At 31.5% G+C, this 262,891-nt stretch overlaps 22 protein-coding genes, 1 long non-coding RNA gene and 1 other non-coding gene across 32 annotated transcripts in view; 10 read left to right on the top strand and 14 right to left on the bottom strand.

The window, feature by feature from the left end:
- LOC125858630 (bidirectional sugar transporter N3-like) overlaps window positions 1–357 on the top strand; it is a 12,642-nt gene extending 12,285 nt beyond the window's left edge. For both annotated transcript variants that reach the window (XM_049538464.1, XM_049538463.1), the window contains exon 6: window positions 1–357. This exon is cut by the window's left edge and continues 90 nt beyond it. In XM_049538464.1, coding sequence (XP_049394421.1) covers window positions 1–249 — 249 coding nt within the window. In that variant the 3' untranslated portion in view covers window positions 250–357.
- Window positions 358–6,409: 6,052 nt separating this feature from the next.
- Window positions 6,410–8,404, top strand: LOC125858633 (bidirectional sugar transporter N3-like). Its single transcript, XM_049538466.1, has 6 exons — window positions 6,410–6,644; window positions 6,864–6,900; window positions 7,007–7,217; window positions 7,300–7,461; window positions 7,558–7,677; window positions 7,912–8,404. Exons 1-6 carry the CDS (start codon window positions 6,599–6,601, stop codon window positions 8,227–8,229), a joined length of 894 nt encoding a protein of 297 aa, XP_049394423.1. The 5' UTR covers window positions 6,410–6,598; the 3' UTR covers window positions 8,230–8,404.
- A 10,767-nt stretch (window positions 8,405–19,171) lies between these two features.
- LOC125858635 (bidirectional sugar transporter SWEET14-like) lies at window positions 19,172–21,181 on the top strand. Its single transcript, XM_049538468.1, has 6 exons — window positions 19,172–19,290; window positions 19,756–19,792; window positions 19,907–20,117; window positions 20,206–20,367; window positions 20,472–20,591; window positions 20,670–21,181. Exons 1-6 carry the CDS (start codon window positions 19,254–19,256, stop codon window positions 20,994–20,996), a joined length of 894 nt encoding a protein of 297 aa, XP_049394425.1. The 5' UTR covers window positions 19,172–19,253; the 3' UTR covers window positions 20,997–21,181.
- Window positions 21,182–31,687: 10,506 nt separating this feature from the next.
- Window positions 31,688–40,031, bottom strand: LOC125859262 (RNA pseudouridine synthase 7). The gene is made up of 12 exons (XM_049538959.1): window positions 39,886–40,031; window positions 39,755–39,798; window positions 39,574–39,651; window positions 39,181–39,281; window positions 38,884–38,971; window positions 37,483–37,561; window positions 37,272–37,354; window positions 35,727–35,792; window positions 35,523–35,579; window positions 34,057–34,188; window positions 33,369–33,598; window positions 31,688–32,257 (listed from the first exon to the last, which is right to left on the bottom strand). The coding sequence occupies exons 1-12, from the start codon at window positions 39,980–39,982 to the stop codon at window positions 32,155–32,157; spliced, it is 1,158 nt and encodes a 385-aa protein (XP_049394916.1). The 5' UTR covers window positions 39,983–40,031; the 3' UTR covers window positions 31,688–32,154.
- Window positions 40,032–51,974: 11,943 nt separating this feature from the next.
- Window positions 51,975–54,866, top strand: LOC125858473 (protein TAPETUM DETERMINANT 1-like). Of its 2 annotated transcripts, XM_049538263.1 has the most exons (4): window positions 51,975–52,219; window positions 52,680–53,007; window positions 53,343–53,435; window positions 54,525–54,866. In XM_049538263.1, the coding sequence occupies exons 2-4, from the start codon at window positions 52,908–52,910 to the stop codon at window positions 54,860–54,862; spliced, it is 531 nt and encodes a 176-aa protein (XP_049394220.1). In that variant the 5' UTR covers window positions 51,975–52,219; window positions 52,680–52,907; the 3' UTR covers window positions 54,863–54,866. The 2 variants fall into 2 exon arrangements, with proteins under 2 accessions (XP_049394220.1, XP_049394219.1); XM_049538262.1 differs by lacking the exon at window positions 51,975–52,219 and having other exon boundaries at window positions 52,613–53,007.
- Window positions 54,867–57,396: 2,530 nt separating this feature from the next.
- On the bottom strand, window positions 57,397–70,825 carry LOC125858461 (protein MICRORCHIDIA 7-like). Of its 2 annotated transcripts, XM_049538247.1 has the most exons (21): window positions 70,323–70,825; window positions 69,558–69,632; window positions 69,414–69,448; window positions 69,258–69,336; window positions 68,593–68,685; window positions 68,386–68,470; window positions 64,883–64,958; window positions 64,139–64,264; window positions 63,411–63,509; window positions 63,195–63,296; window positions 60,931–61,092; window positions 60,748–60,843; window positions 60,180–60,231; window positions 59,987–60,098; window positions 59,849–59,910; window positions 59,347–59,562; window positions 59,162–59,301; window positions 58,649–58,740; window positions 58,470–58,557; window positions 58,074–58,196; window positions 57,397–57,995 (listed from the first exon to the last, which is right to left on the bottom strand). In XM_049538247.1, the coding sequence occupies exons 1-21, from the start codon at window positions 70,735–70,737 to the stop codon at window positions 57,918–57,920; spliced, it is 2,406 nt and encodes an 801-aa protein (XP_049394204.1). In that variant the 5' UTR covers window positions 70,738–70,825; the 3' UTR covers window positions 57,397–57,917. The 2 variants fall into 2 exon arrangements, with proteins under 2 accessions (XP_049394204.1, XP_049394203.1); XM_049538246.1 differs by having other exon boundaries at window positions 59,162–59,562.
- A 6,481-nt stretch (window positions 70,826–77,306) lies between these two features.
- LOC125858480 (uncharacterized) lies at window positions 77,307–82,951 on the bottom strand. Of its 3 annotated transcripts, XR_007445748.1 has the most exons (8): window positions 81,161–81,253; window positions 80,885–80,985; window positions 80,752–80,799; window positions 80,084–80,218; window positions 79,825–79,965; window positions 78,688–78,805; window positions 78,158–78,452; window positions 77,309–78,068 (listed from the first exon to the last, which is right to left on the bottom strand). It is a non-coding gene; the product is annotated as an uncharacterized LOC125858480 (long non-coding RNA). The 3 variants fall into 3 exon arrangements; XR_007445750.1 differs by having other exon boundaries at window positions 77,307–78,068; window positions 78,158–78,525; window positions 78,636–78,805; window positions 80,885–82,951; XR_007445749.1 differs by having other exon boundaries at window positions 77,308–78,068; window positions 78,158–78,525; window positions 80,885–82,948.
- Window positions 82,952–97,786: 14,835 nt separating this feature from the next.
- On the top strand, window positions 97,787–98,922 carry LOC125858475 (auxin-responsive protein SAUR50-like). The gene has a single exon (XM_049538265.1). The coding sequence runs from the start codon at window positions 98,124–98,126 to the stop codon at window positions 98,598–98,600; it is 477 nt and encodes a 158-aa protein (XP_049394222.1). The 5' UTR covers window positions 97,787–98,123; the 3' UTR covers window positions 98,601–98,922.
- Window positions 98,923–103,185: 4,263 nt separating this feature from the next.
- LOC125858465 (omega-hydroxypalmitate O-feruloyl transferase-like) lies at window positions 103,186–105,226 on the bottom strand. Its single transcript, XM_049538254.1, has 3 exons — window positions 105,156–105,226; window positions 104,608–105,068; window positions 103,186–104,193 (listed from the first exon to the last, which is right to left on the bottom strand). Exons 2-3 carry the CDS (start codon window positions 105,049–105,051, stop codon window positions 103,336–103,338), a joined length of 1,302 nt encoding a protein of 433 aa, XP_049394211.1. The 5' UTR covers window positions 105,052–105,068; window positions 105,156–105,226; the 3' UTR covers window positions 103,186–103,335.
- Window positions 105,227–109,258: 4,032 nt separating this feature from the next.
- On the bottom strand, window positions 109,259–114,992 carry LOC125858464 (DEK domain-containing chromatin-associated protein 1-like). Its single transcript, XM_049538253.1, is given in 12 exon segments — window positions 109,259–109,867; window positions 109,962–109,992; window positions 110,131–110,144; window positions 110,147–110,227; window positions 110,614–111,133; window positions 112,892–112,960; window positions 113,097–113,177; window positions 113,283–113,393; window positions 113,549–113,608; window positions 113,793–113,872; window positions 114,289–114,322; window positions 114,473–114,992. Coding segments are annotated over 12 exon segments (1,635 nt in total). The 5' UTR covers window positions 114,818–114,992; the 3' UTR covers window positions 109,259–109,658.
- A 1,155-nt stretch (window positions 114,993–116,147) lies between these two features.
- Window positions 116,148–116,568, top strand: LOC125858722 (uncharacterized). The gene is made up of 2 exons (XM_049538537.1): window positions 116,148–116,285; window positions 116,371–116,568. Exons 1-2 carry the CDS (start codon window positions 116,148–116,150, stop codon window positions 116,566–116,568), a joined length of 336 nt encoding a protein of 111 aa, XP_049394494.1.
- A 10,702-nt stretch (window positions 116,569–127,270) lies between these two features.
- LOC125858466 (3-oxoacyl-[acyl-carrier-protein] synthase 3 A, chloroplastic-like) lies at window positions 127,271–144,001 on the top strand. The gene is made up of 9 exons (XM_049538255.1): window positions 127,271–127,711; window positions 128,180–128,344; window positions 128,891–129,039; window positions 130,156–130,292; window positions 131,444–131,549; window positions 135,344–135,462; window positions 141,916–141,980; window positions 142,059–142,281; window positions 143,492–144,001. Exons 1-9 carry the CDS (start codon window positions 127,602–127,604, stop codon window positions 143,711–143,713), a joined length of 1,296 nt encoding a protein of 431 aa, XP_049394212.1. The 5' UTR covers window positions 127,271–127,601; the 3' UTR covers window positions 143,714–144,001.
- A 5,506-nt stretch (window positions 144,002–149,507) lies between these two features.
- Window positions 149,508–160,758, top strand: LOC125858462 (uncharacterized). 2 transcript variants are annotated; one of them, XM_049538249.1, is made up of 12 exons: window positions 149,508–149,638; window positions 152,466–152,538; window positions 152,630–153,010; window positions 153,097–153,311; window positions 153,999–154,316; window positions 154,544–154,754; window positions 157,720–157,812; window positions 157,962–158,053; window positions 158,241–158,358; window positions 158,462–158,547; window positions 160,103–160,154; window positions 160,233–160,758. In XM_049538249.1, the coding sequence occupies exons 2-12, from the start codon at window positions 152,530–152,532 to the stop codon at window positions 160,746–160,748; spliced, it is 2,091 nt and encodes a 696-aa protein (XP_049394206.1). In that variant the 5' UTR covers window positions 149,508–149,638; window positions 152,466–152,529; the 3' UTR covers window positions 160,749–160,758. The 2 variants fall into 2 exon arrangements, with proteins under 2 accessions (XP_049394206.1, XP_049394207.1); XM_049538250.1 differs by lacking the exon at window positions 149,508–149,638 and adding an exon at window positions 151,647–151,954.
- A 4,119-nt stretch (window positions 160,759–164,877) lies between these two features.
- Window positions 164,878–178,708, top strand: LOC125858463 (SWI/SNF complex subunit SWI3A). Of its 2 annotated transcripts, none has more exons than XM_049538252.1 (7): window positions 164,878–165,036; window positions 165,125–165,720; window positions 167,648–168,127; window positions 168,354–168,511; window positions 168,983–169,032; window positions 177,920–178,077; window positions 178,369–178,708. In XM_049538252.1, exons 1-7 carry the CDS (start codon window positions 164,964–164,966, stop codon window positions 178,567–178,569), a joined length of 1,716 nt encoding a protein of 571 aa, XP_049394209.1. In that variant the 5' UTR covers window positions 164,878–164,963; the 3' UTR covers window positions 178,570–178,708. The 2 variants fall into 2 exon arrangements, with proteins under 2 accessions (XP_049394209.1, XP_049394208.1); XM_049538251.1 differs by having other exon boundaries at window positions 164,879–165,036; window positions 177,914–178,077.
- A 4,653-nt stretch (window positions 178,709–183,361) lies between these two features.
- On the bottom strand, window positions 183,362–183,465 carry LOC125861099 (U6 spliceosomal RNA). Its single transcript, XR_007445960.1, has one exon. It is a non-coding gene; the product is annotated as a U6 spliceosomal RNA (small nuclear RNA).
- Window positions 183,466–190,466: 7,001 nt separating this feature from the next.
- Window positions 190,467–193,153, bottom strand: LOC125858723 (11-beta-hydroxysteroid dehydrogenase A-like). Its single transcript, XM_049538538.1, has 7 exons — window positions 192,962–193,153; window positions 192,542–192,734; window positions 192,348–192,433; window positions 192,054–192,185; window positions 191,785–191,949; window positions 191,624–191,701; window positions 190,467–190,586 (listed from the first exon to the last, which is right to left on the bottom strand). The coding sequence occupies exons 1-7, from the start codon at window positions 193,151–193,153 to the stop codon at window positions 190,467–190,469; spliced, it is 966 nt and encodes a 321-aa protein (XP_049394495.1).
- Window positions 193,154–193,572: 419 nt separating this feature from the next.
- LOC125858469 (11-beta-hydroxysteroid dehydrogenase A-like) lies at window positions 193,573–196,876 on the bottom strand. Its single transcript, XM_049538257.1, has 6 exons — window positions 196,651–196,876; window positions 195,651–195,843; window positions 195,459–195,544; window positions 194,788–194,919; window positions 194,529–194,693; window positions 193,573–194,140 (listed from the first exon to the last, which is right to left on the bottom strand). Exons 1-6 carry the CDS (start codon window positions 196,840–196,842, stop codon window positions 193,850–193,852), a joined length of 1,059 nt encoding a protein of 352 aa, XP_049394214.1. The 5' UTR covers window positions 196,843–196,876; the 3' UTR covers window positions 193,573–193,849.
- Window positions 196,877–198,974: 2,098 nt separating this feature from the next.
- On the bottom strand, window positions 198,975–199,846 carry LOC125858472 (uncharacterized). The gene is made up of 2 exons (XM_049538261.1): window positions 199,665–199,846; window positions 198,975–199,589 (listed from the first exon to the last, which is right to left on the bottom strand). Exons 1-2 carry the CDS (start codon window positions 199,790–199,792, stop codon window positions 199,112–199,114), a joined length of 606 nt encoding a protein of 201 aa, XP_049394218.1. The 5' UTR covers window positions 199,793–199,846; the 3' UTR covers window positions 198,975–199,111.
- Window positions 199,847–206,409: 6,563 nt separating this feature from the next.
- LOC125858477 (HVA22-like protein e) lies at window positions 206,410–221,369 on the bottom strand. 2 transcript variants are annotated; one of them, XM_049538267.1, is made up of 6 exons: window positions 221,181–221,369; window positions 216,502–216,563; window positions 216,388–216,414; window positions 216,189–216,311; window positions 215,767–215,908; window positions 206,410–206,542 (listed from the first exon to the last, which is right to left on the bottom strand). In XM_049538267.1, the coding sequence occupies exons 2-6, from the start codon at window positions 216,546–216,548 to the stop codon at window positions 206,531–206,533; spliced, it is 351 nt and encodes a 116-aa protein (XP_049394224.1). In that variant the 5' UTR covers window positions 216,549–216,563; window positions 221,181–221,369; the 3' UTR covers window positions 206,410–206,530. The 2 variants fall into 2 exon arrangements, with proteins under 2 accessions (XP_049394224.1, XP_049394225.1); XM_049538268.1 differs by lacking the exon at window positions 206,410–206,542 and adding an exon at window positions 215,291–215,541.
- On the bottom strand, window positions 206,411–207,745 carry LOC125858476 (HVA22-like protein e). The gene is made up of 5 exons (XM_049538266.1): window positions 207,665–207,745; window positions 207,530–207,556; window positions 207,320–207,442; window positions 206,770–206,971; window positions 206,411–206,542 (listed from the first exon to the last, which is right to left on the bottom strand). The coding sequence occupies exons 1-5, from the start codon at window positions 207,709–207,711 to the stop codon at window positions 206,531–206,533; spliced, it is 411 nt and encodes a 136-aa protein (XP_049394223.1). The 5' UTR covers window positions 207,712–207,745; the 3' UTR covers window positions 206,411–206,530.
- A 6,739-nt stretch (window positions 221,370–228,108) lies between the features above and the next one.
- Window positions 228,109–229,340, bottom strand: LOC125858470 (inositol-tetrakisphosphate 1-kinase 1-like). Its single transcript, XM_049538258.1, has one exon. It carries the CDS (start codon window positions 229,216–229,218, stop codon window positions 228,190–228,192), a length of 1,029 nt encoding a protein of 342 aa, XP_049394215.1. The 5' UTR covers window positions 229,219–229,340; the 3' UTR covers window positions 228,109–228,189.
- Window positions 229,341–237,914: 8,574 nt separating this feature from the next.
- Window positions 237,915–238,591, bottom strand: LOC125858479 (mitotic-spindle organizing protein 1A-like). Its single transcript, XM_049538269.1, has 2 exons — window positions 238,563–238,591; window positions 237,915–238,443 (listed from the first exon to the last, which is right to left on the bottom strand). Exon 2 carries the CDS (start codon window positions 238,433–238,435, stop codon window positions 238,205–238,207), a length of 231 nt encoding a protein of 76 aa, XP_049394226.1. The 5' UTR covers window positions 238,436–238,443; window positions 238,563–238,591; the 3' UTR covers window positions 237,915–238,204.
- Window positions 238,592–240,847: 2,256 nt separating this feature from the next.
- LOC125858467 (palmitoyl-acyl carrier protein thioesterase, chloroplastic-like) lies at window positions 240,848–243,367 on the top strand. Its single transcript, XM_049538256.1, has 6 exons — window positions 240,848–241,514; window positions 241,913–242,046; window positions 242,129–242,242; window positions 242,339–242,516; window positions 242,624–242,692; window positions 242,945–243,367. The coding sequence occupies exons 1-6, from the start codon at window positions 241,113–241,115 to the stop codon at window positions 243,170–243,172; spliced, it is 1,125 nt and encodes a 374-aa protein (XP_049394213.1). The 5' UTR covers window positions 240,848–241,112; the 3' UTR covers window positions 243,173–243,367.
- A 7,907-nt stretch (window positions 243,368–251,274) lies between these two features.
- On the bottom strand, window positions 251,275–253,169 carry LOC125858471 (heavy metal-associated isoprenylated plant protein 7-like). Its single transcript, XM_049538259.1, has 5 exons — window positions 252,970–253,169; window positions 252,677–252,881; window positions 252,390–252,595; window positions 252,112–252,202; window positions 251,275–251,873 (listed from the first exon to the last, which is right to left on the bottom strand). Exons 1-5 carry the CDS (start codon window positions 252,976–252,978, stop codon window positions 251,401–251,403), a joined length of 984 nt encoding a protein of 327 aa, XP_049394216.1. The 5' UTR covers window positions 252,979–253,169; the 3' UTR covers window positions 251,275–251,400.
- Window positions 253,170–262,891: the final 9,722 nt, after the last annotated feature.

Below are 262,891 nucleotides of genomic sequence, written 5' to 3' on the forward strand. Positions count from 1 at the left end.
CAGAAACTTCCAGAAATACAAAAGCCAGCGGTAATTGTGTCGGATGACAACACAAATGTTGCTAATAAGAAGCTTCCAGAACTTACACAAGAACAAATTATTGACATAGTGAGGCTTGCAGGTTTACTAGCTAATACAGATAAAGTACAAGTTGCCACGTGTCCACATGATCATGCTAATTGTGGAGTTAAGGCAACTCCTAATATTGTAGAAAACATGCCCAAGCTGCAAACTGTGGAAGCCAGCTAATTAATTAAGGAGTAGTTAATTAGTAGAATTTCATTTGTGTATTTGGCATTAATTCCTTTGTTTTGGCTTTTCATAATAGTACTCATCCGTTAGTATTTGTATGTAAACAAGTTATTTCTATTTTGTGTAAGTTTTTCTTGGCATATTTTCCTATAGTACTATTCATGAAGGAATAAAATGGTTACCATTAAATTAAAGTACTACTATGTTTGAGGTATATTGGTTTATAACTTATATGCACGTCGGCTATTTTTAAACGAAACATATTTATTCATTACACATTTATTCAAGCGTTCGATTATTTTGAGTTTCTTTTTAAACATAGAGAGCATCTAGTTATTATTCAACAACAAACTACGATATTTAAATCTGTGTAACGAAATTTTCTTTCTTTAAATTTGGGATCAAAACTGTAGCCATCTTATATTAAGGGGTATCAAATGACATTTTCATTAAAAAATTACATTGTTTAGCTACATCTATGAAAACAAATTAACCGTTCTGACAAGTAATTACTTGTCTTTATAAATGTTTTTTGGCACCATTAATTAATGCATTAAAAAGTTATAAATCTGATTTAACACTTTCGCCAACTATTTAATCAACCAAAAGAAATAAAAAAGAAGAAAGACAAATTGGGATAGACTATTGATTTATTTTTATTTTTTTTTAAAAATGTACTATAAGTCATCAATATTCAAGATTAATGAATTTAACTAGGGAAGGTGGTTTAATTTTCTTTTTCCATATAAAAAGAAAAGGAAACTTTGCGAAAATATAAGTCTAAATTGAGGTTATTTTGGTCAAAGTATGCTAGATAAGTATTACGATCAACTTTTGCATTAAAAAGGAAAAAAGTATGATATAAACATGTCAAGGAAAATATATGAGACATAATTAAGTAAAATGAGACGTATTAAGACATAACTTATAAGTAAATAATATTTTTTTCTCTAAAATTGAGTTTTTAGTCTCACATTTAATTATTAGTAATATATGTTGTCATTAATTCCATAATTTTTCTGTAGTATGTATTTTGAATTCTCTCCCTCTTTTAGGTTAATATGAAACATTTTGTTAAAAAAAAATGAAAAATTTTGTTCAGTATTATTTCTAGAGAAAAAAAACATACATGAAAAGTTCTTAGGTAGTACTTTCTCTGTCCCATATTAGTTGATCATTATATTAAAAATACAGTAATTGTCTCATAGTATTAGTTGATCACCTTACAAAATAAAGAAAATATTAATTGATTTTTCCCATATGCAATTAATTCTTTTTGAAAGTATTCACACTTGTTTGTAAAGTTTCAAAAAAGTTTTAAGGGTGAATTGGTAAAACTATCCATTTATTTATGATTTCTTAATATGCGTGTAAAAAAAGAAAATGATCAACTATGAAAAATAAGGTAAGTGTTAAATGACCAGAAAATTTGGCCAGAAAATTAAAAAAATTCTAATATTTTTTTATTTTAAAATAAACCGATGCTTTTTCCATTTTTTAGTTAATAGGTATTAAAGTTAAAAGGGTAAAAATGTTTTAAAAGGTAAAATAACATAGATAAAATATCATTCTGGCCAACAAGATTTTTCCGAAAAATAAATAAAAACAAAAAACTAAAGGAGTTGTTTATTTTAATTATGACTTTTTAATTATAAGTAATCTTTAACCGATATGAATAATTGTGAAATGGTTGGAATTCCTCCCATGATTAGACATCTCAAGTTTAAGCTAAAATCTTGTTGGAAGCGTAATTCAGACTTCATACAGGTATTGGATACGGTATGAAATGCCAACAATATACTTCTTTTGTCCTTAATTACTTGTCCACTTTTGAATTGACACATCTATTAAGAAAACAATAATTGACATAGTGACTTTACCATTTTACCCCTATTAATTATGAAGTGGGTGAGTCAAAAATTTAAGCTTTTCAAAAAGTTTTACATTTTTCAAAGTAATTAATTGAGGGTATAATAAGTAAAATAAATTGTCATTTCTTAATTTATCAAAATGGACAAATAATTAAAGACATTTAAAAAAAGGAAAAATGAATAAGTAATTAAGGACAGGGAGTATAAATAAAAGTGGATCCCTATAAAAGTAGTCAAAATTAAAATATAGATTTACAGACCACACAATTTATTGAGTATTTAGCAGTCAAAGATTCAGCCTTTTCCAAAATAAAACTGAGCCCTAGTTAAGTTATCTTTTCAAATCATAAAGGGAGCCATCAATTTTTTTAATTAGTTACGTACCATTTTTCCCATTTAGTTGATTAATTAATCTCAATATGTGGGGATGATAATTACTTAACATATGAATTATTTTTTCTAAAAGCTACTACTATGTAAATTTTTTGGCCCTTTTCCGACATCGGTGGAACCGATGATTAATTGTGTAATAATGAGGTCCTTTCTTTGAGACTTTTAGAAAAAAAATATCTTTAATTGTAGTCCTCTCTTTATTAATCTAATACTTATAATTAAAGAAGCATATTCTTTAGTCTTTACAAGCAAATACTAAACGTTGAAGAAAAATTAAATATTATTTCCAGATCTTCAAATTCCTTTTCAAACTTATATGTTGACTCATTTGTGGCTTTGTGTCGTTTTACATAAAGGCGTACTTGAGGAGTCAAGTTATGAGGAAAGTTATAATTGACTATATGTTAACAAATACTATATGTTATTTTATCAATTTCAATTTATATGATGCATTTTGAGCATATTCAGCTCAAACTTAAGGCAATGGACAGACTAACATTATACTCACTTTGGATGCATATATCCTTATCACCTTTACAACGTACTGCAGTCTGCATAATCAAATTAAGTTTATTTTATTTAGGAAAAAAATTTTAACTTGTCCTTTAACTTTGCAAAATTATTCATCCAATATGAAGTTTATTTAAAAGTCTCGTTGTTAATGTTCAAACGTACGTAGTACTACGTGCCATGTGTTGAATTTGTGTCCTAAATTTATAACATTTGGTCATGTTACGATAATTAAATTTCTAACAAATTTTTTATAAAGAATTAAATCGTTAGTTGTGGCTCACGATTAAACTATAAGGTGCTAAATAATATATTTACCCAACTTTCTTCATCTTGTTTAATTCTTGATGCATACCTTATTTTCATCACGTTGGCTACAGTATAATTAGGGGTGTTTAAAGGATAAGTTGTAGTATTAGTTTTAGGTTAATAAATGGGTGAACTAATGTTACTTGAGTTGAAATAGGGTATGTCAAAATGGGCCAAATAATGAATTATAGTCAACCGCTCAAGTTTACTTTTACTTGTTTATTACTTGAAACATAAATTTTTATTTTTATTTATCACTTTTACCATATCAAGAAAAGACAATTATTTTTTTCCTATTTTACCCTCATTGCTAATTACTTATTCCTCCAATGAATAAAGAAAAGTGAACAGGGAGAGGGAGAGGAGAGTATAACTTATCAAGCAAGTAATAAGTAAAACTATGCATACAACTATAACCAAGTCAATACTTTCATGGGGCCTGTAATAGGCTGGGGTGTAGATACACTCATGTCATAGTGTCCAATTGTACACCCTTCGTTGGAAAATTATATCATATATATAAGTAAAATGATAAATAAATTAAAGTGGTTAAATAACATATCTGGACACCCTTGACACAACAATATGATATAACCCAGTGGTTTCAAGCGCCTTTAAAGATCAAAGACACATAAACTTTAAGTGTCCGTGTGTTTGAATCTCACAATAGTAACAACTCTTTCTTTTCACTTTTAAAGAAGAACAATTCCACTTTAGCACATGAACACTCTTCATAAAATTTCTGGCTCTGTCACTAAACTAATAATAGGTAGAACTATATATAAATTAGTAGATATAATTATTCATCATAACTCATAAGAAGAACGAGAAATCACACGGTGTTTATCAGTAAATTACTTAGGTCTGTTAAGCATATAATTTTTAACCATATTTGACTCATGCACTTTTAATTTGAATTACCCGACATACATCCAATCAGAGAGCTAGAAATTGGTCACGATTTTAAAATGACAAATAACTCCCCGTTAAAAGTTAAATAAGCTTTAAGCACTAGAAAATGGGTATATATTTTGAAAGATTATAAAACTTTTTAGTTTTTGTTTTCCCATGTACCATAGAAAAAAGTTGTGTTAGGAATCAGAAATGTGTTGAGAATATAAGTAAATAATATAAGTGTGCTCTATGAAAAAAAATCAGGTACGCACGTGAGGGGCGTGTTGAGAATATCATTAACTAATAAAAAGTGTGCTTTCTCTAACTGCTTAAGCTTTCAGATGAGATGATAACACACTTCAACATGGTATCAGAACAGACAGAGGTCATGCGATTGAATCTCACTGCCACCCAAACTAAAAAGAATTTCCACATTCTTGGCCCTCGCACATGAAGGAGCGTGTTGAGAACATCATTAACTAAAAAAAGTGTGTTCTCTTTTCGGCGAAAAATTATACTATTTAGCTTGTTGCATTAACTTATTCATATTTTGAATTGTGAAAATTCTGACTCCGCCACTGAAAGGGCCAATTTTAACACGAGTAGAGAAATCAAAGACGACTTCCACTCAACAAGAAGAAATGAAATGCACCATTGGTTCTCCATCTTTCAATTGTTTAATCACTATAATATCTTTTTCATTGTATTATTATACGACAAAGAGTAAAGCAAGAACGTTCAAAGTGGTACCAAATGCCCTTTATGGTTCATCCAAGGAAAAGGAAGTTATAAAGTAAGAGAAGAAGTTTATACGAAACATCTGGGGTTCAATCATTGGAAACCGATTTAAAATCACGAGCATATTTTTAAAAATACGTGTGGTTGTTGAATTTGGGAGAACAGTAAAGAAATTAAAAATATGTTAGTATTTTAATAACTTTTGTATAACAGATTTAAAGTACCTACCAACAAAAGTTATCAAGCATAACAATTTTTCTTTTTCATCCGATGTCCGGAATTCACATTGGAGCCCTGACTAAATTCGGATGACACATTGCAGGGTCGATTAGGGGTGGCGCTCCCAATAGGATTTTCTCCATACTAAGGACTCAAACCTGATACTTCTAGTTAAGAATGAAGTAATTTCATCACTGCACCACAATCCATGTCGTTGGTCAAGCATAACAAAATTAATAAATTCTAATTTTGAACTTCTGTCGATTCGAATCTTTTTTTTTTTGGTGGGGTGGGGTAGTTCAACGCAATATGAACCATTCCATGCATAGGAAAACATATTATACATGTAAGGTGTCAAATATATATAGCTTAAAAAGTATAATTAACCCGCATTAGTGTTCATTTATTTTATGATATTCATTGACAGATGTTTTGAGCAGAGTGTAATTAAGCTCATCTAAAGTTTGGGCCAATAAAGTTGTGTTGCTTGCATGTATATAGTTCAATTTGACTGATAAAAAATCTTATCAAAACATTATAAATTAACTTTTTTTGAGTTTGATTTACTTGAAATAATTATGATAAATAAAGAAAATGTTATTATTCTACCATTAGTTTGGTTTCATTCCTAAGCAAAATTTGTAGAAAAAAGAAACCCAATAATGAAAAGAACTTTTTGGACAGCTTGAGTTATGATCTATATTGTATAATTCAATTGATCCAAACCAATACTGGGCAGGATATAACCTAATTAATTTATCGACTCAACTAAATATAATCGTAACTCGTTGATTTGGCATCTGATGTATATGAAAAACAAGTCCTCAACATTTCCGAATAATAAGAAACTAAGTAATTGAATGCATTTATTTTATTTTACACTCCATATAGATCGATATCGATAAATAAAATTATAACCCACTAATAAAGCAAAGTATATCCTGATTTCCTCAACGGACTATTATTGATAGCACAAACTCTATTATTGATGCCAAATGGCTGACAATAATTGGCCCCCCCATCATTTCTTAATTTTTTTAGCTGATTATTAGGAGTTTAATTTTATATAAAAATACATTAAAATAAAATAATTAAAGCATGATCACTTGTAAGCCTTAGGGACATTGAAGATTGGGCAATGACATAATAAAAGAGCATATATCCTGGGACCTTTGGATTTGTTTAGATATTTGGCATTGCACTTCTCATTCAAAGTGCTCTTTTGCATTTATAATATTATAAAATATTTGTCCAAATAAAATATACTATACTATCACTACAACTTTGCCTATATAAATATGTCAAAGTAGCTCTCTTTTATTTCATTGTCAAGTAGAATTTGCAACTCTTAGCTCTTCTTTGTGGGTGAGCTAAAGATTTGGAATTTCTTACTATAGAAACATAAAATAGAAATGTCTGGCATTTCTGGTCATTGGGCTTTTGCTTTTGGTGTCCTTGGTAAATACATTTTTCCTCCTTCCAATATAAAAAAAATACTCTTTCTATATTTTACGTGTAACATTGTGATTGTAATATATAGTCATTACATCATACTAGCTAGTGTATCCTTAATAATTTACCTAACATATATTTGTTTAACTATTCCACGATAGAAAATCTATTTGAAGTTCTGAAGTTTAAACTCCTGATATTATTTTTCTTATTGGCGATTTGCAGGTAACATAGTCTCGTTCATTGTATTTCTTTCTCCACTGTAAGTCTCCATTTTCTTATATATAATTTTGAAAAATATAAGGAATAAAACCTTCTTTTTTTCCTGCATATTATATATCTAACACACTCTATTTTCACATTTTCAGACCTACATTTTATAAAATTTACAAGAAGAAATCAACAGATGGGTACCAATCAATTCCATATGTGGTTGCTCTTTTTAGTTCCATGCTTTGGATATACTATGCATTTTTGAAGACGAACACAACACTTCTTATCACTATTAACTCATTTGGTGTCTTCATTGAAACTATCTACGTTGGTTTCTACCTTTTCTACGCACCAAAAAAATCCAGGGTAATTAAGTTTTTACATCAAATTAATACAAAAGACGAGTTTTTGTTATGTTTAATATTTATAATTAATTTAATGCATGCAGGTTCAAACTATAAAGATGCTCCTATTATTTGTTGTCTGTGGATTTGGTGCAATAATCGTTGCTACTGAATTTCTATTCAAAGGAGCCGTTCGTGGGCAAGTTGTTGGATGGATTTGCCTTATTTTCTCCTTATGTGTATTTGTTGCTCCCTTAGGCATTGTGGTAATTAAACTTTTATATATGTGCAATTTATTCATTAACTTCCCCTGTTTTTTCATCCATTATAAAATACTAATATATAGTTCTCATTTTATGCAGAGACAAGTTATTAAAACAAAGAGCGTCGAATATATGCCATTACTTCTATCGATTTTTCTCACATTAAGTGCTGTTGTGTGGTTCTTCTATGGTCTTCTACTAAAAGACATTAACATTGCCGTAAGTTCTATTTTCAAGCATACTTGTATTAAATTGATTTCTCAGATGACCACTCAATTAATAGTATCTCAGAATTAACGTCAATATATATATATATATATGTGTTGACCACTCAGAAAAAAAGTGTCTTTATGAGATAATAACTATTAGTTGGGTGAGTGATTATCTGAGAAATCAATGACATAAAATATGTTGAATCTTATAGACTCATCCACCTTAAATTTGTCATTGTAGATTCCAAATGTATTGGGATTCATCCTAGGAATACTTCAAATGGTGCTCTATGTTATATACAACAAAAAAGAGAAGGCTATCCTAAAGGAGCAAAAACTTCCAGAAAAGCTACAAAACCACATGATAATTTCCATTGATGAGAAAAATAAGAATTTTCCAGAACTCACAGAGGAACAAATTATTGACATAGTGAAGCTTGGTTCTCTAATTTCCTCTGGAAAAATTCACATTGCGTCGTGCCTGCACGACGCAGCGTGTGCATCAGCTAAAATAGAGAATACGCCCAATGATCTGCAAACTGTGGAAGCCAAAAATTAATTCCTTTTGATTTTCTTTGTTAACTCCTAATTAATAGTAGCTAATTATGTATGTGTTTGTACACAAGTTTATTCTTAGCTCATAGTTTCGTGTTATGTAGAAGTAATGACTTAGCTTTCTTGGTCATGTACTCAAAAAGGAAAAATTGTTGTCTTCATGCATAAAACGGCTTTTCCGTAATTGATTTCTTGTGGTGGCAATAAAATAATTTCTTATTTCACTCTGTTAACACAAATATTTAACGAACTTAAAAATCAGAACCGCAATCACACAAAGACAACAACAATTTTTAAGAGCTAATAGAAGTGTTTCTCAATATAAGTACAATAATTTTCTTCTATTCTACAAATGAGAGAGAAATGACTTTTCATTTTCGTTTCATTTAGTCTTATATTTTTCTCAAGTCACATTACACACACAAAGCCCAATTCACACCTTACACAAAGCCCAATAAATACTTATGCAAAAATTAATATACTACTTCCCCTAGATTATATTATTGATGATGTTGCCTTTGATACACCAAAAGAAAAGAAAAAACTCAATCGGAACTAAATTGATCAAGAAATCGAGTTCTCACAGTTGCACAAATCAAAATTTAAAAGTAAAAATTTCAAATACTATGAATTGAAGTGAGTAAAATAGTCAATTGGAAAGAACTTATCACAAAATTATTACTTCGAATGTAAGTAATATGTTACACATCCTTCACAACAAATTTGGATAGGATCGGCGATTCAATCAAGTATATATTTTCGAATTTGTTTTTATTAAATAAAAAATAAAAAATATTTAAAAAGTCTTACCACAGTCCACGGATTTTAGATTTTTCGGCAATAATGATTTTTTGTGTTAGTCTGTAAAAGTTTTATAATTTTTCGATTACAAAACAAAACTATGTCATATTGGTGGAAAAGAGTCATAGTTATATGACTGAAATTTATCTTTTGTTTATGCAAAATCACCTATCAATATTAAAAACTTGTCAATTTACAAAATCAAGATAAAATTAATTAGTTTTTTTTGTTTTACTCTTAAAGAACCTTTTTTTTATATATAGACATTGTATAGTTTTAATAAAAAATATTTCATTGTTAATCTTAGCATTGACAAATAAGATACATAAAAAAAGGTATATTTAAAAAGATAAATTAATGAAAATATTTTTTTGTATTTGTATTTATTAAAAATAAGTAAAAACAAAAGTAGACAAATATGATAGGAAGGAGTAACATATGATTTCATCACGTTCTACACGAGGGATAATGTTGCTTCATCAAATTAGAGCACGTGGCCATGCAATTGCGCTTTGTCACAATAGTTCATGTTGCATCAATTATTTTTATTCGTTTTAATTTATATGATATATTATTTAATTTTTTAAATAAAATTTTTGTAAAATTAAAAATTACTTGATTAATAATTTTTCTTTATTCTTAATAAAATAATTTATAATCGGATCAAAATGTGTTTTAAATCACAATATTTTTTAATACCAAATCAGACCATGTCACCTTAATTTATACGGAAAGGGTACAATTTATTACTGAGCTAGCTAAATAGGTGATTGCGTGCGTCTACCAAAATATCCTTAATTCACACGTTTAGTAAATACCCCTTCAGTCCCTTTTTTTAAAAAATTTCTTCCGTTTTGTATTATTCGTTTGTGTCATTAAAAAAAATCTAGATTACTTGTTAACTTTTCAAATTAAAATAAAAAATATTTCTTATTATGCTTTTAAAATCAATTTTTTTAGTATAAAAGTTGTAAAGGTTCAACTTCCAAAGGATTAAAGAAAAAGGATTGGGGTAAGTTTTTCGAAAATAAAATAAAATAAAAGGATTAAAGAAAAATCACTAAAAATATTTTCTTTATTCATTTTTTTAAAGAAAAGTGTAAAAAAAGATATCTGGATAAGTAATACAAGTGGGTGAGAGAAATGTAAAGGTAAGTTTTTCGAAAATAAAATAAAATAACATAGGTTTTCCTAAGGCCTAATTCATCGGTGCCCCTTAAAGTTGACACGAAATTTTATTTAGACACCTTAATCGGATGATATTCATTTTAGACACCTTATGTTAACTTTTATTGTGTCATTTTGACATTTTTTGCTTACATGACTTAGTAAATGTAATACATTCATTGACCGCGCGTGAAAGCCCTATTTAGTCAAGTTTTTAATTTTTTTTTCTCTTCTTTCCTTTTTATTTTTGGCCACCATTTTTGCAAATTTAAACATCCAACTATGGTTAATAAATATAGTTACAATAAGATGATGAAAAATATTTTTAAAATTTAAGAATAGACCCATTTCGAAATTTAAGTATTAAATTATTCATGGACCGTGTGTAAGTGGGTGTGTGCCCAGATGTTAAAGGGATTTGGACCAAATAAAACAGGGGAGGAACGGGGGCGTCTGCAAGTGGATAGGTGTTTGGAGAAGGCAGTGTGGGGTGGGCGCGGGGCGAGGGGCCACGGGGTATATTTTTCTGCAAAGGGTAGCGGGGATGAGCGCCAGGGGGGGCGGGATTTTATTTTATTTAAGAATTGCGTTTGACACAAATGACAAGTATCATTATTTAATTTGTCACTTTACACGTCATTCGCGAGTGTAACACACACCTCATATAATTTTGTTGACTGAAAAAAAAAGTATCAAAATGACACAACAGAACTCTACATGAGATGTCTAGAATGAACATCTCCAGTTGGGGTGTTTAAGTGAAATTTCGTACCAACTTTAAAGGGCTATCGATGAGTTAGGCCTTTTTCTAATGAGTAATTTTTTTTATAGGAATCTCCTCATTATTGTTCATTTATTAGTGGGAAAAGGGTCTGATATACCCCTCAATTTTGTCATTTAGAGCTGATATACCCTTCGTTATGAAAGTGGCTCATATATATCCCTATTTATATACAAATGGCTCACATTTACCCTTTTCCTCTATGAAAAAAATTAATTTCAGGTTAATTTTTTATTATTTTAAAAATATATATATAATCCCATATGAGTATATTTAATCCTCCTCAAACATATATATATTTTTTTAACTTTTTTTTTTGTTTCAATGATTAATTTAGATTTATTATTTTGATGGTCAAATTTATTTATGTTTCACTAATATTCTTGTAAAACTTATTATAGATGACCAAATTTTTTTTTCAAATACAAAAATTAAATTACAATATAGACAAAAAAAATGTAATTTTAAATTATAATATAGCCACAAAAAAATAGTTTTAAATTTTTTTCTTTACACTAAGGAATGAATGAAAAAAATAAAATAAGAAAAAGAAACTCAAATAATTATAATAAAAGAAGTCAAAAAATAATTTATGTATAAAAAAAATTAAAATATACCTTGAACTTTGCTAGAAGAATCATATATACCCCTAAATAACTTTTAAGAAAATTAAAAGTCAAAAATATAAATTTAAAACTAAAATTTTCACTTCCGTTAAATGAAGGGTATATGTGAGCTCATTTTGTAACGATAGGGTATATGTAAGTCGTTTGTATAACGATAAGGGTATATATGAGCCACTTTCATAGTGAGGGGCATATCAGTTCCAAATGGCAAAGTTGAGGATATATCAGGCCCTTTTCCCTTTATTTTAATATAAATAATTTATATTCATGTCGCCTCAGCTTTCTGTTGGTGTTAAATCGTGCAAAATAGAAAGTAGGATTAAAAGACATCTAAAATGAATAATAAAATCAAATTTCATATGAGCAACAATAATGTATTTAAAAGTCATGCAAAAAGAGTGTCTTGGACCTAAATGGCTGTCCCATACATATGCTTTTCTTTCCATGCTCCACACCGACCATTAAAGCACTAATAATTTTAAAAAATTATTATCTTGATACCTGGATCAGTTTTTGTGAATCTTGACTAATTAGTGTTTGGATTAATTTTCATGAGTCTTGACTAATTTCACGAAATGCATGTCACTTCCTACCAACAATAGGTTTCAGGTAATTCTGTCCACCAAGGTTAGGACATATGAAAAGAATCACCTAATATTTTTTGTATCTGTTGAATTTTGAATTGAGACCTCAAGATTTTTAACTATTTCATTGACTATTAGATCACATTTCCTGGATGCAAAAGCACCAATACCCCTATTTTGGGAAAATTACATAAATGTGACGTAAAATTCAATGTAATTACAAGTTCATACCCAAATCAAAAGTAATTCCTGAAATACTCATTCTCTCATAAATAATTATAGTCCATACCCCACATTCATTAAGGGTGATAGTTTTTGCTTAACTGATGCTAAATCAGTATCATATATTGTATTAGTATCATTAAGGTTGATAATTTCGCTTAACTGATACTAAATCAGTATATATATACTATACGAGTATATATGTATGTTGTTGTGGTATCAGTAAGTTTTCTTATTCAGAAATTACTTGTTAGTCAAAGATACTATAAGAGTATATATGTATATTATTGTGGTATCATTAAGGTTTCTTATTTAGAAATTACTCTTTAGTCAATGATACTATAAGAGTGTGTATATATATATATATATATATTAAGGTTTCTTGTTAAGAAATTACTCATTAGTTAATGATATACTACAAGAGTGTATATATACTCTTATAGTATCATTGACTAATGAGTAATTTCTTAACAAGAAACCTTAATGATATCAATGCAGTATATATATATATTGATTTAGTATCAATTTAGCGAAATTATCAACCTTAATGATACCAATATAGTATATATGATACTGATTTAGTATATGTTAATCGAAATTAATAGAGAGATATATAATATAATTATTTAGTGGGGTATAAATTAAAGGGGTATATGTTTGTAATTATTTTACTTTTATGGCGTATTTGCTTATTCCCCTAATATTATGTAGCCAATGACTCTTTTTCTCTTTCTTTTTTGGTTAAGCCCACGACTCACGAGCCATAATCTCATAAAAAAGGAAAATAGTTCCCACGTTATCAGTAGATATTATTACGAGTAATATCTGCTAAAATCTCCTCTCTTTTTTAAAATGTATCATAAGTAAGGGTGTTCACGAAAACCGTAATCAAATCAAAGGAATAAAAATTAATATTATTTAGTTTGATTTAATTTGATTTTGGCTACTTGCCAAATTTTAGATGAGTTATTAAAATCTTCTAGGTATCATTTGGTTTAAAATTTTAAAAATCGCCATAATTTGATCTAATTTAGTTTGATTTTGATTAAAAATTGAACCAAACCCACTATATTAATACATATTTAAAAAATATAATTACAAAACATACATATATCTATATATATGCATATTAATCTAATTTTACACTTTTGGTTCGTAATTTAGGTATTTCCCTTTATAATAATCCAATTCTTTACCTTCACTTTTTAGTCTGATTTGTAATTTTTAATTTGATAATGTCAAGAATTTATTTCATGATGTTCAAAATAACTTAATTATAAGTCCTTTAATTAATGATCATGGTATATCACAACTATATCTTAAATATTTTGCACAAAAATAATTTAAATTATGAAATTTTATTCTATTTCTTAGAAAAAACTAAATTCTTGAAACACATAATTTTCTTGTAAGAATCTCCATATGTTACTTGATTATACACACGAAACACACACACACATCTATATGCATATATGTATGTATGTGTATATATATTCTCAATAATTAATTTGATATTGTTATGTTGGAAAATAATCAATCTAATATGTGTTTGGAGGTATATTGTTATATATTATAGGCTTAAGTCATCGGCGGCTCCTTAAAGTTGTTCGTATAATTCACTTAGACACCTTAACTAGGACTTGTACCTATTGAATACCTAAATTGTTCAAAATATGTGTCTATTAAACACAAAACGATGATATGACAAAATAAGTGTATATCACTGCTTCTAAACGTGTGAATAGAGTCTAATTTTATTTTTTATTTATTTTTTGATAAGTTGGTACCTATTTTTTAACAGTTGACATGCACTAACTAAATAATTAAAAAAATGATATTAATTCCATATTAATCTCTTGTAAAATAAAAACAACCCCCCACCCCACCCCACCCCCACACCCATACGGCCATACCCATGCACTAGTGGTCATCTTCTTCAACCCACCATTCTACAAAATTTAAATTCCTAGCCTTTTATTTCGTTCTTTGTTTTTCTTCATGTTTTATAAAAAAAATTTGAATCTGCTAATTTAATATGCGAGAAGAATTTTTTTTGAACATTGGAGTTAAAAATTGATCAATATTCGTCCGTCTTTATTTTCCATCACTCCGATTGATCAAACATCACCACTCATTAAACTTATTAAAGATGATATTAAAAAATTCAACATACTTTTGATTTTTCTTCGTTGCGGATTTCAAAAAAAATTATTGACGTCCATTTATTTTCACAAAAATCTCAAAATGAATAGAGAATAACGGATAATATGAGAATGAATTTGAGTCGGAAATTTTTATTTTTGTTATGTTCGTTATAGAAATTGATGGCGTTTGGCAGGGTTCACGGGTAAAGGAAGAAGAAAGGTCAAAGGGTTAGGTGGGGGTGTGGGCTGGGGGGAGATTTTATTTTTTAATCTTTTTGTGATTATTAAATAAAGTCTGGAAAGTTTTTTTCATTTTTTAAAATTGAAAAAATTATATTTTATTGCTAGACTGGGTCCATGTGCCATGTGTCGTAATTTTATTTGTACTTGCTTTAAGACAATGCGTGTGAATTACACGCAGAACATTTTTTTTAAAAGTTTTCATTTCATGTTCAATAGATACATATTCCTTAATATTAGAGTTTATAATAGGTAATAGTCCTAGTTAAGATGTTTAAGTGAATTATGCTGACAACTTTAAGGGAACGCTGATGACTTAAGCCTATAGGATATCTAAAAAAAAACGATGAAAAAAGGAATAAACCCAAAAAAATCAATAAAATTGACAAAGACCGAAGCAATAAAAAATCAATTTAATTTAATTTCAATATTTCAAAAAATAACTTAATTAATTTAACTTCTTTTTAGTGAAAAATCATCCAACCAAACCACAAAAACCTCTTATCATGAGATTATACTCAAGTTCTTAGAAAAGGCAAGGAGTTTGTTAAAAACCATACAATTAAATTTTTATTATGAAAAAGTACAAGTATGAAAGTTCAAACTTCAACTGTTTAACATTACCTTATTAATCCTAACGGTAATTGAATTATCCTAATAAAGTATTGGAGAGAGATAGACATATAGTATAATTATAAATAGAGGAATAAAGAGAGAATCTTTAGTGACATTTATACCAGACAAATGGTGCAGAATGAAATTGCTAGTGCTAAGTTCTGTTTTAAGGTTGGCAATAATCAACATGAAATATGATATAATATATTATTTTATAACCTGAAATGAAAGCTACCCAAGTGTCATTTATAGATTATTTAACCAAACTTTTAAAATTAATTTATTTTTTAATACTTTTTGAAAAGTATATGTTGTGAGAAGTTATTTGTGTTTGGCCAATATATTTAACAAAATATTTTTAATCAAAAATTAGTATTTAATCAAGCTTTATAAAAGTGTTTCAAGTGTATCCTTTGGTGAAAAATTATTTTTTTAAATCTGTTTAAAATAAATACTTTTTAACCTCATAAAAATTTAGTCAAACAGACTATTAATAAAGAGAAACAATTTATTGGAACGTAATCACTTAATAAACTCTGGATGTTGTTTAATTAAATTTATCAAATTTCACGTCCACGTGAGAGGGATTGTTGAGAATACAATTAACTAATAAAAGTGTGATGTTTTTATCAATAATAATTTTTAAATAAGATAGTCACACAATTCAACTGACCGATTAAAGATGAGAAGAATACTAGTGGCTAACTAGCTGGCTATAAGCTAAACCTTTTCAGTGAAGAATCAATTGACAGAATTTGCAAACGAACATTTGGTGACCAATAATTCTTTGAAATAACTAAAAACTTGTGATTGTCAACACTCAATACTGAATAGTAGTCAAATATGGAATATCCCCGTAATAAAGGATCGAATAAACATTGGCACACTAATATACACTTTTTCGAGGTCTAATGGACGAAGAAAAACTTTATTTTATAGTATGCCACTACTTAAGTTAAACTCAATTTGACAGGTCGGAGATTCAGCCTTTTTCCAAATACTCCTTCCGGTTTAAATTTGGCATGGAGTTTAAGAAAAAAATTTTTTGTATATTTTGTGGTTTTGAATTAAAGTTACGTAAAATGTACCAAAATGTTCTTTAATTTTGTGATATGGAAAGATAAGACTAAAGAATTGTCCTAAAAGGAAAAGAGACATTCTTATTTATATGGACTAAAAAAATTATGACAAACGAATAAAAAAATGGTGGAAATACTAGTATTACAACTGAGTCCTAGCTTATCTTTTCCAAACATTCAGGGAGCCACACATTTTTTTTTAATTCTCAATGTCTCTTTTGAATTGATTAATCTCAAAAGGTTGAATTAATTAATTATACAAATTCTTTTGTATCAGAATATACTCCACCGTTCAATTTCATATTAGTTGATCACCTTATTAAATCAAGAACACATAAATTATTTTTTTCCTATATTACCCTTGCAATTAATTCTTTTGGAAAGTGTTCACATTTGTTTGTAAAATTCTCAACAAGTTTTTTTAAGAGGCGAATTAGTAAAATCATCTTCTTATTTATGATTTCTTAAGCAACGTGCAAAATGAAAAAGTGATCAACTAATATAGGTTGGAGGAAATATTAATCATTATGCATAAACAATACTCCCTCCGTCCCTTTTTAGTTGTCCACTTTAGAAATGGCACACAGATTAAGGCAACAATGATTAGCACAGTGAAGTTATAATTTTACCCTTATGACAACTTTTCACTTCAAAATTACAATCACTTCTTTGAATTCAAGTGAAATAAATTGGAGGGAAACAACATACACTTTTACAATTTTCAAGAAGTGTAAATAAGGGTATAAATTATAATAGGAAAAAATTTGTTGTCCTTTCTTGATTTGTCAAAATGGACAACTAAATAGGGACAACTAAAAAAGGAAATATGGACAACTAAATAGGGACGGAGGGAGTAATTCTTTCAATTTTAGGGAATATAATGATTGGTCCGACAAAATGTGTGAATTTTGGTGTTTGTAACTTTCATATTCATTGTTAAGACACTATATTTTTATCTCTCCCACAAAATTAACCGAGGAAAAAATCTACTCCGTATAATATATGCTGGACTTTGAACTTTCACAAGTGAAATGATCTAATATATTGCTCTACTCCAGATTAAACTTTTAAAATCAATATGGATCTGACAGTAATTGAAAATTCAAATTTGAAAAGGTCTATATAACCAAATTAATAACTCTTNTCATTGTTAAGACACTATGTTTTAATCTCTCCCACAAAATTAACCGAGGAAAAAATCTACTCCATATAATATATGCTGGACTTTGAACTTTCACAAGTGAAATGATCTAATATATTGCTCTACTCCAGATTAAACTTTTAAAATCAATATGGATCTGACAGTAATTGAAAATTCAAATTTGAAAAGGTCTATATAACCAAATTAATAACTCTTAAAAGCAGAGTAATTAAAGTTGCTATGAATTCATTCTAACTTAATAGTTTAACTTAGATTATGTATATGTATTAAAAAATCATTAATAATAATAATAATAATAATATATTTAAGTACAGTAAATCAAATGAATTGTTGTAGAATTTCAAATTTGAATTCACATAATTCAGACTCATATAAATATCTATACGGACCTTTAATTTTCCACTCTAACGCAGAATTAATTAAATGGAGTTTTTATTTACATTGTATTGAAATTGTGACAACATGATTAATTAAGAGAATCAGAAACAAAATGCAAATAATGAAATCTTATATTATATTTAACGTGATGCTACTAAAATTTATACTGATTTGGATTTGATAAGTCAAGGTATAAAAAGCTAGGATTTTAATTGAGCTTTCTTTGTCGTTATTTTACTTGATAAATTAGCGACGAATAAAATTTCGCGCAGCTGAATAATAAAAGTTTTATGTCAATCTAATTTAGTTATGGATTATAAGAAAATTCAATTAGTTATGAGCATTTTTACAACGAATTACCTAGGAATTTCATAGTCAATTCCATATTTTCTTGTAGTTGGCAAATGGCAACTAGGTGAACTGAACAAACTTATGTGGGCAAATTATTAGCTCTTGTTATTTTCATAAAGTATTAGTGGGTTGGGCTGCTCACAACTTTGACAATTTGAATATCTCTCAATAGGAAAAAGCAGGCTGATCCATAGCAACATTTAAATGTAACCCAACAAGGAAATTAAAGAAAATACATAGAACATTATAATAAGTTTAATAAAATAATACTAATAATAATATAGTGGATCCACTTGATGAATGACTCCTCCTCCACATATATTCTTGATGCTGACATGGCAACACACTATTGGTCCTCACCTCAACTTTTAATTTACTGAATAAGGTCATTGCTATGCTTTTAACTTATAGGTATCAAACCCTACTAAAACTGTTATAGTCTGAGTTGTAAACCTTAAGGCCAATTGGATTGGTGGTTGACACATCATAAAGGAAAATGTGGGGTCCAATTTGGCTTTGAATATTTTTCCATTATATGAGCTGGTAAGGGGCTCTGTCCAAGGTAGAAAATAACTAAATATGGTTAAATGGAGCATTAGCCTTAGGAAAGCAATTTGGATTTCTCATAAATAAATAATACACTGCTTTTTAACAACTGTAAAGGTTAATAATAGAGTAATAAAATTAAAAAGTGAAAAGGATTGTTGTGTTACATTAGACTTTAGGTCTTTGAATCTAGTCTCTTTTTTTAAATCATGATCCACTATATAAATGGCTCATTCTTGCATTGTTCAAAATGTGCTTGTAAGCTACATACAAAGAATTATTTTTTACTAACTAACAAGAGTTAGAGAATTTGTTCTGTTTAGAAGAGAAATATGATGACTCACTTGGCTTTTGTATTTGGCCTCCTAGGTAAAAGAAAATACAAATATATTTATTTATTTATCATGAACACTTTCACTCTATCCCGTCAAAAATATTTCAAAATAGACGTACCAAACCTAGCCTCGAATTCCCTATTTCTTTTCATAAAAGAAATGATAGAGAAATTAAGGGGTTCATTTACCATTTGGAAGACTTTCACTGATATTACTAAACTATAAGATTTAGTTGTTCTACATACAAAGACATTGTGTCTATGTTATTTTATTTTCTCTTTTAGTGCTAGTGCACCAATTTTAATGGTTTCTTGCATGGAAATCACCTCGTTTCATTATCTTTTCCACTGAGAAACATTTGTATTCAAATACATTTCATATATATATATATATAAACATTGTCTAGAAATCCATTCTTGGATTTGATTTAATTTCATATTATCTTCATTCTAAATAATGTCACTAAATTGGAATTTTATTTTATTTTTGATATATTTAGGCAACATTGTCTCCTTCATGGTCTACCTTGCTCCAGTGTAAGTATTTCAGCCATGCAACGTCAATATGCTTCTTAATTTCTTCTTCTTCTTTTTTCGAAAATAAAAACAACGTAACGTTATGAGTTTAATTAATTTTTTTGTTAATTGCAGGCCAACGTTTTATAAGATTTACAAGAAGAAATCAACAGAAGGGTTCCAATCAGTTCCTTACGTCGTTGGATTATTCAGTGCCATGCTTTGGATTTACTATGCATTTCTTAAACCTGATACAACTCTTCTCATTACCATTAACTCTGTTGGCTGTTTTATTCAAACTTTCTACATCTGCTTCTTCCTCTTTTATGCCACCAAAAATGCCAAGGTACATACTATAACATGTATAAAAAATAAAAACTCGATATTGTACGTTAAAATATTATTTAACTAACCATTGAACATTTTTCTTCTAGATGGACACGATGAAGCTGCTTCTTTCAATGAACGTCGTTGGTCTGGGTTTAATCATTTTGCTAACTCAATTTTTCGCAAAAGGCTCTAACCGTGCTCAAATTGTCGGATGGATTTGCCTTATTTTTTCATTTTGCGTCTTTGTTGCACCTTTGGGTGTTCTCGTAAGTATCTGAGTCAACTTGCACACATCTTAATTATTAGAGTATTATAAATATTTTTCGTTAAATTCACATTTATTTGAATATTTTTTTTGTTTTGAATGCAGCGACAAGTTATAAGGACCAAAAGTGTGGAGTATATGCCATTTCAACTATCATTTTTCCTGACTTTAAGTGCCGTTATGTGGTTCTTCTATGGTCTACTACGCAAAGATTACAATATTGCTGTAAGTTAAAAATATGAAACTTTAAACTTATTATTTATTTAAATGTTCTAATGATTTCTATTTTTATTTTTGAAATAGATACCAAACGTGTTGGGATTTAGCCTTGGAGTGATGCAAATGACTCTTTATTTGATTTACAAAAACGCGAAAAAGGTGACGAAAGAAGTGAAATTAGAAATAACAGAAATTGTTGGTGATGAAGAGCTTAAGCTTTCTGAAGAAATACTGAAAGAGCAAATAATTGATGTTGTGAAGTTGAGTGCAATGGTGTGTTCAGAAATAATTCCAATGGTTACTGCTCATGAGCTGAAGAATGAAATTAACCTGCCTCAACTTAATGTGATTATTAATGAAGACATGATAATTAAGCCAAAGGCAATCATAGAGGTCCCCCAATTATCATGAAGTCTAGAAGCTTGGTTAATTAATTGAGTGATAATTATCTAATTAATGTTATTATGTACTTGAAAATTATTAGTCATAGGTCTGATTGTGTGTGCCTAATTAAGTTTGATTATGTCTTTATCCGTTTGATTTTATTCTAATTGTATCTAAATTCTAACGTATTAATGAATGAATCTTTCTATTCCAATATATAGTATCTTTTTTTGTTTAATTCCCATATTCCTTTTTTCTTTTCCTTTTAAACTTAAAATTACTGAATAAGGACGATTAAATGAAAAATTTAAAACTATCTTATAACGTGCAAGTAATTAATAGTATTATACAGGTTTAATTTTTTTTACTATAAACAGAGCGGCATAAATCCGTTTCTACTTTAACTTTGTCTCTATATAGCGCTGAAGTATATGGAATGACAACTATATAGTATTATTATTTTACGTGTTTGGTCATGCAAAAATGCCTCTATCTCTCAAGATATTTAACTACATTAAATTAAATTAAATTAAAGGGTATTTGAGGGGAAAAGAAAAACAAAATATGACTCCAAAAAGATGGGAAAGTCCACTTTTGCAATTTTTCTAGTTTAACCTATATATAATATTTTAATGGGCTAATGGCGTTTAGTAGCTAGGTTACTTCAAATTGTCTTTTTTGGTCCTTCAATTAGTCCTATTATGTTTATTGACGACAATTATTAATATCAGTTAGTTTATAGTCCTTCAAGCATGTTGTTTTCTATTATTTTAATGATATGTACCAAAAACAGTAATTAGGAGCACGCTATAGTGATTGTCAGTTACAATTTTGTTCGGACGGTTATTATATATTGTTTCATAATTGTATTGTATTGTATCATACTGTATAGTTTCAATGAATATAATTTTTGGATAGATTTCATTGTTCTTTGTCGTTACATAATGTCACATATTCATAATTTGAGTGATAAATCTATAAGAATTTATAGGATACGAGATAGAGCTACTATGAAAAGGTAGGGTAAATGAATAAAATAGATTAATTAAATAATAAATAAAGACAAAATGATAAGAAATATTAAGATAACAACGTAATCATACCAAATCGATCGTTACACAAAATGAGTCTTTTCGCCATTACCATAACGATGAATTTAAATAATAGAATAAAATTTAAGTAACAATCAAGCAAACATTGTATTTATATTAACTCCATTGCTATAATAAAAAAATAAAAAAATTAAACAAAGGTACATAATAATGCTTTTTTTACTCGTGCACTATAAATTGATTTGTGTCCTCTTCAATTTAAAATTCCTAGCAAATTCTTGATTCTTCAAATATAATAGAATTGAGAAAATAAAAAATTTAAGGTGGCGAGGTAGTGGGTTTTTTCATTCATTTCTTATTGTTGTGTTTTTACTTTGTGAAAAATTATGACAATATCAATTTGCATTTTGCATTGAGACGACAACTGGTTTTTTTTTTTAGTTTGTGGTCTAGTTTTTAAAGATAATATATAAAATAACCTATTTTGAGTTTAAAATTGCATAATCGAAATTTAAAAAAATCAATCGAAGAATTGAATTGAAGTTAAAAGTAATGACGGACCTAGAATTTTACACAAAAATTGACAATATAAAAATATTACCAACTATTGAAATTCTTCCAACGCTACTTTTTATTTGAGTGGCAAGGAGAGGGGGAGAGATTGAGTTCGGCATTCCTTTTACCTTTAAAATCGGTTAATAAAGATCTATTTTTTTAGTAATTTATTTAATTTAACAACATTATTTCAATAACTTTTACAATTTGTTAACTTCAACCATAAATTTCTTAAACTTCAAAAAAAAATTGACAATTTAAAATCTTCTTCTTATTGATAAAGGATGATAGCATTTACATTTAATACTCTAAAATTTCACTTAGTGGAACAAAATTTAACCTCTATGAAATATTAAAGTTTTCTAGATAATTGATTCATATCCCTTATCAGCTCCATGAGTTCATATGCCTTGGCAGCGGTGTGGGTCTGCCCGATCGAAAGAATCAAAGGTCCACCTTATATATTAGACAACACAAACATCTTTGTTTACTTTAAGATTTTTAATGCAAGCTAAAAATAATATGATAATATTTCATTTATAAAAATTTACTCACACTTTTAAAAATATTTCAATAAAATTAGTGATCTAAAGTCATATCTTAATAATATACTTTTAAATATATGTATACATATACATAGTAACAACAATAATTTAAAGTTTTTTTTTTGTTTTTATCTCTGCTACTTGTATTTAGTGTAGTATTTTTTTAAAAGAAAATATATAATCTTTAACTTCACGTAATAATATTGTTATTTATGAAACTATGGACTAGTTCTAGTTAATAAAATGTTAGCCATTTAGTTGCATTATACATCCTTGAATATTTTTGTAAAACCTTTATTAAGTAATATGATGATTTGAGTCATTTAATTTAAAGTCCTAAGATATTTTTGATAAAGAGTAGATGAGTGTATATATATATATATATATATATATATTAAAGTGAACAATTAAAAAATTATTTTTTATATGGCGAAAATATAATAAAATAGAAGAGTTGGGTCTAATAGTAATTGCTAGCAATTATTAAATCAGGGTGTTTTTTTATTGGGAAAATCATATGAAATAGCAAATTACTAATTCAAATTAAATGTTATAGCTATAGTTTATTTTATTTGTAATTTGCAGCAGACATCCCATTTTTTTGCCATCTAGTTCGATATACAAATAGTCATTTTCGGTATACAATTACCCATTCGGTATACAAATGTATAAAATGTGTTTGTATTTGTATAAAGCGAGAGAAAAGTGTATATACAAATACAAACACGTATATTTTCATCTTATACACTTATAAGTATACAAATACAGATATTCCCCTGCCCAATTCTCTTTTGTCTTTCTCTCTTGCTCGCTTTATATAAACACAGATTATACAAATTATAATGTATAATTTGTGTTGTATAAAGCGAGAGAGAGAGATTTGCATATAGATTTCACATATACACTTATACAAAGAACACGTACATATACAAATTATCCAATTGTATAAATGAATTTATACAAAATTGAACAATTTGTATATAAATTGGATGTATCTAGCGAAATATACAAATCAAAAGCTCCATAGCAAATATAAAATTTGCTATGAAGCGCAATTATGCAAACTATAGCTATAACATATAAATATAATTTTTATGTTTGCTATATGTGAAAGTTACTCTTTTTTATTTGATGTTTAATATTTACATTAAAACTCAATTTTTTTTTAATTAAATATAAAAAATCTCAATTATTCACCACAATTCATGTTCCCAACTCAGAATACTCGTGCTCAAGAATGTTGACTTTACAAAAGTGATATTTTTTCCTTTTTTTGCATATGTATTCAACTTTCAGGTCAATTTGAAACCCCACTGATCTTTTTAATTACAATGGCCTAATAGCCAATAAGAACCTTAGTGACAAATTACCACAAGCTTACAAATATTATCCTAAAAATTGAACTTTACACTTGTTCTGTTGATCTCATAAATTGGCAATTAAATTGACCCTTAATGATTTTTTTCTCTTTTTTTTTACTCGTTATGTTTATTTATGGGTTTATATTCATAATATCCTATTTATGTAATACACCATCATGCGTGTTTGAATAATGACAAATATCTTGCGCGACAAATCCAGCATAACAGCACAAAAGATGACAGTGACTGCACCAAAATAGTTTGATTTTAGCTAACAATTTTTAATAAAAATTATCATTAAACAATTGTTAAATATGATTAGCACTAAATTTTGTTATTTAGCTATCGAAGTTATATGTCTTCAATTCTTTTTTTTTTTAGTGCATTAGTTAATTGGCGTGAAAGACATATTATTGAATATTCCTAAACTAAAAAGGAAATTTTAATGTTATACCATTCATGTAGAATCCTAAAGTAGAATAAAAGTAATTTTTTTGACAAATTATTATAAAATATATCTAATAATGTTGTAACAATTGTGTCACGAATAAATTAATGTGACAAGATCAAGATGACCAAATGCAATTTTTCTTAATAGGAGTAGTTACAGCAGTACATATTATAACTATCATCATAACAATAATAATGCATCAATCTGAATAAATTAGTATCGATTACATGAGTTTTCACCGATCATGTCTATCTCTAGCCAAAAAAATCAATTAGCATTTTTGGCAGGCAAAGGAGACATAGATATAGGGTAATGTCTTTTTTCTTTCAATGAAGTCTAAATCCACTTGTTCAAGCCCTTTCACATTTGTGAATAATTTTTTTTTTTCAAAAGTACTTAATGGTTTTCATATATTTCTCCCTCCAAGTGACAGCTCTTTAGTAGATGCCAAAGCCAAAAATGGAAAAATCCTTGGAGATTGAGATTCTATGTATAGTGTTCAATGACTAGAAAGCAAAAGATAATTTCAACTTGAATACAAGGCCCACTATATCATATCAATATCTCGTGCTTATATGGTGACAAAGTTTAGGAATATAATGGATATATATTCTTCAAGTACAATAATGAATATGCATAGCCAATCATGTTGGTCAAATTTTATGTTAGATTTTTGCTTTAACGAAGCATGGAGCTAGTGACTAGTGTTACTATTCACAAAGAACTGATGGTTTTCAGACTTGTGTTTTGGTGAGGTCATGATTAATTTGTTAGAACAAATTGTCTATGCTTTTATGGTCATCTCATCTCATCTAGGATTTTAAATTGTTAATAGAAATGGCAACGAATGAAATAAATTAGATACAGACGGATCAAAATGGGTTCAAGAAAATGAATAAAATATTTGACTCGTTCATATTTGAAATGATACTTAACCGATGGATAGTATGGATACAAATTAAAAGCCAAAATAAGCTTAGAACACAGTGAAAGAATTCATGAAAAATAACAAGCACACAAATGAGTATTGGTAATAACTAATATGAATATCCGTATTATCATTTGAATATCCATTTATTTAATGCAAAATAATATAGATAATATTCATAGTTATTCTCTCTTTTTTTTTTTAAAGTTGGTATATCTATTAGATTGAATTGAATGGTTGCTTGATTGTTATTATTCTTTTAAAACTATTTTACATGTTCTAGCTGGTAGAGAAACACATTTTATGACTTAAATATGATAATAAGTTCGATGTAATATATGCATTAGTTTTTGAATCTAATAAGTTTGATGTAATATATATAAAATTTCATAAACTTCAAATCATGAATATATCTCATCTCATATATATTAGTTTTCGTTTTTATACGGAGGTTAACTTAACTGAAATCTTTTCTTCTTGTTAGTCTTCTAATTTTTTTTCTTGATTTATCGGTCTTCAAATGCCTGTATTCATATTTGTAATGGATAAATATCATAAAACACTATTTTATTTTTCAGTTCCTCATAATGCATGCATTATATTGTGGTTAAGAGTCAAAAAAACTAGAACAGATTATCTTCATCAATTAGTGCTAGATGCGTACGTAATGATACATTAATTAAGAAATAACCGGGATGTATTAACGCCTAATCTTTACCAAAATGTTGTGGAAACGTATAGCATTATGATCAGAGTAGTCATAAAGGGGGGCGGCTAGCAGAGGAAACTTTCTCTTATGTCCACATACAAATTGTATAGTAGAAAATGATTCTTGTAAAAATGACATAAAACTAAAAGAAAATTTATAAATTAAAGAGATACAAAATCAAATCTCTTGAATGGTGCATAGACAGGTATACTATGTCAAGAATTATTTTGTAGATATATTTTGCATATACATATTAAATCTTGAACTACTCTGATGAAATTTCTAGTTTCGCCACGATACCTTTAGTGTATACCATCCACTATGAAGATCAAGAATATTCCAACTAAATTAAATGGGATCACAGCAAGATTTCAGTTGCACTCTCTCTCACCTTTTTGACTTTGAAACATTTCCTTCTTCCACGATTGTTATATTTCTCCTAATTATAGGAATACATCTCTGTATGCTTTAGTTTTTATCTTTTCCACTTTGATATACTTTAATCATGAGATCTTCGATTTTGAAGTAGCAGTATCATATTTATTTCTCAGAATTGAGACAAAACAAGGACGGAAAAAGAATAATACTCAAGCGAAATGTGTACGTTACTCTTTCTCATCTGATTTAAAAATATTAAATTTTGTATAATGTATAGTAATTTTTATGTCATTTGATTAATTAAGTTGATTCGTGACATATAACTCTTTGTAACAAGTCTAATGTAGTATATACCATAAAGGAGTTTAAAGTTATAAACATTGAGGATCGATCTAATCTCAGAAGATAAATTTTCTTTTCAATATTATTGTTATATATATATATCATGATACAGACTATCTCCCGGGTGTACGTACTATACAAGGTTTTTCTTCGCACATAATTTAGCCCTACCTTTAAGAGTTGAGTTAAAAACTTAATGAAGAATGACACTGAAGAAATATCATTTATTAAATGCTCCATAATTTACATTTTGATGGTATACTTTGTAGTTGATTAGAGCTCAAAAAAATAATTAGCTAGGCATTTGATCATGGCTAAATACAATAGTATGATTGTATATTTTGTAGTTGATTTATTAAATGCTCCATAATTTACATTCTAAAGGAGTAGTCCCCTCTACAAGTTACATGTACAACTGTTCTATTCCCACTAGTAGTGGTGCTGCAAAGGCAGAAATTTTATTAAGAATATCTAAGATTTAATATATTTATATATATGAAAAAAAATTGATCTATATACTTTTGTATAATTTTCTATATATATATATATTACTTCCTCTGTCCTATTTTATGTGGCACTTTTTAAATTTTGAGATTCAAACAAGTTTATTTGTAAGTTTTTTATAGATCTTTTCAACATTTTGAATTATCAATTATTATGACTTATTGTACTTTTACGTAGTTTACAAATATATGAATTTTATTTCAAAAAACAAAAAATACCACATAAATTAAGATAGAGAAAGTATAAATTTTTGACGAAGAATGTCTAAATGACCACCACTACTAACAAATATCTACTTCCTTCTTTTGTAAAATTGGATTTTTTTGGAGTAATGCACAGGTCAGGGTGACGCCTTAACCCCTCCATCATTACAATAGCCCCCCCCCCCTCCCCACTCCCCCCAAATTTTAAAAATATATATATAATAGTGCCAAAGAATTCTTACCCAATCAAATCATTTTTACATCATTTTTATCATACTTTAAATTAAAGATTATAAAACTCATATTTTAAATATTCTTCCAATGATATGATAATATAAAAAGATTAAAAAGAATTTATATAGCGGTGATGTATCATGTATATACTTGAATTTAACCTAAAAACTAGATTGATAACATGCTATAACTAATTAAGTTGCACAATAGTGTAATTTCAAGTACTTTCAGAATTAATTCGAACCATCGCCATACCATATTACATACATGGAGACCCCAATTATTTACAATTGATCGGATATGTGTTTCAAATATACTCGACTAATGTTATGTTGTTCAATTGAATATTTATCCAATGGGGTTCTAGCACTAACGAGTCGTTAGAAAAAATAATATATGTATTAATTTTGATATTATTTAATCATCCCTTGTGTTAGTAGTTTCAATTTATTCAAGTATTATTCTTATATAGAGTATAAGAATAACAATGTGGGATACCATTCTTTATTTTTACAATACACTATATATTCAATACTATTTATGTTATAATACACCCTATTCATTTAAGAGCAACTTTCACATATAGCAAACACAAAATTCATATTTGTATGCTATAGCAAAGTTTGTATAATTGCGCTCCATAGCAAACATAAATATGTATATTTCGCTATACATATACAAAAGAAAGCAGTTGTATAATCTGTTTTGGTATACATATACAAAAAGATCAATTGTATAAAGTGAAAGAGGTGAGTGAGCGAGCGAGATCTGGGAGAGGGGAGAGAGGGGAACGAAAATATATGTATATATACAATTTTCACGCATTTTATACATTTGCGCTTTTGTATAAAGGGAGAGAGGCGAGTGAGAGAGTGAGATCTGGGATAGTGGCGAGCGAGATCTGGGAGAGGGGAGAGAGGGGAACGAAAATATATGTATATATACAATTTTCACGCATTTTATACATTTGCGTTTTTGTATAAAGTGAGAGAGGCGAGTGAGAGAGTGAGATCTGGGAGAGGGGAGAGAGGGGAACTAAAATATATGTATATATACAATTTCTCTCGCTTTATACAAACACAAACACATTTTATACAATTTACATTTTTTGTATAAAGTGAGAGAGGTGAGTGAGAGAGAGAGATCTGGGAGAGTGGCGAGCAAGATCTGGGAGAGGGAACAAAAATATATGTATATATACAATTTTCTCTCGCTTTATACAAACACAAACGCACTTTATACACTTGCGTTTGTATAAAAAATGAGAGAGGCGAGGGAGAGAACGAGAGTGGCGAGCGAGATTCACCAGGAGAGAGGTGAAATATCAACAGTTTGCTATGAGGTACAATTAAATCAAACTATATTTATCGCATTTAATTTGAATTAATAGTTTGCTATTATATACAATTTTCCCTTCATTTAATATAGCAAATCAAACAATCAAATAAAAATAAAACTCAACATTACTAATATACATCATGATTCAGTACTTTATACACCTTATTAAACGATTCCTAAGTTCTCTAATTTTAGTAGTTCATCAAAATTATTGTCCTACCAGTAAACACAAGGGGGTCCTCCTATGATTTACTTGATACATTGAATCTAATTATGTCACTAGCATTAGGCTATACTTGATTAATTAATTAATTAATGAATTATCAATAGGGTTCTTTTTCCTTTAATTAGGCTGCTAGAGACTTGTTCTGATTTATTTGATCGAATTGTTCGAACATACTTCATTAATATTTATCATTAGGTTGCATAATTGAAACTTTTTTTACTATTAGCATCTAATTTCATGCTGCCATCCCTATAGGTATAGGCAAGTTCTGGAGCAGCTTTAAAAACCAACAGTTTTGGTTTCGTTTGAACTAGAAAAAAATTGGGAAATTGTCAAATATCAAAGTGGGGAATATACAAGGTACCCTCAACGTTTAGATTAGGGAAAATGTACCCTCTGGCCCTCCATCATACATTTCTAGTATATTTAAAATTATTTCGGAAGATAGAATAAAGAGTTAATAGTAAAAAAATACATCTAAATTAAGCTCATTAAAAAAGTGCTAATTTAGGGTATGAAACTCGTGACAAATTTAAAATCTTGACCTACCTCGTAAAAACTCCTTCATTTACTAGGTTTTCTCAATCACTGTGGTTTGTGCTCAATCCTTTATGAAACATTCTCAAACATGTTAAAAGAGGTCTTTCGATTGAATAAATTGCATAAATCCTAAGTTTATGGGAGATGAAGTCTTGAAGATTCCGTGGCATATTCCAAAATTAGTTGTAAAAAGGTGAAAATAACCAAAAATTTATCGGAGAAGGGTCTAAAATACCTTTAAAGTATTGAAATTGGTACAAAAATATCCCTCGTTTACTTCACTTGTTCAAGTGATTGAGAGCGTAAGTGGGAACTATTATCCTTCTCGAATAGGGAGGAAGAAAAAAGCGAAAATAAATATCTAAGGCAAAAAAAAAGGATCTTAGGTGATCTAGTACATGCATTAGTGCTTAACTTGCTCTAGTTAATGCTTTGGTCTGGTAAAGGACAGACATTTAGGGGAAATTCCATAATCTTTAGTACTAATTTCATTATTTTTTGGCTAAAAAATTTACAGTAATTGGAAAAGTCATTGAAATTTACCAAGTAATAATTCTGAAGAAAGGGCATATTTATGTCAACAAGCTTCAGTGAGAGGTGAGGCTGGGTAAATAGGGACTATCAAGGTAGCATAATACTACCTAAAAAATGTCATTCAAACTTTACAAAATCACTAGTACTTTGCAAAAAAGGGAGGCAGCCTGGAATGGCTCAAACTAACACTTCCTCTTTTTCTCGGGTTCAAACTTTGGTATAGAAAAAATCCTATTCGGAGCACCATCCCAAAACAGGCTTTGTAATGCACATTCCGAATTTAATCAAAGCTTAATGTACGCACAGACACCAGGTGGAAAATGGCGCTTGTGTTTATTACTGATGAAAAAAAAAAAGCAGATTGGCCATAAAGGACTGCAGCTAAGCTACTTCTACAACTTAGGGTTAACTAAAGAGAATTTTTTGTTGATGATTGAAAATGATAGTTACAGCGGCGTTTTTTTTTTTACCAATTCTCGTTCTGACTATGGACAAAAAAGCATAACTTGAGGACTTAAAGTGACAAGATAATGACATCTGTGGGGAAAATTATAAAATACCAAACGTAATCATTTTAACTTCAATAGACTGAATTAATAAAACAGAAACTTGTTCCAGGAGCTATTTATAACTTACTTAACCATCTCCAGAACAAAAATATCACCATGTACTCCTCTCCCAACGTAACGTACAAGCTCCTAGCAAAGCAGCAGCCATTTCAATTAACATAGTTGCCACAATTGAGTTAATCTTTTAGATCTAATCAACTAAACAAAAAGAAACTTCAAACAAGAAAACGTAGCCAAACAAAACAATGACATAGAAAGTAAAAAGAAGGATTATTTCTTGATATTGCAATTTTACAACAGAGAACCAATCAACAATTAACTGCCGAAGGTTACGTGCTGCTGTTTTACAAACAAAAGGGGTAGATTCTCCGTAATCCAATAAATTAAGGTGGTGAAACAAAATCACCTCAGTCAATCACAGATGGCGCCCATTAATTGTTCCAAAATTGCTGCAAACACTTGTTTATAAACCAATTGAGCTCGAAAGGCATACAAAACTAGCCACTCTCGTAAATCCAAATTCAAAGTAGACCATGCATCATAGAATGACCAAAACACTGTATGGGTGCCTCCCTGGTAACAAATTCCCAGAACTCCAGGAGTTAACCAGGACACAGCGCATACCGCTGCACAAGAATGAACGGAACACAAGACACGAAGCACCAAGAGCATAACAAAGTTCTGAAATCAGTCATAATGAATGTTGAAAGTGCATATCAACTTAGAGATGCCCAATCTGGATGTGGACATTCATATATCCAGTCAGGTCCTGAATATTTTACACAATGCAGCCATAGACCCTCTTCATTTCCATCATACCTGCATTTTGAAATAACAAGGGGCATCAAGCCAGATATGAGAAAGGCTTCCACAACCAAGAGAAAGCTCACAAGTTATCTTTTTACAACTGAAACAACTACCAGACTAGTCTAGCCACAATTCACAATAGCCCTCAAAAAATCAAACTGAGGGGTAACCCACCAGCTTACCAACCATCTAGTCATGAAAGAAGACGAGATCTTAGATGAGCAACAATGAAGATTTGTCTGGAAAATACTCAGTAAATATAGGCTAAAGCGCACTAGTAATTTTACACTCAATACCAGTAAGCATGTCAGTGTTTGATGATTTTCTGGTGCCAAGATGACCTTGAACTATTGGAACATAAGATATTTAACATTTCCGCCTACATTTTCCATAGCAAACAGTTGGTATACTGATCTTGGTGGGCATTATAGTCATCTCAAATTCTTCTGTCTAACTTTTACTCTATTTTGAAAGTGGTTTGTGCTTAATCTTCGGGTTTAGGATAAGATGGCTCCTGACAAAATTATATTGTTCTTAATCACACAGTGGGAAAGGAAGACCTGTTACCTTAAGTTTGAGCATCTGGCTAGAAGCAGAGGGATTCATGGAAAGGGTACAACAATGGTGTTGTTCCCTCAGTGAAAAACAACCAAGATGTTGTGTTAGCCAAGAACATGAAGTTTTTTAAATGCAAACAAAAGGTGGATATTAGTTGTTCTGGGAATCAAAAGCAAGAAAATTCATTATTTTAGATGAGCTCATAGGTCTAATGGCATAGGCATAGCAGAAGAGAGAGCAGTCATTGTGGAACAATTGGCTTAAGTAGCAAACCTGGATATAGCTAAGAAGGAAGATGTCTCTTGGCTTTCAGACATCAAGGTATTTTATGGTTTAAAAAATTCACAATAAACGTACCTTCCAAATACTCCTTAAGCAAATTTCTATGTTTCAATAGTACCAGGTCAAACCGAATCCAAATACCGTTAAGAGGACTAACAGGATGACTTGTCAAAATTTAAGGGTCACCACAGACCCTCGACCTGTATGGACAGTAACTCTAAGGTTGAATGTGCACTCAAGAATGGACCTGTCAAGAATTATGCAATACAGAGACCATCCATACCCTTTCGGAGCAAGATTTGGACAATTTGTACACATTGGATCAATGCTGAAATCTTCATTAGAGTCATTTGCCATGTCACTAGTTCGAGAGATGGGATCTGGAGGAGAACATGATTTTGCTGCAGCTCTATCGGCACTCAATCCTTCAGCAGCGCGACTAGACACGGATTCAGACAGGTAGAGCATATCATTGGCTATGGGATGACCTGTATATTGCAGATGCACACGTATCTGTTGCGAAGAAACTTTCATTAGGTATAACAAGCTAATTATCCTTATAGAGAATTTCCACTGCCCAAACCAACGCGAAGACAAATTCCAGAAACCAGATTCACTAGAAATGCCTCAACCAGAGAATATTAAATAGAAATGGCCATTAAAATGGAGGACAAAAGGTACCTTATATTAAAGGAATAAATCATTTGAAGAAGCAATTTAATAAAAAATGATATCTATTACACGCTAATTATGGATTATGAAAAAAGATAAAAAAAAATTAAGAGCTAGAATGATAAGCAGAGGTATATAACTCAAGCAAAAATATTATTCAACTAAAAAAGTATATAAATAAAGAGCAAAGAGATCTTCAACAAAATGCAGAAAGGTGTCTCTTTTGAATTAAGTTGAGGGAAGACTAAAGAGTGGACATAAATGATACGAGAAAATTGTCAAAATCACATTTCAATTACCTGATGTGTCCTGCCAGTCACGGGTTCGCACAAAACGATGCTTTGCTTCCCATTGGTACTAATCCTTGTAAATTTCGTACAGGCAGCCTTCCCCTTCAGTGAAGCAGTACTATTTCCCTGGTTGTCCCCCACCTACTAGTATGATTTGCCCAAGATTACTAGCAAGTAATAATATCAAACAAGAAACAGAAAGCCGCATAACAAAGTTTGTTCTCCAAAGCCCAAAGCACAATCAAATGGTTGAAAAAACCCGCACAGCAAATCATTCAGTGACACAATTACAAGAAAAAGGAAAATTAATTGCTGATTTACGTCTAGCCCTGCATTGAAATTTTGATCTCCACAGGTGGATGAGTTGGAACATGATCTCCCCACCCAATGAAAAAGGGCAAAAACAAATCTCAACTAAAATTTTGGTGGTTCAGCATATCTGATGCAACAGTAGAAACTGAGTTGCTGCTAGTAGGAACAAATGCAGAGGTAAAGATTTGCAAGATAAGAAAATCAATGGATTTAGGCTCCAAAATGACAAAGCAAACTTCAAATAGCAACAAAAGTACAGAAGCAAAAATAATCCCAGAAGTCAGAACTAAATAACAGTTCATTAAAGCAAAGAAGAGAAACATATGATGTGTGTTCATTTGGACAGAAACCTACATATCATATTTTGTCTTCTGAAATGTTGTTCTGGTCTCAGCTTTTAACTTTCCTGGACTTTGTGATAGAAACTGGTGGAAAAGCGAGGTGTAAGAATAAGCAAATCAGCCAGGTTAGTATTGTAGATAAATACAATTCGTCTTATCATTTAGTGATAGATTAAGAGTAATAAATTTAAGGATGGAAAATATAGGGGGGGCAAAACGAATCCTTCAAGTTTTCTAGAATCTAGCTTAGATACTGGAAAATTCACAATCACTATGTTGCTTTACTTGCAACAAGAAAATTTAATAATTTTGCACGATTTCCATAAAAAAAATGAAGCACCAAATCTCTATAAAGCATATACAATCTTCTCTTTATAATTTTTTGGTACTAAAATCCTTCCGTCTGCCTGCCCAAATGGTAGCCACCAAACAGGAGGTTGGGGAATGAGGAAGTGAGGAAGAAAGGGGGATGTAGCTTCTCTTTTAAGAATATAGGTCGCCATTTGGTTCTAAGATGTAGATACTGAACAAGAAATAGTGTAAATCGTTATTCCATCGTATTTGCAATATTCAAGCATTCTGCAGCCGAAAAGAAAGCTTTGAGTCCTAAAGGAAGCTTCCCTCCAGATTGGTAAATTGTATGTTTGTAGCTGTTACTTGTTCCAATACAAAAATGCAGGTCATGCTCTATGCTGGAGCTGAATCAACCAATATCATAAGTTGAGCCAAATTTTATAAACAAGAGACAAAGCTAAAAGAGCAAATCTACTAGAAAGAGCCAGCAGGCACTAGTAATATACACACTTCAAGGATACATCTTACCTCAACTGTGCTCCTCCCTTCTTGAGCATTGTAATTGACATTAGCATTCACAACTTGCTAAGGAAAGAAGCAAGGAAAAAAAACAAGTCAAGAGAAAAAGTAGAAAAGGTCATTTTGAGGGAGAAAGATTTCAAAAGAGAAGTAAAGAGGGGATGCTAGGGGAATGAATAGCGAGATGAACAGCCTGGCTTTTACAATGAATACCTGCTTATCTGGGAATACTCCAATTACTCTTGCAATATACCGTTTCTGCACTGCCCCTGATTCTATCTGAAAAAAGCAAGGTGTGTACTTAATTAGGCTTTAGAAACAGCTATTCAGTTAAAAACTTAACATAAGATAGGACACAGACCAGCCTAGGGCAATCGAAGGATGGAATCAAGCACAATATTGGTTTACTGGATGGAAATATGGATTTCTGAATCTGAAATACATTATTTTAACTTTACAAGTTCTTACTGACTCTTCCACCCCAACCATTTCAAAGATTAATTTTGTAGCAAATGAAGAAATCACTAGATACTCTTCTGAAATAACTGGAATTTTGTAGCAAAATATCCAGGCCGCGCAATTATCACTGTCCAAATAACTGGAATTGGGTTAATTTTAACCTGAACCGGTTCTACTTGCAGAAGTGCAGTGAAGCTGCTGAGACAAGTAACAAGAATAGGAGAAGAAAACAAATTCAAGAAATGTCACCAAAAAATCCTACAAGTAACTCAAAGGTACTTCTCTCAAGCAATGCACTTGAACCTCATAAAGGGTCATATGAAATTGGGTGCAAAATATATGTATAAACCAAGAAACTTCTGACAAAGCTAACTTCAACCCCATAAGAATACTGTATTTCCAATGATGGGAGTTATTCACTGGAATACCTTCAATGACCCAAAATAATTATTAATGATTTATTCAAATAGCTTGAGAAGATTAAAATAACATACCAAACAAAATAAAAGATAGATATAACATATCTGAATCCTTTCCTCAGAAGAAAAGATAACCTGTCTAAATCCAAAAACAAAAAGGTATTCCACGTCCTACCCCAGACAAGTTAATAGGTCAAATATCAACTCTATACATCAATTATACACCAGTTGTTTCATGAGCTCAGATATTGATGCCAAAATATCAAACAATAATTTTTAGGAACCTCTGCTGTAGAATTTTAGGAAGCAGACAATAGTCCCCATGTAATAAAACCAAACATCAATTGCAAGATATTCTACCTCTTATTAAGAAATTTTTGGAAGAGCTAACAGTATCCATAAACAAGAATTAGATTAGTTCAACAAGAGTTTCCTGACACAGATCGCAAATTAAGAAATCTGAGTTGGACGAGTGAGGTTTCAAATGCCACACTCTAAATAATACTGCAATATGCTTCCCTATTCATTAGATTTAGAACTAGAAAAAAGGTTCGCTTAATTTCATTTCCTGGATCACAAAGTATGATTGTTAAATCAAGCATTTAGTATGAGTATCATCTATGTCAACAATGATTTTCAAAAAATTTGACAGGAACTATTATAACACCTCCTCAACAGGAAATTACGCACACAGCTGTTGGAGTTTTACTAAATCTGTTTGGAGCTTATTTGTCTCACACCGCCAACATGTTGACAAACAGTAAGGAGAAATAGGTGTGGTTAGACAGCAGTGACGCAATCAAGATCCATTATCTTTATTGAATCCATGATCTGTCATTGTGCAATTCATTGCATATAATCGTAAAAACAGAAAATATACCTGTTGCCTGAAGAGGTCAGCCCTAGAAGCACTCCTAGCCAAAATAAGTAGTCCTGAGACCAAGCGGTCTAGGCGATGAACCGCTAATATAAGAGTCAAGAGAAGACTAGAACAAATTGCTACATTTGATGCAACAAGGAAAAATACTCGATGACATTATGAACAGGACAAAAAAATTATGCCCTGCTGCTGCTAGTGAAACAGAGGATACGAAATAAAGGTGCCAAGCCATACTCGGCTTGTAGTATACCAACGACCGTATTCTTGCGGTATTGTCCACATGGATGCACCTACAAATGATAAGGATTGCTTACATTATACATATGGATGGAGAAGCAAGGCAAAAACAACAATATCATCAAAAAAAAGTTAGCCATTCAATGCAAACATGAATACTAGATCATTGAAAGTTTATGACATAGTGAGAATCTATTTAATCTACAACCTTCAGTACTCCAAAGGAACAGATTGCAAGCATGCAATCAAGTGGCAAAAGTGAAATGTGATGCAGCATGTAAATGGAGATAAGTGTCAACTCTGAAACAAAAGTTAAGTACTAGGCCTTTGAAATATTGGAGGCAATAGAAGAACATTTCCACATGGATGCACCTATATGTGAGAAGATGTTCACATTATTTACATGAATGGTGAAACAGGGGAAAAAGAGCAATTAGATGATAAAATGCCAGTTCAAACATGAGTTACGCGTCCAAGATATAAGATTTTAAAAAGCTGTGGCATAGCACAACTACCTCTTAAACTACAATGTTCTCTATATCTTCTAAGGGCCAACAAATATAAGCAGGTGTTTGAGTGTCAACACAATTAATAGTGGCTTTCAGGACCCAGGTCCTTTAGTAACAGAAGGTCGCCTTTTTTCCTTTTGACTTGCTGATCAATATTTTAAAAAAACACCTTTTCTCCTAATTCTTGCTATCTTCTGGTGAGGGTTCAAACATAGTAGATTCATTAGTCATCTTGATAAAAAGAAATTTTGAGTTATGCAACCATGGGAAATACACGAGAATTAGACAAAGAATCAGTGAATCAAACTGAAAAAAAGAGAAAAGGAAAAATAGAAATATAATAATAGTGAGTATAGGAACATGGTTATGCACTTTACTTTATCTGAAATAAAAGAGTATAACGTGAGTTGAACCATTGAAAACAGGAGCTAACCTATGTTCTTTAGGTCAATATTGTAATATCAGATCTAAACACAAAACTATATCATAATTTATGTCAACTTATTCAAAACAGAAAAAAAGAAATGTTCAAGTTACAAGTTTGAAAAAAAGAAAAAAAAAGGTCCATAAGTGTTGCATGCTAGATTCACAGTATGCCAGCTAATTGTTCCACTTTAGTTTCAGGATTGACGGATTCTTAAGTGTGCTTGAGTAATGGCTGATGGATCCAGTGATTGTACTATACTATCTGTCCACTCAAGGTGACCACATTTATAGCATCAGCAGGGAAAGAGTGTCTTAAAAATTCACCTAATATACACATTATTCACCTAATATTTTTAAAGTTTCAAATGTACTATACTATCTGTCTACATATCACTTTCTCAAGAAACAAAGATATAACGAGAGAATCATTATTAGCTTACAGGAACAGAAGCAGGCTTGCAAACTGTCAGCACATCTGGCTCTTCACATAGTATTTCGACATCCCACGACATCACTGGTGGTTCATGCCTACAGCCTTTTGTTAGTCATGTTCTCATAATTGCATAACAGAACAGAATTAGGAAATATCAAAGCAGATCTGACTCTAAGATCTATCATTTACATGTGTTAAATTAAGAAAACCAAAATCTATTAAAGGATTGAACACAGAAGAAACCAACCAGAAGGATAGTATCGATAAACAAATTGTCTGAGGCCAGAACTTGAACAGTACAAACCTGTGCAGGAAATGGCTAATTTTTTGTGATGACTGAACTACGTATGAAACAGACACCTTTTGTCCATCAACTTGTATACGTCCAGACTTAACGGCAGATTCCTAGCATAAGTCAAAACCTTCAAATTCAGCTATACACACAATTCGACGATCCATTAGCTACAAAAATGACCAAAATGTGCTCGATGAGCAAGGTAAGCTGTAAATATATGCTATCATCACTCAGATAATTCGACTTCACATAATTTCTTATTCAAAAACTACAATCACAGTGCAGCCTACTAGAAATGTAACATATATCAAACAATTACTTATAATTGCAACCATTCAAGTACCACAGACACGGGCATATTCAACACAGACACGTGAAATGCAACAATTAGCACCAACATACATAGTAATCACGAGGTCTTCCTTTAAATTCATCAGAGAAGAGATCAACAATTGTCTTCCCAGCCCACCTATTCTTCACCTGAAAAATCAATTTGAATTCAAATACAGGGTTTAATTAGGGTTTTGACAAATTCATTAAGACAGTGACAGAATCAATCAGCAAGCGAGAGCAGCAGTCGTACATGAGAGATGAATTCGAAGTAGTAAGGCTTAACATAGCGTATTCCTGCACAAGTAAAGCAGAAAAAAGGCATAAAAGTTTGTTGCAGAAAAAAGACAGCGTAAAGTGGGAACTGAAGAGAAAAAAAGTTACCATTACGGAAGATGTAGTCATGGCGTTCCGGTGGGTTGGCGGGAGTTTGCCACACAATCTCCATATCCTCTCGCTTCCTCTTCGTATTCATGTTCATGGTGAACGTTAACCTCCCAAATTTTATTACTGCGAAAATCAATCCAAATTTTGTAAGTAGTAGTATTTTTCGATTTCGATACCAGTGTCCTTTTTTTCACTTTTTCGTAATTCATTCATCATTTATTATAAGAGCTTCTTAATTTTAATAAAATAAACTAACTAATTTAATTATAAATTAATTAATTCAAAATACAAATTACTAATTCAAATTATTAAATGTTTAATGTTTTTTGAATATTCATAAGAGATAGTAATTATATACATAGATAATTATATAGAACTACACTTCAAATTCATCAAATTGTTAATGAATCGTTAAAGATGGCTTATATTATTTTTAAAACGGAAAAGGGTCAAAATTGTCCCTGAACTATGTGAAATAGATCATTTATATCCTTTGTTACATTTTGGGATCAAAAATACCCCCGCCGTTATTTCAAGAGACCACAAATACCCTCAAGAGTTAACACCCCAAATTTTTATTGACGTGGCAAGTCACGTGGGACTAATCCTTCCACCTAAGTGTTGCCAACTAGGATTCACTAGAAAAGAACTAGACCTTTAGCGGCGACAACAATCACCACAAAAGCCCATAAAATCGTCACTAAAAGTTTTTAACATTAAATTCTAATTTTTTGTTTTTTTCTTCATTGTTTTTAAAAAACCAAAAATGATATCGATTAAGTAGGAGTTTTAAGACACTGTATGTTTTATTTTTATGTCATATGTAAATGTATAAAATGTACAATGATGCATTATATAGTAGGAGATTTGAATCGAGAAGTAATTTTGATGATTTTTCGTAATAATATTGGATGTTTTTAATATTGATATTGCAAGTATTTATTTTAGAAAATTAGGTTGCAATCGAAAATTAATTATCATATTTTTTTGGTTGAAAAGATAGGTTTTACTAGCGAATGATTGTTGCAGCCTTAGTCGCCACTAAAAATCACTCATAACCTTTAGTGGCAATATTTTGGGATTTTGTGGCGACTTTGTTGCCACTAAAGGTCAAGTTCTTTTGTAGTGAATCTTAGTTGGCAATGCTTAGGTGGAGGGATTAGTCCCATGTGGCTTGCCACGTCACTAATAATTTGGGGTGTTAACTCTTGAGGGTATTTGTGGTCTCTTGAGATAACGACGGGGGTATTTTTGATCCCAAAATGTAATGGAGGGTATAAATGATCTATTTCACATAGTTTAGGGGCAATTTTGACCCTTTTCCGTTTTTAAAATGATAAAATTACTTGAAAAAAAGTTGAAAACATTTTAAATTTTTATAAAAACTAATCATTTCAAAATTGTTAGAAAATGAAGAAGATACATATAAAATAAAATCCTACTCATTAAATTAATGAACTTGCAAATGTAAATATTTATAAAGAGTAAAGACATAAATACACCATCAAAGTTGTTCCGTATTTTCATAAAGACACCTTAACTTTCAAAGTGTCCTATCACCCCACAGAACTATTTAATATCTTTGTAAATGGGCCATTTTGACCCATTCCCTCGTCTATTTAGTGGCGCATGTTGCTCACTAGCTATGATGAGAAAAGACCCGACCCGACCCTGTTCTTTGAAGAAAGTCGTTTCTCCTTTTCTTTTCTTATTTCTCAACTTTCCCTAAAATCTAAAGAAATAGAAAAGTTTTCTCGTCGTATTGTTGTTGATAATCTTGTTGTTTATGTGTCTTGGAGAAGATTCTTGGAGATTGAAGGTCTAACATGTTAGGGCTCTACATCATATGATAAAAATCTTCTCTTTTTTCGATTATTATGATTTTAGGGATTATTAAAATCTTCTTGTAAAAGTGTTGGAATCGACCTCCTATTGTTGCCATTGTTAAGATATTGGTAGGATATTATAGTTTTTCGTTGTTACAGGTTGATCTTGCTATGAAAAAAATCATGAAATCAAAAAATTAGGGCTATTTTGGGTTTAAAATTGAGGAAGATGACATAAATTGATTATATAATTAATAATAAAGAAAGAAAATGACACGTGGCACTTTTAAATTGGTCCATGGCAGTGAAAACACGGAATGACGCGCCTCATGTGCGTGGTAACAACCCAGACGGGGGAATGGGTCAAAATGGTCCATTTACAACGATATTAAATAGTTTTATGGGGTGATAGGACACTTTGAAAGTTAAGGTGTCTTTATGCAAATACGAGACAACTTTGATTGTGTCTTTTATGTCTTTTCTCTATTTGTAAATGATAAGACTAACCGTCAATTGGGGAAAGCGGAACTTGAACATACAATTGATAAAAAAAAAAGAATAACAAAATGTACTACCAAAAAAGTTCGACATAATGATCACTGCGCGATGTTTCATCGCTAGTCGATTTATCTTTTAAAAGTTTCTTAAAAAGTGGAATAAGAATTCCCGATTGAGAAAATTTATTTGTGTAACGCACTATAAAAAATATATATATTAAAAAAGAATTACTATCAATTAATTATGAAAGTCAATTATTTTCAGCTTTAATATGAAAGTGCAGAAAAAATCAAAGAAAGTATCTTAGTTAGAGATGTTAATGAGGTGATGTGGGTGTGGTGCGGATTTAAAACTATACGGGATAGGGTGGGGCAGTCTCTAAGCAGATGCAGGGTGGAGTGAGTCAAAGCCCTAATTTTTAAAAATTAAGCGGATGCGAGTTTCATTCCTTCTTGTATGCTACTGCTTCTAATTTGATGAAAGTTTTTCTATTCCACTAACTACTAAGTGAAAAGTTTCAAATTTTGTAGAGAACATTTTCTTTTTAAAAAATAAATTAAATTAAAACAGAGTGAGCAAAAACATGTGATAAAGCCAAACTAGTAGATTCAATAAGTATTTGTGATCTCAAGATGGTAAAAAAAATATCATATATGTAAAGTCCTAACATGACGAAACAGAGGTCACAAAAAAAACATCGACTTTGCTTTCAACGTCAACGTGCATCATTTGCTTTTGCCTTTAATTTGTTCAAGTAAAATCATTAATATCTCTCGTCAGTTCAACAAATTTTATGGTATTCTAACAATTCAGATTAGACTTTAAATTCGATATACCACATTGGTCTGTAACGTTGGCCAAAAATTTAATAACAACATAACTTACTTTATGTATGTAGCAGTAATAATTTCAATGGGGGTGAGACGAAATAGATTTATACGGGCAGAACGGGACAAATTAAAAATAAAAGAAAAAATAAAATGCAGGACAAAACGGGACAGATTAAAAATAAAAGAAAAAATGAAATGCAGAACAGAACAGGGCAGGTCAAGAATTCTATGAGTTGAACTAAATTCGTCTAGTACCCGCCCCGCATTGCCCCATTATCATCCCTAATCTTAATCAAATAGAAACTCTTATGGGAATTTAATTCACGACTTTATCTTAAGTTAGAAGATTATAGCTCTTGAACGAAATCAAAACATCCAATAGTGTTTTGTAGTGTTTATGCACACATAAAGTAGTCTTATTTTTATTTTTTTTCATTCAGTGTTCGATATTCGTATTGGAGTTCAATTATTTTAGATTTGCGACGCATAGGGCCCCATTCATAAGAACCGTATAAAAAAAAAAACATAACTCGAACCAAGACCTCTAATTAAAACAGACCACATCTTTATGGTAGCATAAAGTAGCCGTTTTGTGGTTATCACAGGAAAAAAAAGAAGCTAATTTTTCAATGCCCTTCTATCTGGGAAATAAAAAGAGGATTTTCACAAATAGTTACTGTAGAAAACTTAATTAGGCTCCTTAGCTACAGTTTGTCTAGTTACATTCCATATCTATAGTTTCAGTAGCTATGAATATTTTTGTTTGTATATTTTGCATGAATTTAATATTATATACAATTTGTTTTTCAAAATTTTTAATGAATTTAGGCGATAATTTTGGTTGGGAAAAAGGAAAACAATTTCATAAATCACGGAATGTACCTCATTAGAGTTTCATGCCAAATATGACTCCTTCCATACTAACAATTGTTTATTATCAATTATTTTGTATTTATATTTGTATATATTGACTTATTTGAATTAGATATTGTGTTTACTGAAAATGTATAAATTACACATTTATTTTGCACAAGTATAATTTTGTTGATATAATTTTTAGATAATTGTCTGAAAATTATAATGAATCTGTATATGTAAAAGAATATAATTTACATACAATACGTATTTATATGAAGTGACTACTAGATTTATTATTATATGTATTATTATACGTATAATTGATTGTTAGACTTATACCGTTGGGAATTTTTCATGACTTATACAAATCAAATGTATCAACAAATCATATATACAAAAAAAGTTAATTGAAAAATATAAATGAATTTATTGTATATGTACTACTGATGAACAAAAAAATTATACAATTAAATGTAGATATTTGTATAAATTTGGGTTGATTTATAAGAATCAATTGTGCATCTGAGGTATTATACGTATAAATGACTTTTGGACTTATACACTTAAGAATTATTCATAACCTATACAAATCAATGGTATCAATAAATCATATATACAAATAAATTAATTGATAAATACAAATGATCGAATCTATCGTATATGTACCATTGATGGACAAAAAAGCATACAATTAAATGTATATATTTATCTAAAATTAGTCTGATTTATACGAATCAACCGTGCATTTGAGGAACTGTCCTCCAATTCACACACCGTGTAGCACCTAAATATTTGATTTTAAACGCAACACTCTTGGAAGGAGTTTGTTCATTCGGGATTTGTATGTATCTATGGAGATATCTGGAAAAAAAAAAAAGAAATCTGAGGAATATACAAATATAAATAAAAAACAGTAGATTGAAACCGTCTGAAGAGATAAAGAAATAAAAAAATTATCACAAGAAGTTATATGAAATTGTGGGGGCATGATTTGAGAGGGAGACACTGATTTTTTAAATTTGAAAATCTGATTGTGCTTGAGTGAATTAAGGAAAAATTTAGTAAAAAATTTGTAATAGAGAGAGGTTATTTGTATAATTAGAAAAAGCGGAATATAATACAGTATACAAATCGAAGTTGATCCTAATAAATAGGATTAAACATTGGTGGCGAGTAGTAATTATCAAAAATTATAGCTACAATAACTAATTAACTAGTATATATATATTTGTTTACTCATGTAATTTCCCAAATAAAAATGATACAAACCACATGAGATGATTTCTCACTCGTTCCCACCATTTTAACTAACCATAAGTTGTTACTTCCTTATTTTCTATTTAAGTGATTTATTTGAATTTTATGGTTTTTAAAACTTAAAATTGTAGCACTCCTTCTTTGAGGCATACAAGACAAGTTTTTTTTAACTTGTCAATTTTTATTTTGGCACTCTATCTCAATTTTGTTCTATTTTAAAATACAAAATACTAATAATTTTTACGATTTATTTATGCTCTTCAACTGCAGTTTGTATTTTATCGATGTTTGTCTGTTATTTTTTGTAAAAATAAAAATAAAAATCGGCGAATGATCTTTTTTTTTGTTTTAAAAATATTTTTTGAGAGTTTTCTTTGTATTTTTGTGGGAAAAGATAAAATTGCATGATTTTTTTCTTAAAAGATTATTGACAATTCGACGAAATCTGTCGCGTTTTAGATATTTTTAGTAATGTTATTAGTAATAAGCAAGAGTTCTTTTTTACTCGTATTGAAGACGAGTTCTTTTTATCCATATTGAATTGAATTAAAAATTAAAAAGCAAATATTTAGTCAAGATAATCAAAATGATCTGTAAAAAAAAAAAGAAAATATGTGATATTATTTAGTTTTATTAAATATTTAAATGATACATGAAAAACCTTCAACAAGTATGTGTTGATAAATATAAAAATGGTGTGAAACATTCCCTTCTTCACTTATTCTTTCGGGAGTCGTTTGACGTGACGTATAAATTGTAATAATTTCAGGATAAAATGTAGAATTATTTTAACTTGTGTTTGATTGGAGGTATTAAATAATCATGAAATTATGTATCCCATCATTTATACCATATTGATATGATAAGTTAAAATAACTTATCCTTATATAATTAACCCCAAAATAACATATTTTGAACCAAACAACCCTTTAATGTTCTGATGTTTTTTATCGTCTTCATCGATAAAACAAATACCTACCGTCAAAAAATGCACCATAATTCTACCATTAAAAAGGGGGAAATAAAAGCAAGAAAAAAAAAGGAAAAAAAAGAGAGTAAGAAATAACTTCTCATTTTAAGAAATAGTCAAAAATAACTTGTCATTTTTTTTTTGTTCCTCAACACACGCTCCATCATGTCACGTGGTAGAAAAAGAACATAGTAGTATTAGTTCGAAGTTGATTAGGAGTGATAAAACCTCAACAAAGTATTTAATATTTTCTTGAAAATAAAGTATAAATTTTTTAAAGACAATCAATTACATACTATCTCTTTCTCATACAAGTACATATGAAGAATTATTGTAAGGTAATATCATAATCAGTGGCGGTTTTAAAATTTTAAAGCTATGAGTGCTCTCTTAGCTTAAGAATGGAGGAGTTTAAAATATAAAAAGAAAACATATTAAGAGTGAGATTCAAACTTAGACTCAGCAACACAAAAAATAGTCTTAAGCATCCACAATGAACCAATCAAGTCATTTGTTCATAGAGGCGTATCCAAGGAGGGGTCACCGGGTTCACGTGAACCCATGCTTCCCTCCCGAGATCGTATATAGTAGTGTTATATTTTTGAAAAATATTGAAATATAGATGTGTGAACCCATATTCGGAGTATCATATAATGCGATGATGACTGGGTGCACCTCTCTAAGTGAGGTTAGAAATTTGAATTTTATATTCATCTTGTTTTATTTTTCATTGTAAAATTAGCTAACATGTAACACCCCAGAAAAATTTTCGAACTAAGACTTGAACCATCCTTCATTGTGAGTAGGATTTTACCGAGGAATTAAAATTTCTTAAGTTTTAAGTTCACTAGATGTAGCACCTTGAGTTTCAAAAAGAATTAAATTGGAAATAGCAAAATCTGAAATTTTGCAAGTTATGCTTAAGTATGAGTTTTGGGTCGACTTCAAACAACTATAACTCCTAGCTCATAATGAATTAGGTGTGCTACCAGATACCCTAGCGAAGATATTTGAATTATCTTTCTAACGCCGGGGAGTTTGCTAAGTTTCGAGGTCGGATGAGTGAGATATGACCTTTTGAAGATAGGTTGTCCAGTTAAGGAAAGTTAGCCGAAAATAAAGAGGGGTATTTTGGTCTTTTTCTTACCCAACCAAATTTAATTCGTTTTTAGTAATATTTTAGGGGTCTAATCCTATTAGGTTCAGTTTTATAATCCTAAAATACACCTAGGGTTTTAGTTGAGAATTCAAGAAGAGAAAAGAAGAAGAGAAAAGAGGAGAAAAGAGAAAGGATGAAAGTGTTCGTCGAGATTCTTGCATCTTGTTGCGGATTTTCGCCATGAGTTTAATCCCTAAGAGGTATGTAAGCTTCCATAGTGTTGGGTTCTTTCACCCACACGCCAATCATGATTTATTCAGCGTAATTTCGTTCTTGAAATTTATGGATTTAAGTTCTTGATGAGTTCTTGAAGTTTATTAAGTTTTGAAGTAAGATTCTGCTTAGGTCAACTTTAAACGACCATATCTCTTAGAATATTAAGAGTTACGTGAGCCATAACCTATCCAATTAAAGGTAATTGAATCTACTTTCCAACCCCACCAATTTCACGTCAATCCAATATCTGAGTAAAAAGTTATGACTATTTTAGTAACCTATACAGTGCTGTTACGAATTAGCCGACGGGAAAATATTGAAAATAATCGGTTTTTGTCTTTTTACCTCCAAGAAAACCATCAACGAATTTCTTGACTAATAAAAAGCTCAAAACAATCAGATTTTCATCTTCACTCATGAAAATCATAATTTTTGGCTATAGAGATTTTAAGAAACTAACTCGAGAATCTCAAGAAAGGTCTTCTTGATTGTTTACCTTCAAGCTAGGGTTTCAAGGCTTCTAATCAAGTTCTTCTTCAAGATTCTTAAAGATTCTTCAAGATTCTTCAATAATCTTGTTCTTCTAGGTATGTAAGGCTATCATAGTGTTGGACTAGTTCGTCCTCACACCCTACATCTACTTTCAGATCAGTAAAAGAGTAATCTAGGAAACTTTCCCTAGATTTGAGTATTCTTGAGATAAGTTGATTTTGAGTTCTTGAATTCACGTTTCTTTTAAAAGTTATATTCCTAATTATCGAATAGCTATATTGTTATTGAGATCCTTCATATCATGAATCATAACTCTTGAATTCATAATTCAAATTCAAGAGAGAGTTAAGAGTAGAGTTCAAGGAAGCCTTTGAGTTCAATTGTGAATCCTTTGAGATCAACTATCGATTTGAACTAAGTTTTGAGGAAGTAAGTCAGAGAATGAGAAGAGTCACATACATGAGTTTCATAATGTTATGTAGACCTACGAGTCAAGTCGTTCATGCCCATAAATTCCGCATGAACTCCAGAAGTTGAGTATCTTTGAGAGGAGTAGTATCTTCAAGTTCTAAGTCTTGAGTATTGAGTTCCTAATCCCCTTTGAGATTATATTTCTAAGCATGGGACTATTACATGTTACCCATAAAGTCTTTGAGTTGAATTGTTCATGCCCATAATTCCGCATGAATCCTATAAGTCGAGCAGTCTTGAGAAGAGAAGTATCTTTGAGTCTTTGAGTTGAGTCGTTCATGCTTATAATTCCGCACGAACCCTCTGAGTTGAGCATTCTTGAAATTAGTAATATCATTGAAGTTCTTGAGTTCCAAGTATTTGAGTTCTATCTATGGTTATTGAAAACCTTGCATTGAGTAGTTCATGTCCATAATTCGGTATGAACCATATTTTAAGAAGTCTTTTACAAACGTTTTAACTTTGTTTTAAGACTTAAGTTTTGAGTTCAGTAAAGAGTAAAGAGTAAAGTTTGAAGTCTTTTTCTTCAAAAGTATATGGGGACTAAGTATTCCCAAAGAGTTTATAAATGTTTTCACATTTAAATAAGAACGGAAACTGAGATTTCCAAAGGGCCTTCGGGCTAGTTTTCAGAAAAGAGTAATAGCTTTCTAAATGAAGCAAGCAGGGAAACTGAGATTTCCAAGATAGCCTTTGAGCTAAGTTTTTGAGCAATTATCTCAAATCAGCAGAAAGAAGTATGTTTTTAAAACATAAGAGCTAGTATATTTTTGGGAGTAGTATTGAGCACCGATATGGGGGAGAGTTTAGACAACTCACAGCCTCCATAAACCATGTAGCCACCATGGGTAGAAAAGGGTCATACTTTTTAGATGAACCTTTTTCGAAATAGACTAGTGGATCCATTAGGCAGTTCAGGTCCTATACCTTTGGCCGGGTATAGGATGCGCTGGCAGCGTGAGGTAGATCGCTGTATCATCACTATAGCTCTTATGTGATGGTTGTCGGTTAGAGAAACTCCCACAGAAGTTATTGTATTTTTATATACATCAGTTTATTGTATTTTTATATACATTTCAGAGTTATGTTGTATCCTTGCATACACACAGATTTGACAGCATGTTTTTAAACAGTTTGTTTCTTTATATTGCACTTGTTTTAAATTGCTTTATATTGAAATGAGTTCAGTCATATTTAGTTGAGTATTCAAAGTTGAGTATCCAGAGTTGAGTATCCAGAGTCGAATATCATATCTTTGAGTCGAATATCATATCCTTGAGTTGAGTATCTAATCTCTGAGTTGAGTATCTTATCCTTGAGTACTTCTGAGTTGAGTAAGTTTGAGTAGTTTGGAGTATTCCTTGAGTTGAGTAAGATTGAAAACAGGCAAGTATGTTTCCTTTTTATCAAGTTTCAAGCTTATGTTTATGTTTTAGAATTCCCCTTACATGCTCGTACATTCCACGTACTGAGCCATTTGGCCTGCATCTTTTCATGATGCAGACACAGGTATTCAGGATCATCAACAGGAGCTTCGTTGATACATCCGAGAGTTCGAGTTAGCTATGGTGAGCCTCATTGCTTCCGGAGGATTCCATTTACTTTCAGTTGTTAGGAGGTCGTGGGTATTGTCCAGACTTCCATCATTGTCATTTAGAGGCTTCATAGATAGACAGTAGAGTTTTAGAAGTCTTCATTTATTTTGTTAAATGTTTTAAAGACTAAAGTTGCTTTTTTTATGGCGAGTTGTATATATTTTATTATACATAGTTTTCTTTGGACTTAAAGTTTGTATTTAAGTCTTATGAACTTTTATTTCAGTTTTTAAGTTTTGTATGCTTGAATCAGTTTTCCACTTGTAGTCAGCCAGGATGAGGGTTCGCTTGGGGACCAGCAATGGTCTTCGAGTGCCGGCCACGTCCAGGGTGTAGGCTCGGGTCGTGACATAACACCTCTCTATGGTTATTGGTAACACTTTTGACATTTTAATTAGTTTTGGACCTATAATATTAATTTTAACGGTTTTCAGTAATAAGAACCTAAATGTCCAACCGATCAAATTTATATTTTAGATCAACCTTTTTGTAATAATGCACTCATCATTCCGAAATTCTGGATACGCCTCTGTTTGTTCACTAGGTGCTCTATGTTAACTTTATACGAATTCTTCTGAATTTCAAGATAGATATATATAGTTTGATACAAGATTAATGGGTACTCGAACACTTAGAATAGTCTATGTGAGTCCGCCCTTGATCATAACTTACACATTAAATATTTGGAGATTATATGAGAAAAAATACATTAGAGTTAATAGTAATATTAGACATTGAAGTTGTGGAGGCAAAAAAAAAAATGAGATTTAAGAATAATACTGCGCATATATAGAACTTATGCGAATTTTAAAAACAATGCAATGAAAAAATAGGGTAAAAGCCAGTTTTTATTTTACTTTGATGGTACAAGAGAGTTGCTTATTTTTGTTTTGTCTTTTATAGCAATTAAGGATTATACATTTGTAACTCTAGAGAAAATTTCTTATAATAATAAATGTGGACCAGGGGATAGAGTACATTCCTCGTCATACCAAAAAATATCACTTTCAAAAGAGAAGTAAGGGATTGAGAGTGCGACACATTCAAATTTTTTTTGGCTATCATAAATAAAAATTATCCGAAAATTACTTTTAAGAATATTATAAAAGATAAACAGGATTAATAGGATAAATACTATGTTAGACATGGTACTCTAAACTATCACCACCCTTATTCTATCAAAAATCAAAACAATGCTCAATTATTACTAATGTTCCATCATAATTCGTGTTCTCCATATCGTCTTATCTAATGTCATGTTTTTGATAAGCAGAAAAATACTTCATATCATTTCTAATCACTTCTTTCCTATACTTCTTCGGCCTAAATGCACCTCTTTCCATACTCACCTTATTCAACTTCTCACACCTCCTTATTGGATTATTTGTACATGTATCTCCTCTTCACATGCGCAAATAATCTCAACTTTGCTTTCCTCATCTTATCCGCGATAGAGGCCATACTCTTGTCTAAAATGTCTTCATTCTTAATTTTATCCTTCTAGTATGCCAACACATCCATCTCAGCATTCTCGTTTTCACAACTTATATTTTCTAAATATGTAAAATTTTTACTAACCAATACTCATCCTCATATATGAAGATCGTTTTAATCACCACTTTATAGAAATTACTTATGAACATTATATTACACGAATTCAAAATTAAATGGATTAGCCATTATTTTAGTAGTAGTAAAACAATAGGCGTTAACCATGGTCCATGAGTATAATTGAAGAGGAAAAATTGGGTAGAGATTGGTCGTAAGTCCTAACCACAGCTCTAATTGCCGCGTGGGGAAGTGTATTTAATCAGGGTTAAGCACGCTGCTGCAACAATGGCATTTAATGACATTTATCTCCTTTCTCTATCAATAAACATTCCGCGAGAAAAACCCGGATTCCCTTTATTCATTCTTTCACTCGTAAATTCTCACACACTCACTCTCTCTCTATACAAATGCATGTTGAGCTTTCACTCTCTACACAGAGGGTGCACGCGTCCGGAACCGACTCTCTTTCTCTCTCTCTGTAGGCCTCTTTAATTTCCACTCTCTCTGTCTGCAGTTTTGCAGTCTCTGTAGCACAGTGTGTGCGGGACGAGCTTGCTCTTTCAACAAAGTACCGTACGTGTATGTTTGTGTATGATCATCGAAAAGAGGTGAGAAATCTCGACCTTCATTCACATTTACTGCAATTATACATACAGGCTTTTCTTTTTTTTTTTTGCTTCCACTGTTTTGGTATTTCTGGCGTTTGTTGAAACTGTGGTGTTTGTCTCATTGAGACTCAGAAAAAAACTTATTTGCTTTTGCAAACTCTGCACATTTTGTCTCTGTTTATTCCACTTTTTTCTTACTATTTGAATGTGTTCTTAATTAGCTCGGTCTTCTGTTACTGTATATAACTTCGGTCTTCTGTTACTTTCTTCTTCGTCTTGTTCGGCGCTTCTATTGATTTGATGTGTGAGTTTATAGCATTTTTCATTTAAACTTCTCAAAAAGTATGTTATATATATATATATATATATTTGCTTTATGTCAACTCATACTTTTTAAGTTTATCAAGTCATTTCACGCATCTCTCATATCACTTTTTCCTTTTTCTCTCTGTGATTTCAGTCAAGGACCGAGTCCCAGCTGATTCAACAGTTCTGTTTTGTATCTCTGTGAAAAGTTCCGCCGTCAGCTGGACCGGCGACAGTGAATCGGCTCTCCGTGTGTCGTCGACGTCTCTCTCCTGAAACTTCCTTCCATCACTTGGAATCGAAACATTCATCAGTAAATTTTTGCGAGTTTGCGTCTTTGGGAGGCCGGAGCATATAATATATTTGTTGATTCGGTTTCATAATGACCTCTCAATCATTGAAGCGGCGAACCAGAATCGGTTTGACCTCCGCCGTGTTCACGTTCTTTCTTCTCTTTATCATTGGACCGGAGTTTTTTACAGGTGTGTATGCATTGTATTTACGATGAGAAATAGTTTATCTGAAAAATCACATGCTGTGCACAGCTGTGGGAGAAAGAGAGAGAAGAAGAAGATAGTTATGTATGGGGTCGGTTTTCAATGAATGAGATTGCATTTATTTGTTAGGTCTGCTTGTTCTATGGTTTATTATTTGCACACGAGGATCTTTCCATTATTTATTTGATTAGTTAGCTTTTTCATCCCCTTTTTAACTGCAAAACTGTGTACATTAAATTCTGTAGACGGCTACAGCTTTTGGTTTTCATCCATCCATAGATTTTTTTCTTTAATGCTTCATAAATCGACTTTGATTTCAGGCAGACTTATTGGTCCCAATTTCATGGCGGAAGCAAATTCAGCCGTCACTGGAAACACCAATGTTGGTCCTCATCGCAAGCTTCTCAATCAAGGTTAGTCCAAAAAAAATTCAGTTGTATAACTCGACAAAGAAAAACGATTTGAAATTTAATTTTGCTCTACGAAATCCCCCTTTTTTGCTTTAAGGTACGGCCCTAGACAGCCGAGCAGCAGGCAGGCAGCGTTCTGTTTACTGTACAATTTTTGGCGCACGTCAGTTTTTGTTTTCTCATGTCTATTGGTCATATACTCACAATACAAATATTTGTCATAGTTACCCATAAGTTGAGGAAAAGGTTTAAACTAATTGGAAGGGCAAAAAGAAGAAGAGGACAAAATATATAAATGCATATTTACTCGTTTGCTTTATTAGTTTCTGCTCTGGTTACATTGTATTACTTTGCATGCATTTTTCATAATCTGGGAAACTGCTACTGCAACTTCAGTATTTTTCTATTTTTCTGCTTATAAGTCTATGTCTTGTGCCAGATATGTAATATCACTTTCCAAACGATTCTTTTGACTTTAGAACGTTGAAACAATTCTATGCAGTCTGCATTTATTTTATCTTATAAACAGAAAAGAGTGAAATAAAATTGTAGCTAGTGTTTCCAATTTGTATGGTATTTTTAAAAGAATATTTGGCATCTCTTGTCTTCTATCACTGCTCTACAAATATGGTGTATTTGCTCTGTGTTTCACATGCACATTGCTGGCCTCCCATTAAAGATAGTTGAAGGAAACATAATTTAAACGCCCCAATTCCCTATATCAGCATTTCTGATTGTTTCGTCCCTTTCGATTTAGGCCAAAATAGTCAGATTATCTTTAGCTATTGTAATAGATAACATTACCTTATTTTTCAAGTCTCATATTTGAAAAGGCATATACATGTAGATATTTCTTAGATGATATCATTTAAAGAATATTTAATCCATGTCCTAAAACTTGAACTCATACCAGCAATGTTATTTATTGCACCCATCAATGCTCAAGTTCCAGGGTCAAACCCGACCCAACATTTGATAGGAAAAAAGGAAACAAGCAACTACTTGGAAAAGGACCAAGGATAGGTCTGCTATTGCTTTTTTAATTTTTTTGGTTACTTTTTGACATTATGTGCAATTGCCTTTTGGTGCCAGGGAATGAAGTGGAAACAAACCGGATATGGGGTGACAAATGTTCAAAATCTGATATTGTGATAAATCAGGGACCTACAGCACCTCTACCCAGTGGGATACCCACGTACACAGTGGAGATAATGAACGTCTGTGTCTCTGGCTGTGACATCTCCGGCATCCATCTCAGTTGTGGTTGGTTCAGCTCTGCTCGTCTTATTAACCCTCGCATATTCAAGCGCCTACATTTTGACGATTGTCTCGTCAACGATGGGAAGCCTCTTATTAATGGTCATACTATATCCTTCCAATATGCCAATACTTTCCGTTACCCACTCTCTGTTTCCTCTGTTGTCTGCTGAAGGGTCTAATAGCATATATACTTAACACTAGTTAAAAAAAAACACTTAAAACAACAATGATTTAATAGAGCTAGATAGCCTTTAGGGGAAAAGCATTTCCAGTAGCTCTTTTTTCTTTTGGGCTTTTATAGATTGAGAACACCGCCTAGCTCCTCCTTGATTTGTCTCTTTTACTTTGCGTCTATTTGCAAGGACGTGGAGATGCAGACTAATGGATGAGTGTTTGCTGCCGAAAAGTAAGAAAATTCTGGAGATCTTCTTGTTTTGAAAGGGTCTTGACTTTTTGTTCATATCAGAGTGACTTAACTGAGGAAAGAAAGCTAAATGCAGCTGTAATTTTTGGGTTTTGATTATAAAGTATACAACTCTTCTCGAGTGTTTCTCTTTATTTGGATCAGTGTACATGCTCAGAATGATTGTTGTTGAATCTTGTTTCGTATTCTTTGACAAACACCTAATTACAATGGATTTTGACCAAGTCAATTATTCATTGAACAAGTCTTAATATTGACCTGTCACTTATTTCATTGTTGATGAACTTGGCTTTTCGAAAATTCCAAACTATAGATTTGGGTCAGTGGCAATTTTTAAATAGAACATAAGAATTATCATATTGTTCAAACTTTTTTCGTAGCTGCTTCTAGAAAATTTTAGAAAACATCGTAGTCCTAACGTTGGATCACTGTTTAACTTCAAAAAATGTGAAAAGAAAAATTGGTCTCATTCGAACTGGAGGAGTACAAGAAACGATTTACATCTAACAAGTATTTCGAGGCTACGAATTGATGAACAAACCAAAAATTGAAGCTACGGTTTCAACTATTTAGAAGAATGTTCATCTATATCTATTTATCTCTATTACATTAAAAACATGAATTCCTAACTTGAACGTTAAACCTAACTTAGGTTGTATTTTTTCGATGAGTTGTGCCTTTTCTGATAAGTTGTGACTTTTTTCAGAAGATTGTAATTTTTTGATGAGTTGTGACTTTTTCAATAAGTGGTGACTTTTCCAAAGGGTTGTGACATCTTGGAAAGGTCATGACTTTTCAGATAAGATACATAAAACACTTGTTCATACTACCCTTTGTTAACTATAAATAGAGGGGCTTTCTCTCATTTTTCAACCATAATTTTTTTTAATCTTCTTCTTGCATTTAAATTTTTTTTGTGTGATTTTTTGTCGTTGAGGTCAAAGTCTAGCGGAATATGAGGTACCACTATTTTGATGAAGTAAATCGTTCTATCCTAAGATGGTATATTCCATAACCTTGAGTACTTGAGGAAAATAATTTTGATGATACAATAATTATTTTTTTGCTTAATATATACATTAGTATGTAATGTTCTAATATATGAAGTTAATATGATGTAGTGTAAATTCATTTGTTTTTGTTAACAATTTCTCTTGTAATGTAGATATGCTTATGAATATATTTTTCCAAAATTTAGAGAATTGTCATGATTTATTTTTTAATGCTCAAGACAAAAGAATGACTTTATTTATCAATGATACTTGTGTGATTTAAATTGTCATGAAGTTTGCTTCAAAATATGTATTACTATATAAACATTGCCCCTTTTGTTTTACTTATTTACTATTTCAACATTTTAGACGAAAAAAAGTCCATATGACTTGTAATAACGTCAGTTGAAGTTTGTATTAGTTTAATTTTTATTATTTATTTAATATAGCTAACTTTTATGAGAAAAATATTTTCATTAATGATAAACTTATTATTCAAATATTCGCTTAAATAAGCAAATACTATTTACTACTATAACATATATTTTCTGAATTAGCAATCACCGAGAGTATAAAATATATTTTCTGAATTGGTAATAACGTTCAACGCACGTGTCAAAAAACTAGTTACTACAAATTTCGAAGTTCTCTTTTAAGTTGAAACAATTGATAAATGCCGCTTTCTCTGCGTAATTTCAAATCAGTTGAAGTAAAGAATAGGTACTAATACCAACCAAGATTGTGGTAGGAATGGTAAATACTCTTTCAAGAGGTTTTGGGTTTGAGTCACCTTTGGTACGGAATCGCCTTTTGGGTACGGAGTGTTTTACCCCAATGCAGGAAATCCCATCGCGAATTCAAATTTAGTCCGGCTACTGTGGTAGCGGAACACCGGGTGGTGGGAAACAAAAAACCAAAAAAAACAGGTACCAACGGTTACGGACAAAAGAATGTTACCTAATTGATCATAAACACTGGACATCCAGCACACAACTACAACATAATAGAACAATATAACTCCAAAAAGACAGTAAATTTACATCACAAAGAAACAATTGCAATCTTTTAAACAGGACAAACAAATGGGTAACCCTACAACATGAATTTCTTCCTCCTAAAATAACACAAATTACTTTAAAACTAGGATTGAAGTACACTTATTTAATTCTCGAAAAAAGCAAAAGTGACAGTTCAAGTAAAAGATCGAAGAATATAGATCTTTATCCGATACAAGAGCATTATTTCATCCTAAAATGCATCAAAGAAGAAACGACAGCGATGGGCAGGATAGGTCAGGGACTTGTGCAGCAATTACTAGTAAAATATCACAGCAAAGATATTGAAATTATCACTGCAAAGTTGTTGGATAAAAATAAAGAATGCCACCAGCATCTCCATCAAATTAGAAATTAGAGGGCAATAAGTCTTGCCATTTTCTAGAATATTTACAAAACAGTGGCACATCATCCTGAGAAAAAATTTGGCATTGATATTTCTCCTAACCTTGCAAGGCAACAGAAAATGTCAATTCTAGCACACCTCAAAGCTAAGAAGATGAGAGGCTTCAGGATCTAAAGATAATAGGAAATCAAGGTTCACTCTAAACCACCCTACTAGGCAAGACAACCGAAACTTGGAGAAGAAATGAGCAATGCCTGTGTGCCCGGAGCTCAAGAGCAGTGGAAACACAATTAGGTTAAAACCACTGCACCAAAATAACGTTCCTACGAATTTTGGTGCTATGGCTCACTCATAATATATACAGCATGGACAACCAAGAGAGACTGTGAGTTCCCTAGATGATTTAAACTACCTATGATTGACAGACCTTGTCTTCTCCAGAACCTGCACCTTGTCAAGAAGCTCTTGTATAGTATTTGATGCATCCTGAAATCGAGTCAAGAAAATCAATTGACTATTCACTTCCTAAAGGGAAGTTGCAAAAAATTGAGTAAAGAAGTTCACCTTCAACTTCTTTCTCAAGTTCTCCTCCTCCATATCACGGCGTTGTCTCTCCTCCGTGAATATGTCTATTAAACTTTCTTGCTCCTTGTTAAGTTCCTCTATTTTTCTAGTCGACTCCTGCAGCTGAACATGGAGCAGAGGTATTTCAGTTTCTTTAAAGAACCCATCAAAATCTAGTCTAACAGAGTTTCACCATTACTATTACAAAAATAAACTGTAGATAGATTCAATAGCAGGAACCGCAGAAAGGTCCAAGGACCTTGAGGTCATGTTTTCAGTTACCAGAATGAAGAAAAAGGAACATGAACAAGTAGTACTTCATATCCACCTATAAAGCTTTCATGCACAGAAATGCGGCTAGAATGGGGAACAGTAAACATCAAAATCTCATCTAACCTGAGCTTCAAGTGATTTGGATCTCTCTCTTTCAAGTTGTAAATCACGTAGCAGATCACCTAAAATCTCTTCCTCTTTCCTCCGCAACCTGTTGAATAAATAAACATTTTGATAGCTCATATGAACCTAAAATGGTACAAAATAGCTTAACAATAATGCAAAGGTTGCAGAGCAAGCACCTTTCTTTAAGCTCACGATTCTCTGCTTTTAACTGCTCTAGAGACTCCGTGAGGTTATCTGGCAGCATGCCCTCATTCTCATCAGCATCTACCTATTGGGCCAAACAACAAATTTATCAATTCCACTATCTGCTCCAACTCTCCATGAAATAAATTCTATTGAAGAGCAATTTCCCCAATGAGAACCTTCAAAAGTTGATGAGTGCAATTAGGTGTGCAAAATTTTGGGCCATACCAACCCCCCTCCCTACCCAAAAAAGCACTGACTGTGTTCAGTGAGAGTCCATGGTAATGTATGTTAGAATCTCCTGTAGCTTCAAAATTTTCATCAAGACATATATGAATATACCTTCAAAAAGAGCACACTGGCTACAAGTGCAGCAATTTAACATGATACTCTGGCATATATCGCTAATTGGAGATATTCTATTATTAAGGATCCTAACCCGTTCCTAAAAATAAGACATCCAGAAGAAGATTTGGAGGTTAAAGGGCACATAGATCTGAAATAACCTTTGATCTTGAACTTCTAGTAACTCGCTTGAGGCTTCCACCAGGAGAACATACTTGCTCAGCAACTCTTTGTCCAAAGCCTGGCGGTGAATGCATAACCCGAGAGCCATCTTTTCCATTAGTATGCTTCTGATGTCCACCTGGTTGATAGCCATCTTTTCCATTAGTATGCTTCTGATGTCCACCTGGTTGATTCTTTGGAAGGACAACTTGGACACTATCATCGCTGTCATCTTCGGCAGAAGTTGATGGCTCCAAAGAACTTGGTATGTTTCTAGATCTTTTGGTTTTGCCATCATGCTTGCCATTAAGATGCCCAACACCATTGCTCTTCTCAGATGACTTTCCGGAACTATTATGTTTCGATTGAGATGCTGAAGGAAGATAATCAGGAGAATTCTCTGTTGAAAAACATAATTATATACTTATCAATTATAATAAGAAACAAGATATAATCAGAAGGCAAGATCACCTTCTTGAGCTCATTTATTAAAAAAATAAACAAATCAAGAAAAAAACAAAAAACCTTAATAACAAACGTAATATCTTCTTTGAAAATAGAGATTAATGTGAAATATATGAAGTTGTGAACACAAGTCCCCAGACAAAGAGTTAAACCTTACTAAAGGTTGTGTAAAGCATTGATGAAGGATAAAAAAATAAGATAAAAAAGAAAACCTAGGATACCTCGTGCAATAGCTTTCCTATTCCGCCTAGGAGCATACCCAATTTTGTGACAAAGAGTTGACCTGGAAAAGAAATTAGGAGTACACTAAGTACATGTAACTCTGGAAAAGCACAACACGGAGATGAAACAGAACACACCAGTAAGTTTTCTGCATCTGCACTAATCGTGCTTCAAGTCTTGAAAGAACTGTCGTACGCTCAAACCCTTGCTTGTCATGTGCTGGTTCAACAAAATTGGCTTCCAATACACCTGGCATCAAATAATGCAAAACAATAAGCACTTTAAACAGGCAAGCTATAAAAGAATGACTTTTAAGATAAAAGAGCAGACCTATAACTCCACGCCCGTCACTTCCAGGAGCATGCCAAAGCCTCCAAAATGGCTGACAACAGAAGGAAACTTTAGTACAGATCACTAGATCACAAAATGGAGAATGTTCTGCCATGCAAAGGCTCCAAACTATGCATCTCTTACTGTCAATAGGGAAAGTCTACATAAACTCACATACACCATATGTTAACGAAGTTGGGAGTATAAGGATGAGAAAATTGTTCTTTTTCGGATTAGCAGATGGCAGATTGGGGAGAACAACGAAATTATTTCACTGCAGGATAAGGTAAAACATCTAGCGCATGTCTCATTACCATGTTTTTTCACTAATATGGTTCATTACTCTAGTTTTCAGGGTAATCTTTATAATACAGATACAAAATGTTGCCTTCTCAAACAAAAGAAAAAAGAAAGGTGCATGTCTCATAAAAATAGATCTGATATACAAATCCCCTAGTACACAAAGGTACTGGGGAAAGCATTCCACCACATACTCAAGAAGATATCAGCAACCTACAGCGATCATCACTGTTTACTAAAACAATTGCACTTCAGAAAAAAGACAAACCTTAATAAGTCTATTTTTGTGATAGACATTAAACCCTTGAACATCAATATGGGATTTAGCATCCTTTACAAACCCAATTTTCACAGTAGCCACCATCTACAAGCATCAAAATGAAAATGAATGAGAAAAAGGTTGATCACTGAAAGAAAATCCAAATCAAGTTTGCCTTCAAAGACATATTACATTGGAATCTTTGGGTACTCCATCCGCGCCAGGCATAGGGCGATACGTGACCTCTTGGGTCATCATCATATCATTTACTATGTTATGGTGCTCAACATCTTTACCCCGCAGAATAATCCGAAAGCCAGGAGCAACTCTTAGGTATAGAATTGATGTATAGCTCTGAAAATCCAAGAATACACGTGATAAAAACAAAATTACTTTCTAAGAAGAAGAATCATATACGTATTTTGTGAATATAACAAACATCAAACGCACGTAGCACTAGAGAAAAGACAGAGCTACAGGAATTCCAATCAAAGTCTATGCAAAACCATGTATTGAACTGAAACCAAGCAAGGGCTAAAGAAAGAGTAGGTAACTAAGCAAAGAATAGTACAACAACATACCCAGGGTAGTCCCACAATGTGGGGTATGGGGAGCGTAGAGCAGTGGCGTAGCCAGAATTTCGACTAAGGGGTGTCAACATAGAAGGAAGTAAAATCATGTAGAAGCCAAGGAGTGTCAATATGTGATTTATGTACATACAAAAATATTTTTACCAAGCTACACAGTATAATTTTCTAACAAAGGGGTGTCGGTTGACACCCCTCAAGTGTATGTTGTTCCGCCACTGGCGTAGAGTGTAAGCAGACCTTAACTCTACCTCAGAGGTAGGGAGGCTGTTGTTTCCAATAGACCCTCAGCTCACATAGGCGAAGAATAGAAGAGGAAACAAATCAGCTATTAAAAATCAAATAGGCTAGTTAACTAATTTGAACACAGTAATATTAACACAAAAATACACCCTTATTTTAATATTATCTCTATTGTTTCAACATCTTCATAATTGTAAAGATGGTAACATTCCTGTTGAGCTTTAGAAGCAAAATATCAAACAAAGAAAAAAAATATTCAGACATTCACACCTCTTAAGTGGATTGTATCATGTTCTCACACTTTGCCAACACCATTACAGTGGAGAAAAGATGGAAGAAGAGAGTAAAAACAATATACATTTTTTTTTTTTGATAACTGAGAAATCCATCTGTGACCCGCCCTTTGGACCAATCACAGCATTCTAAACTCGGTGGATAATGGGCCCGCCCCTCTACCCTTCTCCACTTAAATACCGGGCTTCGCTTTGCATGGTGTGGGGCTTGAACCTGCGACCTAAGCCACAAATCCTCCACCTTTTGCCACTTGAGCTAGGCCTTGGGGGCAATAAAAAAAAAAAAAAAAACAATATACATTTATGACCAGGTTGTCTCAGAATTCTCTGAATCAAGCATTTAATAACCAAGTCAGCTCCAAAACTTGTCTTCCCTTTCACAACATACGGGAAAGTTGTTGACAAAGACCTCTATGTACATTTTGCAACTGATCTTCATAGGAAAAGGCCCAATTAGGAAATAGACCAAATTCATTTAAACTATGCATTACATAAATTAAGAGAAACTGATTCATTTCACTCCAATTTCATCACATAATTCCAATAAATCAATTCATCAAGCAACTCGTATCTCTTGGCTAAAACACTATTCAGATAATCTGAAAATTCTACAAGTGTAACTAGAGCATATTTTGCTGGTTAAGAATTGCATTTCTCTTATTCTGATGGGCAAATAAAATAAGTACTTGCACTTACTCTGAAAACATGAAAATAATTGGTCAACGTTCTACTAAGAGTATACAACAAACAAACCCAGTGTAATCCCACAGATGAGTCTGGAGGAGGGTAGAGTGTACGTAGACCTTACCCTTACATTGAAAAGGAGGCTGTTTCTGGTTGTATGAATGATAAAAAGGAGGCAGCAGCAACAAGCAGAGCTCTACCAAGGAATATACAAGGAAAAAATTGGTCTACAACTACTTATGATCAAATGTTAGGATGATGAACTTGCAACCAAGAAGCACTTGGAATGCTTAGGATTGACGATAGTCGCTAGCCGCTCTTGATGTAGATCAATATGGGCAAAGGCAAATACCCACTTGATAACTACAACTACTCCTTGGTTCCAGAAGCATATAAACTTCCACAATCCAAGCAGGTACTTAGAACTGCTGCAAATAAAACCTATATTTTTTTTTGGGAAAATACTTATCCAACTAGCCTGCGACATTTTTTAGTTAAAGATAAATTTAAGTGCCCTTCATTTGGATTTAAGAGTCGAGGAACTAATCAATTTCATCACAGAACCTCCACAGTAACATGAAATCCAAATAACCTGGTGACGTGTAACAAAAATGCTCCCACTAAACATGGCAGAACAATTATTACTTACCCTTAGTGAATGTCTATATGTCAAGAAATGCCGGGAGTTCGGATACTGTTTGGCCATCTGTATGCTCCTCTCATCACGGTTGACTCCTCTTATTTGAATATCCTGAAGGAGAGAATGAAAGAAGCATGTCACTCGAAAACCACGAATCATGTAATAGCACGTTAAGTAAAGTAGAAAAACAAGTAACAAGTAAAGAATATTAAAGGGTTTGGTTACATGTGGATCAGCATCAAAATCTAGCTCGAGTAGTCCTTGGTCATCCTCCCACAAATTGTACACTATAATCCGAGTGCCTTGACCTTTCATCGGATTAAACTGCAGCATGTATAGAAAAAATAGAATGATTAGCAGATACACCACATCCAAAACTGAACGACGGAGTAACATAGAAACAAAATTGACAAGGCAATCTCATGTCAACCCAAGTATTGAACTTTATAAGTGTGTGCCAAAAGGGTTCATTAATTTCAACCTCGACAGGCCATGGACTGGAAACAGGAGCTACAATGGGCACATGCTCAAGGTAAGAATACGATTGCTAAAGTTCATTGAATACTGAATAGTGCTGGCTGGAAGCATATACCATATATGACAGGAGAGGAATACACAGAAAAGCTTCACAATAGGGTTGCACACTGGCTGGGCCAAGGTTAACAATGGAGAGCTAGGTTTTTTAAGCTAAATTTGAAGTTATGAGAGCTGAATTAAACTTGGGGGTGAGTATATGTTCTATTTAATACTGCAATCAGGATTCAGGGTTACACACCCTTTAGCAAATCTTTCCAACTGTGCACTTAGTAATTTAAATTACTCATATGACAGCTTATATCTTCTCATTGCTCCTGTACAAGATCTTTCATGATAGTTTAAAAATCCTGGAAGGAATTAAAATACTACTCCATTTTTGGGGGGTCGTAGGAGGGGGAATGATTTTGAAAATTTACCTGTCTAAGAAGATCAACTTCACTTGAAAAAGGGGACCACTCAACTATGGTCTCAAGATTTTTATCCCAGTCACCAGGAGATGATCGTATTATCTTGTCCCACCCTTCTCTTTTTTCGTAGTCAAGCTGTCACAATAGCAAGAAAACAAACATCAATATAAGAGCTTGTGAACACATCTAAAGTCACTAATATCCAAGAAAGTTCTAAAATATCATTCTCATGAAGGTAATAAGTGATCCCTCTTTCCTAGGACTTGTCAATATAAGTCTAGAGATGAAATGCAAGAACCACTATCAAGGGAAAAAGTAAAATCAGGACACCATTAGCAAGGCCAGAAACATGTTTATCAGGTTTTCTTAAAAAGCTGTAGCTTAGAGATAAGATAACACAGGCAAAGATGGGAGGAAGAGCGCAAACACTAGTACAAAATCTCCACAAGTAACATTAAGTCCTGATACAGCACACAGCTTGAACAAAATGGAAGGTAGAATGCACATTTGTACAAAGTTTACACCAACTGAACTCCATACAAAGCACAGAGTTTGTTTACTTCGTTTAGATATCTAACACAAGAATAGGGGCAAAGAGTTGATTAATTGGGTTTCTAATTAGTGAATCGTAATAGAAGCATTTCAAGATGCACTTTACCTCAGATAGGGACACTGGAGCCTCATTTTCACCATTAGATCACAACAACTATGGATTAAAAACTATGGAAATTTGAAATAATTCAGCATGCCTACCATGGGAACAATGATGTCTTCCATTCCTTTGTTTCGCAAGAATGTGTAGGACAGCAATCCAATGCTCTGTGTGGGGCTGAAATCAAAAGAAAATACAGGGTAAATCATAAGTAGCAGTATCCAACCACCACAAGAATAAAGAGAGAGAAACGAGGATCGAAAGAAGATGGCTTTGAGGTGTGTAATCACTTTCTTTAAAGAGATATTGCCCGCATACATATTGGGGAAAATACAAGCAAATCCGTTCAGGATACAACAAAGCCCTTTGTTTATACATGCAGATTTTTCTTAGGCTACTTCTAGTCTAGAGAGTCTATATATTATAGAACTTAAGGGATGACTCTTCATAAGAGTCATGTTCTTTCATGAACTTTTCATAAGATTCATGTTCTTTCATGAACAAATAACTTTTCATAACAATCATGTTCTTTCATGAACATATGTGTGTTCAATTTAAGACCTCTATATATTTCAAAATATCCAACAATCAAATAATCACAAATACAAGAGTGGAAGACTGCACAAGAGCCTGAGGAAGTTGAGATCAGACGTCACTAACTTCCAGAAATAAAAGGGAAACGTAGGAAGGAATCTACGGTGCAAGGAACCAACCGTAACGCCTTGCACTCGCAACTCACATGCCATTCTCATGGATACAACAAACGTGTGTTACACGGTCTCCATTTTCCTCAAATGTACCCCACGACAAGGGATGGCTACTTCATGCATAAGCTTTCAACACACTCCTAAGTTGCTAAAAATTGAATGTACCCACACAGGATATTTGATTGCACAAAGTTTCATGCTAAGTTGCGGACTCTTCACTTTCGATGCCGCACACGTGTTGGATTCTCCAAAAACACACTACTTTTGGCATGGCAAATCCGACACGCACCCCTTAAGACATTTTTGAAGAGTTTGTGCAACATAGGTTTCATGTGACTTGATTGGAAACACCAGACATTGGGCTACCAGTTTAGACACCTGGATTCCCAGGTATCATTGGTCTTAACATAAGAGCTAGCTTTAAGCATATGGAAGTGCTATGCTAGCGCTAGGCAAATGTCCCATATCATACAACTCCAGCCACAAACTACTTCCCCAATAAACCCAAGCGTTTCCCCAGTTGACAAAATATACTTAAGCAGACCAAAGAAAAATCACTCTCTCAATGACATGAAACTAGAAATCAAACAGATCAGACCCAAGTTTGCAATGAGCACATGCATAACCTTCGGGATCCAGTCCCATGTTTTTTTTTCCTTTTCCTTTGACAAGAACTGTGAAAGTGATCTGCAACAAATATTTTGAGCAACCACCTTTTGGAATTGGCAACCAGCTAACTAATACAGGGAACAAAAAATGAACTTGCATGTCATTGATGATGCAAGCAAAGGGTACACCAGCCCTATAAATAGATGCCAGTTTCCCCTCATTTATCCATCCAAGCAACACAAGGAAAGACACAATACATCAGTTGCATAGAGAAAATCACTGACAGTACAAGGAAATAGTCTAGGAGGAAAACATAGAGTGTGAGCGAGACTGTAATAAGGTAAGAAAATCAAAAGAGGATTATGTCCTTAAGAGTGTATAGTGTTTTGAGTATTTTACTCGAGACTACAAAGGTAAAAATCCTTGCTATAGTGAAATCAATCTCTCCTCTCTAGTCGTGGTTTTCCCTTTAGTTTAAAAGGGTATCCATGCACAAATTCTCATGTCCTTGTTACTCAGTGTATTATCGTTGATTACCATATCGAGCCCATACAACTTTTTATCCCCGCCTTTTGCCCTCAAACTCTTCATACAAGTGCTCCAATCCTATCGTTTTAGCCGTCATAACCGTGAGCTAAGTTTCCTTCTTCTTCGCCTTATACTTCTCCCTATTCTTCCGTTTGTCCTCTTGATCTGTGCTTTCCACTAATGTTGCATAAGCAGCCTTTGTGGCTTCCACATCTCCTTGAACCTTCCCATTCCACCACCGTAAACCTCAACCCCCTCCCTCAAGTTGCTTCCCTGATGCATCCACTTACTTACAGTATACCCGCTGCTTCCTCACCCCCACCCCAATAGCCACCTCTCCCACAACTCCTGAGCTTTGGCCTTTGTCAAGCGTCCCCCATTTAATCTTAGGTTGGTCATATAAGGTTCTCTTCGTCCTCTTGATATCCAAATCTACAACTGTGAGCTTATGTTGGGTTGTAAGATCCTCGCTCCAGATAACCTTGGAGTCTTACAAGGACCTCTACCTCCCACTAAGGAGTAGGTAATCCATAAAGGTCCTAGGCACCGTACTATGGCCTCTCACCACCTCAACCAACTCCTCCCACATTATCAAACTGATATATAAATACATGGAAGAAAAAAAAATGAACTTGCTAATGGCATTGATTATGCAAGAAAGGGCTATACTAACCCTATAAATAGAGGGCATTCTTCCCTCATTTGGTCATCAAAGATATACAAAGAAAGAGAAGCAATACATAACTTGTAGAGTGAAAGTCACTAATAGTAGGAGAAAAAAAATTGTGATTGATATTATAGTAAGGTGGAAAAGTCAATAGGTTTCTTTCTTTTGAATGTATAGTAGTCTTCAAGCATTTTACCCAAGACTGCAAAGTGTAACAATCTTTGTTATATTGAAATCAATTGGTCCTCTAGAGAGGTGGTTTTTCCCTTAATTTAAGGGGGCTTCCGCGTAAAATTCTCGATGTCCTTGTTTCGCATTTTATTATGGTGCAACGTGTCTATTGCAGTTATAAACGGTGAATATTGTTTTTGTAGGTCATTTTTTCCCAACATAACCCTCTGCTTATTATCTCAATTTGTATAAGATTCTTGTTTTATATTTTATTTTATTTGTTTATTATTGGTGGGGGTGTCAGATAGGGGAGTGGATGGAAATCAACATTGTGCAGTGGAATTAAAGCTGCGTTGATGGGTCGAAACTACCAGCATAACCTCACAAATTTACTTCTCGTGTTTTGGCCCCGACCATCCCCAATCACACTTTATACCTTCCCTGCAGAAGGCAGGGTAAAAAGAGATTTTACTTTTCCCGCTCCGTTACCATACATAGTTTTTAACCAAGGCAACAATTTCAAAAATATCATCTCATTGTTCCCATACAATCACTTATTAACTGATAACGGGAAGCATGTCATGAACTCTGGCGTCCTACTCTTTGCCAATTAGGAATACCATTAGGACTGTGTGAGAATCATAATATTCTGTTCTACAAGTTACTAAGAAAATCATAGAATGGTGATCATCCAAGGGATGTATGAAGCTACACATAATATTAGAAGAAAAGCTGCACATATGAAACCAAGAACATAAAATGCTGATGAGCAGAGAGGGAACAAATACACGAGTTATGACAAGTCCATGAATGAAACTCCAGTAACCTGTAAGGCCTAGGCCAATTTCCAAACTTGTACCAGCTGAACTGAGAAATGGAAGAACAGAGTAAGAGACCATTAAAAGGAGGCAGAAGTAAGAACCTTTTCCCTGGCTTCCCACCAGAACGAGAGAAAACAATCACATCAGCTCCAAGTCTCATGGTACTTGTCTTGAATCCATTTCCATCTATACAAAGCACAAAAATAACTTATACGCTGAAGTAGACATTATTGATAATCAGAACAACTGAACAGAAACTAACAATATCAAAAGCATTTCATATCAAAAGCATCTCAGTTAAAACTCACACTGCCCAATAGTATCAGCCATTTTGCTTTTCACAGAATATCCCAGAGACATGCAATGCCTCATTCGCTCAGGATCCATCCCACCACCATTATCTGTAGAAGAATGAGCAAGATAAATGACAGTTTTAAGAAGCATATGATACAATGAAGAGGGAAGTTTAGTGTCTTGATCAAAGAGAGAGAGAGAGAGGTTAGTGCATATAAGAAATAAATATTTCAAACAATAACATTTTTAGGGTGGTTAGGAAAAGATTTAGCCAGCTTATTGCTCCTACTAATGAAGCATAGCCTATCCACAGTTTTATACCATCTAATAGGGAACTCCATGGTGGGGCATCGTGTTCTCCTGAGAACTAACATTGTGATTGCTTCTCCTCAAAATACACAGAACACAAATTGATGTCCTCTTTACTGGTTGTCTGATTCACAAGAATTAAAGAGAAGTGGAAGTACATAACCATTCTCCACTTCACCAATCCCAATAAAAGTTAAAAAGGAAAATGGAGGGAAGAAAAATAAAAGGAAGGAAAGGGTATAGAAGTTGATTGGTTGGGATAGTATAGAAGGTTTTCCTGAAGACAGCTTATCTGACATAAAAAAGACTGGCACTCTCATTTGTAGAGAACGCATAGTTCTAGCAACCATATAAAAAGCAAAAGAAATACCTTCAATCAGAAGCATTCTGCTCCCATCCTTTTTGTTTTTGACCATATCAATGTTCACATATGTTGCTCCATTGGACACCTTATCAAAGAGAGTGAACTTAAAACAGTATGTTAAGTGACAAGAAATAAATGAGAGTAGTAAGCCAAAAAGTATACCTCATCCAATGAATTGTCCAAAAGCTCAGCAAGAGCTGCAGGATTGGATACGATCAGAAAAGATGAAATCAAGAGGGCAAAAACTGTAAGGGTATGTAATAAACCCTACAAAAACCATGGTTAAGATCAAATGAGATAATTTACCTCCAAGTACCCACTTGTGACTTGTGGCATTGGAGTGTAGGAATTTGGGATGAACTCGGACATGATCTATACCACCTACAAGATTAAGAAAGTATGTTACTCTCACAGCTAAAATAATCCTCTTTACTACAAGAATCCAAAAAGGAATATATATAATATCCTTTCATTAGTATATATAACCAGAGATATTAATACTTCCAATAAGGTTAGTTAATAAATGGTCTTACTAGTATACAACTTTGAAACATTCTATTGACCGAATAAAGGAGAGAGATTTTCCACTTAAACTTAATAACTTACCTAATTAACCAAAAATAAATAAATAACCATAGTTTCCCCATATCCAAAAAAATTGAGAAAATCTAATTCACCCACCCAATTAAGCTTACATAATAATCCACCAAAAATTACAGTCATTAAGGTTCCGAACTACTACTCCTAGCTTACACCATATTCCACAAGATTTAGACAATCCAATTCACCCACCAAATTTAAGGCACAATAATCCACCAAAGAAAAAATTACAAACTAACCATCATTAACGCTCTGAACTAACTCAGAGTTTCCCCATGTTCAACAAGATTTAGACAATCCAATTAACCCACCCTTTTTAAGCTTAGAGTAATCCACCAATATGTACAAAAAAAAAACAATTCATAGAAAAATTAAACGGAAAGGGAACATAATTGCTGGCATGCACGAATCAAAACCAACAAATTCAGCTAATTTTCTTAGTTCAAGTTGCTGGAGAAAAATAATACAAACCTGATTTTAGTCCTGAACTAGCAGAAGGAGACCCTTCATAATCTCCAGCCTTCCAAAACTGCTTGCAATTACTCCCCGAAACGCTTAAATCCCTATTACTTCCATTAGGCGGAGCCGGTAACTGCAATGGAGGTTCCTTAGGCGGTGGCAAAGGATCCAAAAATCCCAAAGGCAATGCGAAGTTCACATCCTGTACACTCTTCCTCTTCTTCTTCGGCCTATTACTACCATTACCGGAAAAACTACCGGAATCGGAACCGGAATCGGAGTCGGAATCGGAGTCGGAATCATCACTACTACTTAGATCAATAAACACCGATTGAGGCGCCGGTGAAGATTTCTCCGGCGGCTTCTTCGTAAACCCACTATTATCATCCAAAATTTCTTGCTTAATTACAATATTGGAATTCGCCATGCAAAAAGGAAAATTAGAGAGGACAAAGCAAGATTCAAAGAATTTTGATGAAAAGGGTTTTCACGTACACGATGATACTATATAAACCGTCTGATTTTCTGGAGATCTGTTGCCGGTTTTTTGGCTGTGGGTCCCCCTCTTTAATTAGCGTTAATGATGTTTTGTTTAGCATTTTGGCTCGGTTTCAAGACCGACCCTTTATAGATTTTTGGCTGGGTTCAACACCGACCCTTCACTTGCTCTTGTGAGCAAGAATTTTGATTCGCCCAATTTTAATTTTGATTCATCGAATTTAGTGGATTGTCTATTTAGTTTTTCCATGAACTAATAATTATACATTCATGTATATATATTTTTTAGGTGATATGAATTTTTTTGAGATAACAATCTACTAATTTAACATTTATTATGGTGATTTTTGGAGTAATTTTTCAACCTATAAATATCATTCACCATTATAAGATACATTGAAATAATAAAATAATTTTCTCCCTTATCTATTTATCTTGAAATAAAATTAAAAAAATTAATTTTTTTTTAAAGCGATGGACGGCATCGCTTAGTCTGTCGTTTTTTTTTTGCGGATTTTTGTGCCAAATATATATAATCAATAATTAATTATTTTATATAGATAGCGACGCAGTCCGTTGCTTTTTATTAAAAATAATTATTTATAAATTAAAAAAAAAGTCACGCCGTCCGTCGTTTTTTATTAATTTTAATTGTTTAATTATTTTTTAAATAAGCGACGGACAGCATCTTTATGTCCGTCGCTTCTTGGTCAAAATATATGGTCAAATATTTTAAGAAAGCGACGGACAATGTCTCTTAGTCCGTCCGTCACTTTTTGGTCAAAATATTGGTCAAACATTTTTAAAAAAAAGCGACAGACATAGAGACGTTGCCCGTCGCTTTTTATTAAATATCTAAAAACATATCCGTGATTTCCCCCCATTTCCCCATTTGTGAAATTTCCTCCTTCTCTCCACTCCTCACCACCACCACTGTGTCGCTACTGCCACCGGACCTGCCGCTCGCTAGCCGTCTGCTTCTCCAAAGCTGCCGGACCAGACGTCACCGCCGTCGTCTGCCACTCCTCTCTCATCAATCTCTCCTTCTCCTTTAAGGTTAGGGTTTAATAATGCATCCAAAAAAATTTCAAATTGAACTATATTTTGATTTTGTTAGCTATTTATTTGTAATTAGTTTATTGAATGTGTGTTTATTGATTGTTAGTTTGAATTAGGATTATTAGTTAGTGAGTGAATTGAAAGTTTTAATGTTAGGGTTAGTTTGAATTAGGGTATCTTAGGATTTGTTTGAATTTGGGTATTTCTCGAGTTAATTAGTTTTATTTTGGGATTGTAGGATTAGTTTGAATTAGGCTATAATTTAAGGAGTTGTTTGAATTTGGGTATTATTTGAGTTTGTTTGATTTTCGGATTGTAGGACTAACTAGAGTTTGAATTATTATTGAGATTTTAGGACTAATAGTTTGAATTTGGGATTAGGAATAGCTAGCTAGTTTGAATTTAGGATTTTAGCACTAGTTAGATTTTAGGATTTTAGGACTAGTTTGAAATTGTGATTTTAAAACTAGTTTGAATTTGGAATTTAGGACTAGTTTGAATTATACTTGAGATTTTAGGACTACTAATAGTTTGAATTTGGGATTTTAGCACTAGTTTGATTTTTGAATTCTAGGAGTACTTTGAATTTGTGATTTTAAGACTAGTTTGAATTTGAAATTTAGGACTAGTTTGAATTATATTTGATATTTTAGGACTAATAGTTTGAATTTGGGACACTATCAAGCTAGTTTGAATTTAAAATTTTAGGGATTTGAATTACAACTTAATTAGAACTTATAATAAATTATAAGTTGAATTCACTATAAATTGAACTTAATTAGGAATATGAACTTGAAATGTTGTTGACTTTAATTTATTAGAACTTAATTTTTATTCTTATTACAACTTGGATTTTATTTGAACTTAATTAGAATTTTGTAGTACTTGAAAATCTTATTGACCTTAATTAATTAGAACTATATTAAACTTAATTAATTTATAATAACTTGAAAACTTAATTAGGAATTAATATAAACTTAATTTTGATCAACTAATTAACTAGAACTTGAACTTAATTTGAACTTAATTAATTAGTATTGATTAATTAATTAAGCTTTAACTTTGTAGATCTTGAACTAATTGAACTTAATTAGACCAAACAAAGCATATTTTGGGAACTTAACTAGACCAAACAAAGCATATTTTGAAGTTGAACTTAGACTTGAACTTGAACTTAGAATTTGAACTTGAACTTAGAACTTGAACTTGAAATTAGAACTTGAACTTGAACTTGAACTTAGAACTTGAACTTAGAATTTGAAGTTGAACTTGAAATTAGAACTTGAACTTGAACTTAGAATTTGAAGTTGAACTTCTTGAACTTGAAATTAGAACTTGAACTTGAAACTAATTAGCTTGAATATATAACTAATTAAGTTTAGAAATTAGATATGAACTTGAATTGAAAACTTGAACTTATTAAAACTTGAATATATATATATATATATATATAAAAAAAAAAAAACTAATATTCTTAGATTTGAAGTTTATATTTAACTAATTTTAGAACTTTTCGTGCTAGGCAACTGAAGAAGCTCAACATCTATAAAAGTTGATACAAGACTATATTGCTTCTTTCATCAAAGTAGGAGATAAGGTTGGTGCTTCTAAATTTCTAAAGTTCAAGTACAATTGTTTTCAATAATGTGTTTGTGTCCATCTAGTATTGATACTTAGCTTTAATTTTGTGATAATTTTTTTGTGTTCATCAATTGTTTGTTAAGCATAAGTACCAACACTAGTTGATCCTATTGATGACAAAATTGATTTTCTTGCAAGATCGATTTGTGTCCATCTAGTGTTGATATTAAGCTTTAATTTAGGAATAATGTGTTTGTTTAGCATAAGTACCAACACTAGTTGATCCTATTGATGACAAAATTGATTATCTTGCAAGATCAATTTGTGTCCATCTAGTATTGATATTAAGCTTTAGTTTAGGAATAATGTGTTCGTTTAGCATAAGTATCAACACTAGTTGATCCTATTGATAACAAAAATGATTTTCTTGCAAGATCGATTTGTGTCCATCTAGTGTTGACACTTAGCTTTAAATTTAGACATAATATATTTATTAAGCATAAGTACCAACACTAGTTGATCCTATTGATGACAAAATTGATTTTCTTGCAAGATCAATTTGTGTCCATCTAGTGTTGACACTTAGCTTTAAAAAGTTGTTAAGTTGTTAAAGTTAAAAGTTGTTAAGTTATTTAAATAAGTTAAAATAAATAATGTGATTTAGTTGTTGGAATTAAGTCAACACTAAACTAGTTAAATTTAAAAAGTTATTAAGTTGTTTAAATAAGTTTAAATAAATAATGTGGTTTAGTTGGTGAATTAATTAGTTGTTGGAGTTAAGTGAAAACTAAACTAGTTAAAGTTAAAAAGTTGTTAAGTTGTTTAAATAAGTTAAAATAAATAATGTGGTTTAGTTGGTGAATTTAGTTGTTTGAATTAAGTCAAAACTAAACTAGTTAAAGTTGTTAAGTTGTGTAAATAAGTTCAAATAAATAATGTGATTTAGTTGGTGGATTTAGTTGTTGGAATTAAGTCAACATTAAACTAGTTAAAGTTATTAAGTTGTTTAAATAAGTTAAAATAAAATGTAGTTTAGTTGGTGAATTAATTAGTTGTTGGAATTAAGTCAAAATAAACTAGTTAAAGTTAAAAAGTTGTCAAATTGTTTAAATAAGTTAAAGTAAATAATGTGATTTAGTTGGTGGATTTAGTTGTTTGAATTAAGTCAAAACTAAACTAGTTAAAGTTAAAAAGTTGTTAAGTTGTTTAAATAAGTTAAAATAAATAATGTGGTTTAGTTTAAGTTAAGCACACCAGGAAATACAGAAGTTATGATCCTTTTATTATTGCACAAAATGCTAAACAAGTGTATTAGACCATCTCCAACCCACCTTTGTTTTACTCTCCATTCTCTATATTTGGAGAGTAAAATAGAGAATTATCTAAATTATTATTTGAAGGGCTAAGGAGGGGGAGATGAAGTAATAATTTTCGTAAAACTTTTATAAAAAATTGGGATAGGGGAGTACCATGAGAGGAAGAGGTGGAGTGGGGTAAGAAAAATATTATAGATTTTATTTCATAATTTTTTTTGGGGGGAAGTAGTAACACTTTAATCTTTAACTTTAACTAATACTAATAATTTATTTAATTTTATCAATGTGAAATGTTTTGTTCATGTGTAGTAATTTGACAATTTTAAAAAATAAAAGAAAGAGTGTGTATTACACACACCATGATGAAAATTATCATAAAAGAGAGACATGTTTTTGACTCTTATCTCTTAACTAGTAAAGAAAGCCCGGGCGCTGCCCGGGCCCAACATTAATAAAGTTATATTGTTACTCTCTCCGTCCCATATTAGATGAGAATCTTACTAAAAAAATTTTTTTCATATTATTTGAGCACTTATTAAATTAGGATAGAATTAATTAATTCTTTTCCATTTTACCCTACAATTAATATGACCATTCCTATATTGTTTGTGTATTTTTTGTAACTCATTTCAATGTGCATTGATATAAACAAAGGGTAAAATGGTGAAGTCTTCCAATGAATTAATGATTTCTTAATCACCGTGTAAAGTTGGAAGTGCCCATCTAATATGGGACGGAGAGAGTATAGTTTATGTATTGTTATAAAATTAGTAAAGATTGTTATAATATATTTTGCTCATAAGTGGGCTAATATAAAAACTTATTTGTCATTTGTCTTTTTAATTTCAATTTCAAATAGCAAATAAATGTACCGATAAGATTGAGGGTAGAAATGAAACATATCTTTCTAAATTTAAGTAAAAATAAACAGAGTAGAAGTAACATTAGGGTTATCGATAGGACGATTCATTCGGTTATTTTTAAAAAAATTATATCATTCAATTTTTCGGCTATTTTATAATGTATAACCAAAATTAAAATTTTAAAATCATCCCAATCCTAATTTATGTGACACAAGCAGTACAAAAATTAGTCTTTTTTTTGTTGTCTTGTAGATATTTTAAGTTATTATTTATTGTAAATTATAGTACTTTTTATTAAAGTTTTTAATAACATATGTTACTTTTTATGTTTGAGAGTTAAACCAACTTTTTTTTATATGTCTTTTAATTTTATATGTGTTTTGTCCTTTTCCATTTTCAAAAACTAATACTCTCTCCATTTCATTTTATATGTCATTTCTTTTTATAAATATATTGGTTATTCCCTCTTCTTATGTCATATATTATGAAATTTGAGAAGTTATTGAAATTTTTATATGATTCTAAAAATATTTTAAATTGTTAGCTATTGTGATTTGTAGTACCTTTTTTTTACAGAATTTTGAAAATAATATTTATTACTCTCTTTGTTCTAATTTATGTGGCACATGCAAAATTTCAAATATTAACCATTTTTTATATGTCTCTTTACTATATTAAGTTGTTAATTATTGTATTTTATAGTACATTTTGAACTTAATTTTTAAAGAATATATGTTATTTTCCATGTCCCAATTTATGTGGCATTAATTGATAGATTTGTTGGAGTCGAGAGAATTTTTTTGTTAATTATTGTAATTTATAGTTTCTTTTTCGTCAATTTGAAACAATATATGTTCTTAATTGATAGATTTTTTGGAGCCGACAATTTTTTTTGTTAATTATTGTAATTTATAGTTTCTTTTTCGTCAATTTCAAACAATATATGTTTATCATATAATCCATTTTATGTGGTAGCAATAGAATTTAGAGAGTCAATTAAATTTTTTATATAACTTTTAAATATTTAAGCTATTAATTATTGTAATGTATAGTATTACTTATATTATTTTTGAATATAAATGTTACCTTTTTTATCCTAATTTATATGGCATTGATAGAATTGAAAGTGTCAAATAATTGTTAATTATTGTAATATGATATGTAGTACTTTTTATGTAGTTTTTACTATTTTTAAGCATACTAAGTATAGTATTACTTATATTATTTTTAAATATATTTAAATCTACTACTTATATATATATTTTTTAGTAGATAAGTGTGAATGTGAGGGTATTTTTAAATACCCAAAATACCCTCACTTTCACACTTATGTAGTACCTATATTATACAATATATATATATTATATAGTAATTTTTTTTGAGTAGATAAGTGTGAATGTGAGGGTATTTTTAAATACCCAAAATACCCTCACATTCACACTTTTGTTCAACCCTCTCCTTTTTTTTGGTGCCACGTGTCGAAAGAGGAGTGAATTTATTCACTCTTCTTACATAGTAAAATATATATAAATGGGCTCAAATGAGGTAGGTAATTAATGGTGTTAAATTATTCAATAATAAAAATTTTAAAGGTACAACCATAAAAGAAGAATGTACAATACTATTTAAGCATATATCATCAAACACTTGTCATGTATTTCTTAATTCCAACCGTACCCACATTAAAGGTAAAAAATATTTTATATAAAAGCATATATTTGAGGAAGAAATAAAGTACAAATTCTACAAGTTATTGATTTACATTTAACGTACTTAAAATAACTTCTTCCCCAGTGCTGTCACTTTCAGTCTAGACCAATTATTCCTTGTAATTAATTTGTCATTGACAAATGACTATTGGTAGGAAGGAGGGAACGAAAATGTTTTGGGAAAATTATTTTCATGAAAAATCAAACTTGTAGTTTTCGAACAGATTCATCTTCTTCTCATCCTATCATTTTGATTTCTTTAGACATAATTCAACAGCAACTTACTTTAGTCAAGAATGGCGTCGGTTCTAGTTTTGTGTTTGTGAAGTACCCAAACATTAATTCTCATTTTGTTGCTCCATTCAGTACTGCTTGTGGGTGTCAAAGCACAGATGCAGGTGAAGCCCTTATATTACGATTGTTCAATGTCCAATAACTATACAGAAGGAAGCAAATTCCAATCAAATCTTAACCGATTGCTGTACACATCACTATACAATAATCTATACAAAAGCCAGTGAAGGAGAAGACCCTGACAAAGTTTATGGACTATTCCTCTGTAGAGGAGACGCTGTACCTAAAGACTGCAAAAACTGCATAGACGTGGCAAGAGAGCGGATTCAACTTGAATGTCCGCTCAAGAAACAGGCAATTGTATGGTTTGATGAGTGTTTGGTCCGCTCTTGTAATGTATCTTTCGCGTCCATGTTAGACACCTCGGTTTCTAGGATCCTGTATAACACACAAAATGTTTCACAGCCAGCGCAATTTATGGGGAATTTGAGTGCAATGTTTGATAATGTTATCACTCAAGCTATTACCGTCAGTCTCAATCTGAAATATGCTGACAATTCTGATGAAATTAACGATTTTCAAATAATATATGGCATGGTGCAGTGTCTACCGGATTTGTCAGCTGTAGATTGTGTCACTTGCCTGAAAACTGCTTTTTCTCAAATGAGTATAACACTCTTTGACACCAAAATACCAACAGGAGGCAGAGTTCTTCATGCAAGCTGCAATTTAAGGTAGCTATATCAACTCCTCACCAGTTTACCGCCATTGACCATCCATAGTAAAGGCAGGCCGGGCGTTGCCCGGGCCCAACACGATCATCTGTGGCGCAAATATGTATGACAGTTGGATCAGATGAGGGGCAGATGATGGCTGACAATGATCTTCAGGAGAACTATTAGGAGAAACAAACATCAGTGCAAAGGAAATTTAGTGAAGACAGAATCAAGCATTTGAATCAATGCGTAAATTTTTGCAGAGAATGAGCAGTCAGATCAGTTGCACCTAAAATTATCAGCCGTATAAATAGCAAGTAGTTTTGCATTGTCTAAAGCACCTATTGGTTCCAGATGAGGAAGTTGAAAATGAGTTCCAAATGTCTCAGCGACATATCCTTGAGTCAAAATTGTTCTTTTTTGACGATGAATTTCTCTATTGATATGTTGGCAGTATACCTGGATTTTCAACAAGATACGCATTATCAATGGATAGGTCGAGGCAATCAGCTAGGTTGAGGCAATCAGCTATATCTGAATCCTAATTATAATTTAGCAGAAACAAAGCATAACAAGAAAGTAGCAGGTATATTCCGCGCTTCGTCACAAGGACATAACCCTATACTATCCAAATACACTAATTAAGGATGGTAATTTTGAACTTTATGTCCAATTCAGAATTAGTAGGATTTGGAGGTATTACACGAGATAATAAAAGAGGATGGTTAAGAGGATTGTAAAAATACTTTAACAAAACTACACCAAAATCCTAATAAGGTGTTATATCCAAATCCTTTTTTTCAACTATAACCCTATACCAATTCAGAATTAGCAGGATTTGAAAGTGTTACACGAGAAGTATTATACGAGATAACAAAGGAGGATGGTTAAGAGAATTGTACAAAAACTTCAACAAAACTACACCAAAACGGAAAGGTAGCTACCTGTGTTGGTTAGGTTTTCGAGGGGAAGTAAAAGAGGTGGCAGGGATTTGTTCACCGTAAAGTCTAGAGGGGTAAATAAGAGGACTATTTTGAAGTTGAGGTAGAGCTCCAACTATAGCTTTATATGAGAAATGATTCCCAAATCCTGTTTTGTACTTTAAATCAAAATCAGAAGGAAAATTGAAAGTTCTGCAATTATATGTGGTTGAACTTCAGTTATATAAAACTTCAAACGCCGAGTTTCAAAATGAATGAACTTGAAAAATTTGCGTATAACAAATAATGATCTCAAAATAAGGCATCAGTACATGTACTTGGTCGATTTTTCTTTTGAGACCTGAGTTTTATCGAAGAGGTTAGTGTAAAAGCAACATTTTCAAACCAATGTAAAACACTTATAAAAGCTATTACTATATACTACTATGCAGGACCTCATATAAATAAGTAAACAACTGAGATACTGAAAAGTGAAGGAAAAGTAGAAGCTATACTGAATCCTGTGAATGCATTGAAAGAGAAAATTTATTGACGCACAATATGTGGAGAAGTGGTTAGATTTCTCAAATGGAAAATGTACCCTCTTTCTTCAATTGCCTTGGCAGTGCAGTATGACTGTAGAGTAGACAAAACAAAGGTACCTCTGGCTTGACGTCGTCTCAACTTCAATTGTTTTAGCTGTTGATTGATATACAGGAGGCCCCAAAACAATCATCAAAGATAAAGCTATGTCATAGATATATCTAATACATGATACAATCTATACTTAAACCAAAGGATGATAAAAATGTCTTACCTGTAGAAGTGTTTTGCCTGTAAGATACAAATGTATCAATTTGGTAATGAGTTGCCATTATCAAATAATGGCAGGAAGTAAAATATTGATGTTTGTAAGGTATTTCTTGCTATATGGACGTGTGAACCAAGAAATCTGCAATTATAAAATACACAACGATGATCAGTAATTTTGATTACCACTGGCTATCCTCATCTCTGTTGCAGAAGACTAAGAAGAAAGGAAGCAAGATGAATGTACGTGCAGTGTTTGCAAAGAGCAAGAAGGGGCAAAATATAGAGTATCTCAGGAGCAGAGTTTTCAAAGGTGATGCTCTAGAGAATAAAATCCTCTCTCACCACAAATGTAGTCCGACACCGACATGTATCAGTACCAATTAACCTTCTAGTCTAATTATTAGATGCAGAGAGTAGTATACATAATTACATATAAAGGAAAGATGACGCTGAAGTATGTTTAAAGCCTGTTGGTGAGTAAATGTGCAGAGGGAATATATAAGTTGAAACAAAGACTACATGATTGATGGGGAAAGTTGTGATTGTGTAAGTGTATGTTGAAGGATTATTGATTTATGAATATGTGTTGTAGGAACGTAGACCTACAGAAACAGTGCAGCTGCAGGAGACTTTTACAACTGGGAAATACAGGAAATGGAAAATAATACTTACTGGAAGGCCTGTCGAGGATCCGAATTTCTTGAACTATCGGCCTCCGCACTGTAGAAAAGATTGACTATTCCTCTTAGTGTTGAACTAAAAATACAGAGCAATAACAAAGAGTATTCCCTTCGATCTGCCTTACATTATTGTGTAGATTAACAGTTTTCAGAAAAGCTTCAGGTTCATCCTTTGTCTTGAGTAGTTAGAAGTCATTTCTGGAATTTGTTCTGTTGGTGAAATAACCTGCGAAATCAGATGGACAAACCACTACATCAACTGAAGTAGTTTGGCAAAGGGAAAATAGGAGGAAAAAGGAAATGAAGCAAGAACAAATAGACAACATAACTTTTAAATTAAAATGAATCAGAGAAACAAGTTTTAGAGACACGTTGAAGTTGACAAAGGTTCTCCAGCTTACAATTCTTCAATTCTGGATGGTGAATCAGGTGGTGGTGCCAGTGAATGAGGCCTAGAGCAGAACATGTTAAACTTGACCTATTCAGATGGCCAAGCCAATTAATAACATTTCATAACAAGAAATAGGATATGAATTTGCACAACAAAATTCTCGACAAGTAACTATTCAAGAACTGCAGGCTGGCATGCTTCAGTGAATCATCATTTTTTTATAGCAACAAAAAATTACAATGGAAAGTTTGATGAAATTAACTATATCAAAGTCAATTGTTACCTTACCTATGAGAAGGCTCTCTGAATAATTTCATCATACACTATATTATATGTTGAATGATCATCACTACTGTCTGCAGTAGGGGGACGAATTAGTATTTTGACAGATTTTGAACTTTTTGCTCTTGATAAAGCCACATATAATTGACCATGTGAAAAAACAGGTTCTCGTAGGTAAATTCCAACAAAATCTAACGTTTGACCTTGAGCTTTATTTATAGTCATAGCAAAACACAATCGCAGAGGAAACTGTGTCCTTTTAAATTGTACAGGTATTTTCTCATCTTGTGATGTCAGCAATGGAATTCTTGGAATAAATACATGTGTATTTTTGAAGTCACCACTTTCAATTTTAGCACTTATGACATGCGTTTTAAGGTCGCAACATGTTAATCGTGTGCCATTACATAAACCTTCGGAAGGATTCAAATTTCGTAACAACATAACTGGGCAGTTCTCTTTTAAAGTTAACTTATAAGGAGGTAAGCCAGGAGGGTGTAAAGTATGTAAAAAGTCTTCAAATTGGCTTTGATCATTTGGTTCAACAGTTTCATCTGTTGCGACATATGTTGTAGCTCTTTCTGGAAATTTTCTGATTAGCATATCATTTATTTCATTTACAAAATCATTTTTTGTTGTTAAAATAACACGAGAAGATATTGCAGATGAATTAGAAGAAAATGTACATAAATCAGGATATGTTACGTTAAATAAGGTATCTAAGGATTGTTCTTCAGTTGTAAAAGGAATAATAAGAGAATTAGGAATCTCAATTTTGTTTTCACACTGAGTTGTTTCTTTTCCATTTCCAATTCTAAGTAGATATTCACAAAAAGATGGATCTATTCTTGCACGCATATTTTCAGATAGATGTAATTTCTCAAGATCATTCCAAATGTTGGAGTATAATAAGCTTTGATGAATAAAATCTTCTTTTTTCCCGTTTCACACTACTGGAAGAGTCTGTCTAAAGTCACCTCCAAATACAATAACTTTACCACCAAAAAGTGTCTTGACATCCATTATATCTCTCAAAAGTACATCAAGAGCTTCAATCATGTTTTTTTTTGCCATAGATGCTTCATCCCATACAATTAATTTTGCATCTTTAATTAAACAAGCAAGTGGACTTTGTTTACTAATATTACAACAAAAATTATCATCTATGTCAATAGGCATTTTAAAACGCGAGTGAGCAGTTCGTCCTCCAGGAAGAACAGAAGCTGCTACTCCTGAAGTTGCAGTTGCTAAAGCTATAAATCCTTGAGATCGAACAGTTGCTAATAATGCCCGATATAAGTAAGTTTTACCTGTTCCTCCGGGACCATCAACGAAAAAAGCTCCTGCCTTCTTAGAAGATATTCTATCAATAATTGTATTGTACGATATAAGTTGTTCGGCATTTAAATTTTTTGGTAACAACAAGTCCTCTTCACTAACAATTATGTTTCTCTCAAAATGGATATCTTTTGTGTCCTTTGTAGTTTCAGAAGGTCTAATATTCTCTAAGACAAGGTTATACTCATTTATGTCATGCCCCATAGAATGTAAAACATCATTGATATGGTTTAAAACCTTATATCGAACATTTTTTGGTGTCACGTGTCGAAAGAAGAGTGAATTTTATTCACTCTTCTTATATAGTAATATAATTATGAATTGAGTTTCTCATTATAACTTCTAGCAAACAATTGAGAAAAATAATTTATAGATGATAGAGATTCTAAGAATATCCTCTGAACGAAGAATAGTCATAATTAAATACTTTGTTAATTTTAAGGAGATTTATAATTCTAAATAAACATTTTACTAGTTTTAAGGAGAAATGGTTGAAAGCTAGAAGAGAGAGCAAATATTTTTTATATTTTAAATAAAAACAATTTAAAAAGAGATGGGTGTGAGTAGGGGTGTACATAGGTTGGTTTGGTTTGGTTTTTCATTAAAAAAAACCTAAATCAATTATGTCGGTTTATTAAATCTAAAAACCAAATCAAATCACATAAAATCAGGTTTTTCGACTTCAGCTTTAGTCGGGTTTTTTCGGTTTTTCGATTTTTTTGGTTTTTTACAACTACACGTTGTTTGAAAAAAAGATCAAATATATTTTCACTTACCTCTGTGATAAGCTAAACTTAAAAAATGTTAAATGAATAGAAATCTTCGAAAAGACGATAAAATTTACATGAGTAGAAAATATATTTTTTTGAAATATCAACGTTTAGTATGTTAAATTAATAATATCAAAGACTACAATCAAACTGAATACAAAACGAAATATTTACAAAGTAAATTGTTAACTTCGAATTTGAAAAACTATAACAATATTATTGTAACTTCTGATCTTAGTACAAAATAAAATATTTACAAAATTTTACAAGCCCAAATTTGAAAGAAATAATATATATAAACATTGAAAACTATAACTAACTAAAAATATATTAACAAAGTAGATTATAAATAATATTTTTATCTATAAATAAAATAAAATTATATATTTATATTATGTCGGTTTGATTTGGGTTCGATTTGACTTTTTTTCTTTGAATATCAAACCAAATCAAGAGTGGTCGTTTTTTTTCCAACGCCAAACCAACCAAACCAAACTACAAATCGGTTTTTTTCCTTGATTTGATTTGATTCGTCAGTTCGATTTGGCTTGTACACCCCTAGGTGTGAGTAGGAAGTTTCTTGAAATAACTACATAAATAGGCCACAAAATATAAAATAGAGAAAACACATAAAAAAAAACTCCTAAATTTGGGAGTACAACTTATTTTAGCACTTAAACTACGCGGACGTTTAAATATCCCCTTAATATCTTAAGTGATTTAAACCCCCCCAAGGAATTACGTGGCAGAGAGAGTGAGTGTACCTCCTAAAAGCGCAAGAAAAGGGAAAAAAAAGGCTAAATTTTGTAAAGTCCTAAACATGTCTTTTTTTATTGGTAATATATAACTAATATTATAAATAATTTTTCTTGATATATTAACTCTTTAAAAAAATATGTAAGTTTTCTTATTTAGAAGTAAATGAAATTTTAGGTCCCCTTTTTAATTTCTTTTTTAAAAAATTCTTTTCATTTTGTTGTCTTCCTCAATACACCTCTTTCTCCATTGAAACACCTCCTCCTCCATCGTCATCGCATCTCTATCCACTATTTTCATTTCACTAGTCCTTTAATAATTTGTAAAATTCAATACCAATGTCATTTTATTGACGTCGATTTCGCTCTATATTATTGATGTCGATTTTGCAAATGTAAACTTTCTTGAATTTTGAGTAACCCATTTTGATTTCTAGATCCATTCAAACTCTTCTCATAGAATTTATATTATTATTTTTTTATGAACTTTCTTATGCAATCTTCATTTCTTATTTGAGTTGTCAAAAAAAAGTGGCATTGAAGGTTTAAATGGTGAACAACAAGGAAGAAGAAAGAGGGGGTATATTAATAAATTAATTAATTGATATAATTAATTTTAAAAAGTGTGAGAGAAAAAAAATGGTGAATAAGTGAAAAAGAAATAAAAATTAATGACATGGTGCCTATATGGTTAATAACTTCTGAGACTGCTTGGATTGACTTAAAAAGTAGTTTTTAAACCAAAAATAAAAAGTCAAATTTAAATGACTTTTAAATTAAAAAATAAAATGTAAGGTCAAACTTAAATGACTTTCAAGTTAAAAAATAAAAAGTAGAGAGAGACCTACTTTTGATTTTTAACTTATTTTAAGTCATTTTCAATTTATTTTAAACTAGTGTACATGTTCGCGCTCCGCGCGATTATAAAAAAAACTTAAATATATTTTTAAATAATTAATGTCACTATTTGATAAATGTTTTAATAATATAATATAATAAAAGAGAGAAATAAATTAAAATACGATTTTGATATTACTTATTCAGAAAAATTGCTAAAAAGAAATTTTTATACTGATAAAAGAGTTGAAAATATAAATGTTGATATGAAAAGCTTCAGTTAATTGACAATCTAATTATCATAGTTTCATACTAAATTCAATAATTTTTATAGAAACATTATTGGTTCAATCAACAATATTAAATCTACTCGATCATAAATTACGTGACTTTAATTTTTATAAGTGACACAATAATGCAAATAAATAAATAAAGATACATTTATGGTAAATCATAGTGAGAAAGAAAAATACTTGTATTATATTCTAACATAGTCGTGCACGAAATTCAAATGTTAGTGACATATTTTTTCGATGTTAATACTGACACTCATCTAATGCAAATTGTGTCTCATAAAATTCATTAATATTAATTTTTGTGTATTTAAACTCTCATTTTTGTAGAGACATTGCAAGAAGGGAGAATTAAATTGCAATAGTGCAACATTACGGTTGAAGTTATATTTTTACAATAAAAAATAAAAAAATTAAACGCATAACATAAATTGAGATATAAAATATAAGTCATGATATAATTTAGAGATTTGGTGTGATATTTACCCAATCCAATTGCATAGAGATCATCAAAGAGCGACAAAGAAATAGTTTTTTTAAAGTAATACGTGTATGCAATGTTGAAGATAGGACAATAAAAAGTTTGACAACATAAATATAATTATTTTTATCATTAAAATATTATCATGGTAATTATTATAAATAAATTGAAGTAATAACTCTCCAAAAGATAACTCTTTCTTTGATGTAGAAAAAATAAAAGAAGCTTTTATTTGCTTTCAATAATAATCAATTTAATACACATTAATCATATATTCACATTTATTACGGGAAAAAGAAAAAAAATGACTCTTATTATCCTTATATACACCCCATTTATGAAGTTAAGAATAAAATTAATTTTTATATATGATTTTTTAACATTTTTAACATAAGTTTGTTATTGAAAAAATTAAGTGATGGAATTTAAAGTTTTTCTCAAAAATAAAAGAGAGTTAAGGAAATTATTTTTTTAGTTTTTTTATTTATTTATATGTATATAATTCCTAGATTTACTATACATATAAATTTTATCATTTTTTTTTATAAAAAAAAAAATTAATACCGTTATTTATAGGACAACACTATGAAATATCAAATGATATCATGAACATGATTATTAATATAATTTAAGAGTTATGATCATCAAAAGTCATTAAAGTGAGAAAAATAAAGATACTTAAAATTTTATATTAAACATATGAATCAATGGAGTAGTAATTGATACATTCATTTTTGTACAATAGTAAGAAATAAATAAACAGAAAAATTGTCCAAAAATAAATAAAAATAAGATTCTTGGCCAAAGAGATGTGCTACACCACTTTTTTATATCTAGATAATTCTTATGTTGGTACAAAAAGTAGATTGAGAGTGAACAACTTCACCAAATCATTTTTATCCTAAACAAATGCTTTTGTATATCAATTTTTGACCAAGCATATTGTAATAGTGATCTCTGAAACTCTCAAAAACTTGAGAACTTCTAATATTATTATTATTATTATTAATAATAATAATAATAAATAAAAAAACCAAAAATATGAAGACTATAAAGTTCCATATCAATAAACATATTTTTATAAATTATACAATATTTTAAAATTATGAATTAACTTAACATTCTCGTGTTCCATCATAAATTAAAAGTTGATTTACATGACTACAAAACTATATACACATGCTTTATTGAGTAGCATACATGTATGTCTTGCTTTCTTTTCCACTTCTATTTTCAATAATATCCTGACATGAAAACAAAATAAGTTAACATTACAACAACAACAAAATATAAAAATGAAGTTAACTAATCAAATAAAAACTTTGAAGAATATTTAATTATGAGTTAAAGATAAAGGAAGGATTTTTTTTTTATCAATATAACAGAACCTAATGCTCCAAAAACTACAAAAAGAAGAAAAAAGAAATTCTCTATAGACTACAAAGAGAAGCAAAAAGAAAAAATCAAACAGTTTTGTCCAAAAAAACTTTGTCATTCATATTATCATGAATTCAAAAATAATAATACTGAATGTATAATTGCGAAAGAGAAAAAGTGATAACTATATTAGGCACATCAAATAGTTTTACCTTGTAAAATCGAACTGCATAAAAATATCTAACAACCTTCATTATAGATCTCTCCTGCAAAATTAGATCAAAGAAGATAAAAAATTAACCAACAAAAGAGATAAAAGATAAAGAATGAGGAAAAATGTAAAAAAATAATAATCATCATATATGTCTTAAAATAGGTTTTTATAAGTGTGATTTTAAGATGACATAAATTTGTATATTAAATTATTTGAAGGTTATGAATATGAAAGGTTAGGAGTTATGGACATTATTAATATTTATGTAATTGAAGAGGTATGAAAATAAAATAATTGAAAGAAATAAGAGAAAAATGCCAAAAAAAACCACAAAAAAATAAAATAAGAATTAAGCCCTTAGAGAGTGCCACGTCACCGTTTTCATATCCAGCTTTATTATAATATATAGATTATTTTAACCTTGTCAAACACTTTCTAACTTATTTTAAGTCTTTTTTACTTATTTTGTATTTGTCAAACATTTCTACAAGTCAAAAACTGACTTAAAAGTAGGATTGACCAACTTTTAAGTCATCCAAACACCCTCAAAATGCCCGGTTAGTTCAAACAATTTACATCATGTGTCCCCTTCTCTATAAAGCAAGATCTGACTTCTCTCCCTTTCTCTTCTTTCTATTTTCCCCAAGTTTTAGCTTGGATTGGAGACACATGTCATAATTTAGAATTAATGGTTGAAATCTAATTGATTAAAAGCAAGGTCCTAATCATAGTTATTTACTTTCATATATTTGTTTCTTAAATATTTTTGCAATCCAACAATTCTAGATTTACATTATATTTTCCTAAATACATTTAGAAGAATTTCTTTTCTTAATTACTTGAGTAATTTTTTGCTGATTTTTTACTTTCATTTCTCAAATAATTTTTGCCAAATAAAAAATTCAATTTTTTGACCTGACATTCTTTTCTAATTTTAGGAATAAAATAAATTTTGTACCTCAACTTTAAACTCTTTCTTACTCCCTAAATGGAGTCAATATTGCTTTATAGACACAGTAGCTCTTAATACTCTACTGGAATAATAAAAACGTTTAACAGTATTTTAATTTTTTTCAAAAAAAAAAAATATTTAGTAAATTTTTAAATATGTATGCATGGCAATAAAGAAAAGTTTTTAATATATTTAGGAAAAATATAATGGATTGCAAAAATTATTTAAGAAGCAAATATATGAAAGTAAATACACTATGATTAGAATTTGTTTTAATCAATTAGATCTCAACCGTAATTCTAAATTATGACATGTGTCTCTAATCCAAGCTAAAACTTAGAGAAGATAAATGGAGAGGAGCCGGATCGAAATTGATCTTCATCTATAACTAAACTACAAATGCCGCGCCTACATTTTTGTTCCATTTACATGCAGTACCTTTTCATTTCTCAATTTTTTTCTTCCTTTTTTTCCCCTTTCTATATTTATGCATTTTTTTTTAATGTTATTTTTTTAAAATTTAAATATAAAATTATTATAATGGTTTATCATTTTATGACTTGAATATTATATAATTTAACTAATTAACTTTAAAAAATAATTAAAAGGAATATTAAATTTACTAATTTATTTAATAAAATCTCAATTAATAGAGCTGCAAATTTTTATTTTTAATAGATTGTCTTCTTTTATATCATTTTTTAAATATAAAAAATATATTTAAAAAATTATTATCTAACTATTTTCAGACTGATAAGAATAAAAATAAAATAATAAATAAATTATATTAATAAATAATTAAGAATGATCAAAGAGTGTCTCATTAAAGAACTAGACAAAGAAACTTTAATGATACCACAACCGTATATATATGTATAAGAGTGTGTGTGTATATATATATATATACTCGTTAGGGTGTGAATAAGAAACCTTAATGATACCACATATATATANATATATATATATATATATATACATATACTCTTATAGTATCATTGACTAGTGAATAATTTCTCAACAAGAAACTTTAATGATACTACACAAATATATATATATATATACACACACACACACACTTATAATATCATTGACTAATGAATAATTTCTAAACAAGAAACTTTAATGATACAAATATAGTATATATAAATTGATTCAGTATCAGTCTAGCGAAACTATCAGCCTTAGTGATACCAATACAATATATTTATATTAATACCAGTTAAGTGAAATTATCAGCAATAATGATATCAATATATATATATATATATATATATATATGTGTGTGTGTGTGTGTGTGTGTGTGTGTGTGTGTCAGTTTAGTATCAGTTAAACGGAATTATCATTCAGGGCATCTATTGTAATTATTTTGGGCGACATCAATGTAAAGGGTGTATATTTGTAACTGGGTAAATTACCGTGCTTCGCACAGGATTGAACTATTTTACTAAGCTTTCATATGGTCATTCAGTAATATTCGTATTTTCGATACATACAATACATTGTTAAGAACATTTTATCTTAAGGTAAAACATTCTTCTGAAATCTGAAAGTGCTATCTTTTTTTTAATTTTCATTTTGTTATACAAAAATTATGAGTCACAGAGAAATTTTAAGTATAAGAAAGAAGTCTAAGAAAATCTCCATGGAAATAGTTGGTCAGAAGTAATAAAATTTTCTAAATTCTAAGAAGTTATAAAGAACAACATCAGACATTAAAGAAGAGACCAAAAAGTCTCGAACAACAACACTCCCAAGTATAGTGGAACATCACGTCCCTACAAGAATATAATTAACTAAATTCAAATGGACGGCCTTCGACTCCTTTCTTATTAACCTCCATCAATCTCTTTTTTATTATAGTACTAGGTAATGTTGCCTGTGCATAGCACGGGCACGGACCCAATAATATAAATGGTATGTTTTGGGGCTAATAACGGAGATTTTGAAGCGATTGTTTGCGTGGATAAAGGAATAAGTTTTTTTATCACAAACTTGTACTTTATTTGACGCTATTCAAGGCACAATAAGACTATCCACATACAACATTTTTGAAATATTTTATGTTGTCAATTATCATGATTTATAGTATTTTTACGATAGATTTACTTAAAGAATGAGTGGAAATTTTTGTATTTTTTTTCAAAACATATTTTATGTTGTCAATTATCATGATTTATAATATTTTTACGCATTTTTTAAATATAAAAAACCCCCCAAAAAAAATGACAAATAAATTAAAATGGACCCAATATATGTTATTTTTGTTGTCTCAATTTATGTCACACAAATAAAATTTGGAGAGTCATCCAAATTTTAATTTTTTTAAAAAAAATGTTTTAAGTTATTAATTATTGTGATTTATAATATTTTGATGTAACTTTCAAATAACCAACATTACTGGTCACTTTGTCCTAATTTATGTGATATGGATAAAATTACAAAATTAACCCTTTTAAAATGTCTTTCAGATATTTTAAGTTGTTAATTATTATTATTTATAATACTTTTTTGGTAATTTTAAAATGATATGTGTTATTTTTTCTGTCCTAATATATGTGAGCCTGAAAGAATTCTGAGAGTGAACCTATTTTATTATATAGCTTTTAAATATTTTAAATTGGTAATTATTGTAATTTTTAATGCTTTTTAAGTCATTTGTAAATGATATATGTTGCTTCCTTTGTCCCATTTTATATAGTATAAATAAAATTCCCGAAACCAACTAAATTTTTAATATATTTTTAAAAATATTTTAAATTATTAATTATTGCGATTTATAATATTAAAAAAAAAGTACAAAACTTGTATCAGCCTAAAAAATGACCACGATAATTCGAAGCCTACAGAAAGCAATATGGTTGTACGTAATTTTTAAATACTTAATATATATTACTCCACTTGTCTCAATGTATGTAGCATTGATAAAATTTCAAGATTCAATCAAATGTTGTTAATTGTTAACATTTATAATACATTTTACGTAGTTTTCAATAATTTCACATTAAACAATACATATTACTACTTTTGTCTCATTTTATGTGACATTGATAGATTAATTTTAAGAATCAGTCAATTTATTTTTTCTGTTTTTTTAATAAATATTTTAAGTGGTCAAAATCACGATTTATTGTATTTTATACATAATTTTTAACGATAGATTAATTTCAAGAATTAATCGAATTTTTTTATATGTATTTATTTTTGAAATATTTTATGTTGTCAATTATCATGATTTATAGTATTTTTACGCAATTTTTAAATATAAAAAAAATTAAGACAAATAAATTAAAATGGACGCAATATATGTTATTTTTGTTGTCTCAATTTATGTGACACAAATGAAATTTGAAGAGTCATCCAAATTTGCATTTTAAAAAAAAATGTTCTAAGTTATTAATTATTGTGATTTATAATATTTTTATGTAACTTTCAAATAACTTACATTGCTGGTCACTTTGTCCTAATTTATGTGATATGGATAAACTTACAAAATTAACCCTTTTAAAATGTCTTTCAGATATTTTAAGTTGTTAATTATTATTATTTATAATACTTTTTTGGTAATTTTGAAATGATATATGTTATTTTTTCTGTCCCAATATATGTGACCCGGATAGAATTTTGAGAGTCAACCTATTTTATTATATATCTTTTAAATATTAAATATTTTAAGTCATTTGTAAATGATTTATTATATTATATTATTATATATTATATTATATTATATATATATATTTATTATATTTATTTCTACTATATAATAAAAGGGGTTTTATTATGATATTATATAATAGTAGAATATATATTATATAAACTCCCTTTTATTATATAGTAGAAATTACAATTACAAAATTAACCCTTTTAAAATGTCTTTAAGATATTTTAAGTTGTTAATTATTATTATTTATAATACTTTTTTGGTAATTTTAAAATGATATATGTTATTTTTTCTGTCCCAATATATGTGACCCGGATAGAATTTTGAGAGTCAACCTATTTTATTATATATCTTTTAAATATTAAATATTTTAAGTCATTTGTAAATGATTTATTATATTATATTATTATATATTATATTATATTTTATATATATATTTATTATATTTATTTCTACTATATAATAAAAGGGGTTTTATTATGATATTATATAATAGTAGAATATATATTATATAAACTCCCTTTTATTATATAGTAGAAATTACAATTACAAAATTAACCCTTTTAAAATGTCTTTAAGATATTTTAAGTTGTTAATTATTATTATTTATAATACTTTTTTGGTAATTTTAAAATGATATATGTTATTTTTTCTGTCCCAATATATGTGACCCGGATAGAATTTTGAGAGTGAACCTATTTTATTATATATCCTTTAAATATGAAATATTTTAAGTCATTTGTAAATGATTTATTATATTATATTATTATATATTATATAAACTCCCTTATAGTAGAAAAATAAATATATATTATATAGTAGAAAAAACGATTTATTATATTATATATTATATAGGGAGTTTATGATTGGACATCACAATGTCCCATCATAAACTCCCTCTTATATAATAAGAAAATGTTGTATTATGTATATGTTAAAAATGACCATAAAATTGTGAGTATCATAAATGTTTTTCCTCATTGTCTCAGAATAGTCATTACTATTTCCAGGATTGAGAAGTGAAGAAATAGGGGAAAAACTTTTACTTGGAGAGTCTTGGAAGGAACTGATAATAAACCAAGTTTTTTTATGAGTTTTTTTCGAGCCTTTGTATCTGTGTTTTTCTTCATTAGCTGCTGGGAAAAAATCAGTAATTTTCTTCAATAGAGACGATAATATGTATACCTCAATCCATACAAAATGTTTGTACCTAAGAAAAACCAATCAAAATAATATACTAATTGTGGCAAGCAAGAGATCAATTTGGTTCTTTTAACAAACATCATCATTGGTTTCATATTAGTAGTCACATATTTATTGTTGTATGCTATCAAATATAACACAATCCATAAGCAATTTTCCCAAAATGTATATGAAGAAACCTGTAAAAAGGGACAAAAAAGAAGATAAATTTTCAATCATCCTCACTGGAATTTTTAACAGAGTTCAAAAAAAAAGTTACAAAAATAGCAAAAAAAATTTGCAAGGGATACATGAATCACTATGACTTGCGGTAAAAGATTAAGCTTCATAAAATAGGAGGAAGAAAGCTTTGAGAAATGGAACACACTTCATAAGAAGCTAAATAAATGTATATGTATTTAACTTTCTTATTGAAAAAAAACCTGCAAATAATAGTGGCAGAAATAAAAGATTTGTTTACTAAAGAATCAAATGTAATGAATTCAACCATTTCAAAAGCGTTATGAATTGTGGGCGGAGAGGTGCAAGAGTAGTAATGTCGCATTACAATAAAAATCAATTTTCAATCATCCTTGCTGAAATTTTTTAACAAAGGTAAAAGAAAGTCACCAAGATAGAAAAAAGAAATTGTCATTGTTACATGAATCACTATGACTTATAGTAAAGATTAAACTCCATGAAATTGGAGGAAGAAAACTTTGAAGAATGAAACAAACTTCATAAGAAGCTTAATTAATGAATTTGAATTTGACTACCCTATAGCAGAAAAAAAACCCTACAAATAATAGTGACAGGAAATCCCTCTAATTATAGACAACAAATGGTAGTGTGAACAAATTCTTATTGTGCCTTGTTGAAAGGGTCACAACTCATTGAAAAAGTTACAACTCTTTAGAAAGGTCACAACGTTTCATAAAAGTCATATTTTTTTCATAAAAGTTGCAACTCTTCATAAAAGTCACTACTTTTCATCCAAGTTACAACTTTTTAAAAAAGTCGTTCAGAAAAGTCGCAACTTTTCGTAAAAGTCACTACTTTTCATTAAAGGGGAAGACTAATTTTGTAAGTAAATAAATTAAAAGGAAATTCTGGTTTGTGGTGGCGCCACGTAGGCGAGCCCAGGGTTCTCTCTTTTATATATATATATATATATATGATTAATTTATATTTATGGGGCATTTGCTTAGTTTTCGGCAGAATAGATGTATGACTATTAAATGTCAATTCTTTTAGGATTTTATTTGCTAAATATTTATTTGACCAACACATGTCAATTTAATCTAAGAGTTAAGTATATATGTATCAATTCTTCTCCATCTAGTCTAGCTACTAGATTGGGCCATATCCAAGAAATATAAACAGTCAGCCCAGCCCAATATCGGGGGATCAGAAGTTGATTCTATAGTTAAAGCTTCAAATCAATAAATCAAGGAGGAAGTCCGAAGTTGTATATTTGGTTGATTGATTAAAATAATTTGCTAATTAAATCTATAACTATATATTGTTTAATAATAAAAAATGATATATATATATATATATATATTTGTTAACTATTATTTTAATAAATAACTATACGGTGTAGTTTTCCTAAATCGAAAAGCTAAAAATGAAGGGGAAAAAAAGAATATCAATAATTTATACTATGTAGCCAAATTAACCCATCGCTAACAAAAGTTTTCAAAATTACCTTCAAACCTAACGAATCCCCACTTCATTAACATATAGTCCATTTAATTCAATTCTTAGTTTTTTTAAATGACCCGTAAATTAGAAAAAAATTCATAAATAATAATTTATATTGATTATATCCTTCCCATCTTCTTAACCCCCAAACCTACCGCATCCCATTATTTATCTAAACTATATACATATATTCTTGAGATTATCTTCTAAACAAAACACATACCCTTAAAAGGACTCAAAAAATTTGCTAACCAAAAGAAATACCTGATTGACCTTAAATACATGATAGTCCCATTTTAGTTTGCCAAATTCAAAAATCAAAATAACTTTTGTTGATGAACATATTCCGCAATCATCAGATTTACAAATTCGATTTTCTGAGTTAAAGAAGGAGAATTTGATAATGACTCTCGATATCTTGAGAGTATCTTCCATTCACGTATATAAAATATTTACATTAGGTTTAATTTGAAATACATGAGATAGAGTTTACATGAAATCAAAACTCCTAAATACATGCGAACTATCATTCAAAGGATAATTCAAAACTATAGTGATAAGACTATAATTGTTTATCCTTAATATCCCCTGTGAAGCTCAACAGTAGTGTGTATGGACATTGAGCTTGTCCCGGAAATGAATAAAAAGAGGCAAACCTAGTGCCTTTGTGAAGATATCTGCATATTGAGCCTAGTGCCTTTGGATATTAAGGAAACTTTGTTGTTTGAGAAAAAAAAAGAAGCAGGAATCGCGCAATGCTATGCTACTAAGTTAAAAAAAGAGAATTTGATAATGATTCTCGATATATTGAGAGTAGCTTCCATTCACATATATATAGTATTTACATCAGGTTTAATTTGAAATACATAAGATAGAGTTAACATGAGATTAAAACTCCTAAATACAAGTTAACTATCAAAGGATAATTCAAAACTATAGTGATAAGACTACAATTATTTATCCTTAATAATTTGTTAATTACTAATGTGTACTTTCCCCACCAAGTCTCAATTTCACTAGATATGTAAATATATATATTTACTATAGGATATAAGCTCCAAAGAGCGTACAATTAAATTATCAAGTTTTATTATTACTATTAATTTATTTGTATAGAACAAACTTATTAAAAGAAAACTAATATTCGGATAAGATAAGCGAACTTGTGAATATTATATGATGACAATGTTATTTATTTAATTAGTTCATAGACCTAATAATTCATGTTACAAACATATTAAAAGAAAAATTATTGCAGGTAATATCGGAACTTTTTCCGATTGTCAAAGGAGAAAAAATATTTAATGTAATCAAGACCAAGAATTCCAGTTCTTTTATTTTTGAACTGTCAAGAATGTTTTTAAAAAGAATAATTAAACAATTTATCATGGTGGAAGAATGGAATTAATTAGTTCCATAAAATAGTTAATTAGATGATGTCTCACACGATACACTTCCAATTAATTTTTTTTATGATAATTAATAATAATAGCGTGTGCTACTAAAACATAATCACTTGTCAAAAGCATGAATGATGACGAATTATTACTAATTATAATTATAATTACCTCGAATATGAAATGCAAAATAACGCCCTCCAAAACCATATGGTATAATTATAAAATATTTGATCCTCAAATTAATAGAGTATTGGCCCCACTATGAAAGTGTATTTAATTAATTAATGTAATCGATCATCACATACGTAATAGTTCAAGATGAAATGGTCTTCTGTTCACTTACTATATTTAATTAGAAAAAATAAAAATAACAATAGATTTCAATATGAAAAATAACTATTTTTTATATGTAAAAATGACTATTTTTATAAAGAATTTTTATTTTTCAATGGGCTTATAATTTATAATTTTTAACTTAAAAATAACTGTTTAAAATTAAAATTTATACGATAAAATCAGAAGATGTTTTAATATATTTTTTACTTTGTTTTCATTTTATTTATTATTCCTTCCAACAAGATTGATTCATCTGAATCTTGATCCCGACCTTTTTTTTAATATCTTATCCAAATAATTCGCTGGAATTATTCAACAATAATACAAGGTTTCTGTTAATTAAACTTAATTAGTATAATTAATCCCGCTTACGTATTCCCAGTCTACCTTCCCATTATGGCGCCCACAAGAATCACTACAGCGCTACTCAAATTAAACCATACACCTTATTGTTATTATTCTATTATAACAGAGAAGATTAGAATAGGTTGGTTACGTTCACATAAACTATATAATTTATAAAAAAAAAATTATGCATCTACAATTCAAAAAGTATTTATTCGAACTAATTCATTTAAAAGGTAATTATATATATAACTTCATTAGTTAACAAGAATTAATTTAATAAATTACACCTTGTATTTATTATTTTTCTTAATAAACGTGAAAATATCAGAATCGATAATTAAAATGGGACAAAAACAGTACACATCACATGTAACTCTGCATTTACATCGAGTGGTACAACAACAACAAGATCAATAACATATCCGATGCAATATTGCACCATTATTAATGGGTATATACAATTTATTACTTAATTCACGCTTTTGTTCATTGCTTGAGGGTGGGGTGGGGGGTGTTGAATACAAAGAAGTTGTCACCATTTTAGAATTTAATAAAACCATATATTATACATCTTTTTTTTTTTCAAATAATAAAGGTTGGCTTTTTCTTCGTTGACAAAGTACAAGTATTATTCAGGACTGAATCTATTTGGCCAGTGAACAACCTATATGGTCATTTACTCTTTTAAGGCTTCATCTATTTTTCCTTATCCTTTTTATGGCCTTTGCTATCTTCATCATAAATTAACAACCAACACTTCTCTGAATAAGCTAAAGGTCATATATACTTTTTCACCTAATTAGTTGAAAGATTCTTACAAAAGGTATATATGAACAATCCAACTAGGATAAAAATGAGATATATGCTCAATTTAGCTTATGATAGAGGTTGACACACCAAACCAATGATCTTTTTCGTGTTCTATTGATCAGAATCATCCAACAGCGCCACGCCAATAGAAAGAGTCTTGTTGTTGGTGACTCGGTACATAGTTTTGAGTGTGCAAAGAATTTTTTGGATTGATTGTAATTTGTTTTATTGAGGGAATGAATATTGGTGAAATGATTAAGAAGTTGGAGAAATATCTACCAATGAAGAAAGTAGGTGGAGAAAATTTGTCCAAGAGCAAATCATGGCATGGGAGAAGCACAAGTACAATTGCTCCAGAAGGGTGTTTTTGGGTTTATGTTGGGCCAAATAAAGAGAAGTTTGTTATAAAAACAAAGTATGCAAACCATCCATTATTCAAGAAATTGCTTGAAGATGCTGAAAAAGAGTATGGTTATAGTTATAGCCAAGGCCCAATTTTGTTGCCTTGTGATGTTGATTACTTCTATGTAGTGTTGGCTGATATGGTCAATAAGAAAGAGATTGATGATTCAATAGGGTGTGGATCATGTAGTCCATTATTTAGTCCTAGTAGGCGTTTGGGTAATAGCCAAATGGCCAAGGGTTATGGTTCTTATAAGAGTCTCACTCCACCAAGATCGTTCAAACGCCTCAACTCTTTCAATTGTGCATGATGATAAGTATGTTAATAGAGGCACCCAAAAATGTCGATGAATGAAGCAAGTGAAAATTATATAATATAAAAGATCAAGGTTCAAATCTCAGCAAAAACAAAAACATAGTCGTGGTACGTGCAAGCTGATCTGAATGACCCTGTATTATAAAAAAAAAATATGTCCATAGCATATTTACCTAATTAGAAGTTGATTTATTTTTTTAAAAAAATATGTTTCTTTTAAAGGTATGTGGAGTTTGTAGGCCGCACTTATAGTTATACACGTGTGTATGCAGACATATTAAGTTGAATTTGCTTCGTCGATTTTGTTTTTTGTTTTGGTTTTTCATTTGGTGTTTGGAGCTTATATTAGAGCTCCAATCAAATTCTGATCATGTATTGCAGAGCATATTCGGGGGTAGCACTCCCTATATAATTTTTTCCATACCCAAGATTTGAACACGAAACTTCTGAATAAGAATGAAGCAATCCCACCATTTTGACGGATATGTGTGATATGCTTACATGCAGAAAATTACCAGTGGCCTGTGAGTCTGAAAATCTATGCTATAAATACATATTTTGCAACAACAAACAAATATATGGTGCTTAATTGGCTCTATTTTCCTACGGGCCTTATTTGTGTGTGTTTGACGTGTCTATAGCTATATCACAAGTATTCTGGTTTATTTTTCCTCTTCACTTGCATGCCAATTTTTTTAATTATATAGTAAATTGTATAAAGATTATTTTTTTCCTTGGGCATATAATAGATGGCCACTGTTTATTTAAATTCAATATTAGTTCATAAATTTTAATTAGAGGAAAGTGATTAATTTTGGTCTGAATTTTTAATTTTAAAATTAGATATCCAATTTAAATTTCGGTTTGGATATTCAATAATCCAAGAAGTTCAGATTTGGATTTGGATTTTGAGTGGATCCAAACTATGTCCACCCCTAAACAAAAATGACTATTTTTAAGTCCAACAATAGTTGTCCATTATACTATTTTGGAATGTCCAACAATATTTGTCTACTTTATGAAATCAATGATAATTTTACACTTAATTTCTATTTTATATCATTAATTATAGTTATTCCCCTATAACATTGTTCAAAACATGTATTTATTATATTTAAAGGGTGATATAGTAAAATTACCTTTTTATTTATGTTTTTTTTAAAGAGTGTGTCAAGTCAATAATAAATAACTATTATTGGACAGAAGGAAGGAGTACCATAATGACAATTGAAATCTAGGTGATACCTTTTGAATTTTGATAAACATAAGGGCTCTTATGGTCTTTACCCAAATTTCAAATTGCCTTTTGATGGCCTAATTTAACACAGAAAATTTTGGTGGACAACTAAAAGTAACAAAGAGATAGAGACCCATAAGCTTTGAAATAATTAATGCACATAAATTTTCTTGTGTGAATTAAAATTGTCAACTGCCTTATTCAAAACGTGTACAATTTGTGAAGAGAGAGATTTCATATTGAGTTGATGTGTAGGGCATTAAATGCCCATGTAACAATGAGATCAAGACAAGTCACTCTTTTTAGTAGTTAAATATTAGATAAAACACAAAAGTGATGTATACAAAAAATTAAGGGCAATTAACATAAATTCCACTATTTTAGGAGCTAATTATTTAGATTCATGCTAGTTTATAATATTATGTTTCTTACCATAATTTGGAGTTCAGATATATGGGTTCAAAATTAGGTGTAATTTGTCCTAGATACACTGTATCCAAATGGATTCGCATGTATCTGACTCTTGCCTCCCTCCTATCTCACTCATCACTCTCCTCTCTCACTCACTCTCTCCTACCTCACTTGTCACTCTCCTCTCTGCTTTGCCTCTCTCCCTATGTACAGGGGCGGACCTACATGGTCCTATATGGGTGCTCGAGCACCCATTAATCTCGTATCGAATTATATATATTTATATAGAAAGAAAGAAGAATTGTATATATTTTATTAGAGAGCACCCATAGGAACAATGACTTAATTGGCGTGGTGGTTTATTGTGGGTGCTCGAGGTCTTTCATTCTTTTTATTTATTGCCAGAGGTTCGATTCCCTCCAAAGACATTATTTTTAGTTTAAAAATTAGCTCTTCTCTTACTTATTGATTCTTATTGGACTTCATTTTATTTTTTTTCTCCCATGCAGATTATTAATTTTTTTCTTTCGCTAGTGGCCTTTTCTAGCTTTTTTTTTATCCAAGATAATTTTTATTGTAATGTTTCTTCTTTAATTTTTTTTTGTTATCGTGCTTAAATATGATTGTCCTTTTTATAACAAGTGTTAAATTTGTGCACTTATATTTGTGATTGATAGCTAAGCAATAACGGAGCCATATATACTCGAGGGGTGTCGACCGACAATTTTTTGTCGGAAGATTATACTGTACGTGTAGTTAGGTAAAAACAATTAAAAATAATATATATATATATATATATATATAGTGACACTCCTTAACTTCTACACGATTTTACTTTTTTATATTTTGACACTCCTAAGTCGAAATTTTCGATCCGCCACTATAGCTAAGGGAGCACCCACAACCTTGAAATCCTGGATCCGCCACTGCCTATGTATATGTATTTCATAATGTCATGGTATCCCACATACATGTATCTAGTGTGATTCACATATATCTGGGATACATAGACTATCTCGCTCGTCTCCCTCCTTTCTCACTCACCTTCTTCCATATTTTAGTGTATCTGGTAGCAAAAATATATGTATCTAAGTGTATTTGAGTTGAAATCTGGTATGAAACTATTAGTTAGTGAGACAATATATAATTATTTCAAACTATAGGTAGAATAGTAATTATGATAGAAGTATTTGTATAATTAATCATGTAGTTTTAAAAAAAATTAAGCATATGGAATTAGTAATTATGATAGAAGTATTTGAGTGTTTTTTTTTTAAAATAATAATAATGTAGTTTTTGGTTGTGGATAAAGAATTGGTTAATTAGAGCATTCCAATAAGAGGGATGCAGGACATGTACGAGGAGGTTGAAATCTATTAAGAATGGATTAAAAGACTTCAACACCCAAGAACTAAAAAAATGTCGTTGATAAGATCAAATAGGCCTGGACAAAGCTTAAAGGCAATTTGTGGATGGGTCGGGTATAATAATAAGGAAAATTTATGTGAAATGACAAATATCTAGAGTATATTATGTAATATAGCTATAGTTTCGATTATTTTTAATCTGGGGCTATTTAGCGAAATTTTGCTATTCAATTTCCTAATTCTATAAATTCAGAATTTGTACAATTCAGTCTTGATTGTATAAATTCAGAATTTGTATAATTTGATTCTTGTATAAATCCAGAAGTTGTATATGCTTATCCTAGCTATTTGTATACGATTTATAAAAAAATCATAGTAAATTACCTTGTTTGTATATTGACAAGCGAAATATACAAAGTTCTGAAAAATTTCTAAATATATAATTATAGAATTTGTATACAAACGGGCAAGCGAAATATATAAATCGCAGGCTTCATATGTATATACTTACCCTGTTTGTTTATTTGCAAATACAAATCGAGCACTATTACCAAAACTCATAGGCGTATCTAGAGGGGGTGCCGTGGGTTCACGTGAACCCATGCTCCCCTCTCTAGATCATATATAGTAGTGTTATATTTTTTAAAAAATATTTAAATATAGATGTGTGAACCCATGTTCAAAGTATCATATAATAATGCGATGATGACTGGGTGCACTTCTCTAAGTGAGAGATTGAAATTTAAATCTTATATCTATCTTGTCTCTTTGAGTAACACTTTTCCAAGTGGTTATCAGTTACACTTTTGTCGTTTCAACTAAATTTTCTTTTGTTTATTTTCCTTTATTCTTTCAAAAATTTCAAGTGTGTTACATTGAGAATTCCTAAAAAATTTAGCATTGTAAATTTTTTATATAATTAAATCAAATGTGTATATTAAAATTTAAAACTAGTAGTATTATATATTTTGGACCTATAATTTTTAAATTTTAATGGTTCATATTACAAACTAAAAGTCAAATTGAGCAAATTTATATTTAAGATACATTTTTTCGTAATCGTGCACCCATCTAGCCGAAATCTTGAATACGCATCTGCCAAAACTATAGCTATATAGCATTATTATGTGCTATTTCTGAAATTTCTCTACTAATAAATAGTTTTTATCATTTTATTTATTTTTGGGTTCATGATTACTTGAGACAAATATATATTTTATTTATTTTGTTATGTTGAATACTATATTTAATGTTAGATTTATTAAGTGATTTTTTTTTATACAAAGCAAAGTTCAATGATTTTGATAGATTGATTTTATACTTTTCCCATCGTGAACTAATGAGAAATTTATGTTATAAAACATGATTTACTCATACTATTTAGCGATATTATCACATCTATAAACTCTAGCTGCCTCCATTTTTAATAAGTGGAAGGTTTGGTGGAGAACCAGCACTAAGGCTTTGGTCTAGTGGTAAAAGAGCAACGCGTGATGTGTACTATAAAAAAAAAAGTTTGATGGAGAACCACTGTTGATCTCAATGGCATGGAGCTAAAATGAACATTTAGAAACAAGCAAAAGAGCATGAATTGATGCCAAACAGAAATAACAATACAAAGTACCAATAATAACAACACCACAAAGTAAAAAACACAATCAATTACACATAAATAAAGTAAATTTCATGGCAAATTAAGGCTGCAATATGGCTGTTTAGATCTCCATAAGTTCCTCAAATGTCTTCATAGCAGAAGCTGGCAATCCAAGAAGCACATTGACACTTCTCCTCTCTTTCCCATGAGAAAGAAACAGAGAAACTTCCTTCTCTGGTAAAGCCACTGGCCCTGATACAATAGGCTCTCCCCACCCGAAATCCGTCGTGTGGAAAGAAAGCCTAGACCAAGTAGTAATAAGAAGAGTAGCAGTTAAAGAAGGCCTAGCTCTTGTTGCTTCAAAATAGTCTATAGCAGATTTCATGTAACTGTCTGTAACCAATTTAACAGCTTCTTGAACCAACTTAACAGCAACAGAAAGTGGATTTTCGACTATCTCTGCAGCAGTGCAGAGTGCATTAGTTAAAACAATTCCGTTTCCAAAATATCCTTGTGGAATTGAGGGATCAAATCTTGATCTTCCATCAACAGCAAAGAGAAGTTTTGTCTTTTGATCAGGCTTCATTTGTAATGCCTGAGTTCGCGCTTTCCAGACGAAAGCTGAAAGGACTTCAAATGAAGTGCATTTGGTAACATTGCCATCTTCTCTGGCTTTTGCTTTTAGTTGTTCAAGCTTCTCAGGGTCAAAACAGAAGGTCTTATACAGCATTTCTTCTTGGTATAGTTTAGTAGAGTCTGATATATCTTCAATTTCAGCAAACTCGTTATGAGGATATTCAGGCTTTGGTGGATTTCTAGGCTTGAGTATGCTCCTGTCTAGGAATGGAATGACTTTGATAGGTAAACCTCTAGCAGTTTCACCCCAAGAATTCACAAACTCCATCGCTCCGATCCCATCAAACATGCAATGGTTCATGCACAGACCAAGCACAAATCCCCCACATTTGAACTTTGTCACCTGAAAATAGAGAATATATTATCACTTAGTTAGAATTGAGCTCATATTATCTACGCGCATCCATGCTTCAAAAAGATTGAATAGCGCACTTGGTTGAATGCTAAGTTATTTATACATGTTTTGGATTGTTGGTCAAGTGATTTTGTGAACACAAGTCATGTGCATATCCTAGAATTGCACAATAGAGCAACTTTATCATGAAGGGTTCAATTGAATTCCCTTCATTCATAAACTTCTATTGTGCAAAATGGGCTAAAACAAACCACGAGTTGGTTTCTCAGATGGTCACTCAACTAATAGTTATTATCTCAGAAAGTCACTTTCTAGAAAAAAAGTCACTTTATGAGATACTAATAACTCTGAATTAAGTGATCATTTGAGAAATCAACAGAATAAAGAAAGAATTCATAGTACCTGAGCCACCAGGGGAGGCATTTCTAGTATATTTTTAGCACCAGGGATATCATAAACAAGTTTGCCAAGTGTAACAGGATCAGGCTTAGTATTATCACCAATATCCTCTATGTTACAATTTGCTTCTGCCTCAACAAAAACTGCCCCTTCTCCACTACAGTCCACAATAAGTTTCATTTCCTGGCTTATTGTCAATCTCCCTGCTAGTGGATAGTAATGAACAAGAACCTTTGACAAAGCATCCTTCATCACTTCAGCAGCATTCTCATTCCCCTTTTCTTCTGATTTAAAACAGTAAATTGTTCGAACCGGCACGGCTATATTCTGATCAAGATTTGATAAGTAATATTGCCCCTTCTCTGTTTCCTCTGCTGGTGCCACCAAACTTGGCACTCCTTGCTTCACAATAAGCTCAATAGCAACATTGTTTTTACCACTCTCCATTTCTCAAATTAAAAATCCTGTTTTTGAAGAAACAAATAAAAAAGTTAAAGAAATTGAAGTGGCATGAAAAATAAGATACACAACAAAAACTTAAAAAAAAGTACCTAAAAGACAGGGAAAAAATGCAGTTAATGTTCTGATATTTTGAGTCTAGAAATGGTATACTTGTGAGTGTGGAGATAAATGACTTTGGATATATATATATAGGAAATGCATGAGTTGGACTATTGACTATTTGTTGAGTATTGGTTAACAAAAATGTGTACTATTGAAAAGGACCATAGGAGCTGTATTTTTTTATATTACTAATTAAAGCTATTTATACGCTAAGCTGTCTAAATGGTAGAGGAGAAAATTTGGGTACGTAAACAAAAAGAAAAAGGTTTTCTTTTTTTTTAAAAAAATAACAATAAATGATAATGCAGATAGTATATGATGAACAAACTTGCTTTTTACATGTGCTGGTGGCCGGGAAGCAGTAGGTTTAAGTAGTAGAGGTCGAGTCTGGATTGTTACTTATGAAATTTAAAATATAAAGAAGTAAACGCATAACATCTATAATATTAACAAAGATAAAGTTAAAATTTTAATTTTATGGATTCTGGATTTTAAAACGACAGGTTCTAACCTTAATGATTTTCTTAATATAAATACACTATTTGAGCAAAAGTTATTGAGTTCAAATAAATTCATACCCAGACTATATATACATAAAAAGTATAGATGTTATGGACCCTAAGTCTATATATACATAAAAAGTAAGTTTAATCCTTTTCCAGTGAACCCCCTAGCTCGTCCTTGATCCATATGTGAGGTGCATGCAAGTTAACCACACACAACCACTAATTAAAAAATGACAATGGAAAAAGTTCTAATTTTTTATTTTTTTCAAAGTATTTGAGTTGAAGAATGAGATTTTGTTGTTGTCATATGGGTGTGGTAGGCTACTGGCCCCAAAACCAAATGGTACCAATTCAAAAAATGTGGCGTAAGAATTGAAGTAAACTCCTGTATGGTTTGGTAGAGTTGGCCTCCAAATTAAGTTGATCAATTACTTAGTCTAATATTGTATACTAAAAAGTAACATATTTTCCAATATTTGTAGCTTTTGTCAATTTGAATCCTCTTTTCTTTAAAATATGTTCTCATCTACAATAAGACAAATAAGTAGGTGTTAATCTAATCATTTATGCAAATACAATACCCTTAACGTAAGGTAATAACAATGTAACATTAGGGGTAAACTATTGTAGTTATAAACAAACTTGTTTTTGTAATAGAAGCTATAAGAGTTGGGTACTAAAATGGTTAATCAATTTAGGGAAGTTTCACATTTCACAATCCAAGAAAATTAATTGGGACCTTGAACTATAAGAAATTATCTAGCAAAGTCACACAACTTTGTTTTGTATCAATAAAATCACTCGATTTAAGACTTTTATCTTTAAAAATCACTCAACAACATTTCTTATTAAAATAAATTAGATATGAACAAATAAATTATTTTTTATGTTATATAAACATGGACCCCATAAATAAATTAAAAAAATTTAAACCCATTATGCTTCTCCTTTCTTTATTTCTCTAAAAGTTCTTACAAAAAATAATTGATCTTGGAAAATTCTTTAATATTATTCATGCTAAAATTCTTCTTACTAAATGAATTTATGAAATAACCCATTTCATGTTTAATCATATTTCATGTATTTTTTTAAAAATAAATTTAAATTCCATATATTTATTGCAAAAGTATGATCAAGTACAATTCTAAATTCAATTCAACTTTATTTTTTAAAAATAAAATATGTATATTTTTTCATAACCAAATAACTGACTCAAATTGTATTTTTCCGGACTTGTGGTTGTAGACAAACAAAAAAAAAGTGAAAGGAATGATTCTATTCAGTTCATCAATTGACATTCTGACGTATTTTTTAAAAAAGGCTCGTGCCCAAATTGCTCTTGTTTTCCTCCTTTTTATCATTATATAAATTTTAAAACTATCATGTCATATTGCGTAGAAAGCTTTGTAAGCCACATAATTTTTATAATTAATTTCAAGTTTAAGGTATTACAATATGGCATAAAAATAATTTATTTTGTCATGCTTAATTTATTTTAGTGAGGAATGTAGTTGAGTGATTTTTAAAGATAGTAACCTTAAGTTGAATGATTTTTTTTTATACAATCAATGACTTTGCTAGATAAATTCTCATAGTTCAATGATCTTTTAAGATATTAACTCGTTTTTTGACTTATTAGGTGTGATCATCTTTTTTAAAAAAATGTTAAGGATTTTGAGCATTAAAATGATCGTTGTTGTTAGCTTGAAGAAGTCATAAGTAATATTGTTTTTGGACCATGAAAAACTGAGTTTAATTCAAGTGGATATCGTAGCAAAAGTTTGGAAATATTGAAACTTGAAAGGGATGAAAAATTACTTTCGTTTTGGCATATTGAAAAATGTCAATGTCTTTGATGTTTCATATAAAATTTGAAAGATATTTAAGAGACATGACATGTCAAAAGTCAAAACTTCATACACTAATGTTTGGAAACTTCGTGCAAAAATCTTTTGCTTGCATTCAAATTATCGAAAAGTAAGTTTTGACAAGTCAAAGTTGATATGTGATATGTCATGTGTATGTAATTCACCCTAGTAAAAGCGGATTCAAAAATTAAAGTTTATGGATTTTTAATAATCTCAAATTATAATTCTTTTGAAAAAAGAACAAAAAAAACAAAACGAAAAAAAAGAAAGAAAAAAACAATCAATTTTTTTTTTGTGCCCAAGGAGAAACAGACCCATACAAAAGGTCAACAAAGCTTAAGTGGATTCATTCACTATCGTCTATCGTTGAGTTCTTATAAATTTCGGCAGAAGTTGTAGTGTTTTGCTTATTAGTAGAGAAGTGGAGTATAAGCATTAATTATCATAAAGCAATCTCTTTATGCATATTTTAAACAATTATTATGGCTTTCCAAAAAATAAAAAACTTTAACTTTAGTAATAAACAGACATAAGTAGAATCAATGGGTTAAGTAGAGAAGTGGAGTATAAGCATTAATTATCATATAGCAATCTCTTTATGCATATTTTAAACAATTATTGCGTTATGGCTTTTCAAAAAATAAAAAACTTTAACTTTAGTAATAAACAGACATAAGTAGAATTAATGGGTTCGTACGAAGCTACTGTTTTCAGCTCAAACATTGCATGCGTGTGTAGGGAAATCAATGGCATTTCCTTATGTATTATAGTATTTACTCAACGTTTATTATAAAAATTCATAAACTTTAAATTTTAAACATGTCTTTAATCCTATTAGAATTAGTTATTGACCAAATAATTATTGTCAGTGTGATATACATGTAAACAGAGCCCAACTAAACCCCTGACCAAAACCTAGAAATTGACAATTGCATTTGTACCCAAAACAAATTAAGCAATAGCTTCCACCTTCAAGTCGATTGTCAAATTGTCGGTCATCTATTTATATCTAAATAACAAAAAGGACATTATGTAAGTATTATCTAATTTTATGAATCAATTAGTTTGGCATTGGGTTAAAAAATGGAATGATTATCCACTTTATTGGTTTTCTTATAATTTGTTTAATTATCAAATAAAATTAGTATAAAAAGTTTTTCTTAATTATATTATAGGTACTTAAATAAAACACATCAAACAAAAAAAAATTATTTAAATTTTTTATAAGATTTCTTATGAGTTAATTTGGACCATATACTTTGACACAAGTCCATCCAGCTTGTAGATGTACTGAATTTCAACGAATCAAGATCAATTAGTCTAATAAATGAGTGAATCATTAACCCGCTTAATTGGATGAACCACGTTTTCATGAAACTTTATCACGCCTACCCATGATAAAATATTTCATTACGAATGCCAAAAAGTATGACTGAACTGAGTAGTCGTGAATCATGATGTATTGGAATACATCAAATTCCCAAAAGCATCATAACCCAGAAACATCGTAATTGAATGAAGAATTGTTTGCAGAATCTGCAAAGCACATATATGATAGATCTTGAAATGAACCAGTAAGCTCATCACAGTTTTCTCCATAACTGAATATGCATTGCAAAATATAACAATAGCATGTCAAACACTTAATTTTGGACAAATGAGGCAAAAAAATTGTTCCTCTTTAAGTTTATTCAAATACAACTCAAGACATGGAAACACCAGGAAAAGACTATAATAGCAATTATCATGCAAGCCTTCCATGCCATCATGGAGTTTTTTTTCTCTTTATTCAGCAGCAGTACACATGATACAGAATCTTAGTCATTCACCATATCTAATCTTTGGCAATCTGCAATAGTTATAAAAATTAAAAAGTACCAAGAAACTCAAAACCCCTGACTATCAACAATAGATGGGGAAAAGGAAATCTAAGGTTACATCTACATATTAGCTAACACAGAAATGTCTATCTTACAACTATCCTATTGAGGCCACCGCCTGTATATCTTGTAGCTAACAGTATAACTTCTCGCTTACATGTCTATACAGAGGACAACATGCAAATAAGAACAATTAACGAGCTTGCATTGGTAGCAAACTCGACTTGACTTGTAAATCAAGCATCACTGTCAGCACCATCAGACTTTTCTGCATCATCATCACCTTCGGGCTTTTCTGCATCAGCATCTCCTTCAGATGTTTCTGCTTCATCACCCTCAGGTTCATCCTCATCTTCTTCCTCTTCACTCATGCTATTTATTACTTCAGTGATTATAGCTTTTACCTCTGCTTTTCTGTGCATCAAATTCAGATCAAAGTGGCTACCTGTAATGAAGTGCCAAAACAAGGTTCAGAAATGAGAGATCGGTACAACATAATATAGAATACCAGGTAGAATGAGCATTTAAAAAAAACATACCTAGTTGCCTGATAATATCAGATAAAGTTGCCTGCATTTTAAATAGTGCAAGAAACCTCAATCAGTATAAAGCTCAAGCACTTTTTTTATGAGAAACTCGAACTTCAAGTACTTCTCCAAAATAAAAACTGTACTATGACTTTATCAATAGTAAATAGTAAAGACTTACAGTGTTAAAATCCACTTTTTCAGAATAACTGATACTACTGCATGCAATTCTTCTTTGCTGGGATCTGCCTTGGCCTTCTTTACACTTTTCCCTTTTCCTGTTCCAAAAGGTTCAACAGTCAGAGAAGTGGAAGATACACAAAATTGATAAGAGAATCTGTTTGGAGCAATAACAGACATTCTGTCAATCTTAGAATACATATGAACATCAGATAGTGGATGAACACTGACATTAAAAAATGCTCTCTAAATGGCACAACCCAATACTGACTTTGAAAAAGGAGAAAGCCTGATCACTGACATTAAAATACATTCTATGTGGCACATCACTGTACTCATTTTGAGAAAAAGGAGAAAACACATTTGTGTAATGTTACTCTTCACAACAATATCTCAAAAAATAAAACCTGAAGAACTTTAGCTTCTCACAACAGAGAAGACTCATACACTTTTAATATTAACTGAAAAAGAAGAAGTTACACACCTTTTTCAGAAACCTTTGAAGTAGACTTGGTTGATTGTTTCTTGCTTGAAGAATTTTCCTTCACAGATTCAGTTTCTTCTTTTTTACTTTTCTTTTCAGCCTTTTCTTTCTTGGCTTTAGATGTTGAATCAGCAGCAGAAGCACCTTTCTTGGAAACTGAACTTGAAGGGCTAGACTTTGATGAACTTTTCAAGGACTTAGCAGAGCTGCCCTTTTCTGTGGCCTTAGTCTTCTCTGTTGCTTTACTCCCCGAATCCTTCTTCATATTCTTCTTCGAATTAACCTTCTCATTAGACATGTTTTTCTTTGGTTTCTCTTCCATCTCCTCTTCCACTTCCTCTTCCTCTTGTTTCTCACCTTTCTCAGAACCACTCTCTTCCTGATCACTTCCTTCTTTAGGAGCTTCATCATCATTCTCAGAGTCATCACCACTATCTGATGGTTGTTCATCATCAGCTTCTTCTTCCTCAGTTTTTGCTGACCACTTGCGTTTTACCCCAACTTCAGATTTCTGATGCTTCTGTTTTGAACATGACAAAGAATTCAGACACCTTCAACATCAGGATTATGACAGGCATTTGCAGATAAGTGCCAGAAAAATAGTGATAGAAGATAAAGAATTGTTGGGGCCTGCTTAACCTAGCTTAACTACCCATATTACAAAAGAGGAAAGGCAACAAAAAAAGATTTGACATCATGATAGCATCAAGGACAAAATAATGAAGCTTTGGAAGCTCTATGAAGGTCGTTAACAATATCTCAAGTGAAGGGAGTTGCAATTTAAGGTTGTTGGACTTCAATGGAAAATAAATAAGTTAATTGTGGATGAAAAGCTCAAGACTAAGATAGATGAATTGGCTAACCAAATGCCACAACTATTTTATAGTTCAAATTGAAGTCAAAGAGGGGGTGGAATGGGGGCCAAACACCAGCCAACAGATGCCTTAAATATGTGTCTAAATCAGCACAAAATCAAGGTGCCTTCCTTAATTTTAAATGCCTGGTGGAGTTAGGATTCCAAAGTTGAACTTCCCTAATTCTTTTCTTAGTTTATTCTGGAAATGTTCCCTAATTTATTAGGAACATCTTTAATGTTTTCCTGGGTAGTTAGTATTTATTTCCTCTTCTTTTTTTCTAAGAATGCTGGACTTGTTTTTCATTGTTTAGGTTTATTTCCTTGTTTCTTTACATTGTCTTGGCTACCCTTAGGCTATAAATAGGGTTGTCTTCTTTTGTTATTACATTCAGGCTATTGTTTATATAATTAAGATGTTCTTTTCTTGCACTTTGGGGGTGGCTGGCTACTCTTGAACTTATTCTTCAACCTTCAAGAATCAACTTAATGTGGTAATCCATCAAATCGTATTACTTTTTAGGTATTCCAAAAAGGTGACAACTCTTGGCTTAATGTGTTTTGTATCTTAGGCGGGTCGAGATCCATAATCTATCGCTTGGCTTTATTCTCTACCAAAGATAGATTAGTTTAGGCTATTTGTTCTTGTTAGGAGTTTATTGTTAAAATTTAGACCTTTTTTATGACCATGGTGTTAGGGCAAGCAAAAATTAGACTTATCTTGAAGTTCTTTGATTAATTCTTGAATTACTTGATATGTTCTTGAATACAAGAAAGTGAGAAACTCATTCTTGAATTCATCATATCTTTATTTTCAATTCTTCTTCGTGTCTAGTATTATTATTTATAGCTTCTGCGTATTTCTTTAAGGTTCCTGATTATTTATAGCTTTCGCATATTTCTTTAAGGTTCCTGATTGTTTATAGCTACCACGTATTTCTTTAAGCTTCCTGATTATTTCTTTATTTGAGTTCTTGGGTCCATAATGTGATTCTTGTCACACCAAACCTAGCTTGATAAGTTCAATCATTTCTCTCGTAATGAAGCTTTTTAAATGGGAAACACAAGACAAGACAAACCAAAAGGAAAAAGGAAAGAGAGGACGCACATGCTAGTGTTATCAAAGACTCACCTATGGCTAGTACTTGTCAATTCTGATATGTATTAAAATCCTCAATACAAACTACATGATAAAATGTTTCTTAATTAGCTCCTTGGTGGCACTAGTAAGCATGATCCTTAATTAAAATCTTGCTTCATTTCCATTCTTTATCAAAAAGCATCTAGATTCATTTAAATTGCTACCGGTTTGAAGCTCAGAGAAATTAAATGTTGAACCAAGTATCAGTACCACGAGTTCTAGCTACTCAAACATTGTCATTGGTCGATTGATTTAAGTAGAGAAGGACGAGATTGAGATTTAACCTTAACTGACTTATCCGAGGAACCTGCACTTTTGCTAGCTGAGCTCTTTCTCTTTTGCTTCTTACCCTTCTAACATTAAAAAAAAAACAAAAATTACAAGTTCATAATTTATTTTATAGGCAAAAAAAGTTAAAGACAAAAGGCAACTCCTCAAAACTCAAGTTGTCAAATACAGGAAGAGGGCTTAATAAATTCAACTACATACATGTTCCTTCTCAGCAAGCAAGGAAACTGTTGTAGAATGAGGAGATTCTAGGAATTCTAATATTTTCACTGAGAGCTCATCCTGAAAATTGATGCAAGTAGCATGACTGATCAGAAAAACATAGTTATGACATCTTAGCTGCAGTGGATTGCACAGCCAACACAAGCACCCATTTGCAGAACATACCTTCTTTGCAGAAGTTCTGCTCATTGGAATATTGAGGACATCACAAAAATCCAGCAGCTTTTCCTTAACACACTTGTCCAACTTCTCTTTGGTTTTTCGCCTTTCTTTTTCCTGCTTGACAAATGAAGTAGACAAAAGATAATCTGATTACACATTCACTTAAAGGCTTATTCAGGAACTTGATAACAATCATTTCCACGTGTAAATAAGTAAAAGAAGTGCAAGGACAATTAGAACACAATACAAAGGAGATAGAAGCAAGATACCTCATTTTCAACCCAAACAAATCCTGAAAATTGTCCTATGTTTTTCTTCAAACTATGTACCTAAAAGGGCAAAACATCAAAGATCTCATCAAATCCCTACAACATTATAAGTGACACCAAGTCGTATACACATCACCCTCAATCTCATTCAAAAGAAACAGATGCACAGTTCATGCTACAAAACCAAAAGAAAGCATCTCAAGTTTAAGGTTCAAGAGTTTGTAAGTAAGAAGATAATGATCACATTTGATTTCTTGCCAAAAAGGATGTTGTGAAGTATTTGCAGGTTGTCATCAGGTTTTCTCTTGGATAGTTTATAAGCCACTGAAAATTTCAATAGTTTGTATCAAGCTTCAATATGATGCAACTATTACTAAGTAAATCTTAGCATCAGAACCATAACAGATAGCGACCTTTTGATAAGATTTACATTTTTATTTATGCAAGTGAACACTGCTTTACTTGAACATGGTTCATGTGATTTACTATGTATGCAATTTTCATATTTTCTCCTACTTTTACTAACATAATATGTAAACTCTATGACAAATGTCAAATTAAAAAAACAGTGTATTAGCCAAATTACAACCTCAATTATATCCACCAAGTAATGACCAAAAAAAGAAGAACAAATTTCTTGCCTTACAGAGATCCATTGACTTAACTTATCATTTAACTGTAAATAAAGCCTAGCCCCAGAAGAGGGAAAACAAGGTGACTGAGCAGTAGTGAAATCATACCATTTGGTATATCCTTCAGCTGAGTACCACTACCCTGCATTTAAACACACTAATTCTTAAGAGGAAATTCATATCATTACTATAAATGTAAATTAGGCGTTTACAGTTAGAATCTAAAAGCTAAAAAGTGACTGAAAAGACACTGATGTCAGTGAAAAATGAAAAATTGAAGCGTCGAGAATACCTTCCTAGTTGACAATGGCTTAGGCGTGGAACCTCTAGCATCCGAAGACTCAGAATAGCGCTCCACAGTTTTCCTTTCCCTAGTTGGTCTTGTGATTGGTGTCACAGGCTCTTTCGTACTCTCACCTCTGTTTTTCCCCTTCTTGACTGGTTTTTCTTCTTCTTTTTCCTCCTCCTCCTCTGATTCTGCATCTTTTTTGTCAACTTGCATTTCATCTACCTCCTCTACTTCTTGTCCTTGTACGGAAGATTCCTCTTTCTTTTCCTTTTTCTTGTCCTTTGCTTGTTGCTCCTCAATCACCTCCTCTGGTTTCTTGTCATCTAGGGTTTCTTTCTCGGACGCCATAGAAGAAAAAGAATACTACTACTCCACAGTAGTAAAACCCTAACTGGGGATTTTGGTTTGGGGGGAAATAAAGAAGTTTGAAGTTACAGATCTAGAATTGAAATATTAAGGTGGGAAAGGCGGGCGCCATTTGGAATTGGAGAAGTTAAAATACAGTTTGGAAGCTCCAAATTTTCTAAATATTGGGAATTCCCGGTTATCAAACCGCAATTCCCCTGCCTATCCCCCTTTGCTTTTTGGGCCTATGAGTTAATCGAGTTATTAATTCGTAAAAGAATTTTCAAAAATGATTATAGTTAGGATTTAATAAGAAATCTATAGTTATAATTTATTTAATTATGAATTATGTCTACGTGTTAGGGAAGGAAAGAGGCGATCGAGACTAGGAGAGAGGCAAACGGCATTTGGAAGAGAGAGGAAGAGGTGAGAGAGGTTGAATACATATTGTTTTTATTGTATCACAAATATAATTGATACAACTGATTTGTATCATAAAGCGGTGCTAAAATTGTTTGGTTTCAATATACAGAAATGTTGAATCACTATTTGGCATGGTTACTAGGACTTGTATCTCTCTCTTAGGTGGGGCTGGTCCGATTTATTGTTCTTTCTTTGTGCCTATTTCGTTGTAGGAGTTGGTTCACATGTACAACTTTTGTAACTTCATGGTATACCCATGGATTGGCCAGTTTTATTTGGAAGGTTGTAATTTCTTAACCATCACATTTTCTACTCCTACTTATGGTTTAGCATATTTGTTGTAAATGAATTCGACATTTTAGGAGGAGAGAAGTGAGCGAGAACGAGAGAGGATGAGTATGTGTTTTATTTGTAGTATCACGAATACAGTTGATACAAATACGAATATAATTGTCTGAATACAAATAATACAGTTGATTTGTATCATATATTGAATATAATTGTATCAATTGTATTAACGAACGTAATTTGCGACGATGAACACAATTGATAGAATACAAATTGTCATAATACAGTTGATACAAAAATTGTATACAATTAATACATAATATAAACTTGGCACGATTTTTCACTTAGACACCTCAACTGAAGGATTTTCATTTTAAACACCTAACGTAGGGTTCTCATGTGTCACTTTAACACTTTTTGCACAGGTGGAGTGTCGCGTGATTTTCACTGATTCAAGGCGCGTAAACAGTAAACATCAAAATTTCGTCTGATGTGGCGTCCCCAACTGTAATATTACTCCATATCATCTATTTATATTATTTTTTCTCCAAGTGTACCCTAACTAAAACCCCAATTTCTCTCTTCTTCAGCCTTTATTTAATTCTTGGCCTTTAATACTTTCATGTCGAGCTTCTCCAATTCTTCCATGGCATCTGTGGATGAAGGTCGATATTGTAGGTGTGGTAATGAAGCACTATTAAAGACTTCATGGACCCAATTAAATCCAGGGCGTAGATTTTTTACCTGTAGAATTTCAAAGGTAAAATTCTTTGTTTCCCTTATTTTTTTCAACTCAATTAGATGATTAATTGTTGGCGTCTAATTCTTTTTTACTGGTTTCATAGAAAATGGGTGGTTGTGACTATTCTCTTTGGTATGAAGATCGACACCCTCCACAAGCAAACAGGGTAATATGGGGATTGTTGAAGAAAGTCAATGCTTTTGATGAAAAATTAAAGCGAGCAAGAAATATATTTATTGTTGGTGTCGTTGCTACTGGGTTGCTGATGTTTGGAATATGGAAATTGAAGCCTAATTGTTAGTGTTCTTGAGGTGTTCAGTCTAGTAGTATTTTGATATTGTATTTGGTGTTCGATCTAGTAGTATTTTGATGTTGTTGTTGCTGTAAATTTTCAATGTAAATGTGCATTTTGGATTCAATGAAATTCTATGTTGTTGTTGCAGTAAAATTGATTTTTTGGCTACATACAAATCTCAAATTTGTTCTCACAATGTAACACCAAAAGCAAATAGCCAAATTACACAATTGGTCATATTCGTCACAATGTAACACCCAAATTACACAAAACATAGACAGTTATATTGCATGCTCCATAATGAGCTCAAAGTTAGCATTATGCTACATACCATTCAAGGCTACAACCTTCAAAAAAGTGTACCAAAATAAGGTCCCCAAAATAAAGCTAGCATAATCAAAAGCTACATACAACCTTCACAAAAGTGTTTACTAGTACCAAAATAAAGCTAGCATACTCCAAAAACATTAGACAGCAAAATAAGGGCCCAAAATCAACCTATTCTAAGTTGGTGCTACTTCTTCTTTTTGTTTGCCATTTGCTGCAATTGGGAAGTGGTGACAACATCCTTGTTTTTCCATCTCAAGCCTCTAGGCTTAAAGCCAAGGTCTATACCCGTTAAACTTGCATCCTTATAACTTAAACCTATTGGTAGAATCCTTTGACTTGAAGTCCCAGACTGTTTTTTTAAGAAAAAACGAAAATTAATATATAAACTTGCATTCATTTCAGAGACAGTTTGTGACAAACTTACGTTTAGTATTTGGGTTCCACTTGCACTTGTGTAGATGCCAAATCCAACATTACTTGATCCACGATTAGTTGGCCTCTTTAGTCCCCCTCTTGTAGAATCTTCTCTAGTTGCAACTCTTCCTCTTTTTTGTCCAACAGTTTATCTTGTCTTTGTAGGTAGTTGACTGGTTATTCCTCTTATAACAGGAATACTTGTATCCACAAATAGTGGTGGTTGGCTTGTTTTTGCAGTTTCCCTTACCCTCTTAACTCTACTGGTATCACCACAAACTGTTGTTGAAGAAACATGATTGTTTGATGTTGTTGAAGCAGGTTGGTTGAATCTTGTTGGTCCAAGTTGGAAGGAGCTTGTTGGTTCAGGATGGCAACTTCCTTGTGAACTTTGACCAACAGTAAATTGTGAACTGTGTCTAACTGGTTGTAAAGTATGGACACCAACCTAAATATCAAACATAAAGTTTGTTCATTACATTCAACAAGAATTTTAAAAAGGCACAAACAAATAATAAGTTATTTTACCTTGCAATATTTCTTGTTGTGGCCTTGTTGTTTACACTTGGAACAAGTAATTTTCAACCCTTGTTTGGACATCTTTCCATACTTCTTTCTTAGTTCATCTTTACTCTTTTTTCTATTTCTTAAAGGTCTACCAGGCATTTGCTTAAGTTCAGGAGGCTCAATCCTTGGATTGTTAGTTTCAGGCCACATCTTCATATTTGAAATTGGTTGAATTAAATGACTATAAGCCTTTAAAAAGGTATCCTTCCTATACCAATGCTCCACAAGTGGTTCAGGTTCATGTTCTATGTGGTACAAAGCAAAAATAGCATGTTGGCATGGAATGCCTCTCAATTGCCAAGTTCTACAACTACAAACTCTATTAGTCAAGTTGATTGTACGCCTATACTGCCCTTCTTCAATCTCAAACCCAACATCAGCATTCCAAAGCACTTTGCATGCCCTAGACTTTTCCTTATTCTCCTCCAACATAAGTCTAGCCATGGGTGCAATATCAGATATCCATGTGTCAGCAAACTTAACCATATCCACAGTTCTAGTCATTAATTTTCTCCTAATTTCCTCCAACGTAGTTATTATAGATTTGTGTCTTCATGATAAGATCCATGAGTTAATGGTTTCACATATGTTATTTTCAACTGTATCACATTTGGAATGCTCTTGAAAGAATGCTCTAACCCATGACACTTGTGGATAATGCAATAAATCATCATTAATTTCATTACCAAGTCTGCTCATTTTGTAAAGCTCCTCATTGTACTTCACTTCAAAAGTTGCCTTGGAACATCTCAAGAATTGTTTTCTCTTTTCCTCTCCCTTCCATCTTTTACTCCAATTAGACCAGATGTGTCTAGCACACATTCTAACTTCAGCATTTGGTAGCAGTTCACTAACAGCTACTTGTAGACCCTACAATAAAATACAATTCAAGAAAGAAAATACATTTCTATATATCTACAATTATCAAAGTAATAGACAATTACCTTCTGCATATCTGACATTACAGTAAGACCCTGTCCAGTACCCAACTGCAGGTCCTCTTTCAAGTAGTTGATAAAGAAACTCCAGCTATGTTTAGTCTCCTTGTCCACAACTGCCCAGGCTATAGGAAACATCTGATTGTTTCCATTTCTTCCAACTGCTACAAGAAGTTCACCCTTACAAGCACCATTTAAGAAACATCCATCAAATCCTATTATTCTTCTACATCATTCATTTCACCCTTGCTTCAATGCATCCAAACATACATAGAAGTACACAAACAAATTCTTTCCTGGTACAGTTTCTCTATCCATCCTTACCGAAACAGAACTACCAGGATTGGTTTGTTTTATGACTTCAGCATAATCACATAACCTTGCAAATTCCATATACCAGTCACCAATGTTCTCTAAGAATCATCATCTTTTCTTTGTAACAAATTGTTCTACCCACTTTTAGTCCTAACTCCTCCCTACACAATTCTTGTATTTTCCAAATCCTCAAAGATGGTTGTTTAGTTATTTCATCCTTGAATCTACTTGCTATGAACTTAGTTGTACACATTTTGTTCTTATTTGATGGTAAACACTTGTGTATAAGATAATAATTCTTAATCATAAAGTTACCAGAATCTCTATCAATAGCACCATAGCACAACCATTTGCATTTTTCTTTGAATTTACATTTAGCTCTCACTCTATGAGCTTCATTAGGCCTTAACTTAATCTGATAATTTTTTTCAACAACATATTTTGCCAAAGCCTTTCTAAATTTTTTAGCATTCTCAAAAATCATTCCAAGTTCAAAAATAGCAACAGTACATTGATCATCATACCTGACCTTTTTGCTTTTTCTTCTGCCTGGTAGATCAACACCTCCAACAACTTCTGCATCTAGCATATCAGTGTTATCATCACTATCACATTCTGAGCTATTAATATACTTCTCATTTCCTCCCAATCTGCCAACATATCTATCCTTCTTATTTATTCCAATATCTTCAAAACCTCTATCCACACCAGCCTTACCTATTGATACTTTTTTAGTTATTGTTTTCTTCTCCCTATCTCTTTTCTTCCTAAGATTAGGATTTCTTTTGTTTCTCCTTTCAGGCCTAAGGGATTTCAATTCTTCATCAACATCTGAATCTTCTTCATCTGGAATAACATCTACATCTGTGTCACTACTAGGCAGATCTGATTCAGCTTCATTCTGATTTGTATCACCTCCAGGCAGTTCTGTATCAACTCCATTCAAATCTGAATCATTCTCCACAGTTCCCTCAGTATTTATACCCACAGATTCATCAACAGGATCAGACCATGGTAAAAGACCAGTTGGAGCAGGCAATTCTTCCAATTCATCAACTTCATGGACCACATACACATGAAACTCATCTACCAAGTCTTTCACAAATTCTAACAATTGAGTATTAGAAGTAACTTGAACTAATTCATTGTTATCTTCACAATAAAATCCCTTCACATTTGTATACCCAAGGTCTTTAGTGTAGGAAAGAAACTCGACAAGACTAAAATGGTCTTTATCTATGTCAACACCAAATACATCTACTTCTCGTTGGTAAGTAGGGTTAGGGTTTCCAACAACACACCCTCCATGATGAAAACAAGTTAAAATATAGTTGTCCATATCTCGAAAAGAAGACCCCAATAAAAGGAAATACCCAAAAAGCCTCTTACTTTACCAACCAAAACCTATATTAAAAATGAAAATAAAAGAAACGGAATCAACAACAATATACACCTTCAACAACAATATACACCTTCTTGAAGAAAACAAAATACACCATTACCTTTAATTTCTTCAATTTCTCCAATGTCGCACTGCCCGATACCTCGTCAATACAACCTTAAATCTGAAAAATGGTGACATAAAATACAACAATGGTTACTACTAACAACGAATTGAAGGAAAAACAAAGAAATACATGTGAAGAGAAGGGAGATTTACCTAGGATTTTCATCGGAGGAGAGAGAGAATCGTAAGAAGGAAGTTGAAAAATCACAAAGAATGGTTCAATTTTTCTTTTAGTTTGAAAAAAAACGACGTGTAAAGAGGTTTAAGAGTTGGCATCATATAATTGGTCAGTTAATCCACGTAGAACGGTTGTCTTGCACGCGCTTATGGTCAACAGATGTCTGTGCAAAAAGTGTTAAAGTAACACATGGAAACCCTACGTTAGGTGTTTAAAATGAAAATCCTTCAGTTGAGGTATCTAAGTGAAAGATCGTACCAAGTTTAGGGGGCCACCGATGGTTAGACCTTTTTTACTCGTACTTATGGTTTAGCATATTTGTTGTAAATGAATACGACATTTTAGGAGGAGAGAAGTGAGCGAGATCGAGAGAGGATGAATATGTGTTATATTTGTAGTATCACGAATACAGTTGATACAAATACGAATATAATTGTCTGAATACAAATAATACAGTTGATTTGTATCATATATTGAATATAATTGTATCAATTGTATTAACGAACGTAATTTGCGTCGATGAACACAATTGATAGAATACAAATTGTCATAATACAGTTGATACAAAAATTGTATACAATTAATATATAATATAAAATACAAATACATTTGATACATAATACAAAATACAATTATCATATTTATATGGAATTTTTTTTTGGCCTATAACTATTTGGGCCGGGAAGAGAGATGGGGCAATGGGAGGAGAGAGACAAGGGAGAGAATTTTGCCAAGACACCTTACACAACTTTAAATTATGATATTTTAAACTATAGTAATTTATCGTAAATACATATCAAATGTTTATCGTACTATAATTTTCTCATTTGTGAATATGTTAAATTAATAATTAAATTAATAAAAAATTTATTAATAATTTTCAATTAATTGATTATCAATTCTTAACGTTTCAATTTAATCGATAAAGAAACATCTCTTAATTTTTTTCCCTTTCTGCTATTTTTATTTGTGGCTTAAGTCACCTGCGGTCACTTAAAGTTGTTCACATGGTTCACTTAGACACCTCAACTAAAAATTATACTATTGAACACCTTTACTGTTGAAAACATGTACCTATTAAATACTTTTTGGTGACATGGCATCACGAGTGTGATACACATCTAAGAAAGCGTGTGAACCCAAAATTTTTATTTGTGGGACAATAAAAAATGGGCATATCGACATTAGAAAAATCATGATTTGAACAGATAAAAAAAATAAAAAATCCCTAGCGTCATCTTCCCCAATTTGTCTTCCCCTGGACTTCTCAATCCAATATTCTCATCAGGCAAATTCCTTCGCCACCATCTCTCGACACACCCCTTTCCCATCTAATCCTTCATTCTTTCATTCTTTCTAGCATCATACCGACATAATCAATATCATCGTTATTGTTTTCTTCATAAAAAAAACATCAATTAAATAAATAACTAGTCAAAACACAAAAAAATAAAAGAATTTAGTGATAAAGATTTTCATTTGAGTTGTAAAAGAGAATTTCATCAAAATAAAAATCAAATTGAGTCAAAAATAATTCTGGTGAAACTTCATTTTTTTCCGACAAGACTAATACGAATCTGAAATTATTTTCTTTGAAATAGTTAAAGGAGAGGAGGTAGGTGTATGGTTATTGAAGTGAGGATGGGTATTAGAGTGCGTGTGGTTTCAGTCGAAGGCGGCTGTGTGTGTACTGGCAAAGAAGAAAATGGGGAAGGATAGACGTCAGGGGTGAATAAGTGTGTGAGATGTTCTGGCAAAGAAGAAAAGGCGGATAAATGTTTTTCCTTTTTTTTTGCTGAAAACATAGTGTTTTTGTTTTATTTTTTGTGAAAATGATCAAATGCCCCCCTAACCTATATTCGAATTTCCAACTACACACTTTAACTTTACGGAGATCCTATCACCCCTTGAACTATTTAAGTTTGATATTATTACACCCCTAAAACGTCACAACCACATTTATGCTGGCCGGTGAAACCCACGCATTGACAAGTGGAAATTTTATTAAAAACTTTTTTTTATTCTTTTTCCTTTCTGATTTATTGTCTAGTTAAAGGTCACAATGTCAAAATTTATGGATGTATTTTGGATCTTCAAATTTGAAACGTGTTGATAACATAGATGGTTGGTAATTATTTGAAGCTAAACATGATGAGTTTGACTGAGTTCATGGCTAGGATTTTTAGATTTGAAGAATAGTCGAAACTCCATGGAAATCGATGAGCTTCCATATGAAATTATTGGATCTATATTATTGATTTGGGAGCTGCTTTCGTTGATGGTTGGAAGAGTTCTGTATGGCTAAAATTTGAAGCTCAATGTTTAAAATGTGAAGCACCAACTTGAAACCTCCATTAAAGATAGTTCAAAAACTTGAGTTCGAAATTCGATTTGCCACGAACGAGCTCCATTTTAAGTGGGTAATATATCAAAGGAATCAAAATGTCGAAAAAAGCTTATATTCAGAATTTATGGGTGATTTTGAGAAGAATTTAGGTGATTTTACATCAAATTTTCAGAGCAATGAGCCGAAGAAGATGAAGAACGGGTGTTACATTTTTCTAGATTTGTAGAAAAATGACCAGATATTAAAACCAGTTGAGGAAAATTTCTATGGGTCTGTTGAGTATTGAATATAGGATGAAAATTTTTCTTAATATTCAATGTTTATCGAAGAAAAACAATCGGGTATCCTTATTCAAGCTTAATTTTGCTTTGATTTGAAATTTTTTTGGTACATAATTGTTGATTGTGAAAACTGGTGGGTGAAATTGCTAATACGATTTGTGGTGTATGATTGACATAGTGTTGGCGATGATTTCAAAATGGTGATGAAATTTGATGCTTGCCATATATGTTGTATCAAGTTGCTATGAAGAAGAAAACAAATTAAAAGAGATAAAAACTATTAGGAAAAAAAGGAATACTAAATAAAAATACATATATTTATGAAAAATATATTAGAAATAATATTTTAATATATTTTTTTTGGTCTTCATACACTCACTATGTCAAGTAAGCGTTTAGGGAGATAAAAATTTCAATTTTAAAAAGTTCAAGGGGGTGATAGGACCCCCGTGAAGTTGAAGTGTGTAGTTGGAAATCCGAATATAGGTTAGGGGGGCATTTGGCCATTTTCTCTTTATTTTTTAATATAATTTTAATTGTTATTATGGGCCTAAGGCCATATGTCTTTTTCTGATTAATTATTATGTCACGTCATCGTGAATGTATGACACACAATTTTTTTTTAGTTGATTGTCAAACAAATGTTCAATAGGTATTATTATTTTTACTGATAAAGTTGTTCAATTGAAACAAGCCTAAGATAAGGTGTCCAAGTGAAATATGCGGACAACTTTAAGTGGCTACAGATGATTTAAGCCTTTATTTGTTAGTATATATGTTACCTTTATAGAGCACACCAACATGTTCATGCATAAGATTAGGGTTGGGAATAAATACCGGAAAATCGAACCGAACCGAACTAATTTGGTTCTTCGATTTTTCGGTTTGGTGTCGGTGTTATTTTTTCAAAAGTTCGATTCTTCGGTTAGGTGTAAGGGTCTCAGAACTTCGGTGCACCGAACAACCGAACTATTATTAAAATAAATAAATTATATATATATATATATAGGCATTTTCTTAACTACAAATAAAAAGTCACTGGTGGGAGTGCTTCACCCTTAACCAAAGGTTTTGGGTTCAATTCCTGGGTATGGAGAAAATCTTGTTGGGAGCGTCACCCCCGAATGGGCTCTGCAGTGCGCGAGTTAGATTTAGTCGGGGCTCTAATATGGACTCCGAACACCGAATGGGAAGCCAATATTTGTTTTATTAAGAATGACCTTGAAAATATATGAAAAGTAAAGGAAACAAATTGATGAGGATCAATTGCAAAGCTTTGTGACATGAGCAAAGGTGAATTCAATTTTGCATGATCAAAAATAAATATTTCTTTCTCTTTTATTCGTACACAAAAACTGAAATAACAATTCGATACTCTTTATTATGCTTTTTATGATTCAAGTAAAAATATAGAGTAAAGAAAGAAGGACAAAAATTATGTTGCTTGAAATGTATTTGTAGAGCCTTTTTAAAAATAAAGACAAAAATTAACCATGATTTCATAAAAAATACATTTTTTGAGTTTTTTTAATAATTTCAAGATTCAATTGAAACTAAGTAATTCACTTGAACTCAATGATCGTTAATATAAATTAAGGGGATTTAATGAAATCAACTTGATCTTATTCCAATAATGTTTGATATGTCATATTGAAGAGCATCTAATAAATAATGATAAAGACCTAAACTTAGCTAGGAAATTATGTGTTTACTTTTATTTTAAAAAAATTATTCAAATAATTGGTTAACAATGTAAGATTGTTAGGCACACACTGAAGAAAACTCATTTACGGAGGGATATATGGAGATCATTTATGTACGTATAATAATTATAATAAACATTATTGGTTAAAAAGAAAAGTGATACTCATCATTCATGTTCAAATTTAAAGCACTGTTTGAATGTTTATTATATTTTGTATAAAAAATGTATAGTATTGTATATAACGTTTTGATAGATTGTGTCGTTCTCTATCGTTATATAACGTCACATATCAATAATTTGAAGAATAAATATAAAAAAAAATGAGATAAAGCTAATATATATTTTAAAAAGTAGGATATAATACTTATATTGTACTCTAAACTTGACTTCAAATTTTAACTTTGACCTCAAACTTTCATAGTGCACAAACAAACACTTTAACTATCCAACTTTGAAATAAATAAACACGCGAGTCTTACCTGACAAAACGCGTGATGTGCACTTATTCTGCGTGAGTTAGGAGTAATTTTCGATGCCCACAACGGTAAAAAAATGCTGAAATGACAACTATACCCTTAATGAATCCCTTTTATATATATCTTTATATTTTCAAATCAAAATCTCATTTTCCCCCTCCTCTTTCAAACCAAGATTTTTCCCTTTGATTCACCAGATTTTGGTTGTTTACCCTAGCTAGGGTTTTGAACTTTTGAGAGACAATCGGGTGAAATGAATTTGTTTTTACCTTTACCCTTGTATATAAATTGAAATTAATTTTGATTTTTTTTTAGTTCAAATCGACGTGTAAAATATTTAATTAGTTGGTAGCCATTGAGTGGCTCACTAATACACGTTGGAGCATTTGCATTTCATGCTCTTTGGCTGCAAAAATCGCGTGTTTATTTATTTAAAAGTTGGATAGTTAAAGTGCTTGTTTGTGCACTATGAAAGTTGGAGATCAAAGTTAAAATTTGAAGCCAAGTTTAGAGTCCAATATATGTATTATGCCAATAATAAATATGATTATTAAATCATAAGTAAAGACAAAACAACAACAAGAAAAATAAGTAAATACGCAATCACACAAAATTAGTCATCACACAAAATGTTACTCCACTTTTCGTCATTAACGATGAATTTAAAGATATGATACAATAAAATTTAACACCTTGTTTGAATGCTTGTTACCCGTTGTATTGTTAGTTTAAATACAATGTTCGTTTTGACTGTTACTTATATTTATTTTTGTATTATATCGTTTAAATCTATTGTTAGGTAACGACGAAAAAGAAACATTTTGTAAAACGGTTGATTTGGTGTGATCGCGTCGTTACCTTAATATTTTTTTTTCATTTCATCTTTACTTATTATTTAATAATACTAATATATCATTTATGTTGCATTTTCATAGTAATTCTACCCCCCACGTCCTACTTTTCTGGTAGGTTTATCATTCAAATTATCGATGTGTGACATTATATAACGACAAAGAACGATACAGTCTATCCAATTTTTATTTATCGTATCAATAAATCTATAACTACGAAAAGACTCATTTTATGTAACGATCAATTTTGTGTGATTGCGTCGTTACCTTAATATTTTTTTCTCATTTAATCTTTACTTATTATTTAATAATTATATTTTATCTTTTACATTACTTTTTCATAGTAATTCTACCCCCTATACCCTACTTTTCTGATCAGTTTATTATTCAAATTATCGACGTGCGACAATATGTAATGAGAAAGAACGATACAGTCTATCCAAATTCATTAAAACAATATGGTACGATACAATACAACACAACACAATAAATAAACACATTATGAAACGATACATAATGACAATCCAAACAAAGTATAAATAACAATCAAAACAAATATTGTATTTAACTATCCATACGATATAATAGCAACAACCATCCAAACAATGTTTAAATGTATTGTAAGAAATTTTTTCCCCATCTATCATAGTTATAGATAAAAACTGATAAATAAATGATATCTCGTGAAATCAGTCGAGATGCTCCGTAAAAAGGGAAAGTCTGGAAAAGTCTAGAGACGGCCCCCAACGAAATTGAACCAAAACCAAATAGAGTTAGTGAGTCAGTTGTCCCCAAAGCCACAGGTTCATAATAGCTCTGCCTAATTAATATCGTTAGTTCAAAAGAAAAAGCAGTGAAATACAGATGCGCAAACCTATCAAAGACGTGAACCCACGTTTGAGCTGAGGACGGAGATATCTATGAACTGGAATCCAAAGCTTTCGATTCTACAGATGGACGGAAATACTTAAGACACCCACATTGTTATTCCTCATCATTTTTCTCATCACCATCTTTATCTCTCTTAAATTTCCTTTTTTCCTATCTGGGTTTCCGATTTCTTGAATTTTCATGTGAAGCAGAGCAATCGGTACAGCCAATTTTTGTTTGTTTGTTTGAGGAATTAACAAATGGCGAACACCACCATTGCCGCTGGTCCTACATTTTCCCTGCAACACCGCCATCAAGTACTTAGGAGGGTTGGAGTTAGTACTTTACGGCAGCAACAAGGACATACTCTGTAAGTACTCTTATCTCTGATCTAAGATCTGAACAGGATTTATTTGTCTAAAGATTTGGAATTAGCCCTAAACAGGGAAGATTTGCGGCTGTGCATTTATGTGATTGTGATTGTTCTGACAAAGCGAAATATTTGCATTTAGTAGTAACCACAACAACTAAGCTTCAATCCAGAACTAGTTTGATTGAAGTGTGTGAATCATTTATATCTGTTCTGCCACTGCCATAATAACTGCTAAAGATTTAATTTTTTTTTATTATTATAAAAAAAAGTAAGTTCTTTCCTTACCCTCCTGGTTATATATAAAGTCTACGAACAATCTTATCTTCTCATACTCTGTTCTCTCTCTTTTTACATCATCAAGTCAAAATGTTGAGCATATTTGCTGCTTTTGTTTTGTTATGTTGTTTAGTCTTAATTGTTCGAGGGTTATTGAGTTATCGACACATGCAAATGACCATGATATAGGTTCTTTACACCAGCAGTGCCTGCTATAAGGAGGAGATTTTGTCCATCTATAGGCATATATCAGGATAGGCAATCGTTCTCTGATGGAACCTTCAATAGCGTTATGTGTTCCAGCAGTGTTGAAGGTGCAGATAAGGTTTCAACGGATCAATCTCGAGTATCGAGGTAATGTAAAGAACCTCCTTCTGAATTTCTTTTCAAAACATTTTAATAAAAAGATTTGCTCACGTGTAATTCTTGGTAATTATCACATGGCCTTTTTAGTATGGTTGGACACCTGCAAATTGAGCTAGTGAGAAGGCAGAACAATGGTGCTTCGATATATTATATTTTGAGAAAGCACATTTTTTGGTGGATAGTTATGCCTGGTTGTAGAATTTGGCCTTTTATTTCTTCTTCGGGATTTATCTTCTTATTTACCAAAAGGAGCCTGTAGAGGAAGTTATCAAGTTATGCCAATTTCTAGCTCCCTCATCGGCTCCAACCGGAGAAAATGAAAAAGAAAAACTCACCTAAAGAAAGGGAGTAAAAGGGCTCCAACTAGGTTCACTTCTTTCCACTTTTGTTATATTTGAGTGCCGTCGTGGTGCATTTCATTAACATATTGACAAAGAACTCTGATTTTAACAAGCAGGCTCAAGTATGTGTCAGAGAATTCAGCTGAATCAGTGTTTCTTCATTTTAACCTCAATATTTCATTTGCTTGTGCAGGCTAGGTAACAGGGGCTGCAAACTAGTAGGATGTGGCTCTGCAGTACCATCTCTAAATGTATCCAATGATGATCTTGCAAAAATTGTTGATACTAATGATCAGTGGATATCTGTTCGGACAGGAATTCGTAACCGTAGAGTTCTTTCAGGCAAGTCTTTCTTTGGATTTGATACTTTTTAACTGGATGGATTCTGTTGTCTTATGTTTTAGGGGAAAAAATATAGTAATACTTAAGCACCTTAGGCTTTGGTTTAGTTGTAAGTGACGCAGATGTGTGGATACACATCATGAGTTTGAACCCTCACACAAATATAAGCCTGGTATTTAAGTGGAAAAGGGTACAGGGGTGGGCCCATTATCCACCAAGTTTTGAACTGTGCATCAGTTGGCCTTGGGGAATTTTTCAGTTAAAAAAAAGAAGAAGAAAACTTTAGCTCCATTTAGGAGTAGAGTGCATCCAGAAAACAAGTAGCATTCGAAAATACTTCTAACCTTCGGTGAATAATTACAAGTACATTTAGTTCCTAGAGTTTATCAAGAAGCGCTTCAGTAGAAGCTCAAATTTAGAGCTTTTGAAACTCCTATTGGCCTAAATTTTGTATCATAGAAAAGATAATCTGCCCATTGTCAAATCAAAAGTAATTCTAGTTAAGATTAAATTGTGAATGCCAAAAAAAATTGGCTTTGTAAAATGATTGTACCAAGCATCAAGCGTATTGCTAATATAATATAGGACTGTTGGTACAACCGTACAAGCACATTATGCAAAGGTACCTATCCAAAGACTCCCAAAGGGTCATAGTGTGATGTGTGGATTGGATATCCTATTTCTTTGTAATACTTCCTCTATGTCCTTTTCTCAGAATTTCAATTAGCTTTTGATACTTTACTTTACTATACACACTACACATTTATGTTCTCTTATGATTAGATTGACATGTTTCTATAGAATCAAATTTTTTAGGAATCAGGATACGTATCAGTGTTCTCTGTTGTTTCCTTTTGAATGTTTGTAGAACATAGCCTAATTGTTTATTTATTCCAAAAATAAAAGAGTCAACATTTAAATTTTTGTGGATACACACGAATGACTTGGCAAAGTTCAGCCATGCATTAATAGGTTGTAGTATAAATGATTTAAAATCAGAAATGCCTTTTGTGAAATGGGGGTAAAATACTTATATTCTTGTTCAGATGGAAAAAATGTATCAACTTTTTTGTATTTTATGTAAACCAGCCTTAATCTGATATGTGGTTTTTACAGGCAAAGACAGTTTAACAGATCTGGCTGCAGAGGCTGCAAGGAAAGCTCTTGAGATGGCAGAGGTTGATCCTAATGATGTTGACCTAATTTTGCTATGCAGTTCAACTCCCGAGGATCTTTTTGGTAGTGCCCCACAGGTATAACTTGCTAGAAGAATAGTGTCATTATATATCCATACAACCGATATTGCAAGAAAAATTACTTTTCTAGCGGTATAGCCCATCTTCAGCAGACTGTTCAGAAAGAACCTGCAATAGTGCTTTCTTTATTCCACACCCATAACATGAGTTAGCCAGAGTGATAATATGGAATGCATTGCCATGGAGCTTTTGAGTTTAGACGTTTATTCTCTTTGCCTTCTGCTATATCTACTTCATAGAGCATAGTTTATGCTTAGGAATTGATTCACATTATGTATAGTTTTTCTTTTTTTCCATTCACAACATATTGTTGATGAACTTGTCTCCTGCATTTACTAGGATTATAACTGATAAAGATATCACCCTTTAAGACAATTAAATGAAGCTAATCACCTTTAGTTCTGTGTGCATGATACTATTGTTAATTATGCATTTACTCATTCATATGCATATGATACAATATAGTGAAGAATGATTGACAACTTCTGAAATTAATTGTGTTTCATCAAAGGCCAAGGGCAACTCTTTATTTATTTGGGCCTTGTTATAATTGAGTGTCCCCATGCATTTCCCTTGAAATTATGTAAAACAAAGAAAGTACATTTATGATGTAATGAGAGCTGTATTGTTAGCGTGGTAAAAGGTTTGAAGTGCCCCAAAATTGAAAGGGCATTTGATAGATGATCCATCATCTTTGCATGTTTTTTCCTGACAAGATAAGATACTTAGTTTGGTAAAGGGTTGCTCCTCAGGAAAATTAATTTGACCCTTCTCCCGCCATTGTCATCCTACATCAGACAGATAGTCCATATAGAAGTTCAACTTTGAGCTAAATGCTTGGTTTTGCTGGTCACAAGTGACTGGCCGGCAATGGTGTTGTTACAGCTAATCTGTCTTTCTAAATACTCGCAATAGATTTCTGTGCCCTGCAAAGAACGTGTTTGATTATTCAAATTGTTTTGGTTCTTATCTTTTCTAATGCTTTAATTATATCATGCATTTCCAACTGACTGACTTTTTAATTCTGATTTATACTGCCGACCCAAATTAACTAAGTTGCTGCACCGTCAAATTATACATTTAATCATGTTCTCTTCAGAATTTTCTTGGGGACTCTATCCATTCTTTTTTGGTACTTCTTTCCTCAGATCCAAAGAGCACTTGGCTGCAAAAGCAATCCATTGTCTTTCGACATTACAGCTGCTTGTAGCGGGTTCATGTTGGGTTTGGTATCTGCTGCTTGCTATATCAGAGGTAGAATTTTGTAAAAGTTTTTTTTTGATGCGTAAGTTCTTTGTAAACTTTGCCATAGAGGGATTAATTGAACCAGGTAATCATCTTTTGTTGGATATACCTCAAGTGATCTGTAATTGAGGTCAAACGATAAAACAATTTGCATTGTCTTAGATTCTTGAGCAAGATTTTGGATGATTAGTTGGAGATGATTAAGTTATGGAAGACAACTGAACATACAGGAGACAAAGATTATGACACTTCTCAGTGAAAGAATAATGCTTCTATCATAATACTGGTAGGTACACATTTTCTGTGTGTAATAACACAAGTGGGGTTTGGGGAAGGTAAGATGTATGCAGACCTCTTTGTGGGGTAGAGAGGAGGGAGGGAGAACATTTGAGTGTAATTTTTAAAGAATGACTTAGCATATGCTGTCAAGTTGTAACTGGGAAGTTATGAGTTATGACTATTAGAGGCTTTCCAGTACCATTTTCCCAGAAAGCTTGTTCTGATTACTTGACTGTTTTTTTTTTTTTGAGAATGTTAACATTTTATAGACAAAATACACCAATAGTGTATTTCAGTAGTAATTACATTAGGAGTTTAAAGTTAGCAAAACCAAATAATCTATCACCTATACTCCTCCGAAACTATCTAAAAATTGAGTAATATCCTCCACCTTACTGGGGAGTACAAAGTTACACCAAAAATAAAAGGTTATAAGGCAATTCAATTTCAAGCTCTGGAAAGGGATGCTCTTGTTTTCAAAACATCTCTGGTTCCTTTCCTTCCATATTGTCCACCAGATGCAAGCAGGGACAATCTTCCATCTCTCCTTATGGGCTGACATGTTTCCTTCTCTATTCCATGCTGTTAGGGCTTCTGATGTATGCCTTGACATGGACCAACTGATACCCCTTAAGTTAAAAAACAGATGCCACAGTTTCAGTGTCACTCTAAAGTGACTGAAGAGATGGTTTGTTGTCTCTTTCACAAAAAAAAAGCACCTGGAGCATAATTCCCTTCTCCTTTTCATTAGATTGTCCTGAGTTAATACTGCTTGCCTGGCTACCAACCAGGTGAAACAAGCCACCTTGTGTGGTATCTTTACCTTCCATATCATCTTCCAAGGCCATGAAAAAGAGCATTGCAGCTGACCTATCAAGGTGTCTGTAAGTAAAAGCTGATTTTACTGTGAATTTCTCATTTTTGGATCTCAACCATTTTAGACTGTCTTCATTTGTGTTAAGGTTATTGGTCTGCTCCAAAGAATTGAAGAAATCTGTGAAGTTGTCTATTTCCCAGTCATTCAACCTTCTCTTGAAAGAGAGGTTCCATCCTTGGTTGTCCCTGACATCTGCTACTGCTGCCTCCTTCTGTTGGTTCAGATTGTAGATCACAGGGTATAACTGTTTCAAGGGGTATTGACCAACCCCCACATCATTCCAGAATGATGTCCTCCTTCCGTTTCCTATTTCAATCCTTGAATTTCTCCATATTTTAGGCCACTGGATCCTGATTGTTTTCCATAAACCTATCCCATATGGGCTTGTAGCTTCTTAGTTATCCATAGGTCTTCCATTGTATATCTGGAAGCTATAACTTCTTTCCACAAACTCTGTTCTCCAGAGACAAACCTCCATAGCCACTTCAAGAGAATACTCTGATTCTTTACTTTGAGGTGCTTTATGCCCATTCCTCCTCCTTTTTTGTTGTTGATGACAGCATCCCGTTTCACCAGGTGATGCTTCTTTTCCCCCTCTCCATTTCCTTGCCATAAAAAGTTCCTCCTGATGGAGTCTAGCTTCTTTAAGACACACCCTGGCAAAAGAAATAATGACATCATGTAAGCTGGCATAGCATCAAGCACACTATTGATTAAAGTCAATCTTCCACCCAAAGATAGGTATTGGCTTCTCCAATTTACCAACTTCTTTCACATTTTTCCACCACTGCATTCCAAATATTCTTGGATTTACTTTTTGCTCCTAGAGGCATCCCTAGATAGGTAGTGGGTAGTTCTCCCACAGTCCCACTTTGCCTCCTAGGATACCAGCCAAACTATTGATATCTGGAACTTCATTCACTGGGTAGACAACTTTTGCCCCAGTTTATGTGTAATCCGGAAATAGCTTCGAACAGAATAAAACCCTTAGATGCTTTAGTTGCTCTTTCTCTGCACCACAGAACACTAAAGTGTCATCTGCATACTGTAAGTGGGAGATATTTAAGCCCAAAATATCACTATCATTCGTCCAGAAACCCTTGATCATATTGTTTAACTGTGCTTTTTTCAACATATCACTCAATCCTCCCATAGCAAGTGTAAAAAGGAAAGGGGAAAGAGGATCTCCCTGCCTTAATCATCTTTCAGAGTGGAAGAAACCAGAAGGGGTACCATTAATTAATACTGAAAATTTTACTGTACTCGCAGAAATTTAAGATTTCCTATTTTACTGTACTTGACTTTCTTTAAGATTCCCTACGTAAGATTAACTCCATGATGAGTTTTCTTGAAGCAAGTGTTTTCTCACTTGTAAAAGTAACATAACTTGAAGTGTTTCATCATTTTTTTTTCATAATTGCCTTCATATGTCGTGGGAGCTCCAAAACTTGCATTGAATGAATTAAGAATGTTTAACAGTTTTAGGTGGACCAAATTCACATTCCATGTTATCAATTTTCTAGCTGTATCTGATCTGCATGTTTAATGTTTCTTGAGGATTCAGGAACAATCAATATTCCAGAAACACAAAATAGCTTGACCAGCAAGAACTGTGGAAACAACACCAATGGATGGCTACTTGGTCCTGCCTGTGGCAGCCTGGCCACACTTCTTCCCTTAATGCTCCAGACCCTAACCAATGTTTTTTTGTAACCAGGATTTCTGAGAGTCAATAGCGCACGGTTTGAAACTCGATGGATGTTGGGCCCATCCCTTTACCCTTCTCCACTTAAATACCGACGCTACCTAGTGTTTTTTTTATGTCAACCCTTTCTTTCAAGTGCTGATTTTTTACTTGAATTTGGACTTGTGCTTAAACATGGCCGATGTGATAGGCTTTTGTCCTATGCTTTCACCATTCAATTTCTTGGACCCAGCTAGAATCGTCTAGTTCACATAGATGGTTTTGAGACAAGTAGAAACTACACTATCTGACTAATAGAAACTATGTGAACAAAATTTAAAGTCGTCACTCCTTGCAAAAAGAGAACAAGCAAATGCCTGAGTTTTTTTATTAGTCAGTTTTAAATACCTCATTTCTGGGTTATTGATGAACTCTCTTATTCTTAGTGTAGAGTTCTAGAACTGGAGGGAGATGTTTAGTGTTCTATACCTAATTGGAGATTGAGATGGCCCTTTAGTGGATAATAACAACAACATACCCAGTGTAATCCCACCAGTGGGGTTTTAGTCGATGATCTTAAATGTTATTAATAAGTAAGTCTAACAAAGGCCTGCTTATGTTCAGTATCATAAGTTACGTGAAAAAAATGATAGGTCATTATCGTCAACCTGAAAAGTAAAGTTGAAACTTGAGGTCACGCAATTTGTGGATACTAAAAAGTGAAAGACAAATAAGAGAAAAACTTTTCTAGATAAAGAATTGGAATATAGTAACGACACTGAAAATTATTAACTTCTTGGATAAATCTCTCGAGGATATGATTTAGTGAGTAGTGGCCTAAAATTTTATTTTTTGCAGTGTGAAATATTATTGAATTGTCAATACCAGCATAACTACAATATATTGAATTATATATTCGTAAATATATGCTCTGCTGAGTATTGAAATTCTGCCGTCTTGCAGGTGGTGGCTTTAAAAATGTTCTTGTTATAGGGGCTGATGCTCTATCTCGCTATGTTGACTGGACAGATAGAGGGACATGTATTCTCTTTGGTGATGCTGCTGGTGCTGTAGTGGTTCAGGTATGATAAAGGAGAATTTACGAATCAATTAGGGTCGTTTGGTAGAGTGTATAAGAATAATGCTAAATAGAGTGTATTAGTAATGCTTGGATTAGTTATGCTTGTATCAATTATACATAGATTATTTTTATGCATTGTTTGGTTTGATGCATTAAAAATAGCATGCATTGAAAATTTATTTACAAAGATGCCCTCCACTATTATGGTGGAAAAGATGTAAAATAGGGTTTGACAATTGGGTCTTTAATCATGCTAATGCATGTATTAAAACCATTGCATTGCTAATACCTAGAAGTCCATGGTATTTGTAATACCCACCTTAATACACAATAGAGTGTATGCAAGCATTACATAGCTCAAAGTTGGTTTTCTTAGTTTTGCTTTCGTATGTCGGGAGTTGTAGGCGCTATGTACTAAATCATTTGAAATTCCTCCGGCTTCATTTCTCAAAAAAAAACATTGACTATGAGATACTTCCTGTGTTTTGTCTTTTCTGACATTTTCAAAATTTCTTATTCTTGAAATGCTTATCCATGGACCATCTCTAGGCATTGGTCTAGTGGTGAGAGTGCAATGTCTGGAACAGCACATGTCACGTATTCGAACCATGCTTAAGTGGAGAAAAGTAGAGGGACCAGCCCATTATCCCCTGAGATTCGAACCGTGCACCACTACCCCTCAAGGATTTCTCGGCTGTTAAGAAAACTGACCCATGGATCTACTTCACCCGATTATTCGTCCAAACAATATACACAAACTTCACTGTCACATACTGGAATTTTTATTTTTTTTGAGATAAGGGTAACTTTACTGGAATTTTTTTGCCTGGTGTTCAGTCTAGAGGTTGAATCCTATGCGGTGTTGTTGGTCAATTGCTCTGTGCTTACCATGGTTAACAAAAGAAAAGAGGAAATTGAAACTTGCTGTAACCTTACACTCTACAGTTATTCTGAAACATTCATGTTGCAACTGAAATTCCTTCAAAGAACCCATCCAGATTGTACCTAAGGTTATGACCAATGAAGTGACTCCCTATTGCTGTCTCCCTCCCCCTCTCCAAGCGTAGCAGCCATCTTGGGCAGCTGTGTGTGTTAACCTCTTCTCCTTCCAGATGTAATTGTCTATGTTGGCTGATGGAGGATTTCCAAGAAGATATTCTTGTCATCAAAGATGTGATCCTCTAAGATGAGAAGATATTCTTCATATCAAGATATGATCCTCTAAGATCTTAGTATAATTGTGGTAATCTAGAATATCATATTTCTGATTCTTTCTCTTAATGTAAAGATTTAGGTGATTCTATTCCACAATCTTTTATGTATATATAAAGCCATGTACATGACATAGAAAGATATGAATGAAATTATTCAATAATCTTATTCCGCATGGTATCAAAGCTTTAGGCTTATTCCTGGCCAATTTTATTCATCCTATCTTGAAAAATCCCATTTTGCTATCTTTATCTGCCCAAACCATGTCTGAAAATGGTACTGCCGCAAATATTCCAGTCTCTGAAAATGTTTCTGCAACCGTAGAGAATAACTCTACAGTTTCAATTGGAGATTTGCAACATTCAGCTTCAACAGGTAGTTGTTCATTGGCCTTCACAGGTATTTCTTACTCTTTTATTACTAATGTCTCAGACAAACTTTCTCCAACGTGGGTGGTTGATTCCGGGGCAACTGATCACATGACTAGTCTCTCTCATCTCTTCATATCATATTCCCCTTGTCCTAGCTATAAAAAAATAACTATAGCTGATGGTTCAGTTATTACTGTAGCTGGGCAAGGAGACATACCACTTGGAAAATCCTTGATACTTAAAGATGTCCTTCATATCCCAAAGTTATCTGCAAATCTCATTTCTATCCAGAAACTCACCAAAGATTCCAAATGCCAAGTAACTTTCTTCCCTTCATATTGCTTATTTCAGGAACAGAACACGAAGGAGATGATTGGGCGTGCTAGTGAGAAAGGTGGTCTTTATTGTTTGGATTTCCACAATGGTGAATATATATCTAAGAATTCCTTGTCTAGTTCATTCTTGTCTGAATCTATCATGTCCAATAAAGAGAAAGTATGGCTTTATCATCGTCGGTTAGGTCACCCTTCCTTTTATGTAATCAAAAGGATGTTCCCATCTTTGTTCAAAGATTTGATTGTTGAGTCTTTTCATTGTGATGATTGTGAAATTGCAAAACACAAACGTACTTCCTTTCCAATTAGTCACAAAAGATGTCAAACTCCATTCTCTCTTATTCATAGTGATATTTGGGGACCCTCTCCCATTCCTAATATTTCTGGTGCTAGATGGTTTGTGTCATTCATTGATGATTGTACAAGAGTTACGTGGATCTATTTGCTAAAGCAAAAATCAGATGTCAGTCAAATTCTTCCTACCTTTTTTAATATGATCAAAACCCAATATGATGTGCCAATTAAAAGATTTCGATCCGATAATGCCAAGGACTACTTCAATCAAAACCTCTCTGTTTTCTTCCAAAAAGAGGGAATTATTCATGAATCTTCATGTGTCAATACTCCTCAACAAAATGGGATAGCAGAGAGAAGAAATGGTCTGTTACTTGACATTACTAGATCATTATTGTTTCACAAAAAGGTGCCAAAACAGTATTGGGGGGAAGCTGTCCTAACTGCTGCACATCTTAGTAACAGAATGCCATCAAGAATTCTGAACTTTCAAAGTCCGCTTGATACTCTTAGGAATTTCTTTCCAAATTTTGAAATTTCCAATAAATTGGTTCCTAGAATCTTCGGAAGTGTTGCCTATGTTCATATTCATTCTCAAAATAGAGGCAAATTAGACCCACGTGCTCTTAAGTGTGTTTTCATAGGATATTCTCCTACTCAAAAAGGTTACAAGTGTTATCAACCATCATCAAAGAAATTCTTTGTTTCCGCAGATGTCACATTTGATGAGAGTGAATCCTTTTTTAATCATTCTTACAATCAGGGGGAGTCACTGAAGGGAAAGGAACCTCTAGACTTGTCACTATTTGATTTGTCCATTTCTAGTCGTGCCAAATCCTTGCCTGAGTCACCATTTCTACAGTCACCTGAGTCTCTAAATCCAAATGAACCCATTGAGTCTCCTAATCCAAATATAGATAATGGAATTCTAGAAAATAATCTACCATTGCAGGTATATTCCAGAAGAAAGAGACTAACTGATCAAACTACTCGGTTGCAATCATCTCCACAGGTTACTGCTCCTGATACCCATCCTGAACTTGTTGAACCGTCAGAAACACCAAACCAAACTGATCATGAAGAAGAATTTAACCAACCTAATGTCCTTGACCTTCCCATTGCAATCAGAAAAGGAACCAGAACTTGCACACAACACCCTTTGAGCCTCTCCATGACATATCAAAATCTATCCCCAAGTCATAAAGCTTTTCTCTGTAACCTCCACACAATTCCTATCCCCAGAAATTTGTCTGAAGCATTAGGAAATAAAGAATGGGAGAAAGCTATGAAGGTAGAAATGGAAGCATTGGAGAAAAACAAAACTTGGGATATTGTGGAATTACCAAAAGGAAAAAGGTTGGTCGGGTGCAGATGGGTGTTTACTGTGAAATATAAGTCAGATGGGTCCATAGAAAGATATAAAGCACGTTTGGTAGCAAAGGGTTATACACAAACCTATGGAATTGATTAGTTGGAGACTTTTGCCCAGTGGCAAAAATGAATACAGTGAGAGTTTTATTATCATTGGCTGCAGTTTTTAATTGGAACCTACAACAATTTGATGTAAAAAATGCCTTTTTAAATGGAGACTTAGATGAGGAGATCTATATGGAGGTGCCACCTGCTTTTGAAAGCAAGAAGGGAATGGTGTGTAGACTGAAGAAGGCACTCTATGGATTAAAGCAATCACCTCGTGCATGGTTTGGAAGATTTACAAAGGTTATGATCAAGCTAGGGTATCGACAAAGTCAAGGAGACCACACCTTGTTCATACGACACTCAAAAATAGGAAAAGTGACAGCATTGTTGGTTTATGTGGATGACATCATAGTAATAGGTGATGATTCAGAGGAGATACAAAATTTGAAGAAGTGTTTACTCAAGGAATTTGACATCAAAGAGCTTGGGAAATTAAAGTATTTTTTGGGAATCGAAGTGGCACACTCAAAACAAGGAATCTTTATTTCCCAACAAAAATATGTGCTTGATTTGTTGAAAGAAACAGGAAAATTAGGGTGTAAACCAGTGGCTACACCAATTGAATACAATCATAGATTGTGCAATGCTCCAGAAGATTCAGTGGTAGATAAAGGCTTGTATCAAAGGCTTGTAGGGAAATTGATTTACTTGTCCCATACAAAGCCGGACATTGCATTTGCTGTAAGTGTTGTTAGCCAATTTATGCATAATCCTAGAGAAATGCATCTTCAAGCTGTCAACCAGATTCTACAATATCTTAAAGGAAGTCCAGGAAAAGGAATATTATTCAAAAGAGGAGGAAACATGGTTTTAGAAGCTTATACAGATGCGGACTATGCTGGTTCATTAGTGGATCGAAGGTCAAGTTCTGGATATTGCACCTTCTTAGGAGGAAATCTGGTGACTTGGAGGAGTAAAAAACAAAATGTAGTAGCTAGATCAAGTGCAGAATCTGAGTTTAGATCCATGGCGATGGGAGTTTGTGAGTTATGGCTAAAGATAATCCTTGATGATTTGAAGATAAGATGGGAAGGACCTATGAGGCTATATTGTGACAATAAATCAGCAATAAGTATAGCTCATAATCCTGTACAACATGATCACACTAAGCATATTGAGGTAGACAGACATTTCATTAAGGAGAAATTAGATAACGGACTCATTTGTACGCCATTTGTATCTACAAAAGATCAGGTTGCTGATGTTTTAACAAAAGGATTGCCAAACAATATGTTTCAAGATCTAATAAGCAAGCTAGGAATGGAAGATATCCATTCACCCGCTTGAGGGGGAGTGTTGGCTGATGGAGGATTTCCAAGAAGATATTCTTGTCATCAAAGATGTGATCCTCTAAGATGAGAAGATATTCTTCATATCAAGATATGATCCTCTAAGATCTTAGTATAATTGTGGTAATCTAGAATATCATATTTCTGATTCTTTCTCTTAATGTAAAGATTTAGGTGATTCTATTCCACAATCTTTTATGTATATATAAAGCCATGTACATGACATAGAAAGATATGAATGAAATTATTCAATAATCTTATTCCGCAGTCTATTTCTCTGTCAAATGTTAAAAACCACTTCCACAAAGCTCAAGTCTACCTTTTTATTTACACATCTTCTATTTGTACCAAAGAGAATACAAGTTCTAAACAAGGGTGATTGGACAGAAGGAATTCCTGAAAATTGTGACTGGGGATTATAAGACAGTTTGATTCATTATTTTCTCCACTCCGCTGTTAGTAAGTGGATTACAACAAATAAAATTGGTTGAAAACCAAGGAGGACCAGAACTGTTTGAACTAGCCAAGAATTGTGGGAATGATTGGTCGTGGTGGTAGGAGCAGTACAATGTGTGGAGGGAATGTTGATGGTGGAGTAATAAATATTTTATTTTATTATTGGAGAAAAGGGCGGGTTAAAGCCTAAAGGCAGTGGTTTGCGATTGTGGGGCCAACCTTTCAAGCTGGCGGCTGGAAATGCCTCAATGTTTTTTCACGCCAGTAAGGTCAGGCGTGGTCGGTGGAGTTGATCTCACACTTTTTCTTTTTTCCCTTTTTCTCTCTTAATAAGTTTAATCCATCCAGTTAACCTTGTTTTGGTTGGTGTGTTGAGTTCGTGATGACTATGTGTTGTGTATTTATAGGTCAGAACCCAGATAAGTAGGTTAGAGGCCCCCCCCCTTGGTCTCAGTCAGACAAGGATTCCTCATGCTGTTATCTGTGACTCTGTGGTATAACCGTCTGACCTGCAATTTGATTGGGTTTGGCATTAAGTTTGAAACGGTCAATTAAGAACCAGTTCCCAACCTAACGCTCATTTTTAAATGATTCAACATACTAAATGGATATTTCTTTTTGGTATGTCTGAGCCTACTCATCTGTGCACAAAGATGGATCACCGAGGGCAAGATCAGTATAGGCTCAATAATGAAATGAAGGTGTCTAATCAACGAAAGAACAGATATTGCTCTTGCATTTTTGCAAATCAATAACTAGTTGAGGTCTTCAGTCAATCTAAGCTTCTTCACTACTATATACTCTTGATATACTTCATAGCTTGAAATATAACGTAGATGCACTATTGATTGAGGAGTGTTATTCCTTAGTGTAGATGTCTGATGTTGCATCTTCTTCTTGTATTAACTCATGTTCTTGATGCCTTGTTTTTTGTTCTGTTGTTGCTAGCTATTGACCATGCTCAATGCTAATTTGCACATTTAAGTTTCTCAAAATTTATATAAATCCACTCTTGTAGGCCTGTGATATTGGAGAAGATGGTTTATTTGGTTTTGACTTGCATAGTGATGGTGAAGGTCAAAGGTATTTATTATCATAGTTAGGAATATTTCCCCTGATTTCTTTTTTAGAGGGCCACTAAATGAGTGTTTTCATATTCAGGCACTTGAATGCTTCGATCAAAGATAATGAAACAGATAAAGCGTTTGGTACAAATGGTTCTGCTTTTGGTTTTCCACCAACAGGTTCCTCTTACTCTTGCATTCAGATGAATGGTAAAGAGGTCTTTAGATTTGCTGTTCGTGCTGTGCCACAATCAATAGAAGCAGCTTTAGAGAACGCAGGTCTTCCTAGGTCCAAAATTGATTGGCTGCTTCTCCACCAGGTATGGATTTCTGGGATACAAATTTGACTGAGTTAGTCAAACCTAAATATAGATTAATGACCTTCTCTTAGAAGCTGTTATGTTTTTGACTGAATGAAATACATTTATGAATGATTAGTGACAAAATGCACTGATACTTGTGATTCCCATCCTCCTGTTCTCTAATTTTATATGTTTTTCTCAAAGCTGATATTTGGTTGGGTAAAGGCCAGATCATGTTTGTGGGCGGCCAGGGGCAGTTGTTAACAGGAGGAACTTCCGACAGTTAAATGAAGAACTGCTTATGTGCCTAAGGCATAGACCTTTACTTATATTACTCTTCAAATTCAACTCAACTATTACTCTATATCCTATCAAACAAAGCATATGAGATTGGGATTAAAGTTATTTTACTAAGCTAGTGGATGTGTGATTATTGCCTGAGAAATGCAGAACAAAAGAACAAGTATAACAACCACATACGTTTGACTAAAATATACATAATTATTATGCTGCCAGAGCAAGATAATAAGAACATGGTTGTCCTACTCTTTTCCCCATGTTTTCTTTTTTGAGTCCGAGTTGGAACAATATATAGAAAAGTTATGCATATATTCTCATCTTCAAGTTGCTTTAGTTACTTGGATTAAAGAACACTTTGCTGCCTCATTTTTTTCAGGCGAGACACATTATTTTTGAAATTCGTCGTCAATTCACATACTTGGGGACCAAAGTGACCCCATAAATTTCACATGCATCACAAAATGAAGTGTTTATATTAAAGAACAAAAAATAAGTTAGGAGTAGCAAAATATCTTTATAAAGAAGAAGTTAAGAGTATAAAAAAAAATCAAAACGAGAAGTAAGAAAGAAAAGAGTAAGCTGCTTATTGACAAAGCTGCAATTTGGCATGTGTTTGTAAAAGCACAATATGGTTAGTACATAATTATATTCCCGGTTGCTTTACTAGTTTGACCCTTGATTCATCTTTAATGATAGACGGTATTCTCTTTCTAATTGCTTTATTGATGTAGAAACTCATTTCATGTTCAATATAACATGAGTAAATCTGTGAGCATTTTGAGTCTGACGTTCATTTTAAAAGATTTTCTTACTATTTAATGGCAAATACAACTGGAGATAATTTGCGGGAAGTTTCTTAATGCTTCTTTCGAGTTACCATCCTGCGTCAACTTCAGTGAAGCAACTTATCAGGAATGGCTACATGCAGGCAAATCAAAGGATTCTTGATGCAGTAGCAACACGTTTGGAGGTGCCATCAGAACATGTCATATCAAATTTGGCAAATTATGGCAATACGAGTGCTGCATCGATACCCTTGGCACTGGATGAAGCTGTTCGAAGTGGGAAAGTGCAGGCAGGTCATGTCATTGCTGCTGCTGGATTTGGTGCTGGCCTTACGTGGGGATCTGCAATACTCAGATGGGGCTAAATGCTGCTGTGAAGTTTGGGTCTGGTCTCACATCTGGATTCTGCAGTAATCAAATAGGGAAGAAACCTCTCAAGCCTCAACATATGAATAGATCTCAAACATAGATGGAAAGAAGAAATGATAAGGTTGCATTTCCCTTATGCTTTTTTTGTTTATTAGTAGCTGATTGTGGTGTAGGCTTCATTGGCAGAATCCCCTTTTTGTCTCTCTGATTTTCTTCTGTATTATTTTTTCCTAACATCAATAAATTATCAACATTTTGTCCCCATTGATGTTAATGTTAACATTTTAATCCAGATTGACATTCAGATTTGGATCCGAGACGTCTATTGGCATAATGTTCATGATATACTACTCCCTAGCTTGTACCATCTTTGGTATAATTCTGAAAAAAACGCGGTCGAGCCCTCTAGGCATCACAGTGAAAATTTGTTTCAGGTTCGAAGTAAACCTGTATGATACAATACAGTCATACAGTAATGTGTGATATTGAACAAGCGTTAAGAATACTTTAAAGACATGATGATTTATCATGCATTTGTAATTTCAAATTTTGAAAAGTCAGATTCTTAGAGAAGGAAAAAAAAAAGAAGAAAAATTGATACATATTGGCACCCCCCTCCCCCAACCCAAGTTTTAGTCAAAGCTCCAGTCACATTTAACTAGTTCATCTCTTTTCAAGTAAAATTCAACAGCAAAATCCACTTTTCTTTCCGTTATTAATGTTTAGTTACATTTTGTGATTTTTACACTATATAACCGTCTACAAAATTAATGGTTGAAAAATGTATAATGTAATTATTTTTGGCGACCATCAAATATATTATAGGGAAAATGGAAAAATATATCCCTTTAACTTTTCGATATAGAAGCTATATCCTTCATTGAAAAAGTGGTGTGTGTATATATATATATATATATATCATTGTCATTTTATAACTTCGTCGTCTAACAAATGATGCATGTTGGGTTAACCTACTGTTATAAATGATGTATATATACCTTCGTCATCTTACAAATTATGTGTGTTTTTCTTTTTGTGTTAACCTACTGTTATAAATGACATATATATACCTTCATCGTCTAACAAATGAATGCATGTTTTTCTTTTTGTGTTAACCTACTGAATTGAAAAAATCTTAAAATATTGATTTTTGTTTCATGTATCTACACTACATTCAAAGCATGAAGATCCTTGAAAATGTTGATTGAAAAATTTTCCTTTCATTAAATTAAAAAACTCTACAATAGACAAATTGTCGTTTACTATTTTCCTCAATTAGAAATTAATTATTATTCTAATATGTAGGACTTTGAAATTAATTAAAGTCACACAATGAAGTGGAGGCTTGCATGCAGTGTTGTGTGTGACAAGAAGGTACCACTAAAAGTTAAATGTAAGTTTTATAAAGTGATGGTTAGAGTGACTTTGTTGTATGGAGCAGAATGTTGGCCATCAAGAACTCTCAGGTTCAGAAGACAAAGTAGAAGCGATCTTAGTAATGGACGAGATGAGAGGATGAATATAGTGGGTTCAAGGAGAGGTAGAGGTAGGCCGAAAAAAGTATCAGGGAGATGTAATTAAATAGGATATGACACATTTTCAACTTACCGAAGACATGGCCTTAGATAAGACATAAGAGGTTATAAAGGTCCCAAATTAGTATAAAGGATAGTAGGTAGTTAAGAGTTGTCTTATAACTATTTACTAGTCTATTCATATATTTGGCTTGGTGGTAGTATAGAGCAATGCGTCGATTGTAGTTTTAGCCTATCCAAATATTCTTTGGCTTTTGATATCTGATATCACCCATTCATGTGTTTGGGTGACTACACCTTGCAGTTGTTATTACAGTTTCTTACATATATATAATGCACTGCTTTGCTTTGCACTAGTCGTGTTATTGTAGTTCTTACTTTTGATATTCAATATCGACAATTGTTTACTATGTTTTGATTATTGCACTAGTTTGTTGTTCTTATTCCCTTCCACATTTTTTGGATATTTGAATTTGCTATATTTGAGTCGACTAGTTTCACGGCATGTGCATTGCATGTGTGTATCGTATATATAGTATACAATTTTATAAAATATAATTAATATTACTAAATTAAAGTTTTTTAGTAAATAATTATAATTTTAAAAACATAGGACAGGTGCTTTTAAATGATTAATATAGTTTGTGATAAAATTACTTGTATTTTGAGATCAAAATGACCATATATTATTGAAATATTTCAAAATACATTCAAAGTTTATATATGGGGAGAACTTGCCATTTCTTTAGTAGTATTATTATTTACTTCACTCAATTTGTAAACAAATATATCCAACAAATTTTTAAAAAAAATATCAATACAAAAATGTCACCAATAGTCTTTCCTTTTGAGGTTATGAACATAAATGATGGACAACATTTAAGTATAATTTTCTCTTAAATATTCATACTTGAAATTTAGTATGTGCATGACACTAATAAGGATTACCATAAATATTTCAATATTTTATCTTTATACGTAATCTATCTTTTACCAATTAATATTTGAGTTAGACTATCACAGAGAGGCAGTTTTACAAAAAAAGAAGATATTTTATTGTTATAACGAATGATGGTTAAATTGAGGTTTGAGTGTATGTCAATTATTTAGCTTGACCAATTCTTTGTTTTATATATACATATATATTTCAGTAGCATAATTTAATTTTAATATATGAACAACATCACCTTTGGTAAAAAATATTTCATTTCTTTAAGTTTCTACCGTATCTTTGTAGAATTGTAGTCTTCTCCTTTTTCATGCCACATACATATCATATAGTTGTTGCCTAATGAAAGTATCTAGTATCTTATAGAAATTATATCGTGATATAAATTATTAAACTTTTTCAATAATAAAAATTAATAGATGAATAAAATTTAAAGTATTGTTTATAGAATCTTTAATTTAATTTGAGATTATTTTATGATCAATCACTATTTTCTTATCTATTTTTGTATAGTTAACAAGGAGTGTATCTTGTGACATAAAATTTTCTCAAATTAAAATGAACACAAAATAATAGGGAAAAAAATATATGGAACGATACATAGCCAATGAAGAAGGAAGACAAAAATATATGTTCATGCTATATTCACTATAGTGCTCCATTTGATTAAAATCTCTTGTCACCAACACTTTACTTTCTTCGTTCATTTTTACTTACATATCTATTAAAAAATAATTATTATCATGTCTATATTATCATATTATAAGTAAAGTGAAAAACTATTTTTGAAATAGTGGATTTAACATCAAAACTAATGATTCAATGGACTACGTTGATGCACGTTGTTTTAGCAAAATCAGAAAGAAACTGTTTCATTTGAGGGTAAAAAAACTAAAAAATAAAAAACCAAAGAAGAAATATCTTACCCAAATCATGTGACATTTTTCATATTTGTTTATTATTATTGTCTTTCCCACAACTTTTCATCACTGTTAACTCATGGAAATCATAAGAAAAAATACGAATGTGAATTTATGAATGATTTGCTACAATTTGTTCACCAACTCTTTCTTATATGGTACCTCATATTTCGTTAAATTTTGAACTTAATCAACTGTTGCAAATAACCCTCAGATTTTTTAAGAAGAAGAAGAATATAAAATTTTAAAAAATCGTAGTTTAAAAGTGAGAAAAAACCCTCTTTTTATAGCTAACAAATAGTAGTATGAATAGGTGTTAATTGTTCCTTATCAAAAAAGTTACAACCTTTTGAAAAAGTCACTGCTCATCGAAAAAATCAGAGAGAAGGCCCAAAATAGTCCCTCATCTTTAGGTTAAGACGCAAAGTCATCCTTGAGTTTTCACATGGAGCACTAATAGCCTCTCATGTTTGCAATATTGGTGCACTTTTGGTCCTCCCCTAAACTTTTGCCTATTTTTTAACATTAATTTTTTCCACAATTTTATGTAAGTAACGTCCAATCGTCTTTTAATATATTTAGTAGAAATAATAACTCTATGTGAGAAAAGGTGAGAAGAAGAACACCTTGTTGTGTTCAATAAAAATATTATTATAGCTAAACTAAGAACATCTTAACATATGACGTTGCAAGAGAAGAAAAAATTGTACTATTGCAAGTGAAATCGTCATCATGAACCTCTTGACTTTACCTGTCATACGATTTTTACTAAACAAAATAAAATGTTCTTCTTCTCACATTTTCTCACATGGAGTTATTATTTCTACTAAATATATAAAATGACGATTGAACATTCCATATATAAATTATGGATAAAATCAAGAGAAAATTGTATATAATAGCAAACTATTAATTCAAATTAAATGTTATAAATATAGTTTGATTTAATTGTATCCCATAGCAAACTATTGCTATTTAACCTCTCTCCTGGTGAATCTCGCTCGCCACTCTCGTTCTCTCCCTCGCCTCTCTCATTTTTTATACAAACTCAAGTGTATAAAGTGCGTTTGTGTTTGTATAAAGCGAGAGAAAATTGTATAAATACATATATTTTCGTTCCCCTGCTCCCCTCTCCCAGATCTCGCTCGCCACTCTCCCAGATCTCGCTCTCTCACTCGCCTCTCTCACTTTATACAAAAACCGTAAATTGTATAAAATGCGTTTTTGTTTGTATAAAGCGAGAGAAAATTGTACATATACATATATTTTCGTTCCCCTCTCTCCCCTCTCCTAGATCTCACTCACCACTCTCCCAGATCTCGCTCTCTCACTTCCCTCTCTCACTTTATACAAAAACGCAAATGTATAAAATGCGTGAAAATTGTATATATACATATATTTTCGTTCTCCTCTCTCCTCTCTCCCAGATCTCACTCGCCACTCTCCCATATCTCACTCGCCACTCTCCCAGATCTCGCTCACTCACTCGCCTATCTCACTTTATGCAATTGATCTTTTTGTAGATGTATACCAAAACAGATTATATAACTGCTTTCTTTTGTATATGTATAGCGAAATATACATATTTATGTTTGCTATGGAGCGCAATTATGCAAAGTTTGTTATAGCATACAAATATGAATTTTGTGTTTGCTATATGTGAAGGTTGCTCTAAAATCAATGTTAAAAAATAGGCAAAATTTTGGAGAGGACCAAAAGTGCACTAATATTGCAAACATGAGGGACTATTAATGCTCCATGTGAAAACTCAAGGATGACTTTGAGTCTTAACCCAAAGATGAAAGACTATTTTGGGCCTTTTCTCGAAAAATCACAACATTTTGCAAAAGTCACAACTCATCGGAAAATGCACAACTCTTCGGAAAAGTCACAACCCTTTGAAAATACAACCCTTCAAAAAAGTCACAACTCATCGAAAATGTCAAAACCCATCAAAAAAGTCGCAACCTTTTGGAAAAGTCACATCTCTTTGAGAAAATCACAGTCCTTTAATATGAAAGGGTATCTACTTTTAATACAATAAAAATAATTAAATTGAGTATGTTTAATTGGGGATATTATAATAATTCAACATTCAGTTTAAGAGTCATGCTTTTAAGATAGTATAGATATAGATATAGATAATGCCTCGGAAACAACGGCTAACAGATGTTTTTTGTTTTAAAAAGATTATGCATTAATTTAAAGATAATTACTTTTAAATATAACTTTTTTGACAAGAAATATTAAGTCACACTGACACATACGCACACTACACTAATTTTTTATTGAATATGTGGAACTACACCTATGTGTATATATATAAGATTAATTGCTCAAAATTTTGGCGCGCTTTTAATTATTATTTATTTATTTATTATTTTAAGAAAACCTGATGCCCTGATTGAGAATTGGGATTAAAGCCCTAGTACCAAAGACAGTAAGTTCTTGGGTTCACTGCTCTCGTTGCCGGTCGCCGGTCGCCTGTTGCCGTCAACTCTATTCACGGCTACTACGGTAAGTTCCCTCTCTCTCTATATATATATTTTTCTTCCAGAGTTCTATTAATCTTTTGTTTTAATAATCTATGATTGCAAAGGTTTGGTTTTTTGTTGAGAGTACAATTAAGCAAATAAAAGTGTGTTCTCTCTTTAACAGTTGCTTGACTATTTGTCCCTGTTAGAGTTGTTCCAGAAATGTCTGCGATTGAGTAAATAGCTCTACGAACGAACGGATCATGGTCACACACTTCAACAGTTTAATGTAATGTTCTATAGTGGTATGGTTCATTGGATAATATGGAGTATCTATGATTAAGTTTTGGTATAAATTTATACTTTGTTTCGTTCAAGTTATAAATTTCTCCCGGGATAACAGGATAAATCAGGATAAATTTATACCTTCAACCAAATAACAAAGTATTTTGATCCAGGATATCTCAATTTATCCCATTTAACTAGGTGTTATTTTATCCCACCTCTCACGTGGGATGGGATACATTAGTTCGCAAACCAAACAACCCTTAGAGAATTTGAGGATGTTTAGTTTGTGTTGTTATTGAGATTCTATCAAGCAGATTCGTAGCTCTAATGCATCTATCTAGTTGGTTACTTTTTCTTGTTTTCCTTATTACAACTTAAAAGTTAACAGTTCCATTTTTTTTTGAACTGTTTTCTTATTTTATAATTCAGTCTGAAAACGAAGTTTATCATGAATGACTTGCGGAGTCAAATGAATGCTTAATGTTTTTACAATTGCATTCCGCCTTTATTTTGTTGGGGTAAGCATGACTGCATGAGTTTATTGGTGATTTCACCTTCCAAAATAAACCCCAAAGACACATTTTGATACATTGAACAAGTTTGTCACAAAACCAAAATTAATATCTCGCAAGATTTTTTTCCTGATAATTTCTCGCTAGCTCACCATATAAACCAACTTAATTGGAAATTCAAATAAACGAAATATTGAACCCTTTTCAGCTATTCCCTGAAAAAAATAATTCCCCACCCCCTCTTTTGGCTCATTTCTCTCCTCTTTGTTCCCATTCAGAACCCTTTCACCCTCTCTCCGTCGGAGTTCACCAAGTTCAGTGCTGCCAACCAAATACCGGCAGATTATTGTTGATTTTAAGTGAAGATAATGTTCATTCAACTTCAGCATCTTCCCTGGTTTTGTGGTACTCATTTTGTCCGAGAAAAAAAGCCCTATAACAGCAAAATCACCATTTCCTGATTCCCCTTCAAAGTTGTCTGATTTTAGGAGATCTTTAAACTAATCTAGGCTCTAGAATGTTTGTCTAAATTGTTTTGAGGTATGAGCATGATAAATATGGGGTGTGTATTTCAGATTCTGGTTGAAACTTTCTGCCATGTTTTTTGGGGACAATATGTGTGAAACAATACCTCAAGTCTCTATTTCGCTTAGGATAACAAAATGCGAAACTGATTTTCCGTCTAGGAGTTCTGCAAGGATGTGTGTTCTGGAAATTCATTTATAAGCATCTTGCAGTGTATATTTTGTGTAATTGTTATTGCACTTCCCTTTTTTGTTTGCTAAATAGCTGATGTAAATGCATGCCGCCTGAAAGTTCACCTCTCATAGCAGTATTTTATATAGATTAAAGCCATCCAAAAAGAAGGATTCTCTATTTGCTGATGTTCTTTTGACTTGAATAAACCAAACATGAGTGTAATGTAATCCCACCAAAATTTGAATAATAATCTCTGTATATTTTTCAAAGGGTGGGGGAGAGTTTCCAATGCTTAAGCTCTACACATTTCTATTCAGATTGATAGGCCAAATTTTCTGTTGGATTCAAGGAATCCCAAAGTTCACTATCCTTAAGATTTTCTGCTGATGGACACAAATAGAGCACACGACCAAGGAAAAAAAGGCAATGAAAAACATAGTAGAGGTTTCATAGCTTATTATTCATAGCAAATAAGAAGAAAATTAGTAGAGCATCTATATGGTATACCATTTTATACCATTGGAGGATTGATCAGTATACTTCGAAGGGTCAATTCTGAATTTCAAAAATTCAAGTGTAAATGCGGGCTTTATAAAAAAGTGAAGAAAAAGAAGAGAGTGAAACCATGGACTCATGGGGCATTACATCAGCAACAACAATGAGATAGGAAAAAATAGGATAATTGTAGAATGAAATCAGTGATATGAAGGAAGTGATCCTTTTATTTAGATTTTTGGTTCAACTGGTTGTTTATATCTGCAATTTTCTGTGGTATTCTGTTGGGTGCAAGGAGACTGCCAAATCAGTACTTCTTCCAATGCCTGCTCCCTTTTTGATAGGGGCTTTCTTACTGGTAGTAGGTATGGACTTAATTTCCTCCATCAACTGTGCACCCAATAAACTTGTTCTCTTAACAGGGAATACAAAGAAGTTTGAAAGATCTAATCCTCCTAGTATTAAAACAAAAGATCCATATTGCTGCTTTCATGTAGTTTGTGCTGTTCTTGCTCACCCAAGGTTGTTGCGTGGAGGTCAATGAAATGAATTGAGAATCATGAGGTCTCAGGTTCAAATCCCAACGAAGACAAATACATTAGGTGATTTCTTGCCATCTGTCTAAGCCTTGGTGGATAGAGTTACTTGGTACCTTTGCTGATGGAGGTAGCAAGTATCTTGTGGAATTAGTAGAGGTACGGGCAAGCTGGCCCGGACACTACCGTTATCAAACAGAAAGAGTAGTTTCTGCTGTTCTTGGTTTTGAACTGACCTGTTCCTGGAATCATGAGCTGCCACTACTTTATACTACTTTTTTAATACTACCTTTTTGTGTTATTAAGTTCCTTTTTTTCCTATTAGTTTTTTCTTTTATAGGCTGATATCCTTTGGAACATTAAGATATCCTGGTTGCTGAGAAACTTTAGCACTCTTCAATTCCATGAAGTTTGTAAGTCTCTTCCCTTCTCTGCATATTTGCCTTGCCTGCATATAATTGTAGTACATACTGACATCATGTTCATGGAATCCAACATTTGCAGACATGTTTAAGTGAGGGCAGGGGCTACTATTTCCCACCATGCCACATAGTTAATATATGTGGTTTCCGGGTGTTACTTGACTGCCCTTTGGACCTTTCAGCCCTAGCTGTATTTTCTCCCCTACCAATTGTTATTTCTTCCCTGCTTGATGAGAAAGCTTCTATTCATAGCGGCCAAAGTTCATCAAATTCAGAGTCTGTAAGACAGGAAGTTTCGGAGCTTTTTCATTCCAAAAATTTGATACAAGCTGAGCCTTGGTATAAAACTGTGAAAAGTTTGCAGCTTTGGAGTATTTATTCCATAGATGTGGTACTAATCTCAAGTCCTATGGGTATGCTAGGGTTACCTTTTCTTACCCGCCTCAAAGACTTCAGAGCAAAGGTGATAGAAAGGATATTTTCTTGCATTTATAAATACAATGAACCTTATGCTGGTAAATGTTTTTTTTAATGTGGTTATCTCATTAGATATATGCAACGGAAGCAGCTTCCAGACTAGGGAAACTGATGATGGAGGACCTTATTTCCATGCATATGGAGTTGAGACAATTCTATGGGCCTGAAGAGTCTGGTTGCCCTCAATGGATGACATGGGAAAAACTTGAACTACTTCCTAGGGCACTAAAGGATATTGTTTTAGGCAGTGAAAGGACAGAGCTTGGTGGATGGATGTCCATATACAGGTATCACTTCTTATTTCATTTAATTGAAAGATCTATTTTGTCACATTTCTTGTGATTCATCAATTAGTGTGTTCCAACTTACTAGAACTAGTCTGCTACTTGCACCTATGTTTTAAAATTCTAGCTGTGCTTTTTTTTTTTGTAGGATGGACTTGGATGTAAATGTTCTAGGTGATACAAACACAGAGAAATAACGTACCTTAAAAAAATGAGGAACACATGATTCAGGGATCTCATAATTTTTTCCACCAATGCAAGCACACACCCTTTTCATCCTAAATTCGATATACTAGTTTAAGTCATAGTCTTCAATTATTTCTGTGAACTTGAGGATATGCTTTTGCAAATGAGTTGTCTGCTCAATAGAGTGGGCATTACACTGCGACATGAAAATAGTATTGATTTTCAGCTTGGGATAAGAGTGGAAAGTATGTAGCAGTCAGTTCCGTTTCAGTACCATATATAATTACATGTGGATGCATATTTTCGGTTAAAAACTTACTGACTTGGAAATGGACAGTTTTACAAGTTCTGTTACGAATCTGAATGTTCATCCCAGTCTGAAAGAAATGGACCTGGTGCTCATAGCCAGTTGTCAAAAATGAAAAAGGAAACAGAGAAACTAAGTTCTATGTGTTTGTTATGGTTTGATGCTTGTTGATCCGCAAGTAATAAGAAAAATTTCAGTGCAGCTGATATGAAGGGTTGCATGGAGAAGGTTCAATTCCTTAAGTATGCTGAAGAAGCCTACTATAATGGCTCATTGACCATAAAAGCATTGAGTTCTGGTTTAGAGATAGGTGCTTGTAATTGGAATATTCTGAGTCCAAAAGGAAACATTATTTATCTTTCTGGCTCTGTTTTTGCATCAGCAACTGCAACCAGTTTCGATTACAAAGCTCTTGAAAGAAGTGATGTTCTATTATATTCAGACTTCACAGCCTGCAATGATGTTGATGGTGAAAAGAATGATTTCCCTCGTGCTACTGGCAGTTCCTATTCAAGGTACATTCCTTTTGTATTATATGGAATATTATATATACTACTGAAGCTGTCCGGCATGCATATGTGAGATAAGATTTATAGGCTAGGTTTTTTCTCTTTTTCCTTTCAAAGATTATCTTCTCCTGTTCTCCATCCATCGTTTGGTTCATCTTTATTCATCTTCCTCCATACCATTACATATTTTCTGGAAGGGAAGTAATGGTCTTTGAAACTTGGCACACGTGCAGTAATATTGGTAGTTGTTGGGAAACAATACCTGAATCATGGCTTGATTCAGATGAGTACTCTGAAGAGATGGAAAAAGTATCTTTTATATGTTCATGTGCGTTGGACACTATTAGTGATGGAGGATCAGTCCTTATTCCCATTGGACGGCCCGGAGTCATGTTGCAGCTGTTGGAGAACATATCACTTTCTCTAGAATCTTCAAATTTAAAGGTATGTTGTAAGATTGCATGTTTGTGCAGTTATATCAATTCTTCAACAAGTGATTAGGTGATTGTCACATCAATTTACACTAGAAGATCGGTATTTTTAGCCAAAAAACAGTACCAAGATTGTGTTCCTTAGACCCCTTTTCTTGCAGTATCGGGGTGGAAAATGCAGATAGTGCTGAGAATTTTCACCTTGAGAAGCATAAAGTGGAATAATATTCAAGTTATACACGATAAGGATTAGATATATTATTCTGACTTGAAAAGAAAAGGAAAGATAGATTGTTTGCTGCCATTTTTACTAGTTCGAAAAGAATTATATCTAGAATGCAGAAGAGCAACTTACTGCTTGAAAGGAAGCAACTGTGTTTATAATAAAATAGCAGAGTATTTTTTAGGAATATCTTTCCTGATTGATGCCTCCTATTTTTTTGCTTACAATTATGTAAAGATTGTTTTAGACCACAAATTTCAAAAGACTTTTCTTAAACTCTGTGCCAAGTTAAAGGGTGCCACATAAAATGGGACTGAGGGAGTTTAAAATATTTGTAACAATTATGTTAGTCAAGTGTACACTATCTTAACTATTACTATTTCCTATCAAGAATCTCAACAATTAGGAAACTTGCCTTTGTTTGATGTAACTCAAAAATCCTATGTAAGTGTTAGAATAGGGATAGGTTTATACAATCCTATTAGAATAGGAATAAGTTTATACAATCCTATTAAAATAGGAATATGTTTATACAATCCTATTAGAATAGGAATAGGAATAGAAATAGAAATAGGAATACTAAATAGTATCCTACTTGGTAAAGGATTGTATTCTAGGGTCTATAAATAGGGTCTCAATGTAATAATGTAAACAACAACAATTCAATAATATTCTTTTTCAATTTCTCACATGGTATCAGAGCCTACGATCTTGGTAGAGAATCAAAGAGCTTCCACTGCCGGCGGGTGGCTATTACCCATATATGTTGTCCGTCTGGCCAATGATTATGTTAACAAAAGTAAGACTAATGATACATGCATGAACCCCATATTCAAGGGAAGAAACTTAGACAGATAGGTCACCGTGCATCAATTTCCGGTGACTTTCTAGGGCTGTTTTGTGTCAACCCCATATCCGTCGGTATTTGTGTAGCACCGTGCCATCTTTCCGGTGACTACTTTTTCATATTTAATTTATGTAGCATCGTGCCATCTTTTCGGTGACTACTTTCTCATATCTAATTTGTGTAGCACCATGTGATCTTTCCGGTGACTACTTTTTCATATTTGATTTATGTAGCACCATGCCATCTTTCCGGTGACTACTTTTTCATATTTAATTTGTGTAGCACCATGCCATCCTTCCGGTGTTTATTTTTTTTGTATATCTGATTTGCGCAGCACCGTGCATCTCTCCGGACTACTTTTCATATTTAGTTTGCGTAGTGCTGTGAATTTTTACGAACTACTTTCTCATATCTGAGTTGCATAGCACCGTGTGTCTTTTCAGTGACTCCTCAGACTCGATTTACATAGTTTCATTCGTCTTTCCGGTGACTCCTCAAATCTGATTTGTGTAGGGTTGTGCCATCATTCCGACCCTACCCATATAATTTCTCTTTTTCAGTAGGATCGTGCCATCATTCCGACCCTACCCATATTATTTCTCTTTTTCAATAGGGTTGTGCCATCAATCCAACCTTTCCTATATAATTTCTATTTTCTAGTTGGGTCGTCCATCATTTCGACGCTACCCATATAATTTTATTTCTTAGATTGTGACCACTTTCAGCCATCAAATCTAATACTCCAGCGTATGAGCATGTTCCGGCCAATTTTGCGGTGACTTTCTTGTTTAATATTGACTCATCTATTAATTCCAACATGATCCATATACTTTATACTAGATTTTGAGCACTTTGTTGCTCAGGTGGAGTTTAGTAGCCTTGTATGTCGATTATGTGAGTCACTCTATGGTCTGAAACAGTCTTTGCAAGTTTGGTTTGGGAAGTTCAACACTGTAATTTTATCACTCTGTGTTTTATCGGCATTATGCATCAAATTCAGTATTTCATGAGAAGACCAAGCACATTGAGATTGATTGTCAATTTTGTGAAGTCGAGTGATCAACTTGCAGATATCTCACCAAGCCCCTCATTGGTCCTCGTATTAATTACATTTGTAACAAGCTAGGTACATGAATTGTATGCACTAGCTTGAGGGGGAGTGTTAGAATAGGAATAGGTTTATACAATCCTATTAGAATAGCAATAGGTTTATACAATCGTATTAGAATAGGAATAGGAATAGAAATAGAAATAGAAATAGGAATACTAAATAGTATCCTACTTGGTAAAGGATTTTATTCTAGAGTCTATAAATAGGGTCTCAATGTAATAATGTAAACAACAACAACAATTCAATAATATTCTTTTTCAATATTTCTCACAATAAGTATTTATGTTGTTAGCCAAATACTTCAACAATTTTTTTTTTCTTTTTTTCTTTTTTTCTTTTCATCTTAATAATTTATTGGAATTTGAGTTTAACGATCTCCAGGAATTTTCTGAAACATGAGACTATCTTTTCTTAATCGGTATGAAAATTGAGTTTACTTTCAGTGAGGGGAGATCCATAGCATTTGTCCCCATATCTTCCAGTGCAGTTTGTTGGACTTGCTATTGGAGATATAAATTCAGAGTTAATATTAATTGTAATCCTGATAGTGTGAAGGAATGAGCATCGAGAGACTGTCTCCCAGATATTAGATGCACTTGTGGACAATTGCCATCCGTTGTGCAAAGAGTTAGTTTTGAATCTGTCTCTGATCAATGCACATGGACAAGAGTCCTCCAATTCTTAAGTTTTGCTTCGTTTTTGTATCTAATTTTAGTACAGTTGGTTGTGGATACCTAACTTTGCGTCAGATGAAATATGTTTTTCATGTATATAAACTGGATGTTTGTGTGCTGTAGGTTCCTATATACTTTGTTTCTTCTGTGGCGGAAGAGTTGTTGGCATTTTCCAATATCATACCTGAATGGCTGTCCAGTCAACTGCAAGAAAGAGTACTACATTAACTTATTATCACTATGAATCTTGTGATTTTAATCATTTGCTGTTAAAACAGAAGTCGCAAGTCACTGTTACCATCTTTTTTTTAAAGTCATAAGTAGAGATAATGTATTTCCTTTTGTTTTATGTTGTGGATCCACAGTTTTGTTCTGGGCAACCACTATTCACGCATATTCAGCTGTCAAACGAGAAAAAGCTCTTCGTATCTCCTGCAATACATTCATCAAAATTCCTGTAAGATATACTCTGTCCCCTCATGTCAAGATATAAGCTAAAGAAATGAGCACAGTAACCTGCTTAAGAAGCTTGCCGTAGACAGTATTTTATCTTTATTACACTTTTCTATCCTTTTACATCTTTTGACTTCATTGTTGTCTGTGACTATCAACATCGTTGACATAGTCTAATGTTATGTGTTTAGAACAAGTTGGCAGGAACCTTGCATAGTATTCTGTCCTCACTGGAGTTTGCGACTTGGCCCTGTTGTCCATCTCCTTCAACGTTGGTGTGCAGATCCTAACTCGTTGCTTATCATTGAGGTGCCTAACTGCTATATGATTTTTCATATTTTCAGATCTTATGCACCTGGTTGTTTGACTAATGTGAGGCTTGACTATATTTTTAATGTCTCACATTTCACAGGAAAGAGCTGATATCAAGTTGGCTTTGTTGCCTTTTGAGCCAATGTCAATGAAGGTCCTTCAATGTTCATTCATCTCTGGAATAAAGTAAGCTTACTCTTTTTGATCCCCTATCTCATGTGTGGCAGACAGCACACTCTTTATAGGTTTGGTGCTATATGTGTAGTTTATTCACTAAATTTGCAACTAGGATTAAGAGGTGCCTTATGAAAAAGAAGCAGATAAAGGATGTTTGTTGGAAAAGTAGAGAATGTTTGATCGAAAGTCACTTTACTGCTTACCATATGATTATCTTTTCTAGGAACTTTATAGTAGAGTTTTGGAATTAATGAAGAACCATTAGATTGCGCTCCTGGATGGTTTAGGAACCGATCCCTTTTAGTGTGAGTTGATTTATCCAGCAAACAATAAAGTTGAAATGTTTACTGGTTTATTTCTCATTTAAAGGAGTCTGGGGAGGTGGTATAGTGGTTTAGTCATTTTCTCTACAGAGTAGTGGTTAGACCAATTTTGTTGCAAGGGGCAGAGTGTTGACCAATCAAGAACTCCTATGTTCAGAAGATGCAAGTTGCAGAAATGAGTATGCTAAGATGGATATGTGGGCATACTAGGAACGATGAAATTAGGAATGAAGATATCTGGGACAAGATGGAAGTGGCCTCCGTGGTGGACAAGATGAGGGAAGCAAGGTTGAGATGGTTTGGGTGTGTGAGGAGGAGATATGTAGATACCTCAGTGAGGAGGTGCGAGAGGTTGGATATATTGGGTATGAGGAGAAGTAGTGGCAGGCTGGAAAAAGTATTGAGGAGAGGTGATTAGACAAGACATGGCGCAACTTCAGCTTATCGAGTACATGAGTGACATGACCTTAGAACGGTGTGGAGGTTATGGATTAGGGTAGAAGGTTAGTAGGTAGTGGAGTGTTGTCTGACGTAGTATTAGCCTTATTCTTGTAGTCAGAGGCGAATCTAGGATTTTTCGAACATGGGTGCACCAAGTAAAATGTATTGAAGTGAAAGTTGATCCTTAATCCTCAAGGTCAAAAGCTCAACATTTAACCATGTGGACCATTTAGACTTCTTGTAGTACGGGTGCAAGAATATAATATTATACAAAATCTTAAAAAATATACATATAAAATATCTAATTTTACGAAAATACCACGGGTGCGGATGCCCTTTTTTTTGGCTCTAAATTCGCCACTGCTTGTAGTGTATTGCTTTTGATTTCTATCATCATTTGTTTATTATTTATTGTGTTTCGGTTATCGCATTATTTTGTTGTCTAATTCCTTATTAGTTGCTATGTTTTCTTCATTGTTGTTTTTAACTTTTTCATACCTGCCTTGTTTTGTTGTACTCGAGTTGAGGGTCTTCCAGAAACAACCTCTCTATCTCCACGAGGTAGGGGTATGGTTTGCATACACTCTACCCTCCTCAGGCCCCATTGTAAGATCTCATTGAGTATGTTGTATAATTATCAAGTTCACTCGAGTGATTGTTTCTATTTTTATGTTGTATAATTATCAAGTTCACTCGAGTGATTGTTTCTATTTTATTTCAAGTAGGTACAGATCTGTAGCTCTTCAATTACCTTTCTGGCTCGTCTCATTACAAATACAAACTTCATTTTCTGTTTGCAGGCTAAAGAAAGCTATACCTTTACTAAAGATATTACAACCTAAACATGTGCTGGTAGGCTCTCTCTTCTGCTCTAAGAAACTGAACTGTTCAATATATTTCTATAGCTACTGCCTCTCTTGCTCTTTTCAGGTCCCTGAGAGTTTGAGGCCCCATATTAGCTGTTGGAACCCCAAATTTTCGGTCCATAGTTTCTCCGAAAATGAAACTGTAGTTGTGCCCAAGTTGAAAACATTTGCAGATATGGACATTGCCATGGACATGGCTTCTGGGCTGCTCATTGATACAAAAATGATACAGGGAAAAAATATTGCAAGATTAAAGGGAGAGTTGCTCATTGAGCAGGGAAAGTATCGGTGTGTTCTTAGAAACAAGCAAGTGCTTTCTTCGCAAGTTAGGCCATTGCTATTTCTGGGTAGAGTTGACTTGGACTCCCTTCTGATGGCTTTAAAGAAGATGGGTATGAAAGTAGCTGCACAGCATGCCCAGAGTACTGATGGATCAGAAAATGTATCACTTATATTCATCTCGGAGCCCAATGAAGCCTTGATAGAGATTACATCAACTCAAACCACGATAAGCGTTGGTGATGAGACTACTGCTTCGCTGGTTTCTGAGGCTGTTCGTAGCACTTTAGTTTGTTTCTGATAAAAGATGGCCCTTGTATATACCTAGATGCCAATGGTTTAAGAAGATTGACTAATTTTCAGCTTCGAGGAGAAAACAGTTCTTTTAACTGGGAATGGAGGTTGGGAGTTGTAACGAAGGGCAGTCTTGCAGCGTCTTTTTCCCCAGTCAAGCACTGGCCACTGCCCTGTTGATAGATACTGGAACAAAGAGAGTGCATGCATATTCTCTAATATTTGTACTATTGTTTTGGTGATACCTGTATCTCTTCGCGCCAAAAAAGAAGATTTTCTTAGAAAATGGATTTCTCGTTACCAAAGTTCTCGAATGAAAATCAAAGACAGATTTGGGAAAACATAGATAAATGTGTCTTCCAATGAGGTTCTTAAATTTTTCCAGAAATGCCAATGAAACAGTTGAGATTGGAGCGATTGTCAAGATAGTTCACATAAATTAAGTCTAAGTTTGACTAACCTAGTTCCAAAATGGTTTTAAATGATAAATCACACCTATCTATCTACTGTTTTATATGACATTACATTCGAAAGTTAAAAAACATTATTCTCAATTTACGACACCATACACGGGTAAATATGATCGTTTTATAGAAGTAGTGATTTGCGAAATCAAGAGGAGATATGCACTATATAGAGTTGTTCCTCTGCAAAGACTATACCCAAATAAAACTAGTCTCTCATCCTTGTTTGTTAAAAATTCAAATTCTTAACTTGAAAAAGATCCAAACTCTATAGCTTAACACAATTTGTAAATATATAAATTTATTATAAAAAATAATGTTCAAATTGAGATGAAAAACTAAATGACTTGACCATCCTATTTCAGAATACATATTAAGGTAAATAAATCAAACTAAATTGCACGTTCATGCTTTAAAAATGTTGAATTTAATAGCTTTTCACGATGTATATAATATTTTTTATAGCCATTATGAAAGCTCGTAAAGAAAAAGGGGGTCTTTGTGTAATGACCCTCTTGGTCATTTCTGCATCTTGCTTTCTATGTGTCGTTTAGAGCATTCTTGTAGCGACCCCAAGTCATTTATGACTTGCTGGGACTGACAGTTTGGTCACCTGGTCTTTCGCTTGGTTATGGTGCGAGTTTTAGTGTTTTAGAGCTTATGAACCTTGAACGATCATTTTCGATCAAAAGTTCAAGAAGAAGACCTCATAATAGAATTCTGACGGTTCCATCAGCTCCGAAATGGCCAAATTAGGCTAGTAGCATAGTTGGCACGAGTATCGAGGCCTTCGATGCGAGTTTGGATCATTGGCGTTTTAGCATTTGAAATTTGGCCTAAGGTTGACTTTGGTCAACATTCTTGGAAAACGAGCTTAGATGAAAACTCCGTCAGTGCAGTTAGCTTCGGAATGTTGAGTTTGGTCTAGAACGACCTTTCGTTCGACTCCCGAGGCCTCCGGACTCATTCCGTGCCCCTCGGTGGATTTTGGTTAAAATGGCTTTTGGAAGTGGGACCCATTTTTTATCGAGATGACCTCTGATGGAAATTTCAACTGCGCCGTTGAGTCCGGAATGTCAAATTTAGTAGGGTAGCATATATGTTTTATTTTTATCGGGTACCGAACGAATTCCGAGCACTCCGTCGGAAACTTTGAAGAATTTAGCAAAGCTGAGATCTGGTGCAGCTCTTTAGGGACCAGAGTTTGGGCCTTTAACGACCAGCTTTTGGGTTTTTAGCAACCAGTTTTGCCCTTTATAAGACCCCAACTTAGTTTTATTCCTCATTTTCTTTAAAATGCGATAACTTGAGCTTTGGAGCTCTAATCTGGGCGATTCAAAAGGCAAAGTTGTGAGATTTTTCGAGGACAACTCGTTGGTGAGCTCGAAATCTGATTTGGAGTCCCCATTCGAAGTCCGAATTTCAGCGATTCCTGAGTCCATTTTGAGGGGTTTTTCGAGGAGAGCGTTGCGGTGTTGTCGGAATTTACTGTAGACTTCCAGTTTCTGCGTGGCAACATTTCAAGGCCGTTCGGAAAGGAAAAACTCCGGAGGAGTGATTTTGGGGCGCACGTGATCGACCTACAGGTAGGCTACAATTTCATTCTCTTAGATTGAGCTCGAGAGTGTGAATGCACGTTGATTAACTGGGATTTGGGGTTGGTAATTATTGAATCATGCATAGGTGTTTAGAAATTATGTTTCGGCCTCTTTCGAAAATTATCGGGTAACTGTGAGCATGCTATGTGTTACTAATTGACCCTCCTTGCTATGTGGAGTGCTTGAATGCTTGATTACTGTTTATCTGAAACATGTTGGGCCTTAGTTTAGGTTTGACTAGGGCTTGCCTTAGAAATACATGATTCAAATTCGATAGGCCTTAGTTTTGCCCCTACGTCGCTCGGCTGACTTAGATCCATGTAGACTAGTGTAGTAGACTTGAGTCTGATAGTTTGGGCCTTAGTTAGGCGATACGCTTGCTCCGACGATAGCTATCCTTATTTTCCCCGATGTTACAACTTCATGAGTTACGTCGACGACACTAGTTCTGCTTCGCGATTTGAATTTGATTTTTGATTCGGTTCCAAGGACTTACATTGATTGGCTAAGTGTGGACGGCGTTCCACAAACATTTATGAGCATGGATCGATTGTGACTCTTTCAGCAGCTACATTGGCACCTTTATAGAGCATCCGATTTAAGGTCCGGCTTCTATCGCCCAGATATTTATATAAAGCATTCGGTTTAAGGTCCGACCTCTATCGCTTAGATACTTATATAGAACATCCGGTTTAAGGTCCGGCCTCTATTGCTCATATACTTATATAGAGCATCTGGTTTAAGGTCTGACCTCTATCGCTTAAATACTTATACATAGCATCCGGTTAGAGGTTCGACCTCAGTTACTTGATACTTGTGATTGGTTACTTGGGTACCTTTGGTGAGCATCTGGTTCGAGGTCTGGCCTCCGTACTGTCAGATTATACTAATTGGGGTTGAGGTTCTGGTTCGATGTTCTCCGTTTTTGGGTTCTCATATGCAGTTCTCTTTAGTTATAGTTATTCTGTGTACTCGTCGGGCTTATGGGGGTCCTTTCGAGTTTTAATTAAACTTGTGCACGAGTGTACCTTCTGGGCTTATGGGGCTCCAGTCAGGTGTAGTTAGTTATAAATTACTTTAGTTAGTTCTTTCTACACTCGTGTGCATTCCATTGTTACTTAGATTTATGCTCTTGACCTCTGTTTGTGTTATTCCTTCTTTTTATATTGCCTTTATTTTTCAAGTTCAGTCAGCCTATGATGCCTACTGGGTACCTGCTGTTTTGGTACTCATGCTACACTCTGCATCTGTTTCGTGATGTAGGTCCGAGCACCAGTGGCCAGCGTTGATCCAGTTTGGAGTAGTCTTATCCGGAGACGGGGGTGAGCACACGACGTTTTGTATTATTTCAGTCTCTATTTGTATATATAGACTTGTCTTTTACCTTTCGAGATAGTCCAATCTCTGTGGTCCACTTTTGAGACTTGTACTCGTTTTGTCAGTAGCTCTGTACTAGTGACTTCCAGGTTTTGAGAGGGATCTTTATTTGTATTTATGTTTTGGGTTGCTTCCGCCTGTGTATATTGTTATCTTAAATTTTGCCTACTCTTGTTTGGTTTCTGCCCTCAGACCCATTACTTGTTGTTTCGGGTTACGGGTTGGCTTACCTATTTGTGGGTTATAGTAGGTGCCATCATGACTCGAGGAATCGGGTCGTGACACTTTGCTACTTGTCTCTGTGATACTTCTTTCTTATACTTAAATCTCTCTGTGACTCATAATTTTTGTATAACAAAAATAAAAATTGAAAAAATATAGCACTTTAAGATTTCGGAGGAACGTTTTGCTTTAAGATAAAATGTTCTTGATAATATAGTGTATGTATCAAAATTACGAATCTTACCAAATGATCATATGTAAGGTTAATAAAATAGTTTAATCCCGTGCAAACCACATATAATTTACGTAGTTTTTATATAATAATGGATGGATTTAAATGCCACATATCTTTCATTTAAGGGCCCTTGTATGTTTGGCCAACGTCAACTTCAAATTCGATATCATGGTTAAATGTTAATTTTTTTTTATAAACTCCGACTATATTTTAAATAGTGTCCCCTAAAAGGACTATTTGTGCACTTCCTCTTTTGCTGGCTGCTAGCATCATTTTTACATGGTGAAATTCCTCGTCGCCACTCAACAAATGCAGAGGTTTTAACAATGGACACATCTCGCTTGTATAAATCCTCCAATGAACCCACTCACGACCTTTATACAATCCCTAGTTACACCAGTAAGTTAAACCCACAATTCCCTTCTCTCTCTATTTGTCTGAAAATAGCTCTAATTTCTGCATTTTTCTTTGTGTGAATTGAAAAAAGGTTGGTTTTCTTGGCAAAGCATACATGAGGTGGAAAGGCTTTCATTGCGAGAATTCTTTGATGGCAGTTCGATTTCAAGGACACCCAGAATCTACAAAGAGTACAGGGACTACATGATTACCTCATACCGTGAGGATCCGACTCGAAGTTTTTCGTTTTCGGATATCCGGAAGTCGTTGGTGGGTGATATAAGTGTGCTACACAAGGTGTTTACCTTTTTGGAGAAGTGGGGTTTGATTAATTTTGACCCTAGTAATGCTGAAACGCCGGCTGCTATTGACGCTCCAGCGGAAGTGGATAAGGAGGATGAGAAGTGGAGGATTAGGGTTGAAGAAGGGGCCCCACATGGGGTTAGGGTTGTGGCAGCTCCTCATTCTTTGAAACCCCTTGCCCCGGTTCCTTCACCGGTTATCATAGGTGACAGAGGTGGTGGAAGGGGGAGGGGTGGTGGTACGGTGGATAATATACTAAAGTTTTCGCCTATGGCATCGTATTTGGATGTTTATGGGGAGTTGGTGGAGCAGCAGAAGAAGGAAAGTGTAGTCTGTGTGAGTTGTAAAGAACAGTGTGCTTCGGGTCATTATGAGTACAGCAAGGTATTTTGTGAGTTAGCTTGTGCAATTTCTCTCCATTCTTTTCTCTTTTACTTATTTACTTGATTACTAGTTAATACTATGTTTTAATTGCTATAGAGTGATAGAAGCACAGTTTGGTGTTCAAGAAATAGCCTTTTTAGCTCAAAATTGACACGAGAATTATATGATTAGGAATTAGAGCATGATATGGTGGATCCATTTGATTTTGTAAAAACATTGTGTATCCTGTGGACTTGGTAGCTGGTTGTTTATTTTGTTTCTGTTTGCTTTTAGTAAGTGAGCCGTTGCAGAAAATCTTTGTTGAGAGGCCAGTCACAAAGTTTGTGATAATGTATGGATAAGTACCCAAATTCCGTATCTTACGATGAGATGCAATGTATAGTTTGATTTTGTGTTTTCTCTTTTCTGTAGGTCACTGTTGGCGCTATTGTATATATAACAAAAGACAAAAAGTCGTTGGGAGATCTATTAAGCTTTAACCTCTAGGAACAAAATACTCTCTGATAAAGCTTTCTTTATCAATGTTCCTTTAGTTTTAGAAAACCTTACAAGGTGCTGCCTCTTCAAATCATAGACCACGTTTCTTTGTTTTGCACTTGCTTGTCAGTTTCTTACTGTATTTTCCATCTTAGATCGTTTAATAAATATGATGTGTATGTCAGTAAATTGATGATTTCCAAGTTGATCGGTAGTATATGTTTTGTATAGAATTAAGGAAAAAGGCACAAGTACCTCTTGAACTATGACCAAAGTTCTAGGGACACTCTTTATTTTTATAGTGGTCCTATTACCCCAGAACTATTTTAAAATTAAAAACACACCTTTGTAACGTATAGTCACATCTGTATTAAGCTGTGGATTACATGCACCTGTCACATCATTTTATCCCTTTTATTTTTCATTTTTTTCTCGTTTCTTCTTCGTTCTTTGTTGCTTTCCTTTGACTGGTAGCAACAAAATCTCCATGGAAGGCCCTCAAGCTTTCTCAGGCAGTTAAAACATCACCAAAATCAACTTTCTACTTTTTATTATCATTTCTATCTCCATTTTCGCTTCTAAATTAACTAAATCCTCACCCAAATTCATTTCAAAGATCAGTCCTTAACAACCCAAGCGAAATGAATATCAAGCTTTCTCTCGCATAATCCATTGTCTAGAGAAAGAAAAATAACTCAACTTATCAAAGTAGTTAGAAAGGTTTTAGTTTGCTATTTCGAATGTGATTGAGAAGGATTCCATTTTTCCCGGTGGAGGGAAGGTTTTTGTTAATGGAGTTTTGTGATTTGTCTATAGATCTGTGTTTCTTTTACTTTACATGTGTAACATTTTCTTAAAAGTGTGATTTGTATGTGTGTGAGAAAGAGGAAGATGATTAGTAGAATCAATGGATGGAAAAATGCCCGGAAAAAATTTGATGACGACTTTTGTACGCAGTGAACTTGTGAGAAACTTAATTGTATTTCTAAAAAATGAGAACATAATAAAATTTGACTCATTCACAAAGAAAGAAAGGAAAATAATTAAGAAGATATCAACTTAAGTTGAATGTTAATCAATTTTGTGTACTAAATAGTTGTAAAAGTTGTCCAATTAAAATGGATATGTGCCCATAATTATCAGATTTTAACTTATTTTTCTCCTTTCACATGCCTCCAAGAGAGTGAGAACACTCTTTGTGCCACCTTAGCACCGTAGGATATATTTTGTTACACTTTAAAATAGTTTGGGGGGGGGGGGGTAAAAGGAAAGGTGTGTCCCTAGAACTTCGGTCATAGTTCAAGGGCATACTTATGCCTTTTTCCTAAAATTAAGTTATTAATGATGCCAAAAAATTTTAAAAAATGAAAATAACTTGAAATCTACAAGATTTGAAAATCTAGATATTCAGAATAGCAGCTGAGATTACTTTCTTTCTTGTTTTTGTCAGGATGCGAGCTCGAATTTATGTGAGAAGTGTTTTAAAAGTGGTAATTATGACAAGAGCAAATTTGCAGATGAATTCAAGTTCATGGATGGTGCGAATCCAAAAGCCAACTGGACGGAAGCCGAAACTTTACTCCTATTAGAATCTGTACTGAAGCATGGTGATGACTGGGATCTTGTTACTCAAAATGTCAAAACAAAGAGTAAGCTGGATTGTATCTCCAAGCTTATACAGTTGCCATTTGGGGATCTTATGCTTGGTTCTATTCATAAAAAGCTTAATTTTTTGGACAAGAATTGTGAGGTAAGGGGCGTGGATCAAGCTCAACCTGCAATAAGTGAGTCTCGAGAAACTCCTGGAAATCAATCTCATGAGCAGAACCAGGAGCGTCAACAGAATGGTAATGCTGAATGCGAAACCCCTGCTCTCAAGAAAATACGCAGGGCTCCAATTTCAGAAGACAGTAGTTTCCTGATGAAACAGGTTCACATGCTTCTGTTACATTGGACTATTTCTTTTATGACACAGCTATAAATGGATTTTTTGTGACTGTTTTAAACATTCTAAGATGTGGAAAAAAAAGTTAGATTTGCGGTTTGGTAAGTAAATTACTGAAACGTGATGGGAATTTGGTCTTGAGGTCATCTTGCTTAATCCCACTTCCAGTTTTTATTGGTTTTGTAAACGATATGTGGTCTGTAATCTTCAGGTAGCTCACATTTCTGGTGCTGTTGGTCCACATATCACAGCATCTGCAGCTGAGGCTGCTGTTACAGCCCTTTGCTATGAGAATCAGTGTTCAACGGACATTTTTGATGGAGATGATAATGGATTGGGATCAATTGCTGATATCAGTGAGACAGAGAGGTAATTAGTACTCCCTCTGTCCTTTTTTGTCGGGATATATATATATATAAATATAGAATACTCCATCCGTTTTCAGATGTCAGTCTATCTGTCTCCTTTCCAGAAATGGTTAGTTCTATTCCAGAAGTACCATTCCCTTTATAAGCTATTTAGAACATGTGAATATATTGGGCTTCCTTAATAATAATTTAGAGAGGGTAATTTTGAACAGTACATCAGGATCTCTTTTCTTCAATTGTTTAAAAAAGTGTAAAGGTGATAAATAATATGGGACAAAGAGAATATGTACTATCGACTTCTTGTGCAAATTTGTTCAGTCTTTGTGCAGTTCATCCTGTATAATTCTCTGTTATGTATGTTCACCATGCTTATGTTTGTATCTTGCTATAGCTATGTCTTGGCTTAATTATCATTACAGGGTTATACATTTAGTTTCTCTTTTAGCATGAAAGTGAATTGTCTTATTTTCAGGACAAGTCAAGTTGTAGGTGCTGAAGGGGAAGAAAAGCACGCCAGATCAGGTATTTTCCATGATAGGCATCATTTTGTGTCTTTAACTTCCAATCCAAGTATCAGACTGCAGCAACTGCTAAAAGTTTTGTTCATGGTGATCACCTGCAGTCATGTATCCACATGTAAATGTGGTTATGATCTTTTTTTTTTTTAATAAGGAAACTGGTACTGTTGTATTCCTCAGCATATCCTTAATGCTGGAGACCTCCAAAAGAAAGATAAAGAGAAACAAAGAAAGACAAGTTATAGTGCTCCTGGAAATTCTATAAGTAGATCTACTTCTTCTATACATTGTTCTTTACACCAAAAATAAAAAAACTATTATACATTCCATTTCACTTTCTGGACAGAATTGGACCTATCTTCAAAACACCTTCCATTCCTTTCTTTCCACATTGACCACCAAATAAATGAAGGAATAATTCTCCATCATTTCTTCTGACTCTTGTCCCCCCCCCCCCCCCCCCCCCCCCCCCCCCCCCCCCCCCCCCCCCCCCCCCCCCCCCCCCCCCCACCAACAACTCAACTCAGTAGATGTGCTCTGACATGGTTCATTTAACCTTTGTGAGGCTATAGAAAATGCTCGCCCATATCTGAGCTGTGAATCTTCAACGGAGAAACAAGTGGTTGTTTGTTTCCCCTGTTTCATTGCACAGAAAAAGAGAGACTACAGGTTTCTGGAGCACTTCATGAGTTGGCAAGCCCTCTTTGCTATCAACCAAGTGAAACATTTTACTTGAATTGGTGCTAGGATTTTCCAGATTTTCCTCCAAAGTTCTGGGTTGCCCATTTCCTGTCCGTTGGTGCTCTTTTAATACACTCTTTGTGAGAAATATATGAGAAAAATATTATTGAATTGTTGTTGTGTCTACATTATTACATTGGGATCCTATTTATAGACGCTAGAATACAATCCTTTACCAAGTAGGATACTATTTACTATTCCTATTCCTATTTGTGTTCCTATTCCTATTCTAAATAGGATTGTATAAACCTATTCCTATTCTAATAGGATTATATAAACCTATTCCTATTCTAACACTCCCTCTCAAGCTAGTGCATACAATTCATGTACCTTAGCTAGTTACATATGTAATTAATACGAGGACCAATGAGGGGCTTGGTGAGATATCTGCAAGTTTATCAGTCGACTTCACAAAATTGACAATCAATCTCAATGTGCTTGTCTTCTCATTAAATACTGGATTTGATGCATAATGTCAGTCAATCTCAATGTGCTTAATCTTCTCATGAAATACTGAATTTGATGCATAATGTGGATAAAACACAGAGCGATAAAATTACAGTGTTGAACTTCCCAATCCAAACTTGCAAAGACTGTTTCAGACCATACAGTGACTCACATAATCGACATACAAGACTTTTAAACTCCCCCTGAGCAACAAAGTGCTCAAAATCTAGTATAAAGTATATGGATCTTGTTGGAATCAATAGACGAGTCGATATTAAACAAGAAAGTCACTGAAAAACTGGCCAGAACATGCTCATATGTCGGAGCATTAGATTTGATGGCTAAAAGTGGTCATAATCTAAAAAATAAAATTATATGGGTAGGGTCGGAATGATGTCACGACCCAACTAGAAAATAGAAATTATATAGGATAGTTCATGTGAGAAATATAGGAAAAGAATATTATTGAATTGTTGTTGTTGTCTACATTATTACATTGAGACCCTATTTATAGACCCTATAATACAATCCTTTACCAAGTAGGATACTATTTAGTATTCCTATTTCTATTTCTATTCCTATTCCTATTCTAATAGGATTGTATAAACCTATTCCTATTCTTATAGGATTGTATAAACCTATTCATATTCTAACAAAATTGATGGAACGACCCCACTGGAAAAGAGAAATTATACGGGTAGGGTTGGAATGATGGCACGACCCTACTGAAAAAGAAAAATTATACGGGTAGGGTTGGAATGATGGCACAACCCTACGCAAATCAGATTTGAGGAGTCACCGGAAAGACGAATGGAACTATGCAATCAAATCTGAGGAGTCACTGAAAAGACACATGATGCTATGCAACTCAGATATGGGGAAATAGTTTGAAAAAATCCATGGTACTACACAAATTAAATATGAAAAATAGTCCGGAGAGATGCACGGTGCTACACAAATCAGATATGCAAAAAAAGGTAGTCACCGAAGGATGACACAGTGCTACACAAATTATATATGAAAAAGTAGTCACTGGAATGATGACACAGTGCTACACAAATCAGATATGAGAAAATAGTCACATGAAAAATACATGGTGACCCAACTTTTGCTAACATAATCATTGGCCACACGGGCAACATATATGGTGCCACCCACCGGCAGTGGAGACTTTTTGATTTTCTACCAAGATTTTAGAGGCTTTGATACCATGTGAGAAATATATGAGAAAAATATTATTGAATTGTTGTTGTGTCTATATTATTACATTGAGATCCTATTTATAGACACTAGAATACAATCCTTTACCAAGTAGGATACTATTTACTATTCCTATTCCTATTCTTATTTGTATTCCTATTCCTATTCTAAATAGAATTGTATAAACCTATTCCTATTTTAATAGGATTGTGTAAACGTATTCCTATTCTATTATGATTGTATAAACCTGTTCCTATTAGCTACATCACTGCTATGTTTCCATTTCAACTCTCATGCTCAGTAGGGGTGGCTATGAAACCTTCAATGCCCTTCAATTAATCTGCCACTCTTTCTATCTCCCAGTCGTTCAAATACCTTCTGAAACTTAAATTCTTTACTTGAGGGCTTCAGCATCCATATACAATAGCACCTGGGTTGTTGCACAGTAAGAATAAATCAGGATATGAATCCTTTATAGCAGACTGACCATTCCTGGCCTCCGTCCAAAAACCAGTCCTTCTACCATTGCCCTCTTTAATGCAAGTGTTTACTTCCAAATTTGTCCACAGGGCTCTGCCTGGTTTCAATACCCCTACTCCATAGGTGTTGGTTACCATGTTTGTGTAGCAAGTGCTTGTCTGCCCATACTTTTTTTTTTTTTTGATGAAGTAAGTAGATTCATTTCAAGGCATCAAGAAGATGCAAGCTTTACAAGCATAGATCAGTTAAGCTCACAAAAAAAAGGATTTGTAGCCTCTTTCTAAGCTATAGAGCTAACAAAATCCAAGAAGAGTTCTAAATTATTTACAGGGGTCAATTTGGACCAACTAAAAAGGCTAACTAGACATTTGCCTCGCAAATGATTTCTAGAAGGCTAACTTGTCTGCCCATACTTGCACTGGATGATTTCTTTCAATAAGGCTTGATCTTCACAATTATACGTCGGCGTCCACAATCACTTCATCATCAGGAGACTAGTATTTTGTAGCCTCAAATTTCTAATTGCCAGCCCACCCTACTCTTTAGTCAGTTGAGTTGTTTGCCAGTTCACTAGGTTATACCCCAGCCTTCCTTACTGCCGTGCCATAGAAAGTCCCTCCTCAATTTGTCTAGTTTCTTCATCCCCTTGGTTGGTAAAGGGAATAAGGACATTACATAAGTTGGTATTGAGTCTAGGAGACTAGGACAAGATTGATCAAAGTAAGTCTGNCCCCCCCCCCCCCTTAAAGACAGATATTGTGTTTTCTATCTCTCTCTCAGTTTTATCCTCTGTACCATTCCAGATCTCCAAGGCTTTATGATTGTTCCCTAGTGACATGCCAAGATAGAAAGTTGGGAAGTATTCTACCTTGCAGTCCAGTATATTAGCCAGAACCTGCACTTGGGCCAATTTTCTTGTTTGGGAAAATACTACTCTTCCTAGTTCCTCCGGTTGACACTCAGGCCAGATGATGCTTCAAAAACCAGCAGCATCAGTCTGATGAATATGATTTGCTCGATCATTGGCTCAAAATATATCACAATGTCATCTGCATCATCTAGTTGTACCAAAGAGAATACAAGTTCCTAACAAGGGTGACTGAAGAGAAGGAATTCCCGAAAATTGTGACAAGGGATTATAAGACTGTTTGATCTTTTATTTTTTCCACTTCAACTGTAGTAAGTGGATTACCACAAATAAAATTGGTTGAAAAGCCAAGGAGGACCAGAACGGTTCGAACTTGCCAAGAATTGTGGGAATGGTTGTTTGAAGTGGTAGGAGCATTACAAATGTGTGGAGAGAATGCTGATGGTGGAGTGAGAAATAATTTTTATTTTGTTTGGAAAAAAGGACGGTTTTAAAAGCAGTGGTTTGCGCTTGTGGGGTCAACCTTTCGAGCTGGCAGTTGGAGGTACCTCAATTTTCCACGCTAGTAAGGTCAGGTGTGGTTGGTGGGGTTGATTTCACTCATTTCCTTTTCTTTCTTAATTAGTTTAATCCATCCAATTAACCATGTTTTAGTTGGTGTATTAACTATTCAGTTCGTGATGATCTACATAGTTAAGAGGACATACCTTGGTGTATGTTATTCAGAGGACTAAGTATTGATCTACAAGACATGCAAAAGAGTTAATGATAGACTGGAGATATGGAGACAAACCATAGAATCCAAAGGCTTTAAGGTGAGCAGAACTAAAACAAAGTACATGATGTGCACATTCAGTGTTGCATCACTGGAGGCAGATGGGAAAGTGAGGATTGATATGGAAGTCATTCTCAAGAGAGGAAGCTTCAAGTATCTTAGGGCTATAATCAAAGGGATGGGGAGATCGACAAGAATGTCACACATCGTATTGGAGCAGAGTGGATGAAATGGAGGCTCTCATTCGCTGACCTATTTGATAAGAACGCATCACCGAGATGTAAAGGTAAGTTCTATAGAGGGGTTGTTAAACCGATCATGTTGTACGGGGTGGAACATTGGCTAGTCAAGAACTCGCACATTCAGAAGATGAGGATAGCTAAGACCCTCTGAAATGAGGATGGTTAGATGGATATGCGAATATACTTGAAGAGACATGATTAGGAACAAAGATATATGAAGTAAAGTGGGAGTAACTGCTGTGGTGGACAAGATGCAGGAGGCAAGGTTGAGATGGTTCGAACATATAAAAAGAGGAGCACAAATGCCTCAATGAGGAGGTGTGAGAGGTTAGTGGTGATAGGTTTGAAGAGAGATGATTAGATAGGACATGACACATTTTCAACTCACCGAGGACATGACCCTAGATAAGAGAGCATTGAGGTCGAAGATTAGGGTAAACAGTTAGTAGGTTGTAGAGTGTTCTCTCTTTACAGTGGTAGAGCAGGGTTCTAGCCTAGTCTGGAGCATCTATTTGTTCCTTTATCAGTATTTTTACCATTATGCTAGCATTCTCTTACGGTTCGATTTTATTACTACTGTTGTTTCTTTTACTTTGGTTATCTTTAATATTTGTACGGTAAGTACTTCTCGTTCTTCAATATTTTCATCACAACTTCTACTCTTCCATTTCTTTTAAATCATTTTCCAAAAAGCAATTTTCTTGAGCCGAGGGTTTATTGAAAACAACCTCTTCTACCCACAAAGGTAGGGGTAACGTCTGTGTACACCTACCTTCCCTAGACCCAACTTGTGGGAATATACTAGGTATGTTGTTGTAGCGGCATAAAACAGATGACAGATCTCCAGGTTTTCACTCCCCGTGGATTCAATCTTATCCTGTCAACCATCTGTTTCGTAATGCAACCCTCATAATACTGTTGAATCCTTCCATAACTAGAACGAAAAAAACCTACAGGTTCTCCATCAACAAACACTGAAAACTTAACATATTTAATGCAAAAAGCAATCCATTTCATCCATCTCCAAAACCTATCTGTCAGAGGATGTTCATCAGAAAATTCTAGTTTACATGGTCATCGGTTTTCTTTATATCCAACTTACACATGACACCAGAGAGATCACCTCTCAACCTTGAGTCCACACATTCACTAGCAATGAGAGCTGCATCCAATTTGTCTCTCCTTCATAACAATGAGAGCTGCATCCAATTTGTCTCTCCTTAATAAAGGCCATCTGATGTTTATTGACTAAATTGCTCACCACCTTCTTCAGTCTCTGCCAAGATTTTTGTAATGATCTTGTAGACCCCACTGATGAGACTTCTTGGCCTAACGTCTCTTAAATTTGTTGCCCCTACTTTCTTTGGAATGAGAGCTACATAAGTAGCATTATCAAAGCTTTTCTCAAGCACCTGATGAGAATGGAAATATTGTGAAGTGTTCTTGATGTCCTCCTTCAACAAATCCCAAATACTCTGGAAGAAGCTCATTGGAAAACGATCTGGGCCAGGTGCCTTATCTGAGTCACAGTCTTATGCTCTCAAGAATTTCCTCATGTACAAATTCTCTTTGAAGCCACTCCTGATATTCATTAGAGATAACTGCTGCCCCTTGTAAATGAAGATCAAGGTCTCCACCCTTCAGTCTCCTTATATAACTTCTGTTAAAAATTCTGGATGGATCCTTTGTTTCAGCAGGGTCAGTAATCAAAACTCCATCAACTTCCGGTGAGTCTATGGTATTGAACCTTTGTGGGCTTTTGCTATTCTGTGGAAATATTTAGTGTTCTTATCACCATTCTTCAGCCACTGCACCTTAGATCTGTGTCTCCAAGCTATTTCCTTTCTTTTGGCTACTTCTTCCAACTCCATAGCCAGTTGAGTTTCTTGAAGTAGTTCATCATCAGAGACCTCTGATCTTGAATGTTCTCCAGATTCATAATTTGATTTAGCAATTCATCCATTTCAACTTCCCTTTAAGAAGTTTCAACTTTGTGGCTAGCACATAAGTAGGTCTGCCAAACACTGAGAAAGAGCTCAACCATATCTTCTTTTTATCCTTGAAACCTTCAACTTCCAACCACTGGTTTTCAAATTTAAAGTAATGCTTGAACTCCCAGAGTCCCAGTCACCACCAATTCAATATGATAGGATTGTGATCTGATCCTATTTTGGCATCAAATTCTGTTTGATCGAAAGAAAAATTTCCTCCCATTCTGTTGAATACAAAAACCTGTTGGTTCTGGAAACACTTGCGTGATTTCCCCCCTTCTCCAAGTGTAAAATCCTCCAAATAAGGGAGGATCCAAACAACTCAAGATCATCAATCCATGTTGAAAATTCAGTCATTGCACCAGAGATCCTGTGACACTTTGTTCTATCTGCCGGATACCTTGTGACATTATAGTCACCACAGATTTCCCAAGGTCCCTCATACATCCCCCTTATACCTGATAGCTCCACCACCGCTCCCTCCTCTTCCTTCTATCATAGTCTGCATGTAGGATGACAATGGGGCGGGGTGGGTTTGGCTTTATGTGGGGTGGGAGGGTTGAAAAATTTCAACTCCATCTCAGAATATATGTTTTGCGCTTTCTTCCATTAGTTTAGAAGAAACAATTTTTGCACGAGTCAAATAATTCTTTTTGTTTCACCAATTCAAATGTGGGATTTTTGTCAAGCAAGGATTTCTGTTTGTTAATTGATAACAGAAAGAACTTTTTAAATGATTTGCCTAGTGCCGGCAAACTGAGCCCACATTTTAGTAACCCGCCCATATTTTAATGGATTGGATGAGTGACTTTCTACATGGGTAAAATATGGGTTGATACCCATATTCAACCCATAAAAATATGGGTAAACTATGGGTAAAATAGGGGTATGTATGGATTAGCCAAATGAGTTAAGCTTCTAAACTTTAATTCACTCAAAATTCATGATATCAATAAAAAAATTGTACTTTCTCTTCTTCCTTTTTAGGGATAAGGGTTTGAAAAATACCCAACTTTGGTTGGATTTGCTGTTGCAATACTAAACTTTCATGAGGACAATACCGCATTTTAAACATATATATTTGCCCACGTGGACATAAAAAATAATGCAAAATTATAAATAGTAATGTGTCCAAGTGGGCACATATATACCTTTAAAATACAGTATTAAATAGTTCAGGGGGTAAAAAATACGGTATTAAATAGTCTAGGGAGGTAATAGGTCCTTATGAAAGTTTAGTATCGCAACAACAAATCCGACCAAAGTTGGGTTATTTTTCAGACCCTTATCCCTCCTTTTTATGTTCTTCTATAAAACTAATTATTTTTCTCTATAATTGAAAATATGAAGTCTTTGGCCCTCCAAAAATATATATTTTAAATGTACATTTCTTTTGTTAATTATAATTATATTTTTTTATTTGTTTAATTTTATATTGGATAATAAATAATAGTGTAAAATAAGCGAATCATGTATTAGTATTGACATTGCTTAAAGTGCATTAAGCATGTTTTAGTCCTAAACTGCAACTATTCATTTACTTTGAAATTAAAAATATTTTCCCCTTGTTATTACATAAATTTATTTTATATTGAAAAGTTAGGATTTTTTTTTTTTGACTTTTACCCCAATAAAACTAAATGAAGCATTTTCAACATTTTTCATCTAAAAAAAAGACTAAAATATTTTCTCAATGTTGAATTCTTAAGTAGAGTACTATTTACTAATGAAAATATGGGTAAACTAGTATTTTACCCAACCCATTTGTTACCCATATCAAATATGGGTGGGTTGAATTAATACCCATTTTCAACCCGCCCATTTGCCATCACTAGATCTGCCTGAGAACTTTGAAGTTCTCTTCATAATGATGATAAACTTTTGGTTTAGCAGCCTTGCACTGCAAAGTTCCAAGCAAAATTAATCAATTTAATTGTTATAGAGTCACATGAAATTAATAGATGTTTCATTTTGTTGTTGCAACATGGTGAAAAGACAATTTTTTTTAATGTCAAACTCAGTTAAGAAAGAAAAAAAAATATGCGGGGCAGGTTGGTATCTTCGCGGGTTTGCCCTGCCCCGCCTCATTGCCATCCCTATCTGCATGGACTAATTAACTTTGTGATTCCATTGTCTTGCAGAAACAGAAGTGGAAGTCTCTCAGAGGAATAGTATATCACTAACTTTACGTATGAGGGCCGCAACTGCTACTGCTATAGGTGCTGCTGCTGCTCATGCCAAATTGTTGGCCAATCAGGAAGAGAGAGAAATAGAATATCTGGTTTCTACTTTGGTTGAAGCACAGGTGAGTTTATGGTTTCGCTTATACTAATGGTGAACTTAGAACAAACTTCAGGGTGAAAGGAAAGAAATGGAACAAGTTTTTTCGAAAAAAGCAAAAATAAATGATAGAAGGGTCAGGAAAAGAACCCAAGAGCTTCCATCATGTTTGGAGAAGTCTCAACACTTATGCCTTGTTATCCTGCTTCTGTACATCTTCTCATTTCTAGCTTCTAAAGTTCATGGTACTTCAGTTCTTCCCTCAATATCCTTGGTTGGCTTGGCTTGGCTTATTTTGCTTTCTACTTTTATGAAGGTGAAGAAGTTGAAACGCAAAATGAAACATGTTGAAGCTCTGAACCTGATGATGGAGAAGCAGCATGGCCAAATGAAGGATCTAGAAGAGTCTTTAGTTACGGAGAGAATGGACGTCTTGCAGAAGATATTTAATTCCGGGGTAGCTAGATGGAGGGATCAGGCTTCGGTTAAATCTCAAAGCAGCACCAGCAGCATATAACTTGACGTTTCTTGAATTGCATATACAGTGTTGTTGTAGAGAAAACTCACAATTAGTTAGCTTCTTCAGATGTTCTCCTGATGATGATTGTCAATATGTGCTGGCCTGGTTTATACTTCAGGTGCATACATTTGCTGTTCAGTTGAATTCTATGTTGCTCGGACTCTTCAAAAATTTCAACGGGTGCGTGTCGGATTCGCCAAAAGTAGTGCATTTTTGGAGAGTCCAACACGGGTGCGGCATCAAAAGTGAAGAGTCCGCGTCTATAAGGTTGAATTGCACTCCTTTTTCTAAACTTCATTATTAACTATAGCATTTCACATTAATTACTTTGCACTGTTTCCTTGTTCCTTACTATATTTTCTTCACTATCTTTTTCCTCTTCCCTTGAGCGAGAGTCTTTCGGAAACAACTTCTCTACCTCCACAAAATAGTGGTAAGGTATATGTGTGTACATTCTACTCTCCCCATTCCCCACATGTGAGATTGTACAGAGTACGATGTTGCTTACGACCAAATAAGACTAGATTTATATACTACTTAATACTTATGGAGAACAATTCTCATGAAGAATATTCTTCTAGGGACCAAACAGATCAAAAAAAGAAATGGGAAGAAGCACTTGTTGCTTACATACATTCAGAACAAAACTGAGCAACTTTTATTTATTTATTGAAAGTAGTGGTTAGATTACACTGATGAAGAGAGATCCTTGGACTAAAACCCAATAATATTATTAGTAATAGATTTATCTAATAGCGATTGGCTTAATATTAGCACACTAAATAAAACACAACATTATTCCTTCCTTCCTTTCCAAGTGAATCGGAAGGAACCTTATTCAAAATATTACTTCGTCTGTTTCATTTTATACGACACTATTTCTTACCTCACTATATAAAATAAAACAAAGTACACACTAGCCAGCTTAGAGTATCATTATCCCAAGCAGATGCAATATTTTCCTTTAGGTCCCGTGGCACAAGTTGCACTTTGGTAATTGGCCTTCAAAACTTTCTTGCAAGCAGCTACACATGCTGGAACTGTGCATGGATTTATGTCAATCCCAATTGCACTCTCCACCTTAATTGGATTACAAATAATTAACACCATAATCACCATCATTAGCATAAATCCACTACTCTTATTCATTGCCTTAATTAAGTACTAGTACTAATTTCTAAGTTTCTTTCCTTATAAGCACTGGATATATAACGATGAATTTTCACGTGTATTTATAGGGAAAATTTAGTAGTCTGATGATTCCCATTAAGTAGGTAACTCAATATTTAAATGCAGCTCATAATATTGTATTCCTGTGTTAGTATTAAACAAAAATAATTAAGATATGAAGTATCATAATCGATATCCCACTAGCTAATGTTAATAACTTAATATAATAATTTGTGTCCAATAAGGAATCAACGTTTTGGAGATTCTTAACTAGATCTGTTTTGGGGGTTAGCTGATTGGTGATTGAAGTGACCCTTGGACAACATTATAATTGTGTTTTAATTTGTGTATTAGGTTTAGCAAACTGTCCAATCATATACAAAACTAGTGAATAAATGGAAATTTCTGTTTTTGTCTCTCTTCTGCAAATTTGGAAAATGAATTAATGGAGCACTAATCTATATATAATATAAAGGAGAACCATTGACAAGGTGATGTGGCACCTCTCTATGACCTTCATTTTTTTTTCTCCTTTTTTGATTTTTTTTTTTTTAATTCTTTTCATTAAATATTTTATTTATTAAATAAAAAAAACAATCATATTTACTATTCTAATTTAATCTAATGAGTTACAAAAAACCTCCATCTATTCATATTCTTTACTTAAATAACATGTCTCTTCAACTTATTCTTATGGATTATCAAATCTATAAATTACAATCATCCATGGAGATGTTGAATATTCATTTTTTATTTTTCTCATTCTTTCTTTCTATTAGTGTAGTTTTTTTCTCATTCTTTTAGGGGTGTGCATTCGGTTTTTCAATTTGATTTTGCACTATTCGGTTTGGATTTTTTGGTTTTTGGTTTGTAAAAGTGTAACCCAATCCGATCCAAAATAAATTTGATTTGATTTGGTTTTTCCCTATTCGGTTCGGCTTTTTTCGGTTTGCTTATTCGGTTATATCAATAATTAATAACATAACCAAAGTAATAATATTTAATCCCTTAAATATACTTTCTAATATAAATCATAAGTAAAACTTAAAACACAATACTTATAAGTATACCTATTATAGATGTAATTCAAACATAAAAAAATAAACGTAATCATCATGAAAGGCAATAACCAAAAGGGGACAAAAGTGTTTAATTCCAACTTAATTCTAAACCTAAACATTATATATATATATATAATTCGGGTTTTTTCGGTTTTTATTTTTTAAAACCCAAAATCAAACAAAAAAACCAAACAAAGTAATTTATTAATCCAAAACCAAAAAACCAATCCAAATAAAAATTCGATTTGATTTGATTTGGTTATTCGGTTTAATCCGAATAGTGCACACCCCTACATTCTTTCTTTCTATTAGTGTAGTTTTTTTTCTCTTTAAAAAAAAATAAAAATCATTCTTCATCTTTTTCATAAGAAATCATAAAAAAGACAGTGACATGATATATTCTTCACTTTGATAAAGATCAAAGATATATTTTTCAAAGATTCATTGTAAAGAGATGTTCACATTAATTTAGTACAAGATCATCAAAATGAAGAAGGAAGTTTAATTATGTTGAAAGACTCATCAAGATAGATGATAATATTAGTATAAAGTTTGAATGCTTTCAATATTTTAAAGATTCATTAATGTATTGTTTTGATTTCAATATTCTAAAATTTTGCCATGCCTGAAAGTATATTATCTATGATACATTTCTAATAGCTATTACATATTGTTGTACTTAAAAATCTCATAGAGAAATGAAGTTGCACCTCTCATTGGCCAAAGATTCTATTTATCTTTTTTCCCCAATTTTTCATATTTTTCTATTTACTTATTATTGTACAAAAAATAAATATATCAACTACTACTCCTCTATTTATTGTTATACTTAAATGTCTGAAAAATTATTTACCCTCATTATTATTCTTTGTTACAAAAAATTAAAAGTCTCAATATTCACTATTTTAATATTTCAAGATATTTGTCTGTTTTTTTATTGTATTTTTTTTTTCCTCTTTCACTTTTGTTAAACACAATGGAGTAGTACAAAAAGAGAAGAAGTTAATTTGCTTGCTTTCCTAATAAAACTTAAACACCCAACAAATGTTGAATAGTTCATGAGTTTTTTTTGGTCTTCATTATTTTATTTTTCCCTTCTTTTATTTATTTTAAAATTTTTATCTCCATAACTTATACCTAATTGAATTTTTACTTTAATTAATATTATTAACTCTTTTTCTTTAAATTTTTATATTCATTACCCCCAACTATTTAATTTCAAAATTTAAGATACCTTATGATATTAATTTCTTCAATTTTGTCTATATAAAGTCATTTTTTTTTCATTAGATTCCTACTCAAAATTATTATTTTTGTTCCATATTTGAAATAATGATATTCGATATTATTGTTATAGTATCAGATTTATACTTTAGTTTGACTCCATGAAAAGTATACTTTAGTTTGACTCCATGAAAAGACACTTGGATATGGATAGAAGGGGTGCCTAATAAAAACTCAAAAATAATTGCATTGATTATATGATTTTTTATTATCTTTGTTTTTGTGATTAAGGACTTGACAAAATTGTGTTGTTATTTTTCTCTTTTTACTTACTTTTTCATATGTTCTCTCTCTATATATTTTTTAAAATTTAGGTTCTTAAAATTTTTTTAATTTTACTAAATTACATTTTCATTTAGGCTCAAATTAGTTATTTGTAACTTTGTCAGAACACAACTAACTACGCTAATAGACGTTTAAACTTTATTACTTATGGCTCAAAAATGCATATTAAGTATTGAATTACAAAATTATTAGGTATTTCTTATGGGGAAGAACCATTTAAATTTGTTCATTTCTTCTACTTCTAATGAATCACCATAATAATATAAGATATATACAAAAAATTAGCAATAGAGGTTTAATAGAGGTTTATTTAGATGATAATGAAAAATAGAGAATAATAATTATTTAGACGATGATAATAAGAAAAAAAACAAGGACAAAGAAAGGATTAAATATTGAAGAAGAAATGAAATAGAAATATTTATCTCTATTTCCTCCTATTTTTAGTTTCATCATTTATTTTTGCCGAACTAAAGGAAGATTCATCGGATAGTAAATTTATCATTTGACAAAAATAAGAAAAAAAATCAAGTCCTTAAATATGTTTATCCGAATTTATGTATTAACATCATAATATATGATTTTTTTTCTTAATAAATTAGTCTTTTTTTAAAAAAAAACATTTGATAATAAAAATGTAATACACTTAAGCTCTAATTCTAAAAAAAATATTTGTATTGTGATTTTATCATTTTTCTTATTTCTATAATTGATTTTTTATTTTTTGTATCATAATTATTTTTAAAAATAAATTTACGTATATAAATTCATAATTGTGCGAAGTGCGGCCAAATTCCCTAGTTAATCTATAAGATTCATGGGATTACTTTCTTGATTATGGCCCCAAAAGATACGGACTTAGCTTAAAAGAAGTAAATGTATCTTTTGAGTTGCTACTCTTAAGTATAAAAATGGGATATGACGAAATATTGCAGGTGTTATTTGGTACTTCGTTGATGGCCTGAATATTACGATATCAAGGGTGGCTAGCTAGTTTGAACCATTTTGTGATTTATGCATGTTATACTTTGGTAGTGTCAAGCTAATCTTTTTTGTATCGTTTCAATTTTAATCAGATGTCCCCGAAGGGACAGGGTGGCTAGTTGGAGAGCATATTTGAGTAAAAAATATAATGACAAGGGTATTTTTGAATGAAAAATATAACATAAAATAAAACTGACTCATTTTGAATAGTTCATGAGTAAATTTCACCTTTTTCCCCTAACTTCTTAAAATTCGATAAGAAGTTAAATTTATGTTTATTTGGTATTTATTTAAGGACTTATTTAGTAATTTTTATATTAATTAGGAGAAATTTTCCGCGCTTACTTTCCAAAATAAAAACTCGTCCAACACCTAAACTTACACTTTCACCCCCACAGATCGCCCCGATGCATTTTTACTAGTGTCCCACCCTAAAGCTCACCCCAAAAAAGCCTTATAAAACACTGATTTTTACCAACATTTCGAACAAAGATAACATAATTGTCTACACATTAACGAGGTCTTAGTTAATTAATTTTGATTTATCACCCAGAAATAGATTTATCGGGTAGGGGTAAACTAATTTAAAGTTATTTAGAATTTGATATTTTGATATATTTTTATTTAATAGATTGTCGTCAAATTCAAACATAAATAGATTTTTCGATTCTTGTTATAAAGCAAAGTTTCATAATATTATAAATAGAGATACTTCTACTTATTTTCTCGAAACAAAAAATAAAATAGCGGAGAATCACAAAGAACATTACTTCATTGATAAGATTCTAAACTATTACAAGTACAGAAACCCAACATACATGCCCTTTTTCACTTATTAATTTTACAATAAGGTAGTTAATAATTATATATATGATATATCATCATCCTAAACATACACAATATTTTCCTTTAGTTCCCGTTGCACATGTCGCACTTTGATATTTCTCCTTCAATATATTCTGGCATGCTGCTATACATGCAGGAAGTGTACATGGATTTATGTCAATTCCAAATGCACATTCCACCTTAATTGGATCACAAATAATTAAGGCCATAATTATCATCATTAGCATAACTCCATTCTGCTTCTTTAATGCCTTACTTTCCATTTCTTACTAATTGTTTTTTTTTCTTCTTATGAAATACTGATGCATAATAGGTGAGTTTTCATGTCTATTTATAGAAGAAAAAAAAAAGAGAAGAAGATGTAGTGGTCCAATGATATATATTCCTCATTAAGAAATCATATTGTTTAACTAAATCCAACCCATTATAATGTAATCTAGTCTTACATTTATATATGTATATTTATATTGATTTAAAACTTACTCTTTTTTTTACATAATATATAAATATGCCCTTTAACTTGGGCTTAAATCACATTTATGTCCTCAAACTTTGGATGTGCACAAGTAGACACTTAAACTTGTATAAAGTTGAACAAATAGACACACGTGTCTTATGTGGCATCCGACAATCTGTGTCGTCCTACGCGGTGTCCTACATGTATTATGCCACGTAGGATTCATGTGTTTACTTGTTCAACTTTATACATTTTAAGTGACAACTTGTAAACACCCAAAGTTGAAGGGCATAAATGTAAAATGAGGCCAAGTTAAAAGGGCACATTTGAGTATAATACTTGCCTTTTTTTTTATTTCACATGAATAAGCTTTTTCTTCCTCCGTTCGTACGTAGAAGTAGGGGTTACGTATCCGTCTATTTAATTTGGTTTTGAAATTTATCAATTTGACTTATTGATTATCGGTTTGTAGACATGCTAAATCGTTATAAAGATATTGGTTATTAATCGGTTCGGTTATCAGTTTAACCATTCAAATTTGACACAAAAAAAAATAATCAAAAATCACTTAGAAACAAGGTGACAAACCAAATGAACTATGCACATGAGTCCACAAATTGCTTCTTGCTCAAAAGCAAACACTTTTTCGTTGTAGAATAACCAACACTTTGAGATAGACAGAAATAAAAGTAGAAAATTAATTTCTAAGTTAGGGTCTTTCTTTATATACAAAATGGTATATATATAATTATTTAATTTACTATAGGATTATGAGTTAATCTGCTAAAATAATCTCAAACTGTTAAGAATCAATAACATGTTAATAAAAAAATTAAAATCGTTATCAAAGCCGCACCTGCTTGGAAGAGTGATGTGGCACATCTAGACAAAGATTTATGAAGTATGCATCGCACTTGCCTTATTTCCATCCTATGTTATTATAAGCTATGCCCAATAAGGAGCAAACATTTGGGCGATTATTCCTAATTAGTGGGGTTAGGTGAAAAGGCTTTATGTACTATGATATATTAGCACTCTAATTAATCCAATCATATGTAAGTGATTAAAAAGGAAAAAAAAGTTCATTATATAAATGTCTCCTCGTTTTCAGATTTGGAAATGAAATGGAGCACCCACCACTCTTTTTTATGGTTGGAGGAACAAGAGATTTGGAAATTCTTAAAAGGAAAAAACGTATCTTTGAGAAATTTAAGAAAAAATGTGGTTGGATGCAGGTGCTGTTTTGTAGTTAGTTGTGGACCTCATTTAACCCCCCCCCCCCCCCCCCCCCACACACAAACAAATGAAATTGTGTTTCATTTAAAAAGTTATTAGGTGATGTATTTTAAAAAGTTAGTTGAAGTGCAGGTAGGAGAAGGGGTACATGAAAGATATATCGATGGGTGGGTGTAAATAAAATCTCATATTGATAATTATAAAAAATAAAAATGTTCGATTAATTATCACGAAAGTAAAAAAGGTTGGAGTTCCTGGGGTAAAAAAAAAAGTTTTATAAATGACATTTCATGAGATTATATCCGCATTACTCATGCTTCCCACCTCCATCTCTACGTACCTTCACCACACCCTACCCCCCACACCATTCCATTCTCGCTCCCATAATGTTTGCCTAACTTATACTCCATATAAATATTCTTGGACTAATATTTTCTGATTATAATTACTTACCAAACTAGACTAGATTTATATAAATAATTTAATTGGATCACAAATAATTAACACCATAATCACCATCATTAGCATAACTCCACTACTCTTCTTCATTGTCTTAACTTCCATTAATTAATTTTAAATCTTTCCTTATAAGTTCTGCATATGAATGAATTTCTATTTATAGTAAAAAAAAATTGTAGTCCGATGATTTCCCATCAAGTTGGTAACTCAATATTTAAATGCAGTCCATAATATTGTATTCGTATCTTAGTATTAAAAATAAATAAATTAAAGATATGATGTATCACATTCCACTAGGCATGTATCATTTATAATGTTAATATAATTTGTGTCCAATAAGGTAGCTGATTGGAGATTAAAGTGACCTTTGGACAACATTAAAATTGTGTTTTAATTTGTTAATTAGGTTTAGTAAACTGTCCAATCGTATACATACACAACTATAATGAATAAATGGCAATTTCTGTTTTTGTCTCTCTTTTGCAAATTTGGAAAAGGAATATTAAGATTAAATAGTGTTCCTAATCTAAGATTCAGGTGTATCACATTCCACTAGGCATGTATCATTTATAATGTTAATATAATTTGTGTCCAATAAGGTAGCTGATTGGAGATTAAAGTGACCTTTGGACAACATTAAAATTGTGTTTTAATTTGTTAATTAGGTTTAGTAAACTGTCCAATCGTATACATACACAACTATATAGTGAATAAATGGCAATTTCTGTTTTTGTCTCTCTTTTGCAAATTTGGAAAAGGAATATTAGATTAAATAGTGTTCCTAATCTAAGATTCAGGTGATTACTTTCTTGATTATGGCCACAAAAGATACGTACGACTGGCTTAATAGAAAGAAAAAAAATATATCTTTTGGGTTTACAAAAGTATAAGAATGGGTTCGAGTCACCATAAAAGCAAAAAAAGGTAGGAGTTTCTAAAAAATACAGGTGTTAATTATTCGATGAGTTGACAATATAATTTTTATATTTTCAAATAATTTAATTTTAAATTTTTTCATTTTATTCATAAGGTGATTTATAGAAAATAAATGATAAATTATCTTTTTTAGATGATCACGCGTTGTCAACATATATATATATATATATTTTCTTTCATTTTGCACTCGTACTCAATCAAACACCATCACATAAATTGAGATAGAAGAGTAATCACTTACCCATTAAAAATCAGTTAATAACATTAATTATAAGAAATTTATTTGACTAAACTACTCTTATATAACTCTTCCTTAGATGATTAAACTAATGATTATATATCTTCTTAGAGAGAAGTAATTGAATGGAAAAAATAATTAATGTTTCTTTCTGGTTTAATTTTGGACTAAAGGAGAAATTTCATGAGTTAACTCAAAATAAAAACTCGCACAAAAACTGGCGTATAAACACCAATTCTTACTAATTTAAATAGCCATATATTTAATCACACATTTACGAGGTCTTAATTAATTAGTTCGATTATCACACAGAAATATATTTATCGGGTAGCAGAAAACTGACTTAATGTTGTTTAAAAACTTGATATTTTATTAATACTAACTTGCTGTCAAACTCAAACAAGAAAACATAGTTCGATTTCTAATTAACATAAGTTTTGTATCATTATAAATAACGGAGAATTGCGAACAACATCACTTCATTGATGAGATTCTAACTAGTACAGTATGAAACCCAACATTCCTTCATTAAAGTGAATTTTATAATTTTATAAAAAAGTACTTATATATAATTATAATATATAGTTCATTATCCCAAACATATACAATATTTTCCTTTAGGCCCCGTTGCACATGTCGCACTTTTATATTTATCCTTCAACAGTTTCTTGCATGCTGCTATACATGCAGGCAGTGTACATGGATGTATATCAATTCCAACTGCACTCTCTACCTTAATTGGATCACAAATAATTAAGGTCATAATCACCATCATTAGCATAATTCCACTCTGCTTCCTTAATCCCTTACCTTCCATTTCTTAATTACTAGTGGAGTAGTTTTTTTTTTTTAAAAATTTTCTTATGATGAAGTGATGCATAATTGATGAGTTTTCATGTCTATTTATAGCAAAAAATAAAATGTTGTGGTCTTAGAATGATATATTCCCCATTAAGAAATCAAAATATTTAATCAATGTTTGAATTAACTTATTTTTAATAGTTTTTGAATTTTAAACTCTTTTGTACTTTTTGGGTGCTTGGGAAAGACAAAAAAATGTTTTTAACTTTTAAGCACCTATTTTCAGACAAAAGTAATTAAGCCAAAAGTAAAAAATGGATATGATGGACTTATGAGTTTTAGCGTTTTAGCTTACGATCTACATATTTATATTTGTATTGTTTTTATTTTTAAACTAATTCTAAGAATGAGGAAGGTGATGTGATGTATATTTCATATAGATGAATATTTCTGTTTCTTTTTTTGTTGATTTTTTGAATTTTAATCTTTATTTATTTCTAGAAAATCGGAAGAAATTACATAAATCTTTATGTATTCCCAGTTATTACTATCATTTATTTATTTTTTCCTAAAATTTCCCCAATTTCGACCTTTTTCTGTCCTTTTCTTCTACGGCATTTAATTCAAGTTTTTACTTTCTTTTCCTTGTTTGATGGCAGGAAAATTTGCATAAATTTAGACTCATCCCATTAATGCCATAATTATAATTATAATAATTATTATTATTCTCACTATTATTATTATCATTATTATCCTCATCATTATTATTATTATCATTATTATCCTCATCATTATTATTATAATTATAATTATTATTATTATCCTCATCATCATCATCATTATTATTATTATTATTATTATTATTATTTATTCGTGTTTCCTGAAATTTCTTCCCTTTTATGTTTTTAATTAATTTTCTTCAAGTATTTTTTTTAAATACTAAAACAAAATTAAGGGCAGAAGAAGGATAATACACTACAACAAAAACAACTTTTAGCGGCAATAAATAGACACATTAATAAAGAGTGCTAAAGTCTTTATTGACATTAGTAAGTATCATTAGATCCATGTCGCTAAAAGCTTTAGGAACATATACAAAGAGTGCTAATGCCGCTAAAAATACATTATTAGCGGTAATTGAGCTATTGCCGTTAATTAATTGCCGCTAAGATCATTTTTGATGTAGTGGGAGAAGGATTACCGGGAGGTAAATCATGCTCTCACCAACGGTATTATAGTTCAAATATTTAACCAACGGTATTATAGTTCAAATATTTAACCAAGAGTATTATAGTTCAAGTATTTAACCAATTGAGTTTTCTTCTACGACTTAAATTTGGGTGTGCAACACCAACAACAACATATCCAGTGAAATCCCACATCATCTTATCTAGGATCATGTCCTCGATAACTTGAAGTTGTGTCATAGACATGTCTTACCACTTATGCATCTATACATCCCCTCTTCACATATCCAACCCGCAGAAAATGAACCAACCACACTTTAGCTTTGATCATGCAAAGGGTGCATCATGGTATATACTATCAAAAATTAATCTAGTCTGAGGTTTGTTTGGTAAAGACTGAAAAATTGCTCTGTTAAACAGTTTTACGCCATTCTCTAACCATCTACTACAAGTGGAGTATCTCTTCTCTCATTCAAAAATGAATGAATATGGTCACAACACCAATCTGTCCTATAATTTTGCAGAACCAACAAGGAGCAGTGGATTAAAAGGTCCGAGATGTACTGTGGATTCCTACCATCATTTCAAGTTCAACGTAAAATAATAATTGAGTTGACGATCAATGATTTATAAATATCTTTTAGATTTCTTAATATAAATATTGTAACAAACCCTCTCTTTAATCTGTGGATAGCACGTATTCTCTTTCCAACAACAATATGAGAAATGGGGGAGAAGTAAAAAAAAATAGGTCTTTATTGAAGAGGCTTTGCACATGAAATAGGACTAATGCAGATTCAAATCGAATGGTTTGGGCTTTCGAAGAGATGAAGATGCAAGTGGTAAAGAGACAATCTTTTGAACAACCAAGCTGACATAAGGATTCTAGCTCGAGTATAAACAACCAACATGATATATATATATATATATATATATATCAGGCCCCAGCATCACTTGATCTTAGATTCGAGCTCCCAAATATTTTCAGGGTACAACACTTTTTTAATACCAGTATAATCCAATATTTTCTTGCTTAAAGCATCCTCTAGCGACGTTCCTGAACTGCTAAGCTGTTATTAATCTGTGTATAAAAAATCAGAATTACTGATTTTAATAAACTTTGCAGAAACACGAAGTAACCAAAGTTTAATAAACTAGTAAGAATAGATGAACAGAAATTAATTGACAAAACTAAAATCTGTAATAAACGTACCACAATCTGGAAAAAACAGAATCAGAAAAAGATCAAGCCCACTGAATGCACAGTGTCCCCTTAAGGAAATTATTCCCCTCTAGTATCCGAGGTTTAATTTGGAATATGTCCTCCCAGGATAGAATGATCTCAATCACCAGTGTATTGATACCCAAAACGCTGGTGTCAGCGAACCACTCAACAGCAGTAAAGTACACGAAGAAATTTTGTGCAGAAGAAGAAGAAGAAATCAGAAAATTCGTAAGGAATAAATCTGAAGAATCAATGTATTTATAGGCAAGAGGAACTGATTCCGAAAAGTTGCAATCCTTTAAGAATCCACACGACCATTCATGAAAGTTGCAACCTTTCAAACGGTCATGGCTGTTTCTGAAAGTTGCAACCTTTCAGAACAGTCACTGCGGGAAATTTAAATAAAACGGGAAAGATTTAAATTAAACGGGTCGCGCGTGGATTCGAGTCGGGTCGGGTCAATTAACTAATTAATTGAATCGGTTAATTAACTAATTAAAACGTTGGCCATTTAATTTAATTAATTAAATAATTAATTAACTAAAATAATTAAAACAAACTTTGTCCAAAAAATAATCTCTCGATCATTTTTCCAAAGCCAAAGCCAAAGCCAAAGCCGAGCCGAGCGACGACGGCGCGAGGGGGGTCCCTCTTTCCAACCTTTTTAACAATTAATAGGAGTGTTTCTATATTTAAACTCTCCTATTTTTCTTTCCACCATTGATGAGGGACAAATGTCTTTTCAATGTTTTTTCAATAAAGCATAAGAGGACTTTTCAAGTTCTCAACTTTTCAAGTTTCCAACTTTTTCCAAGTTCCTCTTTCATCTTCCCTCAATCTCCCATTAACTCTTGCTACATACCCAACATAAGCCACAACAACCTCTCCGTGACAAGCACCATTCACAATGGCCTTGGCACATTCTTCTACTTTCACCACAGGGATTATGCTCACTTGAACCTGATTTATTCATCAAATCCCCCAAATTAGATACTAATATCGCGTTTCAATAGATTTCGTTTAATTTGGTTAAGAGAACTTACATCCCTCATTTTAGGATCAACATCTACTTTGCCAGTCTTGTCTATGAATTTCCCTTGTGTCATTTCTGATTCAACATAGCCAGGTGTGACCAATGTTATTTTGATGTCCCGTCCAAATTCAATCCTTAACGCCTCAAAAAACAGGGTCATCGCTGCTTTGCTTGCCTACAATAACACAAATGTAAGGGTATCAAAACGGAAAAAATAAATAAATGAAAGCTGTTCATTAGGGGGTTAAAATTAGGAAACATCAGAGTTGGTGGACTTACAGCATAAAGGCTCATTCTTGGAGCAGGAATCCAAGATGCTGCAGAAGAAAGCACAATGATTCTACCTTCGCTACGTCTCAGGTAAGGAATCGCAAACTTTGTCATGTAAATTGAACCCCAGAAGTTGATGTCCTGCATATTTCAACATGACATTAGGTGTTGGGACACAGAACATGACATCAACAGCCACAACAACATAGCCAGTATAATCTCACAAGTAAAGTCTGAGGAGGATGTTGTGTACGCATACATAATCCCTACCATCTACCCGTGACATGAATATATTATTATTACCAAGATGGATCTAAAGTTAGTGATGTCTTCTATTTCTTCAAACAAAGCAACTGCAATCACGCCAGCATTATTAACCAGATGATCCACTGCAATTCACGCACGGAACAAAAAATTCGTCAAAATTAACATAATTAAAGCTTTCAAAAGCATAATAATTAGTAGGAGAATCAAACAAATTATAAATCAAATCTCACGTCGTCCAAAGTTACTTATAGTTCTATCAGCAATCCTTCTACAGTCTTCAACTTTTGAAACATCAGCTGGAATGACTAAAACATCCGGGGCACCTAGATCAAGTGCCCTTTCGGCTACTTCACTTACACTCTTCTCTCTTCTGGCTGCAATGGTTAAGCATGCACCTCTTCTCGCGTATTCATAGGCCAAATGCTGTGAAATCAAGATTTTTTTTAGCTATGATCAAACCATCTAACATCAAACAAATCCAGATAAAAAATGTCCTACTCAGTTTCATAATTTGTCCTTATTCAGCGACAATTTAACCTTAAACTATAACTAAACAAATGACCATAAAATTTACGTTTTTTTTTTCTTAAATTCTGCATTCAATCAAATACGATAGGGAGAGGCCTAAATAAGTAAAGTGAATATATAACCTCGCCGATGCCTGAGGAAGCCCCAGTAATGACAACAACCTTGCCAGCAACATCCTCACTGTAAACTGTGCTCAATATTGACAAGATGTACTTGATGAATTGATAAGGTGGCAACAAAAACAACAAAGCAAACAAGGTAAATGGAGGAGCTACTAAGTTGAGAAATTTGTGAATTAGGTCCAATATCATCATGGCTATTACTAATTGCTTAGCTACCTGTTTTTTCTAACAAAAAGTGTGCAACTATGGACTGTAAGTTTTTCAAAGGAATGCTTATATGTTATGAAGATGAGCTGTAAATTAGAATCTACAAAGCTAGCAAGTAATCTAACAAGCTAACAGAATAGCTACTTATATAGCATCTACAAAACTAGAAATTAATCTAACAATTAGTATTACTTTATGTAGTTATTTAATACAGGGGCCACATTAGAGAGTAGTAACTAACTCATTAATGAGCACCAACTGGCCTACTACATCTAAAGTTGTGTACACATATATACTTAAGTACAATTCAGTATAATTTTGTAGAACCAACAAGACAGGTATGCAGGGGATTAAAGGGACCGAGATATGGACTAAGTAAGAGGCGAGGCGGATCCAGAATTTAAAAGTGTACAGTGCATTCCTAAGATGATTTCAAGTTAATATGAAATAATAATTGAGTTCACAATCAATAATTTACAAACTTTTTAAATATAAATACGAAGAAACAACCAACTTGATAAAATTTATTATGTTTGTCAAATTATTTAGTAACAGAGATACATAGAAACAAAACAACCAACTTATTATATTTAATATAGATAGACAATTACGAATTTCATTCAGTTTCCTTTACTTGATCGAACAGCCCCGGGTCTTGACATCAACCAGCCGGGCCCAACATCACTCGGTCTTAGGTTCAAGCTCCCGGATATTTTCAGGGTACAAGACTTTTTGAACACCAGTGTAATCCAATATTTTCTTGCTTGGAGCATCCTCTGGCGAAGCTCCCCAACCGGAAAGGTACAACAACCTCAAAAACCACTCAACAACATCTGGACAGAAAACCTTCCACAAGTAGGTGACTCGGAACCAAGATGGCACAGTAATGTATCTCTCCCCTCGACAAGCGCCATTCACAATGGCCTTGGCACAGTCTTCTACTTTCATCACTGGGGTTATGCCCACTTCAACCTGGTTTATTCATTAAACCCCCAAATTAGATACTAATATCGCGTTTTCTTGGTAATCACGTCTAATTTGTGGAAGACTTGATCGCTTAATAGACTAATTATAGAGACTGAAATTCAAACTCGTGACATTATGGTTCATCGTCACATTTTGACCCCGGGACTATCCCATAGAAACAAATCATAGTCTTGAACATATAAAATAAGGTTTTAACTAGAGACATCAATAAATTACGTTTAAATTGGTTTAAGGCATATATTGAAGTGATATTGCACAATGCACGGTATTAACGTATAACCATAGTTTAGTATAGAGGAAGTGTTCGTAAAAAATAACATGTCATGTCATTGCAATAGTTTGTGCGCGAGAGAGGGAGAAAAGAGAAACTTACATCCCTCATTTGAGGATTAACATCTACTTTGCCAGTCTTGTCTATGAATTTCCCTTGCGTCATTTCTGATTCAACAAAGCCAGGTGTGACCAATGTTATTTTGATATCCCGTCCGAATTCAATTCTTAACGCCTCAAAAAACAGTACCATCGCTGCTTTGCTTGCCTACCATGCATAACATAAAAGTAATTAAGTCTACTTATCAAAACGAAAAAAAAATGGAAGTTGTTCATGGAAACGGCAAAGTTGGTAGACCTACAGAGTAAAGGCTAATTCTTGGAGCAGGTATCCAAGATGCAGCAGAAGAAAGCACAATGATTCTACCTTCGCTATATCTCAGGTAGGGAATCGCAAACCTTGTCATGTAAACTGAACCCCAGAAGCTGATGTCCTGCAAATTCCAAAAAAAAAAAAAAAACAAGTAATAGTAACAAAAGTAGAAACATGCCATTGAATAGTTAAAATCAAATTTAAAATTTTAATAGTTGTGAGGTAACATAAATAATCGGTATCATATGAAATTTTAGAGTGCCTTATAGATTAGAATGGAGGATGTCAAACCATTCGTAATACTTTGAGTAATTTCTATTTGATCATTTACCCGTGACATGAATATATGTTACTCCCACTGTCTAAAAATACTAGTCATGTTCTGCTTCTCGAGGGTCATTTTGACTAATCTTCGAAACTTAATTAGATAATTAATTTAAAAACTAGTATAAGATACAATTTTTCCCATATCAATGCAGGGGCGGAGCCACCTTATACTAAGGGGTTCATCCGAACCCCCCTTCGGCGGAATATTATCTTATTTATACTAATCAATGTGGTGAAAAAATATATATTAAAACGTTGATCGAAGTTTATATAGTTTTAACTTTGGAAAAAAAAGTGACAAGTAATCTGAGACGGAGGGATTACTATTATTACCATGATGGATCTCATGTTAGTAATGTCTTCTATTTCTTCAAACAGAGAAACTGATGTCATTCCAGCATTATTAACAAGATGATCCACTGCAATTCACACGTTCAACAAAAAATACGTCAAAATTATCATTTTTAAAGCTTTCAAAAGCATGATAATAAGTAGGAGAATCAAACAAATTAAATTGAATCTCACGTCGTCCAAAGTGACTCATGGTTTTATCAGTAACCCTTCTACAATCTTCAACTTTTGAAACATCAGCTGGGACGACTAAAACATCCGGGGCGCCTAGATCAAGTGCCCGTTCGGCTACTTCACGTAGACTCTTCTCCCTTCGGGCTGCAATGGTTAAGCATGCACCTCTTCTTGCATATTCATAGGCCAAATGCTGTGAAATCAAGATTTTTTTATAGCTATCAAACTATCTATACATCAAAAAAATCCAAATAAAAAACGTCCAACATAGGCAATCCTTACTTTTTCAGCCACTCACTACAACAAAAACAACTTTTAGAGGCAATAAATGTAGACATTAATAAAGAGTGCTAAAGTCTGCATTAGTTAAGTGTCATTAGAATCAATGTCGCTAAAGGCTTTAGGGACATATACAAAGAGTGCTAACTGCAGCTAAAAATATATATTAAGTGGCAATTAAGTTATTGCCGTTAATTAATTGTCACTAATGATCATTTTCGATGTAGTGACTCTTTGAATTAATAATTAGTAATGAGATAAGTTATCCCAAAACAATAATTTCGAGATAATTTATACTAGAATTAAATAATTAAAATGACAAAAATACCCCTCAAACTATTTTTGTATATCACTTTCCTACATTTTAACCTTACTTTTAAACGAACAATTTATTCTTAAAAATTATGACATCCATATTATTTTTAATACACAAACCAAACATTCACTAAAAAACAATACCATAACAACTAATTTAATCATAACTTATATTCAAATCAAACAATCCTTGTCCTACACAAATAATAATAAATTTTGAAGTACTAATAAAGTGCTTGGAGCTAGAATTTTTAGCAGGGATTCAAAATGAAAGAAGAAAACACACGAAAAAAATATGTCAAAGGTGTCAACATTAACTATATATACAGTTAAAAAAAATCATATACAAACAGTAAATTTGAAATGCTTAATTAAACAAAGAAAATAAGTAAAGTAAATATATAACCTCGCCGATGCCCGAAGAAGCTCCGGTGATGACAACAACTTTACCAGCTACATCCTCGCTGAAAATTTTACCCAATATTGAAAGGAAGTACTTGATAAATTGATAAGGTGGAAAGAAAATCAACAAAGTAAATAAGGTAAATGGAGGAGCTACTAAGTTGAGAAATTTGTGAATCAAGTCCAATAACACCATGGCTATTAGTATTAATGTTATTATTTGCTCATAACAAAAAAAATGTGCAATGGACCGTTTATAAAGTGTTATAAAGAACAATGAAAGGGAAAAAAGAAATAGATGGAAACGTGGGAAGCGAGTGTAGTATTTGGTTTTTTGTTGAAGTATAAATTCGACACGTATCCTTCTTTTTTTAGTAATAATATATTTTTGTTTTGTAGGATACCAATAAATTTTGTTGCGTCAACCTTAGTCAACAAATGAATAATTGCTTGAGTACATGATTAGCAATGGTAATGGATAATTTATATTGATATCCATTTAAATTTAAAAAAAAAAGCTAAATTTATATTATCCATTTAAAAGTGAGTAATTAAATGAGTAAAGTGGGTAAAAGAGACTTATTTATAAAAGAAATAAAAATGGCACTAATATTTTTTTAAATGTAGATGGTCGGGGTAGGAATGGGTTGGATATGGAAAAAAATTAATTTTTTTTTAAAAAACGAATTTATATTAGAGAAGGGGTCAGAGTAGTAAAAATAAATTTAATTTTTTAAAAAAATAAGTAAAAAATAATTTTTTTAATTTTGAGGCGTTGGGGTGGGATGGGATGGGGTAGGGGGTGAGGGGGAGGTGAAGAGTGAAGTAAGAAATTTTGCTTTTGAAGCTTTTAAGATGATCCTATGATAATATGGGTAAATATGAATATCTATATTATCCATTGGATAACTTGTTTATACTCATTTAAAATTTGAATCGAGTCGAGTAGTTTATCCATTTGTATTTAACTCATTTTCGATCGATTCATTTTTATTTCTCCATATAATATTTAAAAAAATAAATTTACGAGCACAAAAAGTGATTAAATAATATGCAGTATTAATATTTGAATATAAAAATATAAAATAAAATCAATAGATTCTAAGATTTGTAGGGAATATCTTTTCTTACCAAAGTTAAAGAAAATATTTGTTCAAAACTTATTTGGTTATGATATTAATTAATTAATGATATAATTTTGATGTTTAAAAATTAAATAAGATATATGTTTCTCATCTCAATGTGTATTTGACTAGAGGAAAAGAGTAATGGGGGGAGCCAAATCCATATTTTTATATTCATAATAATTATGTTAAGAAAATAATTATTAATTAAAAACTAAGAGAGGTAAGTATAATATTATAAACTAAAATGAAAGTAAGTATTACAAAACTAAACTTGAAGAGTGGTTTATGCAATCATCTATTTTTGTCACACCCCAAAACCGGATGTGATGGCACGTGTCCAAACCCCACCGGACACGTCAGCCTAACACCCAAAAACCCGACGATACGGAATTAATAAAACAAGAATAAGATAGAAAGATNATCTCTTATATCTTTTGGTTCTAATGATTTTCTAGAAAAATAGTTTAACTTGAATAACTTTATAAAAGAAAATTTGTAAGTTGAGTAACTTTATTGATACAAAACCAAATTGAATGATTTACATAATTTTACATAGTTGAGTGACCTTTTGAGATATTTCCTCGTTGTTATTAGATATTAATAATGTCAAGCTTAATTGTAAATGAATGTATATATTATTTTATGTAAATAGTTATTATGGAGCGATTAATTATTCATGATTAATTATTTTATTTTTTATTCTGTATTAAATAATATTTCACATAAATTTTCTTATACTTTATACATATATTTTGCAATTCTAAATTGTCAACTAAACATTATCTTAATTTTATACCTAAATAATTTAATTACTATTTTATCTATCAGACATAGAATATATAAAAATTGATACACACAACCAATTCCTCATTCAACTAGACAACTACCAAACCGACCCCCTAAGGGTGTATTTGGTGGTACGAAGGAAATATTTTTTTCCAGAGTATAGTGAAGATGAGATGAAATGTCATTTTATGGATGATTGTATTTGTTTTTCCTGCACTTACTAGAAAGAAAAGTCATTTTCTTCATTGATAAGAAACTTATTATATTAAAAAAAAAATTGAAAATCTTCCTAAACTTTTGACAAATGAACATGTGAAATTTAAAAAATATTTTTTAAAATTTTTAAAAACCAATTATGAAAAAATTTTAAAATATTTTCCATGGTACCTAACACACCCAAATGTCAACTTTGTTTATATCATAGTAGAGTAATTTAAGTGAAAGTATTAACAACTTCACATCATTAGTTGGGAACAAATTATGCAAATTGCAGTTTGTTTTAAGTGTATATATATATAAGAGAGATTACAATTGGGAAAATGTATGATTAGCCTAAATCATTGTTACAGATTCAAGTCTAATTTGATTATTGACCCTTGCAATGAAATCATCAGCTCTCTTGCTTAATTCATTAGGCTCTGTTTCAAATTTCAACTCTTTAAAATTCTCTAATTCTTCATTCTCTCTGTAATTGCTGCTGCAGTAGTTTCCCTTAATTCCATCCATCACATTTTCAAGATTAACACTTTCCTTTTCCTCCTCAGGTTCATCATCATTATTATCATCATATCCGCAAAATTCGTCTTCTTGCTCTGGCCCATATTTAAAATTTACACTAAAAGGTAAAGAAGAAGAATATTTCGATCTTGAAATCTTACACTCTCCAGTGACAAAGATGAAGTTTTTATCATCATTTTCTTGCTCTGCTGCATAGCTCTGTTTCAGTACATTAGATTTTGATTTGAAGATCTTGGACTCTCCAACAAGGACTATGACTATAATGTTTCCAATTAAGAAAATGCACTTAGAACTGAAAAACAGAGCACCCAATTTGGGAATAGAGTCGAAGAGAAGGGATCTTACGAAAGCGCGAAGAAGGGGATACCAAAGAGGACTTGAGAGAATCAAAATGCAAGTCATGGAAGTGAAAGAGTAGAGCATGATCTTGTTGAGAAGCCGCTGTTTCCTGTACTTGTTGATGGCTTGAATTTTCTTTATTTGAAGTGAATCCATTATTGTTCTAAAAACAGAGCAAAGTTGCAGAAAACAGAGAGGCTTTGGAAAAATGATTGTGGCTTAATTAAGCTCTTAACATCATTGTTATATTAAAGACCATGCAAGGAGACAGCTAACTTTATTTAAAGTTAATGGAGAAAGAAAAGTTGTATCTTTTACTTATCTTCTTGCCTATGCTTTTGAGCTGCTTTTGTGTTTCACCCTTTTGCTTTTATGATTTGGGAGGAGAACTGTAAATGTCAATGTATTTGGATGCTTTGTTCAACGAAGAATTAGAGAAAGAAATATCATACTAAACTACGTTATAGGTTCGAGCCATTAATATTTGTATTAGGAAAGACTGTCAACATAAGGGGCGGACCTTTCTGTTAATGCGAGATGTTTTATGCATCAAGTTATCTTTTTTTACAATAGTAGTGTCAAAATGAAGATGCTATTTTTTGAGACTACGAAGAAATGATCCTAAAATATTCAGACAAGATAAAATTTATGTCAAAATTCATTATAGAATTATGGAAAAATGTTGAGAAAGACTAGATATATCTCGTAAATTTTTAAATTAATTTCCTTTAAAAAGGATCATTTGATGCATTAAACTTACGTTATGTGAGGATAAAAAAACTTGAACTAAGTTGTATCTATTATGGACAATTCTATCTTACACTCTCTGCAAGATATTGTTTTCACTGCGCGGCAGACACCGTGAACTCCTGCTAAAATAGTGAGCATTTTTACAGAGGAGCATATATTTGTTTGATTTGATTATCAATAATTCATTTAATTAATAAGGCCAAGTAGGCACATACACGATTAATTAATTAATATATATATCCTGCTTGAAAGGTGCCTATTACCTATCTAAGAAGTAGTGTTACTTATAAATACGTAGTGTGGATTAGTCACTCATTAGTCATAACATGTGAGAAAAAGGTAGCGAAACAAATTAAAAATGGAGTAAAAGAGAGAAAAAATACTTATTAATAAGATTAGAGGAAGGTAGATAGATGTTTCGTACTCACTAAAATAAGTTTAAAATATGATATACTAATTAAGTGGCCGTGCAAAGCATATAACCATATAGGTACGTACTCAAATCACATGTAGGATTATATAAGTAGCATTCTTTAATATTAAGATAGAAAATTACTATTCTTTTGGTTTTAATTCATGTGACACTTTTTTTAAGGTGGTTCTTAAAAAAATTTCATATTTAATGGCAATAACCCTCATTTTTTTACCCTTATTGAGTTTCAGTTAATACTTTATTGTGAAGAAAAGTCAACTAAAAGTAAGCATTAAAATAACTTTAGTGCAAACACATAATAAAGCCTTTTCTTATGTCCGATCAAGGAGTTCACATAAATTAAAACAGAAGGAGAAGTAAATAAGTTTTAAGTGAGATATAATAAAGTTTCTTCGTCTTATTACTTTTCATTTTAAAATATAGAGGAACGTGGCTGTTAGAACTTAGAAGGGAAGCTGACTTCTAGTTTAAGTATTGATAAATGACATTGAGTTGATAGCCCTTCGATTAATCAAACGGGTGTGTTAAAACACCCCCGGCATGTTATTTGAGGATTATAATTGACATATGTTAATTAAAGAGGCAAAAATAAAACTCAATCCGCTAATCCATTTGAATTTGGGCAGGGTAATAGTCTGTCTATTTATAAGCTCATGAATTCATTGAGAAATAAGACGAACTAATGCAATATATAAATCTTGTATAAACAGTGAATATAAATGTATATACATTTCTAATACATGGTTATATATCATACACTCACAGTTATACATTATTATACAATATCGATATATTATACTATATAAATTCAGCCATTTAATTGATTTTTTTTAGCGACTTTCACATATAGCAAACATAAAAATCATATTTGTATGTTGTAACTATAGTTTGCATAGTTGCGCTCCAAAGCAAGTTTTATGTTTGCCATGGAGCTTTTGATTTGTATAATTCGCTACAAACGTCCAATTTTATACAAATTGTTCAGTTTTGTATAAATTCATTTATACATTGTAATTTGTATAATTATAAGTGTATAGGACGAAAATATATGTATTTGTATTTGTATATACACTTTTCTCTCGCTTTATATAAACACAAACCCATTTTACATGGCTAATTGTATACCGAAAATGACTAATTGTATATCGAATCAGATGGCAAATAAAAGGGATGTTTGCTGCGAATTACAATTAAAATAAACTATGGCTATAACATTTAATTTGAATTAATAATTTGCTATTTCATACAATTTTCCCTTTTTTTTTTTTTTATCATATGATATATTGCGCTAGTCTTTTTAGCAGGACTTTAACACTAGAAAATAGGACTTCAAAAATTTGTGATCGTAAAATTAGATAAATGTAGAACTTCCTGTAATTTTTAGTAATATACATATGAAGATTTATTTGTGTAAAAATTATGCAAACCACATAGTGTAATAGATAAATTACATCATATCCCTAATCTTTCATTAATTACAAAAATCCCTTCTTTTTTATATCTTTCGGATACATAATTGTGAGGATGATACATTAATTTAGACACTTTTGTTATCAGTTTACTGCGCTAAATAAGGGACTAAAAACAGAAAGTATTATTGAATCCCACAAATCAAGCGTACGTTTCTTTCTTCTAACAATCAGTCATTCACAAAAAGGTAACATAACTAGGAAATTAAAATTTCAAATTGTTAAATTGTGTCTCCTTGTTCTTCCAAAACACAGCAGAAGCTTGATTCAAAAAAATTGCAGCGAAATTTTGTGAAGATTCATAATGAATATTTCGATATTGTTAAGACATTCGGGAATATAGGAAAGTGATGTTAGGTACGAGCAACACAGAAGTGATGGGATAGTGGTTGGGGAAAATATTTTATTCATGAACCTTATTTCCGCCATTGCAGCTGAGTTAAAAGATATGATAACAAAAAGTATGTGAACAAATAATCTTGTGATACACAGATCGTATAACTTTCTTTGTTTTTTTAAATTTGTTTGTTACTATATTATTCATGATACACTGTTATTTGCAAATTATATTCATAATTAGGTTGCATCTTATGTATTGTTGTTGCATCATATGTGTAAGGTGTTTAGATTTGTGTATCATTGCTTGATAATTACAAAGTATCATATACGTTTGAAATACTTCTTCGTTCTTTTAATGTATCAATGAATAGAAACGGATAATTGTGGTACATATGTGTGTTTTGTATCATTTTTTTATATGTATCTAAAACATGTAAAACTGTGGGGACAATAATATGTATGTAAACTAAGAGTATATATGATCCGTTGAGCTGAGTTATAATAATGTATCTTGAAGTGTAATATTGTTTTGGAATGATACAATAAACATTAAATAATAAATATATTTGGTACAATTGCAGCTATGTATTAGTGTGTTATGCAATTTCAATGGAATCAATGCCGAACAAAAGTGATTGTTCAGTTCCAGAATGTGTTTTGGAAGAAGTTGTCTTGCCACCAAGATATAAAAGAATGCCCAGTAGATCAAGGAAAAAAAAGAAGGAGAATCCATATGAAAAACTAACAACAAACACGAACAGTTGTGGGCGATGTGGACAAAAAGGTCACAATCGAAGAACTTGTACTTTCTTCCCGAAAGAATCTTGATCAATACTTTTTTGGAGTACTTTATTTTTTAAGATCTAATAATTCTCCAATTATAACATTTTTTCCCCATTGTTACAAATGTTTACATTAAAAAGTACTTTTAGCTTACTAATTTCTGATTCAATAAATTGAAATGTTATGTTTTTCAGTTCTGCCTATAGTTTTTTATTGTTAATTTTTGATAAAGTGAATCGGGTATACATATTGTGTATTGTTTTGTGTTTGATACAAAGTTATTTTTAAAATATACATTGTATTGGTTAAGTAATTAATGTATATGTAACCGCTAACAAGTACTGAAAATACTATTACATTGCAATGATTTGTTTAACATAATGAATCTGATACTTAATTCTTTGAAAAATTTTGTATCGGATAATATAGTATCAAGTGTTATGATATGTATCGTATAAGAGTTGTGATGTGTATCGGATAAGAGACATAATGTTAAAAGGTACTAAATATATTACAAATTAAAAGGATTGTAACAATTGTAAATATATAGTATCAGATTTTGTGAGACACATCAATTTGTGATTTTGAAAGCATGATAAATAATAATTGTGTATCATATAATATATTTTTTGGTAAATTTGTATCAGCTTATAATATAGTATCAAGTGTAGTCATTTGTACCAAATTTATAAGAGACATAACGTTAAAAGGTACTAAATATATTGAAAATTAACTGATTTGTATCAAGTATAGAAATATAGTATCAGGTGTTGTGATACACACAAGTTTGTTAAATCGAAAGTAATCGTGTATCATATACATAATAATTTTTCAGAAAATCTTGTATCTGCTAATAATATAGTATCAACTATAGTGATGTGTACTATACTTATAAGAGACAAAATTTAACAAGGTATTAAATATATTGAAAACAAAATGAAAAGCGAAATAAACAATTTTCAACATAAAAACTCTTCACATTTAGAAGTAGTATCTTCAAAAGGAAAGAAATACTTAAAAACACTAATTAATGTATCTTAAAAACAATAGATCATCAACAACTGTCGGTGAATCGATACATAAAAATCTATTCTACATTAACAAGATCATCTTCTGTTGGTGGAGTGTAGTCACTCTTCAACCTTGTAGAATCATCATTCTCGCTAACATATCCCGTCTCGGCCTTGTTGAGACCATACTTTCATAACAATGTTGCATATCTTGTGCGACGATAGTCACTTCGAAAATCATTAGATGGGATGTTGATTTCATCGCTCAGAAATTCAACAAAAATAGCAAAAAACATTCCGCAGTCACTACAAAAAAAGAAGAAGATACATTATAAAAACAGATCAAATGTGTAAGTAAAGAAAAATTGATTCAATAGTTACAGACTGTCACTTTCTTGTTGCATAATATCTTGAACAAATTCCACCTCAAACGAATGTTGTGGATCCAATAGTTCAACAAGGGAAGACATAAATTTAAAACAAAATAAATAAATACTAAAATACATAGTTCAAAATACATACACTGGATAGTGTAGGTCAAGATATGGCAGGGACAACCTTTCTACCTCTTTTTTTTTGTTGTTTTTCAACCTTTGCTTTCGATGATGCAGGTACATCCTTTTTCGGTTTTGCCTTCTCTGAACTTTGACTTACCATTGTTAAAGGATCCTGCAACCTTTTAGATCTGTTTTTTGTCCATTTGAGATTATTAGAATCAAAGATTCGATTAGTATTAGGTGTAACTATTTGGGTAATCCCAATGCTAAATGAAGGAGCATCCATATGTATTAGACAAAATGCTGAAACAAGAAAAAACGAAGAAGATGAAAGTATCTACAGATCTGAAATTAGTTGAATTGAGAGAAAAACCTCTTGAAATTCAAATTTTGATTAATGTGGCAACTGATTTGATTATGTGAGTGAAAAGAGGGAGAAATTGAAGAAGTAAATATAGGAGTTAAAAACGTGAGTTAGGAGTGGAATGAAATAATGTATCCGACAGTTGGGTTTTGAGTGAAAAAAAGGGATTTTCGTATTATTTTAAAATGGTATGGAAATATTGAGAATACCGTAACTAATGGTGTATACTTTGGTAATTTTTCCTTTATTTGTGGATGTTTAGAATGCTTATTGGTATCTTTAATAAAAGTTGGATTAAGTTGCACGGATTAGACTATAACGGATTGTTCAGTCTAATATTGATCTAATTTATCTTCACGCAGTCATTTTAATATGTTCAAATTTAATTCAGACAACTCATTTACCACCCTGATCTAAATAGTGTCTATAGTGATTTTCTCTTTGGGCTGAAAGACAATAATTGCTTTCTACTTCACTAAGATTTGTCTCGTCAAACCGACATTTTTTACCAAGTAAAAACAGAATCCAAGAACTCAAAGAAAGGAAAATAACAAAGAAAAAAAGAGGTCAAGTTATATGCATTAATGGTGCAAACAATATTCTATAATTTATACAATCACATCACTCATTACATAATTATAGATAAATTACTTTTATAAACAATACTTAGTAATTGAAAATTTGATAAAAATGATAATTGTTTTGCTATTATATAACATTACTCACTGATTGTGAAAAATATTGTTCTTGGTTTAAGTTAGAATAGGTTATATATAGTTCCACATTAGTTAGTGAATGAACAGATAGTGTGCTTTTATAGATTCTCACGAGATAGCTTTTATAGTTGAGTTATGCTCCAGTGTCATATCTTTATATGCTATGAGAATCAGATTATTCTCTGATGATTTGCTTATATACATTTGGACAATCCTCCCTTTACTGTTTATCTAAGCATGTAATGAAGCATTCAAATTTCAAAATTACAATGAAAATAACCAACCACACACATTAGAGAAACCGACCAGCTAATCTTAATTTAATTTTATTTTTTTTGAATTGTAAATTAAAGAGTACAAACACATATCAAAGATCATGTTAGATACTAATTAATACATAACATTCATATTAGCAGCAATGTCTATTTGATCTACAACAACATAACTACATTATCTTGATGTGGCACATATCCACATAATTAAGACCATTCATAGCCTAATTTGATGCTGCATCCATCCTCAATGACTTTAAATTAATGATCTCCCTGTCCAAAAAAAAAAAAAGCTACATTGAAATGATCAACTCAAACAATTAATCACATTCACTTTAACTAAAGTTAATAAGCTAATAATAATTCCTTCCATTTTCCTCCTTTACTACTTTTTCTTTTGTATCATTCTTTTAAAGTGAAATTTGTCATGGAGTATTTTTATTATTTTAATAGAAACAAGAAAATAAAAAATAAAAAAAGGGAAAAAGTTAGAATTTCACCTTCTTGAGGGTGATGTAATCCACAATTTTGTTTTTGATTTTTCCATCTGGAGATTGAGACTTGTGGTGGATATATGAAGATCCATACTTCTTGATGAGTTTTTCCCTCACAAATTTGTTATAGATAAAAGCAGCTCCTCTGAATTGGGGAAGAACCAACCATGCCACCATTCCCAATTTCACCTCATACCAAATTGGTATCCTACCAATATAATCACCCAAATTAACATGAACAGTCTCGTACACAAAACATTTTTCATTAGTAGGATCCGAATAAGAATCACACCCCAAGAGGTGTAAAACATGATTTTCTCATTTATTTTTCACTGAACCAGTTCATTGAGAAAACGTATAATGGTAACAAATTCTCGTTCAATTAAGACTCTCACCTATTCAATCTAGATATGTATGTGGGCATCGCTACTGAACATTTTTCAATAGGAAATTTCAATGGAAAATAATGAGTGTACGTAGACAACCTACGCTAATGCAAGTTTGCCTCCATTGCTACATATAAAGTTGAATTAAAATCAATTTTTTAGTTAATTACCATTGTAGAATAGGTTGAAGAAGCATCTCCATAAGAGTAAGAAAAGAGTATAGAATCCAATAAGCAAGCCATTGTTCATCATCCAACTTTGATGTGCTCTCTATTGCTACTACTGATGCATATCTACACAATAAACCAAAAAAATAATAGTTAAACTTTTGATACTTACATATAAAACAAATATTTTATATAAAGAGATGAATTACTTACAGAGGATAGAGTAACATCACCACTGGCCTGCATATTTATTTAAAAAGAAAATCAGAATAATTATAAGGGTAAACTAAAAAGACTAATTCAGCCATGGTTAAGAAATGAAAGAAGTTAATTACTAGTAATTAGTACCCGGCTAAAGCATGTAGATGAGTAAGCAATGCCCACAATTTGCTCATGATTTATGGTCTTTAATCTAGCCAATTGTAATTTGGATTTCAATAATTGACGAAGACAACATATTTATAGTGTCAAAAATGGCATTTGATTCTGGTCTTTGACGTGACGTTCTAGGTTCTCCACCGACCAACTCCATTTACAACTTTACGTACCGACACGATCTAAGATTTCCTAAACCAAATCTAACTTAATAAACTCACACTCATGATACTGGTCCAATAAGTAATTAGCTAATTAATTAGAGGGAAAATGAGAAAATTTCGTGAATAGTCACTACAAACAACTTACTCATATCTATAGTTTGCTCGTAGCTATATGTTACATGGAGGAGATCGAGAGCCGAGCGAAAGAGGGGAAGGAATAAATTGTATTTATATATCTATCGAATTATTATATATGTATAATTGTATATATATAATAGATATACATATGTATTTGTATATCTGACGAGCGAGATTGGAAGAGAGAGAAGAGCCAGAGGCAAATTATATTTGTATATATGTCATATAATTGTATATGTATATGTATAATTTGTACTTGTATATATATGAAAGTGGAGAGAGGCAAGATAAAGGAAGAGTGGAGAGAGGCGATATAGCTAAAAAGAGACTGCAAGTGGCAATTAATTCACACTATTACCACGAGGTGCAAGTTTCTCAAACGTCTCTATGGGATTTACTACATTAATTTGTTGTGTAATGGCATATATAGTCCCTCCGTTTTAATCCGTTGATAATCTAAATTTGATGTAATAAATTAAAAATAAAATTAAAACAAAAGAATGGCATAACCAATAATTAAACCTCCTTACCTTTTTAGATGTCATTCTTATGATAAATAGTTGATCCATAATACTTGTCACTTTATAAAATTAGTGCATAAATTACAATATTTTTTCTTTTTTACCCTTGTGAATTATTAACCTTGAAAATATATATTTGACCAAAAAAAACTAACTAAATAATTAATGTTCATTGGTCAAATTAATTGATCAAAATAAATTAATTCATATTCATTGATTGAAAAATTGACTTAAAAAAAATTAAATACAGATAAAACAATAAACTTACTCAATTTCTTATTGTACCTGAAATAAAAAATAGTGGCATATAAATAGAAACGGAAGAAGTATCAGCTTCCTTGATGCTGGTGTTTAATTATTTATATATGAATATAATAGATGGCATTTCCCAAGAAGAGAAGTCACGTGATCATGTTATCGATGAAGTGGGCGGTGAGAGGTTCCATTCCATACAATGCATGCAGGAAACAGCATCTCTCTCTAACCAACTTTTAATTTGTTCTGACCATCATCAATACAATTCTAGGTATGCACTTCTTTCCTTAGTAAAATTTATTAAGAGTTTATCTACTAAACTGATTTTAATAATGATATTTTGAAATTTTAAATTTAATTTTTTTGATTTTTTGGTTATTAAATATTTATATATATAACTAAAAAAATTATTTTTTAAAATTGAACAAGTAAAATGAATCATTTATCTTTGATATGGGGGCAAGGGAATATGAAATTGAAGAGTCTAAAAAATTAATCAAATTGTGGATGATAAAAAATAGGTGTCAACATACAATGGTCCCATCTTTTGGTTAGGATTGATGAAAGAGAGTTTGAACAAAGAAAATTGACAGATTCAATTTTATCGAACCACTAATTTATTACTTGAAAAAAGTAATAGATATATAAAATTTAAGAAGTTTTTTGGTTAAATTTGATACCGAATTCTTTACATATCTCATGTTATGTGAGTCACTTATATACAATTCAAGATTTAAAACATGATTTTAAAGATTTAAAACCTATTATTCCATCTTTGGATTATGGAGAGACAAAGAGCTTGAGAGTTATACTTTAAATACAGTTAAATTTTGAACATTAAACTCAATCTACATATCTCAAAATTTGTGAAATCAAATTACTTATAATTTGACTTAATCGATTAAAAAAATATTTTTTTATGCTAAAACGGTCTTTAGCTTAAAATGAATGACAAATAAATTGAACATCAAAAAAAAAACTTATAACCTCTTAATTATAAATAATGTGCACTTCACATTGATCATAAGATACAAGTTACATGAACATAATCTCCACAGCTTAAGGTGCATGGGAGAGCCATTTTAAATAATTTGGTTATCCAATCATTATGTAATGGGCCGGAATGATTACTTGTTTTTTTAAAATTATTTTATCTATTATTTATTCAGTTTTATTTGTTTTTCAAAAGTCATTCAATTTTATCTAGTAAAAACTTCCATAGTCATTCAACTTTACTTATTCCATTTTCATGATCATTTTAGTAGAAAAATACAATTTAAAAATAAAAGTTATTTAAAAATTTAAAATTAATGAATAGTTAGATTTATTTAGAATCCAAACAGCTAAATTTGATTCAATTCTTGACTTTTAAAATGATTGACTATCTAAACGACATTCTTAATAACATTCAATTAAAAGGTGATTACTTAATTTGATATTTTTCCAAAGTTAGAAATCATATATGAGCTCAATATAGAGTAAAATAAGTAGACAAATGAGTCTAGATCTAATATTTTAATTTTAAAAAATTATATATCAAAATCGATCACAAAAAACTAGTAATCCTCTATATGCTTAGTCCAAATTTCTTAACTAACATGAGATGATATAACAACAAAGAAAAACATGGGTGTTTGAAGAAAAGCAAAGGAGTATTTTGAGACAACTTGTCCCCTTCAACCATTTTTTAGTAATGTAAATATGTAATATTACTTCGTTTTTTCTTTTTTGGGGAGAATTAAAGGGAATATATATTAAACAACCTATTTATTACATGTAATATTACTTCTTAAATGTAATTAACCTAGACTTCAAAAAGGTTTATTTAAGACGCCCATTTCAACTTTATGTTTGGAACATATATAGGACCAGCTAAATATATATGATAGCATTAATTTGACATCTTTAATTATATTATAGCATCATGCAAATATATCGTTTATTAGGCAGGTTTCATGCTTTAGCTATGTGAAACGAATAAATTCCCTACTTTGTATATATGATGAATATTGTAATATTGCTAATGTTTAATATCGAACATTTTCTCTTCGCATGTCTTCAGTATGAAATAAAATATTTCTTAGGAAAAAAAAAAGTTTCCCTGGTTAGGAAAATATTCTTAGAAAAAATGGAAAATAAGTTGTTTCTTACTTATTTGGGATGTGGTTGAATATGAGGTGTACGTGTTGTAGGTAGGAAAAGACACATGGTTAGAATGTGTTTNTACTAAACTGATTTTAATAATGATATTTTGAAATTTTAAATTTAATTTTTTTGATTTTTTGGTTATTAAATATTTATATATATAACTAAAAAAATTATTTTTTAAAATTGAACAAGTAAAATGAATCATTTATCTTTGATATGGGGGCAAGGGAATATGAAATTGAAGAGTCTAAAAAATTAATCAAATTGTGGATGATAAAAAATAGGTGTCAACATACAATGGTCCCATCTTTTGGTTAGGATTGATGAAAGAGAGTTTGAACAAAGAAAATTGACAGATTCAATTTTATCGAACCACTAATTTATTACTTGAAAAAAGTAATAGATATATAAAATTTAAGAAGTTTTTTGGTTAAATTTGATACCGAATTCTTTACATATCTCATGTTATGTGAGTCACTTATATACAATTCAAGATTTAAAACATGATTTTAAAGATTTAAAACCTATTATTCCATCTTTGGATTATGGAGAGACAAAGAGTTTGAGAGTTATAAGACGAGTAAAGGTTTCTTTAAATACAATTAAATTTTGAACATTAAACTCAACCTACATATCTCAAAATTTGTGAAATCAAATTACTTGTAGTTTGACTTAATCAATTAAAAAAATATTTTTTTATGCTAAAACGATCTTTAGCTTAAAATGAATGACAAATAAATTGAACATGAAAAAAAAACTTACAACCTCTTAATTATAAATAGTGTGCACTTCACATTGATCATAAGATACAAGTTACATGAACATAATCTCCACAGCTCAAGGTGCATGGGAGAGCCATTTTAAATATTTTGGTTATCCAATCATTATGTAATGGGCCGGAATGATTACTTGTTTTTTTAAAATTATTTTATCTATTATTTATTCAATTTTATTTGTTTTTCAAAAGTCATTCAATTTTATCTAGTAAATAACTTTCATAATCATTCAACTTTACTTATTTCATTTTCATGATCATTTTAGTAGAAAAATACAATTTAAAAAAAAAGTTATTTAAAATTTTAAAATTAATGAATAGTTAGATTTATGTAGAATCCAAACAGCTAAATCCGATTCAATTCTTGACTTTTAAAATGATTGACTATCTAACCGACATTCTTAATAACATTCAATTAAAAGGTGATTACTTAATTTGATATTTTTCCAAAGTTAGAAATCATATATGAGCTCAATATCGAGTAAAATAAGTAGACAAATGAGTCTAGATCTAATATTTTAATTTTAAAAAATTATATATCAAAATCGATCACAAAAAACTAGTAATCCTCTATATGCCTAGTCCAAATTTCTTAACTAACATGAGATGATATAACAACAAAGAAAAACATGCATGGGTGTTTGAAGAAAAGCAAAGGAGTATTTTGAGACAACTTGTTCCCTTCAACCATTTTTTAGTAATGTAAATATGTAATATTACTTCGTTTTTTCTTTTTTGGGGAGAATTAAAGGGAATATATATTAAACAACCTATTTATTACATGTAATATTACTTCTTAAATGTAATTAACCTAGACTTCAAAAAGGTTTATTTAAGACGCCCATTTCAACTTTATGTTTGGAACATATATAGGACCAGCTAAATATATATGATATTAATTTGACATCTTTAATTATATTATAGCATCATGCAAATATATCGTTTATTAGGCAGGTTTCATGCTTTAGCTATGTGAAACGAATAAATTCCCTACTTTGTATATATGATGAATATTGTAATATTGCTAATGTTTAATATCGAACATTTTCTCTTCGCATGTCTTCAGTATGAAATAAAATATTTCTTAGGAAAAAAAAAAGTTTCCCTGGTTAGGAAAATATTCTTAGAAAAAATGGAAAATAAGTTGTTTCTTACTTATTTGGGATGTGGTTGAATATGAGGTGTACGTGTTGTAGGTAGGAAAAGACACATGGTTAGAATGTGTTTGGTATGAAGGAAATTGTTTTCATGAAAAATGTTTTTCTAAAAAATGTCTTCTTGGAAAACAAGTGGATTTCTAACTTATTTTCTCATGTTTAATGTGAGATGTTTTGTGCATCAAGTTATCCTTTTTTGTAATAGTAGTGTGAAAATGAAGATGCTATTTTTTGAGATATTTTTAGAGACTATGAAGAAATGATCCTAAAATATTCAGGCAAGATGAAATTTATGTCAAAATTCATAATAGAATTACGGAAAAATGTTGAGAAAGACTAGATATATCTCGTAAGTTTTTAAATTAAATTTCCTATAGAAAAGGTACGTTTGATATATTAAGCTTAAGTTATGTGAGGAGAGAAAAACTCGAACTAAGTTGTATCTATTATGGACAATTCTATCTTACACTCTTGCAAGATATTGTTTTCACCGCTTGGCCAACGCCGTGAACTCCTGCTAAAATAGTGAGCATTTTTACAAAGGAGAATATATTTGTTTGATTTGATTATCAATAATTCATTTAATTAATAAGTCCAAGTAGGCACATACACGATCAAAATATATATATATATATATATATATCCTGCTTGAAAGGTGCCTATTGCCTACCTAAGAAGTTGTGTTACTTATTAATACGTAGTGTGGATTAGTCACTCATTAGTCATAACATGTGAGAAAAAGGTAGAGAAACAAATTAAAAATGGAGAAAAAATACTTATTTAATAAGATTAGAGGAAGGGAGATAGATGTTTCGTGCTCACTAAAATAAGTTTAAATTATGATATACTAATCAAGTGACCGTGCAAAGCATATAACCATATAGGTACGTAATCAAAGCATATATAGAATTATATAAGTAGAATTTTTTAATATTAAGATAGAAAACTAATACTTCTTTTTGTTTCAATTAATGTGATATCTTTTTTTTAGTCCGTCCTGAAATAAATATTCCCTATTTAATGGCACAATCCTCATTTTTCATCCTTATTGAGTTTGAGTTAATACTTTTTTGTGAAGAAAAGTAAACTAAGAGTAAGCACTAAAATAACTTTAATAAGTACAAACGCATAACAAAGTCTTTTCTTATGTCTGGTCAAATCGTTCACGTAAATTAAAACAGAAGGAGAAGTAAATAAGTTTTAAGTGAGATATAATAAAGTTTCTTCTTCTCATTACTTTTCACTTTAAAATATAGAGGAACGTAGCTGTTAGAACTTAGAAGGGAAACCGAGTTCTAGTTTAAGTATGATATTGATAAATGGCATTGAGTTGATAGCCCTTCGTTTAATCAAACGGGTGTTATCAAAACACCCCCTGCCTGTTATAATTTCAGGATTATAATTGGCATATGTTAGTTAAAGAGGCAAAAATCAAACTCAATCTGCTAATCTGTTTGAATTTGAGCGGGATAATAGTTTGTTCATTTATAAGCTCAATTCATTGAGAAAGACGAACTAATGCAATATATAAATTTTGTATAAACGGTGAATATAAATGTATATACATTTCTAATATATGGTTATATATCATACATTCACAGTTATACATTATTATACAATATCGATATATTATACTATATAAATTCAGCCATTTTATTGAATTTTTTTAATCATATGATATATTGCGCTAGTCTTTTTAGCAGGACTTTAACCCTAGAAAATAGGACTTCAAAAATTATTTGTGATTGTAAAATTAGCTAAATGTAGAACTTCTCGTAATTTTTAGTAACATGCATATGAAGATTTATTTGTGGATGTTTAGAATGCTTATTGGTATCTTTAATAAATGTTGAATTAAGTAATTGCTTTTTGCTTCACTAAGATTTGTCTCGTCAAACCGACATCTTTTTACCAAATAAAAACAGAATCCAAGAACACAAAGAAAGGAAAATAACACAGAAAAAAAGAGGTCAAGTTATATGCATTAATGAGGCAAACAATATTCTATAATTTATGCAATCACATCACTCATTACATAATTATAGATAAATTATTTTTATAAACATTACTTAGTAATTGAAAATTTGATAAAAATGATATTTGATTTGCTATTATATAACATTACTCATTGATTGTGAAAAATACTATTCTTGGTTTAAGTTAGAATAGGTTATATATAGTTCCACTAGATTCTCGCGAGATAGCTTTTGTAGTTGAGTTATGTTCCAGTGTCATATCTTTATATGCTATCAGAGTCAGATTATTCTCCGTTTGACATCCCAGTCCACTTAGAATGAGTTACAATCTCACATTAATTGAGGAATAGATTGATGATTTGCTTATATAGATTTGGGCAATCCTCCCTTTTACTGTTTATCCTTTAAGCATGTAATGCATTCAAATTTCAAAATTACAATGAAAATAACTAACCATACACATTAGAGAAACCGACCAGCTAATTTTATTTTTTTATTTCTATTTTTGAACTGTAAATTAAAGAGTACAAGCACATATCAAAGCTAATGTTAGATACTAATTGATACATAACATTCATATTAACAAGCAATGTCTATTTGATCTACAACAACATAACTACATTATCTTGATGTGGCACATATCCACATAATTAAGACCATTCATAGCCTAATTTGATGCTGCATCCATCCTCAATGACTTTAAATTAATGATCTCCCTGTCCAAAAAAAAAAAAAATACATTGAAATGATCAAAGCCAAACAATTAATCACATGCACTTTAACTAAAGTTAATAAGCTAGTAATAATTCCTTCCATTTTCCTCCTTTACTACTTTTTCTTTTCTTTTGCTCATTCTTTTAAAGTGAAATTTGTCATAGAGTATTTATCTTAATAGAAACAAGAAAATAAAAAATAAAAAAGGGAAAAAGTTAGAATTTCACCTTCTTGAGGATATATGAAGATCCATATTTCTTGATGAGTTTTTCCCTCACAAATTTGTTATAGATAAAAGCAGCTCCTCTGAATTGGGGAAGAACCAACCATGCCACCATTCCCAATTTCACCTCATACCAAATTGGTATCCTACCAATACATGCACCCAAATTAACATTCACAATTACATGGAGAGTCTCATACACAAAACACTTTTCATTATCAGGGTCCGAATAAGAATCACACCCCAAGAGGTGTAAAACATGATTTTCTCACCTATTTTTCACTAAACATTTTTCAATAGAAAATTTCAATGGAAAAATAGAGTAATATTTTAATAATGAATGTACGTAGACAACCTATGCTAATGCAAGTTTGCCTCCATTGCTACATATAAAGTTGAATTAAAATCAATTTTTTAGTTAATTACCATTGTAGAATAGGTTGAAGAAGCATCTCCATAAGAGTAAGAAAAGAGTATAGAATCCAATAAGCAAGCCATTGTTCATCATCCAACTTTGATGTGCTCTCTATTGCTACTACTGATGCATATCTACAAAAAAACTTTTCATACACGATAATTATATATATAACAAATGTTTTATTTAATAAACAGATGAATTACTTACAAAGGATAGAGTAACATCACCACTGGCCTGCATGCATATTTATTCAAATACAAAATCAGTATTATTATATGGTTAAACTAAAAAGATTAATGAAAGAGGTTAGTGAATTAGTACCCGGCAAGAGCATGGAGGTGAGTAAGCAAAGCCCACAATTTGCTCATAATTATTCTAGCCAACTGAAATAAAAGAACAAAAGATTGGAATTCAATAAGTAATTAGCTTAGCTTGGAGGGAAAATGTACGGTTAAAAAAGATAACTTACTAGAGGCGGAGTCAGAATTTGATGTTTGTGAGTTCTAAAGCATATCATTATAATTAGCCTATAAGCATATCATTATAATTGCACTCGACAAGTTGTTAAGTTTTGAAAACAGAAATGATGCATCATTTGGTACACATTCAAATACTTCATTTATTAATATGAAGATTTGAGTTATTTATTTCAAAGTTCTAAAATATTATTTGGTAAAAGGTAGATAAGTGTTATGTTTTAATTAGTATAAATTTTGAACATTCTTTTCTATAATCTCAATATTATTTTAAGTAAAATTAAAATTATTAAATTCACCATTAATATTTTTGGAACTTAAAGGGAAGGTTTTACTTGCTTCACTCTTGAGCCACTCTTGCCTTGAAAGTTGAAGTTCCCAGAAGCAAACAATAACTTAATTAATATAATCAATTATTAATACGAAGCAGTCCTAAAATCAAAGATTAAAAATAAGATCTTTGAATAAATTGTTATACAATGTAAAGACAAATAATAAAAAAAGAGAAAAGGGAGAGTCGAGGAGGAATTGAGAAGAGTAAATAGTACTTACCGGGGCAGAGGTCTGCACTTTGACAACAAGCAGTAGCAATGAAGTTGGTAGTAAAAATTAGAATCCTAACTTTTTAAAAATTAAATTTTGGGTTTAACGTTTTATTGAATGCTTCAAAAGAAATCAATAGTTTAGAGTATGACACTATATTTTTGTTACTTACAATTATCTATTTTGAAACTAATAGTAAGAAGTTGTTTTGGAGTATGACACTATTTTTTTATTATTTTCAAGTATCAATTTTCTGCTTTTATTGTTTGAAAAAGAATTTAGGAAAATCTATATAGAAAAAATTGAATTAAATGAAGGTAAAAGATAGGCATAAAGCACATTATTAATCCAAAATAAAAAAAAATCAGAAAAATTGAATTAAAATAAAAAATTGAATAATTTCCCGTGGGGCTTGAACCCTCATCCAAAGAAATCAGCGTTGCTCGCACGCTTACCACTGTGCCACCCACTTTAGTTTGATGTGGGTTCGCACACAATATTTACATATATTTGTACATGATTTTATATTATGTATATAGGTCTACGTAAAAGACAGTGGATCGTCCGAAACCTCATTTACACTGTAGCTCCGTCCCTGTAACTTACCCGTGTTTAATTAACACAAAAATAGTTACTATTTCGAAGAATTCGTAAGCGTAACTGTAGCATGTATACCGCGAAGAAATACTACATCAATTTGTTGTGTAATGTATATAGGGAAAAGGATCAAAAATGCCCTCTACCTATTAGAAATGGTTCAAAAATACCCTCCTTCCACCTTTTGGTTTAAAAATGTCCTTAACGTTATTTTTAGGTTCAAAAATGTCATTTAGTTAACAGAAATATGACATGGAATTTAACTTAACAAATGGTCAATTTTCATTGGTCCACCTAATTTTTTTTATCAAATAAAAAAAAACCCACCCACCCATCCCAACACCCAAACCCGTTTCTAGTAAGTCTAACCCAACTGTTATCTCTCTTCATTCTTTCTTCTCCTCCCCCTTCTCCCATCTGCCAATTTAACTTGATTTAATTTTGTTTCCTTCATTTAAATTCAATGTTTAAAAATTTATTTGCTTCTCATAATCAAGGCTAATCACGTAATCGCTATTGAAGATTGATTGCAAATCATTTCATGATGTGGACGCGGATATGTAAATTCCCACCTTGCGGCATCAGTAACCAACAATTTAAAATTTCAACAATATAATACGAGACTTGTTAATACAGTTCTAAACTTATTTTGGTCGAGAAATGGATAAGAAATCTACTGTGTAATTTTGGTGGATTTGAATCTACATTTAGTTGTTATTTTTTGATTTCAAACTTTCATTTTAATTTTTGTTTATTGGGTTGAAAGTTGTTTTTTAGCTTAAAATTCACATTTTATTTATCATACTTGTTGCAATTTAGCTGTTAAAATGCATATTTTAAATGTTGTTTTGTTAAATAGTGCAATGTATCTGTTTTTTGGCCAGTTAAGTGCTGCAATTTACTGTTGTTTTTTAAATTGAATGTTGTTTTTTAAAGAAAGAAAACAGAGGAAGAAGAAAGAGCAGAGAAAGGCTTAAAATTGATGGTGAAAATGGGTTTGGGTATTGGGATGGGTGGGTTTTTTTTATTTGATAAAAAATTAGGTGGATCAATGAAAATTGGCCATTTATTTAGTTAAATTCCATGTCATATTTCTGTTAATTAAAGGGCATTTTTTAACCTAAAAAAAGATTAAAGGTATTTTTAAATCAATAATTAAAGAGAGCATTTTTTAACCATTTCTAATAGATTAAGGATATTTTTTTACCTTTTTCCATGTATATATAGTCCCACCGTTTTAATTTATTGGTGATCTGACTTTTATTTAACATGTAGTATAAACAAATTAAAAATAAAAATAAAACAAAAGAATGGGCATAACCAATTAAGCATATCAGCTTCTTCAATGCTGCTGTTTAATTACTATTTATTTATATATAAATAATATGATGATGGCATTTCCCGGGAAGAGAAGTCACGTGATCATGTTATCGAGGAAGTGGTCGGTGAGAGGTTCCATTCCATACAATGCATGAAACAGCATCTCTCTAACCAACTTTCAAATTCTATGTATGCACTTCTTTCATTTTATATTATTTCATTTATGTTGATTATAAATTAGAAATTTTATAGAGAAAATAGCCAAAAGTCTCTCTAAACTATTATCCAATTTTCAACTACACACTTATTCGTTACGAAAGTCCTATTATCCCTTTCAACAATTTTAAAGTGGTCCCTAAATGTTAAGGCGGCAAAAAAAGTGTAGTTCACTCACTTTGAGAGAGTGAGAGGTAAAAACAATAATTAAAACTTTAATTTTAAAATTATATTTTTATTTTATATTGATTTTCTGTTTTCTTTGTGTTTTTGTTTTATTTTGTTTTTAAAATTTTTAAGTTTCCTTTTGAGTTTTTGTTTTATTTTTTCTTTTTACCTTTTTTCTCTTTTTGTTTTCTCTTCGCTGGAGCAACACCGGCGGTAACTCAGCTCCACCACCAAGTCGCCGCCCTCGTCAGCTTTCCACCATTAAGTTCCCAGTGCTCAGAAGAATGAAAAAATCATTGTTTTTGGTCTGTTTGTAGCGGTGGTAAGGGTACTATAGTATTCCCTCTCCCCTTGGCCCTTGATGTTCTTCTTTTGTCATGTTCTTGTGGTGTATAATGCTAATACACCATTTATTAGAAATGCATGTGCCATGTGAATGTGATTTAAGGGAAGGACATATTTTCCAGGTTCTGAAATCTTATCATCAGAAAGGGTTCTGAAACAATGGTTTCTAACTTAAGCTGCTCGGACTCTTCAAAAATAAATATTGTTGCACCCGTTTGACATTTTTGAAGAGTCCAGCAACATAGCTTCTGACTATTAATCCTACTTAGTGTCTATATATTCAAATAAGAAAATGTAAGGAAATTCACCCTTTACTCCTTTAGTCTTAATGCATCTCTGATTGTTTTACATCCTCGTGGGATTATGGAAGAGATATATCAATTTAAAGTTGGTAAATATAACAACTCAAAGTAAGAGAAAGATCAATGAAAATTACAATTTGGTCAAGGCAGAGGCGTATCTAGGATTTTGAGATGATGGGTGCACTATTATAAAAAAAAGTTGATCTATGATATAAATTTGATCGATTCAACATTTAGGTTCTTACTACTAAAAATCGTTAAAATTTTAAAATTATAGGTCTAAAATTAATATATATATTACCACTTATAGGTCAAAAGTGCTATCAATTACCACTTAGAGAAGTGTTATCTAATTTTAGAAAGAAAAATAAAATAAAATAAATATAAAATTCAAATTTCTAACCTCTCGGAGAGAGGTGCATCCAGTCATAATCGCGTTATGTGATACTCCGAGTGTGGGTTCACACATCTATATTTCAATATTTTTTAAAAATATAACACTACTATATATAATCTCGGGAGGGGACCATGGGTTCACGTGAACCCGGTGACCCCCTTAGATACGCCTCTGGGTCAAGGGAAATAATTATCTAATATACTTGGCACTAATTAAAGGAAAAGTACTAATCTTTGATATTAGGTAGAAAGTGAAAGTTTTCGGCATAAGTTAGAGGTATTAGATTTAGTAACTTATATTTCACTATGTAGAAATCATTGTAACTACGTTGATTTCAGTTACAATATCATCATTCATGTGGATGCATGTTCTTAATGTTTGATTCGCAAGAATGATTTGATAATGTGATTCAACGCTCCTCCGCCTACTTAAATCATACTAATCCAGAAGCAAGCAGTAAAAGATGTAAAATAACAAACAGACAAGTAATATAACATTACTGAAAAGCTCCAAATGCTAGTAATAATTTATCCATATGCAGAATTTAAAGAATAATAGCTAGCCTTAAGTTGCCTCTACATAGGACACAATAACTTAAAGAAAATTAGGCTAGTAGACAAAAAGGAAACAATTTACCTTTTGGAGAGAAGCCAACTGAGAGGATGACGAGTTGAAAAGCTTTCCACCACCACCAACGGTGAACCAACTACTCAAAAATAACAGAAGAAAAATGATCCTTTTTTTTCGACCGTCAATCCCCTCTCAACAGTAAAAAAAACTAGGGCAGATTTGTGGGGGGATGAAATTGAATTCGAAATTCAAATTCTCGCTCGGATTTCTTGTACGAATTTGAATGGAGAGAAGTGTGCAAGGAGATTGTAACACCTGGAGTCTTCTCCAACGTTCAATCGGCTCGCTCGGATTCGCTGATTTCAGTCAGAGTATTGTTTTGATAGAAGATTGGGCTGGAAATCATAAAAAGGCCCCAACGGTTGGTCTCTCTAATGGGTTGAAAACAAGGTTTGTCAATAGATTGCAACTATAGCCAATGAAGTTCAAATGTAGCCAATTTAAATTAATTGGTGAATTCTGCTAAATTTTAAATAAGACGAATTAACATAAATTAATTAATGAGCTTCTTAATTTTAACGAAATAAAATAATTAATTTAAAATTATAACCATAATTTGAACTAAACTAAATTAACAAAATATTTAACTAAAACATACTAAAATCTTTTGTGATAATTTTCAGATATTCATAAGATGAATTAATTATATACCTAATTATATAAAGCATACTTATTATTCAAAAATTAATTAAAAATATTTTGAATTTTTATAAAATTAATTATTCCAAATCGTTTGAAATTAAAGAAACTCGAAAATTAATTCCTATTCTGGAGGATCAAAATTGGATGTCAATATATACAATAAAACTTTCTTATTTTTTTGCAATTGGACAAGTAAACTGAATCATTTATCTTTGATATATGAGCAAGAGATATGAAATTGAACAGCTTAAAAAAATAATTAAATTATGGAGAATCAAAAATGGATCTCAAACATATATACAATTGTCCCTTCCTTTGGCTAAGGTCGATTAACAAGCTTTAATTTGGAAATTTTTTTTTTACTAATTCAATTTTATCGAATCACTAATTCATCACTTGAAAAAGGTAATTGGTATACAAAATTTAAGGAATTTTTGGTCAAATTCGATATTAAATTTTCTACATAGCTCGAATTAGGTAAAAGTTCAAATCACTTGTATACAGTTCAAGATCTTGATTTAAAGCATGATTTCAAAATTTTAAAAACCTATTATTCCAACTTTAGAGTATAGAGATACCGAGAGCTTGAGAGTAAGACAAGTGGACGTAGAATGGAAAAAAATCATCCTTCTTTGATTCCTCAAAAATGACATAGAAACAGAAATTAAATTAGAAAATATTTGACCAAGTAAATAGGGACGGAAGGAGTATCCTCAACAGTCCCAAATGTCAACATTAAATGAAAATCAAACCGTAAAAGCTCAATAATCTTAATAAGTACAAATCAAATTAATATAATCGCAAGTAGCCACTAACAATAACCTACTTAGGCTTCATAGCTACAGCATGTTAATTTCGATTCATAACTATATGTTAAAGGGAGGAGAGAGGCGAGCAAGGGAGGGTAGAGAGTGGAGAGAGGTGAATTGTATTTATACATTTGTTGACTTGCATATGTATAATTGTATATATGTAATTGATATTCATATGTATTTGTATATTTGGCGAGCAAGATTGGAGAGGGAGAAGAGAGGCGAGGAAGGGAGGTCAGAGAGTGGAGAGATTAAAGGCGAATTGTATTTGTATATATGTTATATAATTATATATGTATATATATAATTTGTACTTATATATGTATAAGAGTGGAGAGAGGTGAGATAAAGGAAAAAAGGAGAGAGGCAAACGTAATTATAGCTAAAAAGAGATTACTAGTGGCACTTAATTCAAACTATTACCAGGAGGTGCAAGTTTCTTAAACGTCTTTATGGGATTTACTAAAGAAATACTAAATTAATTTGTTGTGTAATGGCATATATAGTCCCTCCGTTTTAATCTATTGGTAATCTGAATTTGATTTAACACGTAGTTTAAATAAAATTAAAACAAAAGAATGACATAACTAATAATCAAACATACTCTCTTTGTTTTTTTTTTACACGTCATTTTTATTATAAATAGTTGATTTATAATATTTGTTATTTCATAAAATCAATGCATAGATTATAATATGTTTTCTATTTTATCTAGTGAGTTATTAGCCTTGAAAATATATATTTGACCAACAAAGAAAAAATTAAGTAAATAATTCATGTCCATTGGTCAAATTGATTGATCAAAATAAATTAATTCATATTTATTGATTGAAAAATTAACTTAAAAAAATTAAACAAAAATAAAATAATAAACTTACTTAATTTCTTAATGCACGTAAAATAAAAAATAGTGACATATAAATTGAAATAGAGAAGAGTATTAGCTTCCTCAATGCTGGTATTTAATTATTTATACTACATACTATTAATATGATGATGGCATTTCCCAAGAAGAGAAGTCACGTGATCATGTTATCGAGGAAGTGGTGGGTGAGAGGTTCCATACTTCCATTCCATACAATGCATGCATCAAACAGCATCTCTCTCTAACCAACTTTTAATTTCTTCTGGCCATCATCAATACAATTCTAGTTAAACCTTTTATAATATTTGTCCCATCCCGATTCAATAAATTAAAACTTTCTTTTTAAGAGTGTGTCTATTAAACTAATTTTAGAACAAATCGTTTTGGCCAAAAAATTTAGTCAGAATATAATCAGAATGATAAAATAACATATTTTATATTATTTTATTTTACTTTTTTGAATATTTTATCCTTTTTATTAAAAAATGAAAAAAAAAATAGCTTATCTTAAAATAAAAAGGATATTATAGACTTTTCAATTTTCTGGTCAAATTCTGACTAAATATTCTGGCCATAATATTCTGAAATTTTAAATTTGATTTTTACTATTTTATTTGGTTATTAAATATTTACACGAATAATAATTTTTTAAATTTTTTTAAATTGGACAAGTAAAATGAATCATTTGTTTTTTATATGGGGGAAGGGAATATGAAATTGAAGAGTTTGAAAAATTAATCAATTGTGGATGATAAAAAATAGGTGTCAACATATAATTGTCCCGTCTTTTGGTTAGGGTTGATGAAAGAGACTAAGAGAGTTTGAACAAAGATTCAAATTTATCGAACCACTAATTTATCACTTGAAAAAAGTAATTGATATATAAAATTTAAGATTTTTTTGTTAAATTCGATACCGAATTCTTTGCATAGCTCATGTTATGTGAGCCACTTATATACAATTCAAGATGCTTGATTTAAAAGATGATTTGAAAGATAAAAATCTATTATTCCAACTTTGGATTATGGAGAAACAAAGAGCTTGAGAGTTATAAGACGAGTAGAGGTTTCTTTAAATACAATTAAATTTTGAACATTGAACTCAACCTACATATCTCAAAATTTGTGAAATCAAATTACTTATAGTTTGACTTAATCGATTAAAAAGATGATTTTTTATGCTAAAATGATCTTTAGTTAAAAATGAATGAAAAACAAATTGAATATAAAAAGAGACTTACAACCTCTTAATTATAAATAATGTGCACTTCACACTAATCATAAGATACAAGTTACATGAACATAATCTCCACAGCTCAAGGTGCTTGGGAGAGCCATTTTAAAAAATTTGGTTATATGATTACCTGTTTTTTCAAATTATTTTATATATCATTTATTCAATTTTATTTGTTTTTCAAAAGTCATTCAATTTTATCTACTAATTAATTAGCTTCCATAGTCATTCAACTTTACTTATTTTATTTTCATGATCATTTTAGTAGGAAATACAATTTTCAAAAAAAGCTATTTAAAAAATTAAAATTAATTAATAGTTAGATTTATTTAGAATCCAAACAGCGTAATCTGTTCCAATTCTTGACTTTTAAAATGTTGACTATCTAAACATGTTCTTAATAACATTCGATTAAAAGGCCATTACTTAATTTGCTATTTTTCCAAAGTTAGAAATCATATATGAGCTCAATATCGAGTAAAATAAGTAGACAGTTGAGATTTTAGTCTAGATCTAATATTTTAATTTAAAAATATTATATATCTAAATCGATCACAAAAACTAGTAATCCTCTATATGCCTAGTCCAAATTTCTTAACCAACATGAGATAATCTAACAACAAAGAAAAACATGGGTGTTCAAAGAAAAACAATGGAGTATTTTGAGACAACTTATTCCCCTTCAACTGCGGTGTACAGATTAGATGCGGGAGAGGATATAGTGAATATGAAATCTCATTTATGAAATTCTTTCTCTAATTTTATTTAAAAAGTCATTTCCCTTTTTCTTTTCTAACAAAACATTTTTCAAAAATTTTATACGATTAAATATGAACGCACCCTTTGAGCTATCAATTTTTTCAGACTTTTAAAAGAGAAAAAACGAATTATAACTTCATTTAAGCCGTCAAATAGGTATTTTATTAGTAGTGACTTCAATTTTATGTAGATTTCATGCTTTATCTTTGTGTAATGAGTAAATTCCCTACTTTAATTGAATATTATTCCTACAAGGTATCAAAGAATGTAAATGTACAAATCGAATATCATCATGAGCTATCAATTTTCTAAATATTCTTAAACATCTGTTTTTTCAAGACAAAATAAAGAGAGAGATAATTACTTTTTTTTTGTTTAGATTTATGTGTCTTATTTTTATTTGTAATTATTTAAAAAGTAGTTTCATTTTTCATATAAAGTAAGGCTTTAATTTATATTCCATATTTGTATTTATCACAAATTTTAAAGCGGTAAAAATAAATTACAATTATAAATAAAATATGATGATACAAGGATTTTGATAAATATTTGTGAGTAAACAATTTTGTTTCTCCTTGATTTTTCTCTTAGAGATTACCTCAGTAATTGAAAAGCTGTTATAGCATATTTTTTTGAATGTATGATGATTGAACCTCATTGTGATGTATTTGATCGCTTGAAATGTTGGACTCGATAACTTGAAACGTTGGACGGCAATATTGACAAAAAAAATTTGATGTGTTGAAGTACTCTTTATGAATATCCCATGACTTTATGGAATTTTTGAAATGTTTTTTCAAGGAAATATATTATTCATTTTTATAGGTATAAGCTAAGGTTTAGAGTATAGTAGCCTCCAAGAAATTATGAAGTCTACCATACTTGTATAAATTATTACAAGATTTATGAGATATTATGGTACATTAACCACATTTTTTTGGCTTAAAATCATAATATTCAAAAATCTTCACAATTTTCTTAAAGTTATTACGTCAAGACACATAAAATTATTGAGGAAGTAATTTGTTGCTATTTCACAACTTTGAACCTTCAAACTAGTATTTCATAGTACTACTCGTTTGATCACTTTTACTTGTCCATGATGTTAAATATAAATTTTTATTTTCACTTGTCTATTTTTGCATATCAATTGAAAAATAATCTTTTTTTCTTATTTTACTCCTAACATTAGCCACTATTTCCTCTAATTATTGCCCAAGATTTTTTGAAATGCTAATAATTATAATAGTTATTATAATAAAATATGCACTTCACTTATTATATTTGATAAAAAAATCTAAAGGTTTATTATGAATAAATAAAAGCGAACAGAACGAGTAATTTATTGTTTAGGCGGCTTTCATGCTTTTAGCTTTGCGTAATGAATAAATTCCACTACTTGTATTGAATATAAGTATGTAATTATTCAAGATCGAATATCATCTTCAGCTATCAATTTCCTTTTCCCAATATTCTTACACATTTGGGTTTTCAAGATGGAAATAAAAGAAAGAATACTCTAAGGACTTGTTTCAAACGAGAGAAAATGAATACTCTATGAATAACTTATTTCACAATTAATTTTAATGTGAATTTATCTCATGTTTGATTGAGATAAAATTATAAAATTAATTATTTCGAAATTAAAATGTTATTTTTATTCTATATTAAAAATAAAATAACAATTCTATAATTAATGTCGAAATAATTTTTTTTCCAAACAAACGAGTGAAAGAGAGCGAAAAGTACAGGGAAATGAGTGAAAGAACGCTATTGGATTGAGATTAATTTTGGACTTGTTAATTTAACCGCTAATTATGTCGCTATTACTCAACCTAATTTACTTCTTTTGCTTCTTAATTAAGGAACCAGGCGCTTTATTTAAATATTTGAATGCTCTCTTCGTCCCTTTTTACTCATTAAATTTTGACTGACACACAAAAAATAATGATTAGTGCAATGAATTTATCATTTTATCCTTATTAATTGATAGAAATTGTCAGAAATGACAAATATTCCCTCCGTTCACTATTACTTGTCATTGTTTGACTTGACACATCCATTAAAAAACATTACTGTTATAGGTATTTTATCAAACGATTCCTATTAAATGATGTTACTACTTCTGTCCACTTTTAATTGTCATAGTTTCTTTTTATAGAGTTAAACTATAAATCTTTTGATTAACATTTTATGATGTATATTTTCATCATATTGATATACGAAAAAATTGCAATTTATAGTTCTTTTTCGTATAATTTTTAAATATCTAAATTTTTTGTATAAAATATCAAATTGATGTAATCTAATTTAACTTTGAAAATTAGTCAAATTGACTTTCTAAAAATGCAATAAGGCAAATAAAAGTGGACGGAAGGAGTATTAAGTCTTGGAAACTGATTTGGAGAAAGAATATTTAATGATGAAGCTAAACTATGAAATTTTTTTATCTTTTCTTGATATGTCAAAACTTAAAATAGATAAGTATAACTGAAAATTTATTTTAAAAATAAGTGAAAAGTAAAAGTGGACGAGAAAATAAAAGGAGAAATCAAATTAAGAAACGAGTATTTGACAAGTAAATCGAGATGGAGGAGTATCCTCAACAGTCCCAAATGTTAACATTAAACGCAAATCAAACAGCAAAAGCCCAATAATCTTAATCAGTACAAATCAAATTAACATAATCAACATGAGAAAATTATTAATTGTCCAGTTTATGACCATTAGAGTCTGCCTCCTGCGTCTTATGACCATTCGAATCTGCCTCATGGTCAATATTAGCAGTCTCTTTGCTGCGCTTCTGGTGAGCTAAATCAAGAAAACAGGGAGTCAGCATTTGTTCATATTCAGGCACTTTAGCATAACCAGGGAAATAATTGATATCAATAATTTGATACCGATTTCCATTTCTACTATCTCTTATCATGTCAAAATTAAAAAGATGAAGTTTCAAAGCGCGTCGTAACTGCTTTGAAACTTCGTTAATGAAGCTTGATGGAGGCATAACCGCTGCCTCCATCAGCTTCGCTAATTTCTCATCGCTCTGGTCATTATCAGCGAAGTAAGAAATCAGCGAAAACGGAATCAAATTCTCCGAATTCTCCAATTTTTCTTCGGTTATATCACCCAACGACTTCCTTTTCACGCATTTTACATGATCCCCTGCTACATAAACCTTGAAAATCACTCCCCCATGGTTTACGAATTCCTGTAATACGATTGGGGTTTTAATTCCGTTTAATCCGTCTCGATTTAACACTAGAGACATCTGATGAGCGTCAGCCGTAGCATTAGCAATCACCGCCTTTGCAATCAGGGGAAATTTCATCCCCTGATTATCAATTCCATCCTGCAGGCTTTCGTTGGAGTCAACGAAAGCCTGCAGTGGAATTTCTAGATTCTCGATTTTCAATTGCTTAACTGCATCGAGCATGGAGACTCGATTGTGGAGCTTCTCGATGGATTCAATCGGGTCGACTATGATAGCAGTCGGGTTTTCAAGTGAAAATTCCTCCAATTGCTTCTTCCAGTCTGCATCGTAGAGCTTGTGGAAAACAGAGTCGAAAGGACCTTGTTGGATCAATGGCTTTTCGAGATCGATTGGGATGAGATCAACGCCTCGTTTTTCAGCGTAAACGAGGAGAGAATCTTGGATGAAGCTGCTTACACTTCTGGGTGCAAGTGCGTAACCAATGCGGAACCTCTCGCCAGCTAATAGTGATTCAGGCATGGCTGCTAAAGCGTATGAATGAATATTTATCGCTCGATCTCAGAATTATATTGAAAGAATTCTTAACGTGGAAAGAACAAGTGAATGAACAAAGAGGAAGAGAGGATTTTAGGAACTGAGTGTGAGATAATATTTTGATATTGGGAGTCTATTTATATAGAGATGCGAGGAGGACAACATGAGATTATATTAAAACAAATAACACTTTAGATATAGCGTTGCGTTTGCATCGTAATAAGAAAATATTATTATTCGATTATTTGATTTTAATTTGTTTGACTCAGTTTTGATTTTTAATTTAGAAATAAGAAATAGTAGTACTAGTTTGGTATAATAATTACTTTTCTTAATCCAAATCTAATGGAGTACTTTTCAATTATTTTAGTAGAGTAGAAAAGAATGGAATCTACATTAATTTATTTTCCTTTTTAAATTTTAAGTAGGATTTATAAGGAACATAATATATTTTTTATTTTATTATACATTATTTTTTAGAAAGATCAAAAATACCTTTAAGCTATGTGAAATGAATAAAAATGTCATTTGTTTATATTTTGGTTCAAAAATATACTTGTTGCCAATATTTTGATCTAAAATGTCCTTATTGTTACTTAATGAGTCAAAATAGTCTTTTTACTTATTACTTAAAAGTGGTTTTTTTTTTAAAAAAAAAAAAGATAATACGATTCTTTAAAAATAATATTTTTATTAGGAATAGGAAGCGTTTAAAAAGAAAAAAATAGTATATTTTGTAACAAAGTAGTGCAACATATTGTCTTATATTGTTTACGGCATTTACCAGGTCAAACAATTATCCAGGTGAGGTTTGTTCACCTTAGAAAGTGGCCCGAGAGTTGGAAACTTTACGAGTAAGTTTGGAAGTTTGTTTAGTGGAATAAAATACTATAAGTTAGGAGTGTATATTAGAAGTAGGAGTCAATACACGCTCTATTTTTCTCTTGTAATTCAGAAACTATATTTTCTATTCAAGAAAAGTTTCAGGCTGTTTCTTTTTGTGCCTTCTCTCTTTTGTTATAAATTCTGAAAAAAAAATAAATATTTTTGACCCATTTGATAGCAATAGGAGAATTTATGGACGTTTACTGTTAAGGAGAAGAAGATTTTTTTATCAAAGTATTGACAACAAGGACATTTTTATACCAAATTGTAAACAGAAAATATTTTTATTTGTTTCACATCGTTTTAAGACATTTCTTACCCTTTTCAACATTATTGTTTATGAATAGTGATATAATCCTATATATTTTGATTCAATGCAAGAAATAATAAAATAAATTTATTTAGTTTTACTCTCTCTTTCGTTTTCTCACTAATTTCTCTTATTTCATAGTAATAGACAACATGACAATATAAGAAATACTGGTAAAATTTTGCATACTTCCATCGTTTTTGTTATCTGTTTTAGAAAATCAATGAACTGCATGTGTCTCGATTTTTAAAATACAAAACTATAAAATATTTCATCAAAAAGCACCCATAATAAAATGCTAGAATCATTCAATGTCATGTTAAACATTTGGATCAATCCCAAATTGCTTTAATTTATTTTAATATATTTCTGAAAAATCTAGGAAACTTCATTGATTTTGTAAAAACCGATTTGTTTTTAGTATTCTTAGTAGTAGGTAGCTTTGTTAAAAGTGTACGTAAGTGGGATATTAAAGCAGAAGACGACATGCATGGCAATAGAAAACAGATAGTGGCTTCGTTGTAAAGTGTAATTGCAAAATAATTAATTTAGCAGAAGACAACATGCATATATCAATAGAGAATAACTACCTTTATTTCAACTAGTAATTTTGAATAATTAAGTACTTATAGCTACTCTGTAAAGTGAGATAGTTTGAATAAAAAACATTTTTACCAAAAAGAAAACATGGCAATTAATGGAATAGATAATAAAATAAAATTAGCTTTAGCTTAAAGCACAAATGCGAATAAGCATATTACAACACATAAATAGTAGAAAATATATATAGTAAATTATAAATGGGAATAAAAAGATGAACAACATGCAATATTTAATATGAATTACTGTAAATAATTCTGTTCAAAGGGTACCTTGAGATTTGCAAAAGGGTAAAAACGGTACACATGGACCAGCCTTGAAAATGACTCAATAAATAAATATATAATAAGAAAAATATTTAGGAATCTCAACTTTTTATTTAAAAAATTGTATTTTGGTCGTTCTCTTCTTTGAAATTTTGTTACGATTCATGTAATAGAATACTCCCACAGTCCCTAATTACTTATCAACTTTTGAATTGACACACTTATTAAGAAATTAATTAATGACATAGTGAGTTTACCATTTTACCCTTATTAATTATAAAGTTGATGAAAAGTTCTGCATTTTTCAATGTAATTAGTCATTTAATTGAAGGTATAATAGGTAAAAAAAATTGTCCTTTCTTTATTTGTTAAAATGGACAAGTAATTAGGGACAAATAAATAAAAAAGTGGACAAGTAATTAGGAACAGAGGGAGTAAAAAGAAAGCCTTTAAAAAGAAATAGTTCGTTCTATTTTATTTTTATTTTATTTTTTGCATGAAGTTAATTAGTAAGTATCAGAGGTGGAGCCAAGATTAGGAGTTCTAAATTTTTGGACATAAAAGAAAATATTTTCAAACCCAGATCACTAGTGTGGAAAGCATTTTCATGACACCTTCCTTATCATTGAGCCGTCAATCAATTTTGTTAGTGGGTTCACAAGTTAATATACATTTTTATTTATTTAATTTTCTAATACAAATACAGCATCTACGAAAAAGTTATTGGGTTCGTCCGAACCCACGAACCTCCACTTAGTTCCGCCTCTGATTAGTATCCATTTTAAGACTCGACTAATTTATATTCACATCAGAATCTCACTTTGAGGGGTAAACCTCTCTCTATCAAATAAGGCTTCATACAAATTTAGTACGTACTTATACAATACTCCCTCTGTTTTAATTATTTGTCTTATTTTAACTTGACATTGAGTTAAAAAATAAAGATAACTTTAATTTGAATCTCATAGTCTTAAATTAAAGATACATAAAATGTGTCAAAATGCCCCAATCTTGTGGTTAATAAATATGTCATTTCAAACGTTATAATTAAGAAATTGTTAAAACAGAAAAGAGACAAAAAAAATTGACACGAAATAAAAAGAGAAATAAGACAAACAAACGTAAAAATAAGTAAATGCGTGAGAATAGTGCCCACGCGGAGTGCTAGGTATTCGACGATAGGTTTTCTTGCGTCAAATATAGTCTACAATTCGATCAAGTTGTGCTTTGTCAATATTAGTGTAATTTGTTCTAACATGCATGTGATATGTCAATTTCAGTACAATTGGAATTGATCCCTCCATATATGAGCAATTCATATTGTCTAAATTGACCTAAACAAATTATAGGAATAACATTTTATTGATTTGGTTTATGTTCTTCACTACCTATCTTGGAAATAAAATGAATTGATAATCAAAACAAAATTTCAATGGTAAATATATTCACGGTGTAAAAATATATTTACAAAATCAAGTTACTTTAGTGCAAATCTATTTAACAAAACATTAATGGATAAGTTTAGGATAAATGATATTGTTAAGCATATTATGAATTCAATAAATGAATGTTTATTTGAAATAATCTCTAAATATTATTTTTCAAATATTTGAATGAAGATTTATTTTCAAGGTCTATGGTCAAATGGTCCTAGATAGACGTGACTTGAATTTTGTTTAAACGAATCTACTATATATTATATATATAAATATAAAAGAATCATGTTTACCACGAGGTAGGCACGTATAGGAAAATATTCACTTGCCTTTATAGGATTGAAAAGAAATATTTTTTGCCTAAATTTTGAAGAAGAAGAAAAATCATAGTATAATTTTTAGTACTGTTTGACTTCTTATTGTATATTTCTTCTACAATTTAATTTTAAGAAACTTACAAAAATCACATTAGTATAGGAGCTAAGTACTTAGATACTCTTTAATTTGCAATATAACGAATTTTATCAAATTTTGATATGTTCAGATATATCTAGATACATTAATCTTGAGATATATGGGGACAAAATTAGATGTAATTTATTTTACATACATTGTATTCAAGTAGATTCAAATGTATATGGAATACATAGAATAATCTCGTTCGTCACTCTCATTGGTAGCTGGTATCACAAATACATGTGAATCACACTAAATACATACTAATACTAGTATCTAGTGTAATTCACATGTATCTGAGATACATGACTATCTCCCTTCCCATCTCGCTCGCTCACCTCCCTCCCTATTTTAGGTAGCAAAAATACACACACATATATATATATAATCTTCCTCATAGCGAAATTTTGGATTAAAACCTTTTGATTTCTCTTAATTCTCTTACTGTTACTGCCAATCCATCGAAGACTAGGAGAGTAATCAACATAATTCAATTAAATACTAATACAAAGCAAAAATGATGATGTTCATTCTTAAAGTAGAAAAATACTCTAGTTTCATACATTTTATTAAATTAAAGAAGTAACTTTGACCAAATTTTGTGTTTCTCAAAATCTTAAAGACTAAGCAAATTTGCGTATACGTTATGTTATCTATATGACTAGATACGATTTGTCTTTCATTTATCTAAGCTTTTTTTTTTCTCTCTTTTTTCTTTCAAACAAGAAGATAAAAGGTCATATGCAGTAATACTACTTTCATCAGGGGATACTATAGGTACGACGCCTGGGAAATTTTATTGTTTTCTTTCTAGTGTTCATACCTGTGTGGAGGCTCGACTAATCTAGATTCACAAGTCTTACTTTGAGGTTAAAACACTATCTAATAAAGACAATTTTATTTCTTGAGCTCCACCAATAAAACTCTGATTAAGAATAAAAGAGTATTTACTACCTGAATGCAATTTTTGGTGGTATATGCAATACTAATTTGGGTAATACTATAAATTAGTACTCTTAAGGCGAGGTTGACCACCTAACCCATTTACACATCCCATGTTTACCCTTCATGATATGAACATTTTATAAACTTACCTATTTCCCATGATTATGGCATGACTGTGTTCAGTAAACTAGTTCTTTTTTAAACAATGATAGTGTTTGGACTAGACTTCACAGGTAGCTGCCTGCTATCTTTCTCCAGCACACACACGAGTATCAAGTAACTATATCAACCAAGGGTTAAATAAATAAAAAACAAAATCACCTAATTTTCCTTTTGTTTTCCTCTCTTTATTGTGATTGTGAACCCAGGACTCGAGTCCAGAAAAAACAGTCAAGAGTTCAATGGGATGAAAACACACAAGAAATTTATTACTTGAAGTTTACAAACTTTCCACAGTTAGCTCTGCAGTTTCTATGGAGTACTTTAAGACGCACAAAGGGCTAACCAAGACTCATGGTTGGCCTATCGGCTAATAAATTTGAAATAACCAAGGATTACTGTTGGATGGGACTCAACACTCCCCTCTTATAATCTTACCTCAGCACTAATAGAAGCTTCAAGCCCGAGTTATAAGAGCAAACATCAGAAGAAGGAAAAGTTAAGTTGCAAAGCGGGTTCATTTGTCATGACTTCCAAAAAGAACAAAGGCCGGCTTCAAGAGAACAACAATCAGCCATTACAAAAGAAATCCCGATTCCGGATATGTTGTTTCTTTATTTCAAGCAAATAGTGCTCCTTTTCCCCCCTAAGCTCTTTAAATTTCCGTTGGAAAAACACATAACTCAAGAGGATATTACTGATCAAGGTTAACCATATTTTCATAGGCCTGACAAATTAAGCAAAGACGGAAAAAAACAGAAGTCATCGGTCATCCTATAGACCTATACTGACCATTGGAAAAGCACAACAAAAAACAATATCAGGGGTTTGGCGTGGAAAATTCGTGTAGATGGTAGGCAACAATCAATCAGTAATGACCATGAAAAATGATAGCAGCTCCGCCCTCACAGTTTCTCCAAGCACCATCCACTTTCACTTTTGTTTTTGATAACCGAGAAATCCTCAAGGGTCATTAGCACAAGGTCTGAAACTCGATGGTAATGACCCACCTCTCTACCCTTCTCCACTTAATACTAGGCTGGCAAGGTTCGAACCCGTGATGTGCAGCTAACCTATATATCACAACTTGCATTCCTACTACTAGACCAAATCCTTGAGGGCCAAGCGTCATCTACATTCACCTTCAACAGACAAGCTCTAGAGCAACACATAGTTTTTCAAGACCCGCTAAAACTCGTTGGAGAGAGAAAAAGAAGAGACCAAAGGTACTTCTGTGCATTTCTCTTGCATGCCCATAGATGAATCACAGATAAAGCAGGCTCAATCACTACAATTCATACTATGAGTTCATTTTACGTATACATCAACTGAATTTACAATAAACGGAAATGATAGTACTCTCTTAGGGGAAGATATTCGACAAGATAACTTAAGCAGATATCTCCTGTCAAAAGGATTTTATTTTACATCAATTTGCTTTTTGAGAGTGATGATATGAGCTGACTTTTTATAGGAACCCAAGGAACAAGGGTGATACTTTCAAGTATATTTGGTTGCAAAAATCAGATCAGGCTGGAACATAATAATTGAGAAGAGAAATAAGCCTCCTAACTCAAAACCCAATCATATATTTACAGTGACATCGTAATTGACAGTGCTGGATTTATAAATGTAAAAGCAAGAAACAGCAAGGACGCCTTTGCATATATAAGATCATGCACTATTCACTTGGTTCAAAATCTACTGGGTAATCAAGAGAGTGCGAGATTGGAAGTAAATTTGATCTAGACATGAGAAGTTTAAAATGTTTGTCAGTCATCCCAAAATGAGACAATACTTGAACTACAACTCAACGTCACTTCCAGAACTTGCCTCGGTCTATAGTAACTAATGTGCTACAGCTCATTGCTTCAATAACTCTTACATGATACAACATAACCATTTATTTTTAATGTAGATTACACCAAGGAAATTCTGATTACATTATCCAATTCTTCAACCATGTCGAGGAGGTGATAAACATCCATGAACAGAAATAAGAAACTTAGCAAGCCAGGGATAAAAGCACAAAGAAACCAAAACAAAAGATGAGGACAACTTTTTCAAGAGGGCATCCCAGCACCAAAAGTTGAATATGAGACTGAATATGATACAGACAAAGTTCCTATAATTCTTCTAGAATTTTATAGCTCGTCAAATAGATTTTGAATCCATCAAATAATAAGAGACGTGACTCTTCAATAGAGATAAACCTTGTGGCATGTGGTTTAGCTGGTAACTCCGCACATAGCACAAAACGTGATGAGTAATGACAAAACATGTGATTTGCTAACCAAGCACATTCTCTCATTCTTGGAATCTACCAAAGCAATTCATCTAGATATATAACAGCTTATATCGAATGTTTAAACAGTAAGACTGGCTCAATAGCCAAAAGCTTTAGTGTTTCAGTTCGCCTTTGGTATCAGATTTTTCCTTTAACCACTTGAATGATTATAAAATACCCAATCTTTGTATTAAACTGCCATGGTCTTTTGCACTGGAAACAAAGTCACTGATGCACATTACAAGAACATACAGTCGGTAAAAAGCATATAAAACGTTTTTTTTTTGTAAAGAACTAAATAGCATACACCAATAAGCCTGTAAATCATATATAGCATGTTTAAACTGCAAGAATCGCTCAATGGTCAAATAATTGTGTTTCAGTTGGTCAAATCTTGGTAACAAGGGAACTACTCCACTTCCTTGCAACATAAAAACATGGCGTCAATTATTTTCTTGAACCAGTTGGCAGCAATAAGAACAACAATAACTTACGTAGTCCCACAAAGTGGGGTCTAGGGAGTGTATTGGGTAAAGAGTAGCTCATATACGTGGCTGAATAAAATAACACGTGAAACCTACAAAATCTGCTCAAGGAAGTTAATTCGGTCGAATGAACTATTCTCGGAGATGTGTTCAGAGAAGATCAACCTCGGTGATCCTCGAGGCTGCAGAATGGCTGTCATCGGAAAAAGGTGGGAACTTGTGGCCCTGAGATAAGAGGGACTCATGTCTTGGTAATGTGGCAAAAAGGACAAAAGGATGGATTCGCCAGATATGATCTTACAAATATCCTGACCACTTCATAGGAATATTAGTTGGCACCACTAACGACATTTCCCACGTGGACAGCATCCATTAGTAGGGCTCGAGTGGAGCTTTTCTATTGGTTGGTGTATTACCCTTTGTAACCTATAAATAGTAGTTTTAATACAATTGTGAGGGGATCTGATACCAACAAAGTCAACAGCATTACTCTCAAAATCTTGTGCTCCAAGCTTTCCATATTTTACTCAAATGATCCTGGGTTTGAAACTAAGATCACTCAAACAACACCGGATCCAGTGCAAACACTCGTCATCGGAGCCATATCACTTCATACAACTTTCTTCACTTACTTTATTTACCTTTTTGTCTCATTCTTTATTAAAATTCACGAATATATTCAAAATCTAATTACCAAATCTAACGAGTTAAATCAACACGTGTCCTTAATCGTATTCCAAATTCAACTGTACTGTTTCCCAATAAACAGGGAGGGTAGAGTGTACACAGACCTAACCCCTACCTCAGAGACAGAGAGGTTGAAAGAGGTTGTTTCAATAGACAGTTGGCAGATTAAATAAAAATCCAATCTTTGGATTGAACAACCACAATCATTTACACTACAAATGAAGTCAATAAATATCAGCTAATGCACAGTACAAGAACATACAGTCAATAACAAGCAAATACAACCTTTTTTTTTTGGTGAAGAAACAGAGCAGCATACTACATTACACCTTGTGCTTAACACCCAATTAAGACAAAGAGAGAAACTACACACAAAATTAACAGTGAGAAAAAAATGAAACTGAAAACCAAGAGCTCTTCCTGAAATTTGACAAATCCACTAAAGATTAACCTGGCTAAGGCACTGAGGGAGGCATTGTCCTTTGTTGAGAAGCAGAAGCAGAAGAGGGGTTTTCTTGGCGAAGCTCTTTAATTACAGCAGCCAATGCTTCAGGGTTAAGACCCAAATCACAGAGGGAAATCAAAACAGAAAGAGAGTGACGATCGAGGCCAGTGTCCAGAATGTTCGACATATGAAATACAAGCTCCAGTGAATCACGAGATGTACGTGCAGCCTCCGGATCCATTCGAGATACTGTAAAGACAGAATCTTGATACATAAGAAGTTGAAAACTACCCAGAAATTAAAAACATCAAATCAATATGTAAATGCAGTACGAGTAACTAAAATTGAATGGGAAACTGAGAATTTACTTGGGATTTTGCTTCCTTTTTCTGCAAATCGATGATAAATTGGTAGCTGTTTCAAGATAGCTGCACTGTAGAACGGGCAAATATTTGGGCAAATTTATGTTTGAAAATGAAATTATGTCTTTTGGGGAATAGGTCATTAATAGGGTAAATTTTAGGAATGACAAAAAAAAAGAAGATATCCATATTAGTGTTATATAGTTATTGTTTAGATAATTGTGTTTTATATAATTCGCTAAATACGTTCAATCTATATATAAATTGGTCCGTTCTGTATAAATTCGTTTATATAATTGGATAATTCGTATGTGAACCGTTTCAGTTTTTCTCTATATTTGTATATGTATACAGTACAAGTTCGTCTTTAATTCTGATAATTGCGTTTGTATATTAGATGTAATTTGTATATGTATATGTGTGTTTTCTAAATTTGTATGCATATACATTACAGATTTATTTGTATCTCTGAATATTGCATTTGTGTATTACGTGAATTTGTATATGTATAAGTTCTTTGTGTTATACTTGTTATTTTTATTATGAACAATTGGATGATTCGTATGTGGAACATTTTAGTTTTTTCTAGATTTCTATACTTATACATGCTCGTATGTATCTATGAAAATGTTTTAGTTTTTTTAGATTTGTATACATATACATTATAGGTATCTCTGAAATTGCGTTTGTATAATTACGTGAATTTATATATATATATATGTTCTCTGTGTTCTCCGTTGGTCCCAGTCAAATGGCAAACTAGGTGATACACTGGTTGTGAAATACAATTTATTTAAACTCTAGCTATAGCATTTAAATAGAATATATGAGTGGTTTTGTGTTTTTTTCTTTTAGAAGTATATTATGTTGCACTCTGATATACAATAAAACTTGTTATGTCTTGTACGACATATCTTGTGAATATTACGCTCTCAATATATAATATAACTTATTGTTTCTTTTACGGCATAATTTGTGCAATATTATTATATGAACATATAAATTCATGTCACAAACAAGTTTTTTGTTATTTTGGTGTCACAAGCATAAATTGTTAGGCTTTTCAGTTTTCACTGTTTAACTTGTGAGATATTATGATACAAAAATATAAATGTGCCCAACGAATAATTGTGTGTTATTTTGATATCAGGATATAATCACTTATTTATTATTTAAAATGTTGGAGGACAAATAAAAAATCCACAAATTTAAAGAGCAAAAAGTAAACACCACCTAAATATAGGATATTCGTGTGAATGACACGAAAGGGTGTTTGGATTGGCTTTGCTTAAGTAGTTTATAAGCTAAAATTCATAAGTTGATCGTAACCAATTTTTGACTTTTAACCTCTTTTTTTATTATTATTATTTTGACTTAAAAATAAGTACTTAAAAACATTTTTTTTATCTTTCTCAAACGCCTTCAAAAATAACATATATAAAAAAATTAAAAGCCAAAAATTACTTAAAATAGTCAATCCCACTACCCTTTAAATAAAATATTAAACTTCTTTTACTAAAGTATTACTCCATTTTTATTAAAAATTGAATATTCAATTAAATCAACTATTTGTTAGGTTCCTTCTATATTTTTATTAAAAGTTAAAAAAAAATGAATATTCAATTAAATTTAATTATTTGTTAGGTTCCTTCTTTCTATAACATAAGTAACTAATTATTTTTTAAAAATAAATAAAAAACACTCAATGTCCAATACATCGACAACTCCCATCATATAGAAGAGGTTCAAGGTCCAATTACGAAACCTTTGAAAAGAGAGGGTGAATTGAAAATATAGTTGTTATACCAAAATTAGGTGTAAATAATCAAGCAGACTGATTTAGTGTATAAATCTGAAATACAAAAAATGAAAATTGGACCAGAGAATGCGATTGATTGCATTATAAGGTCTCAGTTGAATAAATCGAATAAGCTTAAATTGACGTAACATGAAACCAATTAGATCAATTTTCACTTTTATTATTTATATTGAATTTTACATGTTTCTTAAGAATTAATTATTAATACAAGTATTTTTTATAATACTCATGTTAATTATTACACATATAATTGTAGTTTTTAAAAAATAAATAATCAATATTAAAAGTAAAATATGAAAAAAAATATATTATATTTTTAATATACTAGACAAGTGAACGGGTTATAATAATACACAAATGCAACATTCAAACAAATTGTTAATGCACATCCGTAAAGTTTGAAATCCATAGTTAAGTTGTTTTTTTGCATAAAATAAGCAAAACAAAACAGAAAAGCAAGTAGTTTCTCTAATTTTGCGTGTAAGTTTGTGATGGAGAAAAACAAACTAATTAAACTCTAATCCATTTTTCTTGTCTACTGATTAACAGGTGGTTGAGCTGCAAAATCCCTTAATTATTCCCATTAATTCCTCTCTTCTTCACATCCTTAATAAGTAATCACTTTCCACCAAGTTGTTATACCTACGTTACCTACTCCAACAATTTTAATCTCATCTCCTTAATTACAAAATTAATCAATACACTAGCAGTTAATTGGAACGAAGAATAACGTAAAAATGGCATTGATGATCAGAGATTTATGCAGTTTACATTACCCGATTAATTTGTCGAACACAGAGCTTCAGGTGAAGGAATGCCGGATTCTGAAATCTGGTTGTAATGGGAAGAAGAAATTGATGTCGGTAAACGCTAGCGCAAGCGGAAGTGGAAATTCGAAGAGTATTGATACGATTAATGGGAAGAAGATTAATGGTGTTCATGTAGGGCAAAGGGGAAATGTAGTAATTGAACCGGGATCGTCATCGTCTTCGTCGTCGTCGTCATCGGTGAATCATTCATATATGTTGGGGAATTTTGTGGATGAGCGGTTTGTGTATAGACAGTCTTTTGTGATTAGGTCTTATGAAATTGGGCCTGATAAAACTGCTACAATGGAAACTATCATGAATCTCCTTCAGGTTCGTCTACTTCATCTGCTTCGTTTTTTATTTATGTTGGAATTTGAACTTAGATCTTCGATGATTTTGAATCACATTGTTGATTTGGTTACTGTATTGTTTGTTGTTGCTACTGTTTTTATTTTTCTTTAGCATTTCTTTCATGCTTGATCTGGTCTATCAGAAATAGTCTTTCTTGTGAACCAAGGTAAGGGTAAGGTTCCGTACAAACCACACTCAGCAGATCGAACTTGTGGGATTACACTGGATATGTTGTTGTTGTTGTTGTTGTACTTATCGCGGTTTTTACCTACTTTATTCATTAGTAGACCACACCTAATTTGAATGTTTCATTGAGTTTTACTTGGCCTAAATACTCATAGAAGAAATCTTGTAAAAAATGTGATAGTATATTGCAGGAGACAGCTCTAAATCATGTGGCAAATTCAGGGGTTGGTAGTAATGGATTTGGGGCTACACGAGAGATGAGCCTTAGGAAACTCATATGGGTAGTCACTCGCATACAGATTAAAGTTGAACAATATAGCTCCTGGTATTCCTCTTTCCATTTGATATTATCATAATTTATGTGATGTTCAAAAAGAACGACAAGCTAACGCGATTCAAAACTACAGGGGAGATGTGGTAGAGATAGATACATGGGTAGATGCAGCAGGTAAAAATGGAATGAGGAGGGATTGGATCATTCGCGACTCTAACACTCGCAACATCATCACAAAAGCAACAAGGTATGTGTAAACATACTTGTATACCTATGTGTATTATGTTCTTTCTTTTTGAGAGGATTACTGAAAAATGTCACTATAAATGTGGTAATTTTGCAGCACATGGGTGATAATGAACAGAGAAACAAGAAGGTTATCCAAAATCCCGGAGCAGGTCAAAGCAGAAGTTCGACCTTTCTACATCAACAAATTCGCTATTCCTACTGCACAAATTGATTCTGAAAAGATTGAGAAACTCAACGATGAAACCGCTCAAATTATCACTTCCGGCTTAGCTGTAAGACGAATCATGCATATATATTCCCCAAAGAAAAAGATGTTTGATATATACATATACAGCTAGCTTGCATAACTTTAACTAGTCATGTCTAATCTTTGATATAGCCGCGGTGGAGCGACATGGATGTCAATCAACATGTCAACAATGTCAAATATATTGGATGGATTTTGGAGGTAATTGAAAGCCTTTTGATTCATTTGTAACTGCTTTAGCACATACAATATTATACATTGACAGTGCGAAAAATTTCCTCATTATGAGTGTATCTTTTCCTGTCTCTAATTCGTTATTATGAACTAGTTATCGTTCAAGTGACCTGACTGTCAATATATAGAAGGAAAACTCATATCCTATAACGTTGAGGTTGAAGTTTACCACTCATTCATGTTTGAAGGTAGTGAAACTGTTCTTTACCGTGTTTGCAGAGTGTTCCTATTAATGTTTTAGAAGACTGCAACTTAATGAGCTTGACATTAGAGTATCGACGTGAATGTCAATTGTCAAATGTGCTGCAATCCATGACAACAATGAGAGAAATAGCAACATCGGAAAGTGATAAAAATAGTGGAATGGAATGCACACATCTGATTCGTATGGAGGCTGATCAAGCAGAGGTTGTTCGAGCCAGGTCCATATGGCAGCCTAAACAATGAACCAGTTAAGTGTCATCTGCTAATTCTTCCCTACATTCATATTTTTTGCAGTGTGTATTTACTTCTGTCAACATAATGTACAAGTAGTTGAGTAGTTAGAGAGAGTACTGTACAAGTTGTTCTCTTCTTTAGTATCAGGGGCGGATCCACTTTGACTCGAACACTATTTTTTGTATTGATTTTTGTAATTTGAAAAAAGATGTGTTACTACATATGATTCTCTATTTCTAATTGTGTAAGTAATTGTTATGATTCTCGAATAACAGGTACGAAATAACAACAATTGATGGTGTCATTTTGATTATAACATCAAATACTATTGTAGACTAACTAGCCTGCTTTATTTAGAGCTGTGTATACCTGGAAGTTGTAAAAAAATTGCATTGGAGTTTGGCAGCTAAACTTTCCGACATTTTTGCCTGAAATTTAGCTTGCAAATGTCAAACTTCGGACAATTGTACCTGAAGTTTAGTTGTCAAAGTCAAACTTCAAACATGTAGGGCTGAAATCTCAGAAGTATATCGTTGATATGAAAGTGGTTTTCTGAAGTTTGGACTATCAATCTCGAAAGTCTATTCATAACTTTAGATTCTCGTGATTTACATTTTATAAGGTTAATTCACTAATTTCTTCATACTCTAGATTACTGCATTACTTGACTAATTTTTCATATTTAATCTTGCAAGTTGTAGAATGACATTAAAGTACAAGTAAACACATGCTACACCAAAATGATTTAAAAGAATAATAGGACAAACAGTGTCAAAAAGAACTCGTTAGATACTTCTTTGCTAATTTAGTTGCCATATTTTGTTTCAATATGACTAATAAGGAAGCAGTTCAAGTTTTATTATATTTTTAGAAAATTAATCCAAATTTGAAATAAAGTTGACTTTTTGAGAACTTGTTACATTATTATAATAATGGAAAAAATCGAGAAATGGGAGGAAATTTAAAACAATTCATAGAAGTAAGAAGAGTAAATTCAAAAAATAGCAGACATGAAATAAGAAGAAACAACACAAAACTTGAATTTGACGCAAATTATTAGTTTCATCCTCAAATTATTGACAGCCTTAAAAGACTCTTCTACTTAACTAACTAAACTTAGATACATTCCGATACACCCCTGATGTGCCACATAATATAGCAAGTGTTCTCAAACTCTTATAGAAACATGATACTCTTATAGAAACATGATGCTCTTAATAAAAAATCAAGATAAATGTTGAAAACACTCCTAAATTTGACTAGAATTTAGGGCTATATTTCACTTATATTGCAAGATCAAAAATTTATTGAAATTTAGATTATCAAGTAAAAAAATATTTTTAAAGCTATTAATAATTTTAAAATGAAATTAATAATCACGCCGACTTTAAAAGTGGTTAAATATTTATCCCTAATAATAATAATAATGTACCAATTAAAATAGTGAGGGCACATATGTGTCGTTTGTTTTTGAAGACCATACTTATTTGTCTTGCTATTTAACAGAGTCAGGTGAAAAGAGATGAAAATTGTAAAAGCTCAAATGATTAGAAATGCAATAATGGCACTCACGTGGTAATTCCAGTAAAAATTCTTGGCCCATAACTTGGGGACCCACGGACTACTCTAATGATCAAAATATAATTTACATAAATTTCATTGGTACAACTAATTATACTATTTTTTTATCCTTTTCCAAATTATTAAATCTCTTGAAATTTATGTATTTCAGATATATTACTGAATTTTTAGATAAATCAACAAACATTTATATACATAAGGAAGGAATTTATTTGAGAAGGAAGAGATGTATCAAACATGGATAGAAATATATCAAAGAAGGGATAAGATATTTGAATACATAGGAGAGGGATGTATTCGAGAATGGAGAAATGTATCAGAGAAGAAAGGGACGTATTCGAGAGGGATAGAAATGTATTAGCGAGAGGGGACTGATGTATTCGAGAGGGGATTTTTTGAATTTTTTTAAATGTTAGAAAATTTTAGAAATTGTAGTAAAATAAGATATGTATTTAAGTAATGTTTTTACATGATGTACTTCCTCTCTCCCAATTTAAGCTTTCGTTTTTCCATAAATTTTTAAGTTGAAACACTAAAGTTCAGTTCATAAGTTGTCATTTTGAATTTTAAAATTGTATTTGAATATGCATTACTCTGAAAAAATGTGTAACGTTTTACGAGTGTTATCTCATTAGACTAGTTTTTCAAACTTGATATTTTTCTTTAAAAAGATTTTTAAAATCTATAATCACACGTATAGTTGAAAATGATTTTGTCAAATTTGATCTAAAATTAATTGTCAAATGCTAACTAAGTTATTTTACTTCCTTTTTCTTGTTTGTCACAAGAGTACATCTTTTTATATTTAGTAAATTTTAATATTCTACATAATAAATTTAAAATTATTAAATTTAAAATTACACAAATTTTTAATATTCAAAAATCTTTCTTTATTTTTAAAATTTTATATTCAATAAAATTAAGATACTTAAATTAACACCATGAGATTACTTTGATGAGTAAGGAGCTAAAAGGGCAAAATAATTGAGTAAAATTTCAAAAATGGCAACAAAATTAAGTATGAAATCAAAAGATAATATTTGGATGGAGAAGTTAATGGTGTTAAATTGTAAGGCTCAATTTTTTAATATTTGGATGGAGAAGTTAATGGTGTTAAATTGTAAGGCTCAATTTTTTTTTGCTCTTTTAGCTACAAACTCGGTGCTATTTACTAGTACAATATTTTACATTGATTCATGAAGAAAAAGATAAATTCGTGTAAAATGAATTCTTTCCAGAACTCTCGATTGATAAACAAAAACAAATTGTATTTTTCGTTAAGACAAAGTAAGAAAAAAATAAAAAATGAAGATGACATAGGGAACACAATGTTCATCATCGAAATCCTTCATTTTTAGTACCTATTTGTGAGTATTGATGTGCAAATAAATTGTCGTTTACAGCTCCAACAACTATATTTATGGATTTTATTCACTTTTTTTTTTTTATTTCTTTAAAATTTAAATAGTTTATACTTTTATATCACGCATTCTTAGCGTAGCTATAATTTGAGTTGAAAAACAATATTTGTAAATTTAATGGTATTTGAACTTGAATCTTACTTATTCAAATAAAATAATTTTTTATGAATGAAAACAATTACTCCACTTGAAAAAAAACACTTCAAAGTGGCATAATCACACATTACTAAAAATTATTATGTATTATTTATCCGTTAAAATTTCTCATTAAAAGATGTTTGGTACGGTGGTTATTTCAACATATATCTTGATAGAAAAAATAGTACGAATAATATAAAATTAGGAATCTTTCTTTTATTTCTAAAGAAATATGTTTCTCATCATTCATTTTTTCAATAAAATGATTAGATGAAAAAATATTGTTTTATAACACATCTTATTCTAATAGTGATTGTCATTAGAAACAATTAAAAAAAAAGTTTTTTTTAAAAATAATACAACAAGACCTAGCTAGTAAGATTAAACAAGACTATTGAATACTCCCTAGTAGAAGCTAGAGGGTGAGTGAGGTCATTATATTCCAATGGGACAGTCAAATAGTCTACCCATTGTTTAAAACTTTATTTAATCTCACCTAGATTAAGGAACAATGATTTTTGTGGTTTAAATTAATTAGTAGTATAGGTTTTGTACCCTTCAAGTACAATAAACTTTAACGTGGAATCTTAAAACTCTTCATGGAGTATTTTTTTAAATACCTAATAATTGTGAATTTAAAAAGACTTTATTTATATTTTAAGATATACTATTAGCAAGGGCGGCTCGACAGTGTTAAAAAAAAAAATATGTGCCTTAGGCCCCAAAATTTAAGGGGCCTCATTTTTAATAATAATAGGTTATAAGTTATTATTTTTTTTAATAAATATTGAATACTATTTGTAGGAAAAGTAATTTTTCACGAAAAATAAAGGAATTATTAGAAGAATTTGACATATTTGGAGTACTATATCTCATTAAAAATAATTTAAAATAAGAATGGTTATACTATCAATTGAAAACTAGACCAAATCAATTAGATAAAAGTTATTAACAATTTAACTTAAGGCCCCGTTTGATTTTTATTTTAGGCCACAAATATGCTTGAGCAGCCCTTGACTATCAGAGAAATTAGATTCGTTCATTAATGTTGTTAATCAAAATTGTACATGCACGAATTAATGGGAACTTTATAGTACTAATTAGCCAAAAAGCAAAAAAAGGATCTAAATAGGTGATGCAATGGTTCGATCAAAAAGAGAAAGAGGATAACGAAGTGNGCATATCAGCTCCAAATAACAAAGTTGAGGGGTATATCAGGCCCTTTTCCCTTTTTTTAAATACCTAATAATTGTGAATTTAAAAAGACTTTATTTATATTTTAAGATATACTATTAGCAAGGGCGGTTCGACAGTGTTAAAAAAAAGACATGTGTCTTAGGCCCCAAAATTTAAGGGGCCTCATTTTTAATAATAATAGGTTATAAGTTATTATTTTTTTAATAAATATTGAATACTATTTGTAGGAAAAGTAAATTTTCACGAAAAACGAAGGACTTATTAGAAGAATTTGACATATTTGGCGTACTATATCTCATTAAAAATAATTTAAAATAAGAATGGTTATATTATCAATTGAAAACTAGAACAAATCAATTAGATAAAAGTTATTAACAATTTAACTTAAGGCCCCATTTGATTTTTATTTTAGGCCACGAATATGCTTGAGTTGCCCCTGACTATTAGAGAAATTAGATTCGTTCATTAATGTTGTTAATCAAAATTGTACATGCACGAATTAATGGGAACTTTATAGTACTCCATTAGCCAAAAAGCAAAAAAAAAAGATCTAAATAAGTGATGCAATGGTTCGATCAAAAAGAGAAAGAGGATAACGAAGTGATGCCAGCATAGTTCTATTTTTTTTTTACAAAAGGGTGATAGATACGCATTGATGTGTTGATTGAGATTTCTCTGTTCCAATATAAATTTGTAAGAACAATTTTTTTTTTTTAGTAAGAGTGGCGCCTTAATGCAATAGACACTAAATTGTATTTTATAAAAAAAAAAATGAGGGGGGGGGAGGGGGAGGGGGATGTATAGAACAGAACCTTTTATTTATCACAATTCACATCATTACAAACCTTTCATCTTCTGAATATTCACATAGGCCTATAGTTCATCATTTCGAGTGCTTTTTTTAAAAAAAATGTAAGGGACAAAAGACTTTATGCATTTGGTATATATCAAATTTTATAAAACATAATTTATTGAAATTATTATATATATTAATTAATTAAATAAACTTCTTAGTAAAATGTTTATTAAATTAATCAAATTTAGTGAGATTTTGATCTATTCAGTTTTTTCACATTATCTATTAGTTTTTATCCAATAAATGTATCTCTCTTTCTTCTTTTTTTCTTTCTTTTTTTAATGTTACACTCTGTTAGTTGATTTCTCCTATAAATTGAATAACAACTAGAAGATATAATAAATTTCAGAAATATAAATATGGTACTATTTTATTCTTTGTTTAGTTGAAGATATTAGACAATTGTGTGATATCTATTCTATCATTTATACCTTATAATCAGTGGCGGAACTATCATTTTAATAAGGGGGTTCAATATCTGAAGAATCAAACACACGAATTAATCGAAGGGGGTTTAACATCTATTACATAAGCATAAAAAATAATTTTAATCATGTATAAATAGTAAAAAAATCCACTAAAGAGGATTCGAATGAATCCCTAACAGAAGGCTGGCTCCGCCCCTGCTTATAATAACCTAACCTAAAATAATTTATTTCGAATCAAACGAACCGTACCAGTTCAAAATAAGGCATATAATATAGTACAGTACTTAGGGATAGTATGACCACAAATTTAAAGCCGCGAGTTGTGTACTTGATCACCACCAAAAAATAATGAATCATTGAAACCAATGACCCTCTTTCTGCATATTGCACTCACTGCCTTGGACCACGTACTACTCACAGTGGATCTTTAGTAGTATTTCTTCCGTCTCATTTTATGTGACATTTTTTGAATTTTGAGATTTAAATAAGTTTATTTTTAACGGTAAGTTATTCATAATTTTTTTAAAAATATTTTGAATTATTAATTATTGTAACTTATGATACTTTTTATGTAGTTTATAAATATATAACTTTATTTCAAAAAAATTGAAGATTTGATGCGTAAATTTCCGGTCAAATTTAAATTGTTTGATTCTCGAAAAACGAAAAATACTACATAAACTGGGAAAAAGAGAGTAGTAATTATTATTCTCGATGCTTCAATTTATTTTATCTAATTTTAATTTGATATAAAATTTAATAAAAATAAAAATAATTTTTGAATCAAGTAATCTTGAAGTAAACTTGTGTGTGGACATGCAATATAATATCTCACAAAGCAAATGATTATAAAAAATCATAAATTTTACGTATTTCTACTACCACATCCATAAAGATACCCAATTCAACAAATGTACTATAGTACTCATGTAAAGCAAAAATAATTATATCATCTTTGAAGTCGTGATCATCATCATGGAATATGGATTGGAGTATTATGCCTCTAAAGAAGGACTTGACATATATTTTTTATCATACTAATATGAAAAAAAATCAATTTATAATTTTTTATTTTAAAAATACAAAATTATGTCAACACTCTGTCTATTTCATATTAATTGAATTTTTAAGGGTTTTTTTTCATTGCTCAATAATTGAATTGTTCAAAGTTCAAGATAAATGTTTGAATTTTTTTTTGTTCTTTATGAACAAAATAATTTAAATTATATCATAAATATTTTTCATAATAAATATGCATTGCCTTATAAATTCAACTAATATTAAGTTGAGGAAGTATAATTAAACTTTAATTAATCAATCTAAATTCCAAAATAAAAAAATGTGACAAGTAATTTATGGAGAGGCAAAAAAGTGGCGTGCGTCTCGACTTACAATTAGTGTGTTTGAAACTGAAAGGAACAAAAATGTTCACGTTTTTATCATTTAATGAAATGCTTAGCTCGTGAATGCACATCAAATCACTCTTTTTTTGGGTAACTATTTTGTACAAATCATCAACTCGTTGAGTATATTAAAAATTATTATTTTTAATTTTGTCAAATATTTTTTAATTTATTTTAAGTAATTTTTATATTTGTCAAATATTTTTAAAAATAAAAAATTAACTTAAAATTAAATTTGACAAACTTATAAACCAATTCAGACATCCTCTTATTATTACAAGATCCTAAGCTAAATAGTTTGCTATGTCAAGTAAAATCCATTATAACACAAGCTAATAAACTTTTGTCACATTATATCTTTACCAACCTTCAACTCGCTGTTAGATTTTAGTTGAGAATTTACCTAGATTAAAAAGAATAGACACTTCCTATTATACCCACTACCATATACAACCAACCAACCAATATATAGATGTGACACTTTAACTGCTGCATAATCCAACAAACAATCCTCAACCTTTAAATATAAGACAAGTAAAAAAGAAATCATGATTCATAAAAGTTTACTTCACCAAACTCACCCTTTTCACTTACCTCAATCTCAAAGGGGATAAGATGTATCCGCCTTTTATGTGATGTAATTTAATTCCGACAAATAAGATCGCAATTTGCAAGTGTAATATATACACTAGTATATATGTTAATACTATTTGTATACTAGTATTCCATATGTTCCTGATTATTTGTCCACTTTTGAATTGACACACCTATTAAGAAAATAATTATTAACATAGGGAGTTTATCATTTTACCCCTATTAATTATAAAGTTGATGACTAAAAAGTTAAGATTTTCAAGAAATTATACCTTTTTCATAGTAATTAATTGAGGGTATGATAGGTAAAATTATTTTGTCCTTTCTTGATTTGTCAAAATTGACAAGTAATTAGAGATAACTATAAAAAAAAATAGAAAAATAATTAAGGACAGAAGGAGTATTATATAATAAGAAGATTATATAATTAAAAAACCCATGAAAAAGGTACAAAGTGCTCACAAAATTCTCTAGTCTTTTTGGCTGCAAGGCCCCCACAGACAGGGCCACATGTAGAGCACAACCATAAACAACAACTTAAGAGAAATGGCCATGGACATTTCCCATGTGACCATAACTCCATTTTTTCCACATATACCCTTTTCATGTTCTTACTAATTTACATCACAGAACATGCATTGGGGTTCTCATCACTAAACATTTGTGGAGGGTAAGGATTATACATCTCATGTGATGCATATGTTTGAGGGTAAAGATGGTAATTCTGCTGTGGGTAATAGTAGTAAAACTCATTCTTCTTCATTTCTAGTTTTGGGTCTTCTTGAACACCAACCTCTTTATTTGCAGCTCCTTCCTCCGAAGGAGCTGCAGCAGTGGCGGCGGAGGCACTGTCTCCGCCGCTACCCTCAGCCTTTTTCTCTCCTTCCTCTGTTTTTTTCGCGTTTTTTTCACCTTCCTCTGTTTTCTTCTCTTCTTTAGGTTTCTCCTCTTCTTTCTTTTCTGGTTCTACTTTCACTATAACTGCCCTTTTCCCTGTTCTCCTGCTTACATAATCCACCAGCTGTGTTGCCTCAAAAACCCCTTTTACTGTCACTTGTGAGTTCTTTAAATCTGACTCTGCATTCTCCACACCTATAAACCAAAAAAAAATAATCAAGATTTTCAAATTTTAGACAACAGATTCTAAAGATTCCTCAATTAATTTAACAAAATGTATTTGTATTTGAAAAGAATCTAAAGGAATGATTATATTATTCTTAATTAAAGACTACAGAGAATATAGAATCCTTTAAAAATTGAAGTACTTATTATAGAGATCCGAAAAAGGGAAAAGAAAAAAGAATGATTTTTGTAAGCAAAAAAATTAAACCTTTCATTTTCTGTATACGCCTTTTGATTTCTTGAGCACAAGCTTCACAATGCATGTGAACTTTCAGAACTACAGTAATCACTTGAGGAGGCTACAGAAACAAAAACAGATATATCATATTTAATCAAAATTGCCTAAAAAACAAACAAACAAACAAAAACCCAGAAAGGAAAAAGACTAAAGAGAGGAAAAGTATCATAAAAAGAAACAAAAACTCGCGTGAGAATCCATAAATAAAAAAAGGAAAAGAAAGGCGAGATTAAATTAATTAAATAAACCTCCTCTTTTTTCTCTTCTGGTTTAGCAATTTCTTTCTCCTCCGGCTTCTTAGCCTCTTCCACCGGCGGTTTTGGGATCGGAGACAGAAGCTCAACTTTACGGTGGCTCTTTTTTTGAACTCTTTCAAGAACCTTCAATGGATCTGCTTTTTCCCCTTTCACCACCACTTTATGACTCTTACAATCCGTTAAAACATCCTCAACTCCTACATAAATAAATAAATTTCCAAATTTTTCAAACACCCAAAAAAAACAGAGTATGTTAAATCTTTAAAATTCAACATTACCTTGAAATCCTTTAAGTGATTTACGAACTTTACGAGCACATCCTTCACAATGCATGTAAACTCTCAAAACAATTTCTTGAGGCGGCGGTGGAGGAGCCGGTGCTTCCTCTGTTTTCTTCTCCTCTGTTTTTTCATCAACTTTTGGAGCATCCACTTTCTTCTCTTCCTCTGTTTTCTTCACTTCCTCTACAGGTTTCTTCTCTTCCTATAATCCAAAATAAAAAACCCAAAAATCAGAAATCTCAAACAACAAACAAGAAAATGAAGTTTCGCAAAGCAGAGCAAAAGCAAACCTCGCCCATTGATGTTCTTGGATAAGCTTATGCAGAGAGAAACTCAACTCACAACACACAGCTCAGTTTGTTTTTCTCTCTCTTTTTGTTTATGTTATGGTGAGTGTTGTTATTCTCAAGAAAAGGTTAATAGTGATGACAACAGAGATTATCTACAAGGCGCTCACTCACTAGTCACTTGCTTTTTATCCCACATCGATGCACAACTGGCGTGGCTTTTATATATAAAGGACTTGGCACGTGCGATGGACACTAACCTTATTACTGAATTAACACTGTTCCAGAACATTACAGCGTTTCTATTTTGGTGTTCTTTGTGTGGTGCTAGTTACGTGTTCATTTTTTTCACTATAACATTTATTTATATTACTAGTGGATTTATTATTATTATTTTTTTCATTTCATTTTCTAGTTTATATTATATATACTTTTACCTCCGTTTGATATTTTGAAGTTATGGTGTTTGAAAAATTAAAAATCTAAAAATTAGGCTAAGTTAGTCTTTGAGAATTAAATTATATTAGAAGATAAAAAATTTGGTCAAATTTCATAGTCAAATAAACATTTGAAGATTAGATTTTTAAAATCTGATCAATTTTTTTTTGGTCAAATAAATATTTGGAGATGAAATAATGGTCAAACGCTAATTTAAATTATCTCAAATTGAATTTTCATAGTTTTGGGAAAATAATAATTATTATATTTATCCTTATTATTTGAAATTGAGTAACTTTTAATGATTTTTAATGATATTATTTGATGAATCGCTTGAATGTCAAATATTTTTCTATGATCAACTCGATATTGTCATTACTTGTAAGATAAGTGCGTGAATATATTTCATTGAACTGTTCTAACAAAAGCGCATCTCAGAAACAATTTTTCAAACTCTTGATTCTTAAAGAAAATTTTTAATACCCGATAATATGTTTAGGCTATAGTAAAAAATTGAATGACAAATTTAGATTAATATTATTTTTTTTAGAAATTTGGGCAAGTAAAATATATTAATTTTTGACGTTGATAGTTCTTATAATTGTATAATATAATTTGAACGATATAACGGCGAATACAAAATTATTTACTTGTATTGTAGATAAAAATCAAGAAATTTTAAATAGTACTTTCTTCGTTCAACAATAGTTGTTCAGTATACTATTTTAGGATATCCAACAATACTTATCAATTTTATGAAATTAATGGATAATTTGAGACTTAGTTCCTAATTATCATTATCATTAATTATATTATTTCTCTATTCTATTTTTCAAGACATTGTATATATTATATTCAAAGAATGATATAGTAAAACTATTCTTCTATGTATAATTTCTTAAAAGGTGCGCAAAATAAATAATTGACAAATATTGTTAGACAACTGGAGTACTTAATACTTCTAAAGGTATCACAAATTTTAAATAGTCTTCCTAATTTTGAAATAAAAAAAATATATATATGTGATTCATCAAATATAATTGGCACGGATATTTACAGCATTTGGTACGTTTAAGATGCGGGAAAACGTAGCCAAATTCAATGGATGCACCTTGTCGATGTCAAAAATCATTGGACTCAAGAAAGTTTTGTGTGATTGTGTATTGTTTTTTTTTATATATATATATATTTTCTTTTGGGAGGGGAAATCGTTGTTTAAAGTGAAAAAAAAAAAATTATAATCACAAAAAATATGAAAGAAACACAATTTTATTCATTAAGATTGTGAGTACAAATTTGTTGATCATTGATTCTACTCTCCTATGATTTATCCAAAATTCGAGGGCCGTTAGTGGCATATTTCTCGAACTAAGATGATTTGGATGACCTCTTTATGAATATTCCATAAATTTACGAAATATTCGAGATTTCAATCTCTTTATGTAATTTTTGAGATGCACTGATATTTTAGGATTCATCTAAAAAACCATTCCATGGTCAACACAAAGTTTTACTAGTTTAAATTCGCACATTTTAAAACTATTTATAAGATAATATTCTTAATAAAAACAATTCAAAATTTTTAATTAAAGAAGAAATCTTAATTATTCCATCACGATTCGGTGGACTCATGTGATATTTAATTAAAGTAGTAAATATAGTTATTCAAAGACTACAACCGAATTGAAGTGGACCACTAGATAGATTTCTTATATGATTCTCAATTGGATTGTCTCATTCTATATGTTAGGATTAGGCAAAGTATCTAGAGATAAAAATGTAATTTGACTCTCATATTGTATTAATAGCAAAGCAATATTAAGTACTTACAAATTCTCTATTTTAAATTATGTGGTATTTTCCGTTTTTGAAATTATTAATTATATAAATTCAGAATAATTTTTTTTAAAGAAGTATCATTTCATTGTATTGATATGAGAAAATTTGAACTTATAGTATCTTTTTTATAAATTAAATATTTAAAATATAATTTTAAAATGTTAAATTAATTTAGCCTATTTTAGCTTGAAAAATTAGTCAAATAGCATTTCAGAATTTAAAAAATAATAATATATAAATTGAAATAGAATGAGTAACATTTTGATAATTTAGTGATTTTGACCATATTAAAAGTTGTAAAACAGAATAATGTTAAACATTTTAGGATTATGTTTAGACTTCACTTTTTTCAAAAAAAATAAAAATGAAAATCATAGTTTGAAAATTTGTGTAAATTTTTATAATCAAAAACTTAAAATCGTAATCCCAAATCACATGCCAAATGTCTACTACAAGTAGTGTTCTTTTTACTTCCTTTTTTTTCTCCTTTTGTTATCTCCTTATCAATTTCAAATCTCATATGAATTGATATTTTTTTTTCTTTCCCCTTTTGTTATCTACGTATCCTTAGTACTTAAATGTCCATCATAAAAGTAGAAAAATGATGTGAGAAGTAAGAAAAAGTTAATGAGATAGCTATTCAAATTTTATTTTTTACAATACAAAAGAGCCTAATAAATGGGAGTAGCCTCAAACTTATATGAAGTCTGAGATGACAGGCACTGTACAAAAGCCCACGTGGGCTGAAACTAAGTTATTACCCTCATCAATAGGCACTTCTTCCTAGTGGGCCCACCATTAAAATATCGTGATTTTAATTTATGATAAAAAAATACTCCTTAACTTTGATTTATTAGTTGATTATATTCTTATCGTTAAAATAAAGTTATCTTTATTCTTGCCCTCTGTTGAAAATATCAATTAGGTTATCCAAATTACTTTATATGTATACTATTTGTAGAATTTCATTGCTTCCATGTGTTTCACCTCTTTATATTGTAATTTTTTCTGGTCAAGATCTTGACTCAACATTGGAGTAATTATAATATTATCTTGCATTTATTTTCCCTATACAAAAATATATTATTAATTAGAAAATAAAAAATAAAATAATGTTAATATTTCTTGTAAATATATTAAAACAAAATAATTTCACATAAAATAAAATCAGGGTAAAGTAAATGACTTACTCCTAACTTTGCCCATTCAGGTAAAATATAAATGCGAATAATCGTGCAGATTTTATGTTATGCCATGTGTATATAGTGGTCCATATAGATTTTACAAGTTTTATTATTGACATAAATTTATACACTGGGAGGTACCTGCAAACAAATGTATTTTGTTAATTTAAGGGGACCACTTAGTCTCAATCTGTACATTAATAACTAATTATTTGGTCCAAAAGTTTGTCAATTTTCTGAAACAATTATACTCTTCTGGGATCCATAGACACATTCATATTAAAATTTAATGCAAGTATATAATACTAAATAATATTTTGAAATCCACTAGGCAGTAGGAACTAGATGATCAAGGTATATAAAATTAACCATGTAGAATTACTATGTACAAAAGTTAATTTATTTTTCATATATTACCTGGAATAATTAACAAAATTTCTAACTTTGTCCTTGTCGATCAATAACAATGATACATGTATATTGTATTGTATGCTCGTTTGTTTGATTTGAGACACTAATCAGATAAAAATTAGGATATAGTGATGATTAAAAATGTATGTTAACATAACACGTCTTTACAAGAGAATTATTGGAGACAATGCATGAGAATGATATGTTACTAGTTTTAACACAATGCTTAAACAGAATGAATTACGCAATCAAATATAAATTAACAATTTACGCAAGCCAAGCATGCTTATCTAGCTATTAATATAACAGGTAACTTTTCGGATCAATCGTTTATCGTCGTGTATCAAAAGTTATAGTTTATAGCAATAGCGCAATTTTATTAATTTTTTAACTAATTAAGCTCAACGGGTGACATTAATGAATAATCCCACTCTCAACACACTTGTCCCATGCAATTTGTTTCTCTTAGTAATCGAACGCATAAAACTATTTGTTAGGATAAATCAAACACTTATTATCATGTTAAAAAATATACTTGATAACAGAAGTGCATGCAATTTTACTTCATACACTCACTAAACAAATATCGCGTTTGATCATTACTTCGATCCAGGCCACATAACCTCCTCATGAGCCTTTCTTCTTATAAGAAGAATACTTGCGTTACTCAAGAGTAAGTAATTATGCACTTTTACTTTCTCATGAGGGGGTGGGGGGTTCCATGTTAGTTATTTCTACAAGCAATATCCTATTTTAGTAGGATGATGATAGACTTGAAGAAGGTCAAACCTAGAGGTCACTTTCCTTCTTTGAACCAATCGAAACATCAAACGTAGGCTAATGTAATGTTCTATTTTATTACTTCTTTCTTCTCAATTTATGTGATATAATTTGACTTGACACAAAATTCAAGAAGATAAAGAAAAACTTTTGAAATTTATGGCAAAAAAAATAAGTCATAGATGTTTGTGTGGCTATAAATAATTTCATTAAAAATGAAAATAAACATTTTAAAATTAAATTATTACTAAATATAAGAATATTTCATTCTTCAAGAGACAAACTAAACAGAAAAATGGGACATATAAATTGGAACAAATGAATTATAATTACTCTTCATAGTTCTAATTTGTATTTGAGACTTTGAGTTTAAGGGAGTAATCAATAGAGTAACTTAAAACTCTTCGTATTTACATGAATTTGGATGTCGTATGGAGAGAGTACGTAGTTAGCTTGTTAGTTAGTCCGAGTGTGAGTATATTTTAATTATGAATTTAAGTCATATATATATACATTGTTAATATATACTTTCAGTTACTCTAAAGATTTTTATAAATTTGCTAAAAGAAATAAATTTATAATCTTAAAAATAAATAGACGGATGCATGCTATAACATGAACTAGTGTATACTAAGTATCCCATGAAGTGATGTGTATTTTCAAATCAACTTTTTACGCAAGATTATATTGGTAATTTAATTTATATCTAATCAATTTTATGGTAGTATAAAAGAAATTTCTCAACTACTTCTAATCGTCCATAGGAAAAAACTAAAAAAAAATTACTCCATATATATGAGACTTTCTTAGTTTCAATCTATGTGATACTTTTTGTATTTTAAATTTCAAATAAGTCTTTCTTTTATCGTAATTACTCCGCATATATGGTATTTCGTTCCTTTATATCTAAATTCATAATTAAAATTAAATGGTTTAACTCTCGAAATTCGATCGTGCGGAGTATGAAATAGAGAAATAGACGCATCAATGTCTTTGCCTTGCATTGTGAAGACATGAATATGACGGTGAAAACAAAACGTTTGTTGATTGCATGCTTCCATGCAAAATGTGTAACGCAATTAGGTATTATTTTCATACAAATCTCACATAAAAAATTGACCTTTTGCTATACTTTTTGTCTACAGCATGTATTGCCTTTTCTGATAACTTCTTGCACGTATATCCACCATAAAAACATGAGGAAAGAGATTTTTATGTGAGAGTTTTGATGTATATTAGATATCGATCTAGTTATATATAAAAAATTATTCACTAATACTAGAAATTGATCAATTTTCAATGGAACGTTTCATCAAAAATGTTTCTAATGAACTTCTCTTCATAAATTAAAATGGATTATGGTTTAAAATGCATAGGTAATTGAAAATCTTAGCTTCGTCTATATGATTTTCAATATTTTCACATTAGGCCAACTTGATTGTTCTCTTCCCCAGAGATCTCAGACGAGGGAATCTTGAGAGATTCATTGACTTCTATTATTGTCATGCACGATCCATATTAGATTTGGTATAATTGTACGTTTATTTTGGGAAGCTATACAAATACTAGAGATCCTCTGACACTCAGTTGGATTGTTTTTCAGGATCTCGCTAGTATTGATAATAGATCGTAATTAATGTGCTTTAAGATGATTTTTTCTTATCCTTCTTTCAGTAAGAAATACGCTCTAAAATTATCGCTTTACTATATTTAGCTTGTCCTCTTGACATCTCTGGTTATGTGTTATAATAATATCTTATTTTATTCAAATTATAACTGATTATATGAGATAGAGAGCTTTGTGTTTTGTCAATTCATTCTTCCTTAATTGACTCCTCATAAGCTAATAAGATTACAAATTAAAAACCCCATATATTATTTCTGTAGAAGCCTCTAGAAATTTAGTGATGTGGCATTCTTAGAATGCCAGGTGGCTTTGACATGTCATGTCTGAGATTTCATTTGAAATTTGACTAAACATATGAGCCAATATTATTATTGTCCAATGTAACATGACAAATTATTGGTCCTTAATTGTTTACATTATTCTTTCCTCTGTTTTATTTTATTTGTCTGATTTTGATTTGATACGAAATTTAAGGGAGTAAAAATAACTTTTAAATTTTGTGTTGGTTAAATTAAAAAATATACTAAAATCTCTTTAATTTTGTAGTCTTCAGCTTGACATGTGAAAATTTATAATTAAAACATCTGCAAAATGAACTAAAAATAAAGTAAAACAAACCAATGAAATACTAATTGTTTGTGATGGATTTTTTTTATATATTTTGTATATTGTAAAGGCCAAACTTTTATTCATTTGAAGATCTTTCTCCAAATGAAAAATACATTGTAGTAGAAGCAAAAAGAAATGTTGAAATATGATTTGGACCACTAATTTGCTAATAATTTCTTTCTATTATTAAAGTGTTATTTTTAATGCAACCTTTCTTTATTGATCATTACTTTGAAGAGAAACTACAAAAATTGAAGGTCCTACGACCTTTAAATGTTAACCATCATAGATTTGCTTCTGAATTCTAGATCAGGTCAGATGGACTGATCCATAAAAGAAAAACAAAACATTATTAGCCAAAAAATATTTTAATATAAATTAATTGAAATGAAAAGAAAAGTAACTATAGGCCTTTCTTACCATTTTTTTATTTTATTTTTGAGAATAGTCATTATTTTGGAGTTTCAAATTTTATAAGTGAAATTATAGTAGTATAGCACATTTGAAACTTGATAAGTGACGTAGCCACATACATCAAAGAGTGGTTGATTGAATATCTTTCATCGAAAAACTATACTAAGTATATAAATTAAATTTTATTTTACGTGCTTATATGTTAAAGTTTTATGTCTTTGGTGAAATTTCTAACTTTGTTCGTCACAATATTGAATTTGAAGATAGTAGCTATTTTTTCTTAATACAATAGCTGAAATTAAAATAAAAGTAGTTATTTGTGAATTTTACTCGACGTGTTGCTAAAGCATGTTAATCGCAGTTTGAATTTTAGTAGTCAATTAATTGAAGAAAAAAAATAGAATACAGGATATGTCAAAAATGAATATGAGAAATAAGTTCAAAACGCAGCAGTCGTTTAGTAAGAACTAAGAATAATAAACAATAAAAAGAATCCCTATTAAGAAATTCTTTCTTCCAAAAAAATATTAAAACCTTCACATGCATTTTTCACGTTGGTATTTTTAATATATTTAATTTAATGTAGTAGTAATATTATTTTATAACATCATATAAAAGAATTATTATCATAATATATTCTTAGATATTCTTTATTTTTTTCGTAGCTACATAAAGAAGAAAACAGTGACATAATAAAGGAGAGTATATTGGAGAATAATTGAATTTAAGTGGTCATTATATACATCTTAGCAGAGAATAAAAGCGTCACATTTGTCTATAAAAAGGCCGACAAATTATGGTACACCAATTTATCTTAAATAGCCCATTAGTCATGTGATTGAACCCCATTGTGGAGCCCAATATCAAAGCCCTTCACATTCATTTGTTTCGGCGAGATGATGTTATAGAGAACATGCAATAGAACATAATATAAAATATAGCTATGACAAAATAATATGATTATCAAAGTAGAACAAAATATTAGCCATCGAAGGACAAGAAATTTTCGGAGTAATACTATAATTATTAGTAAGAAAAAGATACGTGGCTAAAGGTTATAATAATAATAAAATAAAATAATTTAAGCTACATTAAGGGTGTGTTTAGTATGAAGGAAAATGTTTTCTATGAAAATGGTTTTCTAGAAAATGTTTTCATGAAAAACAAGTTGATTTTGACTTATTTTATCATGTTTGGTTGGTGAGTAGAAAATATTTTCCGAAAAAAATTTTTAGTGTTTGATTTATGAATGAAAAATATTTTTGAGAAATATCTTTTATTTTTACTAGAGTAGAAAATAATTTTTGAAATTGAAAATATTTTTTAAAAACAAACTTAATTTTTTTTTGGTGGGTGGGGGCTGGTAAGGGGTGGGTGGGGTGGGGGTAGGTAAAGGGTGGGTCGAGGGTTGGGGTGAAAAAATAAAATTTTGAAATTGAAAATATTTTTAAAAAACAAACTTGAAATTATTTTCCGGAAAATGTTTTCTTCATACCAAACACACCCTAAGTTGTAAACTTTGATGTGTTATTGTGCGGTGTTAAAAATACCAATTGAAAGGACTCGGAAACATGGAATGGACCCACAATTGATTTTGTATGACTATAAAGATTATTTATTTATTTTTCAGATTTTATCTTTAGTATTAATTATTTTTTAAGTTCTAATATCAATCATTAATTAATATAAATATTATAATAAGATCCTTATATTAATTATTAGTTTTTAATAGACATGTAAAATTCAAAATAAAGAAGTAAAAATCAACTAAGGAAATAAAAAGGAAGCTCAATTATTTTTTCCCCTTTAATGTTAAATGTGGCAAGAAGTAGTAGGGTTTGCTAAACCATTAAAGATTCCTTTTTATTAAATGCTTTAATGGTTTCAATCATCGAGGACCATTAGAACTATTATTTTTGCTTCATTTATGCCAAGCTTTCAACTCTAAAATTTTTTGTTTTCTTGTTTCCAAAATGAAGTTCGACTCTGTCCACAAAATTAAAGTCATTGATGTTGACATATGTTATATAAGGTTACATATTTAGTTGGTCCATCAAAATAATTACATTATTAGTTATTATATAAGACTTCACGCTCTTATTTTATGTGTATCACACGCACTTTGAACAAAAATGCCACATAAGATGACAGGTCAAAAAAAGGGTTTAAAATATCAAGTTTCAATAGATTTAGGGGTTTAGTTGGTAAAATGTTAAGTAGAAGGGTCCAGAATACAAACTCATACAAGTACAAGGGTCAATCAGACCATTTCGCCTAATTAAATTTCTATCCAATATTTGTGGAATGGGTAAGTTTTGTGGGAGCCCAAATTTTAGCAAAATGAACAATGTCCGGTAAACAAACAGTGATGGGCCAATATGTCTTTCTTCTTATCTAGGCCCAACTAAAAGATGGACTGGATCATTCATTTTTAGGCTTTACTGGGGTGTAAATTTCATAAATGACATATATTATAGTACTATTTTCAAGCTATAGTAGTAGATTTAGACTTTCAAGCTATAGCATTAAAAATTTCAGGTTATAACAAATTTACAAAAAAAAGAAATGTTTTTATTAATTGGAAAAAACTTAAAAAAAAAAAAAAAAAAGATAAACGAAAATT

This window comes from Solanum stenotomum, chromosome 3 (genome assembly GCF_019186545.1).
Source record: "Solanum stenotomum isolate F172 chromosome 3, ASM1918654v1, whole genome shotgun sequence".
NCBI classification, from domain to species: Eukaryota; Viridiplantae; Streptophyta; class Magnoliopsida; order Solanales; family Solanaceae; genus Solanum; species Solanum stenotomum.

What these genes read in the sequence shown, in the direction of transcription:
- LOC125858633 (XM_049538466.1), top strand. Translation starts at nt 6,599, where the DNA reads ATGTCTGGCATTTCTGGTCATTGGGCTTTTGCTTTTGGTGTCCTTG. An exon ending in TTTTGCTTTTGGTGTCCTTG is followed by an intron (nt 6,645 to 6,863) that starts GTAAATACATTT and finishes GGCGATTTGCAG; the next exon opens with GTAACATAGTCTCGTTCATT. An exon ending in ATTGTATTTCTTTCTCCACT is followed by an intron (nt 6,901 to 7,006) that starts GTAAGTCTCCAT and finishes TCACATTTTCAG; the next exon opens with ACCTACATTTTATAAAATTT.
- LOC125858635 (XM_049538468.1), top strand. Translation starts at nt 19,254, where the DNA reads ATGATGACTCACTTGGCTTTTGTATTTGGCCTCCTAG. An exon ending in ATGGTCTACCTTGCTCCAGT is followed by an intron (nt 19,793 to 19,906) that starts GTAAGTATTTCA and finishes TGTTAATTGCAG; the next exon opens with GCCAACGTTTTATAAGATTT. An exon ending in TTGCACCTTTGGGTGTTCTC is followed by an intron (nt 20,368 to 20,471) that starts GTAAGTATCTGA and finishes TTTTGAATGCAG; the next exon opens with CGACAAGTTATAAGGACCAA.
- LOC125858477 (XM_049538267.1), bottom strand. Translation starts at nt 216,548, where the DNA reads ATGAGCAAATTGTGGGCTTTGCTTACTCACCTCCATGCTCTTGCCGG. An exon ending in CACCTCCATGCTCTTGCCGG is followed by an intron (nt 216,415 to 216,501) that starts GTACTAATTCAC and finishes ATATGCATGCAG; the next exon opens with GCCAGTGGTGATGTTACTCT. An exon ending in GTGATGTTACTCTATCCTTT is followed by an intron (nt 216,312 to 216,387) that starts GTAAGTAATTCA and finishes GTTTTTTTGTAG; the next exon opens with ATATGCATCAGTAGTAGCAA.
- LOC125858462 (XM_049538249.1), top strand. An exon ending in TCAAAGACTTCAGAGCAAAG is followed by an intron (nt 153,011 to 153,096) that starts GTGATAGAAAGG and finishes TTATCTCATTAG; the next exon opens with ATATATGCAACGGAAGCAGC. An exon ending in GGATGGATGTCCATATACAG is followed by an intron (nt 153,312 to 153,998) that starts GTATCACTTCTT and finishes GAAAAATTTCAG; the next exon opens with TGCAGCTGATATGAAGGGTT.
- LOC125858466 (XM_049538255.1), top strand. Translation starts at nt 127,602, where the DNA reads ATGGCGAACACCACCATTGCCGCTGGTCCTACATTTTCCCTGCAACAC. An exon ending in CAGCAACAAGGACATACTCT is followed by an intron (nt 127,712 to 128,179) that starts GTAAGTACTCTT and finishes ACCATGATATAG; the next exon opens with GTTCTTTACACCAGCAGTGC. An exon ending in TGCTGCTTGCTATATCAGAG is followed by an intron (nt 131,550 to 135,343) that starts GTAGAATTTTGT and finishes GCCGTCTTGCAG; the next exon opens with GTGGTGGCTTTAAAAATGTT.
- LOC125858479 (XM_049538269.1), bottom strand. Translation starts at nt 238,435, where the DNA reads ATGGATCCGGAGGCTGCACGTACATCTCGTGATTCACTGGAGCTTGTA.
- LOC125858469 (XM_049538257.1), bottom strand. Translation starts at nt 196,842, where the DNA reads ATGGTGTTATTGGACTTGATTCACAAATTTCTCAACTTAGTAGCTCCT. An exon ending in CTAACATGAGATCCATCATG is followed by an intron (nt 194,920 to 195,458) that starts GTAATAATAGTA and finishes TGGAATTTGCAG; the next exon opens with GACATCAGCTTCTGGGGTTC. An exon ending in TTAATCCTCAAATGAGGGAT is followed by an intron (nt 194,141 to 194,528) that starts GTAAGTTTCTCT and finishes TGAATAAACCAG; the next exon opens with GTTGAAGTGGGCATAACCCC.
- LOC125858463 (XM_049538251.1), top strand. Translation starts at nt 164,964, where the DNA reads ATGGACACATCTCGCTTGTATAAATCCTCCAATGAACCCACTCACGAC. An exon ending in TACAATCCCTAGTTACACCA is followed by an intron (nt 165,037 to 165,124) that starts GTAAGTTAAACC and finishes AATTGAAAAAAG; the next exon opens with GTTGGTTTTCTTGGCAAAGC. An exon ending in GTAGTTTCCTGATGAAACAG is followed by an intron (nt 168,128 to 168,353) that starts GTTCACATGCTT and finishes TGTAATCTTCAG; the next exon opens with GTAGCTCACATTTCTGGTGC.
- LOC125858471 (XM_049538259.1), bottom strand. An exon ending in ATCACTTAAAGGATTTCAAG is followed by an intron (nt 252,596 to 252,676) that starts GTAATGTTGAAT and finishes TTATTTATGTAG; the next exon opens with GAGTTGAGGATGTTTTAACG. An exon ending in CAGAAGAGAAAAAAGAGGAG is followed by an intron (nt 252,203 to 252,389) that starts GTTTATTTAATT and finishes TTGTTTCTGTAG; the next exon opens with CCTCCTCAAGTGATTACTGT.
- LOC125859262 (XM_049538959.1), bottom strand. Translation starts at nt 39,982, where the DNA reads ATGAACATGAATACGAAGAGGAAGCGAGAGGATATGGAGATTGTGTGG. An exon ending in ATTAGCCATTTCCTGCACAG is followed by an intron (nt 38,972 to 39,180) that starts GTTTGTACTGTT and finishes AAAAGGCTGTAG; the next exon opens with GCATGAACCACCAGTGATGT. An exon ending in GAGTATTCCCAGATAAGCAG is followed by an intron (nt 35,580 to 35,726) that starts GTATTCATTGTA and finishes TTCTTTCCTTAG; the next exon opens with CAAGTTGTGAATGCTAATGT.
- LOC125858461 (XM_049538246.1), bottom strand. Translation starts at nt 70,737, where the DNA reads ATGGCGAATTCCAATATTGTAATTAAGCAAGAAATTTTGGATGATAAT. An exon ending in GAGTACCCAAAGATTCCAAT is followed by an intron (nt 60,844 to 60,930) that starts GTAATATGTCTT and finishes TGATGCTTGTAG; the next exon opens with ATGGTGGCTACTGTGAAAAT. An exon ending in CCAAATCACTTGAAGCTCAG is followed by an intron (nt 58,197 to 58,469) that starts GTTAGATGAGAT and finishes CTCCATGTTCAG; the next exon opens with CTGCAGGAGTCGACTAGAAA.
- LOC125858723 (XM_049538538.1), bottom strand. Translation starts at nt 193,153, where the DNA reads ATGATGATATTGGACCTAATTCACAAATTTCTCAACTTAGTAGCTCCT. An exon ending in CTTCCTCAGGCATCGGCGAG is followed by an intron (nt 192,735 to 192,961) that starts GTTATATATTCA and finishes TTGATTTCACAG; the next exon opens with CATTTGGCCTATGAATACGC. An exon ending in TTGATCCTAAAATGAGGGAT is followed by an intron (nt 191,702 to 191,784) that starts GTAAGTTCTCTT and finishes TGAATAAATCAG; the next exon opens with GTTCAAGTGAGCATAATCCC.
- LOC125858475 (XM_049538265.1), top strand. Translation starts at nt 98,124, where the DNA reads ATGAATATTGGTGAAATGATTAAGAAGTTGGAGAAATATCTACCAATG.
- LOC125858467 (XM_049538256.1), top strand. Translation starts at nt 241,113, where the DNA reads ATGGCATTGATGATCAGAGATTTATGCAGTTTACATTACCCGATTAAT. An exon ending in TTATCACTTCCGGCTTAGCT is followed by an intron (nt 242,517 to 242,623) that starts GTAAGACGAATC and finishes TCTTTGATATAG; the next exon opens with CCGCGGTGGAGCGACATGGA. An exon ending in ATATTGGATGGATTTTGGAG is followed by an intron (nt 242,693 to 242,944) that starts GTAATTGAAAGC and finishes CCGTGTTTGCAG; the next exon opens with AGTGTTCCTATTAATGTTTT.
- LOC125858465 (XM_049538254.1), bottom strand. Translation starts at nt 105,051, where the DNA reads ATGGAGAGTGGTAAAAACAATGTTGCTATTGAGCTTATTGTGAAGCAA. An exon ending in TGCCTCCCCTGGTGGCTCAG is followed by an intron (nt 104,194 to 104,607) that starts GTACTATGAATT and finishes CTCTATTTTCAG; the next exon opens with GTGACAAAGTTCAAATGTGG.
- LOC125858470 (XM_049538258.1), bottom strand. Translation starts at nt 229,218, where the DNA reads ATGCCTGAATCACTATTAGCTGGCGAGAGGTTCCGCATTGGTTACGCA.
- LOC125858722 (XM_049538537.1), top strand. Translation starts at nt 116,148, where the DNA reads ATGTCGAGCTTCTCCAATTCTTCCATGGCATCTGTGGATGAAGGTCGA. An exon ending in TTACCTGTAGAATTTCAAAG is followed by an intron (nt 116,286 to 116,370) that starts GTAAAATTCTTT and finishes CTGGTTTCATAG; the next exon opens with AAAATGGGTGGTTGTGACTA.
- LOC125858473 (XM_049538263.1), top strand. Translation starts at nt 52,908, where the DNA reads ATGACCTCTCAATCATTGAAGCGGCGAACCAGAATCGGTTTGACCTCC. An exon ending in TGGACCGGAGTTTTTTACAG is followed by an intron (nt 53,008 to 53,342) that starts GTGTGTATGCAT and finishes CTTTGATTTCAG; the next exon opens with GCAGACTTATTGGTCCCAAT. An exon ending in TCGCAAGCTTCTCAATCAAG is followed by an intron (nt 53,436 to 54,524) that starts GTTAGTCCAAAA and finishes TTTTGGTGCCAG; the next exon opens with GGAATGAAGTGGAAACAAAC.
- LOC125858472 (XM_049538261.1), bottom strand. Translation starts at nt 199,792, where the DNA reads ATGGATTCACTTCAAATAAAGAAAATTCAAGCCATCAACAAGTACAGG. An exon ending in ATTCTCTCAAGTCCTCTTTG is followed by an intron (nt 199,590 to 199,664) that starts GTATCCCCTTCT and finishes TCTGTTTTTCAG; the next exon opens with TTCTAAGTGCATTTTCTTAA.
- LOC125858476 (XM_049538266.1), bottom strand. Translation starts at nt 207,711, where the DNA reads ATGAGCAAATTGTGGGCATTGCTTACTCATCTACATGCTTTAGCCGG. An exon ending in GTGATGTTACTCTATCCTCT is followed by an intron (nt 207,443 to 207,529) that starts GTAAGTAATTCA and finishes TTTATTGTGTAG; the next exon opens with ATATGCATCAGTAGTAGCAA. An exon ending in CTTCAACCTATTCTACAATG is followed by an intron (nt 206,972 to 207,319) that starts GTAATTAACTAA and finishes TTATATTGGTAG; the next exon opens with GATACCAATTTGGTATGAGG.